Source organism: Hyperolius riggenbachi, chromosome 3 (assembly GCF_040937935.1).
Source record: "Hyperolius riggenbachi isolate aHypRig1 chromosome 3, aHypRig1.pri, whole genome shotgun sequence".
Classification (NCBI taxonomy): Eukaryota; Metazoa; Chordata; class Amphibia; order Anura; family Hyperoliidae; genus Hyperolius; species Hyperolius riggenbachi.
The window spans coordinates 168207845-168496202 of NC_090648.1; the positions used below are offsets into that span (position 1 = coordinate 168207845).

Sequence of the window (288358 nt, forward strand, 5' to 3'; positions counted from 1 at the left end):
GTATGAAGGAGAGAAGCTGAAGGAATCAACAGAGGAGGTTGGAGAGAGAGTACCATAGCCTTCAGAATCAGGATAACCCCATTGCTGAAGTTTGGTATATTCAGAAGACAGCATTTTCTCCTGGAACTCTTGTTGTGCTGGACAGAAAGCCATGTCTGTCTGCTACTCTGGGGAGTATGTGCTGAAATGCTGCATGAGGCCTGTACTGGACAGGTTTTATGCTGAAGGCAGAGGTGTGAATTGTCACCTTGGCTGGCACCATCAACACATCAAAGCCTAATTGAGCTGAACAGGGGGTCCTGGGAAGAAGGTTCCCAGAGTACCAAGTGTGCAAATTCACCCCTAGAAGATGAACTAAAAATTGACTGGAGGTCAATTACCTATGTGACCTATACGGTAAAGACATTTAAGCTATTTGTTTACGCTTGATTACCACTCTAATGATCAGGCACTCCCTGTCCATTTACTTTTCAATCTTGAAGAACTCATAATATTTTTATGCTAGTTGTTCAAACCAAAGATCATTGTACAAAATGTACTTGTACCCCAACAATTCTTATGTACCATATGTGCCAGGTCATAACGGAACCAAAACGTCAGTCTGAGGGCAACCATTTGCATGGCCAGCACTCTAATGCCTATCACTAATGCACTAATCGGTTGTAACAATCAGTTCAAGCTAATCTTCCTGAGGCTATTTACTTCTCCAAAACAAAATTATGTAATTTTTATTGATTTCAATGGCCAAATGAATTATATTTTCAATTGTTTACAGCAGTAAATTGTATTGATTTTCTTTCTTGTACCGCATTTGGCATTACATAGTCATACAGGGCAAGATTCCAAATGATTTCACAGGAAGTCTGACCAGCATTGGGTGCTCTGTGTAGCATCGTTTAAGCACCCGGCAAGCATTCAATTATTATTTGTGTCAATCATTTTGATTGGCTCACTTAGGGCTCGAACGTTCGCCGCAAACAAACTACCAACGTTGCGTAAATGACTTTGCTGGTGACGAAGACAAATGACAAGTCTTTCCAGCGATATTGTCTGCACACACATATTGCGAACGATAAACTCATTTAAATACCGCAAGCACAATTGGAAGCGACACTACACATGACGTGCGCATTCTGTAGAACGTTGTTATTTAAATGACAATGGACACACATGGCTGACTGCCCAACGGTCACCTGAGTTGATCCCCCAGATGGAATCGGGCAAAATGCCCGATATTTGTCGCTCGTCAGTAGGCTTTACTTTTTTTTAACAAATTGCTATCCGATATTGGGAAATCTGTCATCTCTTGGACATCTCAAACTATTTTTCTTGAGTGTGTGTACATAATGATAAGCTATCTATAGACACATGTTGCTTGAAATAGTTTTTTTTTAATTATTTCAAGTTTAAATGTATGTGCAGTCAAGGTCCAGATGAACAGAGAGCCAAGCTAGCCACTTTGTCATATGTTGGGGAAGGGAATAGTTGGTCAAGGATTTAACAAATCAGCACATTGGCATGCAAACCAGTCATGATCAATTGTTTCAGGGTGGGGGGAATACTTATATAAGTTTACATTGAAATTGCCAACAAACTGAATATACTTTGAGCATATCTTGTACTAAGGTCTTCATAATGCATAGGAGTGGCAATGCTGAACAGACTAAGCAGCTTATATACATTAGATGACAGTTGCATGGTCTAACTGACTAGCCATTAAGGATTTCTGTTGTCATCTTGTAGACAGTGGCATAGAAAGTTAGGGGCAAATTTTGCACACCACCGTGCTGCCGTATTATGTGACCTTTTTTAGGCATCCCCTGCTCACCTGACCACTTTCAGTTGGCACCATGATGCAAGTATGTAGGCACAGATCACTCTCTTGAACAATTTTTCAGCTGACAGATGTCCCTGTCTGAATTTTATACCTGTGGGCACCAAATTATTATTATATCATTTTTGATATTTACAACTAGGAGTATACCGAGGAACACTGAACATTCCGCTTTCTATTGATGTACTACAATCATCAGGATATTCAGCCATCCCGTCCTGTCAATCACTTGCCAGTCACTGGAGATGTCATCAGCTGCTCCTTCTCTGCTATATGTTTGTTTGTTCAGGGCACAAGTGAGGCTAGTAACATTTGCATGCAGAAGTGTGCCAAAAGGTGACAAACTTTACCGCCTATGGGGCAGACTCCTGTGGAGACTGAACACTTGCTCAATAAAACCATCATCACATTTACTTTTAGAGGTCAGATTTTGAAGTCATGGAGTTCTCATGCTGCACAATGCCCTGTAAATGTACCCGTGTTCTTATGATGGCATAACCCAACTCCTTGAGGTCACGCCCTGAAGCTAATGGCATGTTTATGGCAAAAGGTATTAGGCAATGAATGCACTCACTTTTCCCTCTCCATAACATAACATGGTGTCCAGAAGCATAAACACAGCTAGAAATAATGCATTCATTGCTGATCATCTGCAATTTCTTGCTTTATCTTTAGTATATGGCTAAATCTCAGGCCGGTATGGTCCATCGGGTGCGCAGTGGTAATGGCGTGTGATAATTGCGAATAACAAATGTGATGGAAATATCTTTGCCGCTGTCCCCCCAATGTACATGTACCTGTCCACCCCCCACCCAGTGACCCTGCATCAATAGTTCACCTGTCTGGTGTCCGCTGCTGTGTCTGCATCCCTCTTCCACATTTGCGCCCACATGTTTACCAGCGCAGTGCTTGCAGTTTGTGGGATGTCAATAAAAAAGCAATAGAAAAGCATTAAAAAAAATTGTCATTTATTTTTGTGGTCATGCCATGAATTATTGATCTTGACTATCAACTCTCTTTATTAGAAGTTTGGTCCATGTATGCATCTGATGACAAGTGTAGCCATTTGCAGTACTTGGATGGGAATATTTGCAATGGTTCTGGGGTGTCTGCAAATATTTTTCTTTATGCAACCGCATATCATTCTTTTATTAATTGATTATTATTACATAACAATACAGACCATGGTATACACCAATATACAAAATACAGAATCAATACAAAATACAGAATTGGTAATTACAGTGACAAAGGTAACATGACGAAGAAAATGTATAATGAATTCCGAAGACATAAAAGGGTGAGAGAGCCTTGCCCTTGCGAGCTTACAAAATTGATCCATTGATCCATCATATTCTGCATTGCTTTAGGGCCTTTTCAAACTTGTTGCACTGCAATTGTTATTTGATTGCACTGCAGCGGTAGTGAAAGGTCGCACCACTCGTTACTGCTCAAAGTATGCTTCACTGGGCAGTACGGTGGTGTAGTGGTTAGCGCTCTTGCCTTGCAGTGCTGGGTCCTTGGTTCGAATCTCGGCCAGGTCAACATCTGCAAAGAGTTTGTATGTTATCCCCGTGTCTGTGTAGGTTTCCTCTGGGCACTCGGGTTTCCTCCAACATCCCAAAAACATACAGAAAAGTTATTTGGCTTCCTCCTAAATTGACCCTAGACTATGATACATACACTACACGATACATACATAGACATATGACTATGGTAGGGACTAGGTTGTGAGCTCCTCTGAGGGACAGTTAATGACAAGATTATATACTCCTGTACAGCACTGCGTAATATGTTGGGTTCACCATGCACAAAGCACTGCAGCTCCTGCAGTGTCATGACGGGACCCACCGCACAGCATTCAATGTGATAGCCCCATAGGGCTACTAATTCTGCAAAGAGTTTTTGGGCAACACAACGTTACGGAATGCTCCAAGTGTGAAAGGACCCTATTTAGAGTAGAAGTATAAAAGTAAACATACATACTAGCAATTAAAAATTTACCAAGAACAATCTAAAGGTAGTTGGGCCCTGCATACAGCCAAATAGAATATAATTCGTTGAATGAAAGCAAATTGAGTATGTTGTGTAAATTAATCTATCTTGTATGCTGTGAGGCTAATGGGAAGATGGAGAAAGCACATGTTCCACTGAATCTGTTTTCATGTATTTTCCAGTAACTACCAGTTCACTGACTCATATAAGAAGTGTGGCCAGTTCACACCTTCCATGGTCTCTCTATTTATGCAAGTGGCAGAATCCACGCCTGACATCTGCACCTCCTTGGCACAAGACCGAGGTGTCATCTTGGGAAAGAGAAGTTGCTCTCTCTGTGACTTAACCCCAGAACCCCAAGCAGTGAAGGCATGCTATAATAATGAGCCTACCTCCTCCTGAACTCACCACCTGAGAAACTAGGGTCAGTCAATCCAATACTGAACATTCTGACAAATATTGTCTATCACAATAATATACAGCAGCGTATGAGATTTTAAAGACAATTTAGCAGTGACTTCTTCGTCAAACAACTATTGATCCAAAATCCTCAAAAGATCCAAACTAACATACAAACACATAAAAAAAATAAATAAATAATAACACGCACATATATGTGGTCTATGTCTAAAAAGGAAGCCTGGAAATCTGGTTGCCATAAAAGCCGATAGTAGAATATCTGTAAATGTACTGATATTCTGCTGTTAAAGTGGAAAATAATAAATACTAATATTATACTACAGCTAAACCTTAAAGGGGAACTGAAGAGAGAGGTATATGGAGGCTGCCATGTTTATTTCCTTTTAAGAAATACCAGTTGCCTGGCAGCCTTGCTGATCCTCTGCCTCTAATACTATTAGCGATAGCCCCTGAACAAGCATGCAGCAGATCAGGTGTTTCGGACTTTAAAGTCAGATCTGACAAGACTAGCTGCATGCTTGTTTCTGGTGTTATTCAGATAATACTGCAGAGAAATAGACCAGCAGGGCTGCCAGGCAACTGGTATTGATTTAAAAAAAAAAAATGGCAGCCTCCGTATACCTCTTACTTCAGTTCCCCTTTAAGCTAAATGGATACAGCGACACCCTGACAGCGAGCGTTCCACAATCCATGTTCCACCGGCAGGTACACGCGATGTCACACGACGGCACAGGATGGGAGTGAATGGGAATTCAAGCAACCACGGTACTTTGTGCGGAGTCATCTTGATTCAAACCGCCATGACAGTTGTTATCGCCGCACGCCGTTAACCGTTATTTACGTGATCGTAGCCTGTACCTACATCAGAAAAATCATTGGGAAAATCACGTGGGGGGACCAGCCTTAAGCCTATTTTCTTACTGAACCCTCCCATTACCGATGCCTAACCTTAACCACCCCACCACTGCTAACCTTAACCATTCTCCCCATGGCTAACCTTAACCCTCGCTCCCCATGGCTAACCTTAACCCTCGCTCCCATGGCTAACCTTAACCCTCGCTCCCCATGGCTAACCTTAACCCTCGCTCCCATGGCTAACCTTAACCCTCGCTCCCATGGCTAACCTTAACCCTCGCTCCCCATGGCTAACCTTAACCCTCGCTCCCATGGCTAACCTTAACCCTCGCTCCCATAGCTAACCTTAACCCTCTCTCCCTATGACTAACCTTAACCTTTGCTCCCCATTGCTCCCCACGCTTCCCCCCCCCCTCGATTTGGAACAATCGCACAGCACCCGACAATTTACTCTGCTTCATTTAATGTTCTCACGAGACATGCTGCCGCTCAACACAATAACACACTGGCTGGCTGTGAGTCTGTGACAAACAAACTATTCACCATCAGCCACTCCATTTCTCCTCAGTCAGGACAGCAGTGCCACCTCCTCCCTTCTGCTGTGCAAGTCAAATGAAACACTGTTGCTCTCCTGCCGCCTCCACTTCCTCACTCACTGTCAGACTCCTAACACAGCACAACAAGCTGCTTTTCCTCACTGATGATCTCTTTAGCTCACTCTCCCCTCTTCTTTCACTTCTCCTCTTACTCTGACTGCATGCTGTTAGCGTAAACACAGTACAAACATGCTGCCCCTGTAATTTGTGCGCCTGATGCAAATGTTTCAACTTGCTTCATGAGAGAACCGGCCCTGTCTACCATGCGGACAAACCGCCATTACTACGTGACCTCTGTGACGACGTACGGCAGAACGGAAGTCATGTAAGTGTGGCGACGCAGGGTTTGCCACAATGTTGGCATTGTAATGTACATGCGCGGAAGCGTATTTGTACAATACGCTTCCGCGCACTTCTGTATCTCTGCAACAGGAAATAACCGTGAGTGTCACTTCCTGTTTGGATCCTGACCGAAGGCCTGTTGTTGGTGGTACAGTGTGGTGACTGCGACGTTGCCAATATACAATCTGAGGTGTAATCGCTTCCAAAATGCAGCAGGACCCGTGTTTGGGGTAAAAAATCCCATCGATCTGGAGTGAGCAAGCCCATGCAAACATATTGTCAAGTGCTTTTCTAAACGCTAGCGATTTTAAAAAGCGCTCAGAGCAGGATCATCCAAAAGGCAACCTAGGCAAGTGCTTGGGGCCCAGTGGGTGTCAAGAGACCCACCAGCCACCTTCTCTTAGGTTCCCATGAAGCTTTGTTGTTCTTAGCAAATTCTGTTCTCCTTGTACAATATAGAAAAGTAGCTGCATTTTTTGCTACATCCAAATAAAGAATAATACGACACATCACGGATGCAAATTAATTGCTGTGTATTGCGGTTTTACACCTGAGGAAGGACTATGGTCCGTAACATGTAGTGTACTTGTTTCGCAATACACAGCAATTAATTTGCAGCCAGTGGTGTGCCATCTTGTTCTTTATTTGGATGTATCCAGGACCATTTGAGCAATCCGGTTGAGACTTGGCACCGGCCTACTATCAGGTTTCATATACCTGAAGCACGACTCCAGTCCCCAGGCATCACATATTTGGCTGCATTTTTGCTAGTCTGTGCTCAATGGTGCATAGCTAGTTCAGGACAGAAAACTATTATCTAATTCCTATCATTTGTTAACAAAGTGAACTTTATGATAGTTAATGAGATTAAATCTTCTGGAGGAAGGAAGGTGAGACTGATGGTTTCCATGGTATCTGAGATCCTTGTATTGAAAGAAAAATGTCAGTGTTTCAACTTTCCACCTAATCTGTGAGGAAGTGTATTTATTTCTTTATATTGATTACAGATCAGAATTAACTGATAATTGGGTGTTATTGTCAATAACAAGTGATTTTATGTTTCCTCCTTCTGTAGCAAGCTTGTAACTTAATGTTGTGTTGTTCAGTTGGCGCAAGAGAAAGTAAGGAAAGAAGGAAGGGAGTAAGGAAGGAACGGAGGGAGTAAAGTTTCATGCACACATACAATTTTGATTGGCCAATCATTGGCCAATTTTACCACTTCCTTGTAGTATGAAAGCCAACCGATTTTAAATACTATGAACAGATTGTGTAGATAATCATACTACATAGAGGTGTTAAAATTGGTCAGTGATTGGCCAATCAAAGTTGAAGGGGTGTAGTAGGCTTTAGTAAGGGGGGAAGGAAGTAAGGGAGGGAAGGAGGTAGAACGATAGAGAGAAAACAGTGTAGGGTTCTTCTTCTAATTATAATCATCTCAGTATGCCAAACATGAAAGCTGATCTACCAACTCATAAGGCTTTCATCACTTGGGGGTGCTTTGCTGGGGGTTCCCAGAATGTGTGTGCCTCTCGCAAAGCACTGATACCAATGCTGGCAGACAATGAGCTCTTCCACACCACCAGAGCCCAAGGATTGGATAATGAGATGGGGAGGAGGGAAGGGTATGTACCGTAATACTTACCTGTCCTCTGGGGGATGGTGCAGGTGTCCAACCCCTGCTCAGGTGAATGATTGTGGTTGAACTTGAACCTTTTTCAGAAACATATACCATTTCATCAATGGTTCAAAGGTTAAAAATGTAAGTAGCCAAACTGGATAACAAAAACAAAATAAAGAACAATCTCCAGCTTTAAAAAAAAAAATAAAAGTAATTCTCTCAGCAGCCAGGAAATGGAATCTAGATACCCATTCTCCTGACTGTAACTGATATATAACTGACAGCAACTGATACATTTCAGTTCTGACAAAATCTTGTCAGGACTGGAGGGAATCGTTGTTAGAATAAAATGGTGAGCTTCTGACTTCTGAGAGGAACTTCTGAGAGGGGGGGGGGGGAAGTAAGTATGTAATATTAATTTGCAGGTACAGCATGTGTTTATTTTAGATAATTTTACTCGTTTCAGGTAACTTTTAAACCATGAGATATTTGGGGATTCAGTTGGATTCACAAGTTTAGTTTAAATGGGTGGCAGTTGTAGGCAGGTATATGTAGCCAACATACAGTAGTTAGACTATGCAATTTATGTCAGTTACAACACTGGCTGAGAAGGTGTATTGCTAGTGAGCAGCACTACACAGTCCTCCTCTTGAAAAGGAACTGCACTCGAATAACATAAATCCATGCCACCATTTTCCTGTGAGTGTTTATTATAGTGTTATTATAGGTGTCCTTATTTAACCACTTAAGGACTGCAGTCATAAAACCCCTTAAGGACCAGAGCCTTTTTTTCCATTCGGACCACTGCAGCTTTCACGGTTTATTGCTCAGTCATACAACCTACCACCTAAATGAATTTTACCTCCTTTTCTTGTCACTAATACAGCTTTCTTTCGGTGCTATTTGATTGCTGCTGCGAGTTTTACTTTTTATTATATTCATCAAAAAAGACATGAATTTTGTCAAAAAAATGACTTTTTTAACTTTCTGTGCTGACATTTTTCAAATAAAGTAAAATTTCCTATACATTTGAGCGCGAAAGTTATTCTGCTACATGTCTTTGATAAAAAAAAAAACATTCAGTGTATATTTATTGGATTGGGTAAAAGTTATAGCGTTTACAAACTATGGTGCCAAAAGTGAATTTTCCTATTTTCAAGCATCTCTGACTTTTCTGCGCACCTGTCAGGTTTCATGAGGGGCTAAAATTCCAGGATAGTACAAATCCCCCCCAAATGACCCCATTTTGGAAAGAAGACATCCCAAAGTATTCAGTGAGAGGCATGGTGAGTTCATAGAAGATTTTATTTTTTGTCACAAGTTAGCGGAAAATGACACTTTGTAACAAAAAAAAAAAAAAAAAAAGTTTCCATTTCTTCTAACTTGCGACAAAAAAAAAATGAAATCTGCCACGGACTCACTATGCTACTCTCTGAATACCTTGAAGTGACTACTTTCCAAAATGGGGTCATTTGTGGGGTGTGTTCACTGTCCTGGCATTTTGGGGGGTGCCTAATTGTAAGCACCCCTGTAAAGCCTAAAGATGCTCATTGGACTTTGGGCCCCTTAGCGCAGTTAGGCTGCAAAAAAGTGCCACACATGTGGTATTGCCGTACTCAGGAGAAGTAGTATAATGTGTTTTGGGGTGTATTTTTACACATACCCATGCTGGGTGGGAGAGATATCTCCGTAAATGACAATTGTTTTATTTTTTTTACACACAATTGTCAATTTATAGAGATATTTCTCCCACTCAGCATGGGTATGTGGAAAAATACACCCCAAAACACATTATACTACTTCTCCTGAGTACGGCGATACCACATGTGTGGCACTTTTTTGCACCCTAACTGCGCTAAGGGGCCCAAAGTCCAATGAGTACCTTTAGGATTTCACAGGTCATTTTGAGAAATTTCGTTTCAAGACTGCTCCTCACGGTTTAGGGCCCCTAAAATGCCAGGACAGTATAGGAATCCCACAAATTACCCCATTTTAGAAAGAAGACACCCCAAGGTATTCCATTAGGAGGATGGTGAGTTCATAGAAGATTTTTTTTTTTTGTCACAAGTTAGCGGAAATTGATTTGAATTGTTTTTTTTCACAAAGTGTCATTTTCTGCTAACTTGTGACAAAAATAAAATCTTCTATGAACTCACCATACTCCTAACGGAATACCTTGGGGTGTCTTCTTTCTAAAATGGGGTCATTTGTGGGGTTCCTATACTGCCCTGGCATTTTAGGGGCCCTAAACCGTGAGGAGTAGTCTTGAAACCAAATGTCGCAAAATGACCTGTGAAATCCTAAAGGTACTCATTGGACTTTGGGCCCCTTAGCGCACTTAGGGTGCAAAAAAGTGCCACACATGTGGTACCGCCGTACTCAGGAGAAGTAGTATAATGTGTTTTGGGGTGTATTTTTACACATACAGATGCTAGGTGGGAGAAATATCTCTGTAAATGACAATTATTTGATTTTTTTTACACACAATTGTCCATTTACAGAGAGATTTCTCCCACCCAGCATGGGTATGTATAAAAATACACCTCAAAACACATTATACTACTTCTTCTGAGTACGGCGATACCACATGTGTGACACTTTTTTGCAACCTAGGTGCGCTAAGGGGCCTAACGTCCTATTCACAGGTCATTTTGAGGCATTTGGATTCTAGACTACTCCTCACGGTTTAGGGCCCCTAAAATGCCAGGGCAGTATAGGAACCTCACAAGTGACCCCATTTTAGAAAGAAGACACCCCAAGGTATTCCGTTAGGGGTATGGTGAGTTCATAGAAGATTTTTTTTTTGTCACAAGTTAGCGGAAAATGACACTTTGTGAAAAAAAAAACAATACATATCAATTTCCGCTAACTTGTGACAAAAAATAAAATCTTCTATGAACTCACCATACTCCTAACGGAATACCTTGGGGTGTCTTATTTCTAGAATGGGGTCATTTGTGGGGTTCCAATACTGCCCTGGCATTTTAGGGGCCCTAAACCGTGAGGAGTAGTCTTGAACCCAAATGTCTCAAAATGACCTGTGAAATCCTAAAGGTACTCATTGGACTTTGGGCCCCTTAGCACAGTTAGGCTGCAAAAAAGTGTCACACGTGGTATCGCCGTACTCAGAAGAAGTAGTATAATGTGTTTTGTGGTGTATTTTTACATATAACCATGCTGGGTGGGAGAAATATCTCTGTAAATGACACATTTTTGATTTTTTTTACACACAATTGTCCATTTACAGAGAGATTTCTCCCACCCAGCATGGGTATGTATAAAAAAACACCTCAAAACACATTATACTACTTCTTCTGAGTACGGCGATACCACATGTGTGACACTTTTTTGCAGCCTAGGTGCGCTAAGGGGCCCAACGTCCTATTCACAGGTCATTTTGAGGCATTTGTTTTCTAGACTACTCCCTACGGTTTAGGGCCCCTAAAATGCCAGGGCAGTATAGGAACCCCACAAGTGACCCCATTTTAGAAAGACGACACCCCAAGGTATTCCGTTAGGGGTATGGTGAGTTCATAGAAGATTTTATTTTTTGTCACAAGTTAGTGAAAAATGACACTTTGTGAAAAAAACAATAAAAATCCAATTTCCGCTAACTTTTGACAAAAAATAAAATCTTCTATGAACTCATCATACACCTAACAGAATACCTTGGGGTGTCTTCTTTCTAAAATGGGGTCACTTGTGGGGTTCCTATACTGCCCTGGCATTTTACGGGCCCAAAACTATGAGTAGTCTGGAAACCAAATTTCTCAAAATGACTGTTCAGGGGTATAAGCATCTGCAAATTTTGATGACAGGTGGTCTATGAGGGGGCAAATTTTGTGGAAACGGTCATAAGCAGGGTGGCCTCTTAGATGACAGGATGAATTGGGCCTGATCTGATGGATAGGAGTGCTAGGGGGGTGACAGGAGGTGATTGATGGGTGTCTCAGGGGGCGGTTAGAGGGGAAAATAGATGCAATCAATGCACTGGGGAGGTGATCGGAAGGGGGTCTGAGGGGGATCTGAGGGTTTGGCCGAGTGATCAGGGCCCACACGGGGCAAATTAGGGCCTGATCTGATGGGTAGGTGTGCTAGGGGGTGACAGGAGGTGATTTATGGGTGTCTCAAGGTGTGATTAGAGGGGGGAAATAGATGCAAGCAATGCACTAGCGAGGTGATCAGGGCTGGGGTCTGAGGGCGTTCTGAGGTGTGGGCGGGTGATTGGGTGCCCGCAAGGGGCAGATTAGGGTCTAATCTGATGGGTAACAGTGACAGGTGGTGATAGGGGGTGATTGATGGGTAATTAGTGGGTGTTTAGAGGAGAGAATAGATGTAAACACTGCACTTGGGAGGTGATCTGATGTCGGATCTGCGGGCGATCTATTGGTGTGGGTGGGTGATCAGATTGCCCGCAAGGGGCAGGTTAGGGGCTGATTGATGGGTGGCAGTGACAGGGGGTGATTGATGGGTGGCAGTGACAGGGGGTGATTGATGGGTGATTGACAGGTGATCAGTGGGTTATTACAGGGAATAACAGATGTAAATATTGCACTGGCGAATTGATAAGGGGGGGGTCTGAGGGCAATCTGAGCGTGTGGGCGGGTGATTGGGTGCCCGCAAGGGGCAGATTAGGGTCTAATCTGATGGGTAACAGTGACAGGTGGTGATAGGGGGTGATTGATGGGTAATTAGTGGGTGTTTAGAGGAGAGAATAGATGTAAACGATGGATTTGGGAGGTGATCTGATGTCGGATCTGCGGGCGATCTATTGGTGTGGGTGGGTGATCAGATTGCCCGCAAGGGGCAGGTTAGGGGCTGATTGATGGGTGGCAGTGACAGGGGGTGATTGATGGGTGGCAGTGACAGGGGGTGATTGACAGGTGATCAGTGGGTTAGTACAGGGAAGAACGGATGTAAATAATGCACTGGCGAATCGATAAGGGGGGGGGGGGTTGAGGGCAATCTGAGCGTGTGGGCGGGCGATTGGGTGCCCGCAAGGGTCTAATCTGATGGGTAACAGTGACAGGTGGTGATAGGGGGTGATTGATGGGTAATTAGTGGGTGTTTAGAGGAGAGAATAGATGTAAACGATGGATTTGGGAGGTGATCTGATGTCGGATCTGCGGGCGATTTATTGGTGTGGGTGGGTGATCAGATTGCCCGCAAGGGGCAGGTTAGGGGCTGATTGATGGGTGGCAGTGACAGGGGGTGATTGATGGGTGGCAGTGACAGGCGGTGATTGACAGGTGATCAGTGGGTTATTACAGGGAAGAACGGATGTAAATAATGCACTGGCGAATCGATAAGGGGGGGGGGGGTTGAGGGCAATCTGAGCGTGTGGGCGGGCGATTGGGTGCCCGCAAGGGTCTAATCTGATGGGTAACAGTGACAGGTGGTGATAGGGGGTGATTGATGGTTGATTGATGGGTAATTAGTGGGTGTTTAGAGGAGAGAATAGATGTAAACGATGGATTTGGGAGGTGATCTGATGTCGGATCTGCGGGCGATCTATTGGTGTGGGTGGGTGATCAGATTGCCCGCAAGGGGCAGGTTAGGGGCTGATTGATGGGTGGCAGTGACAGGGGGTGATTGACGGGTGATTGACGGGTGATTGATGGGTGATTGACGGGTGATTGACAGGTGATCAGGGGGGATAGATGCATACAGTACACAGGGGGGGAGGGTCTGGGGGGGTCTGGGGAGAATCTGAGGGGTGGGGGGGTGATCAGGAGGGAGCAGGGGGCAGTTTAGGGACTAAAAAAAAAAATAGCGTTGACAGATAGTGACGGATGGGTGATTAGGGGGGTGATTGTGTGCAAATGGTGGTCTGGGGGGTGGGCAGGGGGGGGTCTGAGGGGTACTGTGGGCGATCAGGGGGCAGGGGGGGGCAGATCAGTGTGTTTGGGTGCAGACTAGGGTGGCTGCAGCCTGCCCTGGTGGTCCCTCGGACACTGGGACCACCAGGGCAGGAGGCAGCCTGTATAATACACTTTGTAAACATTACAAAGCGTATTATACGCTTCCTATCCGGGGATCGTCGGGTTAACAACCCGCCGGCGCTTCCGATTGGCCGGCGGGTTGACGTCGCGGGTGGGCGGAGCCTATTGCCGGTGGATGCGCGCGCATCCCAGCGCGCGATCCCCGGCCAGAGAGTGCCCCAGGACCTGACGCCAATCTGCGTTACGTGGTCCTGGGGCTGCCACTTTGCCGCCGCCAATATGAAGTAGGCGGTCGGCAAGTGGTTAAGGTAATGACAGGTGTGCTCTTATATTTAGCAATACTGTATATCTCATGAAGAATGGTTTGTTTAAAACCAATATCACACTCATCAGACTTGTATAAGTCTTTGCAGAACATTAGTATGTCCTCTGCCTCCCTCTAATGGTTGGTATTTAGAATTGATAGTTTCTGGCTTGATATTAGTTGTATTGGAAGTAATAGCCTGCTCTTGTTGATAACAAAGCAATCCCACCAGGTAAAGGGAACCCGAGGAGAGAATGATATGGAGGCTGCCATATTTATTTCCTTGTCCTGTTGATCTTCTGGCTTATGTAGAGTCTGAGTCAAAACCCTGGAACAAGCTTATGGCTAATCCAGTAAAACCTGAGTCAGCTGAGTCAGAGTATCTGATCTGCTGCATGCTTGTTCGGGGTCTATGGCTAAAAGTAATAGAGGCACAGGATCAGGAAGACTGCCAGGCAACTGGTATTGTTAAAAAGGAAATAAATATTGCTTCCTCTCACCTCAGGTTTCTGAGGGCTCGAACCCACTGGGGCGATTTTTTGAGCATTTAGGGAGCGGTTCAAATCGCTAGCGATTTCCCTAAACGCTAAACTAATGTTAATGGATCGGCCAAATTCCACTGGAGCAATTGCAATTAGCAAAATCGCTATCGCAGGACATGCAGCATTTTGGTGGCGTTAGCGATTGCGTTAGCGTTTACATTTCTGCAATGTAAAGCATATAAACGCTGGCGTAATCGCTCATGAAACGCTACACATAGCGTTTTGAGTGTGATTTTTAATGAATGCAAACTGTAAATAAAATTATGATACATTGAAAGGACCAATCAGAATTAAAATCGCTAATCGCAAATCCCTTTCACAATCGCTATCAAAAAGCTTACATTTTTGTAAAATCACTACCAAAATCAACAGAAAACGCTCAAGAAATCGCTTATAAAACGCTCATTAACCTCTTGAGGACCGCAGTGCTAAACCCCCCTAGTGACCAGGTCATTTTTAGTAAAATAGTCCACTGCAGCTTTAAGGCTATGTTGCAGGGCCGCACAACACAGCACACAAGTGATTTCCCCCCCCCCCCCTTTTCTCCCCACCAACAGAGCTCTCTGTTGGTGGGGTCTGATCGCTCCCCCCATGTTTAATTTTTTTTTTTTAATAAATATTATTGTTACTTTTTAAAAAAAAAAACCCTGTTTCTTTAAAAATCTTCCCTCCCTCCCCCCCTCTCTCCCCACAGCCAGCCAATTATGGCGATCGGCTGTCATAGGCTTCTGCCTATGAGAGCCGATCGCTCTCTTGTCCCCCAGGGGGACAGCCGTGTGACACGGCCGTGTGACACGGCTGTCCCCAGTACAGTGCTGATGCCGGCAAGGGGTTAAAAGCGCTAGCGATTGCGATAGAGATTTGCGATTTGTAGTGGGTTTCAGGCCTAACACAGGGTTCCCTTTAAGATTTATATATCACAGCTTGTTTTATAAATGTTACTGGATTTGTTTTATTTTGGTATCTGCAGAGACAACTATAAGCGTAGCTCAGCCTTCCTGGTAGTAAATATTGTTGTTGGGGTTTTTTTTTGTTTGGTTGGTTTTTTTTAGTAAAAGTCAGAATTTTAAGTTTAAAACACATCTGAAGTGACAATGCTGGTATAATAACTAAACTATGGTAAGCAGATTTACGTGCGCAAAGTATTACCAAATGATGAGTAGAGTGTGATGCAATACATTACAGAGAATGCATTATGCTCTGCTTATTGCAGTATATTCACTCAACTAATTTCAGCAGAATAACATGCAAAAGTCTTACTGCATGATGAGTAGAGGTAAACACCCTGCATGAAATGTATTACATTAGCTTTACTCATTGTGCAGCAAGACTTTACACACTTTATTCTGCTTACCACTGTTTACTAAATACACCCCATTGTGCATAAGACCTTATCATTTGTCCTCATTTTTTTATTTTAAAGTGCACCTCCTACATACAAATAGATTTAGGAGACTTTCACATTGACGCATTGCATTGCATTGGACACCGTTTTGCGCTCTGTAACGTGGTGCCATTCAAAGTATATGAATAGTTCCCACCTAATCAGTTGCAATGTGATGCAAGGAGTTCTATTGTTACAACACTAGTCAATGTTAGTTAGTGAAGGTGCACATTGGTCATTTGCCTCATTCCCTGCATTACATCGCATACCATCACAAATGTCATTTTGCCATTTTTGGTATTCAACCCATTTTTAATGTAAGTAATTCAGGTTTAGGCAGGTGAACAAAATGTTTTTTGACCTGGAGAGGGAATTTAAATTGCTGGCCAGGAGTCCCCATTAGCTACTACCTGCAACACAGATTTCCAGAGCTGCAGGCTGTAGGGTGCGTTTCCACTAACGCGAATTCGCATGCGTTCCCCGCATGCAAATTCGCATAACTAATAAAAGTGAATGAGCCTGTGTCCACTTGTCAGGAAAACGGAGCGTTTTCTTGTGCAGGAAAAATCTGCTCAGCAGAGCCATCCGAATTCGGACACCGCACACACGCATGCGATTCGCATACAATGTATTTAATAGGGCATTCGCATGGTGTTTTTTCATGCGAATTTTCATGCGAATTCGCATACGATTTCGCATGGAATCAATGAAAAAGCACACAGGCACTGACATGGTTAAATTCGCACACAGCATCATCCATGCGAAATCGTATGCGAATTTGCTGTAAAATTCGCATACAACCGCATGCGATTTCGCTCCTGCATGCGAATTAGTCCGCGGAGAATCCGTAGTCAGAGAGCACTCTCTGTGCCCCGCCCCCTTGTCAGAACTATAAGCTGACCCACGCAGCAAAAGGAACTCCAACCACAGAGCTTTCCGTTAACTTCTTCAGCTAGGCTGTTTTGGGTCACGAGACTAAATTTTGAGACAGAATATAAAAGCTTTGTTTGACACAGGAAGGGTAACATTTTGAACAAGAAAGGTAGACAGATGGCACTGCCAATTTGGGCCACTGTCCTTGTAGTATAGGCACGTAGACCTTAAGGCACTGGCATTGTGCTTCTCTAATAGCTAGTCCAAAGATGTGGTCAAATGAACAGTTATGCTGGGCATACACGGCGCAATAGTTGTTATCAATCGAGCCGCTGATGGCACGATTGATAATATTCAACCTGTCCGATCACCGCGGCGGATCGATTCCGTGCTCGAACCCCGCGGGCGGACAATGGAAGAAACGAGCGGCTGATAAGGAACTGCCCACGGGGACGAGCAGGAATCGATCCACGCGTCCGCACGGACGAGCGGGGACGCGCCGCCATTGAACCAGTGGCTCGATTCCGACGCATAAACGCGCCGTGTATTCCCAGCATTAGTTTAGTTTACTGCATAAAGACCAAACAAGCATACATCTGTAGTAACATCTGTAGTATCACAGACGATCGTTTCGAGGTCAGTGTACCCATTCTTCAGAATACAGTGTACCCCTTCTTCAGCGCAGAATACAATGTATGTGTATGATGATAAAATGAATAACAATACTAATGATTTTCAGTAGACTGTGGACTTATTTCACCCCTTGTTACACAGATAGCTGCCTCCCAAGACGTGTGACCATTTCACGCCTTGCCCTGAATTATGTTTGCACATGTGCCTGAGCCAGTCCCCCTTGGTGCGCCTTGTGACAAAGTCACACTTTCAGAATGACTGCCCTGAACTCAGTCTGTGTGTGGATAACCCTGCAGTGCCCTCCATGTCCCATGACCTGCTGCCCATGACATGGACTTGTGCCAGCTCTCCTAGTTGCAGTATTTTTGTTGCACTCACAAACTACTACCCAGATCATCAAGTTGGATTTTTTTTTTTAATCAGACTGTCCATGGAGGAAATACTTTGTATTGGGGAAATGTCAATTTAAAGGATTTATTCATAAAGTCCAAATGTGGATTTTATGAATAAATCCACATTTGGACTTTATGGGCATATTTAATGCATGTGCTTGATACAAATGTCCCGCTGCATATCACTACATAAGGCGGGAACCCACTAGGAATCGCTGCACGCTTTTAAATCGTGCAATCGCTGTGTTCAGAAATTCCTAGGTCGATTGGGATTGCGTTTCCCTCTGACTGCCGATTAGCGGGGTTTTTTTTCTTACTTTTTAAGTAAACTTTATTATTATACTTACCAGGTTTTCCGATGTTTAGCTTCTGTCCACAGTTCTAAAGGAAGAGGTGCTTCTCTAGGACCAATCAGAGAAGCACCGGTGACCTCTTCTGCTAGGGGGCGGGACTATGGGCAGAAGCCGAGAATCATGTCACTTTGGAAGTATAATAAACTTTCTTTAAAAATCAAGAGACTTGCAAAACAGAATACAGAGTAAGGACACCAAGAGCCAAATATAGTGTAGTATGTACTGGTAGTTGAAATGAAGTATGATAGAGTAATAAGCTATACTCACAAAGCAGGGTTACCTCAAAGGCAACCACTGTATAGGCAGGTGAGGAGATTAGACCTGACCCCACTCAGGATTAAGAAGTCGCTCTCCGTAGATGAGGAAAAAAGGAAGTAACACCCCTCCACCAGGGGTGGACTTAATATAGCGTAGTATGGATACAGAGGCGCCAAAAGGATAAAAGAATCTAAAGTGTTTAAAACATGAGGAGGCAGTGGTGGACTTACCTCCTCCAAGCAGACACAAAAATTGCCAATGTATTTGTCAATTACAAAAAGTTTATTTGCATACTCCGGGGAACAATTTAACATGTTTCGCAGGTTTGATCCTGCTTCATCAGGCAATAACAACAGAGCAAGAGCTAATATGGTCAGTAGAAGAGACAGAGGTGCCTGGCTCTTCTACTGACCACATATGCTATTGCTCCGTTGTTATTGTTAAAATTGTTAAAATGTCTGCCCCCAAATCGCTGCAAAATCCCTTTTTATAGCAATTTTGCATCGCTTCGATACATAGCATTCAGTGCAAACGCGCCCAAAATGCTGCATGTGCTGCAATTGCAATTAACCCTTATTGCAATCGCACTACTGCGTTCCTCGCCATTTAATACATTGGAAAATCGTTGTTTGGAATCGCCAGTGGTTGTCGATGATCCAAAACCTCTGCCCAAAATCACTCTAGTGGGTCCCAGCAGAACTCTGGAAAGAAAATATCCATGGACTTATCTATACAGATGAGCTTAAAGGATACCCAAGATGAGAAGTATACTGCCATATTTATTTCCTTTTAAACAATACCAGTTGCCTGGCAGCCTTGTTGATCTTCTGGCATAAGTAGTGTCTGGGTCAAAACCCTGGAACAGGCATATGGATAATCCAGGAAAACCAGCTGAGTCAGAGTACCTGATCTGCTGCATGCCTGTTCAGGGTTTATGGGTAAAAGAATTAAAGACACAGGGTCAGGAGGACTGCCGGGCAACTGGTATTGTTTAAAAGTAAATAAATATGGCAGCCTCCATATGCCTCTCTCCTAGGGTACCATTTAATGTCTGGCTTTCCATGCAAAAGTCCACATACTCTAAAATGAATTTGTTGATTTAGGGCTGGAACCCACTAGAGCGATTTTTTTTTGAGCATTTAGGGAGCGCTAGGGATTTCCCTAAATGCTCAGCTAATGTTAATGAATGAGCCAAATTCCACTGGAGCGATTGAGATTAGCAAAATCGCAAAGGCAAGACATGCAGTATTTTTGAGCGTTATCGTTTTGCATTAGCGTTCCTGCAATCTAATCGCTGATCTAATCGCTCATGAATCTCTATACAAAGTGACTTTGCTAGCGTTTTTAAATTACTGCACACTGTAAAAAAATGTATTGAAAGGACCAATCAGAAGTAAAAACGCTAACACTTTTTAAAATCGCTACCAAAATCGTCAGAAAACGCTCATGAAATCGCTTACAAAACGCTCATTAAAAACGCTAGCGTTTTTGATTAGCGATAGTGCTTTGTAGTGGGTTCCAGGCCTAAAGTGAATTCCTCAGCTCAAATGAGAGAACAGTATCCATGTACTGTGTACGAATTGGTGATAAGCTTGAATTTTGCATAGGAGTCATTTTGCTACAGAATTCACAATTATAAAACATAATTGTAATGCAAAATTTCAAATTGCGTTTTTATATGTCCATAGACTTCAATGCTAAGGTAACATGCGCTACAAACGGTAATGCTCATTAGTATTGCGCATTACCAAAGCAACAATCACGCTAGTCGAGTGTCTGTGCACTGCAATATTACTGTGCTTTCCTGCATCAGGCCCATGGACTTCAATGCATTTGGTAAAATGTGTTTTCTCATGTCCATATATTTTCACAAATATCTGTTTGAAAGGTGAACTTTTTTCCCAAAGATTATGGTAATACACAAATGGCTATATTCAGTCATCACTACTCCACTGACACACAGCACACGTAACACAAAAGTACTTTAATAGGTTAGGCAAAACTACGTCAGTGGCTTCTGTGAAACTAATTTTGTGTCACTGCAATAGAAAAAAGGCAACGCAATGAATCGGGAAAGCTGCGTCGCATGTTATCTGCATGGTGCGTCGCATACAGTGAAACATACAGTCAATGAAAAGTATGCTTCACTGTTAACACAAGTGTTTGCTGTAATCCAGCCACTGCACGTCGTTAAACCGCTCCACACACTATAAATGTCCCATAGGTGGTTCATTTCAGTGCAGAAAGCTGCATTACAAAGTAGCCGCTACGCTACACCACAACACACCACTGTGAACCTAACCTCAGGCTGACATACTCCATACAATCTTGGTTGTTTAACCTTACCAATATCATGTTATGTTAGAGCGTATCAAAACAATCTTTGCAAAGTATTTTCAATCTAATAACCCTTATACTACATAGATTTCATAAATACGTACAATAAAGATTGCACGATTTATGGCCACCCTTAAAGGACAAGTGAAGTGAGAGGAGAATGGAGGTTTCCAAACTTATTTCCTTTTAAGCGATACCAGTTGCCTGGCAGCTCTCCTGATCCTCTGCCTCTAATACTTTTATCCATAGACCCTGAACAAGCATGCAACAGAACCGGTGTTTCTGGCAATATTGTCAGATCTGACAAGATTAGTTGCATGCTTGTTTCTGGTGTGATTCAGACACTACTGCAGCCAAATAGACCAGCAGGGCTGCCAGGGAACTGGTATTGTTTAAAAGGAAACAAATATGGCAGCCTCCATATTATTCTCACTTCAGTTGTCCCTTAAGCTACGGTGACCATAAGTCCCGCTTCACCCGGGACAGGTCCCGGATTCGGGGTCCCCTGTTCCAGGCTGCGCTGTGTCCCGGGAAACGTCCCGCTTTTAGCAACGGGATGTCCCGGCCTCGGGACTCTGGCCACCGTATGATTGCATGAACTGGCCGCGGCGTCTAATAGACACCGCGCCAGTTCATAGCCCGCAGCCCCACTCCAGCATGCATAGTCTTCCGGCAGGCAGAGCAGGGCTATGGGAAGATGGCGTCCGAAGCCCTGTACTGGATACTATTTGTGTCTCCAGTGCAGGGCTTTGGGCACCATCTTCCTGTAGCCCTGCTATTCCATTCAGCGCGGGAGATTACAGGAGCAATATCTCTGGGGAGCTGCGCGCCAGAGGCCGGCCGGGAGTGGAGCCTTCTGTCAGGTGAGTAAATTCCTTTTTTTTTCAGGTGAAATGTTGCCCACTGTGTTATTTTCTGCTGAAATGTTGCCCACTGCGTTATTTTCTGCTGAAATGTTGCCCACATTGCATTATTTTCTGCTGAAATGTTGCCCACTGCGTTATTTTCTGCTGAAATGTTGCCCACTGCGTTATTTTCTGCTGAAATGTTGCCCACATTGCATTATTTTCAGGTGAAATGTTGCCCACTGCGTTATTTTCTGCTGAAATGTTGCCCACTGCGTTATTTTCTGCTGAAATGTTGCCCAAATTGCGTTTATTTGCCCAAATTGCGTTTGTTTTCTGCTGAAATGTTGCCCAAATTGCATTTGTTGTCTGCTGAAATGTTGCCCAAATTGCGTTTGTTTTCTGCTGAAATGTTGCCCAAATTGCGTTTGTTTTCTGCTGAAATGTTGCCCAAATTGCATTTGTTTTCAGCTGAAATGTTGCCGAAATTGCATTTGTTTTCTGCTGAAATGTTGCCCAAATTACGTTTGTTCTCTGCTGAAATGTTGCCCAAATTGCGTTTGTTTTCTGCTGAAATGTTGCACAAATTCCATTTATTTTCTGCTCAAATGTTGCCCACATTGCGTTTTTTTTCTGCTCAAATGTTGCCCACATTGCGTTTATTTTCTGGTGTCTGGGGTAACTGTTGCTGCATTTATTATTTAATGGTCATAGTTGGCTATATTTGCTGCTTTGCGGTTATGGTTACGCTCCGCCCATACAATATCATGGCCACACCCATTTTTCAAAAAAAATAAGTGTGTGTCCCAGCCATTTTCTGCCATTACCATTCAATCCACCCAAGCGATTTTGTCTGGAAAACGATCGAAGTATAAATTGTGAGGCCATGTTGCAGCACCCATTCTCTTCCGATTTGATTGGTCATTAATATCGAGTAATGTATGGGCACATACATTGTTGTTTAAGCTCTGTCTATTCAAGCAAATGGACAGCTACTGGTGTGATTGTTTACAGTCAGTCATGCAAACCGCATGCTCGATCCTGGTGTTTCCCATTGTCTACATGTGTCTACAGTGTCCATGTTTGGCTAACCATGACTCTTTTGTGTCCCCCTGCTGGAGCTAAGACGCAGCACATTTCCCAGACACCAATGAAGGGTGCCAAATGCTTTTGTGCTCACTAGCGAGACTCTGGGCGGCCCTAATGAGTTATTGATATGTATATGTGTTTCCTAATCTCATATGAACTGGGGAAGCAACCACTAAAAGTGAACCTGAACCAAGTTAAGTTATTTAAAATAAACGCATAATTATTATTATTATTTATTGTATTTATATAAGGAGACAATAGGTGCATCTGTTGAGAGGGTGTCTAAAAGAACGTATTATGGTGCTGGTGTAGGGGGGTATGCAAGCATGAAAAGGTGAGTCTTGAGAGCTTGTTTAAAGGTATTAAAGGTGAGGGCGAGTCTGATGGCTGGTGGGAGAGAGTTCCAGAGAGTGGGGGAAGCCCTAGTGAAGTCCTGCAATCGTGCATGGGACTGAGATATGCGTGGTCATTGGAGGATCGGAGGGGGTGGGCTGGTAGGTTGGGCAGGTCTTGTGCACCGATTTGTAGGCCAAGCACAGGATTTTGAAATTGATCCTAAAGCTGATGGGGAGCCAGTGTAGGGCTTTACAGAGCGGAGTCGTAGAGGCGCTGCAATGAGAAGAATGTATCAGTGTGGCTGCCGCATTCAATACCAATTGAAGCGGGGCAGTACGGTTAGAGGGGAGGCCAGACAAAAGAGAATTGCAGTAGTCTAGGCGTGAGATGACAAGGGCGTGGATGAGGAGTTTAGTGGTGTCAGGGGACAGGTAGGAACGGATCTTGGAGATGTTGAGGAGGTGGAAGTTGAAGGATCGGGCAATGCCTTGCATGTGGGGTGTAAAGGAAAATGCAGAGTCCAGGGTAACATCCAGACAGCGGGTTTAGGAGGTAGGGCAGATGGTAGTATTTTCGACAGTGATGTGCAGATCTGGGAGGGGTGCAGCTGTGCGGGGTGGGAATATTAGAAGCTCAGTCTTGTCCAAATAAAGCTTCAGGAACCTGGCGGCCATCCAGGAGGAAATAGATGTGAGTCAGGCGGAGACTTTGTCCATGGTAGAGGAGGAGAGATCTGGGGTGTGGAGGTATATCTGGGTGTCATTGTCATTGGCATACAGGTGGTAATTGAAGCCCATGGAGGAGATAAGTTTACTAATTGAGGCAGTATAGAGTAAGAACAGTAGTGGTCCTACGACGGAACCTTGAGGAACACCAACTGAGAAGGGTGTAAGAGTGGATGAGGAGACACTGAAGAATGCTGTGAAGGAGCGATTGGAGAAGTAGGAGGAGATCCAGGCTAAGGCTAGGTCCTGAATACCCATTGACTGCAGGGAGTGGAGGAGAAGGGAGTGGTCGACAGTGTCAAATGCAGAAGAGAGGTCCAGTAGAAGCAGACCTTCGGCTTTGGCAAGGGCAAGGTCATTGACCACTTTGATGAGGGCTGTTTCTGTAGAACGGGTTGAACCTGCAAATGAATATTACATATTTACCTCACTGTCAGTTCCTCTCAGAAGATAACCATTTTCTTCTAACAATGGTTCCTTCCATTTCTGACAAGATTTTGAAATGTATCAGTTGCTGTCAGTGATAGCTGAAAGGACAACTGATGTGCAAGGTAATGTCCATGTTTCCCTATGGCTTGAGTGGGTGATATTACAGTAAGTATGGCCTGTGTATATTTATTTTTACTTTTAATTGTCGGTTCAGGTTTGCTTTAAATGGATGTTAAAACAGCTACTAAAAGAAAATAATTTAAATAAAGTTACAGAAACACCCGTGTAAAATGTCCTTGTGGGATATTACACCGATTTGCAAAAAATAGCAAGGTTTTATTTTTACTCCTGTAATACAGGATAAATGAAACTTATATTGTGCCAGGAAAAATATCAGAACTATTACAAAATCATGGATTTCCACACCTTGAAGATACCAAAAGGTAATTACTCCTTGACTGGTACCTGAAGCTTTTGCATAGCTGTAGTGAATACATGTGACCACAAGGTGGCATGAATCCTTCAGAAATACACAGTAAACACATGGGACAGATAGTAAGTAACAGAAGCAGATCCCTGCTATTGATGCCACTGCTGACGGCGCTTTAGGATATATTCACAGGAAGGGGGGGAGACGGGGGGGCAATAATATTTTACAGTCAAGATATAAGATAAATGGGTACTTGCATATTATCCCGTCTGGAAAGTTTGGCAGATTTTTGTTAAAGTTGTGTTTGCTCTCCTAGGAAGATTTCTGATCATTTTTGGAAAGCTGAAAGTCCCGGCTTTCTGTTGCACCGGGTTCCGAATATGATGCTCAGTTCCCAAGTTATGGGTTTTGAAGGAGGGGTGTCCCCTGTACTTGGCTGCAGAAAGTGCAATTACAGAAGCAGTGGCGTAGCTAAGGAGCTTTGGGCCTGATGCGAGTTTTCCATGGGACCCCCGAAGCAGTCTATACATAACAATTTATACGGCGCACCAAAACCTGCCAACGGCAACTACAGTGTCAGAGGTGCAAGAAGGGGATGGGGAACAGATTCTTAATGATTATTACTATTCAAAGCATCTATAGAAGTGATTAAAAGCACAGAACCAATAGAGAGCTAATACTACAATTGAGGGAGGTCCCCTCTGGCCCAAGGCCCCGATGAGACCTCTGCTGCACCCCCTATTGTTACGCCCCTGTACAGAAGTACAGGACAAACCCGACATGATGATAAGCAGCACACCCACACTTCTTCTTCCTTCGCAGCATAAATCTGTATCTTCAAAACGTATGTCACGTGCCCTGGGTCTCTCATTACAGATGAAGGAGCAGCGCAGCTATGCACAGGGCCGGCCCGCTCATGAGGCGGGGTGAAACTTTTGCCTCAGGCGGCAAATTTCCAGGGGCGGCACCCGCCCGTCCGTGGGTGCGGGGAGCCGGCCCGCCGAGCTGGAGGGGTAGCTGGCAGGACGGGGGTATTGGGCCAGCGGCGGGGAGGGGGGTCGGACCCCCCCCCTCCCTCGCCTGGGTCCCCCGTCCTCCGCTCCCCTCCAGCCTAAATAGAAGCAGCCGTATGTGTAAGAGGCACGGGCGGGGAGACACTCACCTCCTCCTCGCTCCAGCGTGCGCTCCACTGACATCACTTCCTGCAGGACGCTGCAGGAAGTGACGTCAGTGGAGCGCACGCTGGGAAGAGGTGAGTGTCCTCCCCGCCCGTTCAGCGTCCTGCAGGAAGTGAAGTCAGTGGAGCGCACGCTGGAGCGAGGAGGAGGTGAGTGTCTCCCCGCCCGTGCCTCTTACACATACGGCTGCTTCTATTTAGGCTGGAGGGGAGCGGGCCCAATACCCCCGTCCTGCCAGCTACCCTCCAGCTCGCCCCCCCCCCCCCCCCCCCGGGGGGGGGGAGGGGCGGCGGTGACAGTTTTTTAAAAATTTGCCTCAGGCGGCAAAAAGTCTAGGGCCGGCCCTGGCTATGCACCCTCGTCTCCTCTCTGTCTCACTGGCATGGGCTGGAGACTCCATTCCACTGTGCTCTTTGCAGCAAAGTGAAGGGGACAGCCGTCCCCCAAACCCTCCCTAACTTGGGAATGGGGCATCGCATTGATTTGGAACCCAGTGCAAAGGAAAGCCAGGACTTTCAGCTTTCCAAAAATGGTTAGATCTGGCTAGGGGATCAAAAAGAACTTTACCAAAAAGCTGCCAAACTTTCCAGATGGGATAATACCTAAGTACCGATAAATGTAAACAAATGATTATAGGAAGATATCATTTGTGATGCTCTAACATTAGTGGTGCACCAGTATGTTATCTAAAGCTTGACGGGGCAGTTGAACGTGCAAAATGAAATCCATCCTGAGCAGGCTTATACATATTGGACCCATGGGCGTCCGCAGAAAATTTTCCAGGGGGGGGGCAAAAAGTGGGGAGCAAAAAGCGGGGCGGCGCACGTAGCGCGCCGCGCCGCAAATCTAGGGTGGTGTTGTGTGAGCGCGCCAAAAAATGGAGCTACGTCATACGCGCGCCGCGCCGAAAAATGGGTGTGGTCATGAACCAGAATGTAGGTGTGGTCGTGGGTGGAGACAAGTTTACATGAACTCAGCAATGGTGGGACATTAGATTAGGACAGTGGTGGCGAACCTTTTGGAGGTCGAGTGTCCAAACTGCAAAGTCACTTTACTATCAAAGTGCCAACAGCAATTTAAACTAAATACAAACGTTTTAACTCATACATGAACATTATGGAAAATTAAGTTGAAAATAAACTGTGAAGATAAACAATTTCATCCATCGTACTCCTGAAAAAATTATTCATTTTTTTTAGAACCTCCCAGTTTCATTTTCTGTTTTAAAAAGCGTAAAAAGTAGGTTTAATGCTATTGTCTCATATGATGATGATTCAGCTTTTTCCATAGTCTCGCAGTTAGCAATCATGTGACCCCCAACAAGGCAAATTCAGCAATCATGAGGCCCCCCCCCCCATCAAGACAAATTCAGCAATCATGAGGCCCCCAACATGACCAACTCAGCAATCATGAGGCCCCAACAAGACAAATTCAGCAATCATGAGGCCCCCAACAAGACAAATTCAGCAATCATGAGGCCCCCAACAAGACAAATTCAGCAATCTTGAGGCCCCCAACAAATCATGAGGCCCCCAACAAGACAAAGTCAGTAACCATGAGGCCCGCAACAAGACAAATTCAGCAGTCATGAGGCACATAAATAGACAGCTTTTCACATAAATAGGCAGAATGCCCTCTTAATATGTAGACACCTCTCACCTGGCAGCAGTTCCCCAAAATACACTCAATCTGACAGCAGTGGTTCCCCCAAAATAGGTAGCCCTAGGTCTATAGGTGTCCCCAGAATAGGTGGCCAGTGGTATAGATGTCCCCAGAACTGGTAGCCAGGGGTAGAGATGTCCCCAGAACAGGTAGCCAGGGGTATATGTGCCCAGTATATGTAGTCAGGGGTATATGTGCCCAGTATATGTAGGCAGGGGTATATGTCCCAGTATATGTAGGCAGGGGTATATGTCCCAGTATATGTAGGCAGGGGTATATGTCCCAGTATATGTAGGCAGGGGTATATGTCCCAGTATATGTAGGCAGGGGTATATGTCCCAGTATATGTAGCCAGGGGTATATGTCCCAGTATATGTAGCCAGGGGGATATGCCCCAGTATATGTAGCCAGGGGGATATGTCCCAGTATATGTAGGCAGGGGTATATGTCCCAGTATATGTAGGCAGGGGTATATGTCCCAGTATATGTAGGCAGGGGTATATGTCCCAGTATATGTAGGCAGGGGTATATGTTCCAGTATATGTAGCCAGGGGGATATGTCCCAGTATATGTAGCCAGGGGGATATGTCCCAGTATATGTAGGCAGGGGTATATGTTCCAGTATATGTAGGCAGGGGTATATGTCCCAGTATATGTAGGCAGGGGTATATGTCCCAGTATATGTAGGCAGGGGTATATGTCCCAGTATATGTAGGCAGGGGTATATGTCCCAGTATATGTAGGCAGGGGTATATGCCCCAGAATATGTAGGCAGGGGTATATGTCCCAGTATATGTAGCCAGGGGGATATGTCCCAGTATATGTGGGCAGGGGTATATGTCCCAGTATATGTAGGCAGGGGTATATGTCCCCAGTATAGGTAGGCAGGTGTATATGTCCCCAGTATATGTAGGCAGGGGTATATGTCCCAGTATATGTAGGCAGGGGTATATGTTCCGGTATATGTAGCCAGGGGGATATGTCCCGGTATATGTAGCCAGGGGGATATGTCCCAGTATATGTAGGCAGGGGTATATGTCCCAGTATATGTAGGCAGGGGTATATGTCCCAGTATATGTAGGCAGGGGTATATGTCCCAGTATATGTAGGCAGGGGTATATGTCCCAGTATATGTAGGCAGGGGTATATGTCCCAGTATATGTAGGCAGGGGTATATGTCCCAGTATATGTAGGCAGGGGGTATATGTCCCAGTATATGTAGCCAGGGGGATATGTCCCAGTATATGTAGGCAGGGGGTATATGTCCCAGTATATGTAGCCAGGGGGATATGTCCCAGTATATGTAGGCAGGGGGTATATGTCCCAGTATATGTAGCCAGGGGGATATGTCCCAGTATATGTAGGCAGGGGTATATGTCCCAGTATATGTAGGCAGGGGTATATGTCCCAGTATATGTAGGCAGGGGTATATGTCCCAGGATATGTAGGCAGGAGTATATGTTCCAGTATATGTAGGCAGGGGTATATGTCCCAGTATATGTAGGCAGGGGTATATGTCCCAGTATATGTAGGCAGGGGGTATATGTCCCAGAATATGTAGGCAGGGGTATATGTCCCAGTATATGTAGCCAGGGGGATATGTCCCAGTATATGTAGGCAGGGGTATATGTCCCCAGAAAAAGCGTCCATGTGTGCCCCAGCAGGAGGGGAGCAGCGCAGAGAAGAGGGAGAGCTATGGGCACTCACCTTGGGGGGCTCTCCCTCCCTCTCTCGCTCTCCCCTCCGGAGTCCGGAATGAAGTGTGCAGCGGCTGGGCAGCGGGCGGAACTTACCTCCTCTCGTCGCACGCGCCGGATGGATTAGCCGCTACTCTGGTCTGATCCAGACCAGAGTGCGGCACCAGAACTTCCGGCGCAGGAGCGAGAGGAGGTAAGTTCCGCCCGCTGCCCAGCCGCTGCACACTTCATTCCGGAGGGGACAGCGAGGGAGAGAGAGCCCCCTAAGGTGAGGGAAGGGGGGGGGAGACGTCCGCCCTTCCCCACTGTGCCCATAGCTCTCTCTCTTCTCTGCGCTGTTCCCCTCCTGCTGGCTGCACGAGCACGCGGCCAGGGGGGGGGGGCAGCGGGTGGCCAGGCTCGGGCAGATGCCCGGTTTTGCCGTATGTGTGGACGCCCATGATTGGACCACACACCAGCAAGCAAGAAAATAGTCAATATCATTTTGATAGTACCTTTTCACTTACTTTTTAGTGCTTTTTCAATTCCAAAGTGCTAAAAATTATTTTAATGAGAAGATTAAAAAATGATCTCTGCATGTCACTCTGCATTTCACTCTGCATGCCACTCTGCATATGGGGGAATGCACAGTGGTGTAGTGGTTAGAGCTCTTGCCTTGCAGCACTGGGTCCCAGGGTCAAATTCCATTTAGAACACAATCTGCATAGAGTTTGTGTGTGTACGTTCTCCCCATATCTGCAGTTGATTGGCTTCCCTTAAAATTGTTCCTAGACTACAATACATACACTACACAATACATACATAGACATATGACTTATGGTAGGGATTAGATTGTGAGCCCCTCTGAGGGACAGCTAGTGACAAGCAAGGGCATAACTAGAAATCACTGGGCCCCCCCTACGAAAATTTAGATAGGACCCCTGACCCCTCCTGGGGCCCGCTCAGGGGCATTTTGGGGGGCAGGAGGGGTCGCAGTATGAGGGAAGAGCATTGGCCCCCACATCGGCGGGGGGGGGGGGAGGGGGGCTCCGGGATCGGTTGAAAAGGGCGCCCGAGCTGCCTGTATGAAAAGGGCGCCGCCATAGACATCAATGTTATTTCTGGAAATATGGGCTACAAGGTGTAGAAAAGGGCGCCCGAGTTTTGATATAGGCTACAAGCGGGCTCCCCTTTGTAGCCCATATTTTTTCAGCTACAAGGTTTTCGGCTACACGCGGGCTCCCCTTTGTAGCCCTTATTTTTTTCGGCTACAGTAAGGTGCCCCTTTGTAGCCCATATTATTGCCTTTTTTTCTAGCCTAAGTTTTTATATGGGCTACAAGTGCTGGAAGCCGAATTATTTCATTCCCCCACTATCCATGGCGGCCTGGAGGGGGAATAGTAATTAACACATCCCGGAGTTTTTTTTCAAGCCGAAGTTTTGATATGGGCTACAAGTGCTGGAAGCCGAATTATTTCATTCCCCCACTATCCATGGCGGCCTGGAGGGGGAATAGTAATTTACACATCCCGGAGTTTTTTGTAGCCGAAGTTTTTATATGGGCTACACCAGGCGCCTTTTTGTAGCCGAAGTTTATATGGGCTACACCAGGCGCCTTTTTTGTAGCCGAAGTTGGTATATATATGGGCTCCACCAGGCGCCCTTTTTTACCGGTGCCCTTTTCATGTAGACCCGGGCCTCCCTCACCTCGAGCTCTCCCCTCAGTAAGCTCCCCTCCTGCATTAAATAGGTGGCAGCAGCAGGCACACAGGCATACCTCTGTGCTACCATAGTACTTCTAGCTACCTAATACTGAGGGGCTCCTCTGGCTAAAAAATTCTGAGGTCACCTCTGGCTACCTAATACCTGGAGCACCTTAGCTTGGACTACTTTATGCTGGGGGCATTTCTGGCTACCCAATACTGGGGTGGGGGCACATCTGGAAACCTAATATTTGGGGAGACCTCTGGCTAGCGAATACTGGGGGCTTCTTAATACTGCTAACTTGGAGGCTGGGGACACATCAGGCTACTTAATTCTGATATCTAGAGGCACATGGCATATTTTGTGGAATTTGATTACGGTACTTGATATATATAGAGGGAGATGCTATGCTAGTGTCTTATAAAATAATAATAATATGGCTACTGCATTCATATATTGGAGAGGCCCCTTGCTACCTAATTCTTTTATTTTGAGGAACATGACTACTTAATTATTTTATCTAGAGGCACATACCAGTAGTTACTTAATAATTGTATTGTGTGGGCCATGCCCAAAGCTCCAAAGCTCACTGTTGTGATGCGGTAGTCCAGGGCTGGATTTACAACTCAGAGGCCTGTAGGCACAGGTGTTCTGGAGCCCTAAGCTCCACCCCATGAACACAGGCAACACCCCCAAGTAAGAAATATTCCAAACTCTAATTCCTGCTTTATGTCAGTAACTGTCCTTAGAATCTTACACTCTAATCACTGGCTATCCTTAGTGACATGAGACAAGGATTAGGGTGTAAGCTCCTGAGATCAGTGATCTAAGGAGGGGGCCACCTCTCCCACATAAGGCACCTGTAGGCAAGTGCCTACAGTGCCTTATGGAAAATCCAGCCCTGTGGTAGCCAGAGGTGCCCCCCAGTACAGGCAGACAGATGTACCCCCAGTAGTTGGTAGCCAGAGGGGCATCCAGTATTAGGTTACCAGATGTTACTGCCAGTATAAGTAGCCAGAGGTACCCCCCCCCCTCCAATATTAGGTTGCCCCCTGGATAGGTAGCCAGGTGTACCCCTAAGAATAGGCAACCAGAAGTGGGCACCCAGTATAGGTAGACAGAGAGGGTCCCCAGTATATGTAGCCAAAAAGATAATCCTCAGTATAGGTAGCTAGAGGCCACCCCAGTATAGGTAGCCACAGAGGCCCCGCCCCAAACCCTTATTATAGGTAGCCAGAGAGGATTCCCCCATTATAAGCAACCAGAGAGGGCACCCCCGGGATAGGTAGCCAGAGAAGGACCCTCCTGTATAGGTACCCATAGAAGTCCCTAAACTTTAGGGCCTAAAGTATAAGTATAGAGGGCACCCCAGTATAGGTAACCAGATATGGGCGCCCAGTATAGGTAGCCAGAACTGGGCCCCCAGATAAGGTAGCCAGAAAAGGTCCCCAGATAATGTAGCCAGAAAGGGTCCCCCTTTATAAGTAGCCAAAGAAGTAATTCTCAGGATAGGTAGCCAGTAGTGGGCCCCCAGTATAGGTAGCCAGAGAGGGCCCCCCAGTATGTGTAGCCAAAAAGGGCATCCTAAGTTGAGGTAGCCAGAGAGCCATAGAAGCCCCCCATTATAGGTAGCTAGAGAGGCCTCACCACCCAAGTAAATATCTGCACCTACACAGATCCCACCTAACTCTATCTTTAGTCTAGTGTATTCTCGTAGTTGATGTCCCAAAAATCCCAGATTTTAGCATAGCATTCCATAGTTCTCACAAATCTGACCTTCTGGACCACTTTCTGGATAGTTGGTGGTTCCACCATTTTCCACCTAGTAGCGACAATTATTCTAGCCGCCGTCAAGATATGTGTCAACATTTTTTGTGTATGCCTTTTAATCCCCTTATGTGGATGGCCTAGAACATATACCCAGAGGTCTAAGGGCACCTCTTTTCAAATGATCTGTTTAATTAGACCTTTCACTTGGGTTCAAAAACCTTTTAATTTTCGAGTAATGCCAATAAATGTTGTCCAAGGAGCCCACCTCATCACATCCCCTCCAGCACCTATCAGACAAAGGGAAAAAGCAATGTAATTTTTCCAGGGTATTGTACCAACAGAATAAGATCTTGTATATATGTTTTAAGTTTGGGCAGATATTGAAGTCTTCGCATACACACGCCATACTTTCGACAACAACGGGACTGCCAGACCCTCCCACTGGGTGGACTTTAAGCCGACAGTAGCACGTGTGTACACGCTGTCGGCAGACTGATAAGGCTGTTTCTGAACGATCCACTGAGCGGATCATTCAGAAACAGCCTTATTAGTCTGCTGACCGCGTTACTGTCGACTGAACGTCCGCCCAGTGGGAGGGTCTGGCGGAACCGCTGCGAAAGTATGGCGTGGGTACGTGCCTTAAGCGGATCGTTCAGGAACAGCCTTATCAGTCCGCCGACAGTGCGTACACACGCACTACAGTCTGCTGAAAACCCGCCCAGCTGGAGGTGCTGACGGACCCGTCATTGGCTGCTGTCGTGCGTGTGTACGCACTCTGAGCCAACTATCACCCTATTCTGTAAATTCCAATGTAGGAAGATCTTTATTTGATATGGGGATGACTGAAAAAATAGTCTCAAGTTGATACATAACAATAGCCCCCCACCAACACCACCACCACCACCACATCCCTTCATGTCCCATGAATAAGCTCTTGAATCAATTATCATGTGTTGGATCTTACTGGCAGGAGAACAGTTAAATTCTAAAGCATAGGAGCTCTCAATTAGAATAAGTATATTTTTTCTCTTTTAACCTGGAATTAGTTCCATGATAACTAACAGTGTTATCTTGATTTACACTGGTCACACAGAGCTAGTTGTGAAAGATCTCTTCTCATGGAAATGAGTGAGTAAACTAACTAACTGCTTGATATTGCTGGGATGTTTAACGGGGCAGAGACAAGATGTCTAGCCTGAGAGATACAGAGCCACTTAATACACACATGCTGGACTTGAGATAATCCAGAAGAGAGGGTTGGCTTCGCCTGCTAATGTCACATGATTACATGTTAATTAAACCTTTAAAATGCTAATCTGTGAGTTCAAAGCTTGTGATCTCCTAATACTACAGCACCATACATTCAACTTTACTAAATGTAATTAAGCAAAGGGAACCTTTTATACAACAGCTATGATAGAAATTGATGTGCTAGTTTTCCATATAGAAATGCTGTCATACCATGTTTTACTTTAAAATTCTAGTATGCTGTATCCAGGGTAAGGCTTTATTAGACTAGGTTCACCAGTACCCCATTTCCTTCAAGTCTTTAAAGGAAACCCGAGGTGAGAGGAAGCAATATTTATTTTCTTTTTAACAATACCATTTGCCTGGCAGTCCACCTGATCCTGTGACTCTTACTTTTAGCCATGGGCCCTGAACAAGCATGCAGCAGATCAGGTTCTCTGACTCAGCTGACTCAGGTTTTACTGGATTAGCCATATGCTTGTTCCAGGGTATGACTCAGACACTACTTACTTGCCAGAAGATCAACAGGGCTTCATGGCAACTGGCGTTATTAAAGAGTACCTAAATTAGAAATTACAGTTTGCTTTAAACCTAATAAGTTGCCAAGATATATAAACTCACACATGATAAAGTGTGATTTTCTTACCCCCAGGGCCTGTATTCCACATATGGTCTTGAAATCCCCGCCCCCAGAGTGAAATTGGGCCCTGGGCCTTTTTTTTTCTTTCCAAACCATAGGTGCAAAGGATGCTGGGGATGTAAATGTGAGTCTGTTCTATCCAACATGATGTATTAGATGTGCATACATTTGAAATCGGCGTCGGTAGACTTGGGCGCAGGATACAGCCATTGTATGGCTGATCCTGCTGCTGCACAAGTCCGGGCCATATTAAATACTATTTCCCCTCCAGGCCGCCATGGATAGTGGGGGAATGATATAATTCGGCTTCCAGCGATTGCTGGAGGCCAAATTATTGTGTTTTTTAAGCAACCTCGGCTCCGTCTTCTGACAGCGCCGACGTTACTCACTGAGCGCCGCTCAGTTGTGATTCCTATTGTAGCCTATGGTGGAGCCGGCTGCACCCAAATCTAGCAGCGCCGAAAAGCACTGCTCCGACTAGATGTAAACTTTATATGGTCATCTAACTGTACACAGTGACTAGACTACATATATGTATTGCCATTCAGACCTTTTTTTTGGCTGGAGGTGGTCTTTAAGACGTAAATAAATATGGCAGCCAACATACTGTACACCGGCGTACCTACCGGGGATGCGACCCCCTCAGCCGCAGGGGGGCCCGGGGTTGCTCTGGGGCCCGCTCACTGTGCGTGGGGGGAGCGCTGCTCTGGACCCCCCAGCAAGGTGCTCAACTGGCCGCAGCGTCTAATAGACGCTGCGCCAGTTCATTCCCCGCAGCCCCGCTCCAGCAGCCTGCATAGTCTCCGGCAGGCAGAGCAGGGCTACGGCAAGATGGCCGCCGAAGAAACCCTACACTGGAGACTATTTGTGTCTCTAGTACAGGGCTTCGGCAGCCATCTTGCCGTAGCCCTGCACTCTGCCTGTCAGCGCGGGAGATGTGCTGCAGGAGGACTCGGGGAGCTGCGAGCCAGATGCCGGGAGAGGAGAAGACTTCTGTCAGGTAAGTGAATTGTTTTTTTTTCACAGGTGCATTTTTTTTTCTAGTGTCTGCTGCCTACATTGTGATTTTCAGGTGTCTGCTGCCTACATTGTGATTTTCAGGTGTCTGCTGCCCACATTACGATTTTCCGGTGTCTGCTGCCCACATTAGGATTTTCTGGTCACTGCTGCCCACATTGCGATTTTCTGGTGACTGCTGCCCACATTAGGATTTTCTGGTGTCTGCTGCCCACATTACGATTTTCTGGTCACTGCTGCCCACATTGCGATTTTCTGGTGTCTGCTGCCCACATTGCGATTTTCTGGTGTCTGCTGCCCACATTACGATTTTCAGGTGTCTGCTGCCCACATTACGATTTTCTGGTCACTGCTGCCCTCATTGCGATTTTCTGGTCACTGCTGCCCACATTGCGATTTTCTGGTGTCTGCTGCCCACATTACGATTTTCAGGTGCCTGCTGCCCACATTACGATTTTCAGGTGTCTGCTGCCCACATTATGATTTTCTGGTGTCTGCTGCCCACATTGCGATTTTCTGGTGTCTGCTGCCCACATTACGATTTTCTGGTGTCTGCTGCCCACATTGCGATTTTCAGGTGTCTGCTGCCCACATTACGATTTTCTGGTCACTGCTGCCCACATTGCGATTTTCTGGTCACTGCTGCCCACATTGCGGTTTTCAGGTGTCTGCTGCCCACATTACGATTTTCAGGTGTCTGCTGCCCACATTACGATTTTCAGGCGTCTGCTGCCCACATTACGATTTTCAGGTGTCTGCTGCCCACATTGCGATTTTTAGGTGTCTGCTGCCCACATTACGATTTTCTGGCCCACATTACAATTTTCTGGTGAACACTGCCCACGTTACGATTGTCTGGTGAATGCTGTCCATGTTACAATTTTCTGGTGAACGCTGCCCACATTACGATTTTCTGGTGAACTCTGCCCACATTACGATTTTCTGTCCCACATTACGATATTCTGGTGAACGCTGCCCACATTACGATTGTCTGGTGAATGCTGTCCACGTTACAATTTTCTGGTGACTGCTGCTCACGTTACGATTTTCTGGTAACTGGTGCCCACATTACGATTTTCTGGCGAACTCTGCCCACATTTCGATTTTCTGGTGAACTCTGCCCACATTATGATTTTCTAAAGGCCCACATTACGATTTTCTGGTGAACTCTGCCCACATTACGATTTTCTGGCCCACATTACGATTGTCTGGTAAAATGCTGCCCACTTGACAATTAATTTACAGTGAAACGCTGCCCCATTACGATTATTTGGCACCTATGGGGGGGCCCCATCCAAATATTCGCAGGGGGGCCCAGTGATTTCTAGTTACGCCCCTGATACTGTACCCCTCTTAACTTGGGTGTCCTTTAAATCAATTACTAATAGACCTTCTCCCTCAAAATAATTACTTGAAGCCAGGGGCCTAACTACATTGGACCAGTTAAGGGGCCTGTACGTTATGTAGAGTAGCAGCGGAGCGTTATATATTACCTGCTCTCGGAAGAGGTACAGGTCCCTTTTCACTTCCTCTTCAGTTCACAAGTATCTTACAGCCATCAAATCACCATGTGGCTTCAGTCCCATGTCATGTGACAGGGACGAAAGTCTCATGGCGATTGGCTGGCTGTATGGCACATATAAATGTAAGAGGAAGTGAAGACGATCTGTATTGCCGCCAGGAGCAGGTAATGTATAATGCTACACTCCACTGCTGCTCTGTACAGGACTGTCCCACCCCCCAGCTTCCCTCAGAAGGTGAGTCAGTTCACTGGGTGAATCAATTGCATGTCGCAGGTCAGAGATTCGGCGCTTCTGTACACACACCTGATTATCGGCTGAGGCGTTCGTTGTCAGCCCCCTTGGCCGACTTAAGTCAGTTGTGTGTATGGGCCTCTGCTCTTAACATCTCCCTACTTCCAAACACCTTGGAGAAAAATAATTTATTATTCCTTAGGCTGATATAAATCTATCAAAAAATTAGGCTTATCTTTAAGTCCCACCTGACTTTGCCTCCCTACTACCTCAGATTATGTAAAACATCAAATCCTGGGGCATTATGAGCCACCAGGGATTGTTCAGCTGAATGGCAACCATACAAATAAACACACACCCTCATTTTTTGTATGTTTGTCAAACCATCCCATTAAATCTTGGTAATAAGTTGTTTGTCTCCCTTCAGGCGCACATTAACCAATTCACTTGGGGACACAAGACTGCTAGGCTTAGCTTAAAGACCCTTGTTTCCTTAAAATTAGACGTCGGGTAGAGTTGCCTAACTTTAAAATGTACAATGAGGCAGCTAGTTTGAATAGAGATATTGACTGGAGCTGTTCTGCTAAACATAATGATTGGGTGGTTGTTGAGCAGAATATCATAGATACCTACATAGCTGGGCTTCCCTGGGATGAATATGTGGTACCCCTAACCAGTGGCAGTTAAAAAAACACTTGAAAGCAATCATAATATGTTCACATGTCCTGATTTTCTGACCAACTTGTTGTCCCACTTGTTATTTAAACGACAAGTTGGATGTGTGTACGCGCAGTCGAGCGACTGACAACAGTCGGTTTGCCTGATCTGCTTGGCGGATCAGTTGGACCAACTGTTGTTCAAATGACTGTCAGGTCCGTACGTCTGTACAAGCGACCAGCGGTGGTTTGCCTAACTAATAAGTCAAAGACAGTTGGATGAGAGTTGGACAAAGAGAGTTGGATGACATCCAGTCTGTCAGACGACATGTAAATTAGTTTGTCAGCCGCTTTGTTTGGACGTGTATGTATGTGTGGTTTAAACGATTTGTTGTTTGCCTGACAAATCGTTCAAACAACTGATCCAAGCAGCAATCAAGTGTAGTTGGACGTGTGTACACACCTTAAGCCATGCTTTGGTGTAGCAAGCAAGCAATCATAGGTGTGCTCAAGCTTTTTTCTTCTGATGATTTTGATGCAGAGCAAGAGCCTCAGGTAGGAGATGTAAGGTGGGATCAGGTAAATATAGACACATAGCACCACTGCTCTCTGCCGGGAGAGTGGCTGTGTGTTGGTGGGAGGATGGAGCCTGCAGGGGGGCCCAGGATCATTGTGTTTGCAAGGGGCCCATGCTTCCATTAATGTCCCTGCTGAAATTATAGGAAAATGGGGGCTGCCATCTTCATTCTCTAATAAACAATGCCAATTGCATGACTTCTGTTCTGATGCTCTGCCTCTAATAATTTAAAGTGGATCTGAGTTGAAAAAAGTGGGGTCTTCAGAGGGCAGTCCCAGAGGCAGGGATAGTGGGATCGCTTCAAGTGGATCCAAGATGGAAAACTAACTATAACAAGTAAATTGTCTATATATCTTATCTAAAGTTTAGATAGTTTACACAGCAAATCTAGCTGCAAACAGCTTCAACAGTATATGATTATTTCTTCCTGTGATACAATGAGAGCAGCCATATTCTGTTTGTGTTCATTACACACAGACATGCTGCTCTGCATCTCCTCCCCTCAGCCTGTGAAAACTTTACTCCCCTCTCCTCCTCCCTCCTTCCCTCTGCCTCTGAAATCTCTGGCTAGTAATACCTCCCCCTCCTCCTGCCCAGAGTGAGCTCCCATAAGCCCTTGCTACATGGCTTATAGAGTGCCTAGGCGCTGGAGGAGCTGTGGGCGAGGCTTGTTTAATTTATAGGGAATTAGGGTATTAAAAAAAAAATATTTGGCTTGAGGAATGCCCTATAAACTATATGTGAGGAACACAATTATGCAATGAGTAAAAGTTCATCTCGGATATACTTTAAGTCACTGGCCCAGAATGAGCATGCAGATCAGATGTTTTGTCTCTGCTCTGTCTCTACTGGCGATTTCTTATTGCAGGTGTGACTCAACAACTAAAGCCTAAAGAAAAGAAGAAAAGCCAGGCAGCTGACATTGTTTATAAGAGAATGAAGATGGCAGCCTCCATATTCCTCTCACCGTAGGTTCCCTTTAAAGAGTAACTGTCGGGCATAAAATCAAAAATCAATTCTTTTTATTTTTATTTATTTATTTTTATCTGGTAAGCAAGTAATAAGGATGCTAATCAGGCAATCCAAAAGTTAAAATCACTATAACTTTTCTTGTTGATAAGTTATCATTCCCCAGTTTACCTGACTCTTATTTGGTACACAGACAATTTGGTACACAAAAGAGAAGCTGCAGGGCATGCTGGGTTGTCATCTTTTGCTTCTCTACTTCCCCTCAGACTTATTAATGCAGCCTGATTGGCTGAAGCCTCTCCCCCCCCCCCCCCCCCCACACACACACACACGCACACACCTCTGTTCCCTTCTGATTTGCCAAAATTTCTCAGGCTGAAACAATGCACTTTCTATAGTGAAGGGCAGGCAAATCAGGCAGAGGAGACTAAGGGCCAATATTACATCAAGACTGGCTTCAAAATAGCCACAGTAAATATGGAAACTGTCTAGAATAGGATTCTCTACTTTTCCTTTATAAAATTCACAGGAATCATAACATGGAAAGTGCAATACATATGTTATGTAAGTAGAGCAAGTATTTATCTACTTATGTATTTGGTTTTTTTTTCCTGAGATAGTATGGATGACAGCTCCTCTTTACGAACAGCAGAGGAGACGGAAGCCTTCTGGGTGTTGTTATAACAGTTCTGAAGAAAAATGGAATCCAAAGGAAGTTTCTGTCAAACAACAAGTCTATATATAATAATAATAATGTGACAATTATAATTTGTGCTGTTAGTCATATTTGTTGCAAAAAAACACTTTGAATCTGCCGATTAGATAAAAACAAAGGGGAAATTTTGTGCAGTAAAACACACATGTGAAAATAAATTATTCATAGCCACATTTTATTTTACTACAAATAAATTATTGTATATAACACACATACATATAAACATATTAAACAAGAAAATATACTTAACAACATGTACATATTTGTTGAACAAAGTTAATAATTCATTTTTCCACTCCACTCATTTAAATAAAGATAAAAGCAATCTAATATATACAATGATGGTCTTAGAAAGATATATACAAATGTAAAACTGCTGAAATGCTGCTGCCAGCCTGCAGAACTTCTTGCATCCCAGATGAGCGCATCCATACTGCACACAAGTGAGTCCAGGCTAACACGTGTGCAATCCGCATGCGCTCGTCTTCAGAATTACTCTGGGATGCAAGAAGTTCTGCAGGCTGGTCGAGGAGTACCAAAGACCTAGCAGGTCAAATACCTTCCACTGGGGATGCTGCAGGAATGAGGGGATAGACTGAGGACTGGGAAAGCTCTATGGTGTACAGAGCCTTCCCTCTACTTAGGTACGGTGTGTATCAAACTTTAAAGTGAGTTACCTCCCTTCAGGTTTGCTTTCATAGGTAGTGTATTTGTATGTAAGTGTACTATATTTTGTTTTTAATGATACCATGAGCAGATATTTAATATACCTGCAATATTCATTTATTTTTAAGTTACTAGAATAATATCCCCTTCCCCAGTATATACAAATAAAATACAAACAGCTACACTGAGATTATGCAGTTCTGCATGGGAATAACCTTATGCCATCTGGGCAGTGCAGTGCTGAATTTAGTTTTTCTAATACAGTCTCTCAAGCATAGTTCTTTGGATTAAGAAGCCGGCATGCTATTGATGAAGGTCATGTGAGGGTCTGTGTTCCTCAGAAGGCAATCGCTTTCTCTGATATATGGAAGTTGGCTTGGGTATCCACCTGGAGACTCTGCTTCCGGAACCTGTGTACAAATAATGGAAATAATTAAGCATGGAGAATAATGCAGGAGGAAGTAACGTTTAAACCAATCAGTGTGTTTTGTATTACAAAAACCTACAACATTCATTTTTTTTAGACTCTAAAATTTAGAGGGGTGGACTGGAGGAAGGAGAGTTTTTAGTACCTATACCAGGGTTATTATTATAATTATTTACTACCTCTTGCTCTCATGAATGACAGAAAGAACAAGAAGAGGCAATTACCTCAAAAGAGGCAAAGACAGGAATAGGGAAACATTACTTTTCTAGAATGAGGAAGGGTGAGAACTATTGTCAAGTCTGTATTGCTGTCCATGTCCCTGCTAAGTAAATATTACTCATCTACAGACTTTATTAAAGGGGAGCCAAGGTGAGCGTGGTATGGAACTTGCCAGCCTGCCATATTTATTTCCTTATAAATAATGCAAGTTGCCTAGCTGTCCCTCTGATCCTGTGTAGGGATGTCGTTGAACGGTTCGCGAACCGTTCGCCGGCGAACCCCTCACCCTGTACTACTCCCAGGTCGCTATGACCCATAGTAGTACGGCTGCGCTGGGCCGGCGGTGCGCGTCCTTGATCGCGTGCCTGTTGTTGGGCACTTTCTGTGCATGTGCGTGACGTCATGAGTGACGTCACGCTCATGCACAGAGAGTGCCCGGCAACGGGCGCGATCAAAGACACGCACCGCCAGCCCTGTGCAACCGTACTACTATGGGTCATAGCGACCCGGAAGTAGTTCAGGCACCGGCGAAATGTTCGCAAGCATCTCTAATCCTGTGTCTCTAATGTTGGGAATAAATACACCATGAGTTTTTTCGGCAGATAGATGGCTCGATAGATAATTTCTGACAGGTCCGATCTCTATTGTTTTTCTGATTGATTTTCTCATAGAGGTGAATGGAAATTGATCGGAAAAACAATCGGAAAATCAATCGGACAGTAAATCTGCCGAAAAAACCGAATTGTGTATTCCCAGCATAATACTTTTAGCTATAGACCCTTAACAAGCATGTAGCATGTCAGGAGTGCTGACTCAAGTATGACTGGATTAGCCACATGCTTGTTTCAGGGTTGTGACTCAGTCACTACTGATGTCAACAGAACCGCTAGGCAACTTAATGCTGGGAATACACCATGAGATTTTTTGGGCAGATTGATGGTTTGGTAGATAATTTTCAACATGTCCGATCTGATTTTTGATTGTTTTTCTGATCGATTTCTCATATAAGTGAATGGAAATCGATCAGAAAAACGATCAGAAAATCGATCGGACAGTAAATCTGCTAAAAAATCTCATCATGTATTCCCAGCATAAAAGGAAATAAGACAGGATAGTGTGAAAAGACAGCATAATGATGAAAATGTTTACAAACAGAGACTAAAGCCCAATCTACACTATACAATTTTTTGTGCAATTCGATTCATCAATTTGATTCGATTCAATCCAACATGTCCGATCGTTATTCGATTTGATTAATTATGCCATTGCAGAACAATGGCAAAATTATTTGAATCGAATCCCGATCGGACATGTCGGATTGTATCGAATCGAATCAATGAATCAAATCAAATTGAATCGAATCGCACAAAAAATTGTATGGTGTTGATGGGGCTTTAGACTGAAAGAAAACACATTTTCAATGGAGTAGTGCTTTGACCTAATGGAACTGCTTACGCAAGTGAAAAAGTAATACTATACAGTAAGTCAATTAAATAAGCATATGCTTAATTTGCCTGACAACCCCCTCCCCCGACTAACTACCGGTATATATAAAGCTGCATTACCTGGTATAAATGTGTACACCTCGCACTGTAGGAAGATGGTAAGCTGAAGTTGGTGACTGCCCTTTGACTTCTGTCATGTAAAGAGAATGACATCTGTGGTTCCTCTTGCATCTGTATTTGCGTAGGCTGTCCTGAAGAACCTCTGAAGCCTTCACGTGGTTGCGGTACTTCATAGCAGAAAGAACTTTGAGACTGTGGTTGGCTGAGTTGATATTGTCTGCATGTCATCTCTTGACATCCCTCAGGTACCTTTAGATAGGCATCATCCATACTTTGATGAGATTGTCCCCTCTGCTTCAGAGTTTCTTCATTTAAGCCAAGAAGTTTTGACAGGTATGAAATGTAGTTTATAGTGAGTCTCAAGGTCTCAATTTTGGTAAGATTGCGTCCAGCTGGCACTATGGATGGTGGGAGATATTTTCTCAGGTTGTGAAGGGCCTTGGACAGGTTTCTCATCCTCATCTTCTCCCGCTCACTGGCACTTTGTCTTTGAGGCCCAATTATTTTGCATCTTGGTCTCCTGGTAATTGGAGGAGATTTCTCTGTATGTCCACAAGCCATATTCATCACTGGATCATGAAAGTAGTTTGCAAAGGCCTCATTATGCATGGCTGTATGTGGATAGCTTGGGGACAGCAGGTAAGACTCCGTTGAAGATGCTGGTGAATGTGAGCCTGAAGAGGTGCCCACCCATTCAGAGAGGAAGGAGCAGTCATGTGGCATCATATGGACTTGGGTAGTCTAGCTTGTTCTTTCCCTAAAGCTGTGTGCTGCTTGCTTCGTGGTCAGTCCAACTAGTGAAAGCCCTGAGCTGTCCTAGGCTTTTATACAGAGTCCAGAGGTGTGAAGATTCTTCTTCCCAGGACCAAAGATGTGTCAAAAATGTCAGCCTTTTGAAAGGGTCAGATGCAGGGGGTCTCTGGGAAAGTGAGCCCCATTTGCAAAAGTGTGAATTTTGTCTCCTTATGTCTCTAATTGATGCTGCAGTACACTCCTTATGTGTGGTGGGAACAATTACTATGTACATGACAACTGCTAACTTTCTTACTTAATGTGTTTTTTCATAGCTGAAGACTGGAATATAGAAATTACACAGTAGCATCCACAACCTGCTACACATGACAAATAACAGAGTTTGCTTTATATATGTACAGAGAAATAATAAAAAACAAATAACATGAATTTATTTAGCCTGTGCATATGTTTGTTGGTTAGTTAGAACTGCCAGCAAACCTATACATCTAGGGCCCATATGCAATTAACTTTTTCACCTGTGTTTTCTCCTAGAAGATAATTTTTCATCTTTTTAAAATAAGTTTTCAACATTTTGCAATTGAAAAAAGTACCAAAAGGTAGTTGAAAAAAGTAATATCAAAATTATTTTGACTGTTTGCTGGTGGCTTAAAAGGCAATATATTGACAAGGGTCCATATGAAATTAACTTTTCCTTCTAAGTGTTCTCCTAGGTTATATTTTCATACTTTGTCAATTAAATGCTATTTAAACCTCCAGCAAGCAAGTAGTACTCACAATAATTTCAATAGTACTTTTCCATCAATTTTTTTGATACGTTTTCAATTGCAAAGAGCTCAAAAGACATTATAAAGAGAAGATGAAACATTTTCTCCTAGGAGAAAACTCAGGAGAAAAAGCTAATTGCATGCGGACTAGGTCTTTGCACATAATTCATATGCTGTCCATACACAAGATTATATAGCTGATTGATCATATTTCTGATGTGGTATCGGGAGGAAACTGACTGTTATTTTTCTACCCTCTGAGGATAAGAAACAACAAAAATTTCTATAAAATCAATCATTAAAAAAAAATGAATCACTTTAGAGTGTTCGATTATATAGAATAGAATTGTTTACATTACTTTGACTGAGTTTGGAATGACTGCAGGGCTTGTCAACTGTTTATTAGAGCCTTGTAAAATTAATACATGGATGCCCAACATTATTGCCTAACCGACACATTCATTTTGCTAGAATAATATGCAGAATAATTTATAGGGCTAATTATATGACAAAATTAACCATTAGTTTATAAACAATACCATTAGCTACTATTTAAATTAGATGAAACCTCAAGCCATTTCAAACCTCAAAGTATCAACCAATTTGTAACAGTTCGGTGCTAACTAATCACTAGAGAAAGTATGAAAAAAAAGTGTAATTAAGACATTGGTTAGCTTCATGGGCATAAAGTCTTAAAATCCAAACACTTAAATATTTAAAGTCACTAACAACTATAATTTAGGTTTAAATGACTAAGAGTAAATAATAATAAGAATGCTGCTAAATACTATTACAATTTTGGCTATACATGATGTGCTCCTTTTAAGTGGAGAATAGGATATAATATCCCTGCGGTGGAAAAGCCATTTGCCATATCACTTCTGCCAATGGGCCATTATTCATTTTACTTGTTCCTGAGTTTTCTCAGAGGAGATACTTTTTCGTCTTATCTGAAAAATACCTTTCCAGCAACTAGTCCCTTGGAACGCCAATGAGGAAGTAGAGTGGATTATCAGGGATAGGGTGACAGGTAAGGTATTGTAATGCACGGGCACCAGGAGGCACATAAAAAATTTGGGGGGACACGGCTGGGGGCAATATCATAAGTCTTATTCCTGAAAGATTTCATGCTTAAAGCAATCGGAAATTGGCCTGCAGTGTATAGGCAGTCAATTGATCTCTCTCTGATCAGATTCCCTTAGAGCAAGGGCGTCAAACTCAAATACAAAGTGGGCCAAAATTGAACACTGGGACCAAGTCGTGGGCCAACCTCAATGTCTACCAGCTACCTTCCTCCCTTATAAAGTTCTCTGGTGTCCAATGGCTCCACTCCAACCCCTATACAGTTCCCCGATGTCTTGTGGTCCTCCTCCTTCCCTATACAGTTCCCTGGTGTGTAGTGGTCCTCCCTCCCCTATATAGTTCCCTGGTGTCTAATGGCCCCCACCCTTCCCTATACAATTCTTTAGTGTTTAGTACTTTCCCCCTACCTCCCCCATATGGCTTCCTTGGTGTTCTTGGGCTTCACCTCCAATATAGCTTCCCTGGTGGTCTACAGTGGGCCAAACATAATGCAAAGTGGGGAAACCACTCGAGGGCCAAATTTAATGGCTCTGAGGGACAGATTTGGCCTGCGGGCCGAAGTTTGATATGTATGCCTGAGAGAGATCTGTCTCTTCATCAAATCTGCCCATCAGATTCAATGAAGCATGGGCACCTTAAAGCTAATTAGTGGCAACTTATTTAACTACTTTTTTGTTTGATGGGGCTAAAAAGGGTATTGAATTTATAAAGCCCTGTGATAAAACCCAGGAAAAATGATAAGGCTAGGTTCATAATGGTGCATTGCATAACACACATGTAATGGGTGTGAACTGCAATGGAAACTGCCTGCGTGCAGAGAGTTAGAAGAACACAATCTGTTACAATGCAGTACTGTAAACAGGCCTTTAGAATGGTATGAGCAGTGAGTTGACATGCAGAATTATTTTGCAATGCATCTGATGCAGTGTGAACGGCCTAACTGAATCATGGCCCATCCATCCCAAGCCAGCATTAACCTATGAAACAAGAAATTGCTGAGCTTATAGTTCATGGTGTGTTATACTATGTGCACATTATTAGATCAACTCCTAGACTACACAGAATCAGTTGAAGAGCAATCATTGTGCTGCTCCATGTTTCTAACACAAATGTAATATACTGAGCAACAGGCACCAATTTTCGAGTACGTATTGCCCACCCATTCTATTGAGGGCCTGGTTGAGCCAATAGTTAAAGTATCAGTAACAGTAATGCAACATTACTGATATCTTACTATAGCCTTACTGGCTCCCTATTCTCACACTAACGCTCCCTCCTAATGCCCAAAACTAAAACCCCATGCACCCCCTCCCCCGTGTCGAATGCTAACATTAAACGACCCAAACTCAGTTAGCTGGTAGGCTATACAAAGTACTAGTATTTACTGAATCTATGCATTCCGTATGCATCACAATGATTTGACTTAAAGCGGACCTGAATTCAGAACTTCCTCTCTGCTTTAAATGATACAAAACAGCATAAAAACCTTTTAAGAAAAACTTTCTTTGTTACAGTTGATACAAATCCTGCAATAAAAGTGCAGTGTGACTACTTCCTGCTTTCCTGGAAGCAGACATAGGGTTAACATCCTGTGTTTACAAATTAACTGCTCTGCCGAGGCAGCCAGCTGACACAGCTGTGAGAACAAATTACAGTTGTGATTAGTCACAAATGGGGGGAATTAGAAAGGCTGGTGATCTCTCTAAATACATACAGGGTGCATTTCTCTATGTTTTCCTTATGTCCTGTGCAAGAGTTCAGGTCCACTTTAATGTATGATGATTACACCTATGCCTGAATTTAAGGGGTCAAAATATTTTAGGAAGGAACCACCAAATGCAGTAATTGGACTAGTCTACTGATGGCTTTCAGTCTACTGATGGTTTGGTCAGTTGCATCTAGAGATGGCCCGAACCTCCGATTTTAGGTTCGCGAACCGCAATAGACTTCAATGGGGAGGCGAACTTTGAAAACTAGAAACACTTATGCTTAACACAAAAGTGATGGAAAAGATGTTTCAAGGGGTCTAACATCTGACTTTTTGCATGGATGAGTGGGATAGACGCCAAAAGTCCCGGGGAAAAATCCGGATTTGACGCAAAGCAGCGTTTTAAGGGCAGAAATCACATTGAATGCTAAATTGCAGGCCTAAAGTGCTTTAAAACATCTTGCATGTGTATACATCAATCAGGGAGTGTAATTATAGTACTGCTTCACACTGACACACCAAACTCACTGTGGAACGCACCGCAAACAGCTGTTTGTGTTGTGACGGCCGTGCTGGACTGGTGCGCACCATGGTGAGATTGCTCTTCCTTACTCAGTGATATCAGGTAATGTCTGACTGCCTTATCAACTTTCGATGGTTCTTTCTCTACCATTGTTAAAGCTTATATCTATTTTTTTTAATTACATTTCCTGCTGGCTGTTCAGTACCTGTAACGAGAATCTGTTATGGAGGGCAAGTCTGCTATTGTGAGTGACCACGGGTAATGGCCGGGGAATCAGGATTCGATTCCGGTCCGGAGTGGGAGCCTGAGAACCAGCTACCACCACCACACATCCAAGTAAGGACCCATTTGCTGTATAAGTAATGTACCTGCCCTGACCGTGCTTTGCAGACCAGGCATCGGTGGTCAGATGGACCCTTGACACAGCGCAAGACGGACCAAATTGAAAGCTTTTGCCAATAATGTGTTATGGAGGGCAAGTCTGCCATTCATCGTTCATTCAACTGTGTGAAACTTTCGATGGTACTTTCTCAGTAGAATGGTGACCACGGGTAATGGCTGGGGAATCCTGGTTCGATTCCGGTCCGGAGTGGGAGCCTAAGAAACGACTACCACCACCACACATCCAAGGAAGGCAGCAGGCATGGCATGCACGTCCTGAGGTAGTGACCAAAAATAACAATACAGGAGGACTTTCGAGGCCCTGCTGTATATGAGATGACTCAACTTTAAATCCTTTAACGAGAATCTGTTATGGAGGGAAAGTCTGCCATCCATTCAAGTGAAAGGTATGCACTGACTGCCAGGTATAATACAATGTGCAGTCAAAGATGCAGTGAAAGGTATGCAGTGACTGCAAACAGCTGTTTGTGTAGTGATGGCCGTGCTGGACTGGTGCGCACCATGACGAGAGTGCAGGTGATGGCGGCTTTCCAGCCCATATGGTCGCCGGGCTGAGGTAGTTGAATGACAGAACAGTGACTGTCCAGCTGATCAAATTTGGTCTGTCCACAATGAAGCTATGACCTTATTATCGTGGGTGTGCCCCCCCCCCCCCGGACACACCCATATAGCGTTGGTCATTGCTTCATTGTGATACCCAAGCCCCTTCACCGCGGCAAGGTAATGATTACGAAGGGGAATTGGCACATGTACATGCCTTTTGTTTTATTGTTGCAGCTGCAGTGCAGCCAGAAAAATTAGACAGGCATGTACACTCACCAGAAAAAGTATTATAACGGCCGCTGCTAGCAGCAGCCTTAAAAATTCAGGAATCCACCTAGAGTCCTGGACCCTGTTGGTGGTGGCGGAGAAGGCAGTCAAGCGGCCTGTGGGCAGAGATGCTGTGTGGGGAGCGACTTAGTCATGGGGCAGGCAGTTACACGGCATGCAGGCAGAGATGCTGTGTGTGGGGACTGACTTAGTCTTCGAGCAGGCCTGAGTGGGCTTTGCAGATCAGGCATTCGTGGTCAGATGGACCCTTGACCCAACGCTGTGTGCCAGAGATGTCACCACTTGCCTTTCAACATCACGGTACAGTTTAGGTATCGCCTTTTCTGAGAAAAAATTGCGGCCTGGTATCTTCCACTGCGGTGTGTGGCTTTGCTTTTGTGTGCTGCTTTTCCTCAGGTGGTCATCCCATTGCAGTTTGTGCTTTGTAATCATGTGCCTTCGTAAGGAAGTTGTCCCTATGCAGGTCTTGGTCTTTTCGGTGGCAGAGAGTCTTGGTCTTTTCGGTGGCAGAGAGTACATATGGCATTGCTCTCATCTGAGGCAGACACCCACAAAAAATTCCACAACGCTGAGCCCTAGGTTGATGGCACTTTGGTGGTGGCAGCCGACACAGTGTTAAGCGGGGTGCCAGAATCAGAGCAGGAGGAGGAAGATATGTCATGCTTCCGTGCGGAAGCTGAGAAAGATGAGGTGTTCTGTGTTAAATAGTCAACTACGTCCTGACAATATTGGGGGTTGATGGTATGTGCCTTCTTCTGAACACCGTACTTTGGTTGAGGGCTGCACGAAATCACGACAGCGCGACCTTGAACAGACCTGCCAGGTGCCCTGCCTCTGCCTTTTGTTTTGTCTATATTGGGGGGGATGAAGTGAAAGGTATGCACTGACTTGACTAATACAATGTGCAGTCACACAGGTGCAGTTAACAGGTATGCACGGAGTGGTATATCCCACTGCGTGCACTCACGTAAATAGGTGAGTGCACTGAACACAACCGGTAGGTATATGCAGTGATGGGTATTACAAATGTGCACCTGTCACACACACAAGTAGTCACTGAATGTGCTGGGCCTGGCAGTGGCACACACAGTAGGAATTACCAAGGCTGTCTATGCAACACAAGTGTCTGTGGGACACACACACACACAAAAAAAAAGATCACAAGAACAAGATTATCTCTCAAAAGAGCTGTTGAGGGATGCTTTTTTAGCAATAAGAATCAGCAAGGAGCAAGCTAAGAAGCCTACAAGAGCCTAACTAAGCTTTCCCTATAGGTCTCTGCACAGCAGCTCTCACGTCTCTAATTACTGCAGGCACACGAGTGAGTCCAATGCCTGACGCTGCCTGCGTTTTATAAGGGGGGGGGCTCCAGGAGGGAGTGTAGTTGCCGGCGAACCGTTCGAGCCATCTCTAGTTGCATCAAAGGGGAATTCATTATTACCAAATGTTTTAGACCTGTTTTTAGACCTGGTCTAAACCATTTGGTAATTAGGTTGGTAAAGCAGGGGAGATGATCAAAAGATGCAATTCACAAACGAGTAGCTATGACTGACAGCCTTCTCCTTCGATAAGCTCTCCACTGCATACAACTAAACTCCCGCATAATTAATTCAAAAGGTTCCCTCCTCACATCTAAAATACCCCACAGAATTACTTTACCGACAAGAAATCAACTGGTCTAATCTCTGTCAGAAATAGTGGGTGTTTTTACTCCTTGTTTGCCTTTGTGAATTGTGTAATTACTGAATGTTAGACCAGGTCTAAAAACAGGTCTAAAACATTACACTAAACCATCAGTACACCAAAAACCATCTGTAGACTAGTCTAAATTGCTTAGTGAATTGAGGCCAATAAAATGTCCCTTATTCAAGTTACTTATTACCCAAAGATTTCTCCAAAGAGCACTCTAAAATTTAAAAAGTACAAAAAGTAGGGTAGGTGAAAAAGTACTGTCAAAATTACTCTGAGTATTTTCTGAGGATTAGTGTTAGGCATGGAGAATAGGAGGGTTAGTGTTAGGCATGGAGAATAGGAGGGTTAGTGTTAGGCATGGAGAATAGGAGGGTTAGTGTTAGGCATGAATAATAGGAGGATTAGTGTTAGGCATGTAGAATAGGACGGTCAGTGTTAGGCATGGAGAATAGGAGGGTTAGTGTTAGGCATGGAGAATAGGAGAGTTAGTGTTAGGCATGAATAATAGGAGGATTAGTTTTAGGCATGCAGAATAGGAGGGTTAGTGTTAGGCATGGAGAATAGGAGTGTTAGTGTTAGGCATGGAGAATAGGAGGGTTAGTGTTAGGTATGGAGAATAGGAGGGTTAGTGTTAGGCATGGAGAATAGGAGGGTTAGTGTTAGGCATGGAGAATAGGAGGGTTAGTGTTAGGCATGGAGAATAGGACGGTCAGTGTTAGGTATGGAGAATAGGAGGGTTAGTGTTAGGCATGGAGAATAGGAGGGTTAGTGTTAGGCATGGAGAATAGGAGGGTTAGTGTTAGGCATGGAGAATAGGAGAGTTAGTTTTGGGCATGGAGAATAGGAAGGTTAGTGTTAGGCATGGAGAATAGGAGGGTTAGTGTTAGGTATGGAGAATAGGAGGGTTAGTGTTAGGCATGGAGAATAGGAGGGTTAGTGTTAGGCATGGAGAATAGGAGGGTTAGTGTTAGGCATGGGGAATAGGAGGGTTAGTGTTAGGCATGGAGAATAGGAGAGTTAGTGTTGGGCATGGAGAATAGGAGGGTTAGTGTTAGGCATGGAGAATAGGAGAGTTAGTGTTGGGCATGGATAATAGGAGGGTTAGTGTTAGGCCACTGGGAGACTGAAGGCAGAGCGGAGCTCCGTCATGCAAGCGGGGATCACTCTGCCTTCAGTCTCCCAGCGGCGATCGCCACTCGGAGACTGTTAGACTGTTACTTTTATTGCTGTACAGCACTGCGTTCTGCAGCAGCGCTGTACTGGGGACAGCTGTGTGACATGGCTGTCCCCTCCAGAGTCAAAACAGTGATCGGTTGTCATAGACTGAAGCCTATGACAGCCGATCTCGCCGATTGGCTGGTGGGGGGAGGGAGATAAAATGAATAGGTATATTGTGCATATTTACAATACCTGGCCTGTCCAGCTCTCAACAGGCATTGGAAATGCAACAAGGTCACATCTAGACTTTCAAAAAGAATGATGTTAATCTTTTATGTGTGTGCAGACTAAAGTTTGCTGCACAAATAAGTCTAAAGCTTTGTACACTCGCTAGATGGCTTGCAGTGGAAAGCGGCAACTTGCCACTGTTGAGCATCTAGCATGTGTACAGAGGTGCCCCCTTGATGTGTCAAAAATAGTTACACTTGGCCGAGCTCAGGTGGAGGATATAATTGTTCCAGTGGCGGACACAGCCAGCAGTGGGCCCCTGTGCAAAATTGTAATTGTGGGCCCCCCACGACTCAAAATATGGGCGTGGTTACAACCTGCGGCAAAAAATAGGCGAGGAAAGAACGTGGCAATGACCGGATGAGGGCGGAGCTAACTGTAACTTAAAGCGAACCCGGGGTGAGGGTTTATTTCCTTTTAAACAATACTAGTTGCCTGGCGGCCCTGCTGATCTATTTGGCTGCAGTAATAAACTGAATTACACCAGCAACAAGCATGCAGCTAATCTTCTCAGTTCTGACAATATTGTCAGAAACCCCTGACCTGCTGCATGCTTGTTCAGGGTCTATGGTTGAAAGAATAAGAGGCAGAGGACCAGCACGGCAGCCAGGCAACTGGTATTGCTTAAAAGGAGAGAAATATGGCAGCCTCAAGATTATTCTCACCTCAGGTTCCCTTGAAAAGTGCAACGCAAAGACAGTGGGCCCAAGTTTTGGTGACCCTTTCCCCAGAAAATTCATATAATTGTGCAGGTTTTCTCAAGAAAATACACATCATGTCGGCAGATATGCCCAGAAAATACGTGCAATCATGTCGGCAGATATGCCCAGAAAATACGTGCAATCATGTCGGCAGATATGCCCAGAAAATACGTGCAATCAAGTCGGCAGATATGCCCAGAAAATACGTGCAATCATGTCGGCAGATGGGGTAGGGCTACAATGGCTAACCAGTCTGTGAACATTTTTAGGTTTACAGTTCCGTTATGCTCTTTTCAGTCTGTGGCATGCTGTGACATAGTGTGCAGTGATTGTCACTGTGGATTCCTCTTCTCCCACTAAGATGTATGTTTTTCTCTCATCCTCTAATGTGAGAAAGTATGGAAATAGTTCCATCAAATTCTTAAAGAAAACCTGAACTGAAAATTAAAAGTCAAAATCAACATGCACAAGTCATACTTACCTCCCGTGTACTCTACTTATCAATCTCTTTTTCCTCTCCTGCGTCCTGTTCGTCCACTATGATCAATGAAATTCTCTGTCCTACATTTTGAAAATGGCCATTAATCCATAATAGCTTTCTGGTCAGCACACTGTTAAACTGTAACTTGACCCACTTGAGCTATGGGGAAACATGGACACATCAGTTCTCCTCTCAGCTATAACTGACAGCAACTGATATATTTCAGTTCTGACAAAATGTTGTCAGAACTGCAAGGGATCATTGTCAGAAGAAAATGGTAGCTTCTGAGAGGAACTGATGGCAAGGTAACTATGTAATGTTCATTTGAAGTTACCTCATGTGTTTATTTTAAATAATTTTACTCAGTACAGGTTCCCTTTAAAGACGGTTTCCCTGGTTGCGGTATATTTGGGGCAGTGCAGCAGGAAGTGATTCTCGTCCTCAAGGGTCTTCTTCTGCTCACAGTGTTGGTATAGTCTCTCCTCCCTGGGTTTGTACGTCTGTCTGTGTCTCCCAGACTCTATTTCGAGGTTATGAGCACAGTCTGTAGACGCTCAGGATTTTCCTCTATTGAGAGTTTTGGAGAGTTTCGAAGTATGGGGCCATTTTATATTCTCTCTGTAGGAACTGGTATATGGTTAGCTTTTGTGCCTGTTTTATTTCATTCCTCCTCCTCCTCTTGTTCACACTGATAGCAGTACACCCTGGTGTGGAAAAACAATTTCCAGCTAGACACATTTGAAGAGGCGGAGTCGGGTAGATTCTTTCGCTTGAATTGTATTGAAAATGCTGCACACCATCATGCACAGAAGTGGCCAGCAGCAATGTACACATAGCTCCCAACTGTCCCTCTTTTGGAGGGACAGTCCCTTTTTAGCCCTGCACTCACCACCCGATGGGTCCTGCGATGTCCCTTTGACACTTCTTCCTGCCGGCGGGTTTGCAGGATGTTATGCGACGCTACACGTCGGGAGCGAACGAGACTTCAAGCGATCGCTATACTTTGCGCAGAAGTTGTCCAGGATCTTAGCAAACTGATCCGCAGCGACAGTTGTTATTATGGCGCAATGCTAAGCTACATTCGCGTGGTCGTGTGACTGTACCCATGTCGCGATATCGTGGAAACGATCGCTTGGCACTCAAAAAATCATCCGGAAAATCGAGACTTAGGTACATAGCTTTTGGGAACCAAATCCCCCTGTCCCTCTTTCTTCCTCATTTGTTCCTCTTTTAGGATTTTTTTGTTTTCTGGAAAATGTGTTTAATTGATTCTAAGCATTAATCTCATTACATAAATTGATATATTTCTTATTCTCAAATGTAATATAAAGAAAAATGAAACAATTTTTATTTATTTAAGCATTTATATAGCGCTCACATATTACACAGCGCTGCACAGAGTATATATTGTCTTGTCACTAACTGTCCCTCAGAGGAGCTCACAATCTAGTCCCTACCATAGTCATATGTCTATGTATGTATCGTGTAGTGCATGCATCATAGTCTAGGGACAGTTTAGGGGAAGCCAATTAACTTATCTGTATGTTTTGGGGATGTGGGAGGAAACCGGAGTGTCTGGAGGAAACCCACACAGACACGAGGTGAACATACAAACTCCTTGCAGATGTTGCTCTGGCTGCGATTCAAATTGGGGCCCAGCGCTGCAAGGCAAGCTGCCGTGCTGCACCGTGCTGATAGAAAGGACCGGTGTGGTTTGAATGATAAAACAACATATTTTTCTTACAAAATCTTTATGGTATATGTGACTAGTGGCATGTTTGGGGCATGATTAGAGGTGTGGCGGGGCAGGGCTTAAAGAGGAACTCCAGTGAAAATAATGTAATAAAAAAAGTGCGTCATTTTTACAATAATTATCTGTAAATGATTTAGTTAGTGTTTTCCCATTGTAAAATCTTTTCTCTCCCTGATTTACATTCTGACATTTACCATATAGTGACAATTTTAGGGCCTGTACACACTGCTACGCTTTTAAAATCACATGCGATTTTTAAAATCGCAAGCCTTCAGGAGAATAGGAAAAGCGCATCGCAGCAGTGTGTACAGGTCTCCACGATTTTCATTATTTTTCAAAAGACCTTGCGATTAAAAAGCGTATGCGATTTAAAAAGCGCAGCGCAAGCGCAGCAGTGTGTACAGGCCCTTACTGCTGGCAGGTGATGTCAGTGGAAGGAGATGCTGCTGGCTTTTTTTTTGCAGTTGGACCCAATTTCCCACAATGCAATGAGGTTCACAGACAGGATGGTCCTGACATCCCACTGTGGAAGGGGTTTCACCACAATATCAGCCATACAGAGCCCCCTGAAGATTTCTCATGGGAAAGGGGGTATCAGCTACTGATTGGGATGAAGTTCAATTGTTGGTCATGGTTTCTCTTTAAAGCAGTAGGATCAGCCTTACTATGCCAGGGAAAAAAACACCTATATAAGTAGATAAATACTTGATCTACTTACATAATACATGTATTATACTGTCCACGTTTTGATTTCAGTGAATGTTATATAGTAAATGACGAGAATTCTGTTCCTGGTGGTGGCCATGTCTTTTGCCCACAGTTAAGACTAGCTCGTGATGTCATTTCTGCCCTTTACTTTTTTTCTTGTCTCCTCCAATCGCTGAGTCACCTCAACCTTGCTTGTAAACACAAGTGAGTAGGGGATTAGGTTTCAGATAAGCAGCTGGCAGGGAAATAAAGGGAAGAGGAGGAATAGATTATATATAAAAAGAACCCCCAGCATGCAATTCTTTGGCACGACTACTAAAGGGCCAGTGCTCCTTAAGTATGTGATAACTCCAAATCATAACAGCAGAAAAAGTTTTGAAAGTTTTGAATGCAGGCTTAGCATCTTTATCACTTAATACACTCAGACCAGTTGCTGTTGAAATTTGATTTTTATGGTGACGATACCGCTTTAAGCATCCCTCCTTATTACCCCTAAAAGTTGGGAGGAATAATGTGAAATACACATTTCACAGTTCACCTGTCCATCCCAAGAATCCTCTTCTATCACTTCTTTCAATTTATGGAAAGAAAGATAATGCATTTATTTACTCAGAATAACAGGGCAATGTGGTCATTCTGACATGCATCTCTGAATTCATGTGAAGTGTGATTTTAGTCATACTAGGTCCATTTTTCAGTGCAGACTTCCTTCTTGCTGTGGACAATACAATGCAAATCTACATTGCTGTGAATCAGCATTACTAGCCTTCCTGCTAAGATACACTAACATGGAACCCTCAGACATAAATGGGTGCCTTCAGGCCATCTTTTCTTCTCCAAGCCTAATGGTAATTAGATGAGTGGGAAGTGAAAGCTGTGAACCTTATTACCATGTGAGCACAGGGAAGTACCAGAGCAGCAACACTAGTTTGTTATCACTAATGAGCACTTCAACCAGTACAATGTGTATTCCACTGCAGCATGCTTCCTTTAATGTCAATGTGTGAGCTGGAACAGGTTAGTTAGCTAAAGGGGGCCCTACACTAGGCGACCAACCAACCAATCGACCATCCAATTCGATTATTATAATCAAATTGGATGAAAATTGGCGCTGCCAAGTGCATGACCGACCGACAAAGCGACCAATTTCGGGACAGAAATTGGCCGCACAGTTGATTGCGCATTTTGGAAAATGTCGGGCCGAGGTTGGTTGGTCGGGCGCAGGGTGGTACGGCGGCGGAATTGGGAACGAGCGACGAGACGATGAACCCCTCGCCGACGCAATGTATAAATGTATGCAGTGTGTGTGTATTTATACATTACCTGTCCGGTGTCAGCCTCCGCGCGGTTTCCGTCCATCTCGCCGGGCTCCACATACACGCCGGCGGCACTCTGACGTCACGAAGGCGCATAGCAGCTAACGTCAGGCGCTATGCGCCGCTAGCGTGTATGCGGCTTACCCGGCGAGATGGACGGATGGACCAGGCGAGCTGCTACAGGACAGGTAATGTATAAATACACTACACTACATACATTTATACATTTTGGGGGCAGCGGCGGGGCGGACGCGGCGGCTCAGCCGATTCCCTGATTTCATGCTGAAACCGGACGGGAATCGGCCTGTAGTGTATGGGCAGCTTCGATTCGAGACAAATTTGTCTCTTGGTCGAATCTGCCCATATTCGTTCTAAAGTATGGGCACCTTAAGGCAGCCATTGAACAAGCTATAATGTAAAGGTGACCATACATCTAGCAATGTATGGGCCGATCCACCATGAGACAGATCTCTCTTTCTCTGACCGAGTCTGATCAGAAGGATATATGTTGCTCGCCGATACACTAAAGACCGATTCCCAATATACTTCAGATCTATCCGGAATCAGCCTATAGACACCACTACCGCTGTCCACCTGTACAGCAACCCCCCCCCCCCCCCCAAGTGGAAAATGTCCTCTGGTGCTGTGTGAATTCACCTATCCTGCTGGCGAGACTCCCGGCATCACCTGCTGTTTGTATGATGCCAGCAGTCTTATATATGAAAGATAAAAGTCTATATAGCACAAACATTTATTGAAAAAGTATGTCAAACTTTATTAATAATCAAAAGACAACCAATTAAAATCACAAAACAGTAGCAGTATGCAGCGGACATAAGTACACACAATACAATCAAAATTGGTGTCATCAAATTAGCACCAAATTGATACAAATCAATGATGCTGGTGGGTCCCAAGCAGCATTGAATATAACAATGAGTAGATCACTGCAAAAATAATATTGCTCAATACACAACCAAAAGTGCAAGTACATATAGACCTGTCAGCCACCAGGACTGACTATGCACTTTGGGGTGACGTGATGATGCCTTGACGTCACAGTCAGGCAGCCGCAGGACGCCCAAGAGGAGTCAAGAAGGTGATCACGCTGGTGTTCTCCTTTCTTCTTCCATTCGGCTGCACCAAGCGTCACCGGCTCCTTACCGCCTAGCGGTTATGTCCTTCTGCCTGCGCCCCCCTTCTTCTACGCCCCGCTCACACTGCCCAGGAAACGGCCCTGAGTCTACATTAAGCAATGCAGTGTCCATCATTATATAATAAGCAATGCAGTGTCCATCAGTATATAGTAAGCAATGCTGTTTCAAAACATATTTATTTTAAATAGAAAATCGTTCTTTACACTTTACACGGAGTACTGCTAATTTCTTACATTGCATATGGGTGTCCCTAGACCAGGATAAATAGAACAAAAACCTTACATTAAAGTTGTGGTTTTGGTTTTGTACTCGTACATAACTTCAGAGCCATCAGAATGCCAGACAAAAATCTGACCAATGTACCACACACACATGTTCATTTCTTCCCCAATTATGAAAAAAAAAATGATTGAAAATTCAGAAAAAATTGCTTGGGTCCGTACATTAAGTAATTGGCAATCTATTCTACTCCATTCAATTGTCATAAAAATTGATCAGAAAATTCCAACACTCCTGATCTTTTCTCAAATAAAAACAGGAAATTCGATCAGATTTCCCAAACGAATGAAAAAAAAAAAAGCTTTTTATCTTTTGGGACAACCGATCGTGTTTATCAAATTGCTGTACAATTAGATTATTTTATTGTATGGTGTGTGGCCACCTTTAGTCCCTTGTGCTTTCCTAATGGTCCTGGTTCATCATGAGCTATCTGTGTATTCTGTATAGGGTTGCTTGTAAACTACGCCAATGCGAATCTACGCGTCGTAGTCCACAACTACGCATCGTAGTTCATAGACGAAGTTTAAAAACATCGCGTACGTATTTCCGCGTAGTCGTAGTACCGCCATTCGAAGCTTCGGCCACTACGCGTAGTTGATGTATGTATTGCGAAGTCAACTACGTGTGTGGTAACTGCGTCTATAGGGATCATTGCGCATGCGCAGAAATATCATTGCCCTTCTATACGTATACAATTCCGCATTGGAAGGTGGACTGTACGGATATATTTGTTCACCCATGCGCATATTTAGCGGATTATTGCGGAAATATTTCCGCATCTGCGACAACCAGTTTTTGATAATTGGGTGTTTATTTTTGATTATTGAATTACTTTTTCTGTGTATCAGGGTCTCGAATAGGGTTCAACAATATGATCAACTTTATTCCTTATGAAATATGAATGTTCTAGCACAGGCAGCACGGTGGCATAGTGGTTAGTACACTTGCCTTGCAGCTCTGGGTCCCTAATTCGAATCCCAGCCAGAGCAACATCTGCAAGGAGTATGTATGTTCTCCCCAAGTCTGTGTGGGTTTCCTCTGGACACTCCAGTTTCCTCCTACATGCGTACATCAAAAAAGGGCATCGGGAAAAAAGGGCGCGTGGTGTAAACGTTAAGCAGTATTATCGTTTATAAAAATATTGTGTAGAATTTCGTTTACAAATAGTGTTTTAAGAATTTATAAATCATTAAATAATGTGTATGAAATCGGCAATTCTTAAAACGTTAATCTTCCCTGTTTCTAAACTGAAACTTATAATAACGTTTGTTAAAAAAACAGTAATATTTGTGTAAACATTATAATTATATATTGTTATGGATAATCTTGATTTATCATTTATTATTATAATGAAATGTGAAAATATTGTTTATAACAATGATATTAATATAAGTACATTCATAATAACTGTTGATTAGTATAATTAAAATTGTACTAAAACTATACCTAACCCTACTCTGACACAGAACCCTCCCTGTACCTACCCCTAACCCCTAGACCCCCTGGTGGTGCCTAAACCTAAGACCCCCTGGTGGTGCCTAAACCTAAGACCCCCTGGTGGTGCCTAAACCTAAGACCCCCCTGGTGGTGCCTAAACCTAAAACCCCCCTGGTGGTGCCTAAAACTAAACACCCCAAAGCCCTCCCTGTACCTATCCCTAACCCCTAGACCCCCTGGGGGTGCCTAAACCTAAGACCCCCTGGTGGTGCCTAAACCTAAGACCCCCCTGGTGGTGCCTAAACCTAAGACCCCCCTGGTGGTGCCTAAAACTAAACACCCCAAAGCCCTCCCTGTACCTATCCCTAACCCCTAGACCCCCTGGGGTTGCCTAAACCTAAGACCCCCCTGGTGGTGCCTAAACCTAAGACCCCCCTCTGGTGGTGCCTAAACCTAAGACCCCCCTGGTGGTGCCTAAACCTAAGACCCCCTATGGATAATAATGTTTTACAAACATTAATAAATAAAATATTTAAATAAAAAAATGTAAATAATTTTTGGGGTGGATAATAATGTTTTAGAAATGTTTTACAAATAGTGATTTAGTATCTTTATAAACGTTATTCGTCACAGGCTCATTTTGTAAAGTTAAATCATCACAAGCACAGTTATAAAACCTTAAAAATCTCTGGGCGCCGTTTGTAAAACGTTAATAATCTCCGGCGCCTTTTTTTCCCTGTTCAGCGCCCATTAAACGATATTTATAATGGGAGTGAATGGGGCGCCCTTTTTGTCCACTTGTCTCATGCGCCCAAATCTCCTGCTTCCCTCCCACATCCCCAAAACATACAGATAACTTAATTGGCTTCCCCCTAAATTGGCCCTAGACTACAATATATACACTACAAAATATATACGTAGACATATGACTATGGTAGGGATTAGCTTGTGAGCTCCTCTGAGGGACAGTTAAGTGACAAGGCAATATATACTTTGTAAAGCGCTGCAGAAGATGTTGGCGCTATGTAAATACTAAATAATAATGTTCTATAATAAAGCTATGATTGTAGGATAGCTGGATCTGGGAATGTGCTTTGGATGGGGATCTATGTGATGTAGATTCCCAAGTTGACACTTCAGGCTAGCTGGTGGAAAGGTTTGTGATGTGAGGCACTTGTGTAAACATGAGTGTGAGGTGTGAAATGGTCACACTTCTGAAGGGTCAGAGGCTACCCAGTAAACAGTCAGTCTGAGGCAGTTCTGGAAAAAGCAAGTGTGCCTGGAGAGAGTTCAGGAACCTGAGTGACCTGACCTTGCTCTGACATATTACATGTAATAGTGTTCAGCAAAGTCTTTGACTATCTATGGTATTATTAAGGTGCAAGGTTCCCTACTGAACAGCTGTACACCACATCTCATCTGCACAGGAAGTGAGAAAATGTTTCCTCAATGGGGACATAGACAGCTATAGGAATGTGACAGAGGTTCTGAGGCTATGTTTCCACTTGTGCCGACATCCATCCTTCAGCTGATGCGAGTTTGCATTGGAATCCCTCAGCTGTGTCAATGCTTGGCTATTGAATACATCCTCCAAAAACTTTTTTTGTCCTCGAACAGCGAATAGGAAGCATATTGAATGATTTCAATAGGTTGTAATCCCGGCTCTAGCCCATACGTAAAACAGTAAGGAGTCTATGGGCAAGGCTCCCTAGAGACCCCGATCACCCATGGAGCGTGCTCTAAGTGACTGTAGCCCTGAAGTACATTGAGAGCATTATAAATGTTGTGTGTATTGTCTTGATGCTTCTATCAAACTTGTGTGTGGGGAGACTCTGTGAATCACCCTAGTGGAAATGAGCCTTAACCCTAGGGCAAGCATTTCGTGTTTTTGTGCGCTCCCCCCCGCCTGGTGCTCCACTGCGAGCTCAATTTCTGGTAAAATCGCTTTTCTAAGCACTTTTCCAGAGCGGTTTTGTAATCCACTCCCTGATGCAAGTCAGGAAGTTGTCTCTTTGACCCGGAAAAGAATAAATACAATGTATTTATTCTTAAAAACGCTCATGCAATCGCTGCACAAAGCGTTTTTTTTTATCATTTTGCGTTTTTCCTATACCTTCCATTGAGGCAAAATCGCCTCAAAAATGGTACAGGCACCGATTTTCTGAGCGGATCGCAAACGAACCGCTTAGCTGTGAACTCTCTCATAGGGAATCACTGCAGAAGCGTTTTTAGGGCTATTTTGAAAATCGCCTGCGCTTGAAAAAAGGGCAAAAATGCCCTTAGTGTGAACGAGCCCTTACCCTGTCTAAAACAAAAACAGTCTGGCTACGTTCACAGTGGGTCTACGTTCACAGTGGGGCGCTGTTCCACGAATATAGAAAGGTGTATGTATGTGTATGTGCATTTATACATTACCTGTCTGTGTTGGGGTGCCCGTCGTTTTCCGAATATGCCACTGTCCGTTACACTTCCCATACGCACTGCGTTGAATAACACGCCAGCGTGCATGTGAGGACACAGTGTGTAGTGAAGAGCAGTGGATTCAGAAGAAGATGGGCGCGGTGACACAGGACAGGTATAGTATACATGCACATACATGTACATTTATACATTAGGGAACAGCGGCGAGGAGGCAGACGCGGCGGGCTCAGCTGATTCCAGAGAGATTTCATGCTGAAATTAATTAGATCAGAGAGAGTTTTTCTCTTGGTCAAATCTGCCCATCAGTTGTTTGGCTACCTATACAGTTCATTTGTTGGATTTATTGATTGATTGAGTGCACTATTCCTGCTTGCATGTCCACCTACTACCATCTTATGTGTACTTAGCTTAATGTTTGATCCAGTAGGTGGTAATACCTCAGACTGTGTACTAACTAACTAGCCTAGTGGCTGCAGTTCTCTTATAGACTTGCATGGTATAACAGCCAAGGTGTCACTGGGAATTTGCACTAGGATGCCAATACACAGTTATACAGACACAGTGTGATTAGGTAATTGGGGAGGATCTGGAAATGAACTAGAGCCACACTAATGAACAGCGGTTATCTGTGAAATGAGTGGTTATTAACTTTCACTCTTGTGACTGGCTGTGTTTGAAGTGCAAGCATCTCACTGTAATTCCTTGTAATCTTGTATTAGATGCCTCAGCTCTTCTGAAAGCTGACTACACTCCTCTTATAGTAGAAAGCTAGGTGATTCCTGCCTGGAGGAAATCCTGTATTTTAAAAGTGCTAAGTGCTAAAATGTTTACTGTTCCAAGCTACACATACATTTGGGCAATGTTCACGGTGGTGCATTGGAGTGTAATGGCTGCATGCTAGTTCACCATCTATGCAACATTCACAGTGCAGCAGGTGCGTTGCAGTATAACGGTGTGCAGCATCATAGCGCTCTGCATGCAGTGCATTACTGCATAACGCGCTCATTAACAGTGACAGTGAAGCATAAATTTCCTTGACTGTATGTAATGTGCGGATAATGTGTGGCGTTGCTTTGCTGATCCGTTGTGTTCCAGCTGCTACGGCGAACGCAAAGCCCATTGTGAACCTAGCCTTATAAACCAGTTTGGTATTGAACAAGTTGATCTAGAGACTCTTCTATATTGGGGTAGATAGAAAAATCCTTACAGCATACTATCACCGCTGGATCCCTTTGAAATATCTTGAACCCCTTGTGCCTACTTCTGGGTCATAGACATAAAAGGCAGCACCAAACCATCCAGATGCGACGTGCTTTTGGTCGTTGTCCCTCTGCCTCCAGGAACAGCAAGTACAAACTCCAAGAGAAGAGACCCAGCACCGTCTTCAAATGTATTTCAAGCTCTTTATTTTTAAAGTATCACTTGCTTTACAAATAAAGATTTTGAAATACATTTGAAGATGGTGCTGGGTCTCTTCTCTTGGAGTTTCTACTTCTGGGTCATATATCAATTTTTTAAAGAGAACCCAAAGTGAGAGAGATATGCAGGCTGCCATAACTATTTCCTTGTAAACAATGCCAGTTGCCTGGCAGCCCTTGATCTTCTGGCATAAGCAGTATCCGAGTCAAAACCCTGGAACAAGCATATGGCTAATCCAGTAAAGCCAGCTGAGTCAGAGTACCTGTTCTGCTGCATGCTTGTTCAGGGTCTATGGCTAAAAGTATTAGAGGCACCACATCAGGAGGACTGCCAGGTAACTGGTATTGTTTAAAAGGAAATAAATATGGCAGCCTCCATATCCCTCTCACCTCAGGGCCAATATGCAATTAACTTTTTCACCTGAGATTTCTCCTAGGAGATCATTTTTCATCTTCTATTTAAAATAACTTTTCAGCACTTTACAATTAAAAAAGTACCAAAAAGTAGGTAAAGTATAATCAAAATGATTTTAAGTATTTTCTTGGTTGCTGGTAGTTTTAAAAAAATATTGATAAGGTGTGAACATATCATCTAGGAGAAAACTCAGGAGAAAAATTGAAATGCATATGGGCCAGGTAACCTTTAAGGTTCTGTACGTAGTCCTGAATAAGGGCTGGTGCACAGCGGAGCGGTTCTGGAGCATTTTTTAAAACGCTTGCAGGGGGAAAACCGCTTGGCTAATGAAAGTGAATGGACACCAGAGCGGCTCGTTTTTTCCACAAACGCAAACTCGGGGGCTTCAGAATTTTGTAGATTTCTGAGGCGTTTCTGCCTCAATGTTAAGGTATAGGAAAGTGGAAAACTGCTCTGAAAAACGCTAGATCAGAGCAGTTTCCAGACGTTTTTGTTACAGAAGCTGTTCAGCTTTACTGTAACAATATTTGTAATCTGCTACCCAAAAACACTCCAAAAAACGCTAGGAATGTTTAGAAAAAGTCTCTGAGGCCCCATTCACACTTTCGTTTTCAAAACGTTTTGCAGGAGTGATTTTTCCGCAATTTCACGCGGAAAAATCACTGAACACTGCAGCGATTTTGGCGCGATCGCGTTTAGCACTTCTATAGCACTGAAACGTGATCGCCGGGAAATCGCCTAAACATAGTGCAGGCGACGCGTTTGCATTTCGTCTTTTTGCCCGTTTTGGGGCGATTAGCACAAATTGCCGAAGTAAGAATGGGCCCATAGGGTTTCATTACACTTTTAAAATGCGCTATTGTTTGAGCGTTTTGCCGAAATCGCGGCAAAACGCTCTAGTGTGAATGGGGCCTAAACATGCCTAGAATCGCTCTGAAATCTGCTTCGAAAAGCTCTAGCGTTTTGCAGATATGCTAGAGGTTTTTGGTGTTCACTGCGCCTAAATCAATGTGCAATTTTACTGCTGAAAATGTCTAAGCTGTACTCTCAAGTCCTAAATCATTACCTGGTGTTTTGTGTATTTTCTAAAATCCTTTTTTTAAGTGACGCATGAGATCAATACAGCAATCTACAAATGCTTAAATATGTGCCTTTCATTTATTAGAAGGACACACTTTTGCAATAACTATGCCATGCTTGAACATGTCCTTTCCCATCTCTGAAAGCTGCTGGGAGGTAGAAAAACACGGCCTCCCAACAAATAAGTCACTATTATATTGCTCTAGCCCTCCTGCTCTATTCCTTGTGGAAGAATTTGGCACCAAAGGAGGCAAATTGGTCACCTTTTGGTGTCTTTAGTGTGGGAATGCCCAGTCCAGTGTGATATTCCATGCAGCAGCTGTAAATGCTGAGATGTAGTAGTGCTCTCTTTCCCAGGACCTGTGATGGACAACAACATAACCTGTCATTTATGAAAAACAAAAAAAACATTTACTATGAGTTTGTATCTGATGCTGCAGATATGATCAGACAAGGGACAGTTATGCTAAGTACACACAAGGCAATATCATGTCAGATCGATGGGTTGAATGAATAATTTCCGACATGCCCAGTTGATAACAGGATCGATTTTCAGATCAGTACTGCACAAAATCCATCCTGTTATCGATCAGGAGTAGGGCTGCTCAGATCCGAAACCAGGAGACATCCGGATAGTTGCTATCCGGATATCTCCCAGTAAACCTGTGAGGGGTGTCAATCTTACCTGTCTGATGTCTTCTTTGTCCGTCCCTCGGCTCCTCCCACGTTGCGCTCCACGCGCATCATGTGATTACGTGGGACAGACGAAGAAGACATCAGACAGGTAAGATTGACCCCCTCCCCCAGCCCCGCCCGCACAGGTTTACTGGGAGATAATCGGATAGAACTATCCAGATGTCTCCCGGTTTCGGATTTGAGCAGCCCTGATCAGGAGCAGATCGGACATGCCAAAAATGATCACTTCGCCCATCTATCTGATGGGAAAATGCATAGTGTGTACCTAGCATAAGGCTGGGCTGCTACATTCACACATGCTGCTTCAGACAATATAATTACATAGCTAACGCAATCCTAGTAGTTTGGGTCACCCTGAGCTGCTTGGTTACTCTGTTGTACTCGTCCAAGCCCTATTTCATACAGCCTTATCAATCCCTGCCATGTACTGATGAGGACCAAAAGTCCGAAACAGGCTGTCTACATGTGGGTTTGATATGGCTGTGTAAAACTTAAAGCTATAGGCTTGCTATATACCCAGGGCCGGCCCTAGACTTTTTGCCGCCTGAGGCATAATAAGAAAAAAAATCGCCCCCCCCCCCAGCCGTGGGGGGGGGGGGGGGGGCGCCGAGCTGGAGGGGTAGCTGGCAGAAAGGGGGTATTGGGCCTAGTGGTTGGGAGGGGGGTCGGACCCTCCCCTCCCTCGCCTGGGTCCCCTGATCTGCGCTCCTCCTCCAGCGTTAAGTAACCAGCTGCGTGCATAAAGATGAAGAGGCAACGGGCGGGGGAATCACTCACCTCTTCCGCGTTCCATCGTGCGCTCCACCAACGTCACTTCCTGCAAGGCCGTCCACTTACAATACAGTGGGCGGCGTTGCCGCAAGTGATGTCAGTGGAGCACACGATGGAACGCGGAAGAGGTGAGTGATTCCCCCGCCCGTTGCCTCTTCATCTTTATGCACGCAGCTGGTTACTTAACGCTGGAGGAGGAGCGCAGATCGGGGGACCCAGGCGAGGGAGGGGGGGGGGTCCGACCCCCCTCCCCACCGCTAGGCCCAATACCCCCTTTCTGCCAGCTACCCCTGCAGCTCGGCGGGCGGCACCCAGCATCCACAGACAGGCGGGTGCCGCCCACCCAGATCTGCCACCTGAGGCAAATGTTTCACCCCGCCTCATGAGCGGGCCGGGCCTGTATATACCAGCGGTTCTGGATGCTTGCTTGGCTTCACAAGGGCGAAAAGGGATAATTTACATATTCAGTAGGGCATTGTGGGTAACCACAAATGTTCACTTATAACTAAATTATTGCAAATTTCCTTCTGTTTTAAGAAGGCAATTACACCAAGCTTTGCTTTTTTTTAGTAGGAGGGCTTTTTGGTTCCTTTTATCCCCCTATACATTCCTAGTAGTTTGGGTCACCCTGAGCTGCTTGGTTACTCTGCAATGCAGTGCGGTAGCGGACAACGCGTATGTTTACAGTTAAGCATACTTTTTATGCACTGTATACTTCACTGTATGCGATCCATCGTTTAATGCGCAATGCAACTTTTGCCTTCATTGCAATACTGTCTGGACAGGATGTGAAACAAGCCTTAATGGTATACATTTTATCAGTGTACTCTGCAAAGTGCTGCTGAAAATATCAGCACAATATAATCCCTGATTATAATTTCAGTCACCCATAAAAAGTAAGCGTGCTCATTGTGATTATTCTTTGTTAGTTAACCCTTAGGGTCCATACACACATTCAATTTTGATTGGTCAATCACTGCCCAATTTTAGCACCTCCATGTAGTATGAGAGCTTACCTACAGAATCTGTTCATAGTATTCAAAATCTGTTGGCCCTCATACTACATGGAAATAGTCAAATCGGCCAGTAAAAATTGGATGTGTGTACGCACCCTAGCTCGCCATATACTGTACTGACTGATACTTCACTTTAATCAAATGTGCCTGAAATCTCTTAATTGCTACATTATAGACCAATAAACCTTGCATCTGTTCTTGTTCTGTATTGAAGGGTTCCTATGCCCTATTGATGTACAGTTTGGCAGCATCTAAAGCACTCTGCTTGGCTGGGAGTTGAACAATATGTCTGTACAGCGATCTTCCCAAACCTGCTAACTGGAACAATCTCTAGCTCACTAATCATTATACTAGGCCAGGTGTGTCAAACTCAAATACAAACTGGGCCAAAATTGATCACTGGGACCAAGTCGTGAGCCAACCTCAACGTCTACTGGTCAATTTCCTCCCTTATAAAGTTCCCTGGCTTCTAATGCCCTCCCCCCCCCCCCCCCCCCCAACCCCTATACAGTTCCCTGGTGTCTAGTGGTCCTTGCTTCCTCCCTCCCTCCCTCCCCTATACAGTTCCCTGGTGTCTAGTGCTTTTCCCCTTCCTGCTTCATATGGCTTCCCTGATAATCTAGTGATTCACCTCCAATATAGCTTCCCTGGTGGTATGGAGTGGGCCAAACATAATACAAAGTAGGGAAATCACTTGGGGGCCAAATTTAATTGCTCTGAGGACCAGATTTGGGCCGGGAGCCGGAGTTTGACATGTATGTACTAGGCTATCTCAGGGCACTGACACACCAAATAGCGTTTTGCAGGTCATTTTCACTTCTTAGAAAATGTCTGCATTGACTTACATTAAAATCGCAGCAAACTCACAACGATCATGATTTTTCGCAAAATCGTGATTGAGGCAATTTTGCTGCATTTTAATGTAAGTCAATGGTGGCTTCTAAAGAAAATGAAAGCGTCCCGCAAAACAAACAAACAAACACAGAACATTTATATTGCGCTTTTCTCCTGGCGGACTCAAAGCGCCAGAGCTGCAGCCACTAGGACACGCTCTATAGGCAGTAGCAGTGTTAGGGAGACTTGCCCAAGGTCTGTTTTAAGAAGGCAATTACACCAAGCTTTGCTTTTTTTTAGTAGGAGGGCTTTTTGGTTCCTTTTATCCCCCTATACATTCCTAGTAGTTTGGGTCACCCTGAGCTGCTTGGTTACTCTGCAATGCAGTGCGGTAGCGGACAACGCGTATGTTTACAGTTAAGCATACTTTTTATGCACTGTATACTTCACTGTATGCGATCCATCGTTTAATGCGCAATGCAACTTTTGCCTTCATTGCAATACTGTCTGGACAGGATGTGAAACAAGCCTTAATGGTATACATTTTATCAGTGTACTCTGCAAAGTGCTGCTGAAAATATCAGCACAATATAATCCCTGATTATAATTTCAGTCACCCATAAAAAGTAAGCGTGCTCATTGTGATTATTCTTTGTTAGTTAACCCTTAGGGTCCATACACACATTCAATTTTGATTGGTCAATCACTGCCCAATTTTAGCACCTCCATGTAGTATGAGAGCTTACCTACAGAATCTGTTCATAGTATTCAAAATCTGTTGGCCCTCATACTACATGGAAATAGTCAAATCGGCCAGTAAAAATTGGATGTGTGTACGCACCCTAGCTCGCCATATACTGTACTGACTGATACTTCACTTTAATCAAATGTGCCTGAAATCTCTTAATTGCTACATTATAGACCAATAAACCTTGCATCTGTTCTTGTTCTGAATAGAAGGGTTCCTATGCCCTATTGATGTACAGTTTGGCAGCATCTAAAGCACTCTGCTTGGCTGGGAGTTGAACAATATGTCTGTACAATATGTCTGTAGGTGCTATTTGGTGTGTCAGGGCCCTTAGGGCTGGAACCCACTAGAGCGTTTTTTTCTGAGCGTTTAGAGATCGATTTCAAGGTGCCCACAATGTGTACAGCAGATCCTTCGAATCTCGTAAGCAGCAAGTGGGACCTCAATGCAATCAAACTTTTGGGAAAGGCAGGAAATTTGGGCGCCGGAAAAGTTTGCTAAATGTACCCCTTCAGAGGTCCATGTGAACCGGCCTTTAGGGTGCGCACACACACCTCTTGATTTTATGTCGCCCGTTGGGGATCGGGACCCGGCCCCATAGGGTGATATCACTAGCCGGCCTGTACAGATATGTGTCAGCTATGTAGCTGACGATGCATTCTGTTGCTATGAATGGGGGGCGGCTGAGGGTCAACAGAGCTAGGCGTGCGTGATGTCACGCTGAGCAGACAATGCAATTGACCGTTGCGGGAGTGAGTTGATCCGCACTGGAGGGTTGGGGGTCGGCAGCCGCTGTACTATTGTCTCAGGCGGTCATTATTGGCTGCCTTAGTCAGGTATGCAGAAGTGATTTTGCAGCGCTTATATAGTTCAGCATTGAGCACAAACTCGCTCAAAAGGCTACATGTCCTGCGATTGTGATTACCATTAATAGCAATCGTACTAGTGGGTTCCCCTCCAAACACTTTCATTGGCAAAGGGTTTCTGGAAGTTGTCAGCAATTGTTGGCGATCCCAAAAGGCTGCCAGAAACATTCTAGTGAGTCCCAGCCCTGACTGTCAGAACTGGTGGGTTCTATTGAATAGTATATAGAAGCGGGGCTGACCCTTACATAAGGCGAGGTGAGGCAGCAGTCCAAGGAGGTAATAATTGTTAATGACTTTAATATGTTAATTGTATACTGTAAAGCAGCCCATACACTCAGCCGATTTTCTGGCCGACCGATCGATCCCGATCGATCGATCGATCAATCGATTGCAAATCGAGTACACCGTGAGGAGAACAGAAAGGCTCTGTAGGACCCAGAGCCTTCCCTCTCCTTAGGTGAGTATATGATATATATATATATATTTTTTTATGGACACATAAAGGAGTACTCATCGACAACAAGTTAAATAATCGTATTCAATGCCACGCCGCTGCAGCTAAAGCTAATACAATTTTGCATGAAAAGGGAAATAAAAACTCGAGATGCTAGCATAATATTGCCCGTTTAACTCTAGTAAGGCCACATCTGGAATATGAAATTTTGTTCTGGGCACCACATTACAGGAAAGATATTGCAGTTTTAGAGCAGGTGCAGAGACGAGCAACAAAATTGATACGAGGGATGGAAGGTCTCAATTACCAAGAAAGGTTAGATAAACTGGGTTTATTTAGTCTAGAGAAAAGACGCCTAAAGGCGCGTACACACGCCATGTTGTTACAAACAACGGGTCCGTCAGACCCTTCTGCGGGGCGGTCGTTCTGTCGACAGTAGAACGTGAGTACAGGCTGTCGGCAGACTAATAAAGGGGCCCATACACCTAACAATTTTCCCGCCGATATACAGCAGATTCGATCACTGTGATCGCATCTGCTGTTAAATCATTGCGCAAACGCTGACTGAACGATCGATTTCCATCCGAAATCAATAGTTTCCATGGATCCGTCCGTGCGGAAGATTTCACTCGATCGCTGGCGGGTCGGGAGTGCGTTGATAGCGGCGTTCGAATGTCCGACGACCGACGCTAGCGGCAATACATTATCTGCTCCTCCGACGCGTGTCCCCGCTGTTACCGCTGTTCCTTCTCCGCTGGGTTCCGGCAGGCTTGACTTCTTCCTGTCCCGACAGGAAGTTTAAACAGTAGATCGCCCTCTACTGTTTAAACTTCCCCGGACAGGAAGTGTAATGAAGCTGGAACCCTGGAGCCGAGCGCGGAGAAGAAGACAGCGGAGACCGGGGGACTCACGCCGGCCGGATCAGGTAATGTATGCAGGGGGGGGGGGGGGGCGGCGTCAGCTGCACCACCACAGATTGTGATCGGTTTCAAGCTGAAATTGATTCACAATCTGTTTGCAGTAAAGGCAGCCATACGATCCCTCTCTGATCAGATTCGATCAGAGAGGGATCTATCTGTTGGTCGATCTGATGGCAAATCGACCAGTGTATGGCCACCTTAAAAACAGTCTTATCAGTCTGCTGAAAGGCTGTACTCATGTATTGCTAAACATTGGTGACAGACTGACTGTGGACACCTCACTAGGAAGTCTACCTACAGAAGTCCAGAGCTGAAGCAACATTAGCATATCACAAGTAACAGCTGCCATAGACATGCTGTATTTGTTTGCTAACTGCAACAAGCAGCTCCATTGACTAATGAATGCCACAAGCTTTACAGATTTTACAGTTAACTAGTAGCCCTGTCAGCACACTCAGGCTGGGTTTCTTCTTGAGCTGGACCACAAACAACAGCCAGTGGGAGCAGACAGTGTATTGTCCACTCCAATGGACCTTGTGGTCCAGCTGGAGTTTCAACCATAGGCTATATGGGAAACAAATATGTCTGTTTTCCGCTGTATTGGGTCACAGGCCTTATGCTGGGCATACACGGCTCGTTTCTTCTTATCAATCGAGCCGCTGATGGCTCGATTGATAATTTCCGACAGGTCCAATTGCCCGCCGGATCAATTCCGCGCTCGATACCGGCGGGCAGAACAATAGAAAAAACGAAGTGCTGATTAGCGCTAATTAGAAAGCACCCACGGGGACGAGCGGGAATTGATCCGCGCGCACGCGCGGACGAGCGTGACGCACCGACATCAAGCCGCTAGCTCGATACCGGCTCACTATCTAGCCGTGTATGCCCAGCATTACAACAATGAGGTTGCTTTCACACTGTAAACTGGCGGTAGCGATGTGGTGCGTCTCGCCGGTCGCACCACCAAAAACAGGCCTGCAGGGAACACGGCGTTAGTACACAGTGTTCCCTGTTGGCAATCGGCTAAGTAGGAAGTGATGCGTGGTCAGTGACGGGCCTAAATTTTGCATACGTAAGATTTAGAATCGAAATTCGCATTTTCGCATCATAATCGTAATGTGAAATTTTAGGGAAAATCGTGATTGATTTCGTATGTAATAGAAGTATTTCATAATTTTGCGGAATTTCGTGCGGAATTTGGCAGTTAATAGCAAAGCCCCCATACACGCTATTGCTACCAAAATTGGTACATATGTTAAGGAGAATGGTGGGTACAAGTAAAAAAAAAAAAAGAATTTTTTAAAAAGACATTGTAGTTTGTGAGAAAATCGATTTTAAAAATGCAAAGAAAATGGTTTTTAAACTGTCATTTTTCCAAGTTTAAAAACCATTTTTCTGTGCATTTTTTAAATCGATTTTCTCAAGAACTATACGGCCTATTTGGAAAATTCTTTTTTTCCCCTTGTACCCACTATTCCCTTTAACATAGGTAGCAATTTTGGTGACAATAGCATGTATGGGGGCTTTGCGATCTACTGCCAAAGTCAGCACAAAATTATACGAAAGTTTGTGAAAATTATGCAAATTTTTATGCGAAATTACGAATGACTACTAAGTGAATTTAGTTTGCAAATCATAATTACGTATAGGCGCAATTGCGAAAATATACGCAAAATTTTACGATTACGATCATCTGCGGTCACTTCCTGCTTCAGGGCTGGAACCCACTAGAGCGATTTTATGAGCGTTTAGGGAGCCATTCAAACCGCTAGCAATTTCCCTAAATGCTCAGCTAATGTTAATGGATGGGCCAAATTCCACTGGAGCGATTGCGATTACCAAATCGCAAAACGCAGGACATGCTGCATTTTTGGCGTTTAGCGTTAGCAATTAGCATTAGCGTTTCTGCAATCTAAAGTAGATAAACGCTGGCGTAATCGCTCATCAAAACCTGCACAGAGCAATTTTGCTAGCGTTTTGAAGTTACTGCACACTGTAACAAAATTAAAAATTAATTGAAAGGACCAATCAGAATTAAACCGCTAAAATCGCTAATCTCTACACAACCGCTGGCAAATTGAATACACTTTTTAAAATTGCTCCTAAGAACGCTCATGAAATCGCTTGCAAACCGCTCATACAAAACACTAGCGATTGCAATTAGCGATAGCGTTTTGTAGTGGGTTCCAGGCCTCAGGTATGCAGAAGTCGTACTTCTCCAAATTCTCCTACTCATCCCTGTAGTACTGTCATTTGGCTCCGTTACATCTTGATGAACCATACTTTCAAACACCCCCCCCCCCCCCCCCCTAATTTCCATTTAGTGGGTTACCAGAGTCTCCAGTGCTCCTGGTGCCTATTCCAGAGAAGGATTACAATAAAAATGGGAGCCAAGATAGCTGTTTTTGCCCACAGCTGAAGATCACCTGTTTTTTGGGGGGGACGGGGGCAAAATGTGGTGGGGGCTAGCATCCACCAGGCCCCTAGACTCTCTCCATGCCCTAGGCAACTGCCTAGGTTTGCCTTGGGGATGATCCGGTTTTCGCCCATTCTTATATCATGCCATTTCCATTAACCAATTCCTACTCAAATAGATTTTTGCTGAAATCTAATAGAGGTCAAAAGATGAAGAATTGTGGTAGAATTGATCACTACTACCTGAGCATAATGCTGGATACACACTATTCAATTTCCTGTCTGATCTACAAGAAATCTGGTGGGAAGTTGTAGCCTGTGTACATGTGCAAACACTCTCCTGATCAATGACGGGATTGATTTTCCCATGATAACTTTGCAATGTTGATCCTGTTATCGACCAGGAGCGATCGGGCATGTCGGAATTAATTGTCTGATTCCTGTCAATCATGTGCATTTGGCATTATTAGACAATAACTGATCACTTCCCATATCGGACTTTGATTGGCCAATTAACACCCAGCATAAGTATTATGTCTATGGACTTTTTAAAAGTTTTAGAGTCATGATGTAAATTATAGTGCATCATCTGGAAATGGAGATGGTCGTTCTAAACAGAGCAGGTTAAAAGGTTCATGTTTATCATAATATAAAAAGAAGAAAAAAGCCCCAATAAAAATTTTGAAACACAAAAAGAAGAAAAAAGTTCCACCAAGAACATTATTCCAAGCTGCATGCAAGTATGCGTCATAAACTATGAACAGATAACTAAGGAGAAATGGCTACAAAGAAAGTGGAAAAATATAAAAGCAAAGTGAAAAAAAATGATATAATGAATTGTATGTGTAGTACAGATAATGCATAGAACATCAGTGGCAAAGAAAAGAGTCTCATATTTTTGTTATTTTCAGTTATATAGCTTTTTTATTTAAGATTGCATCATTCTGCCACATTCGCAGTTTTAAAAACACACTGACCCATATGCAATTAACTTTAACTCCTGAGTTATCTCCTAGGAGACAATTTTTTATATTCTCTTTAAATTAACTTTTACAACTGAAAAAGTACCCAAAAGTTGGTTTAAAAAAAGTACTATCAAAATTATTTTGAGTATTTTCTTGCTTTTTGGTGGTTTAAAGAGGAACTGTAACGACAAAACGTCCCCTGGGGGGTACTCACCTCGGGTGGGAGAAGCCTCAGGATCCTAATGAGGCTTCCCACGCCGTCCTGCGTCTCTCGGGGGTCTCGCTGTAGCCCTCCGTACAGCCGTGACGCAATATTTACCTTCCTGGCTCCTGCGCAGGCGCTCTGATGGCTGTCGGAGCCGAAGTAGGCGGAAATACCCGATCGTCGTCGCGTCTGCTCTACTGCGCAGGCGCAAGTTTCCGGCGCCTGCGCAGTAGAGCGGACCCGACGGAGATCGGGTATTTCCGTCTATTTCCGTGCCGAAAGTCGCCACAGCGCCCCCGCTGGAGCCAGCAAAGGTAAATATTGAAGCTACAGTCGGCTCTGTCGCCGGCTGTTCGGAGGGCTGCAGCGAGACCCCCGTGGGACAGAGGACGGCGTGGGAAGCCTCATTAGGATCCGGAGGCTTCCCCCACCCGAGGTGAGTACCCCCCAGGGGAGGTTTTTGTTGTTACAGAGTCTCTTTAAAAGACATTTTATGACAAGGTGTGAAAATATCACCTATGTAATATTTTCAAACTTGCCAAATAAAATGCCTTTTACCCCACCAGCAAACAAAAAAATACTCAAAAAAATTTTGATAGTACTTTTCATCCATCGTTTTGGCATTTTTTCCATTGCAAAGTGCTGAAAAGTTATTCTAAATCGAAGATGAAAAATGATGGCGCTCTGTCTTTTAAGTTATAAAACAAAGCAGAAATAATGACCATTTGAACTCTCCTGCAGTAAAACCTTATCTCAGGTTCTTTCACTGTTTCTTGGCAATTTAAGTGCTTCAGAAAACAGGACTGTCTTTGACCCAAGTTTGGTGGAATAGCTCAGAGAAGCTCTTTTGTATAGATAATTGAAGTTTTCTTTAACTCTTTCTGTACTGGAAAACAATACAAGACTCTTTTCCTTGCTACTAATGTTCTATGTCTTAGCTGTACTACACATACAATTCATTATCTCATAAGTTTATTTTCACTTTAGGTTTGCCTTAAAGTGGCTATGAATGATACAATTCTTCAGATGATGGATCGTCCAGTTCGATCATAATATGGATTGGAAGCGATCATTCAGTCCCAATAACAGAAAGAAGCTGGTAACCAATATGATCAGATTAATGGAATTGATCCAAAAAACGGGTCGATCCCATAAATATGATCAGATTGGATAACAGCTTTCCTTCCTAGTGGGCCCAAAAAAGAATTTCCAATCGATACTAAGATCAAATCAGACGATCAATCGATCGTCCGAAGAATTGTATCGTTAACGGCCACCTTTACATACACCTGGTTACTGTGCTGAGATAATTTATTGTCATGCATATGCTATCATTTATATCAATCTATTACAGTCAGAGTATTATAGTACCAGACTGAACTGTGTAACATGTTTTGTAACTATAGCTTTCTTACAAACTCTGCTGAAGTTTTAAACCCATGCATTTCATTCACCTTCTCTATGGCTGCTGCATGCATGCAATATATATTGCCCAATTATTGTGAATCCATCAATGAAATCGACACTATAAAGGCCCATACACACGTCGGATTTTAGCGAACGACCCGTCGTTTGAACGTTCCGTCGTTCGGACGTTTCCGCGTCAAATCCGACGTGTGTACAGACTATCGTTCGGGTGATAAGACTGGTTACCAACGATCCGCCGGGCGGATCGCTGGTAACCAGTCTTATCACCCGAACGATAGTCTGTACACACGTCGGATTTGACGCGGAAACGTCCGAACGACGGAACGTTCAAACGACGGGTCGTTCGCTAAAATCCGACGTGTGTATGGGCCTTAAGGGTTGTTTTTAACAAGTTCAAAATGGGTAATAGTTAAATGCAAACAGGGAAGCGTGTTTCCCACCATGTAACTAAGTAATACATGGGAGGGAAAATTCTAACCTTTCTCAGAGAAATTCTGCAGGCAATATGAGCATATTTCAAAATACTCAAACAGGCCGAATTACATTTCATTCCTGCAGGGGTGAAATCCCTCACTTTGGCTAACTTCTCTGTCTCCTTCCCAGGGACCCCCTGCCTTGTTGTGCTCTGTCCAGTGGAGCTTTGATGTGTTGATGGTGGTGAAGGTGATAATTCACACCTCAGCACACTGGATAAAGACTCAGGCAGCTGATCCTTTGGTCAGTCATTGCTCAACAGGCACAGAAAGACTAAACAGGCATGGACCACTCTTCTGGGCATTTCCAGTTCCAGGACTGCAACATGTACCACAACTGTTCTACTCTCTACCAATGCTGCTATCCCAGCTCTGAGGGCTACAGCAGCCTTTCTCCAGCTTCCTCCACTGATTCCTGTGGCCTGTCCCCTCCATGTTTGTGCTCTACCTGTAGAACATCTCAGGAGACCTATGATAATATCCCTTCAAACACCTCCCAGAAAATGAACTTGAAAGCTCAGGATGAAATCTCTGCAGAAAAGAAAAATAAGAGAAAGGGGAAGCTGCCATATAATCAAAGACAGAGTGCAAGTGAGAGAGAAAAGATGAGGATGAGGAACCTCTCCAAAGCTCTGCAGAACCTCAGACGATACCTTCCTCCTTCAGTGGTTCCAGCAGATAAGACTCTAACCAAAATTGAAACTCTTCAGTTGACAACTCATTACATCTCCCATTTGTCACAGATGCTGGGACTCAGTGAAGAAGTCTTGGAGCAAAGAAGACTGGAAGCAATCCAGGAGGAGACCAGCAGATGCCCACAAGGCTTTAGCGGCCACATGGATATAATGCAGTCTTTTCACTCAGAAGGTACAGAAGATAACATATATTGTCCAGCAACAACAGTGCCCACAGCTCCAGCTAGATGTATGAATGCTGAACCCATGCTACAGACTACACAGAGCTTCAGTGGATCTTATGAGATCCCCTACTTCTCACAGCCACAAACCCACCACCGGCAACCTCAGTATTCAATCACAAGGACAGCTTTGCCCCATCTTTCCAATGAGCACTGCTCCACAAGTCTCCAGCAAATGGTAAGTGCCTATAAATACTTATTTTGTCCATAAGCTAGCTCTGTGCGCTAGAAAGGAACAATAGGGGAAGTGCTGAACGTTTGTGTCATTTTTGCATTTAATATTCTTCATAACTTTTTTTTTTTGTTATAGCATTACATACGCAGTTTTGGACTTATTTATAAAGCAACAATAAATGCTGTTTTATAAATTCGTTTCTCCTTGCTACACATTGCCTTGCCACATGCTTTTTTTCCAGTATTTGGGAAAAAAATACATTAAGGCCCATATTCAATTAACATTTTCTCCAACGTTTTGTACCACGAGATAATTGTTCATCTTCTTTTCAAAATAACTTTTCTGCACTCTGCAATTGAAAAAGTACCACAAAGTACCGGTAGGTGAAATGTATTATCAGAATTATATTTTAGTGTTTTCTTGCTTGATGGTGGATTAAAATAATTTTATTATAACTGTACTGTTATCAAATCATTTGCATGATCTTGTATTTGTTGTGAGTTTCCTGTATGTCCTCCCTTGTATGTGAACCCATTCATCTATTGTGCAGCGCTGCGTAACATGTTGGCGCTTTATAAATACAATAAATAATAATAATATTAACAAGTTGAGAAAATATGACCTAGGAGAAAATTCAGAAGTGAAAAAGTTAATTGCATACGGGCCTTAGAATATGGAGTAAATGGAATAAAAATGTTACAAACTGAGATAAAGGCATGGAAATAAGGATATATAGAGAAACAAATCATTGAGTGGTTGTAGGGTGAGGGTTGGGGCACACTGTGGGGGCCGATAATAACCAGTCTAGCTATAGCCAAATATCAGATATGACATGCGATATTCTGGCAGGCCCATGGTTGTCTTCTGTCACAGAACAACACCCCTTAAGGCTCTTTCACACTACAGGCAGCGGTAAAAGGCTAAAACGCTGCGTTTTGGCTGCAGGAGTTTTGAAGGCGTTTTAACGCCAACACATTACTAATGAGAAACGCTGCGTTCAGCCCTAAAAAAGCTCTTGGGAGCTTCAAAACGCAATGCTCCAAAACACAGCATTAAGTGTGAAATGTAAAATGGAAGTCTATGGACTTTCATTTTACCTTGGAAAACACCAACTATGGCCGTGGCGTTAAAACACCGAAAAAGGCCTCTAATGTGAAAGGGCCCTTAAAACTACTTTACCACCACCAGATAGCGTATCTACCCCTGTGTTTACACAAATATAAACAAATAATAATCACTTGGTTCTGTTTCTATTTTTAGAACACACTAACTCTGTATCTCCATCTTGTGGCCAAAAAGTAAAACCACATCCAAATACCCTATTATACACCTTCCCATAGAAAAATGAAATACATTTTAATTATTTTTTAAAACCCTTGGAGGTCAAGTGGTTAAAAAAAAACAAACAACTGTAGCTAACAATGTTTGTATGTTACTGAACTAATATCAATTGTTATTGTTGTGTGTTTTCATGTCCCTTCTCCACCTCTACTTTTTAGTTACATGGTATGCCCCACTCGCCAATCCCTGTACTCCCTGTACTCAGACTCCTCCATTTTAGATGTGGGATTGTTCCAGCCTCAGTTAGGACTGCCTACACTGCTGGTTCACACTTGGCGATTCTATAGCTTTTTTCTGATCGCCAGCGATCAGCAAAGCGCTGCTACTAATGTATCCCTATGGATACATTCACACTGCAGCAGTTAAGATTTCGATCAATTGCAAAGGTGCTGCATGCAGCGCTTCAGGAAAGATTGTGCTGTGATTCTCGTTCTATTGAACAGGAATCACAAGAGCATATTGCGCTTGAATCGCGAGATTTTGTTTAAGATCGCGAAGCCAAACGCAATCTCGGGCTAGCAGCGCTCCAAGCGCCAAGTGTGCTTGTAATTTTAAAAGCTCTTGCTAATGTAATGCTATGAGTTTGTTGTCACTTGAGCAATGAGATTTTATAAAAATCACCCAGAACATTGCATTAGCAAGAGCTTTTCAAATCACTAGCGCTAAAAAACCTCTTGCAGTGTGAAGCAGGCCTTCGCAGTAGTGCTGTAGAATTATTGTTTTGGGGTTTTTTTACCTCAAAGATAACTGAAAGATTCTGTAACTCAAAGATAACACAACGTTTCAGCCAGCGGCCTTTATCAAGTGTTGAACACTTGATAAAGGCCGCTGGCCGAACTGTCGCGTTATTTGCACTCAAATCCAGGTTTGAGGCCCTGTCATCTTTCTTCTCTCCTGTGGTCACTGTAAGCCAATCACATTGGCTCACAGTGATCACAGGGTCAAGAGCCAATGCAATCAGCTCCTGACTAGCTCACAGAGCTCTGCTGTCATAGCTACGGCAGAGCGAGTGGGCTTCAGCGATGGGAGACCCGCATGAATGGTGAGAGTGATGAATCTGTGCGGCATGTGCAGTTTTTGTACCAGCAGTCTCTGGTGCTTAAAGTCAACCAGAGATGAAAATAAACTAATGAGATAAACAATTGGATCTGTCCTTCTACTCTAAATGGTCTACCCTTGCGGCACAACGCGCACAAATGTACGCGTTGCGCCACGTTAACGCACGCAAACCATTGTTATAGCGCGGCCGTGCTATGAATTAGCATGGCTTTGTGAATCAACCCCGTCATCTCTGGTACACTTTAAGGGGCCAGAGACTGCTGGAACACAAGTGGTTGTTCTGTATTTTTTACTTTACTTTTCTTATGTATAATAGCATTTAAATATGCAATTTTTAACTATATCATCTTTCTAACCTGTAATTTCTAAATTGTATTTTAGGTCCCGTATGAGGAGTACATGCGTCCCATAGATGTATGAAGAAGTAATTTCTGCTGTGGTTGGAGGATTGCACTGGATGCTCAGAAATGCTGAACTATTTAAATTATTATGTTTATTTTGTACATAGATGCCTTCCTTCCTACAGCTCTGAATGCAATGTGGCAACATATAAAGTAAAATTTATTTATTAAATATCTTTATTTTTTGTAAATCATCTATCTTTGGTACTTACTTTTTTTTTTACAGGTGCAATACATACCAACTTAGCACACATGCTTACTTCACTTGAGCCATTTTAGTTATAGGCACACCAGGCAGATGCCACCAAAAGCAGGGGGCTCCACAGAGCTATTTTTATTGCAGTTTTATGGGACACTGACACACAACTGCTGGTTCCATTGAGGAAGTGATAAAGACAAACACTTATATTGCACTTTTCTCCTGGTGGACTCAAAGCGCCAGAGTTGCAGCCACTCGGACACGCTCTATAGGCAGTAGCAGTGTTAGGGAGACTTACCTAAGGTTTCCTACTGAATAGGTGCTGGCTTACTGAACAGGCAGAGCCGAGATTCGAACCCTGGTCTCCTGTGTCAGAGGCAGAGCCCTTAACCATTACACTATCTAGCCACTGTTTACACTATCGAACCACTGTCACAGGGCCCCTAGTGGCCAGACCGCACAATGCCCCCAATCGGTTTCAGCACACAGACCATGCAATCTGTGGTTGCAATCGGAGCGCAGAAACCGCTGGAGGAGGTTGGCAGAGTCGGAGAGCAGACATATGCATTAGAATGACTCACATTACCGGGATCCACACTCTGCATATTTACGCAAAAGGAAGTTATTCTGATCCAATTTTAAGCTGCATATAATTTTCATGTACTGGAAGCGTTAGGAGAAATTATTTGCATTTCATTCTTCATCCCTGTTAAGCAGTAATTGTTTTATATCATCCAGTGGCATAGCTAGAAAACATGGGGCCCCATAGCAAAACTTTCATGGGGCCAGCAGATGTAGCTATCTGCCCCTACCCTATAGATATGAGTTAACTGGGAAATTTACATTCTCATGCAATCAACACTGCACATAGTTCACATGGGCACTGAGGCAAAGTCACAGTGTGGAGAAACACAAGAAAGGTAATGGTAAAAACATCAATTACCATTGGGCACCCTCTGGCCTCTGCTCCAGGGCCAGATAGCAGCTGCTATGGCTGCTATGGTTACCGCTAATATAATCTATATTGATTGATTGATTTTTTTAAATAAAGTAGATACAAACCCCTCCCAACAGTTATACACAGGGTTTGTTATGTGGTTATTTATTAATATACATTCTTCCTTTACATGAAATTGTGGTGGTGGTGGTGGTGGTGGTGGGGGGGGGGGGGGGAGTCTGGGGCTGCACGCTTTGCCTAGGACACCAGAAAGCCCAGAAATGGTCCTGTCCCTAGTACACAGCTAGCCAGACATACACTTCAGCTGGGTTCACGGGTTCATGCCATGGACAGCAACCTCAGATTTGCTATCCATAGCATGATTCAGCATGATTCCCTTTGCTCACAGTTGTGTACCTAATATTGTGGGTTCTTGTGGCTACCTATGCTGGTGGGGGGTGGGCTTCATCTGGCTAATTAATACTGGGGGCCACCTCTGACTTGCTATATTGAGGGCTACCTAATACTGGGCAGCACCTCTGGATACCCCACTGTAATAGTGTGCCTGAATCAATGGGGGGGAAGGGGGGGGGGGGTTTACAGACCCTCGCACTAAGAGCTCTAGCCTAGAAACTGTCCAGCATACACATAAGTACAGTTCCGGTCCTGTTCTGTTAGTTTTGTGTCAGTTTGCATCAGTTTTGTATTCTTTAGTTCTTCCCGGTTGAAATAATATCACATATGCCATGTTTTATTACAAAATGAGCACGTGGCGGAGCCTGGTGTTTGTAGCAATCGGATGCGTACATTAGGACAACAGTTTGGGGGGGCCCAGTGCTCTAGAGATGCATCGCTAGGCAACGTCAGAGCAATGCACCTGTACAGCATTGGGGCCCCAAACTGTCGCTCTAGCGATCACAACCAATTGCTACAGGCAGCAGTCATTAAAAGTGTATAAACTGGTATAGGAATTGCAGAAATTAACAAAGAGCTAATAAGCTAGGATAGATAGGTTTTAAAACTTGACTGGGCGGGGACAATTTTTATTTTGAGACCTGTCCTTTTTTTCCCCCCAAACTTGTTAACTTTTCTTTTTTGCATAACATTATTGAATGATTGTTGCTATAGCAAACAGCAACCATCATTCACTATTAGAAAGGAACGTGCACAATCACATGCAATTTTCAATTGCATGCATTGCTATGGTAATGTTGAGAGTAACGCTGGCATTAGGACCGGTAAAATTGCCGTACACTATCTGCACAGAGCCTTTTGTGAATTAGGCCCTTGGTCTTAAAGCGAAACTCCGACCAAGAATTGAACTTTATCCCAATCAGTAGCTGATACCCCCTTTTACATGAGAAATCTATTCCTTTTCACAAACACACCATCAGGGGGCGCTGCATGACTGATATTGTGGTATAACCCCTCCCACAAGAAACCCTGAGGACTGTGGTACTCCTGGCAGTTTCCAGTCGCGAACCTTGTTGCATTGTGGGAAATAGCTGTTTACAGCTGTTTCCAACTGCCAAAAAAGCATGCAGCAGCTACATCATCTGCCAACAGTAAAAATGTCACCATGCAATGTCAGAATGTAAATCAGGGATTTAAAAGATTTTACAATGGGCATAAACAGACTAAATCATTTATACATAATTACTGTAAAAATGAAGCACTTTTTGTACTACATTAATTTCACTGGAGTTCCTCTTTAAGTTCTATGCGGTAAACAAATGAAAAAAGTGGGTGGAGCCACCAACAGCCAATCAAGGTTCACAGTTAACTTGCTGTCCAAGGGACAAAGTAAACTGCTGCAATTCTTAGGGCCCATTCACACTAGGGCAATTAGCGGGTGATTCCTGCTAATCGCCAAAGCGCTAGCGCAATTGTAACCCTATGGCAGTGATCTCACTGCCGCGATTGCAGCTGATGGCAGCCGTTTCGCGATTAACTGCAATCGTAAAATGTGTTACCTGCAGCATTTTCTTGTGATTCTTGAGCAATCGCAGTACAGTGCTTATAAAAGCGTTGATCACGATCACTCTGAATCGTGAAAGTGTTTAGTGATTTTACCGCGCTAATCGGGGCAAAATCACCCACGCAAAACAGTAGCGCTAAGCGATACCGTTTTACACTTTTAAGAGTGAATGGGCCCTTAGAGTTTTAATCCAGATCCCCCAGACTTTGCTTACACCACAATTAACTGTAATTTTTACAGAAGCTCTAGCATTTTCAAGCCAAAACCTTGTGGTTTGATCACAAACGATCCCAAGTAGTTCTTCAATATGGTATCAATGTGAAGCACTCATTTTCAGAAAGAAATGAATGCAGCATAGTTCTGTACAAATGCCGATGCCGTGCAAATGATATCCGCCCTGCAGGGAATATGTATACGGTTTATCAAAACACATTCCCACAAAAGGAATTCCAAAAAATGTTCAGTATGAAAGGTTTAGGCAGAAGCTGAAAAGAAATCGGCTAAAATGCATCACACTGCAATAAGCGGACTCCCATGCTTGTCCATAATGTGAAGCTTTTATTGTGACACAAACATTTACAAAAAAATTGGCCAGGTACAACCTTGTCCCACAAGGAGGTTTGAGTTGACATCACAGCTGCCAGCCATGGACATTGACATGGAAGAAGCAGTACCTCGGCTCTGCACCATCTCACCTGGCTATAATCCTTATGACATGGATTGGCCAGCTGGCCAATCAGGTTCCCTTATGCTGGCATTACACCATACAATTTTCTGTTAGATTTTTCTGTTAAGGCTCGTACACACGTCGGATTTTTGCAAACGACCCGTCGTTTGGACGTCCAAACGACGGGTCATTTGGACATCAAATCGGGCGTATGTACAGTCTGTCGTTCAGCTGATAAGAACGGATCGCTCAAGTCCAGTCTTATCAGCTGAACGACAGACTGTACACACGCCCGATTTGACGTCCAAATGACCCGTCGTTTGGACGTCCAAACGATGGGTCGTTTGCAAAAATCGAATTTAAATTTGAGGTTTTTCTTGCTTTTCGAAAACTTCCATCCATATCTTTTTGATAAAAAGTGCAAATGTGGAGGGTGGTCATAATACACTCTGAGAGGAAAAAACACAGAGACAATGGGGCGATGGTACAGGAAGTCACAACAATATGTAATAATAAAATGGGGTACTCACAAAGGAAGGCTGCAGTTGGGCAACCAATTACTGTAAGCAGGTGGAGATGCACAAACCTGACTCCCAGGGCCGGGTCGAGGCAGAGGCTGGAGAGGCTCCAGCCTCAGGGCGCAGTGTAGTAGGGGGTGCACAATTCATTCAGCTGTCATTCCCAATAGTGTTTGAAGCAGAAAGAAATAAGAAAAGGGGATACATGACAGTGACTGCAAGCCATATAACTAGAGATTAAGGTGCTGGGGAGGTTGGGGGCCCTGGGGCACCTATTAGTCTAATAGCAATCAGTGTGTGACGGCTGGGGCGGAGGGATGGAGGGGCGCACTTTGATGTCTCAGCCTTGGGTGCTGGAGGACCTTGTCCCGGCTCTGCTGACTCCAGTCAGGTGTTCAGCCCAGCTGGACGCGGTCATGCTCTTGGTAAAGGATAACCAAAAGGTCAAATAATGGTTCAACCACCAAAGACCATTAGAACACCCTTCTGCTTTGTTCACATTATAAATCGCCAGCGTTATTGCAAGCGCTGAGCGATTTATACTGTGATTTTTGAAGAGCTTTTTCCTGTGATTTGCGCTTAGAAAAGCATTTTTATAAGTGCTTTTGCTCAGCTGTAATTTTTTTTCACTTCCTAACGTCAGTCAGGAAGTGAATTTTTTAACCCAGAAATGAATACATACAATGTATTTATTCATAAAAGCGCTAGGGAAATCGCTATGCAATGCGTTTTTTTCAAGCGCCTTGCGATATCCCTATACCTTCCATTGAGTCAAAGTGTTCAGAAAATGGTAACTGTAGCGCGTTTGCGATTTCAATGAAATCAAAGCGCTTACATGTGAACACTGTCTGTCATAGGAAATCATTACACAATTTACAAAAAATCAGCAAACGCTGATAGTGTGAACAAGCCCTTCCTGTGTGTTTTGAGAAAAAGGCATTTAGCACTGGTTTTAAAAACGCCAAGGCAGTACAAACACCCTGTGCCTCATAGCATGCAAAAGTCCAAAAAAGGTGCAGTGGAGAGCACATGTGTGTTTATGCGCACACCCAACTTTCTTCATAACATAAAGCTGAGTCACCAAAAGTACACATCATTACAAACGGGCATTCAATATACTAAGGATCTTCACATTTTAATTTCTACCAAAGTTTTGCCAAGTAACATGCCTTGCATATTATTTATGTGTTTGTGTTTACATAACCGCAGTTATGCTTGAATTAATGACTTTTCATCTAACATGGCACTTCGCTTGCGTTTGCACTTCTTGTTGAATTTAATATCAGTGTGAAGCACTCATTTTCAGTGCAAAAAAATGAATGCAGCATAGGTTTGTAAAAATGAATGCAGCATAGGTTTGCAAAAATTAATGCAGCATAGGTTTGTAAAAATGCCAACGCAGTGCAAATGCTATTCGCTAGCGTTAAAAGTTTGAAGAAGCGGGCAGAGCCGGCCAACAGCAAATCAAATTTCAATGGAGAATTATAAACTGCTTCCATTTATACTGTACAATAATGATGCCAAGGATCACAAGGTTAATAGAGTTGGTCATTGGGTGACTGCACTTCAAAGTTAGCAAAAGTGTACGAGCCACCAACAACCAATACAATTTCACTCATTCATTTTCAATTTCGAAATTCAAAATTCTGCCACTTTTACAGTTTTAAATGTCAGAATTCCCAAACATTAAGTTTATGCAGAAAACTATTAGTTTTCTGCCATGGGTGTTTTTTGCATTTTTCCTGTGATTACGTTTTTCATGGGCGTTTTTAGGCGATTTTTCTGTGTTTGCATTTTTTAATCAATATTCATATTTAAGAAGTAAAATAAATCATTTTAGTTTTGACCTTATATGGTAAAAAATGCATTAAAAAAATGCATACAAAACACATTGTAACGATATGTGTCAGCAACTAACAGAATTCTGATTATTAGGTGATCTGCAGTATCACCTATAATACAGATATATACCTGATTATATGGTGATCTGCAGAATCACCAATAATACAAGTATACCAGAAAGCTAATGTGATAGCTACTAGCAAAGTACAGTGCTTGGTGCAACAGTAGTACTGATAGGTTTAGCTATACCTCACCAGAGGAGCTGGTGGGTACTAACAGTACAGAGCCCCTCACCAGAGACAAGGGCCCTCTGGTGAGAGTAGAGTGGTCAGACTAATCGAGTTGGCAGCAAGATCAGATGGGCAGAAGTACAGAATCACTGAGAGGAAGAGTAGTCAGAACGAGCCAGAGTCATACACAGATAATATACAGTATATCAATTATAATTATAGCTATCAAACAATTCCTATCTCTGTGTGAAATCCCCGATTTCCTCCTGGATCAAAGCACACCGGATCTATCTAAGGTCTGAGCGCTAACACGAAGTATTCGCAACAGCAGACAAGTTGCGAGTGATTCGGCAAGGCTTAACGAAGCAGCCGGTCAGCTGACGCGCCTCCTCCCCGCATAAAGGTCCTGTCTGTGTGCGCGCGCACGCGACAATGCGACCCTATGTGCTGCTGACAACCCCGTCCTCGGCGTGCTAGACGCCGAGGCACGGATAGATCGCTAGGCAGGGAGATGGAGGCAGCTGCGGTGGTATCGCTGTTCACTGCAGCTGTCTCTTCCATGTTTGTTACGCACATACTTTTTTTCCCCATAGGAAAGCATGCATGTGTTCTGCATACAGTATGCAGAAAGAACTTGTTGAGCGTTTTTAAAATGCATCTAAATCATAGGAGAAAACGCATGTGAAATCACACATAATGTAAGTCTACGGGCCGCACAAAAATCATATTGGTGTGCAATTCCCAATGCGATTTTGGGCCAGGGCACACCAAAAAGCACTGGCGTAATCGCAACCGCTTAGCGCTTTTTGAAGTGATTTTCCTAGGCTATTCTAGGCATATGCCTAGTGATTTTCTAATCATGCCTAGCATTTTTGGAGCGTTTTGGTGGAGTGTTTGTTGTTTTTTTGTTACAGTACAGCTGTCAGAAGTAAGGGCTCAGCCACACTATAAGCACTTTTCTGAGCGCTTGTGATTGATTAGCGGTAAAAATCACAGCAATTTTTACCGTGATTTTAATGAAAGTGAATGGGAGTGATTTTTAAAAATAGGGCTGGTTCACATTGGGGCGAATTCTTCAGCGCTTTGCTGAACGCCGGCGATCAGCAAAGAGCTGCTACAATGTATCCCTATGGATACATTCACACTGCAGAGGTTACGATTTACATCAATCACAAACGTGCTGCATGCAGCGTTTCAGGGGTGATTGCGCTGTGATTCTTATTCTATTGAACGGGAATCACAGCGCAAATCACGCTGCATCGCAAGGTTTTGCCCACAAGTCGCGATCACGGAGCCGAACGTGATAGCGGGCAAAGTGCAGTTATCACGCTATAGTAAATCAAGCTCTTGGTGTGCATCAGCCCTCAATGTGTGTTTTAAAATAGCACAGTAAGTTTCTTCTTCCCGCAAATCATATGCAAATCGCATGTGATTCGCATACAATGCTTACCTGTGGAGTCACAAAAATGCATGTGTTTTTCTAAAAAAAAAAGTAAATGAAATAGATTTCTGAAAAACGCAAAGTGAAAACGCAGAAAAAAACACAAATTAAAAACTGCCAGTGCAGAAACACTTATGCCAGATCACACAGGGTTTTCTACACAGACAGGTTTACTCCCAGCCGTGAGTGACCGGGGTTCCTGGATTTAAAAAAAAAGGAGGGGGGGGGGCGGAGGTTTGACCAACAACAGCCAATCAGATATCTGCCTTATGCTGGGCATACATGGGTCGATCCGGCAGCCGTTTAGCCGCCGGATCGACCCCCGCTCGTGCACGCGGATCGATTTCCGCTCGTCCCCGCCAACGGTCCTTATCAGCTGCTCGATTCCCTGCCATTGTCCGCCGGCAGGTATCGAGCGGGCGCGGGTCAAGCGGCTTGATCCGGCCAGCTGAATATTATCAGCTGGCCGGATCAGCTGGTCGATACACGGTACAGAAACGTACCGTGTATCCCCAGCATTAGACTTTAATGAGAAATATATACAGCTGATATTATCATGTTTCGAATGCCAAGCTTTCCAGACTTTGCATAATCATTTAGTGACAGCAGAAGCAATTTTGGAAAAGTGGGTGAGCTAAAAAAAAATTCACCCGATGACAATTTGGTCGGGCCTAATGCTAGGGGAGCACTGCCAATTACTCTATTACCTCTATTTGGGCAGTGCTACGGTAATGCGCGCCGTAACACTGGCGTTAGGACCGGTGTCATTGCCATATGCCCCTTGCGCACAGCAAACTTACCTTTTGTCTTTTATGTATCAGGCCCTTGGTCTCAAGCTCACTCCAAGAAGAAAATTGAAAAAAGTGGGACATATTGTTAACATGCTGTGCTTTCAAATGAGCTTATCTGCCGTGACAATCACCTGACACAGGAGAGAGATGAAATTACAACTTGTGATGAGGGGCAATTAAACAGGTTAAACTCTCTAAATACATACAGGGTGCATTTCTCTATGTTTTCCTTCTGTCCTGTGCAAGAGTTCAGGTCCACTTTAAGCAATAGTTTTTTTATATTTTTTTTTAAGGTCAAAATCAAGAAGACAGCAACTGATAAGGAAACTGTGGCAACATGATGCAATCAGGAACAATCCTATTATGTTGCTGTCTCCTCACACTACATCTACAGGGGGCTTATTTATCTATGCAGATTGGACTCTTTTATCTACAAAGTTTTTCTGATGCTTATCATGGGCCAGAAAAGGGTCGGCTCCAGGATTATCCTGTAATCTAAACATTTTGCTGTATATTATGCTGGGATTACACCATACAATTTTCTGTTATGCTGGGAATACATGAGTCGACCTGATGGCTCGATTAGCCGCCAGATCGACTCCCGCCGCGTCCCCGCGGGTGCCCAGATCGATTCCCGCTCGTCCCCGTGGGCGCTCCTTATCTTCCGCTTGTTTTCTTCCCATTGTCCGCCCACGGGGATCGGGCGCAGAATCGATCCGGCGGGGTATCGGACCTGTCGAAAATTATCAATCGAGCCATCAGCGGGTCTATTGATAAGAACAATCCATCCGTGTATGCCCAGCATTAAAATTTTTCTGTAATGCTTGGCGTACACAGTGAGATAATGCGCCAGAATCGAGCCAGTGGCTCGATGCCAGCGTGTCCCCGCTCGTCCACACGGGCGCGTGGATTGATTCCCGCTCGTCCCCACGGGCGCTTCTTATCAGCCGCTCGCTTTTTTCTATTGTCCACCCGCGGGGATCAAGCGCAGTATCGATCCGCCGCGGTGATCGGACACGTCGGATATTATCAATCGAGCCATCAGCGGCTCGATTGATAACAAGGAACGTACCGTCTATGCCCAGCATTAGATTCTCTAAATTCAACATGTAGGAAACTATCTATCTAACCATCTATCTGCCTAGCAATTAGGCATTGTTCTACTCAGCAGGAGATGACCAGAAGACAATGCACCAGAGATAATGACCATTCTCTACAGAAAATAATCAAATTATGCATTCTAATGCCGGGCATACACGGCACGTTTCTGGATGCAATTATGCGCCGGATCGAGCCGCTGGCGTGCAGATCGTTTTCCGCTCAATCGATTCCCGCTTCCCAGATTGAGCGGGGAATCTATCCGGCAGGTCATCGGACCTGTCGGATATTATCAATCGAGCCCATCAGCGGCTCAATTGATAAGGAAAGAAAGTGCCGTGTATGCCCAGCATAACAGAAAATCTAACAGAAAAATCTAACAGTAGAATCTAACAGAAAATTGTACGGTGTAATGACAGCATTACAATGCTAGGTACACACGATACATGATTTACTGTCAGATTGATTATTTCCAACAGGTACAATCTGATTTCCGATCGGTTTTCTGATCAATTTTCCGTAGAAGTGAACGGAAAAACAATCGGAAATCAGATCGGACCTGTCGGAAATAATGGATCTGACAATAAATCTGTTAGAAAATTGTATTGTGTGTACCTAGCATGAAATGCATCTATAGCCACTTATACACGCTAAACTAAAGTCGTTTGAAACGTCTGACAAATGACAGATTTTGTCATATCAGATGACAATTGTGAGCAAAATTGTAGCCAAACGACATGACGAGCCAAACTACTGTTGGGCAGATATTATGCAGTCGGCCACGTAAGCATATTGTTGTTTAAACGGCATTGTTCTACGGAATGCAAGCATGGCGTTGTGCATAATGTCGTTTCCACTTGCAAACGCAGTATTTAAATGAGTTAGTTGAGTTGGTTTGCTGAGTTAATGTGCAGAAATGACAAGTTTTTCTCACGACTTCGACGATTAAGTTGTTTCTGCGATGTTGGTCATCTGCTTTTGACGACTTTTGTGAAGCGTGTGTACGGACTTTATGATAGGGGTTGAAACACCCAACTTATACAAATTTAAGTCTTCTCTTCTTTTTTTTTTTATCAATTCTTATTGAGATTTGCAAATCAGTATACAGCTTATACAGTTGCAAAAAGCCAGATATATAGAAATTACAAACTATTCAAATAAGAACAATGAAGAGCTGGGTCCTTCTAACTTTACTTTTCTTAATAGACTGATCTTACATGCCAGTAATGTATTCAAGAGCACCACCACATAATGCAGCAATTAGCAAGAAAACAGATATTACCAAAGGCCTAGTGCACACCAGAGCGGTTCTGCTGCGGTTTGCGATCCGCTTGCGGGAGTGGATCCGCTAGGGTAATGTATTTCAATGGGCTGGTGCACACCAGAGCGGGAGGAGTTTTGCAGAAACGCATACTCCCGGGCTGCTGCAGATTTTGGATTGTGGATGCGTTTCTGCCTCAATGTTAAGTATAGGAAAAACGCAAACCGCTCTGAAAAACGCTAGATCAGAGCGGTTTTCCAGGCGTTTTTGTTACAGTAGCTGCTCAGTAACAGCTTTACTGTAACAATACATGAAATCTACTACACCAAAAACGCTTCACAAAACCGCAAAATGCTAGCTGAAACGCTACAGAAAAAGAAGAAAAAGCGTTTCAAAATCTGCTAGCATTTTGCGGATCTGCTAGCGGTTTTTGGTGTGCACCAGGCCATACAGAGGTTCCTCTTGGAGTTTTAGGGCGGGTTCACATTCAGCGCTCCCCACCACTTGCCCGCGCAATAGAACAAGAATCACAGCACAATTGCCTCAAATACGCTGCATGCAGCGCATTTGTGTTTTATCACAAACGCTGCAGTGTGAATGTGTCCATAGGGATACATTAGTAGCAGCTCTTTGCTGATCGCCGGCGAAGCACTGAACAAGAGCAAAGTGTGAACCATGGTGGCGTAGTGGTTAGCGCTTTCGCCTTGCAGCACTGGGTCCCCGGTTTGAACCCCAGCCAAGTCAACATCTGCAAGGAGTTTGTTTGTTCTACCTGTGTCTGCGTGGGTTTCCTCCGGGAACTCTGGTTTCCTCCCACATCCCAAAAACATACAGATAAGTTCATTTGCTTCTCCCTAAAATTGGCCCTAGACTACAACACATACACTACATGATACATACACATAGGACATATGACTATGGTAGGGACTAGATTGTGAGCTCCTCTGAGGGACAGTTAGTGACAAGATAATATACTATGTACAGTGCTGCGGAAGATGTCGGCGCTATATAAATAATAATAATCAGCCTTTACAAACCAAAACCACCAAGATTTTGCGAGAGACTAAAAGAAAGCATTCTTACGGAAAAAGCTATATTAAATATAATTTTGCCTTCTCAAATCAGAAGGTATTTGCAATTACTATGTGAGCAAGAAGATACACATGTAATGCACCACATAACACTTCCATACCTCCCAACTTTTCGAGATAAGAAAGAGGGACACTTAAGCTACACCCCTAACCACTCCCCCAGCCACTAATCCCTAGCTCAATGAGATGCAAATATTTATAAGTTCTTGCAGAATTATGTTACATTTTATGCAGTTTGTTTAAAGGATACCTTAGTTCAAAATTAAATTATCAGGCATGTTTAGTGGGCTCTCCTCATGCCCACCGCTCCCCATTCTCCTTCCTCTTCTGGTACAGCCTACCGACCCCTCAACTTACTTCCTAGTCAGGGTGGTTGTGGCTGACTGCGCAGGCGCTGCCCAGCGACGCACTTCTTTGTTTGCGCACCTGCAAGCGCTCTGCGCAGGCGCACTATGTAGCTGTGACCAGCATAGCACCAATGCAAAGCTAACAATACAATACAATACAATACAATAACATTTCTATAGCGCTTTTCTCCCATAGGACTCAAAGCGCTTAGGCTCTCTCAGATTCAGTAATTAGTAGGATGAAGTATTCACACAACAAAAGTTATATTTCTGCAAATGCCAGACTGAACAGGTGGGTTTTCAGTCTGGATTTAAACACGTCCAGGGATGGGGCTGTCCTGATCTGTTGAGGTAAGGAGTTCCAAAACGTAGGGGCAGCATGACAGAAGGCTCTGGGACCAAAAGTTTCCAAGTGGACTCTGGGTATGACTAGATTATTAGAACCTGTGGATCTGAGAATGCGGGGATTGCTACGCAGCTGTAACATATCTTTCATGTATCCAGGGCCTAGATTATTCAGGAATTTGAATGTCAGTAGGCCGATCTTGAATAGGACCCGCCATTCTATAGGTAGCCAGTGAAGGGAATGCAGGACTGGCGTTATGTGGCAGTGACGGGGTTGGTTGGTTAGCAGTCTGGCAGCAGTATTCTGTATCAGCTGTAGGCGATACAAGACCTTTTTTTGGAGGCCAGTGTAGAGAGCATTGCAGTAGTCCAGTCGGGATGTGATGAAGGCGTGGACTACGGTTGGCAGATTTTCTGGGGGTATGAGGTGCTTGATTTTTGCAATGTTCTTCAGGTAAAAATAGGATGATTTCACCACAGCAGAGATTCGAGTTCTGAAGTTTAAATCCCCATCAATTAGAACTTCCAGGCTACGCACATGATCAGAGCTGCGTAGATCCGTGCCTCCTATTCCCAGTGGTGAAGACTGCAAGTTAAGTTGTTTTGTTATCATGCTCTGCCCTCCAATCAGAAGGACTTCAGTATTATCTGCGTTTAGTTTCAGCCAGTTGTCATTCATCCATTGCTGTAGTTCACGTAAGCAGGCGTTTATAGTTAGAGTTGGGTCTGTCACACCAGGCTTGAAGGAAAGATATAGTTGGGTGTCGTCTGCATAGCAGTGGTATGTCAGGCCATGTTTTTGGATTAGTTTTCCCAACGGTAGCATGTAAATCGTGAAAAGATGGATGAAGGAAGGCTCCTAGTCCTAGTGGGCCCCTCTGATCTAGGGGCAACGGTGCCTTAGCTTGTTTAATGGACTGTTTTCCTTCCCGAAAGCTTGTTGTTTCCAGGTCAACATCTGCAAGGAGTTTGTATGTTCTCCCTGTGCCTGCATGGGGTTCCCCCAGACACTCTGGTTTCCTCCCACATCCCAAAAACAAACAGAAGTTAATTGTCTTCCCCCTAAATTGGCCTTAGGGCCCGTTCAGATCAGAAATGCGGATGGCCATGCGTGCGGAACGCGTGCGGACCGCAACGCGTACGAACGCATGGCCATCCGCGTTTGTGTGCGTTGCGTGGCTGATCCCATCACTGAAAAGTGAATGGGACAGCCACGCGTTTTTGCAAAATCTGCGTGCAGCATGCGTTCCCGGACCGCACAGGTCCGGAACGCATGCAGTGTGAACATCAGACATTGCACTCTATGCAATGTCTGATGTCGTGCGTTTTGGCCACCTGCACGCGTTTCCAAAACGCGGCTGGAAACGCGTGCAGTGTGAACGGGCCCTAAGACTACGACACATACACTACACAATACATACATAGACATACAACTATGGTAGGATTTGATTGTGAGCTCCTCTGAGGGGCAGTTAAGTGACAAATATACTCTGCACAGCGCTGCGGGAGATGTCAGCGCTGTATAAATCCTAAATAATAATCATATACTGGCAAGTGGTTCTCTCGCTGCCGCAGATACGTGTTTTACCACTAGAGGTCCTCAGACAACTGTTCTTCTATTCCCAAGCAATTATAGCCATTAGTTGGCATGATGATGCTGCTCACATTGTTAGCGGGCTTTCACTGGTGTGCATAACATACAAATTTTACACTGCATGAACACGACGGGCCCATCTCGCCCCGTGTCCTTCACCATCCAAGGAGTTACTATGGAGATGTAATGTCCTTAGCCGGCTACTTGTTGCTATAGTAACACCGCATTTTCTCCCCCTACAGCTCTCCCCCCGAGGAGAGTCGCAGCTCTCGCGGTATCTCCCCTGCCAGCTCTGGACCTGAGCCGCACAAAGAGACCGGACAGTGCTCCGGGGGCAGCGATACTGTGAGTATGCGGCGCCTTCTCTGGTACTACCGAGCTGTCATCCTGTTCGTAGCGGGGAGAACTGGGCTCTCTAGCCGCCTGCTGTCCCAGTGCAGCGCACCTTGCTATGTATTCATCATTACAAGACCCAGCATTGCTGACTTGTATTTAGTGTATTGTATACCCTCATATCCAGTTTGCATGGGCTCTGTTTGTGGCTAACACAACCTGTGGAAGTATTATTCGGATTCCCAAACTAGTTTGGGGCTTTAAGACAATAATAACTAAACGTGGCCATACATCAGGCGACTTGGCGGCCGATCGACCATCCGATTTGATTGTAATCAAATTGGATGAAAATCGGTGCCGCCAAGTGCATGACCGATCGATTGCACATGCTGCAAGGTGTTGGACCGACTTGTTCGATCGGGTGCACGACGATCGATGAACGCAACAAAACGCCCGGCGATGCCCCCCCCCCCCCCTAACAATAAATGTTCCCCGTGCAAGGTATACATTACCTGTTCGCGGCCTGCACTTGTCCCTCCGCTGCTCTGGGCGCATTCCGCTGTCCATACATGCATGCCCCACGTGGTTTTCTAGTAAGGGCGCACGTGTGACGTCACACACTGACGCCCTTACTAGGAAGCCATGTGGGGCGCGCGTGTATGGGCAGGGGAATGCTCCCGGAAGCCAGCAGGGGACAAGCGGAGGCCGCAGACAGGTGATGTATATCTTGCATTGGGCATCGGGGGGACATTTATCATTAAGGTACAGCATTGAGGCGGCCGGATTCGGCGTCACAAGGCTGATTCCGAATCAATTTCAACATGAAATTGATCAGGAATCAGCCTGTGGTTGAGCCTGACAGATCTCTCTCTTATCAGATTCGATTAGAGAGAGATTTGTCTCTTGGTTGAATCTGCCCATACATCTCTAGATATAAGGCTATCTTAACAGTAAAGGTGGCCGCACATCTAGCAATTTGGCGGACGATCGACCATCCGATTCCATCATTATTTTTGAATCAGATGAAAATCAGTTCTGCCACAAGCATGTCAATCGATAATTTGACCAGTTTAGTCCCTATATTGGTTGAATGTATCGATTGGACATGCTAGGATCTCGGACAGACCTGGTCTATCGGGTGCGCAGCAGGAATGATGTGCGATATCGGGACAAGCAATGAACGCAATGGAACCCCCTGGGGCAGCATGGTGGCATAGTGGTTAGCTCTCTCGCCTTGCAGCGCTGGGTCCCTGGTTCGAATCCCAGCCAGGGCACTATCTGCAAAGAGTTTGTATGTTCTCTCCGTGTATGCGTGGGTTTCCTCCGGGCACTCCGGTTTCCTCCCACATTCCAAAAACATACAGATAAGTTAATTGGCTCCCCCTAAAAAAATTGGCCCTAGACTACAGTACTTACACTACATAATATAGACATATGGCAATGGTAGGGATTAGATTGTGAGCTCCTTTGAGGGACAGTTAGTGACAAGATATATATATACATTGTACAGCGCTGCGTAATATGTCGGCGCTATATAAATACTAAAATAATAATAATAACCCCCGTCGCTGTCCTCCCACATGTAAATGTGCCCATCCATTTGTACTTTACCAGTCTGCAGTCACCCACCGCAGTGCCCATCCATCTTCTGCACTTGCAGTGACGTCACACACACAAATTCAGAAGATGTATGGGCACGGCGGCAGTGGGCAGGTAAAGTATTTACATGCATGGGCATACAATTGTAAGGCACTACTGCCCAAAAGTCGCACCGCATGTTAGAAGTGTGGTGCAACTTTATGGTGAAGCATACAGTACTATGAAAGTATGGTTCACTGCCACTGTGATTGTAGGCATTTCCAGGTTGTGCGATACTGCGTCCAAACCCACTGCACTGCACTTGATGTGAAAGCCCCAAACCCTGTATACGTTACCCAGTTAATGCACAGCATACTGTGCGTTACTGCGGCAGGACCCGCCGCACCATTGTGAAAGCCTTGTAGGAATATCATCGCATTGCTTTGTGATGAGATAATATTGTTAGTTGTGATGCAATGCAAGGTACTTAGTGTGAAAGGGCCCATACTGTGTTTGTCTTAAAGGACCACTATAACAAAGAATTCTCAAAATTTAAAATACATGTGTACAGATACAAATAAGAAGTACATTTCTCCCAGAGTTAAATGTTCTGTAAATTACCTTTTTCTATCTTGCCGCTGTCACAATAGGTGTTATTTGACATTTTGGATTAGTACATCTCTTAAAGTGGCCATACATCAGGCGACTTGGCGGCCGATCGACCATCCAATTCGATCAATATCGAATTGGATGAAAATAGGGGGCGCCAAGTGCATGACCGATCGATTGCGCATGCTGCAAGATGTTGGACCGACTTGCTCGATCGGGTAGTATATGGGCACCTTCAGCCAACAGACAAATTTTATCTCTAATCTGATTTGATTAGAGATAAACATGTCTTTGTTGAATCTGCCCAAAATCATCAGGTCTATGGCCACATTTAGGGTTCTTTAAGGCAAACGGCGGGTGCTTAAAGAGGAAGCTGATACCCCCTTTGCCTCAAGAAATCTTTACCTTGGCCTGGTGCACACCAAAAACCGCTAGCAGATCCGCAAAATGCTAGCAGATTTTGAAACGCTTTTTCTTCTTTTTCTGTAGCGTTTCAGCTAGCGTTTTGCGGTTTTGTGAAGCGTTTTTGGTGTAGTAGATTTCATGTATTGTTACAGTAAAGCTTTTACTGAATAGCTACTGTAACAAAAAACGCCTGGCAAACCGCTCTGAAGTGCCGTTTTTCAGAGCGGTTTGCGTTTTTCCTATACTTAACATTGAGGCAGAAACGCCTCCGCAATCCAAAATCAGCAGCCCGGGAGTTTGCGTTTCTGCAAAACGCCTCCCGCTCTGGTGTGCACCAGCCCATTGAGATACATTACCCAAGCGGATCCGCACCCGCAAGCGGATCGCAAACCGCAGCCAACCCGCTCTGGTGTGCACTAGGCCCTTTTCTCGAATAGATCATCAGGGGGGTATATAGGACTGATATTGTGGTGAAACCTCTTCCACAGTGTGATGTCATGACCATGGTCCTGACAGTTTGCGGTCTGTGAACCTATTTGCATTGTGGGAAATTACAGCTTTTTCTGTCAAGCAAGCAATAACCCCCTCTGTCCATAGAACTCTCAGTAACAAACTTTCCATACAGATCACCTGGCAGAACTAAAGATGTCACCACCAGTGATACATTTCAGAATGTAAATCAGGGAGAGGAAAGATTTTACAATGGCAAACACTGATTATATAACCTATAAATTAATATTGTAAAAAAATAAGCAATTTTATTCATTATGTTATTTTCACTGCAGTTCCTTTTTAGCTTAACAAACTTGTTGGTGATGCGGGCTCCATGGCCACAACAATCCTGTGAGAGCCTCACGCAGGCTTGCGGTTTTCGTTCATGCTCAGGCGGAAATAGCCGAGCTCGACCTGATCTGCGTTACCGTGGTGTCTGCGTCTGCGCAGTAGAGCGGATCCGATTAAGCTCAGCTATTTGCTCATGAGCCTGAACGAAAGTCGCAAGTGCACCTGCCTGAGGCTCTCACAGGATTGTTATGGTCCTGCACAGTTCAGGGGTCCCGGCGCTGGATCGAGAGGAAGGGGGAAGCCTCTTTAGGATCCAGAGGCTACTATTCCCGAGGTAAATACCCCCCAGGGACTCTTACAGGATCTTCTAAAAACAATTAGCATATTGTGATAAAGTTCATTATTTTCTGTAATGTACTGATAAAAATTAGACTTTCATATACGGTATTTTAGATTCAAATACACACAACTGAAGTAGTTCAAGCAAGCCCTTTATTGTTTTAATATTGATGATTTTGGCATACAGCTCATGAAAACCCAAAACTTCTATCTCAAAAAATTAGCATATTTCATCCGACCAATAAAAGAAAAGTGTTTTTAAAACAAAAAAAGTCAACCTTCAAATAATTATGTTCAGTTATGCACTCAATACTTGGTCGGGAATCCTTTTTCACAAATGACTGCTTCAATGCGGCATGGCATGGAGGCAATCAGCCTGTAGCACTGCTCAGGTGTTATAGAGGCCTAGGATGCTTCGATAGCGGCCTTAAGCTCATCCACAGTGTTGGGTCTTGCGTCTCTCAACTTTCTCTTCACAATATCCCATAGATTACGGGGTTCAGGTCAGGAGAGTTGGCAGGTCAATTGAGCACAGTAATACCATGGTCAGTAAACCATTTACCAGTGGTTTTGGCACTGTGAGCAGGTGCCAGGTCGTGCTGAAAAATGAAATCTTCATCTCCATAAAGCTTTTCAGCAGATGGAAGCATGAACCCACTTTTGTACCAGAAACAGCGGCAGAAGCGCCTGACCTGAGCTACAGAGAAGCAGCTTTGGACTGTTGCTCAGTGGTCCAAAGTACTTTTTCCGGATGAAAGCAACTTTTACATGTCATTCGGAAATCAAGGTGCCAGAGTCTGGAGGATGACTGGGGAGATGGAAATGCCAAAATGCCTGAAGTCCAGTGTCAAGTACCCACAGTCAGTGATGGTCTGGGGTGCTATGTCAGCTGCTGGTGTTGGTCCACTGTGTTTTATCAAGGGCAGGGTCAATGCAGCTAGCTATCAGGAGATTTTGGAGCACTTCATGCTTCCATCTGCTGAAAAGCTTTATGGAGATGAAGATTTCATTTTTCAGCATGACCTGGCACCTGCTCACAGTGCCAAAACCACTGGTAAATTGTTTACTGACCATGGTATTACTGTGCTCAATTGGCCTGCCAACTCTCCTGACCTGAACCCCATAGAGAATGTGTGGGATATTGTGAAGAGAAAGTTGAGAGACGCAAGACCCAACACTCCGGATGAGCTTAAAGGGACTCCGAGCAGTGCAGAAACTATGGAAAGATGCATATCATTTTAAAGCTCTCTTTCTCCTCTTTCCAATGATATATAAACCACCACCCTACGCCTTTTAGTTTTCGCGATTGAAATTGCCGCGGCCGCGATTTCGATCGCGAAAATAGAGAAAACTAAAAGGCGTAGGGCAACGATTTAGGTGTCGTCAGAAAGAGGAGAAAGAGAGCTTTAAAATGATATCCATCAAGCCATAGTTATATTGTATTACACAGGACGACACTTTCCCCAGTGTCAGCAGCTCCATTCAGCTGAATGCAGCTGCTGACTTTGACAAAAAGTCGCCCTGTGTAATACAATATAACTATGGCTTGATGGATATCATTTTAAAGCTCTCTTTCTCCTCTTTCTGACGACACCTAAATCGTTGCCCTACGCCTTTTAGTTTTCTCTATTTTCGCGATCGAAATCGCGGCCGCGGCAATTTCAATTGCGAAAATAGCAAAAACTAAAAGGCGTAGGGTGGTGGTTTATATATCATTGGAAAGAGGAGAAAGAGAGCTTTAAAATGATGTGCGTCTTTCCATAGTTTCTGCACTGCTCGGAGTCCCTTTAAGGCCGCTATCGAAGCATCCTGGGCTTCCATATCACCTGAGCAGTGCCACAGGCTGATTGCCTCCATGCCACGCCGCATTGAAGCCGTCATTTCTGCAAAAGGATTCCCGACCAAGTATTGAGTGCATAACTGAACATAATTATTTGAAGGTTGACTTTTTTTTTGTTTTAAAAACACTTCTTTTATTGGTCGGATGAAATATGCTAATTTTTTGAGATAGGAAATTTGGGTTTTCATGAGCTGTATGCCAAAATTATCAATATTGTGGCTGGATAGTGTAATGGTTAAGGGCTCTGCCTCTGACACAGGAGACCTGGGTTCAAATCTCGGCTCTGCCTGTTCAGTAAGCCAGCACCTATTTCAGTAAGGAGTTTCTTGGGCAAGTCTCCTTAACACTGCTACTGCCTACTGAGTGCGCTCTAGTGGCTGCCTCACAAGCGCTTTGAGTCCGACAGGAGAAAGGCGCTAAACAAATACTGCCATTATATTATTAAAACAATAAAAGGCTTGAACTACTTCAGTTGTGTGTATTTGAATCTAAAATATATGAAAGTCTAATGTTTATCAGTACATTACAGAAAATAATGAACTTTATCACAATATGCTAATTTTTTGAGAAGATCCTGTATTTTCATTACAGGTTTTCTTTAACCCTTGCTAAATGCCACTTGTCTGAAGCCATTTGTCTAAAAGCCCTAAGGGCTCGTTTCCACTATTGCGGTGCAGAATCGCCTGGATTCCACCGCTGTTGAAATTCCATGAAATAGCATGCGGATGCGAATTTTTGCGCGTTTTTTGCCGCGAATTCGCATGCGAATTCGCATAGGTGAGGGTATATGCGAATTTAACCATGTCACTGCCTGTTTGAATTACATTGGTACCTATGCGAATTCGCATGAAAATTCGCATAGCATAGCCGCATGCGAATTTCCTATTAAATACATTAGCGGCGATTCGCATGCATTCCACTCTCAGGCGAATTCGTTGGCTCTTTTGTGCGTTTTTTTACCGCTGAAAAAAACGCACCTCAACAACGCTACAGTGGAAACAGGCCCATCCACTTGTATTACATGTGCGAATCCGCATGCGTTGGACGCATGCGGATTCGCGATAGTGGAAACGAGCCCTAAATGAGGAGTTCTCAGTATTTCCTGTCTGTTTTTGACCTACCACCAGACAGGAAATACTGAGAACTCCTCATTTAGGGCTTTTAGACAAAGGAATTTGGCATCTTTTGCATGTAGATGGCACAGCAATAGTACACTTTAGGGCAGGGGTCCTAGTGGACAGTGTCGTGCGCAGCGGGTTATGGGGGGGGGAGTGGGGCTGGGGAGCGGCGGCATAGCTAGCATAGTTGCCCCAGTATAGGGAGTTTAGTTGCCCCAGTATGGCTAGTATAGTTACCCCAGTATAGGTGGTATAGCGCCCCAGTATAGCTAGCATAGTGCCCCAGTATAGCTAGTATAGTGTCCCAGTATAGCTAGTATAGTGGCCAGTATAGCTATTATAGTCCCAGTATGGGTAGATAGTGCCCAGTATAGCTAGTATAGTGCCCAGTATAGCTAGTATAGTGCCCAGTATGGGTAGGTAGTGCCCCAGTATAGCTAGTATAGTGCCCAGTATAGCTAGTATAGTGCCCAGTATAGCTAGTATAGTGCCCCGTATAGCTAGTATAGTGTCCCAGTATAGCTAGTATAGTCCCAGTATGGGTATGTAGTGCCCCAGTATAGCTAGTATAGTTCCCAGTATAGCTAGTATAGTGCCCAGTATAGCTAGTATAGTGCCCAGTATGGGTAGGTAGTGCCCCAGTATAGCTAGTATAGTGCCCAGTATAGCTAGTATAGTGCCCAGTATAGCTAGTATAGTGTCCCAGTATAGCTAGTATAGTGTCTCAGTATAGCTAGTATAGTGGCCAGTATAGGTAGTATAGTCCCAGTATGGGTAGGTAGTGCCCCAGTATAGCTAGTATAGTGCCCCAGTATAGCTAGTATAGTGCCCAGTATAGCTAGTATAGTGCCCAGTATAGCTAGTATAGTGCCCGGTATGGGTAGGTAGTGCCCCAGTATAGCTAGTATAGTGCCCAGTATAGCTAGTATAGTGCCCAGTATAGCTAGTATAGTGCCCAGTATAGCTAAGTATAGCTAGTATAGTGCCCAGTATAGCTAGTATAGTGCCCCGTATAGCTAGTATAGTGCCCAGTATGGCTAGTATAGTAAGTTTAGGGGACCCAGTAGGAAGTGAACTAATGCGACGGCACTACCAAAGATTGTCTGTGCCTACAAAGTATGGCAAGGAAGCATGCTGCACAGGCATACTTATTTTATTCAGAGTCTTCCTACTGTTGAATTCTCACACAAGCTTCTGTATAGTTGCATCTGTTATCAAATTATTAAGGATACCCACTTTAATAATCCTGGTTTCAGCTTCAGAAATACATCCTACTGTGTATTTATATAGATGAAGCGATCAAAGTGGCACGCCGTTAAGGTCCTGGGTGCATAACCTGGGTGGTAAGCTGTCCCAAGGAATTGTCTGCATTGTGCTTTGAGAAAGTGGACTCCTCGGGGCCCCAGAAACAATTGTCAGCTAGCACTGTGGACTAACTGGTGGAATAAATTGGAAATGTGAACATTCAAACTGGTATGCTAACCTAACTTTCTCCTATATCTACTGGTATATATTCCTGTATATTGAATGATCCCTTATGGTGAAACTCCAGGCATAACTGGAGTTTTGCCTGGAGAAACTCCAGGTAAAACGTGGACCGGAGCTTACTGAGCAGGTGCAGAACTACTGCACCTGCGCAGTATGCTCCGGTCCACGTGGTGTTGATTGACATCGCCGGGGACCGGGAAGCAGCGATGGTGAACGGCTGCGGGGAGAGCTGCGGCGAAGGGACATGCTGGGAGCTTGGGGCTGGAGGAAGCCCCGTGTAAGTAGCACTTATTTTCATTAAATATGCCTGATAACTCCTTTAAGGCCTCTTTCACAGTGCGACGTTAAATTCGCACGTTAGAAAATGTTTCAACCCAGACTAACGCACAGCAATAATAAGTCTGTGTGACATTCACAGTGCTCACGTTGTGTTTGTGTGTAACGTGTTGGATTATTAGAAAGTGCTGCATGCTGTGCGTTATACATGTTATTAGTTGTGTTGGACTGTTTGCACATGCTCAGTAATGACTTGAAAGCATACTTTTGTATGCTGTACTGTATGCGACCATAACAGGGCATTAAAGGAGTTATCAGGCAAAAAAATAATAAAACAAGCGCTACTTACCTGGGGCTTCCTCCAGTCCCAAGCTCCCAGCATGTCCCTCGCCGCAGCTCTCCCCGCAGCCGTTCGCCGCAGCTCCGTCCCTGTCTCCGGCAATGACGTCAGGCCGACCTCTAGGTCGGCCTGTACTGCGCCTGCGTGAGCGGCGCTGTCAATCACCGCCACGTGGACCAGAGCAGACTGCGCAGGCGCAGTAGATCTGTGTTCTATGCTGTACCTGCCTGTGTAGCATTATGCTGCAGTTACTGTACAGGATGATATGCTGCACCTGCCTGTGTAGCATTATGCTGCAGTTACTGTATAGGATGATATGCTGTACCTGCCTGTGAAGTATTATGCTGCAGTTACTAGAATGGCATTATATGCTGTACCTGCCTGTGTAGTATTATGCTGCAGTTACTGTATAGGATAATATGCTGTATCTGCCTGTGTAGTATTATGCTGCAGTTACTGAAATGAGATGATATGCTGTATGTGCCTGTGTAGTATTATGCTGCAGTTACTGGTATGGAATGACATGCTTGTCCTGCCTGTATAGTATTATGCTACAGTTACTAGTATGAGATGATATGCTGTACCTGCCTGTGTAGTATTATGCTACAGTTACTGGTATGTGATTATCATATATTCTGGCGTATAAGATGACCCCCCAACTTTTCCAGTTAAAATATAGAGTTTGGGATATACTATCCCTCTTCCAACGCACACCAAATAAAAATTAAAAAGTCATATACTGGTGCTATGTATGAACAGATACTGGTACTGTACTGTATGTGGTATCCAGTATATAACAGTATATAGGTAATTGACTGGTTGGATTGGTCAACTTTCCCTCTCCCTAAGTGGATTGATCAGCTCTCACTGTCTCCATGTTTATCAGAGCGGTATGGAAGAACAGATCGCGCTGTGCCCATAAAACATGCCTCTTTCAACCTTCTTGCCCACCCTTGTATCCTATTTACCTCCTCCTCTGCCTCTCAGATCTCACACGTGCGCCTGCGCCGCTTCATTGCAGTCCTCAGCAGCGAGATCTGAGAGTCGGTAACAGGATAGGGCGTATCACCCGGCATCAATGACACCCGGCGTATAAGACGACCCCTGACTTTTCAGAAGATTTGCACTGGTTAAACAGTTAGTCTTATACGCCAGAATATACAGTATATGCTTTTCCTGCCTGTATAGTATTATGCTGCAGTTACTGGTTTGCGATTATATGCTGTACCTGCCTGTGTAGTATTATGCTGCAGTTACTGGTGTGCGATTATATGCTGTACCTGCCTGTGCAGTATTATGCTGCAGTTACTGGTGTGCGATTATATGCTGTACCTGCCTGTGCAGTATTATGCTGCAGTTACTGGTATGCGATTACATGCTGTACCTGCCTGTGTAGTATTATGCTGCAGTTACTGGTTTGCGATTAAATGCGGTACCTGTGTAGTATTGTGCTGCAGTTACTGGTGTGCGATTATATGCTGTACCTGCCTGTGTAGTATGCTGCAGTTACTGGTTTGCAATTATATGCGGTACCTCCCTGTGTAGTATTATGCTGGTATGAGATGATGGAGTGTATGCACTAAACGGTTTTAAACAGAATTATACGTGTGGAAAATCCCAAATTCATTGCATGTAATGCATTGCGTGTTCTACTCATTGTGCGTTAAGACTTTTTGCACGTTATTTTAGTGTATACACCCCAATATGCTGTACCTGCCTGTGTAGGACTTCCAGTATAGTTTCACAAGTGGGGAAGCAGATCATGCTGACCTCTGCTGTGTCCTCTGTGGCTTTCCTAATGAAAGCTAAAATCACTGCATTGTGTGACAGAAGTCCTGCAGTTGTGTAGTGACTAGTTTGCAGCCAGTCATCTGGAACTCTCTATTCCGCTGTGCCCTTGTGTTGATGTTTGTTAATTATTTCTAGGTGTAATTTGTGCTGCTCTCACATCGAACAATGGCAACGCCAGCAGCGGTGAACCCCAGCGGTGAGTACATATACATTTTTCCTTCAAAGCTATAATTTGCCTTAATGCTCCTTTATAACAGCCTAGAGATGTTGACAACGTAATGGCAAGCTTTCGTGATCACATTAGTGATAGTTTGCTAAATATTGTTGTTCCGTAAACTGTGGGTGGCGAATATTATTGAACTGAGGGATGTTTACCAGCGCTTTGTGCAACAGCAAATAACCCTTCTGAACTGTTTTCCTAAAAGTATGAGCAATAAGGAGAATAACATTATGTGCAGGTTTGTTAGAAGTTAACTGATGGTAATAAGAACCATATAGATGTAACTTGAGTTATCTCAGGAAAAATTAAAAAGTCCTTCTTGCTAGGATTGACAATGTCTGTCTTGGAAACGCTGCAAAAATAAGGCTACAATGTCATTTTGTTTACCTTTAATCGGAGGTACTCCTTTTATCTTTTTGTAGGCTAATTCATCAGGATTTGGGTGGTGGTGTAGGCTCTTGTTGCATGATTCTTTGTGGCAATGCTTTCTTTTACTTTTTCAGTATATTTGAAAGTAGTGCTTCTGCAGGCAATCAGGCATTGTCTTAAAGGACCAATCCAGTGAAAAAAACAAGCAGTTAAAATTTGACAGACCCGACAGGTTTTGGACTAGTCTACCTCCTCATGGGGGGATTCTCAGGGTTTTGCTTTTTAAAAGCATTTCCTGAACGGCAGTTTAACTGCAAAAATAGTAAGATACCAGCCAGCCTCCCTAATCACTTACACACTATTTTGGCTATTGGACTTAGTAATTGCCATTTAGGAAATGGTTTTGAAAACAAAGAAAACCCTGAGAATCCCCCATGAGGAGATAGACTAGTCCAAAACAAGCCAGCTCTCAGATTTTCACTGCTTACTTTTTTTCTCTGTAGTGGTCCTTTAATTTCTCTTTAACCACCCTGGCGTTCTATTTAAATTGCCAGGGTGGCGGCGGCAGGTTTTTTTAACGTAATTTTTTTTTTTCATGCTGCCAACTAAAAGTTGGCAGCATAAAAGCCCACTAGAGGGCGCACATGGTGCGCCCTTCTGATCGCTTTCAGCGATCACAAATAACAAGAAATCCCACGGAGAGCGCGATTTCTTGTTAGGCTTAACCCGTCGCCATGGCGACGATCGAGTTGACGTCATGGACGTCAGTCAACGTCCTGACGTCAGACGCCTCCGATCCAGCCCTTTGCGCTGCCCGAAAGTGTTTGGTCCAGGCAGCGCAGGGCTCGGGCGGGGGGTTGCCGCTTCCGCCGCTGCACGCAGCGGATCGCCGATAAGCGGCGGCGATCGAGGACCACACACAGCTAGCAAAGTGCTAGCTACGTGTGGCGCAGTTTATTTGGTGTAAATCGGCCCAGCAGGGCCAGAGATATCAGCCTCGGCGGCAATGGACGAGCTAAACTCGTCCATACCGCCAGGAAGGTTAAATAGCCTTGGGTCACAGCCACCTATCTTATATCCACCGACTTCATAGCAATCACATAAAGGCCTTCAAATGCTGGTGAATCAGACAGACTGTGTTTGGGAAAAACACAAACAAAATGCAAATCAAACTGAATTCAAATGCAGATTAATAGTGCTTCACAATAAGTTCGCTTTCAAATTTTAAACTTGTCTTTTCCCACCTTTCCATAGCGCAAAGCAGATCAAGCACACAATCAGAGCATAGCCCAGTACACCATACCCAAGGGAAAAACAAGTGATCTCTAGCAATGGTCAGGGAGATGCAAATAATACAGAGTTGATTCAAGCTTATGTACATTTTTTTTGTGTGGAAATGTATGTAGATGAAAAATAGACTGATCGAATTCCCCCTTGGCAGGATTTGCTTGGTCCATTTTTCCAGCTGCATTAATTTGCATACTATAAAAAAAATCACTTTTTTTTGCATCTCATTATACGTTTAAAGTGAGCCCAAGGTGGCGAAAGAAAAAAGTTAGATACTTACCAAGGTAGAGGAAAGCCTCTGGTTAGTCCAGAGGCTTCCTGCATCCTTCTCGTCCCCACTTTTTCTTTGCACAGACCCACTGAACGTATCCAGCAAGATCTTGTTGTATAAATTGTCATGGGCACGCTCACGCTGTGTATGAGCAAAGTACTGCCACGTTTGTGCCCGAATGGGAGTGGGGTTAAAAGGATGTCTCTGGGCTATTCAGAGATTTCCTCTTTTTAGGTAAGTATCTAACATTTGTATTTCTAGCCACCTCAGGTTTGGTTTAGAGGAAGTTAGAGGAATATTGATGCTGCCATCTTATGCCATTTTTGTTCTCCGTCGTTCGTGCTGATCATTTGGCTTCAGTGGTATCTGGAGTAAGCAGGCAACGGTCTAGAGTCAGAACTGATCTGCATGCTTGTCCTGGGTTAGTCATCCAAGGCATTAAAGGACAACTGTAGTGAGAGGCATATGGAGGCTGCCATATTTATTTCCTTTTAAGCAATACCAGTTGCCTGGCTATCCTGCTGATCCTCTACCTCTGGTTTTAGCCATAGACCCTGAACATGTATGCAGCAGATCTGGTGTTTCTATTATTATTGTCAGATCTGTCAAGATTAGCTGCATGCTTGTTTCTGGTCTGATTCAGACAGTACTGCAGCCAAACAGACCAGCAGGGCTGCCAGGCAACTGGTACTGGTTAAAAGGAAAAATATGTCCGCCTCCATATACCTCTTACTACAGTTGTACTTTAAAGGATCAGCTCAGCATCCAGCCCAATAACTCAGAGAAATAGCCTTCTGTAGCCCTCTTTACACTTCAAGTTCCCTTTAATTTACTAATTAATGTCTTCACGTTTTAAATTAGCTATGTAAACATGTTTAATGTGATCTCTATTAGATCTTATAATATATTGCAATGAATGCTGCTTAATTAGGGCCACATCAGCAACACGCTAGGAAAGACTTCTTCAATGGAAACAACTTGCGTGCAAGAATTACTTTGGCAGCATTCTACCATGAAACCGGCAAATAAAGCGGAACTAATTGAATAATTGAAGATGAAGTGTATGCATTCTTTGTCAGTGTTGTCCATAGTTGCATGCAATCCAATGACAGCAAAATATTCCAATTTTTTACGAGGAAATCCTGTTACATAACTTATCACATAACCAAAAGTGCTAAACTTTACTGGTGCTTTGTAGTTCTCAGGCACTTTGTACTATGAACCAGCGTTCAGCCTATTCCATAGCGGCATCCATGATTCCACATGCCAACATGTCTTAGTGGTTCTGCTCTTTACAGATGAATAATAGACTGCATTAAGCCAATTGATATTTTCGGGCAGGATAGAAACTGATTAGCCCAAGCGTTACAGCAACAGGTCCCTCCAAGCTTTTTCGACTCACGCCTAATAAGTTTCCTCCGACCGAGCGTCCGGCTGTGGACAAGTGCATCAAGATTGGGCTGGCCTGACTAATGTCCGCACATGCCTAGTAGAACAAAGCTACTTGTGCACTGCTTTTTTTCCTCATGGATCTACTGAGCATGTGTGTATCTTACTCATGCATGCCCAGCAGGGATGCCCTTGTCCTCGGTCAGGAGAGCAGCTGGAAGAAACTTATTTCACTGGTGCAAGTCAAGTACATTCAGAGGAACCCTTTGCTGGAATGGGCTGTACGAAGATCCAGGTGTCTTTTAGTGCCCTTTTGAGCCAGTCATAGATCCTCAACTGCTGGCTTATAGTATTGTAGCATTTCATTTTACAGAGTCATTAAATACAACATGCAAACAGCTATTTCATTGTGTTATGGCCTTCATTAGTTCGAGATGAAGATTTTTTTTTTTTACTTTGACTTATGTTCTATGAATAGGGTTTGTGAGGGCAATGATTAAGAGTCAGTTGAATTGCAGAGAACCAGAAATGTTATTTTTTGCAGAAGTCTTGATAAGGAAATTAAAACTTCACTACTGAAAATTATTGTCTATGTAGAAAGACAACAGTACAGTTTGCATTGGCTTTTTATTAATGGGCTCATAGATTTCTCCAGACCAAATGGGAAGAATTCTGCTGGGTTTGGTCCTTAATAGGTTACTCGATTAAGCTTAAAGGGATCCATATAAAATTAAGAAATTCACCAGTGTATTGCAATGTAGCTGGCAAACGACGCCCATGTGCAGCCACTGGTGAAAGTGGGAGGTCAGCGGTGTGACTGCTATGTCCCCTCCCAGAGAGACCACAGGAAGCCAGGTCAATGTGATGACACAACATCCCCCCTCCAGAGGCACAGGGAACCTGAACGGAAGCTCAGTTGTGATGTCCTTGCTAAACTTTTAGTGGTCCTGATCATTTTGTATGGGGGTTGGAAGGGTAGCGAACCAACTTTGGGTTTAGGAAGGCAGGAGAGAGGTGGAGCAAGTCTTTTACAATTGTAGATAGGCTTTAAAATGAAGCAGCTCATCCTCACCTCTGGTGACCATGAGGAGAGGGGTAATAGTATTATGGAGAGAAGGGTGATATGAAGAATCTGATTAATTTACTTTAGGTCAGTAGGAGAGCTTGGCAAAAAAAAAGTCATATTCTCTCCATCTAGGCTGATTTAAATTTCCCTTGGGGGTCTTATTTGAATTATCTACTAACAATTTCACGAATAAATGCCAGGGATCCTGACAAGTGTTACCATGGGTTGAGATGAGTACATGCTGCTAGCACGTTAGAAATAGAATGAAGAACAAAGTTGGAGAACATTAGCAGGAGAAAAAGACATACACAAATGAACAGAAAAATACAAAAGAAGACTAAAGTGTACAGATGTGTTTGTTTATTGAAAATAAATATTTTGAAGTATTTAAAAGCTTGTTTTTGGTTCCATAATTTTTTTTTCTTCAGTGTGGGTTATGTACAAGGGAGGGGCAGGACCGGTTCTGTCATGAATAAAGGTGAAACACTTGCATCAGGAGCAGAGATTAAAGGGGCAGCATTTTTTTTTACTGTGAGTGAGGGAAATAGGCCATCATTGGGGAAAAGCAGCTTGTTGTGCTGTGTGAGGAGTCTGACAGTGAGTGAGGAGGGGGGGGGGGGGGGGCAGGAGAGCCAGCAGCGTTTTATTTGAATTAAATGAATCAGAGTAAATTGTTGAATGCTGTTCGACCATCCAAATCGGAAAGTGTGTGTGTGTGTGTGGGGGGGGGGGGGTTGGGGGGGTACATCCTCACAAGTTTGCCTCCGGCTGCAAAAAGTCTAGGACCAGCTCTGGGCAGGGGCAACTATTTGTTGGCTTCTTATTATATGGGGTTTCCATTCTCCATAGAAACCTCTCTCCATTCTATTACCCCCGCCCCCCCTTGGGCACCAGAGGTGGGGCTGAATTCCCTTGTTACTATCTCTGAGACCAGGATGCTTTGGAAAAAGGGGGTGGAGGCTATACTGCCCTCCTAATGTTAAGAAAGATGTGGACTGGTATTGTTTAGGGGCTTTGAATTACTGAGCAATCCCAAGCAGCATGGCGAACAAGAAGATAATAAACTTTAGTGATGGTGGGTAGGTAGGTCACAGGGCCACACTTTTTTTTCTTTTTTTTTTTAAGTTTCAAACTTTTTTCGGAGTCCCACTTTTTCGCAGCACAGTGCTGTTAAAACAGGGATAACCAGGTATTGAACTGCATGGCTGCTGCACATTTATTTCATAGATGAGTGAGTGTTCCCCCTGCTGACCAGTGCAATGACTGAAGTGATAGAGAAACATGTATATGCGTACACAGTTTTCCTCACTTTAGTCTAGCCACAGGCAAGGGGCCTAATAGACAGAACAGCTCAGCCACTAACGTTACAATTTGCTGAACGATCCTTTACGAATAATTCTCCATATGATTGGATCGATTTTATTCGTCTGATCAGATTGGTTAGGAGATTTTTGTCCATTAGTGGTCCCAAACGATCATTTCCGATTGTTCAGGCAAAAATCTTTCATAAACAATCGGCAAATTGTATCATTAATGACCACCTTAAATACTGCCATTGGACTGCCATGTTCACATTTTCTCTGGCAATGGGTAGTCTATCACAAGGGTTGATTTAGCCTAAACCGCAAAAACGACTTCTGCATCACCCATCCATATTTATGGCGTTTGTTTAACAAAAGTGGAATTTCCCTTTGAATTATCAGTTTGGTTGAAATGACACCTTTTAAAATCAAATTTTGTAGTCGCTTTGTTTTATATGGACCCATTTATCCTGCTGTAGGTTGCTTCCTTTGTGAGGGGGCTTCCTTTCTTTATAGTCACTTAGCTGTAATTCCATGCATGTCTTTGTCATACAATCTCCTCTGCTAACATGGTGCGGCTTTGTCAGGGTAGTATAAGTGGCTCTGGTGAATTGCTATGTTCTATGCCTGATGCAGTCTGTCTATGTACAACCTGTTTGATTGGAGAGCTGTTGGAGGTAGTTGGAGTGGAAGTGAGATTGTTCCTCATGTAGGAGGCTGAATCACAGATCACGTTGAACACAGGCACACAGGGATGCTGCCTTGTTCTGAGCTGAATACAAATGCTCACCCCTCCTCCATCTCAGCCATTGCTGCCAGATTTCTTGCATACTGATGATGCTTCGCTCTCCATCCAGGTTTCTCTGCTAGGAAGAAACACCATCAGCTCCAATTCATTTTCCTCTAGAGGTAAAAGTTTCCGAGTGTTTGCTTATGGAGACGGTAATCTCAATGTAACTGTGCCGTTTTATCTGTCGCTTCATTGTAGCTGAGCTCCTCGGTCTTTGTCTGTCTTTGGTGCTCCTCAGTTGAAGGCAATCAATCTGTGCTAGGCTACAGTAGAAGGATTGAGCCTTTCAGTGCTGTAGCCAATTACATCTGTTAATAATGGATCTTCTTCTTTCACAAAGAACTCGTGCTTACAGCCGAGCAAGCCTTATATTCTCCTCTGCTTGGGTTCATAGATTTTACCTTCTGGTGGTACAAGATTCTACAATAAGCCTGTCATGTGCATGTTCTTGGGCTGTGTAGAGAGTTAGTTCATGACAGCTGTGAGGGAAAGCTGAGCATCCTTAGGAGCTGAACCATCTTTTTATGAGAGCAGATTTAGAGATCTGTGTGATGTCTGAAGTATCAGATGGGACATACATGTTTACCAAGTCACAGTAGTGAGAAGAAAATGGAGGCTGCCATATGTATTTCCTTTTAAGCAATGCCAGTTGCCTGGCAGCTCTGCTTCTCTATTTGGCTGCAGTAGTGTACCGAATCACACCAGAAACAAGCATGCAGCTAATCTTGTCAGATCTGACAATAATGTCAGAAACGTCTGATCTGCTGCATGCTTGTTCGGGGTCTATGGCTAAAAGTATTAGAGGCAGAGGATCAGCAGCATAGCCAGGCAACTGGTATGGAAATAAATATGGCAGCCTCTATATCCCTCTCACTTCAGTTGTCCTTTAATGACTATCGTGTCTGCTGTAGTGGCATTTACCAAGATATGAGAGGAGGACACAGGTTGGTCAACTATTAATGCCCAGAAATGGTAAACTAAACGATGCAATATTTTCCTCAGATTTGCGGGATTACAAGTAATCAGAAGGTAATTATCAATTGTTCGCATAAAGGGGATGATTTTGGGACTATCTCTCTTCAGATACGATCGTAAAATCCAACATTACAATCGACCATAGAATAGTTTCACATCGATTGCCTTAACGTACTGTATGGTTTTCTGTACAATTCGATCATAAAAACCTGATGGAATGATCATATCTGAAGAGAATATTGTAACGTTAATGGGCACCTTAACCTTACACAGAAAACAAAGCCAGTTTTCATGTTTGCTAATTGCATTACATTTTAATTAGAGCAGTTCAGCAACTTAGCAAAGTTAAATATATTTCTAAGTATGTCTATGTGATATTGGGGTTGCAAGGACAAATTAAAAAAAAATACAGTCCTGATTGGTTGCTTTACTACGGTTGGAAAACATATATTATCCAGAAAATGGGACTGTATTTGTTTTTTAATTGTCCTTGCCTGCGTCATATCAAAATGTAGTGATGATTGCCAAAAAGTTATTGTGTCATTGCAGTCACTTGTAGCACCCTCAGCAAAATAACGCATGATTGCAGTCACTCCGCTGCTAATTTAGTAAGATTTCAGTGATCCTGGCTATAGTGTGATGTAATATATAAAGCCTTAATGCTGCGACCCAAGCTTAACACAGCACCAGGGAGTCAACCAGTCCACACCCGTATCCACCAAGGGTGTAGCAACAGTCCAAAGTGAAAGAAGACTGGGTCTCATACCCCATTCTGCAGGGACACTTTAACAGGTAAAGGACATTTGTCGTAGTACAGGAGAAATTGCCCTTAATGTTAACCACCTTAGCGGTATGGACGAGCTCAGCTCGTCCATGACCGCCGTGGTGGATTGCTCTGGTCCTGGGGGCCGATTTTCACAATTTTTTTTTCAAAAAACACGCAGCTAGCACTTTGCTAGCTGCATGTTGTAAACGATTGCCACCGCTCGCCGCCGATGCGCTGCTACCCGCCGCGTTACAGCCCCCCCTCGAGACCCCTTGCGCAGCCTGGCCAATCACCGCCAGGCTGCGCTATGGGGTGGAGCGGGACTCCCTTCGACGCCATGACGTGGATGACGTCATCCCGATCGTCGCCATGGTGACGGGGGAAGCCAAACAGGAAATCCCGTTCTGAACGGGATTTCCTGTTTGCTCTGATCGCCGGAGGCGATCGGAAGGGGTGCTAGGCTAGCTACCTGATTTCCAAAATAAAAAAAATTGCTGAGCCGCCACCCTGGCGATTTTAATAGAACGCTTGAGATCAAACCTTCTTCATAGGCTTGGGACAACAACCCCTCAATCTCATCCTTTATGCTCAAAGAGGGGTTGCTCTGCAGTCTTTTATAAACTGTGGCATCATTCACCTGTATTTCCAGCTCAGACAAATAATCAACCCTAGATTGAGCCACCAGACCTCCCCCCTTATCAGCCTTCTTAAATATGACCACCTGGTTATTCCATAAGTTCTGCAAAGCTTGTCTTTCTGCCACGGGGACATTTTGCATATTGTGGTATTTATGATAATCAGGAGATGTTTGCTTGGGGCCTGGTCGGTAGTGGAAACTGATCCACTGCTGGCAAAAGTATTTCTGCTCCCCTCCTAAAATGGTGTTCAGGAAAGGGAAAAGTGTTAGAGATCAGTTAGTGAGGGCTGACCTCAAGGAACACAGGAATATTAGTACCACCTTCATCCCCTGCCGCAGGGGCACTTTTCCATGTATGAGTTGTCAAAATTGTTCTTCAATTATTCGGGATGACTATGTCACACATACAACAAAAGGGACAAGGATTAACATTAAGGGCAATTTCTCCTGTGCTACGACAAATGTCGTTTACCTGTTAAAGTGTCCCTGTGGAATGGGGTATGTGGGACAGACCACTAGAGATGTAAGGAGGAGGATAAATGAGCATAGGAGCAACATCAGGAATTATAAAAAGGAAGACAATGAGAAATGTAAGGAGAAATTTGAATCTCCCGTAGGTCGCCACTTCCATGAGTGTGGACACGCAGTGGGAGACTTGAGGTGGTGTGTACAGGAAAAAGTGTTCTCGCAGGAGGGTGTGGATCCCCAAATCTCCTTGCTATGCAGAGAGAGCAGATGGATAAATGATCTCGGTACTCTCACGCCAAATGGCATGAACGAGGCATATAATCTAAAATGTTTCTTGTGATGATATTATAATGTGGCTTGTCTCTTTAAGCTATGTGCCCGCCCTTGCATGGGTGTGTTTTAATTGTCTATATATGTGGTTGTTGCACAAGGATCCTGTAAGCACTTGAAAATGACCATCAGGTCGAAACGTTGTGCTTTTGCACTGTGGTATTCGCAAAATAAAATTGGCCAATTGGGCTAAAAATCTAGGTTGAGACCCAGTCTTCTTTCACTTTATAGTGTGATGTAACCCACGTGAGATTTCCAACTTTTGCCACCTATTAGTAAAGAAATTTGTTAAAACAATCCTATTCATATTTGTTGTATCACTTATGTTCTCCAGAGCTCTGAAACTTTTCAATCCTAATGCAATATTACATTTACTCTTGCTGCAGCTGTAATGAATAAAGGTATGTACACATTTTAGATATTTCTTGGTCAAAATGATTGTTTTAGTTCACCTCAGACAAAAATCTATTGTGTATTTAGGTATCTCTTGAGATTGTTGAGGAGGTTGTTATTAATTCATTATGCTGGGTCTTAAGAGACTGACCTCTAGTTCTAAAATGGGAGCGTCCTACTCCTCCTGCCCGTCTGCAATCCATAGAACAGTCTGCATGACCGAGAGCCTAGAAGGGTGTCTGTACAATGATTGTTTCCTAAACTGTAGCCTAAAACTATCAGGAACGATTGTTACAGGCAACAGAAATGTAGTGTAGCTTAAAGAGCACCTATTTTGTAAATAGGTGTAGCATGTCATGTAATGCTCCATGTCAGAGCTGCAAGGATCAACGGATCTCAACGACAGTAACTCACCCGCTCACCCGTAAATCTTTAGAGGGCTGAAACTCCTCCTCCCCATCGGCAATACTGCTCTGGTGTTTTTTCATGGAAAGTGTTCAGAACCTCTGTGGCTATTAGGAACACTTTGGGTTAAAAATGTCCACTGACATCTTGCCTAGGGAGGGGGAGGAGTTTCAGACCTCTGATTCACGGGCAAGCCGTTTTAAGAAAATATCTGGTCCTGTTTAAAGGTAATAATCGGTTCATTTTTAAAGGAATACTGTAAGGGTAATAGAAAAAATGAGTTTAAATTACCTGGGGCTTCTAATGGCCCCCCGCAGACGTCCTGTGCCCGCACCGGGACAATGCGACTCTCTGGTCCCCCATTGCGGCTCACTTCCGTAATCTGCAACTTTAATTTAGCAAGTCACTGCGCCTGCGCGGCCCTCATCCTACGTGTCCTCTCCGGCATTGACTTGCGACATTAAAGTCGCAAATTACGGAAGAGCCGCGACGGGGGACCAGTGAATCGCTTTTTGTCCTGGCGCGGGCACCGGACATCTGCTGGGGGTTGTTAGAAGTCCCAGGTCAGTTAAACTTGTTTTTTTTTTATTACCCTTACTGTACTCCTTTAGGCTCCCTGCACACTGCAAATACGTTTTGCTATTCCGATTTGCAATTCCGATTTTCCCTGAATACAATCTACAGAAAAACACAGCATGCAGTAACAATTAAGAATCGGAATCGGATGTAAAAACCGATTAAAAATTGGAATCGCTTGCAGTCTGCAGGGAACCTTAAGGTGACCCAATGTGGGTGTGATATGGAGGCTGCCATATTTATTTTCTCTTAAACAATGCAAGTCGCTTTGCTGTCCCCCTGATCCTCTGCCTCTAATACTTTTAGACATAGGGCCTGAACAAGCATACAGATCAGTTGCTCCGACTCAAATCTGACTAGATTAGTAGCATGCTGGTTTCAGGGTTGTGACTCAGACATTACTGATGATGGAATATCAACAGGACTGCCAGGCAACTGGTATTGTTTAAATGGATATAACTATGGCAACCTCCTTATCACTCTCACCTCAGGTTTAAGTCTGCACAGAGTATTGTTAAGCAGGCAAGTTGTTAAAGCCTATGGGCAGCTAATGAGCTGCTCACGGTGTAAGTGTCAGGTATAAATAAAAGGCACTGAAGCTAGATTAACTGGCGGTGACAGAGTAGGAATGGTGATAGCCTGCTCTACAACCATATAATCCTGTCTAATATTTGTAAAAGATTGAGTGGAGGTGTACAGGTGTAATAATGCATGTTCTAGTCATTTGTATTGCTGTAGATGAATGATGGTGACTGACAGCTCTATTGCTTGTCTGTGTTGGGTAAACAGAGATGAGCACGGACATTCCAGGATCAGTCACATTACCTGGCGCTCCAATGGCGGCTACTCAGGTGAGGATGACCGGCCCGATGCCAGCGCGAGGAGGAAAACGACGATCGGGGTAAGCCACCAATCTGGATTTGGACATTGGACAGTAAAAAAAAATCTTTTATATATGATTTATATTTATTTCTGTGTTGGACCTGTTATCAGAAAATTTATTCTACAACATTTTAAGTGTCAGGCAATATGGAATCCTGAAACCAATTATGAAGTAGAGTACATCCGGCACTGCATCAGGTGTATATTTATTGTGCAACAGGGACATATCACATATGGCAGTCAGCAGACTTGAGTACAACTTGCATGAACATACCGGTAAATCATAACGTGAGTGGGGTGGATGTGTTTGCAGCCTTTTTTTAGGCTTTATTTTTGTCATTTTCCAGCACCCACTGCCAACACATCCACCCCACTCAGTATGATTTATGTTCATGCAAGTTGTACTCATGTCTGCTGACTGTCATATGTGATATAGCTGTTGCATAAAAATACACCTGGTGCACTGCCGGACGTACTCTTTCCTGATTCTTGTTTGAGATTGTCTGCATTGCTGCTGCCTAGAGTAGGCAGTGGTGCGCATAGTGGGCGTGGCTTCCAACAGGGGATTCCTCACACTGTCTCCCGAGACACATAGTGCCAACGCTTTTCTCTTTTCTTTTACTGCTAAAATCAATTATATTACTCATGCAACGATCAAATACAAGTTTTGTTTAGAAAAAGTCAAGTAGATCAAAGTAAACATAGCTTTTAATTCTAATCACACATAAAACCAGTAAGTGGGAGAATCCAGTGAAAACCGAGGGAAAGGATCACATTACATATATTCCATTCACATGTGTAGAAGATGTCTGATGTGTTCTTCACGACCAAACAAGCTGCTTCATCAGAGACCGCTTTACAACCTATCAAAAAAAAAAAACTGCTATGAAATCATGGAACACATGGTCATATCTTCATGTAATCTTGTGATCGATCAGTCCTCTCGATTGCTGTTTTAATTGGTAATTGATCACATGGGAATGCCATAGCAACATACACTTGCATATGATAGCTCTTCCATCCAGTCTTTTGCTTGCAAATAACTTCCTGTATCATTGTGTTGATTGATCGTCCAAGCATAGGACACAAGATGATTGATCAGTATTTGTCAGCAGGTGTGATGGCTCAACAAACAGTTATTGGTAGTTTCTGATCAACGTGGAACAGAATTCACATCTGATTTGTAAGGTGCTCATACATTACTCAATTATGATTGAATCTGACAGACATTAAGGTTACAATGTGGTTGCCCGATTGTAATTTTGATCAGTTTGTGTCCAGAGTCGATCAAATATGTATAGCTCCAGATGGAAAAATCATGTTTGAATGGGAGCAATTGGGTGTGTGGCAGTAATTATGTTTTGGGACACCCAATGTAGTTTTGTGACACCCAACGAACCAACATCCGTTCACCCCCCATGTAAAGTGTGCTGCCCTGAGCTGTGAAGAGTGTTGCAGCGGAGCTTACACTCACCTATCTGCTGGAGCGCCTCCTGTTGTGTCTACTGTCCATTGCCACCAGGGTCACCTGTATCCTGTGACTCAACGGCATGTACTTGGTCACCAGATACAGGCATTCCGGCTGGGATGGAGAGAAGACACAGAAGGGGTGTGTCGGCGCTGCAACACTTACCACTGCCCGGGGCGAGCATATAGATGGGGGAGACCTGGGGGCCCAGCAGGCAGTGTGCGGCTCTACAGATCAGAGAGGGATCTGGTGGCCATCAAGAAGTGTAAGGGCACAATTAAAGTCTGCTGAGGACGCCGATAACAACTGCCTCATCTGATAATTTGCAGTGTGTATGGCAGCCCCTAACCGCCACCCAGCCAACGATCCGCCAGGCGAAACAACTCGGCCGAGCGACAGACCTTACCTTTGTGCTTGCCTTGCTTGCAGCATGATGTCACATCTGTGCTGCTCTGTTGGCCCTCCGCCTCTGTACAGCTTACTCTGGGTCTGTACAGCCTAGGCCCTGCAATGTCACCCAAGGTATCAGGTCCTGCCATCCGTCTGGTGATATCCATTGTGTTTATAGGCCTTTACATAGTGTGGTCATTTGATCAGATTGTTGATTAGATTGGAAGGGGATATAGGCTTGGAGGTACAGTAGCCCCACAATGCAGACGTCACAAGGTGCTTGTTTACTCCTTCAGACTCTTGAGTACACTGCAGAAACCCATAAATCTGAGGGCACTCTTCCTTAACAGTGTTCCTTGGTATTCTGGCTTTGCATGAATTCTCTGAAACAAGTTTGCTTTCTTAAAACAAAAAGTATTTGCAGTAATTCAGGTTGTAGTGAGCTCCAAGATGTCTCCCAGTGCATCACTGCTGAAATATGCAAATCACCCATTGTTGTCCCTGTGAGCTAAGCACACAGACTGCTTCGGATTGGTTAATTTTCATCAGTGCATCAACTTGCTGGGTAGTCTGTAAGCATGAATCCTCTGAGAAATCTTACTTACCCAGGTGGGTGTGGTGGTGGAGGGAACTTTCTATTGGTCTGAATGTATATACAGACACTGTTTGGTGCCTATTATAAGTCTCGTTACATACATAAGTCTGTCGCTGAAAATTATTGTGTGTGATTTCAGGTGGCAGTGTATCCAGCAGCTTGTGACAGTCATTGCTGGGCTGAATAATTGGCACTATGCTATGACAAGGGGGAAGGGAAAAGAAGCAGGGGAAAAAGTACAAGCTGTCAGCCAAAAATAACGAATCCAGCTGATTGCTATTCACCTGGGGTGTGTTGCATGCAGAAATTTGGAGATACCTGTACAGTCATCAGACTACCTACCAAAACGATTGCCAACAATCATTTCTGTCAGAGAGAAATGTAGTAGCAGACACACTGCAGATTTATTGCAGGAGTTCTGTAAGCGGTAACAAAGGAATGTTTTTCTTTAAAGGTTATTATGGTGTTGGTTATCTTTTAGAGCAGAGAGGACGTTCTGAGTTCAGGTGCGCTTTGAAGTGGATTTGTTTGACACAAGCTAAAAAAAACCCTCAAAGTTTCAAACCAAAATAAGGCCTCTTTTCTACGAACAGTTGAACTGTGTCCGCTCAGCAAGCAGTTAATAGGCAGCAGTGAGCGGTTACCAGGCAGCAGCAAACAGTTGCCAGGCAGCAGCAAGCAGTTGTGAGAGTTTGACAGTGTTTTCACTGCCTATCAATTGCTTGTGGGATCAGATTCACCTGCCAAAATTTACATTTCTGCCCATATAAATTTCTTCCACAGGTGGCTGAACTGCTCGCTCAGTGAACAGTTACTAGGCAGCAGCAAAGAGGTGTGAGAGTGTGACAGTCTTTTCACTGCTTATCACCTGGAAAAAGTTGTTTGGTTCAGACACCATTTTCTATACAGATAATTAATCAAGTTACCTATTTTATACAGCAAGTGTCTGACACACTGATGTTAATACCAGGCAAGAGATTGATTGAGGTTTCTTGAATTAATTTCAGATGATATACACACATGTGCTATGTCTAGAAGGAATTGCTCATTCACAAAGATGAATAACTAACTATAACAAGTAACTTGTCTATATATCTTATGTAAAGTTTAGATAGTTTACACAGCAAATCTAGCTGCAAACAGCTTAAATAGAATAGGATTATTTCTTCCTGTGATACAATGACAGCAGCCATGTTGTTTGTAAAGATTACCATGTTGGGAAAAAAAACCTAATCCCCCCTCCTCCTCCCTCCTCCCTTCTGCTTCTGAAATCTCTGGCTAGTAATACCTCCCCCTCCTCCTGCCCAGACTGAGCTCCCATGAGACCTTGCTACTGCCAAGGCTCTCTGAAAAACTGTGGGCGGGGCTTGTTTAGTTTATAGGGAATTAGAGTATTAAAACAAAAACAAAAAAGTATTTGGCTTGAGGAATGCCCTATAAACAATAGGAAAGGAACACAATTATGCAATGAGTAAAAGTTCATCTCTGATCCACTTTAATGTGATTTGACTTCTTAAAACAGAAGACATTTGCGATAATTCAGCTTTCTGTGAACATCTGTGGTTACCCACAATGCACTGCTACTGAATATGCAAATTATCTCTTTATGCCCCTTAAGCCAGGCTTACATCCAGAACCGCTGGTGTATAGCATGCATATAGCTTTACATTTTACAGAACCACATCAAACCAACATGCAGACAGCCTATTTCGGACTTTTGGTCCGCCTTCGTGCATGGCAAGGATTGATATGGCTCTATGGGATCAGGCTTTGACAAGTACAACAGAGAAACCAAGCAGCTTGGGGTGACCCAAAAGCACTAGGAATGTATCGGGGGCTAAAAGAGATCAAAAAGCCCTCCTACTATAAAGCAATGATAAGTGTGATTTGCCTTTGTCAGGCCTGTCTAGTCAATGACTACAATTCAGAGCGTATGCCAAAATGACTGACCCAGTGCCCAGCTCGTAACACCTGCGCAAACTCCTACCTAACACAATAATACAGTAACCCTGCAGGTAGATGTAGCATACAGTCTGATAGGTAGTACCGGTAATCCACCAAACAGAACCTGGTAATACTAAGTAAGCAATGGCACAGTAGATATATAATAGTCACCTGAGGCCTGGAGGATGAGGCTATCCAGATGAGGAAGTCAGATGACAGCAGTGTCAGGAGTTCCAGGTGAGTAGCAAGGCAGTCCAGGTATTACTTTCCAGAGATGGCGTAGTCAAGCAATCCGAGGACGGTCCAGGCAGTGTTCATGCAAATCCGTGTCCAAGCAGAAGGTCAAACCAGGCAGCAAGCAAACGTAGTCCAGATACAAGAGCAAGGTTGGCAACAGGTAATCCAGCAGAGATAAACGTAGTCAGGATACAAGGCAATAGTCAGCAACAGGAAATCAAGCAGAGGTTAAACGTGGTCAAGGTACAAAGCAATAATCAGCAACAGGAATCCAAGGTAGTGAGCGCATACCCAGCAACAAGCCAAAGCTAATGCTATAATGGGCGATGACTGGGGGACAAAAAGACACTGGGTTTAAATACAAGAGCTAACCTAACCAATCAACACAAACAGAATTGAAAACCAACCAATAATCATTCAGCGTGTCAGCTGACAGGCAGGGCACTCGTGAGCTACTGTTTACATCTGCGGAGCGTGTACTGGGAACGCGTCCTCCGCTTATCCAATGGCCTCTGAGAACCACCCTGCGTTCCACTGATGTCCCGAGACCAGGAAATCCGAGCTGCAGCCCGGGTCTCGGCATTATGCCGCCATACAAACACCGCAGACCTTACAGCCTTCTTTTTAAAAGGAAGCTGAATTGAGAGGAATATGGAGACTGCCATCGTCATTCTCTAATACAAAGTTGCCTGACTTCTGTGCTGATACTATACCACTTATGCTGGGAATACACGATGCATTTTTGAGGCAGATAGATGGTTCGATAAATAATTTCCAACATGTCCGATCTCACTTTCAATCATTTTTTACCTCTCAATTTCTGATAGAAGTAAATGGAAATTTATAAGAAAAGATAAGAGAAGCGAGTGAAAAAATGAATCGAAACACAATCGAGCGGCAAATCGACTGTAAAAAACGCATTGTGTATTCCCAGCATAATACTTTAAAGCAGAGTTACCCAATCCTGTCCTCGAGGCCCACAAACAGTGCATGTTTTGCAGTGAGCCACATACATTCACAGGTAAGGGTAATTGGTGTATCTGCTGAGTTGATGAACACTGCTATAACGTGTACCCGCGGTGACAAGTGACATGAGATAGACGTGTATGTTCAGTGCCATGCATACAAATAACTCAGCTATGTTCCTATTCTTCTTTTTCTGCCTGAAAGAGTTAAATGACAACTGTAATGAGAGGGGTGTGGAGGCTGCCATATTTATTTCCTTTTAAACAATACCAGTTCCCTGGCAACCCTGCTGGTCTATTTGGCTGCAGTAGAGTCTGAATCACAACAGAAACAAGCATGCAGTTAATCTTGTCAGATCTGACAATAATGTCAGAAACACCTGATATGCTGCATGCTTGTTCAGGGTCTATGGCTGTATTAGAGACAGAGGATCAGCAGGGCTGCCAGGCAACTGGTATTGCTTAAAATGAAATAAATATGGCAGCCTCCATTTACCTCTCGTTACAATTGTCCTTTAAACATGAGGTATGTGAGTTTCTCTCAGTACTTAACCTCTTGAGGACCATGGTGGTAAACCCCCCTAGTGACCAGCCTAATTTTACCATAATTGGCCACTGCAGCTTTAAGGCCAAGCTGCAGGGCCGTATACCTCTGCACACAAGTGATCCCCCCCCCCTTTTCTCCCCACCAACAGAGCTCTCTGTCGATGAGGTCTGATCGCCCCCCCTGTGTTTATTTTTTTTTTTATAAATATTTGTTTGTTTGTTTTTTAAATATTTTTTGCCATTTTCTTTTTTTTTAAATTCTAAATCCCCTCCCTCCCCCCAGCCGGCCAATCACGGCGATCGGCTGTCATAGGCTTCTGCCTATGAGAGCCGATCGCTCTCTTGTCCCCCATGGGGACAGCCGTGTCACACAGCTGTCCCCAGTGCAGCGCTGCTGCTGATCGCAGCGCTGCACATGTAAATACACGGCGGTTTCGCCGTGTAACAGTCTCCCGAGCGGCGATCGCCGCTCGGAGACTGAAGGCGGAGCTCAGCTCCGCCCACCAAGCGGGAGGCGCGATCTCCCGTAAACTGCTGCCCCAGGACTTTCCGCCAATTGGCGTTAGCTGGTCCTGGGGCTGCCACCGCGGCCACGCCTACTGGCGTGACGCGGGCGGCAAGCGGTTAAGGTGGCCACACACCATACAATTTTTTAAATATCTGTTCAATTCAAGAATAGCAATCAATTTTTCTGACTGATTGTAACAATTCAAAAATCTGACCAATGTACCACACACCTATGTTGAAATTTTCCCCAATCATGAAGAAAATAATTGAAAGCTCAGAAAAAATTGATTGGAACTGTACTTCAAGTAATTGACAATCCATCACACCATACAATTCTTGATTAAGTTGATCTGAAATTTCCAACATATCCAATCTCGAAAAAACGGGAAACCCGATCGGATTTCTCGATCGAAAACAAAGAAAAGCTCTCAATCGACAACCGATCGTAATTATCGTAATTATCACATTGGATCTTTTAATTTTATGGTATGTGGCCACCTTTAGTCATATTCCCCACTGATAAGGAATTCTAGCCATAAAAAGAGCTTCTGAGTGCAGGGGTGCTAAGTTGTATGCCCGAGCAATAAACCGTTAAAGTTGGGAGGTGCGGAACTGTAAAAAATGGCCTGGTCACCGGGGGTAGAAACCTCTGGTCCTCAAGTGGTTAAACGCATGTGTTTTTCCAATGCAATGTGGAATATTTTGAAACAAAAAGCTCATTTTTTCACCCCCGCATGCGAAACCGCTTTCATCTGTGGACCAACCCACTGGCTATTGCTTTGACTTGAATTCTTGCGCTTTCACATGCAATTTGTAATTTTATGCTGGAAGGAATCAGTTTTTAAAATGTGCATAAATCGCATACTAAAACACATTCTTACGCAGGGCCCATAGAAATACATTACGTGTGTTTTCACATTACACAGAGGCGTATCTAGAGGGGTGCAGGCATGGCTCATGCCATAGGCGCTACAGAAACATGGGCTGCGTCGCCATGCCTGCCCCTGTGTCTCCCCATAACTCAGATCAGATTAATTCTGTAATATAGGGAACATGGCTACTTAATTTATGTATGTAGAGCTTTCTTGGCTTAGTGTTAGAAAAGAGGACAGAGAGGGAATAAGAGGAAAAAAGTAACTTCAGCAATATCCTGAGCCAAAACACAGCAACCATAACACACGTACGCAGGAATGGAGGCTGTTTTTAGAGGGGAAGAGGGCTCTGACTGGGGGGTGGGAGGGGGCGCAATTTCAGTGTTTACCATGGCATAGGCTCTATATTACCCAGATACGCCCCTGACATTACATGTAATTGTACACAATTTTTAGCAGGTGGGGTCCAGCTTATAACATGGGGCTGCTTGTGTGTAAGAGAACTGATTTGCTGTGATAAGTTACGCGCTACTCCATGAATTTTCATGCACACCAGCATAACTACTAAAATGCATAGCGGCGTCTGTAAGAATCCGATTGCAGCTCTAATTACTAAAGGAGCATCATCCTGAGAGCCAGCGGCTGGGAGCTGTCAAGACTGGAACTACTTCTGTGTACTTAGAGACTGTTTCCCTGGTAGAGAATTCTTTATAAGTCTTATGAACTTGAACTTTCATACCACCTGTAGCTCTAAAATGGCATTCAGACTGAGGCACATTTACGAGTATAAGGCATTGTATTACCAAGTGTGACCACTTGATGGCACATGTAGACCTCTTTGTCAGTAAATCAGTTCAGATATTTATTTTTGCAATAGTAAAGCTGGTATCCTCCCTTACAATGATTACAAAGGAAATTGAATCAAGAAATGAAAAGTTTAACAGAAAAAACAAATGCACTAGAATGTGAATAAAATCATAATGAACGATGAAAAAAGGAAGGGAGAAACCACTGAAATGGGAAAGCGCTGACTGCATCAAGTATCTATTTTTAATCACGAGATCCATACAAAACTTGCATTGTTGTTGATGAGGCCTCAGCATAGGTTTGCGTTCTTCTGGATTGGGCAGAAGGCAAGAAAAATCAGAAATTGATTAGCAAAGTAGAAAAATGTTTCACAAAACTGTGATGACCTTACAAAATGCTTAAAACAAACTTGAACTAACCTTTCCCCCACTTAATGTCATCTTCACCTCATCTTCATATTTAACATATTCTACTTGCTTAAATAATATTGTTTTGCTAGATAGGTCTGTACAAGGAAAAAAATCTGCATGAGATGAGCACACAAAAGGCATGTGTGTAATTTGAGACACACACACAGAGTAGTGAATGCAATTGAGCAGGGAGAGGTTGTGTGTGTGTGTGTGTGTGTGGGGGGGGGGGGGGGGGGGGGAAGTTCCAGTTGGAGAAGAGTCACATGGTTTCAAAGTTGGGGATCTCTATAGTTAAATCTGGATGGGGGTACAGTGTTAGGTGAGTTTATTGGAGAGAGGAGAAGGAAAAAAACTGTATTTTTTAACTTGGACATTAAGGTCCATTGTTATTTGTCCTGTCATCAGTTCAGATATTTATTTTTGCAATAGTAAAATATCTGAAAGATTGTAATATTAGCCTGTCCATCACAGGGCTATTATATAGGTAGTCCATTTTGAAAGCAGTGTCTCAGGATGGTGCGAAGTCAGCTTAATACAGTGGGATGCAAAAGTTTGGCCAACCTTGTTAATTGTCATGATTTTCCTGTATAAATCGTTAGTTGTTACGCTAACAAATGTCAGTTAAATATATCATATAGGAGATACACACAGTGATATTTGAGAAGTGAAATTAAGTTTATTGGGTTTGCAGAAAGTGTGCAATAATTGTTTAAATAAAATTAGGCAGGTGCATACATTTGGGCACTGTTGTCATTTTATTGAGTCCAAAACCTTTAGAACTAATTATTGGAACTCAAATTGGATTGGTAAGCTCAGTGACCCCTGACCTACATACACAGGTGAATCCAATTATGAGAAACAGTATTGTAAGTTTCCCTCCTTTTCATTTTCTCTGTAGAGTAGCAACATAGGGGTCTCAAAACAACTCTCAAATGACCTGAAGACAAAGGTTGTTCTCCATCATGGTTTAGGGGAAGGATACAGAAAGCTGTCTCAGAGATTTCAGCTGTCTGTTTCCACAGTTAGGAACATATTGAGGAAATTGAAGACCACAAGCTAAGTTCAAGTTAAGGCTTGAAGTGGCAGACCAAGAAAAATCTCGGATAAACAGAAGCGACGAATTGATAGAAAAGAGTCAACCCACAGACCAGCACCAAAAACCTACAACATCATCTTGCTGCAGATGGAATCACTGTACATCGTTCAACCATTGGGTGCACTTTACACAAGTAGATGCTGTATGCGAGAGTGATGCAGAGAGAAGCCTTTTCTCCACTCACAGCACCAACAAAGCCTCTTGAGTTATGCTAAAGCACATTTGGACAAGCCAGCTTCATTTTGGAATAAGGTGCTGTGCACTGATGAAGCTAAAATTGAGTTATTTGGGCATAACAAGAGGCATTATGCATGGAGGAGAAACAACGCAGCATTCCAAGAAAAACACCTGCTACATACAGTAAAATATGGTGGTGGTTCCATCGTGCTGTGGGGCTGTGTGGCCAGTGCAGAGACTGGGAATCTTGTCAAATTTGAGGGACGCATGGATTCCACCCAGTATCAGCAAATTCTGGAGACCCATGTCCAGGAATCAGTGACAAAGCTGATCCAGTGGGCCTGGATCTTTCAACAACTCAACGACCCTAAACACTGCTCAAAATCCACTACGGCATTCATGCAGAGGAACAAATACAACGTTCTGAAATGGACATCTCAGTCTCCACACCTGAACATAATTGAAAATCTGTGGCGTGAGTTAAAGAGAGCTGTTTTGTAAAGAGGAATGGTCCAAAATACCTTCAGCCAGAATCCTGACTCTCATTGGAACCTACAGGAAGGGTTTAGAGGCTGTAATTTCTGCAAAAGGAGGATATAGTAAAAATGTATTTCTTTTTTGTGGTGCCCAAATTTTTGCACCTGCCTAATTTTGTTTAAACAATTATTGCACGCTTTCTGTAAACCCAATAAACTTCATATCACTGTGTGTGTCTCCTATATGATATATTTAACTGACAATTTTTATCGTAACAACCAACGATTTATACAGGAAAATCATGATGATTAACAAGGTTGCCCAAACGTTCGCATCCCATTGTATTTGTGTTAATTTTCAGGGACTGCAATTCTGCAGGGCTTGCACTACCTCTTAGCTGCTGCTAACTGCTTGAGGTCATAGTGATTGTATGGTGTGTACACAACACTATCAGCTGTTCCCTGCACTGTGGGAGCTCAGACTATTTACCACCTGACTGATATTGCATGGAACGGTTTTCAGTCTTTGGTTGCCAAACAACTGATGGGTTTGACACTTGGATGTGTGCTTTCTGGACATGAAGCAGTACGAATACATCAACTACAATTGAAACAGAAACTTTTCTGCAAATTATTTGTTGGTTTTGGAACATAGTGGTTAGCATTCTCGCCTTACAGCACTGGACCCCCAGTTTGAATCTTAGCCAGGGCACTATCTGCATGAAGTTTGTATGTTTTCCCATCGTCTGTGTTTGTTACCACTGGTCACTCCGGGTTTCCTCCCACATCCCAAAAATATCTAAGTAAGTTAATTAGCTTCCATCTGAATTGATCTTAGTCTACGAACAACATATGACTATGTTTGGGATTAGACTGTGAGCTCCTCTGAGGGCCAGCTAGTGACAATAGCTTATGCAGTCTGTAAAGTGCTGCAGAATACAGATGATGCCTGCACTATAAAAATACTAAATAATAATAAGGGATTTTAATACAAAAAAAAAATGTTGACCTTGTATCTAATATCCCCTTATGCCGTTTGTGTAATTTGAAGCCTGTACCACTAGATGTCACCAATTCACCAAGTTTTTTTGCCTGCCAACATTCATTTTACTTCAAGCCTATACTAAATGATGCTAAAGGTGCATGTTCTGGTGCTGTCATCCTGCCCCTGGTACCTTGGTTGACTCAGTCCTTGAACACTTCAGCAACAAGTTCCATATTTCCATCATCAAGTTCACTTTAAACATCTACCAACTACAGTGTGGGTCCAATGCACCACAGTTAGTGCTGTATATAGTAATTATGTAGTTACGTGACTGTTTACCAAGTCTAATTAGCTCATAGCAGCAGGCATGCCACACATTTCCCCGTGAGTATATAGTGTATGGAAACAGCAGCATCTGCAGTTGTGTGACAAAGATAAATGGTCATTAGACACTAGACATAAGGATGCTTTTCAACCTTTTTTCCAAACCAGGACTGGCTGGTTTTCACAGGTTAAGACTGACTTGTATGTACAAGCGTTGACCCAAGTCATTGCATGTATAACAGGATGACAAAAATGTATATGCTGACCACGGCATTTTACCTCCTTACTTGTTTGTCAAAACCGTGTGGAAATGAAATAGATCCAAACATGATAATCTCAGTAGGATGACATAGCGATTTATAACTGTAGCTGGAAACCTAGAGCAAATAATCATAAATTCATTTGATTTTATTATTATTACTATTCTTATAACTATTACTATTCTTATAACTGGAATGTGATTGGTTGGTATTAGTTGTTGCATATTACTGATTACTACTTTTTGCTCTAACATTTTAAAACCGTTTTATCAGAACAGTCAGCTCTGCATTTTAATTTCAAAATATATCCTGTCATCAAGAGAATATAATATTCTATCTGTCCAAGCGCAAATCACAACCATATACGTCATTCAAGAACCATCTATATCTATATATATATATATATATATATATATATATATATATATATATATATATATATATATATATATATATATGCAATAATTCCACATTTTAATTTGACTACTTGAGTTTCTCTTATTATTTAGTTGCTATAGGAAATATCAGGACCACCACCAGGGCACCCTTCGGGGAACAAAGTCACCAGATAGGGATGGCCACTGTTAGACTGGTCAATTTCGCTTTATGCCGGGACACCTCTGCTCATCAGTCCCTCTGACCTCTTATGTGTGTCAAGATAACCTCAAATGCAAAAAGCTCCCATAGCGTCATACCGAAAAAGCATAAAACCTTTATTAAATAAAAATACATTCACATGCTTCACCAGGATAACAATGGCTTAGAGTAATTTTGTCCGGGCTCTCCCCCGTTGCCTCTGGTCAAGGCTGTGCCCCTGGCTTTATCAGCATCTCTCACACATCGCTCCTTGCCACGCGCTCTCTGCTGCTTCCTGGTGTGTCTAGTTTCCACCCTAGCACTATTATTTCTCTATATTAAGAGAATGTAAAGCTCTGCTGACAATCCTGAGAACAGCTGCTTGTGATCCGCCATGTCTCTGTAGTTTTAGCTGTGCAGTTCTGACTGCACCTTTTCGGCACGACAGATTTTGACATTGCACCACGTTTTGACTAAGCCCACATTTGAACTGTGTCTAACTCTAATTTTCTCTGGTTTTGTTTAACCCTGCTATGTGCCTTATCTTCTCTTAATTTTCTTAACTCCAACCTATATTACTACAGTATCTAGTCGTAAGAGGGTTCCCGAAGTAGACACGCTATGTACTTGGTGACAATACCCAGAAACCTCCTGATCCTGCTTCTTCATCTTATTAGTATGGAGGCATAATCTGTTTTTTTCAAAGTCTACTTAAACCCATCTACAATAAGTAAGGAAAACCAGAGAGCACATCAAAAAGTTCTATCTATAATAGTATATATACAAATGTGCGTATCTAGAGAAAAAAACGTAATGTGTACCTCAAGAAGAAGAAAGATCTCACAACACACCAATCTCAAACCCATGTGTCATATGGACTTCAGTCTAGATGATGTAGCTAAGTTCTCCCAGATGCACCAATTTTAGGGATGCTAGACCACGCCCACCACCCCCTTAGTGCTCTGTACTCTTAAGGGCCTATTTCCACTACATGCGAATTCTGGATGCAGAAAACTGACTCCAATGAATGCCTATGGCAAATCTGCATCAGAAAAATTGCGTTTAGTGGAAACAGGCCCATTGCATTCATTGGAGTACGTTTTTCTGCATCCAGAATCCGCGTGTAGTGGAAACAGTCCCTAACACTGACCCCTAATATGGAAGTGGAGTAGCAAGGGGACGATTGTCCTGGGACTGATGTCACTGTTGAGTGTATCTGAGGAGGGGTTAGCATCCAGGTTGAAGTCTGTATGACAGGCTGGACGGGCCCGAGCACACTAATGCAGTTGTGTCCGCTTTTCAGTAACACATCACTGTTACAGATGCTGAAAAGCAGACCGAACTGTGTCAGTGGACTCAGGCCTGAAACAACAGATTATGCCACTATACAAATACGAAAAGAGGCAGGGTCAGGAGGTTTTTGAGCGCTGTTACCAATGTACAGAATGAAATCTTCTAATAACTTTATGGCCACTTCAGGTCCACTTTACGCTCTACCTATCACACCAGTACTGTTACATGCAAAGGCTACCTAAAATCTTCTGTGCTTTCAAAACAGCCCACTTGTAAATGTATTATTCATGCTTGGTACCCTGTCCAAGCAGTGGGGTAGCAATAGGGGATGAAGAGGTTGCGACAGCACTTGGGCCAGAGGGGCCCCAAGGGGTCCTCCCTCAGCCACTTTATTAGCTCTCAATTAGTCCTGTGCTGGTATTAATCACTTCTATAAATGCCTTGATTAGTAGTAATCATTAACTGTTCCCCATCCTCTTCTTACATCTATGATACCGCAGTTGTCCTTGGCCGTATCAATTGGCCGCCCATTGTAAAACCTGCACCGTGCCCATAGCTCCTTAGCTACGCTACTGTGTGCAAGTGTACCAGCCATTGCATTGTTTGCATTCCACATATGGAAACATAGCTGGTCTGAGATTAAACTGTTCTGCCAAAAACCAGTCTGACTTCAGTATATTTCTAGCACTGGCAAAAATTTAAGAAAAAAATAAATTCTCATGGTGTTGCTGTAAACAGATATTTCCATAATCCAGCCAAACTAAATTATGTACATCTGTTTTCCATAACTAGCCACCTTATTGGTCCTTCCTGGTTATGGCATATTTTCATAGAGTTTACCTGTTCATTCTCAGAGCAGTGTTACATTGTGTCACGTCAGCCTTTAGTTTCCATTTTCAGTTGGGCTATGAAAACACCATAGTGCACCTTTTGCTCAGCACTGTATGTTATTGCACATCGTATCTGGAGGTAGTTTATTATTGTACTACGTTTCATAGTTTGATGTTTTGGTTCAGACTGGATCAGGTTAGAGAACAGTCCATTCCTCACTGAAGTGGCATGCTCTGAGGGTTGCCTACAGATTTTTTCTTTATTTTGTGGTTTTCCAGGTTTGGGGTGGTTCCTACTTGGCAACTTTCAACCTAGCTTTATTTTGAAGCTTGTTAAAAGTTATTCTCTGTCTATTTGTGCCGCCATTCACCACATTTTCCCATCTGTACAGGCCCATGCCCTTAGATGACAGCCTGAAGGGTGTGGAAAGCTCAACTGGCAGCCTGGCTTAACACACCTAACAAAACATAGGGCATATCTGGAAGGTGGTGTGCACGATTAGATTATTTTATATAAGAGCTGGCAGAGCCATGATTGTGTTCTACAGTCAGGGACGAATGCTGGGATCAAGCAAGTATTGTGCTTGCTGGTGGTTGCTGAGTAGGATGTGAGCTGTCAGACACTTTTTTAACCTTGAAAGATTCATTTGGGAATGAAGATCTCTCCTCCCTTCCGTATGAGTGAGGAATCGCCCCGTTATCAGTGGGAAGAGAGGCGTGTGTTTATTTAAGTGAGCCAGTGCCTCACATCTCCGCTTTGTTTCCTGTTTTCTGGAGCAAGATGATGGGAAAAGGCCTAGCACTGCTATTCAGCGGCTTCCTACAGGATTATTGAAGTGTTCTCAGGCACATGATATCAGAGTTCCTTATTCCTAGAGCTCTGTATCATGCATTGTCACCAGTGAAAGTTTTCATAAATAATTAGAGTATCTGACAGTGGGCAACTTTTTTGCAGGCTAGTAATGCCAGACACAGCCAGGCAATATGTATTGTTTAGAAGGAAATAAGTATGGTGGCTTTCATACAGGGCTGTGGAGTCGGTGTTAGATCAGTTTATGGGTACCAGGAGTTGGAATCAGGAAAAAAATGCACCAACTCCAACTCCTAATAAATTTAAACTGTAATTAAAAGAGAAAATATGATAAAATGTTCTGTTTCTCAGATAATAGTCATAAATAACATATATACTGTACAGTTATAGCAATGCTCAGTCCACAAAAATGAAAAAAAAAGAATAAAGCCTGATGTGTAGTAGTCACTAGTAGGAATGGTCAATGAGATGCAAACAGTTCTGCGCTGATGCAAGTTTATGCAAATTTTGTATGCAAATGTATGCAATTTTTTGCAAGGTGGAAGGGCTACACACTGAACCTGGCTGATATGGGGTTCAGGGGAAACTTATTATACAGACGACATGCCGGAGCATTCACTTTAGCAATGGCAGGCCAGCAGGGCCGGATTTACCATGAGGCACTGTAGGCGTGTGCCTACAGGCGCCTGATATTGGAAAGGCATCTCTCTCCCCTCCCCAAGCGCCTCCTTCCCTATGCAGAGCCCTGATGAGAGTCTAAATGAGAGGTTACTCACCCTGCTCTCTGCATTCCACTGATGAGAGCTTACTTTAGCCAGGGGTACCTGTAGCTACCTAATACTGAGGTTCCTATAGCTACCTAATACGTAGGGGCACCTCTAACTACTACTTATTGAGGGTACTTCTGGCTACCTAATGATAAGGGGCACCTGTAGCTACCTATGACGGGCAAGGGAAGTAAGAGAGAAGTGACTGCTGGGACAACCGGCACTATTGTGGTGCAGTATAGGTGGGGGTTTGTAGGTTCATGAAGGGGGGGGCAAAGTCTAAGGTGCCAGGACATATGTGCCTATAGGCTCTTGTGAGGTAAATACGGGCCTGCAGGCCGGGAGGGCTGACAGGGTAGAGTGTCAGCTTCCTGGCCAGGAGTTTTTTGTTCCCAAAAGTGGATGCCATCTTAAAATATAGCTTTAAAATGTCTATTCAAGGAGCAGTCAGAGTTTGAGTCAGATGAGCTTTGTACCTACTCCACAACCCTGCTTTCATATCACTCTCACTATTTTCTGTTCCGTCTTCACATCTCTGTTTCATCTGCTTTCTCATGAACTGTGACGCTATGTGAAGATTTAGTTGCCCATATGCAAGTAACTTTTTCTCCTAAGTTTTCTCCTAGGTGATATTTACAAACTTGTCAATAAAATACCTTTTAAACCACCAGCAAGCAAGAAAATACTCAGAATAATTTTGATAGTACTTCTTCACCGACTTTTTGGTACTTTTTCAATTGCAAAGTATTGAAAAGTTATTTTAAAAAATCCTAAAAATTATCTCTAAGAAGAAAACTCAGGAGAAAAAGTTAATTGCATATGGGCCAGTGGCGCTTAATCAATTCAGTTTTTCAACCAAGTTTCCCCCTAGATGATATTATCACACCTAATGAATACAATGCCTTTTTAAAGGGAACCTGAGGTGAGAGGGATATGAGTCATCCATATTTATTTCTTTGTAAACAATGACAGTTGCCTGACTGCCCTATTAATCTTCTGGCATAAGTGGTGTCTAAATTGAAACCCTGGAACAAGCATATGGCTAATCCAGTAAAAGCTGAGTCAGAGTAACTGTTTTGCATATGCTTGTTCAGGGTCTATGGCTCAGGAGGACTGCCAGGCAACTGGTATTAATTAAAAGGAAATACATATGGCAGCCTCCATATCACTTTCACCTTCAGTACCATTTAAGCCGCCATAAGCAAGAAAATATTAAGAATAATTTAGACCATGCTTTTTCACCTACTTTTTGATACTTTTTTAATTGCAGAGTGTTGAAGGGTTATTTTAAACAGAAGATGATGAAAAATGATATCCTAGGAGAAAACAGAATAAGTGAATTGAATATGGGCTTGTGACCCTTATACAATTCAATTTTTCTCCTAGGAGATCTTCCTCTGGATTTAAGAATTATTGTTCTTAACAGTGCATCCTAATTGCTGTCATATAGTTTCCAGGGGCTACTGCTACTGTAGGAAGTTGTAAAAGTACAATGTGAGTGACTTAGTTGTCCATCTTACACATGTCTTGATTTTACTAGAATGGAGTTTGATGATGAAGATGGAGAGGGACCCAGCAAATTTTCAAGGTCAGTACTTAATTAGCTTCTGCTCTGTGATTTTTTTGATTAACACAAACATTAGGTGTTCTCTAATACCGTATTCTCCTCTGCCATATACAGGTATGGTTGCAAGATGCAGGTTCTAAAGTATAAGGTAGGAGATTACTTCAAATTCCTGGTCCTCACCCACTCAGCAGGTTTTTGGTGCCTGTTGAGGGAGCTCGTGTTTTTATATCCAGGTTGGAGGATAAGAGTGACCCATTGGAAGGAACCCAGTTATGCAGGTATGACGGACTGCATATGCTCGTCCACCTAATGTGTATCCTCACAGCAATGACAGACAGTGGGCCATATGCAATTCACTTTTTCACCTGAGTTTTCTCCTGGGAGATATTTTTTCATTTTAAAATAACTTTCCAGCACTTTCCAACTAAAAACGTACCAAAAAGTAGCTGAAAAAGTAATATCTAAATTATTTTGAGTATCTTCTTGCGTTCTGGTGGCTTAAAGGGACTCCGAGCTCTAATTAAAATCAAAATCTGAACTTGGGGCTTTCTCCAGCCCACCGTAGGTCGGGAGGTCCCTCAATGTCCATCTGGCTCTTCTCCCAGGGCCTGGTCAGAAATGGCTCCCGGCGACACTGGGCCCGAGTGTCGGGTTCCTCTTCCTGAAAGCTGACGTCAGTCGTCACCACACGGCCGCCTCGCGTCATCACGGCGGCCGGCGTGACAGTACGGCGCATGCACGATTAAACCGTGCATGCGCAGTACTGTCACGCCGGCCGCCGTGATGACGCAAGGCGGCCGGCGTGGTGACGACTGACGTCAGCTTTCAGGAAGAGGAGGCCCAGTGTCGCCGGGAGCTGCCGGGGAGCCATTTCTGACCAGGCTTTGGGAGAAGAGCTAGATGGACGTCGAGGGACATCCCGACCTACGGTGGGCTGGAGAAAGCCCCGGTTAAGTTCAGATTTTGATTTTAATTAGAGCTCGGAGTCCCTTTAAAGGGCATTTTATTGACAAATTTAAAAATCTCACCTAGGTGAAAACTCAGGAGAAAAAGTTAATTGCATATTGGCCAGTGGCCCTTATTCAATTCAGCTTTTCTCACAAGTTTTCTCTTGGGAGATAATTTTTCATCTTTTATTTAAAATAACTTTTCAGCACTCTACAATTGAAAAAGTGCCAAGAAGAAGATAAAAAAAGTACCGTCAAAGTTATTCTGAGTATTTTATTGCCTGCTGGGGCCTTAAAGGGCATTTTATTGATAAGTTGTGAAACTATCACCTAGAAGAAAACTTAGGATACAAAGTGAATTGAATAAGGGCCAGTATATTATTTGCATTGTTAGCTTGTATTGTGTTTGTTGGAGACCCTGGCCTATATCCAATTCAATTTTCCTCCTAAGTTTTCTCTTAGGAGATAATTTTAAACTTCTCTTTAAAATAAAATTTTACAATTAAAAAAGTAGGCAAAAAAGTACTATTAAAATTTAAGTATTTTCTTGCTTGCTGGTGGTTTAAAAAGCAATTTATTTACAAGGTGTGAAAATATCACCTAGAAGAAAACGTGAATTGCATATGGGCCCATGACCTCATAATCAATAGGCTGAAGAAAAAGTTTTGTTTTCCTCCATACCAACACATCAGATGGTCCCCTTAGTTCACTGGTGGAAACATTAAAGGGACAAGTTTTTTACTATGGGTAAGAATCACAGTTTCTCCATCTGACGCACTGAATTTGGATGGCCCTTTCGTTCTATATAAAGTCAGGCAGACAATTTCAGCAAGAGACTGTTTTGAAGCATAGCGGTACTGATTGGAATCTCATCTGCAGATACAGTTATCTATCATACCTTTTCCATCTGTATTTTGACTTATCGTTATGCATACTTAACTTTAGCTTTTAATATTGCACCTACATCAGTTTTATCTGCGTAAACATTTTGTGGGCGGTGGTTCTAAATGGAGCGTGAAGCTGAGATTAAATGTTTTGGGGTGTACTGCCCTGGCTTGCAGTGTAGGAGTTGGATTCCACGGCTGTCAGTGTTAATTGCTGCAAAGATCTCCCAGCTTCCTTTACTGTCTTGCCCTGCATTCCACTGTCAGCCATAAATTTAACAAATTAATGTTCTGCAGGTCTTTCCACCTCTAGAAAGTGAAAGCAGGAATGCTCTGCAGAGCTCTGACATCCAGAAGATGGAGTATATCATGGCTGCCCGCCTGCACTGATGGATTGTTAGTGTTTGAACCATCCAGCTGTGTATACACTGTGCTCTCCTACACACTGCACTGATCCTCCTTCCACCTGTGAGCACCTCACTATCACTGCGAGCACTGCTTGGCTTCAGTCTGAAAGCAGCTCCTGACAGCATAGTGTGTAAAGGGAACTCTTCTTACTAATAGGCATCCACCTGCTGTCTTTTATTGCCTCCTGACAGCAAGTAGGATTGTGAGCCTTGTACACCTCTCATTATTTGCAATATTTACAAAACCAAATATATATATATAGAGAGAGAGAGCCCTTCTGCTGCAGTATTAGGACCCAATAGAAATCACAAAACACAGTCGCAATTGATTGATTGATTTTAGCCTCTTTTTCCAGAGCAATTCATGGTGATTTTAAAGTGCTTTTGAATTCAGTTCTAGCGATTTTTAGAGCAATTACGATTTCTTTTTTTTTTGTTTTTGTTCTGGGTAGTAAAATTGCTGCAAAATTGCTTTTGAACAGCAATTTATAATGGATCCTGTTCGGCAATTCCAAAGTGAGGCTGAAACAGCTCCTGTAGGTCCCCGCCCTAAGAAAATAAGAAAAAAATTTAACAATACAATAGACAAGCGTACAGTAAAACAAACTACACGCAAGTATGAGATCATGAAATGCAGAATGTAACTGCTTAGCATTGATGACGAGATCTGCATGACCTGTGTTCAGTCATGATGTCATTAATGGCCACTTTCCCACCACTTAGTGAGCAAATGTTTTCCTTGAATCCCCATTTCTGGTCTGTCTCGTGTAATCCCTGCATTAGCGTTGCTCCGTTCATTGGGCAGGCTGATGGTACTTTATGAGTGGCAGGAGCCTTATATATAACATTGGGTGCAATAAAGTGCAGATCCAAACAAAAGTCTTTTTCTAGTTGTGTGTCAAAGTGTAGAAGGTTTGGGTGACACTGGAACATAACTAAACACAATTGTATTTTTTATTTTGTCAATTTTAGAGAGATCTTTCACATTTGTTTGATAAGGCAGCATAAAAAAAAAGTTAAACATAACAAATTTAAACTTTCAGCATACAGGACAAAGAAAGAAATATTGCTTTGAAAGGAATGGCCTTTTAGGCTCGCCTTTGCCAATTAGGAGATACTGAAAGTGTCATGCGATGTGCATTATGATTTTGTAGATAGGCTTTCTGTCATCCGGCTTCTCCATCTTCCTGTTGCTGCTGTCCAGTGAAAAGATAAGCATAGAGGCTACAGTACAGGTACAGTCTTGTCACACACACTGCTGCTGCTGCTGTTCAGTAGTGATGGTCATGTCTGAGAGAACTCATGGAGAAGCATGTGATTTGTTTGATCAGCTGATAGATTTGCAACACTCTGATTTGCTGTGACCACATCCTGCTTAAGCACGTGATCATGACCAGCAAATCAGAGCTTTATAAATCTATCACCTGACCAAACTGATCACATGCTTCTCCATGAGTTCTCCTTCACATGACCATCACTACTGTTCAGTATTATTTTATACTCTGCTCTTTTAGCTTCTGGTATCATCTACATCAGGAACGTTGTATAGAGGTCTGCATCTGCAGAGAATGCATCTTAAGCCTCATACACACGCTCAACAACGGTCTTTTATGCAGCACAATTATCAAACAACTTTTGTTGTGAAACAAGTTGATCAACCAAAAAAAAGTTGCTTGCTATTTTTCACACAACTGATAAGACATCAATCATTGACGTCTTATCAGTCTTATCAGTTGTGTGAACAATAGCAAGCAACTTTTTTTGGGTTGTTCAACTTGGTTCACAACAAAAGTTGTTTGATAATTGTGCTGCATAAAAGACCGTGTGTATGGGGCTTAAGAGTAGTGCATAGCACAGCAGAACAGAAAAGAGACTGGTCCAGGCCTGGGGAGAGGTGAATATGAAAAAGTCTTCTTTTAAAGCGAACCAGAGACAAAGCACCCTCATGTATTTACCATATATACATGGGCGTCCGCAGAAAATTTTCCAGGGAGGCCAAAAAGGGGGGGAGGAAAAAGCCGAAAATTTGGGGTGGTAAAATGGGGCTACGTCGCCGAAAAATGGGTGTGGTCATGAACCAGAATGTGGGTGTGGTCGTGGGTGGAGACAAGTTTACATGAACTAAGCAATGGTGGGACATTAGATTAGGACAGTGCTGGCGAACCTTTTGGAGGTCGAGTGTCCACACTGCAAAGTCACTTTACTATCACAAAGTACGAACAGCAATTTAAACTAAATAAAAACGTTTTAACTCATACATGAACATTATGGAAAATCCAAGTTGAAAATAAACTGTGAAGATAAACAATTTCATTCATCCTACTCCTGAAAAATGTATTCATTTTTTTAGAACCTCCCAGTTTCATTTTCTGTTTTAAAAAGCGGAAAAAGTAGGTTTAATGCTATTGTCTCATATGATGATGATGCAGCTTTTTCCATAGTCTCTCAGTTAGCAAATATTTGACCCCCAACAAGACAAATTCAGCAATCATGAGGCCCCCCCATCAAGACAAATTCAGCAATCATGAGGCCCCCAACATGACCAACTCAGCAATCATGAGGCCCCCAACATGACAAATTCAGCAATCAAGAGGCCCCCAACAAGACAAATTCAGCAGTCATGAGGCACATAAATAGACAGCATTTCACATAAATAGGCAGAATGCCCCCTTAATATGGTAGACACCTCTCACCTGGCAGCAGTTACCCAAAATACACGCAATCTGACAGCAGTGGTTCCCCTAAAATAGGTAGCCCCAGGTCTATAGGTGTCCCCAGAATAGGTGGCCAGCGGCAAGATGTCCCCAGAACTGGTAGCCAGGGGTAGAGATGTCCCCAGAACAGGTAGCCAGGGGTATCTGTGCCCAGTATATGTAGGCAGGGGTATATGTGTCCAGTATATGTAGCCAGAGGTATATGTGCCCAGTATATGTAGGCAGGGGTATATGCACCGAGTATATCTAGTCAGGGGTATATGTGCCCAGTATATGTAGCCAGGGGTATATGTCCCCAGTATATGTAGCCAGGGGTATATGTCCCCAGTATATGTAGCCAGGGGTATATGTGCCCAGTATATGTAGTCAAGGGTATATGTGCCCAGTATATATAGTCAGGGGTATATGTGCCCAGTATATGTAGGCAGGTGTATATGTCCCAGTATATGTAGGCAGGTGTATATGTCCCAGTATATGTAGCCAGGTGTATATGTCCCAGTATATGTAGACAGGTGTATATGTCCCAGTATACGTAGGCAGGTGTATATGTCCCAGTATATATAGCCAGGGGTATACGTAGGCAGGTGTATATGTCCCAGTATATATAGCCAGGGGTATATGCCCCCAGTATATGTAGCCAGGGGGTATATGTCCCCAGTATATGTAGCCAGGGGGTATATGTCCCCAGTATATATAGCCAGGGGTATATGTTCCAGTATATATAGCCAGGGGTATGTGTTCCAGTATATATAGCCAGGGGTATATGTCCCAGTATATATAGCCAGGGGTATATGTCCCAGTATATGCAGCCAGGGGTATATGTAGCCAGTGGTATATGTCCCAGTATATGTAGGCAGGTGTATATGTCCCAGTATATGTAGGCAGGTGTATATGTCCCCAGTATATGTAGGCAGGTGTATATGTCCCAGTATATGTAGGCAGGTGCATATGTCTCAGTATATATAGCCAGGGGTATATGTGCCCAGTATATGCAGTCAGGGGTATATGTGCCCAGAATATGTAGACAGGGGTATATGTGCCCAGTATATGTAGGCAGGGGTATATGTGCCCAGTATATATAGCCAGGGGTATATGTGCCCAGTATATATAGCCAGGGGTATATGTGCCCAGTATATGTAGGCAGGGGTATATGTCCCCAGAATAAGTAGCCAGGTGTGCCCCAGCAGGAGGGGAGCAGCGCAGAGAAGAGAGAGAACTATGGGCACAGTGGGAAAGGGCGAACGTCTCCCCCCCTTTCCCTCACCTTAGGGAGCTCTCCCTCCCTCGCTCTCCCCTTCGGAACGAAGTGTGCAGCGGCTGGGCAGCGGGCGGAACTTACCTAGTCTCGTCGCAGGCGCCGGATGGATTAGCCGCTACTCTGGTCTGGTCCAGACCAGAGTGCGGCAACAGAACTTCCGGCGCAGGAGCGAGACGAGGTAAGTTCCGCCTGCTGCCCAGCCGCTGCACACTTCGTTCCGAAGGGGAGAGCGAGGGAGGGAGAGCCCCCTAAGGTGAGGGAAGGGGGGGAGACGTCCGCCCTTCCCCACTGTGCCCATAGCTCTCCCTCTTCTCTGCGCTGCTCCCCTCCTGCTGGCTGCACAGGCACGCGGCCAGGGGGGGGGGGGGGGAGCGGGCGGCCAGGGTCGGGCAGATGCCCGATTTTGCCATATCTGCGGACGCCCATGCATATTTATCAATGGGAACATTAGAGAAAACACCTACCCTGCTCTCTGCTTCATTCGTCACTGCTCAGCCTGCTTGTTTATAGCCCTGATAAAATACCTGACTGAGCATTCAGTCTGGCTTTACTTAGGAATCACTATAGCTGGTAAAGAGGAAAAATGTTTCATTATTGAACAATGGGGTACATTAGAAGTACTGTATTGTGTGAGACTTGAAAATACAGTAACTGACTCATTAGATAAAGTAATATGTGATTACCATGGGTCAGTATCCAGATTTCTAAAAATGTTTTCAGTAATTTCTTTCAGGACACAGTTGCGTTAGGATTATCTTCAAGCACACATCTGTGCCAAAGCTACTGATCTAAACATTCTCCTGTTATAGAATCAAAGAATTAACGAGGAATTAACCCCAGTTTTCCACTAAGGAATACAAAGCAGTGGCATTGTGTATTTTAATTCCATAAGTAATTTCTTCCTTGCTTCAGTCTATCAATACTGCTGTGATTTTGACTTAAGCCCAATCTACACGATACAATTCTATTTACGATTCGATTACGATTCTAATTACGATCCGATTAAATCCGACATGTCCGATCAGGATTCAATTCGATTTGCCATTGCGAAACAATGGCAAGTCGAAATGAATCGAATCTCGATCGGACATGTCGGATTTAATTGGATCGTAAATAGAATCGAATCATACAAAGAATCGTATCGTGTAGATAGGGCTTTACATGATTCAGTAAAAATGTCAAAGGTAAAGAAACTGGAAGTTTGACTGGTAAATGCAAACTAATAGATTCATTGGTTGTTACAGGCAGATTTCTAGTAAACCATTGTTCCAGTGTTTGTTCTGCCATTTAGAACTGTATAAAATAAATGTTCATCTGGCTGGTTATTTGTTGTAACTGTCAGGGCTGTGACAGTTAATTGTATCAGCAACACATCTCCCAAGTCTCTAGCACAGTTTCTACTAATGTTACCCAGTTGTGTTGCTGCTATCTATGTCACACCAGCGGAAACTTAAAGCTCCATAGATTTGTATTGCGGCAGCTACAATCTTGTCCTAGAAAGCAGAAGGTTGTAGCTGCTGCTATACAAGCCTATGGAGCCAAAACATTTGCTGCTGGTGTGACATAGATAACAGCAACCCTGGATAGCATTGCCAGTAACTGTGCAAATTTCCACTGACCTAGGAAGTGAAAGAAATTCAGCTTATCAAAGCCATTTTCTGCTGATCCGATAGCTAGCAGTGAGCTGCTAGCTACTTAATCAGCAGCAAGTGGTTTTGATTGGTTAAATTAAATCCCTTCCTAGATCAGTGAAAATTCACATATTAAGCCCAATCTACACGTTACAATTCCCTGTGTGATCGATCGAATCCAGGTCCGATCGGGACTCTATCGATAGTGTGATCAATTTTACATTGATAACTAACCAAAATCGATCACACTATCGATCGAGTCCCGATCGAACCTGTCGGATTTAATCGATTCGATCAATCGCAAGGGGAATTGTAACGTGAAGATTGGGCTTAATAAGGCAAATGTTGCTCATTACTAGTAATACTACTATGCTTACCTGTCTCAGCTATTGCCATGTATGGCTACAGTAATGTTATGATGAAATGAATTATGATGTGCAAGTACTACAGGCAATAGTTTGTCTATGCATTTGTAGATGACCTTTCTGCCTGCTGTACATCAGCACTGAGCAGTAAGTAGGTTTATGTGCTACTAGACTGGGGCACACAGACACACATACTGTCACCTGCTGATGTGTACAGAACATGACATGTCTGATCTACAGTACACCTTAATGTAGCTCTGTGCCAGGTCTATACTAGGAAAACTGACATGTATTATGTAGTACAGCACCTGGAGGTGTTTTGCACCCTTTTTTAGTTTGGTTCCCCGGGCCGCCTTCTTATTCACAAATTACAGCTATTAGAAGAAACAGCTGTTGGTCCTCTTATTATTATTATTTAGTATTTAGTGCATTTATAGAGAGTATATTGTCTTGTGACTTGCTGTCTCTTAGAGGGGCTCACAATCTAATCCCTACCATAGTCATATGTCCATCGAAGACTAGTGCCAATTTAGCGGGAAGCCAGTTAACTTTTCTGTATGTTTTGAGATGTGGGAGGAAACCAGAGTGGCAGGAGGAAACCCATGTACACATGGGGAGCACATACAAACTCCATGCAGGTAGTGCCCTGGCTGAGCTTCAAACCTGTGACCCGTCACTGCAAGGCGAGAGTGCTATCCAATACGCCATTATGCTGCCACTGTGCCACCCACAGCATTAATACACAAATTAGTCTGCGCTATGGATAAGTTATACGATAAATTAAAACAACGTGGTGCGCATTAGTTAATGTACTGTCACACATAAAACATCCAAGGAAAGAAAATTAATTGCGCTCGTAGACTAGGATAAAGTATACAGTTCAGTCCCAATATCACCAATCCAGTTGTCTTCAGTCCAACGGTATCTGGGTAATTCAATTCCAGGAGACTAGAACGACTCCACAGTATCCAGCCAACACGTCATGAAAGATAAAAATGAAAGGCACATAGCATAATCCAATTACATAATAAGTGCCCGTCACCTCTGAAAAGTAATCACAGTACAGCAGCACCCAGTGCAGAACCCCCCCCCCCCCTGTGCGTCCGCACTCACCCAGAAGGCCTCCACTCAATCCGGAGGTATAGATATGAAGTAACACGGGGGCAGGTACAACAGCACATCACGTGACTGGCTATCTTGAGGAGATGCGAGGAAGTGAGGTGACATGCGTATCAGCGGCTATCCGGGACCGCTAAAGACCTATACTACACGAGCTTGATCGTCTGCCTTATGTGAGTGCCTCTTTGAACTTTTCATTTTGTATAATAAATGGTTTTACACTATATGGAGCCTCTTTGAGCTTGCAGATTATATGGAGTGACCAGCAGCTGTACCTGCCCCCGTGTTGCTTTATATCTATACCTCTGGATTGAGTGGAGGCCTTCTGGGTGAGTGCGGACACACGGGGGGGGGGGGGGGGGGGTATTTCTGCACTGGGTGCTGCTGTACTGTGATCACTTTTGAGAGGTAACGGGCACTTATTATGTAACTGGATTACGCTATGTGCCTTTCATTTTTATCTTTCATGACGTGTTGGCTGGATACTGTGGAGTCGTTCTAGTCTCCTGGAATTGAATTACCCAGATACAGTTGGACTGAAGACAACTGGATTGGTGATATTGGGACTGAACTGTATACTTTATCCTAGTCTATGAGCGCAATTAATTTTCTTTCCACCCATAGCATTGCTGCTGTTCTCTGTGGTCATTAGAGATGTTAATTTTTCAGCCTTGTAAGCAAAATAAATGCAAATTGTATGCATCTTAGAATTAAACCACTTCCTGCCAGTTTGACTGTCTCAATTCTAAGCTGAATACAATTTTTATTAAATTTGCTTGCAAGATGGAACAAATAGCAGCTCACTGACCTTTCTAGTATGAAAGTGATTGACCAGTAGCAAAGCTTTGAATATGAGAGGAGGAGCCAATCCCAGCTCAGCTTGGCAGTTGTTATTTACTTATTAAATTGCTCCAGAGGAGTTTAAATGATTAAACCCAAGATGAGACCTTCTATGCAGGTATTACAAAGTACAAGTCAGTTTACCGCCTGTAGGGCTGGCACAGATTTACTGTAAGAGAACCAGTCACCAATGGTGGCTTGTAATAATCTGAATCTTCTTACTTCTTCTAAATACAAAGAAGCTGCCAGGGTAACAGGAAAGGAAACTAAAAGATTTATTTTACAGATTTTTGACTGCTACCTTCTGCTGCAGCTTAAAAGGGAGACAAGAGCGCTCTCACCTATGGACTCATCCGGCAGCAGAGAAGACGGCCTCTGTGAGGACATATATCCAACGTTTACAGAAGTAGTCACCCTCACAAAGAGAGAGAATGCAAAGAAGTGATGGAACAAATATCTATCCATGACTATTAACACTGTACTGTTATTTCAGTTGTAAAACATGAAGACTCAGATTATTACAAATGTCCTTTCATGACTGATTCTCTTTAGTAAGCTTCATCAGTGTTTTTTCAGCTCCAGTCCAAAAGTCATAGATTTCTGTATGAAGACATGGAAAATGAGAAGGGCAGATTTTCAATGCAGTCAGCCATGGTGGCATTCTATATATATATGTATGGGAACTGTTGCCTTCATTTCAAGAAGCAGCTCTTATATTCAGTCCTGCTTACACTGCTGATCTTTGAAGGCAGCAGTACCTAGAAGCTCAGTTCCAGGAAACACCTTATAGGAATCTTGGATAGAGTAAAACGGAGTTACAAAATCTTTTGAGTTTATATTGCTGTCCTGTGACCCCATCTGCAAGAATTCCCATCTTTTTCTGCCCAAGTAAAAGAGACAGTAGTAAAAGAAACTATTTGTATTGCTGTTCCTCATTTCCTGTCCCAGGACCACCTCCTATAGCTACAAAGCTGATGGAGGTTCCAGGAACTGGAAGGGGCAGGAAAATCCCTAATGGGGACACGGACAACAATACAAATTTTTTTAGTACTCTAAACTCTTCCCACACTGCTCAAAATTCAAATATTTTTCTTTCCTGGAAATGCGCTTTAAATGGAGACTCCAAGCAAATAGCTACGTACACAGTGTATTTAATTTAATTTACTTACATGGCACAATATGTTCCCATTTGTTCAGCCAGTTATGCGAATTGCTTAGCCCAGTCACACTGACCCTCTAGGCTTATGACACCATGATTTCCTTTCCTGTATCACTCAGCTCACTGTTCCATTAACCAGTCATACAGTGGTGTTGGTTCTATGGAAAGTGAAAAGGCAAGTGTTCTAGGAAAAGGCAAAGTTGAAATAAATAGTACTGTTGTCTGCTGGGCTAAGCAGTATGGCAGAGCTTCACTACCTACAAGACTGGCTCATCAGATCCTTTAGGCATACATTTGCACACACAAAGTCCCGAGATTGGATCATTAGAACCTTTAAATACACATACGAGCCACTAGCCCATATCATCATGTCTTACACACACCATCAGATCCTTCATACACCTATGCAACACATAATTCCATCATTAGAGGCACACACCATATTCACAAGATTTGATGGTAACATCAGTTAAACACACACCTACTCCATGAAACTAAATCATTAGATCTTAGTGCCTGAGCACAGTTGCACGCTAGGGATGTTCAATGAGATGCAAATAATTTTTGATTGATGCAGCATTATGCAAATTTGGTGTGCAAATGTATGCAGCTTGAAAAAGATCCAGTCAAATCCTACTGAGGTAAAATTCAATGGGTCCATTTTCAAGCTGCATAAATTTGCATACAAAATTGGCATAATCCTGCATCAACTCAAAATTCTTTGCATCTCATTGACCATCCCTACTGTGCAAATCTGTGCATTTTTCAACAAAACTTTAACGATACACAGTGCTGAAAATGCACAGAAGCAAACAAATGTACCCAGGCCCTTAGATACACACAGCTGTATCTTCAAATCCTTCACAAGCCCATATTCACACAAGATTCAAAGACTGGATCATCAGATCCTTTCTACCTACAAATATTCAGAAGATTGGATCATCAGTTTCTATAACTCTACAAGAATGGATTATCAGATCCTTAAAGAGAACCCGAGGTGTGTTTAAAGAATGTTATCTGCATACAGATGCTGGATCTGCCTATACAGCCCAGCCTCTGTTGCTATCCCAAACCCCACTAAGGTCCCCCTGCACTCTGCAATCCCTCATAAATCACAGCCTTGCTGTGAGGCTATGTTTACATCTGTAGTGTCAGTCTCAGCTGCTCCCCCGCCTCCTGCATAGCTCCGGTCCCTGCCCCCGTCCCTTCCCTCCAATCAGCAGGGAGGGAAGGGATGCAGGCGGGGACTGGAGTTCTGCAGGAGGCGGGGAGAGCAGCAGACTGACACTATAGAGATAAACAAAGCCAGCTTTGACAAGCTGTTTGTCAGCAGCACGGCTGTGATTTATGAGGGATTGCAGAGTGCAGGGGGACCTTAGGGAGGTTTGGGATAGCAACAGAGGCTGGGCTGTATAGGCAGATCCAGCCTCTGTATGCAGATAATATTCTTCAAACCCACCTCGGGTTCTCTTTAACAACTGGATCATTAGATCCTTCTTACGTACACACACTCACCACAAGATTGGATCATCACATATATCATCCACAAAATTGGATCAGCATAGCCTTTACACATTCCCCAAAATTGAATCATCAGAATCTTTACACACATACGCACACACAATCCACAAGATTGGATCACTAGGTCCTTTACACACACCTATATGCATTAATCATAGTGTAATTAGCTGTTTGTCTGGAGTTCTTATTTCCATGGCATTGCATGTTTTCTGGAAGTAAAAGGGTTAAACATCCCAGACCAGTGACTGTGCATTGACCTTTCACCTTCCAGCAAAGTTATGAGGGAATCTTGATTTACGCCCATCTGTCTATTCAATGCTGGAGCGTCCTGCTGTTTAATACACTCGGGGCCCAGCGGCAAATTCAGTCAAATAAACAATCTTTTGTACATTTTGAAACACTTCCTGAAAGTAAACAGCTAACCTGCCATCGGAATGTTTAATGAACAAGCAAACGGCAACCAGGTCATTAGCAAGATTCGAGTGAAATGGAAAATAGCATGGAAGCTGAACAGACACTGACAGCAAGCTTTGTGTACACACTTCCTGTCCAGCCTCACACACGTGTGTTTGTTGGGTTGCGGGGACCGTGTCCCTGGACGGCTCTGCTTGGTGCTGATTCTTATACTCTTCCGTTTTTTTCTCCTGCTCTGATTCTGCTTTCAGAGAGAATCACAGTGAAATTGAAAGACGTCGGAGGAATAAGATGACACAATACATCACAGAGCTGTCCGACATGGTTCCCACCTGCAGTGCCCTCGCACGCAAACCTGACAAGCTCACCATCCTGCGCATGGCTGTGTCCCATATGAAATCCATGAGAGGGACAGGAAATAAATCAACAGACGGGGCGTATAAACCCTCCTTCCTAACAGAACAGGTGCTTATGCTCTGCTAGCTGTCCTAACTATGCATGTTCACCACTCATCATTCAGGACTGTGTTAGCAATACTCTAGTAATAAAATGTACAGCATCAGTCAGGGCTTTTCCAGTATAACTGTTTAGAGTGAATGAATTACTAGCCTTGCCATTGCAGACGTCTTTTTCAGTAGTTGTCCAGGCTGTCCTTCTTATCAGATGGCTACAATTCTTACACCAAGCATGCCACCTCTGAAGATACGACCTGCGTGCTTGTTCCACGTCAGTGGCTCAGTAGGTAATGATACGGTAGGATGATCATAACTGTCTGATAGAACTGGCGGCTCCCATGTTCCTGACGGGAAAACTTCATTGTAAAGATCACAGAGGAACTGGTTTACAAAGAAAACTTTTTAAACTAAGGTAGCATGCAAAAAACACTATACATGGAATTATTCTGACGTAAATTTCATAGTGCACATGTGTGTGGGAGTTTTTTTTCTATATATTTTTGCCACAACACAAATCTTGAATTAAAAACAAGGCCCTTCCTTGAGAATCCCTGTATGATTGTCATGAATCTACATACATTATCTGTAACAGTAATTCGTGTTATCCCACAGTTTTATGTTATGTTTTAAAACTTAAAAAGTAGATTTATTGTTTTGTCTCTGCTGAATGACACAATTTTTCTCTCTCTCAGAGAGCTAAAATATATGAGCTATTGTCCTTTTTTGATCTGTCCCCTGCTCTCAGAAGCCGTTCTCTGCCAAGACTGGGTAGCTGAATGGCTAACTCAGGCAGAAAAAGAAGAAAAGGAACACAACATACTTATTTGGATGTTTGCCACTGTACATACACATGTCTATCTCCCTGATCAGGAATCAGTCAGGCAATAGTGATTTGCCGCCTTGCATTACTTGATTCCATTAGAAATTTGCTTAAAATGTATTCAAGTTGCTGGCACAGCTAGCTTTGTATCTGTAGATGGAGTATTAGGGTATGTGGCCATCTTTCCCTTGACGCTCCCTCCCACACCCAATCCATGAAGCGAATGACCTTCACCAATTGAATTTCACTCTAAATTGATCAATGGAGGACCTAGTTTTTAATCAATTTTTGCTTTATTTGATGTTTTTATTAAGTCAAAGACTGATTTAAAAACATAAATGTATGAAAAATATCTGTACATTAAAAACATCAGTGAATGGTTACTTTTACAGATAAAACAGGGAAGGGCACACAATGCATATAATAGGCGTTTGAGGAAAAATGGGCTTGTGGGTAGAGGTATAAGGAGAATAGAGAAAGCCTGTAGCATGTAAAATACTATTCTTTGGTTTCCATGTCAGCAGAAATTATGTAAATGTATTACTCACTGCAGTAGAGATAACATATTTATTCCCTTTTAAGCAATGCACATTGCCTGGCTGCTCTGCTGATCCTCTGTTTCTAATACTCTTAGCTATAGACCCTAAAAACATGCAGATCAGATGTTCTGACTGAAATTGGACTGGATTAGCCGCATACATGTTTCAAGTGTGTGATCCAGATACTACTACAGCCGAGGAGATCAGCAGGACTGCCGGGGAACTGATATTGTTTAAATGGGGAAATAATTATGGCAGCCACCATATCCCTCTGACTTCAGGTACCCTTAGACAAAAGAGAGGACAGAAGTAATAGAAGAAAATCTGCTGCAGAACAGGAGCAGAAGTATTGCAGTTACTGAGAGGGAACAAGCTGAATTCTTGATCTTGGTTCCTCTCCATGTTCGTACCTGTTCTGCTCCAGTTTTCTTTGCAGTGGTTTTTATAAACCTGCCTATGCAAATTTATTCCCAAACACATCATCAGTTTCCAGTATAATCAGGCATGTGCCATTGGCCCATACGCCCTCACATATCTAAATGCACATTCAATATCTCTTCCACTATTATTACACACATGTTAGAGTGCTACAGCTCTGTGTTATATTCCCATTCTATAGACTGTTAGTTTTCCCGTTGAAGACTGTTCTTGCTTTCTTTTTTCCCCTGACCAGGAGCTCAAGCACCTTATATTGGAAGCTGCGGACGGATTTCTATTTGTTGTGGCTTCAGAAACGGGAAGGGTAATCTACGTGTCGGACTCGGTCACTCCTGTACTCAATCAGCCGCAGTCAGAATGGTTTGGGAGCACTTTGTATGAGCAGACGCACCCTGATGACATTGAGAAGCTCCGAGAGCAGTTATGCACCTCTGAGAACTCCATGACAGGTTGGTTCTACTGTTGACATTTTGGTTAATTGATGAATTTTGAACCTGTGATGAAAATATATTTTTCCTATAGACTCAGCCATCCTTATTATCAGTTTGACATTTTACAGTATATTCTGGTTGTCTTTGTCAGATGCAAATTATTGTGAGTTGATGCAAATTATGTTAAATTTATACAGCTGGAAAATGGAACAATCAAATGTAGCAGCTACTGCCATGTTCAAACCACGTAACATTTGCACCAACCCAGAATCCTTTGCATCTCATTGACCATCCTTACTTTTGACTGGTACTGATGCAGTCTTGAGCCATGGAACCTAACATGCATGTTTTAGTTATTTGATTGTGATTGGTGCAAGATGGGGATTCCCATGGCTTTATGGGTAGTGAGGTTTGGGAAGTAGAATTACAGAATCATCAGAAGTGTAGGTTGAGGAAGCCAGGAGTCATGGAAATAGCTGTTTTATGCACCTTTAGGCTTCTTTCACACTTAACGCGCTGCGTTGCATCACTCAAAAACACTGCATCCCTTTGCAGAAGCAGCGATAGCCCTATGGAGCTATTACATTGATCGCAGTGCGTCACATCCCGACGCAATAACGCACTGCATCACCACGTAAGTGAGACATACTTCTTATTGTACTGTATGGTGTATGTTCGCACCACAGTGTCATGGTGTGGTACGGCCACTCGGGACTGTTAAAGTGCAATTGAACAACAATCACAGCGACACAGAAGAAGTGTGAAAGGAGCCTGCGCCAACTTGTGCATCCAAAACCTCAAGTTTGGACTTAAATATTTATATCATTAATTACAATATTTTACTCATGCATCTAGACAGCAATAACTGTCAACACCACTAGTGATATTCATCACTTAGCGCACTTCTTGTACTCTTAAGGAGTATAAAGGACTTCTTCATGTATGCCTTCCATGATACAGGGGTCTCTGTGCCAGCTGCCCTCTCATTGGGCGGTGACCAGGAGCAGCTTCCTCATAATTTACTCACAGCCGTAGAACAATGGGTGAGGGGAGACCGCCACTACTTCACAGCCGTTTGGCCCATTTCTGTTTTAAAAAACCCTTTAAGACGAAACACCCAGATAAGCCTAATAAAATTGTTACGGCAAAGGCAATAAAATTCCATTATGTCTGTACATTTCCTCTTGTGAGGTTTTTCTAAACTCCATGTCAAACACACCTCTGCTGAAACAAGACTCTGGCCACAGCAGCGGGAATGTACTGCCTCAGTGGTTTTCAGCATTTTAAAAACACATTAGACATGTTTGTGGCTGTGCAGAGCTTTGATATTCCACGTTTGGTGAATTCAAGCACAGACTGGCCTTGACTGAGAATTATTTTGCTGTGGTAGTGCTTGTATTATATCACTCACGTCTAGCACTTCTGCAAATTACCTAGCCAACGGACTTTGACTATTTAAAGTAAATAACATTTCCTGTAAGTTCAGTTCATTTTTATGTGCTCATAGTGGTATGTTATAGGAGAGTTTAGAAAATCATTGTTAAAGGAATTGTCAGGCAAAAAAAAATGAGTTTCACTGATCTGGGGCTTCTGCCAGCCCCATGCAGCCATCCTGTGCCCTCGTAGTCACTCACAGCTGCTCCAGTCCCCCGCCGCCAGCTTGTTTCATTTTTGCCGACCTCGGGGTCGACAGGCCGCATTGCTTACTTTTTTTAGCATTCCCACTGGTGCAGGAATATTGCATACATTTTTTGGCGTTAGCGATGCAACGCTAACAAATTCTCGCAGTGCAACACTAACTTTAAAATTTGTTAGCGTTACACCACTAACGCCAAAAAATGCATGCATTAATGTTCCTGCACCAGTGGGAATGCTACAAAATGTAAGCAATGCGGCCTGCCGACCCCAAGTTCGGGAAAAAAACAAAACTAGCTGGCGGCGGGGGACTAGAGCAGCAGTGAGTGACTACGAGGGCACAGGATGGCTGCATGGGGCTGGTAGAAGCCCCAGGTAAGTAAAACTTTTTTTTTTTTGCCTGATAATTCCTTTAAGTATATATATATATATATATATATATATATATATATATATATATATATATATATATATATATATATACACACACATATATATATATATACATACATATAATTTCACTTTAAATACAGGTTATAGTAAGGCAGCCAGTAAGACTGCAGCTAATCACTGTTGGAGTAGATTATGATCTAGCGCACCTGAATGAAAAATACTAAACTGGGAATAAGGATCCCTGTACTCACATTCCCTGATCCGATCCTTCCTCCTCGTTAGTATAAGGTTTCTTTCAAACTTAATTCGTTGCCTCCCATAATATAATCGCATTGAAAAGCAGTGCCATTATATTTTCAATGGAACCTTTCCCACTGTTCGGTTGGCAGTGCAGACCCAGGCCCAATGCACTGTATAGCACTGTTGGCCCATGCCTAATGCACTGTATCGCACTGTAGGCCCAGGCCCAATGCACTGTATCGCACTGTAGGCCCATGCCCAATGCGCTGTATTGCACTGTAGGCCCAGGCCCAATGCACTGTATCGCACTGTAGGCCCAGGCCCAATGCACTGTATCGCACTGTAGGCCCAGGCCCAATGCGCTGTATCGCACTGTAGGCCTAGACCCAATGCACTGTATCGCACTGTAGGCCCAGGCCCAATGCACTGTATCACACTGTAGGCCCAGGCCTAACGCACTGTATCGCACTGTATGCCCAGGCCTAATGCACTGTATTGCACTGGAGGCCCAGGCGCAATGCACTGTATCGCACTGTAGGCCCAGCCCTAATGCACTGTATCGCACTGTAGGCCCAGGCCCAATGCACTGTATCGCACTGTAGGCCCAGGCCCAATGCACTGTATCGCACTGGAGGCCTAGGCCCAATGCACTGTATCACACTGTAGGCCCAGGCCTAACGCACTGTATCGCACTGTATGCCCAGGCCTAATGCACTGTATTGCACTGGAGGCCCAGGCGCAATGCACTGTATCGCACTGTAGGCCCAGCCCTAATGCACTGTATCGCACTGTAGGCCCAGGCCCAATGCACTGTATCGCACTGTAGGCCCAGGCCCAATGCACTGTATCGCACTGGAGGCCTAGGCCCAATGCACTGTATCGCACTGGAGGCCTAGGCCCAATGCACTGTATCGCACTGTAGGCCCAGGCCCAATGCACTGTATCACACTGTAGGCCCAGGCCCAATGCACTTTATCGCACTGTAGGTCCAGGCCTAATGCACTGTATCGCACTGTAGGCCCAGGCCCAATGCACTGTATCACACTGTAGGCCCAGGCCCAATGCACTGTATCGCACTGGAGGCCCAGGCCCAATGCACTGTATCGCACTGTAGGCCCAGGCCTAATGCACTGTATCGCACTGGAGGCCCAGGCCCAATGCACTGTAGGCCTAGGCCTAATGCACTGTATCGCACTGGAGGCCCAGGCCTAAAGCACTATATCGCACTGTAGGCCCTGGCCCAATGCACTGTATCGCACTGTAGGCCCTGGCCCAATGCGCTGTATCGCACTGAAAATGTCAACACCGTTGTGGTGCAATCCCATTTCTGTAGATGCATACTGCAATGGATCAAGTGTGAAAGGAACCTAAGCGAGTAATTCCCTTTATCAATCTATGGACACATTATATGGGGCTATATTCAGTTTTTAAATCACTTCAGGTACTCTGTAAATTAAAAACATATTTTGTAGAGTTCTTTATGTCCAGTTTTCTTATTAAAATAAGATATAAAATACTTAACCTTCTTAATCCTAAATAAAGAGCTCAATGCAGGGAATTGTGCTGGGATTAGTTATATTTACAGTACCTGTGACATCTCAGGCCTCCACTCCCTTTCTTATTTCTTGCCTGGATTTCCCAGTGGCTTTCATATGATATCTGAGATTTAGCCAGCACACAGGGAATCCATGACAATCTGCCATAAAGATCTCCAATCTACGGCTGAACACAGACACTAAGTGATGAGGCGGAGGATCAGGTGTTCTGCACATAGCTTGGTTGGTCTGATCACTTCTTCAGGACCATGTGTCCAGTGCTGAACACAAGCTGCCTATCCTTCTTCCCCTCCACTAGTGTCTTTGTTCAGTGCTTCACTTTATTGTCCACAGGACTGTAACTTTGCAGTCTGGATACATAAAACAGACTTTGAATCAATTATCAATGGCTTGTCATTATCGCTCATGTTGATGTTGATTGCTATGTTGATTGCTATGTCACTTTTATTACTATATTTTTTTCACAGTTTCGTCCACAAATTCTCCTTGTGCACAATTTATGTAGCATAAACTGATCATCTCTACAACTCATCTATAAAGCCTGCAGCCCAGTTTCCACTGACTGCCGACATCCATCTTTAAAGGACAACTGAAGTGAGAAGAACATGGAGGCTGCCATATTTATTTCCTTTTAAAGAACATCAGTTGCCTGGCAGCCCTGCTGATCTATTTGGCTCCAGTAGTGTCTGAATAACTCCAGGAACAAGCATGCGGCTAATCTTGTTAGATTTGACAATAATGTCAGAAACACCTGATCTGCATATGCTTGCTCAAGGTCTATGGCTAAAAGTATTGGAGGCAGAGAGCTGCCGGGCAACTGGTATTGTTTAAAAGGAAAAAAATATGGCAGCCTCCATATCCCTCTTTCTTCAGTCGTCCTTTATGTCCATGTGTTGCAAATCTTCATAGGAATACACTTCTATACAGAAGTAGGAACCTCTGATGAATAATATACACAAATATGCATATATTTGTTTTTCTACCTTTGAAGTCAGTGTAGGTTGTTTAAGGTTCATTTTAGGAACTTTATTTTTAAATATAGACCCCGATTATGAGTACAAATTTACATTAAAGAGCTGTGTGACTATTACATAATCATAAGAGGTTATTCGGTTTCATCCTTTGTTGTATTAAGTGTTCTGGCCTAATGAACAAGAGCAAACAGCTGACATGACTCAGTGTATATGTCCACACAGTATATTTGTAGGTTGTAACATTAACCTGTGGATATAAGCATGCACGATGCATCACTATAGCTTCCTCACAGCAGGTCACCAAAGCCCTACAGTGCTCGGCAGGCTCCTGGCAAGAGACAGTTCCTGACAGTTCACGAGAGGCTCGGTTTAGTGTTTCACCAGCTCTTCCTGCAGTTTGTTATGGCAGATGTTTTGCTGGATCCAGTTCTGCTTCTCTTCGGAGTCAAATATTTATTCACCCTGCCTTGTTTTCCTTCTCTATTTGATGGTACTCAAAATGTTTAAAGTTCAGCAACTTTTCCCTGGTTTTGTTTTATTTTAGTTGTAATATTTCCGAGTGCTCGAAAAGAGAAAAAAAAAGATCCCTAGAAAGTTTATTTATCTTGCTTAACTTGCTGCAGAGGAATTGCTCAGTTTTCCTGAAGGGCTGGGCTGAATTCCTTATCAGTTGGATGCTCTGCCAGTGCAGTAGTAGGCTTCTTTGTGTCAATGATATCCCTTCCATTTTATCCATTTTTATCACATCTGATTCCCATCCGCAACCCACTTCACATCCCCCTCTTTGTCTTGGGGGGGTCTATTTATAGATTTGCCTGCATTCTCCAGCAGCATTAGTTTAGACAAGTTTCTAGCATCCTGATGAGGCAAGCAATTACGGTAATTACTCCTCAATCGTAAGGCCCATACACATGTATGAGGCATGTCACTGAGCAGGGATTGGGACCTGATCTTTTGGGTAAAATTGCAGGGCTGTATAGACCTTTTTTGCTATGCGGGGATGGAGGCCAATGGAGCGGTGCGGAAGTGACGTGGCGCGGTAGCTGGGTGAGTGAGGAGAACAATGCTCTTGGGCTTCGCGCAAACTCTTCCACTTGTCCCTGGCCCACTACTACCATTATGCAGCAGTGCCCTTTTTCACCTGGGACTAGGCAGGAACTTCTCCCAACATTTGGAGCCTAATAACCCACCTCCCCTTAAAGTTTTTTTCCAACAATGGGAATATGCGACCTTGCGGGAGGCACTTTCCTTCCCATATGTTGGCCATCCCCAAAGCTCATACTCTGCTGAACATAGGTACTTGATATCACTAACTGGCAGGCAACTGGCACCCACTTACTCAATATGCTGGAAACCTTTTTCTTACAGCAAGTTTCCATGAAAGCACACAAAAGATCCTTAACCGGCCATATGCTTAAAGGAACACTATCAATACCCAAGTGTTCTAAATGATATGTACAACTAATGTCTAAGTAGCTGTGTAAACAGTTTCCTACTTTTCATGTTAAATATCAGAGGCAAAAGCTTTAATTTATTGAGTGTAGGATTTAGCTTGATTTGGAACAAATCAATTGCAAAGGTGTGTCTGATATGCAACACATTGAAGCAGACTACAGAGTATTTTTCTCTGAAAGCAAAACCAGTATGAAAAGCTGTGGTTTCACAGACAATTACAAATGTTTATAACAAGTTACATTTCCTCTGCTGTCTTCGGACACTTCAGTCAGAGACACAGGACACAGCAGAGCTTTCTCTCTCACACACAGGGGGCCATATGCAATTAACTTTTTCTCCTGAGTTTTCTCCTAAGTGATATTTTCAAAATTGTCATTAAAATGCCTTTTAAACGACTAGCAAGCAAGAAAATACTCAAAATAAATTTGATAGTACTTTCTCACCTACTTTTTGATACTTTTTCAGTTGCAAACTGTTGAAAATGTATTTTAAACTGAAAATGAAAAATTATCTCCCAGGAGAAAACTCAGGAGAAAAAGTTAATTGCATATGGGCCACAGAGTTACACAAAGGGTTAACAAATGAAGTGTGATTGTTTCATTCTGCCATCAGTTTTGGCGTCAGTAAATTGTGAAAGTATTTTGATAACAGTAAACAAAGAGGTTGCCAGTGAAATGTATACAGCAGCAGCTCCATTCTGAGAAAAAGTCGCCCTGTGTAATACAATGTAACTATGGAAAGATGGATATCATTTTAAAGCTCTCCTTCTCCTCTTTCTGACGACCCCTAAATCGTCGGCAATTTCAATCGTGAAAATAGCGAACAATATAGGTATTACGTACGTTTGACCTGCCGCTACAACACTAGCATTATAAAACTATGTCTTGTTTTCACTGTGTGTGTATACAATCTTAAAAGTTCAAGTTCTGATCATGTGAATATGATTGTCCTTTACAATGCAATACAATATTGTATTGCAAATGGATTATTGAGATCAATTTGGGTATATTTATGTTCAAAAACGCATTACTGTCAGAGCAGGGACAAGATCCTCCAGCACCCAAGGCTGAGACACCAAAGTGCGCCCCTCCATCCCTCCCACCCCAGCCGTCACACACTGATTGCTATTAGACTAAGAGGGACACAGGGCCCACAACCTCCCCAACACCTTAATCTCTAGTTATTTGGCTTGCAGTCACTGCTATGTATCCCCTTTTCTTATTTCTTTCTGCTTCATACACAATTAGGAATGACAGCTGAATGAATTGTGCGCCCCCTCCTACACTGCGCCCTGAGGCTGGAGCCTCTCCAGCCTATGCCTCAGCCCGGCCCTGATTACTGTATGGTCCTAGTTTCATAGTGTATTTACGACCTTAAGAGTTCATTTTCTTTGATCACAAAATTCTAATTATGGTCTAATAAAATAACATATCTGAATGGGCTAAAGTTGATTAAAAGCTCAACTTAGACATAGGAGACCACAGTTCCAATCCTATGGTCAGTACGAAATCAGTATCAGTAAGAAATGCTTGGTATTGACTCCCTAACACTGCAAGGTTGTCTATTGAGCATGCCCTTAGTGCCTGTAGCTCTCAAGTGCTTTGAGTTTGACTGGAGAAAAGCGCTATACAAATGTTATTATTAGTACTTGGCTCTTTGACTGTATTCTTTTTTTTAACTTTGCTTGAAAATGGTTATTCTAACTCGGACACCATTAGTGTTCTGTTGTCTTTATTGTTTTATTAATTTACTATATGAATTCCTTGATGTTCATGCTCTGGTGGTTGTACTGTGTTAAAGGAATACTGTAGGGGGGTCGGGGGAAAAGGAGTTGAACTTACCAGGGGCTTCTAATGGTCCCCCACAGACATCCTGTGCCCGTGCAGCTACTCACCGATGCTCCGGCCCCGCCTCCGGTTCACTTCTGGAATTTCAGACTTTAAAGTCTGAAAACCATTGCGCCTGCATTTCCGTGTCCTCACTCCCGCTGATGTCACCAGGAGCGTACTGCGCAGGCACAGACCATTTTGGGCCCTTCACAGTACGCAGTGGCGTAGCTAAGGAGCTGTGGGCCCCGATGCAAGTTTTACATGGGGCCCCCCAAGCACTCTATACATAACAATTGATACGGCATGCCAAAACCTGCCAATGGCAACTACAGTGTCAGAGGTGCAAGAAGAGGCTGGGAAACAGTTTGTTAGTGATTACCACTGTTCACAGCATCTATAGAAGTGATTATTATGAGCACAGGACCAATAGAGAGGTAATACTGTAGTTGAGGGAGGGCCCTTCGGGGCCCTTCTGACCCAAGGGCCCCGATGCGGTTGCTACCTCTGCACCCCCTATTGCTACGCCCCTGACAGTACGATCCTGGTGAAATCAGCGGGAGCGAGGACACGCCAACAGAAGCACAGTGGTTTTCAGACTTTAAAGTCTGAAATTCCAGAAGTGAACCGGAGGCAGGGCCGGAGCATTGGTGAGTGGCTGCGAGGGCACAGGATGTCTGCGGGGGACCATTAGAAGTCCCAGGTAAGTTCAACTCATTTTCCCCCGACCCCCCTACAGTATTCCTTTTAAGTTATATGCCAAATAAAGTTGAAACAGAAAATGGCTTGGACCCAGTAGTAAATGTTTCATTGTTAATGGTTGTCACTACTGAACACACACAAAGTCATACAGGCTAGTCGTTACCACTGTAACACCAGTGAAGACCAACCCCAAAGGCTGATACAGGCCCTAGGTGGGTCCTCTAGAGCAGGGGGTCGATTGCAACTGTAACCTCTGCGCCCCATGTTCCTAGGCCAGTGATCTGCAAACTTGGCTCTCCAGCTGTTAAGGAACTACAAGTTCCACAATGCATTGCAGGAGTCTGACAGCCACAGTCATGATTCATAAAGGCAAATGCATTGTGGGACTTGTAGTTCCTTAAAGAGAACCTGTACTGAGTAAAATTATTTAAAATAAACACATGAGGTAACTTCAAATGAACATTATATAGTTACCTTGCCATCAGTTCCTCTCAGAAGCTCACCATTTTCATCTTACAGTGATCCCTTCCAGTTCTGACAACATTTTGTCAGAACTGAAATATAGCAGTTGCTGCCAGTTATATATCAGTTGCTGTCAGTTACAGCTGAGAGGAGAACTGATGTGTCCATGTTTCCCTATGGCTCAAGTGGGCGATGTTACAGTTTAACAGTGTGCTGACCAGAAAGCTGTTATGGTGTAATGGCCATTTTCAAAATGGAGGACGGAGAATTCCCTTGATCACAGTGGACAAACAGGACGCAGGAGAGGAAAAATAGATTGAGGAGTAGACTATGCAGGAGGTAAATATGACTTGTGTATGGTTATTTTGACTTTTAATTTTCAGTGCAGGTTTTCTTTAACAGCTGGAGAGCCAACTTTGCAGATCACAGTCCTAGGCCAATGCATTGTTTGAAAGAGTCTGTAAGAATTCTATGGAAGTAGTAAGATCTGCAGAGTCAATGTAATGGAAATATTTCCGGCAAGTCTTTCAATGTGTAACATTACCCTATTAATATGTTGAATGCTACTAAACCAAGAAAAATGAATCCAGATGCTCAGTGGATCTTTTTTCGGAAAGGCTAAATTAATTGGTGAATAGTGACAGCAAAAATTCTTGCTACATTTGTGGAATATTCGCACAGTGAATACCTGTTGAGTGGTTAGATATTGAATGTAGCGTTCAGCCTTTCATAAACAGACACCTCAGAGGTTCTTGAACATGTTGTACTGGTTTTGTGCAAGTTATTACAGATGATACTAGTACCATTCTTTCCCATGTGTTGTATTTCCTTAACAAATAACACTTTGCCCTGCTTGGATGAGATGCAATTACTGTTTCACGTTCTCTGTGTGTGGTGATGATAGTAGGTGAGTAGGTTACAGTACCGGTAATGCAGGTGGGGGTATTTAGCCTGAGGATAGTATATAGTGGAAATTTATGATTCAGGAAATGCAGCAGAGTTTCATTAGCCTTAAAGGGGAACTGTAACCAAGCATTGAACTTAATCCCAGTGAGTAGCTGATACCCCTTTCCCATGAGAAAATGTTACCTTTTCTCACATCAGGGATTTCATGTCTGCCAGTAGTCGACATGATTACATGCAGGCTGAATGTGGATCAAACAATATGAACAAATTATATTTTTTTACTTCTCACTTTGCAATGTATTGATATATTTGTTCCCCCTTTTCACTAAAGTTCCTCTTTAACTTGGTGGATTGTAGGTGTTGTATGTGGTGATTACTTTATATACTTGCGTGCATGAGAGGGGTATCATGGAATTGTGACTAATATCACATAAAAATTGTAAAATGTAAAATGTTTGTGTATACATGCATTCCTCCCTGAGTAAATTGCACTATACATTAGTTTTTCCTATGTTGCTGCCACTTACAGTAGGCAGTGAAAATTTGACAGATCTGACAGGTTGTGGACTAGTCATCTCCTCATTAGTAATTCTCAGCATTTTGTTTATTCTTTACAAAATTATTCCCTAGTAAAGATCTACAAAGATGACATCCAGCCTCCTTACTCATTTGCACACTATTTTGGCAGCTGCACTGGCCAACTGCTGTTCATCAAGTGCTTTCGCACACCCAGAAATGCGCAGAGCATCCTCCATGAGGAGATGGGTTAGTTCAAACCTTGTCAGGTTTTTACTACCTACTGTAACTGACAGCAACATAGGGGGGAAAAATTAAAGTGATTATTATTCAGGAACAAATCTACTATTTTATACGTATGTATACACGTGTATTTTGAACTTTGCTAGATTTGCAATAGTGGTCTTGAGAACGTTTGATTTTTTTATGAGGGAAGGGATGTGATTATATAAGCTGGGACCTACGCTGTGGATGTGTTGCATGTAGATCATTTTTAGTTGTAAGGGGTTCATATGATCTGGATAGAGTTCAGTGGTTGCAAATTCCTGGTGGGTGGTTTCAATGTGTCATAAAAGAAAAGATGCTCTATCAGCCGATGATGTCTGATAGAACAGCTTCCATGCACAGTAGAGTAGCTGCATTCTCTTTGTTTATATTGCCAGTGCAGCACTGGGGACCAGGGTCAGTGCATAGAAGGCACATCCCAGGGAATGCCATTAACAGTTTGTTGTGCCTTCCAAGAGCCAATGAAAAGTGCACTTTGCTTGGGGAGTATGCTTATCCTTTAAAACTTGACAAATATTCCTAACATTCTTCACTCAATCAAAATCTATGAGAAATTATACCTAAGCTGGCTCACTTTTAATTGTTTTTAGTTCTGAATAGAGATGGTCAAAGGGATGCAAATAATTCTTACTTGCATGCAAATTTATATGCTAATTGTATGTAGTTTGAAACTGGGCTATTCAGGTGAAGTGCATTTGATTGGCTAAATTCAATTCCAGGCTGCATACATTTTGCATTGAATTATTGGCTTACAGCACAGAGTCCCTGGCAGCACGTAACTACAAATCATGAGGTGCCCCAGCAAATCTTTCATAGGACCCTCCAATTCCTTTGCCTACCCTTAGTTACCCTCACAGTCTGTAGCCCCGTGTCTCATAAAACAAGTGTGGCCATCATTATCATCACACCCAGTGATCTGCAAACTTGGCTCTCCAGCTGTTAAGGGGCTACAAGTCCCACAATGCATTTGCCTTCATAAATCATGACTGTGGCTGTCAGACTCCTGCAATGCATTGTGGAACTTGTAGTTCCTTAAAGGGAAGGTTCAGGGACACTAAAAAAAAAAAAACTCGAAATCCACTTACCTGGGGGTTCCTCCAGCTCGTGGCAGGCAGGTGGTGCCCTCGGCGCCGCTCCGCAGGCTCCCGGTGGTCTCCGGTGGCCGACCCGACCTGGCCAGGCCGGCGGCCAGGTCAGGCTTCTTCTGCGCTCCATTATGCGTGTCACGCCGGCGCGCTGACGTCATCGGACGTCCTCCGGGCTGTACTGCACAGGCTCAGTAGTTACTTACCTGGGGCTTCTTCCAGCTCCTGGCAGTCGATCGGTGCCATCGGCGCAGCTCCTCTCCCTCCGGGCGTCCAGCGGTGAAGAAGCCGACCTCGCCAGTTCGGCTTCCGGTTTGGCGTCATGTGCGTTCCTACGGCGCGGGTCACGTGGTGTACGTGACATCATTTGGTCTCTACTGCGCAGGCGCAGTAGTTCTGCGCCTGCGCAGTAGAGACCCGATGACATCTCTACACCACGTGACCCCCCGCCGTGGAGCGCACAGAAGCCGACCTGGATGCCAAACTGGCGAGGTCGGCTTCTTCACCATTGGACGCCCGGAGGGAGAGGAGCTGCGCCGAGGGCACCGTTCGACTACCAGGAGCTGGAAGAAGCCCCAGGTCAGTGCAGTTTTTTTTGTTTTTTTTTTAGCAGCGTGAACCTTTCCTTTAACAGCTGGAGAGCCAAGTTTGCAGATCACTGATCATACCCATAACATGTGTAGCCACAAAAACACCTGATCTGGTATCTGGGGGATGAACCCTTTTATTGGAGGAAGAAAATGTTATTAGCTGGGTCCCTCTCACAGCTCTGTGCCCCCCCCCCCCCCCCACGCGAATATATGGGCTGCTCTCCTGGTGGTTACATCCCTGGTTCAAACCTGGGTCAGGATACTATATGCATCATGTTTGTATGTTCTCGCAGTGTTTGTTTTTCCTCCCACATCTGAAAAACATAAACACAGTCAACTGGCTTCCCTGCAGAAATTGGACTATGGCAAAAGGGAGTGCATTGTGTGCCCCTCTCAGGGACGGACAGTGACAAGATTATATACTCTGTAATGCACTGGAGAACATGTTAGTGTTGTATGAATAATAAATACATATTTGCCAAAGTCATAGGAAAATAACACATTGTCATTGGTAGACTACTAGTTTAAGTGACACTAAAGCAAAAAAAAAAGTATTATGATTTGTATGTGTAGTATGGATAGTTAATAGAATACTAGTAGCAAAGAAAAGAGTCTCATTTTTATTTTCAGTTATATGTCTTTTTTAATAACATTGGATCATTCTGTCATATTTCCAGTTTACATACCACACTATTTTAAACTATAAAACAAAGCAGAGCAGAGCTAATGAGCCTTTGAACTTCCCTGCAGTAAAACCTTATCTGAAGCTGTCTCTCACGGTTTCTTTGATGTATAAGTGATTCAGAAAACAAGACTGGCTCCTTTGTATAGAGAACTCTTTCTGCACTGGAAACAATATGAGACTACTACTTTCTTGGCTACTTACCGTATGTTCTATTTCTTAGCTGTACTACACATACAATTCATGATATCATGGGGGTTTTTTTAGTGTCACTTTAAGTCTAGCATTTGTGAGTGTTAAATTGTTCCTATACATAACTTTATCTTATATATGTACATTTCCATTTAAGCTGTAATGGGGAAATTATATAATGTATTTGTACTTTGCTAAGCTACCAGTCTGTCATTTTCTTTACTCTCATGACTGTTAATAAGCGCCCTGTTAATCCTTTCCTTGTGTTCTCCTCCTCTGGAATAATGACATGCGTCTTGGCCCAGGCAGAGAATGTGTTTTTAGCGGTAAGACTCTTCCTCTCCGTGTCTGGCCTGATATCAAACACCTGCAGCGCCCCACTGACCACTCATTTCCTTGTTGTTTCCCGTGCCCTCGCCTGGCTTAGGCTTTATTCATGTTTTGGATGAATTTTAAGTTCCTTTTTTCTTGTGTAACCTCACAGCTCCATCTATTTGGAATGTTTTTTTATCTTCGTCTTGAGACCTCGTAAAATAAAAAAGCTTTGCTAATCACAGCTGTTGACCCACATTTTTATTTCTGTCCCGATGCTGGTGGAGTCATCACGCCTGTTGACAAGATCTGTGTTGTGATTTACGGTAAATGAAATTGAAGAACGGTGGTTAGAGCAGTGCTGAACTCTGGACAGTGGCGGATCTCCTCTGCGTCTAGCATGTGATCTGTGGCTGCATTTCCAGCTTTGTACGTAATGCAAATCACTTGAAACAACTTCTCTATTGCAGATGCAGGGCAACAACTTGTTCAGTGCACCATGATCAAAACACTAATAAAACACTAAATCATTAATAATATTAATTGCACTGGCCACAAGACCTGGAATTTTTCTCTGTTTATGTTATGTTTAGAAGGGCTCTCATATACTAAAATAAAACTGACCCAAATTACTGCTCTGGGGTTAATGGTCCTCAGGAGCATAATTATTCATCAACGAGCTCATGGGGAGTTCATCATGGAGATCCACAACAGTCACACAAGGGTCAGCAACATACAGAGTCCTGTACCCCTCTAACACAATAGCTAGGCTGCAGCATGCTTAGGTCGGCATCTGATAAAGGCATTTTGAATACAAGACATAACATTTATATTGCGCTTTTCTCTTGACGGACTCAAAGCGCCAGAGCTGCAGCCACTAGGACATGCTCTATGGGCAGTGAAAGTGTTAGAGAGCCTTGCCCAAGGATTGAATAAGTGCTGGCTTACTGAACAGGAAGAGCCGAGATGTGAACCCAGGTCTCCTGTGTCAGAGGCAGAACCCTTACTATTACACTATCCAGCCACATTTACCCTGCTATTGTATTGGATACACCTACTAGATCAAAATGAGAACCACATTTCCCGATCGGTATTTGACCAGTATTTGGGAAAAACTGATTGAGGAAGGTCCTACGTTACTTCACTCAATGCTTCCAATAATTTGTTTCCAACAACTCATTGAATCCAGCATCCTATCTATTAATAATGCTGCATAGTACATGGGGATCGTTGGATAATCTATGTCGAAATACTAGAAATTAGCAGTCCTATTGCACTGAAACTGAACCAAGAACCGAGTTGTTGGCAGGTGCATGGGTTTACGATACCTGGCGCCATTCAGTATTTGTATTAGAGCCTGAAGATGTACACATTAACATACCAGGGAAAATTCTTCCCTGGGAGTAAGTCGGTTTGTAGTGACTGTCCTCTGAACTCGCATAATATGCCGCAGATGGTGGTGCTTTGCCAGACACGTGCTCTTCAAACCAGCACCACGCATAGCAGAAAAACCTGGCGACCGCTCACACAAGCCACATGTCACACAGCCTTGGTTTTATAACCACAAACTAATTAAATAACTAAACATGTAGCTGAAATCTCATATGTTCTTCTGCTACTGAATGTTCAAATAAAATCAGATGTGTGTGCGCCATCAGCCAGGAAAAGAAAGCGACTGAAAAATGAAGCCTTAGTTCATCATGATTGTTAACATTCTTTAACGATGCGCCACTGTGGTAATTAAAGGATCCAATAGGAATATGGCAGTACAGGGAAGCATAGCACAGGAAGTCTGGTCTAAACTATTATTTATTTAATTTTTACTTTTGGATAGAGCAAGGACTTAGAGGGAAAAGGATGGACTGCAGACTTTGGAAATTCTACAGACTCTTATTGCCGTTAGTGCTCCTGTCTCTAATAATTTGCACCAGGACAGCATGGGAGCTGATATCTGAAATGTTACAGGGGCCACCAGTACAGGAGATGGGGTAAATCGCCTTACTAGAACACAAGTTATACTGACCATCCTCCAAAACAGGGACGTCAAACTCGAGGACCGTATCCATGCCAGTGTTTAGCATGGACTGAGAAATGTGTTCCCCTTGATGAACCTCACCTTTCCTGATTCAGTCCCGTCAATTTGAGCTGTGCCAAAAATACGTGAGGACCACAAGGACTGGAGTTCGACATCCCTGATTCAAAGTGTCATTTCTTAGCTGTTTGGGAAGACACTGGCAGGGGGGGGGGGGGGGGGGGATACTGCAATCTTAATGCAGATTTAGAAGGCATAGTGTATCAAATATGAAACAAATAAGTAGTCTGGCCATTCCAATCAGCAGAAAAATATATATTTTTGAAGTGGAGCTATGGAAACAGTCTTATTCTGATAACAATAAATCCCCTATTAAATCTTCACATGACCAGTTATAGAAAACTCTTTAGTACTTTTACCTCTAAAGGGCGTTTCTATGCACAGTTGTGGTTAGAAAACCTAAACAAGCCATTTTCAGTGGCATTGCTCAATCTACTGTGTGTCTGACTTTTCAGCTGCAGTAGATGCATATGTATTGTCAGGAGACATTGTTTTTCTGCCAGCAGAGTGCAATCTCATTGGCATGTACTCCAGCATCAGCATCAGATAAAAAGGAAAGGGTGGACCAGGGCACTGATAGTTTCCTCACCACCCTTGGCCAACATGTTGGCAACTGGAGATGTTATATATGCAACATGACAGTTCCGATGACAGATCCATGAATGGAGCACATCTGTTTATGTTCTGACATAGATGGCCTGATGTGGACAATAAAGCAAAAGATCCCCCTGACTGCAAAAAGGCAGGCTGTTAAAGAAGCTTTCCGTTTTCATTTACAACATTTATCTAAGAAATGTTAACAGGCATGCTAAAAATGTAATGACAGAAATATGAGCAGCCTTTAAAAAAAACATTATAAAAATGTAAATTTAATAAGGAACTGAGAAGAGTATGAATAATTTGATTGTGTTGTTTTTATTTCTGTTTGCTTAGGACGAATTTTGGACTTGAAAACCGGTACAGTAAAAAAAGAGGGCCAACAGTCTTCTATGCGGATGTGCATGGGATCCCGCCGCTCATTCATTTGCCGGCTAAGGTAATAGAAACAGCCTGATGTGCGACTGCATAAACTGCATGCTTGTTTCAGGTGTAGGATTCAGGCACTACTGCAGCCAAAGAGATCAGTGGAACTGCCAGGAAACTGGCATTGTTTGAAATGAAATAAATATGGCAGCCTCTATATCCCTCTCACCTCAGGTTTCCTTTAAGCCTGGACAAAGTATATAACTAACTCTGTTTTATTCTGGCTCTGTGTTAGTACTGTACAGTAAGAGCATGCTGGGGTGTGCTTGCAAATGATCTTCCCCGGAGTATCATTGGCATTAATATATTGGTTCCCTCTAAATTGTAATCCAACCCCATTCAGTACTCCTTTGTGAATAGCACCAGAAAGGAAGGAAGAGGTATAAGTATGTTCTGAGTTTGAAGGCCTTATGTGACTTTCCTGTGATAGGAATGATAGGGGGCTTTGTGAGGTACCTTTACATGTTCTTGGTACAGAGCTGTGAAAAGCCAGGCCCTCTGGAAGTTCCAATGTTACTCATTTAAATTAATAACCTTGGCATGTGTGTAGAATGGTTCTCCTGACTGAAATATGAAATATTAGAACCAAGCATCAGATATGTTCAAAGGTAACAAGCCAGTCTGAATATTTTCCCCTATTATCCCCAGCATATATATGCGAGTCACATATAATTATATTCATATCGTAACTGTTGCTTGGGTATATATACAGTATATTAAATAATAACTGCTGTCTATTTATTAAACTGAATCGGTTTTATTGCCAGATATGTCCAAATAAGATTTATTGCATATAGATGAGCCGTCCTTTAATTGCACACGAGCATTAATCTGTCACTTGTATGTAATGTGTCTCTTGAAATCGATATATCTTACCATAACCAGAAACTGTTGGATTAATGTTGCTCAATACAACATGGGCACTGATTGAGGACTTTGCTTGTTATATTTCTAATATGTACTGTTTGGCATCATAAAGTTCAAATCATTTATGCTTGGCTCACAGTAGACATTGGATTGCGGTCCCTGTAACAGCAGGAACACAATGCAGCGGAACGGGAAAGTGCAGCACGTATTATCTGAGCATTGTGTCACATACAGCGAAGCATCCAGTCAATGTCTTGCTAGGTCATACAGGAAGTGCAGGCAGTGTGTGTCTTGGCTGAGGGGAGGAGGAAAGTGCCGGTGATCGGGACAGTAATAGGGCGGGGCGCCACGGTGGGTGAGATCACTTGGATCAGACTTGGAGGTGCCTTCCCTATGCTAAACATAACTGCAGCAGTAATAGTATGTGATTGAAGGACTGTTCATATGAGGATTTGCATTGCTGTCTATAAAAACATCTGTGCTGAGCAGTTTTTTTTCTTGTGACTTTTTATGGAGTTTTATGTTATTAAAATAATTTTTTACTGTGAAAACCTGGAGTCAGTGGAGGGTAAAAACCTTGAGAATTTGTGAAATACAAGCGCAATACCACTGCTTTAACGAGCAGTGGCAATCGTTGGGGTAAGCAGTGTATAATAATTGGGAGCAGGGGACTGCGTTGGCGGTCTGTTTCAAAACTGTGACGGTGATCTGTTGCTTTATCTGCAATATATGTTGGTTAATCCATAAGAGTCCAGATATACTACACAATATCCAGGTGAGATTGATGATTGACAATAATTATCACATGCTTACATCCCGCTACCTGTAATTAGGTGTGGATATACGGTATATTTGGTGTGTGTTGGGGTGGATTGTTGGCACACGGTGAGGGTGAAACTCACTACCACACGTGATCCGTTGCAGTCTGATTTTGGGGGTGCTGGACCAAGGGAGGTCTTTCAAGCTTTAGATTTCCTTTAAGAGTGTCTTAAAGGAAATCTAAAGCCTGAAAAGAAGCATTTTAACTTATCTGGGGCCTTTTGCAGCTCCCGGCAGTTACCCTGTGCCCGCGCCGTCCTTCCAAGACTCGCCAGTCAGCAGCGGCGACCCACTCAAAGCCAACTAGCCACACGCCTCTGCGGCGTAGCCCGTGCTCAGCAGTGTTCTGCGCATGTGCAGTACAGGTAAATTTCTACACACACAGAATGCTCCTAGCATGGGCGCATGATCAGAATGCCCACGGCAGCGTCCGACTGCCCACATTCTGCCAGCTTTGAGGGGGTTGCTGCTGCTGGCTGAACGGTCACTGGCGGACTGTGCGGGCACAGGATGACTACATGGGGCTGTAACTGCTTCTTCTCCAGGCTTTCCATTCCTGTACAGGACTCACGAGATGAAAAAGGTTAGCAATCATTCCTTACTTTGGGCTTCTTCCAGCCCCTAGATGTCTTCTACGTCCCTCACTCCAGCTCCAGTGCTCCCAGCTGTCCCGCTGGCCAGCCGTGAAGTTAGCCAACCCATCAGCGGGTCATCTCCTCTGTGCATGTTCAGGCGTGTGTGGTCATCGGCATGGCCAGCCACGCGCCTACGTCATCTGGCACGGCCAGCCACGCACCCACGTCATCTGGCGTGGCCAGCCACGCACCCACATCATCGAGTGCTTACCGCACCTGCGCAGACTAACTGCGCAAGCCGGAACATGTGCAGAAGAGCCGACCCGCCTACCGGTCACTGAACTTCACGGGTGGTCAGCGGGACAACGGGGAGCATCGGCAAGGGACTCTAGGAGCAGGAAGAAACCCCAGGTAAATAACAATTGCTACCCTTTTTCACCTTGTGAGTACTTTAAGGAACTTGCAGTACTATGCCTTGACAAAGGGGACCCTGTGTGGCCCCTAAACTTATGTTAGCAATATGGTTGGATGTGTATGGTGATAGAACAATAAATGCAAGCTAGAGTGTAGTGTGTGGACCTTCCTTTGTTACATTTGATTTTTAAAGCACACTTGAAGTGAGAGGATTCTGTACACTGCTAAATATTTTTTTCAATTTAAACAATGCACATTACCTGGCTGTCCTGCTGATCCTTTTTTTGAGCCTTTTACACTTTTAGCCATAGACCCTGAACAAGCATGCAGATCAGATGTTTCTCACTGAAGTCTGACTAGATTACCTGCATGCTTGTTTCCCGTGTGTGATCCAAAATACTACTGCAACCAAACATATCAGCGGGACTGCCAGCCAACTGGTATTGTTTAACCACTTTCCCGTGGCGAGAACAATATATCTACGCCCGCAGGACTTCAGTTCCTGCACAGGGGCGTAGATATTCGTCTATTGTGGTGGATGGCCGCCGCTCCCGCGCACAGTCCTGGGGGTACTCCTCGCCGCCTGTTCCCATTCATTAATCTGGCGTAACACAGCCACACATAACTTCCTACTCACGTACTTTAGTACGCAATAGGAAATAATGCACAAGGACACCTTGTGGACAAATAGTAAAATTATACCTACATTCATTTTTTTTATAAAAAGACCCACCATTACATTCAAAATTAACTCCTTCCCTCCCACACACTACCATAGTACCCAAATAAATGATATGCTTATAATAAAAAAAATACATAAATAGCTACCTTAGGGATTGAACTTTTTTAATATGTATGTCAAAAGGGTATATTAATGTTATTTATAAAATTATGGGCTTGTAATTAGTTATGGACGCAAAATTGAAAAAATGCACCTTTATTCTGAAATAAAATATTGGCGCCATACATTGTATGAGGGAAATATTTTAAATGCTTTAACCAGCCGGGCGGTATGGACGAGCTCAGCTCGTCCATCACCGCCGGAGGCTGCCGCTCAGGCCCTGCTGGGCCGATTTTCATCAAATAAAAAGCAGCACACGCAGCCGGCACTTTGCCAGCCGCGTGTGCTGCCTGATCGCCGCCGCTCTGCGGCGATCCGCCGCGAGCAGCGGCGAAAGAGGGTCCCACCAGCTGCCTGAGCCCAGCGTAGCCGGAACAAAAAGTTCCGGCCAGCGCTAAGGGCTGGATCGGAGGCGGCTGACGTCAGGACGTCGGCTGACGTCCATGACGTCACTCCGCTCGTCGCTATTGCGACGATGTAAGCAAAACAAGGAAGGCCGCTCATTGCGGCCTTCCTTGTTTATTCTGGGCGCATGAAATAGTTTTTTTTTTATTTAAAAAAAACCCTCCCGCAGCCGCCCTGGCGATCTTAATAGAACGCCAGGGTGGTTAATAACCGGGACAAATGGGCAAATAAAATGAGTGTGTTTTAATCACGGTAGCATGTATTATTTTAAAACTAATGGCCGAAAACTGAGAAATAATGCATTTTTCTAATTTTTTTCCCCTTATTTTACCCGTTAAAATGCATTTAGAATAAAATCATTCTTAGCAAAATGGACCACCCAAAGAAAGCCTAATTGGTGGTGAAAAAAACAAGATATAGGTAGTTTCATTATGATTAGCAATAAAGTTATAAGCGAATGAATGGAAGGAGCGCTGACAGGTGAAAATTACTCTGGTACAAAAGGGGAAACCCTTAGTAGGGCAGTAGTTAAAAGGTAATACACATGGTAGGTTTCATCATACGATCGTATCTTCGTCACCTGCCACCTTCGTCTTAATGCCAGTTGGGGGAAAAAAAGCCTGAAACATGTTGTGATTAATGTTTTTTATTTACTGAGTGTGTTTCTCTGTAGATGTGGTAATGCCCCCCTGGATCACCTACCTCTTAGCAGAATAACCACAATGAGGAAGAGATACAGGTAAGGCCTTTATGTTGCAGTGTTTGCACAGTAGCTATCTCCGATGACTTGCAGTGCCAGGTTGGTGATGACATATCACTAGAGTATTATCTGTATGCTAATCTCTTTTCTTTACTTTGTACTTTCACCATTTGTGCTTTCACTTTCCTGAAATCTGCTTGTATATAAACTGGAATAAGTATCAGTTTACATTGGTATGGCTGCAGTTCAGTGTCAGTTGATCAGTTTGTCTTCAAATTGTGCTCAGGTCGACCCCAGTTTCTTATTTACTAGTTCTTAAACTGGGGTGAAACTGAATACAAATGTGAACTGGTCCAAAATCAAATGAAGAAATATTTTTTGGGCCAAGTTTACACTTACAAGATATATTACTAACTTTTTCTAACACTAACAAGGTTCCCTCCTTTGTAGTTTGATGCAGGCCACTCACATACATGTTGCAACCACACAGGGAAATAATACATTTCATAAATGAACCCCCTATGCAAAACTGAGCTGTAAACTTATAAACAGCCAACTAAAGCTGGCCCTGTATACAGGTCGATTTTGGCCTGATATGCTAATCCAATTGACCCCAATCCAGGAGGGAGGAAGGCGTTATCGCTAATACCTTCTGTTTTAAAGGAATACTGTAGGGCAGGGGTTCTCAAACTGGGTGCCACGGCGTCCTGGTGTGCCTCGGGCGTCTTTCAGTGGTGCCTCGGCATGCATCCCAATCCTTTATGCAATACCATCAGGAAATGCAACCGCACATTGATATACAATGTGGCTGCATTACCTGCTAGTTAACCTTTAGTGCCGCAAACAACCACGGTTGAAGTTGAACATGAGAGGAATCACGGTGCCTAATAAGCATGACTAGCTACTTGGAGTGGGTCGTCGCCTGATAAGGGTCATAACGGCATTTTGGTAGTTGTTTTTGCCAAGGGGTGCCTTGAAAAAATTTCAAAGCCATCAAGGGTGCCCTCATCCCAAAAAGTTTGGTAACCACTGCTGTAGGGGGTTGGGGGAAAATGAGTTGAACTTACCTGGGGCTTCTAATGGTCCCCCATAGACATCCTGTGCCCACGCAGCCACTCACCAATGCTCCGGCCCCGCCTCCGGTTCACTTCTGGAATTTCAAACTTTGAAGTCTGAAAACCACTGCGCCTGCGTTGCCGTGTCCTCACTCCCGCTGATGTCACCAGGAGTGTACTGCGTAGGCACAGACCATACTGGGCCTGTGCAATACATTCCTGGTGATGTCAGTGGGAAGGAGGGCGCGGCTGTGCAGGCGCAGTAGTTTTCAGACTTCAAAGTCTGAAATTCCAGAAGTGAACCAGAGGCGGGGCCGGAGCATCGGTGAGTGGCTGCGCGGGCAAAGGATGTCTGCGGGGACCATTAGAAGCCCCGGGTAAGTTCAGCTCATTTTCCCCCGACCCCCCCCCCCCCCCCCTACAGTATTCCTTTAAGAAGGAAAACTACACTGAGTGTTGCTTTTTAGTAGGAAACCTTTTCTGTCTCTTTTAGTCCCGTATATTTTCCTAGTAGTTTTGGGTCACCACAAGCTGCAGGGTATTCTGTTGTACAGGTTCAAGCCCCTATCATATAGAGCCATATCAATCCCTATCATGCACCGATAAAGATGTAACATGTAGATACTAAAACAAAGTTTACTAACCTAACTGTAGAACTATCAGCATTTTAAAAACTGTAACAATAGTAAGAAACTTTTTTCACTCAGATTAGACTTGTTTGATTTCCCAAAAACGTGTTTTCTTTTTATCTTTTCTTTTTTTTTTCCTGGTCACAGCTGTTTTCATGTTGCACATTGCAGAAGTTTTCCTCTCTTCCTCTTTACTAATAGACTGTCTGACTTTCCTGAAAAAGAGGTTTGTTAGGGATGACTGTTGATAGGTAGCAGAGACAGCTTGTCACAAGTGGAAAGAACAGAGTAGCTGTGACAAATGGATGTGGAGATGAAGCAACGACTTCCTCATTTTTCCACAGCTAGCTAGATGAATGCCAGATAAGTCTGCAGCAAAGCCGCGATAGTCAATAAATTATGGTCCAAACTGGGAACGAAGGCTTAATATGCAAACAGGGGCTGTATATACAGTGCATGCTTAGGAGGCAGGAGCTACATGCCCAGGGCACACCACTGTGCTGATGGTAGCAGGCTGACTATGGGTAATAGCAATGAAGAACCACACTTTACCATACAACCTTAATTAGATTTCCGCAGATATTTTATCAAAAATCTATTTATTCACTGCTCTGTTAGCAATCTGGTACTTAAAGTGTACCTGTAGGGAAAAAAATGCCCCATTTAGATATGTCAGTAGAAGTAAGCCTTGTTGAAGAGTGTGTGTAGCTGTGCTCCCGTCCCTGAAATAGCGTGGCTGCACGGAGCAACTTAGGCTCTGCATTTTCCACCGAGCAACTCTGTGCTACTGCGCAGGTGTGAGTGTGGTTTCACTCCTTGATGGATGGGAGCACGGCCACAAACTTTCAGGCGGTCCAGCGCTGGTCGGGAGGAGAACGTGGGAGGCCTCTGGAGGATCCAGAGGCTTCTCGCAACTGAGGTAAGTGCCTGAATTTCTTTCCTCTTAAAGTTACAGGGGTACTTTAACCTCCCTACTGGTATGAATACTTCCGGGAATTAGGGTCTAAAAGCGGTGAAAATTTTTCACAAGCTTTTAGACCTTAAAAGCTGGAAAAAATCATGCCGCTAGATAGATCTGTAGCAGCCCTGCACTTACATACCTCCCCTGGATCCAGCGATGCAATTCTCCCTCCATCCACCTGCTGGTGCTCTGCTCCTATAGTGAGATTGCTGTATGTCGTCATGACGAAAGATGGCGATCTCACAAGAGGAATCGAGAGCCTCCGAGGACTGGAAGAAGGATGGCTGCCAGCATCTGGATCCCAGGGGAGGTGAGTTACAGATGCCCGCTGCACACAGTCTCTGCATATACCTCCCAGCTCGGGGTTACTGCTCTGAGCTGCAGATTTCCAGCCCGCTAAGGAGGTTAATGTTGTACAAATCAATGCAGGCATCCATCATCACTGCCCTTTGTTGAATTTTTACTTTTGTTTTTTATTCTTTTGATTAATGAACTGACAGAAATTACTATTTTGTCACCTAGCAATTTGAAGGTAAACCGATAGCTGGGAGATGCAAGGTAACTGATTTACCCCAAAATTGACGTGAAGATTCCTTTCCCTTACTAGTCCCTAAAGATATGTACACAATGTGGAACCAAAACGTAAAAATAATAATTCCTGATCATTTTGGCTGGAAATCTAGCTATTAGCGTGACCACAGTACTTGAGTAGCTTGAGCAATGCACTGGTAAATGCATTTCTAACGAATGGTAACGTAAGCTACCGCAGCAACGCTTGCATTACTTGAGTACAGAATGTCATGATAATTGCACAACTTACAGTACAATGTTGCCGGTAGTAATGGTAATATTGCCATGTGCCTTCTGCACAGAGCAATATTTACTGTACTTTTATGCATCAGAATGGATAAATATTCCTCACTGTATTATTTTTGTCTGTTGTTCTTTCATATATATTTTTGACTAGTGATTTATATAATTAATCATATTTCCATGAGAAAATTACTGTAGTCTTTTTGTGACCACATTTTCACTTTAGCTGTATGCTTGTGAAATTGTTTAGCATGTTAGTACTCATGGCTGCCTCATGCGTTTTAGGAATGGCCTCGGACCGGTGAAGGAGGGTGAAGCCCAGTACTCGGTGGTGCACTGTACTGGCTATATTAAGGCCTGGCCCCCAGCAGGTAAGGAATATATAGAATAGTAAGGAATGGTGTCTGATGTTATCACTGCTCTAATGCGGTAAATGCACAGGATGGAAGACTAAGGGCCTGTTGTCACTTGTGCAGTTAGCAGGCGATTCCTGCTAATCGCCGAAGCACTAGCGCTAGCGCAATATTAACCTTATGGCAGTGATCTCACTGCTGCGATTGCCGCTGATCGCGGGTTTTTCGTGATTAGCGGCAATCGCAAAACGTGTTCCCTGAAGCATTTTGCTGCGATTCTGGAGCAATCGCAATACAGTAATTAAAAAAGCGATGATCGCGATTGCTCTGAAATGTGAGAGTGTTCAGTGCTTTTACCGCGATAATCACGGTAAAATCAAACACAGCGCTAGCGTTTTGTTTTTGCAAGTGTGAATGGGCCCTAAGGGGGGGTGTCATATTTTTGTTAAAGGATAAAAATAGAGGTAATAGACCCTATTCAAAATGGTAGCTATTTGTCTGATCACTGGAAAAATACTAGTACAGAAATCACCACATTTCTAAAAGTGACTGAAAAATTCTCCTCTGTTATAGACTCACCACTTTATCATTAATTAGCAGTACTTTAGTGCTGATGGCTGTAGTTTTAAAGTGTTGATGTATCTAATCTCCATTTTGCATAGACTGGCACGTAACATTCACCATTTTCATTGTGTTAGCTACAGTTAACAGCAATGCCATTTGCTCGAACACCCTGTTGACCAGCTGGCTACAATTTGAGATCTTAAAAAGTGATGGCCTGACAATCGTTTTATTCATTTGCACTTCGTCTGAGGAGGCTCTGTGTGCAGAGGCAACCCATGTAATCCAGGATAACGCATCATGTGTCCTGCTGCACCCCTCTATACTACCCTTACATGGTCCATTATGCAACTACAGAAACCAAACTCATAGCACACATCCACTTATTAATGTGCTGGGTTCCATACGCTGATCAGTGTCTTAAAGTGTACCAGAGAAGACCATTAATAAAAAATGTATACAGTGTGCCCCGACTCGCCAAGCTATGGGGGATGCTAACGGGAGGAGGCGTTGAGGGAGTGATCGGTACGGAAGGGGCTGGAGGAAGCCCCAGGTATGTATACATTTTTTATTAATGTTCGTCTTAGGGTCACTTTAAGGGGTGGAGTGTGGCCATCAAGATCTTCACACCCATAACATGTGTAGCCACACCTGATCTGGAGTATCAGAGAAAGGGAAGGTTAGTAGTCCGGAGACTCACCCCCCCCCCACACACACACACACACACACACACACACCTACCTCTGCGCCCCCTGCTTTCTCAGAGGCTGCCCCCACCCCCTGTTACACCCCTGGCTCCAACGTAAGGCATTGCGATCCTCCATAATGGGGGTATTTATTACTAAATCTATTGAACAAAACTGGACAACAGTGAATACATCTATGAACTGTGATCTACTTAGGTGCACACGCGGGTCTGAACTGTGCAATGGCAGATGATAAATATCACCGTGGCCAAGAATCCAGAGTCAGACCATGGTGTAGAGCGACCGCATGACACCTGCTAAAGATTCGCCATCACCCAAGCACCACCTGAACGCATTGTTCTCCCCGCTATCCCACACATGGGCATTCATTCCGTTGCATGCCACTCACTATCCCTCTGCCCCCTCCCCCCCCCCCCCTTCATTGGCAACAGACACATCGCTAGCCAGGAGGCTGATGGCACGTCCGTACAGCATCGGCAATGCTCTATCACCCGGCAAGGATCAGTAGGCAATCCCTTGGGCAACAGAGATCTCCTGGAGATCCCTCGATATATACAGGCTTTAGCATTGCAAGGCCCTTCACTGTAACAAGCTGTTAAAGCGGATCCGAGATGAAAAATTAACTGTAACAAGTAACTTGTCTATATATCTTATCTAAAGTTTAGATAGTTTACACAGCAAATCTAGCTGCAAACAGCTTTAATAGAATATGATTATTTCTTCCTGTGATACAATTACAGCAGCCATGTTGTTTGTAAACATTACACAGAGGCAGGCTTATCTGTATCTTGAGCACTCAGCCTAATCCCCCCTCCTCCCCTCTGCCTCTGAAATCAATGGCTAGTAACACCTCTTCCTTCTCCTGTCCAGACTGAGCTCCCATGAGCCCTTGCTACTGCCAAGGCTCTCTGAAAACCTGTGGGCGTGGTCTATTTAGTTTATAGGGAATTAGAGTATTAAAACAAAAACAAAAAATTATTTGGCTTGAGGAATGCCCTATAAGCAATAGGAAAGGAACACAATTATGCAATGAGTAAAAGTTTACCTCGGATCCACTTTAAGGTTTAGTATTGGTGGTTTTGGTATATTTATCTGACTGAAATTGTATTTATTTATTGTATTTATAAAGCGCCAACATATTACGTAGCGCTGGACATTAGTTTAGGTTACAGACAATATTTAGGGGTGACATACAGCAAAATGACAATACAGGAATACAAGAAAGGCCAGATCCTGCAGCACAGTATGAGTACAAGGTAATGCTTAGTCAATGGATGGGTGCATGGAGATTAGGCAAGTTAGGTTCACTCAGCTGCATAGCATGGGTTCACAGTAATGGAGGTGCATGATCAGGTAGGACACAAAAGGAGGAGGACCCTGCCCAAAGGCTTACAATCTAGAGGGAGAGGTAGGGACACAAAAGGTGGGGGACCATAGTTCAACTGTGGGTTTAGAGCACTTGTGAGGGGTGGTAGGCCAGAGTGAAAAGGTGAGTTTTGAGGGCTTTCTTGGAGATGTTGAAGGAGGGGGCTGCCCTATTGGGTGGAGGTAGGGAGTTCCATAGTGTTGGAGCAGCTCTTGAGAAGTCCTGGAGGCGTGCATGGGACTAGTTAATGCGGGGGTGTACCTCTGAGTAAGTTCGGAAATGTAGGTTGGACAGGTTTTGTGGACAGATTTGTAGGTCAGACACAGTTTCTTGAATCTGATTCTGGACTGGATAGGAAGCCAGTGGAGGGATTCAAGAAGGGGATCCGCCGTGGTGGAGCGATGGGAGCAGTGGATAATTCTGGTCTCTTCCAAACACAAATGTGACTTTTTGTCTGAAAATTGATCCGGCTGTTGAGATCCACACATACAAATTATACAAGTTTGATGTACCACACATCTTGAATTCCTGCTGCTAATAGGGTCATGTATTGGGAACCCAGGAAGTGTGTAATAGTAGATGGGCCTGAGTTGCATAATGTCATCTATTTTGATCCATACATAGCCCAAGGGGTGTACAGTACATGCAGAGGAATGCACTTTTGTATCCAGCTGTTTTAGTATTCCCTGTCAATTTGTGAATCATTGCTATATACAGCCAAGTCAACATGTTGTTCATTTCCTCCAGGCTGGTCCAGTTCATTGTGTTTACTGGATTGTCACAGGGCCCAAGCCTCCATTATTCACTGACAAGAAATCTAAATATTTCACTGTCGCCCAGATATTGAATGATTTTGTGCTCAGTTACACCTACTGTATGTGGAGCAAGCATGACCTGTACACAGCACAACTCGATAAATGACTAATACTTTGGACAAAGGGCCCGTTTCCACCTGTGCCCGGTGTGCATCTCCTGGCACCTGTACTGATGTGAGAAAGCATCCGATTCCCTCTAGCCGTGCCACGTGCAGCGTGCGTCTCCTGGCACCTGTACTGATGTGAGAAAGCATCCGATTCCCTCTAGCCATGCCATGTGCAGCGTGCATCTCCTGGCACCTGTACTGATGTGAGAAAACATCCGATTCCCTCTAGCCGTGCCATGTGCAGCGTGCATCTCCTGGCACCTGTACTGATGTGAGAAAGCATCCGATTCCCTCTAGCCGTGCCATGTGCAGCTATAGGGAATCGCATGTGCAGTGCAGAAAAATGCTGCCAACATTACATTTTTTCCCTAGCATGCAAATTCGGAAGCTGCCTGTTGATTTCAATAGGCTGCGAATCCTCATCTGACCTCGCGTGCGGGGAATCACAGAAGACTTGCACACATGGAAACAGGGCCTTAACAGATTAACCAACCTAGGTGTTTTATGGTCACTTGGATGGTTATGTTTCTTTTATGATGCTAGACATTTAGCTAAAGGCCTTTTCCAGGAATTCTCATTCTCTTTGACCAGTAACCAGGTAGGTCAGTAACAGGTACCTTCTGACTAGGGGCCACTGTCACCAATTTCCTGACTTTTTGTCAATACTTCCCGTCAGGGCTCTAGATTAGGTTAGTTCGGTATAAGGATTGTCAGTGCCCTACACCCACAGCCACCACATCCATCTGGTATGGGCAGCACGATGGCGTAGCGGTTAGCGCTCTCACCTTGCAGCTCTGGGTCCCCCGTTGGAATCCCAGCCAGGACAACATCTGCAAGGAGTTTGTATGTTCTCCCTGTGTCTGTGTGAGTTTCCTCTGGGCACTCCGGTTTCCTCCCACATCCCCAAAACATACATATAAGTTAATTGGCTTCCCCCTAAAATTGGCCCTAGACTACGATACATACACTACACGATACATACACATAGGACATATGACTATGGTAGGGACTAGATTGTGAGCTCCTCTGAGGGACAGTTAGTGACAAGATAATATGCACTCTGTATAGCGCTGTGGAAGATGTTGGCGCTATATAAGTACTAAATAATAATAGTGTGTGATTCTACAACTGTATGTACAGCTGTTCCACATCACTTTTACCAATAAAACTTTAGCAAGTGCCAGACGTTTCCCTCCATATTGACAGTGAGGTATAACCAGCTGTCAAGAGAAGAACCGCCACTATCAATAACCATGCATGAAGCTGCCCATCTTGCCATTTTCATTTTCCTCACTGTTACTCTCTGGGTGAAGTAAATGGTGGTTCTGTACTGAAAGGGGAGCCTGGGCAGTGGCGGGAAAGAGTAGAGCAGGTGCCTGGGACCTAGTGAGTGTCAAGGGGCCCACCTGTGATTTTCACTGACCTTTCTGCAACTCAACTTACCAACAGGACCATAATGGGCGCCAAAGCTATTGCCTTACCAATGGCCCCACTTCACCTTAATCAATCTCTGGGAAAGAGGCAGTGCAGGGCATAGACTGAACACTGGCTCTGCACTGCATGTGGTGTGCATAGCTTCTCATGAAAGCATGCATCTTTCTCCACAGGTTGCTGCATAGTTTTTTGTGTTTGCGGTTTTAGTCCGCTGTCATTAATATGCTGCACCTTTAAAACCCACAAAGAAGCATGGGAAATGTAAATGCCCTAGTTGAAGAGCTAACATGACTTTCTTACAGAAATCTATGTGCCGCGCATATTTAAATTATGTTATTAAAATGAATGTGAAAAAGCCTTTTGCTGGGAACACACGATACAATTTCCCATCCGATCAACGGGAATCGGGCGATTATTTCTGACATGTCAGATCTGTTACCGCTCGAGAGGAATCAATTTTGCTAAGTTATCATTGGGAAAATTGATTCCTTTATGGATCGGGAGTAGTTTCGACATGTACACACGCTAAAACTTCCTGTCCAATCACCCATCGATTGCCCAGGAAAGTGCATCATGTGTTCCCAGCATTAGAGTGGGAAACCTTGTCTGTACTATACCCTGAGTGCAGCTGATGAAGCGTGGCCCATAGGAAACTACACAATGCTAACAAAGAGATGTTCATGATATGAAACCCGTCCAATAGCGTGTAATCACATGAGGGAATAGCTGAAGTGAGATGGAAGACAGGAATTTTTTTGTTTTGCTGACAAGGGTATGTCTCAGCAATTCAGCCCCACTTTGTTTTTGGCTCCTAAATTACTGTTGTACAGATGATTTAGCGATGCTGGTTATTTTTAGCACAGACAATCCCATAAACAGATTTCTTTGTTACTTTTCTTGTGTTAGTGGTTTTTAGTCAGTATTGCCCCTCTGTAACCTGTGTACATTCCTGAGCCGTGGCGTATGGTGTTTTGTCCTGTGGGAATGGAGATTTTGCTCATTAATCCTAAATATAGAACTGTTTAGCCTGCAGCCAGCAGCCCTTTCTCTAATGTATGGCAGGTGGGAATTCGGCGTTCCAGAACACGCTAAGGTTCGCTAATGCCACATTGTTTGTGTATTCAGATAGGAAAAAGGCCACTTAGGTGAGGTCATTAAGAATAAGCCCCCATGACCAGGCGGCTCAGCTTTATCAGGAAGAAATGTGAAAATCGCATCATGGAAACTATCTAGCTGACTGTAAGCCGGGTAAATTCCTTCACAGGGTTCACAAGTTGCTGGCTCATTTAACCATTAATCTGTTCCACCTGTACTTTAATGTATGCTAAACTCATTTAGAATATGTATAGGGTCATCTCTGCAGCAATGGTTACTGTGTGCCCTTGTAGGGCTAAACACAGTCAATGTGGCCATACAACAGGCGACTTGGCAGCCGATCGACCATTTCATTCAGTTTTTATAATTGGAAGAAAATCGGTGCCGCCAAGTGTATGCCCGATCGACAATGCAACCGATTTCAGGCCAAAATTGGTCACATTAGTCGATCGGACATGCTGCAAGATGTAGGGCCGACTTGCTCGATCATGTGCACGGCGGTAACGGCGAGTGTTATTGGGACAAGCGACAAACGCGACAAGACCCCTGAAGCTGTTCTCCCTAATATGTAGTGTGTGTCCCCTCTCCCCCCCCCCCCCCCCCCACCCCCATCAGATTAGATTAGAGAAAGATTTATCTCTTGGACAAATCTGCCCATCCTAGCTTGATGTATGACTGCTTTTAATTTTTTTTTTTAATATTCTTTTACTAGTTACTTTACTGAAGCTGTTCTCCCATGGTATTTATAGTGAGATGAAACTCCATATTAACTGGAAAAAAATATCATCCAATAAGAAATTAGTTATTTAGCTTGCCAAGCAGCTCGGGGTGACCCAAAACCATAGAGCCACTATCAATTATTATTATTTATTTATAAAGCGCCAACATATTCCGTGGCGCTGTACAATGTAAGAAAACAAACAAGGGATACATAATGATACAGACAATGATATACATCAAATCACAATATGCACAATATGCACAGACGTGATAGTCACGTTTGTGGCTGCTATAGCCACAGGGATGTGACCACCACGTCTGTGCATATGGCCCCCTCCCTACTACACAGTGATTGGTCAAAGGGATCATGTGATCCCTTAACCACTGTGGCTGCAGTGATTGGTCCGAGAGATCATGTGATCGCTCAATAATTACAGTTATAGTGATCATTGATTTAAAAAAATGCCCCCAAGTCATCAATAATTGGTGCAAGAGATCATTGGGTCTCTGACCATCCAGTGTGCCTGAAGGTCCGTACCCACGATACAATTTTTGCGATGACTTTTTTCACGACGGTTAACTTTTTCACTATGAATGATCATTTTCATGATATCATGTAAAATTGTTTAATGGAAATTATTTAAACAACTCGTTAATTAGCCCTCCCGTTTAAAAACGGGCGCTAGGGCTGTGACGCGACCCCTTACCCAAGGGTGCCCGCCAGCGCTCTCCACCGCGCAATTGCACGGACACACTCCCCGCCGCACATGGCCGCGCTCCCCGCCACGCATACTAATGCCCGCCCCCCTGCCCTTGTCCTCCTGTTTGTATCGTCCATGTGCTGCTCATACGCGCTGGCAACAAGCATGGACACAGGTACAGGGACAGTGGAGTTTTATTAAGTAGGATGTTTAGCGATCATGTGCAGCAATCGTGACCGTCATGATGAGTGACCAATTGCTTGGATCCCCAATTCTATCATGACCATTTAAACTATCGATCACGCCATGGTTGCTGCGGTAGTAAAGATGGACCGGTCCATGATGATTGGTCATTGCTGATCCCCGATCCATCTTCAGGTGGGTACTTATCTTATAGTTAAATGATGACTGTTACAGCCAGTAACAGTAGTCATTCATAAAAACAAGTAACAGTGTTGGGTAATTAGTAAAGCTTTGTTAAAATGCACATGCAATTTTGCACAATGTGAAAAAACACACAGTTAGGCCTGGTGCACACCAAAAACCGCTAGCACATCCGCAAAACGCTAGCGGTTTTTGAAGTGTTTTTTTCTTATTATTATGAAGCGTTTTGCGGTTTTGTGTAGCGTTTTTTACTTAAAGTAAAGCGTTTTTGGTAGCGTTTTTGTGTAGCAGATTACAGATATTGTTACAGTAAAGCTGTTACTGAACAGCTACTGTAACAAAAACGCCTGGAAAACCGCTCTGATCTGGCGTTTTATCAAGCGTTTTGCATTTTTCCTATACTTAACATTGGAGGCAGAAGCGCCTTCAAAATCCAAAAAATGCTGCAGCCCGGGAGTTTGCATTTCAACTAAAACCGACCCGCTCTGGTGCGCACCAGCCCATTGAAATACATTAGCCAAGCAGATTTACAGGCGGATGCGGCCGGCGGATCGCATCCACATCTGCTCGGTGTGCACTGGGCCTCATTCAGTTTTCCATCAGTTAAGATGCTGCGATCACTGATACATTTTATGATGTAAATCAGGGTGAAGTAATATTTTACGTTGAACAAACATTGACTAAACAATTTATAAAACGTTCTCCCCCCGGCTCTCCTTTATTCTATATAAATAAAAAAAATAGCTACATACGTCACGTATGTAGCTATTTTTTTTATTGGAAAGTAGTGCTAAACTGGTGGATGAGTGAGGCCTTAAAGTGGGATGAAACTCTGGCATAACATTCAATGAAAATGTGTTTTCCTACTTTTTCTTACCCATACAGATACCATATTTTCTTTTGTGCACAAGTAATATTGCCTGTTCCCAAATTACAAGTCCCCAAAGTACAGTTTGGGCTTGATTCACAAAGCGGTGCTAACCTACTTAGCACGTCTAAAGTCTTTAGGCGCGCTAACTACGGTGCTAAGTAGGTTAGCACCGGTTTTCTCAATCAGATCGCGCGCTAAGTACCGCGCGCAAAGTTTGATATGACTTTGCGCGCGCTAAGTCCCATAGGCTTTAATGGGCACTTTGCGCGGAGCGCCCTGCGCTCTGTGCAGTGCGCGCGTAAAGTTTTATGCGCATAAAGTTTTGCTCGTTTAGACGTGCTAAGGGAGTTTTCACAGGCGTGCTAACAGTTAGCACCGCTTTGTGAATCAAGCCCTTTATCTGCTCTGAAAGCTGCCATTGCATTTTATTGCATAGCTGCTGTATTTATATGTTAACATTTAGTAGTGATCATTTCTCACCTCTCTCAGCTTCTCAGCTCGGTGCAGTTCAGTTTCCGCATGCTGCTGGCTGTATACTAATTGTAGTTACAGAGGAATGTAAACAAAAGATAATGTTATCTCCTCTGGATGTAGTCAGAAGCAGCAAGGAGCTTTCCATTGAAGAACAAAGTGCTGTGTTTAACTGTTTGAATGCTGTTCAGTGACTTTTTAGTGGTAGTAGATTTTATGCTGTAAATAATATTTTAAAACAAATAGGAAATGCTGAGTTTCATATCACTTTAATGGCCAGTGCACTGAATCAACTTAATCAGATTGCTCTATTTCATATACTAAACCACATTTTGCACATACTCATATGGCCTCAATTCACTAAGCTTATCTCTTGGTGAGTTATCACCATGGTGATGAGGCATGTAGTGTTCAGGAAACATTTTACCTCAGGCAAACCTATAGTTAACTCTTCTGTCTTTAAGTTAACTCTTCAATCCTTAAAATAACTCCAGAATTCTAAAGTTAAAGACAGGCTGTTAATTAACTGTTATGTGAAAATAACTACAGAGGAGGTAATGTAAATACAGAGGTGGTAACTTAAGGAATGAAGAGATAAAAATAACTCTCTCACTGTGTGGAGGTTAGTTTTCTCTTGCCTTATTATCTCCAGCATGATCTTAGTGAATTGAGGCCATATCATCTTACCAAACAGAAGGGCTAATTCATGCTGCTAATTCTACCATTCTGGTTATCCAGCCTCCACTATCCATGCCAAGAACAAAGCCACACCTCCACCTCTAACCTAGAGATTCAATAGGAAAGGAAGGTGGACGCTGCCAGTTATATATAAAGACTTACTAAAGGCTTTGTGAAGAAACATTATCAAGGTTAAAGTACTGAGCTCACGCAGTGCCATAGACTGGATTTGCTGGTTATTTATAAACAGGCCCCATGTACGTTCCATGAGGCGACACTGATGTTGATTGTGAGTGAAAATGATAAATCTTTCCAGCCATGATTTTTTCTGGGGAACACTTCATTAGAAACCAAATCTTCATGTGTTCCAGCCAGTGATTTTCTGGAGGAGCTTCAGTTGGAAACCAGATCACTATGAGAAGCTGACTGCATGCTGACCTTCTAGCTGTCCAGCTGCCCTAGATGAGCTGGAAGACTTTGTTGAAAATAATAGTTTTTCTTCTGACCTCATCTGCTTTAACGTCATTCAGATATTTTAGTAACGTTGTGCAGTAGCAGGAATAAGCCAAATTAACAGGGTTTTTTTTTTTGTCAAAGTTTTCAGGAAGAGGATATTGTTTTTATAGGCCAGTGGTTTAGTGGTTCCCACTTTCGCCTTGCAGTGCTGGGTCTCCAATTCAAATCCAGTCAGGGCACTATCTGCATGGAGTTTGTAGGTTCTCCCTTTGTTTGTGTGGGTTTCCTACCGGCATTCCGGTTTCCGTCACATCTCATGAACATACAGATAAGTTAATTGGCTTACCCCTAAATTGGGCCTAGACTACAATATATACACTACATGATACATACATAGACACATGGCAAGGATTAGATTGTGAGCTCCTCCGAGGGACAGTTAACCTCCTGGGCGATAATCCTGAGCTGAGCTCGGGTATGTCGCGCAGGAGGAGTTCTCAGGCCCTGGTGGGCCGATTTGCATAATTTTTTTTTGTTACACGCAGCTAGCACTTTGCTAACTGCGTGTAACTTCCGATCGCCGCCGATCCGCCGCTACCCGCCGTGTCACGCAGTCCCCCGCCCTCCCCGACCCCTTGCGCAGCCTGGCCTATGAGTGCCAGGCAGCGCTGAGGGGTGGATCGGGACTCCCTCTGACGTCGGTGACGTCATCCCGCCCCGTCGCCATGGCGACCGGGGAAGCCCAGTAGGAAATCCCGTTCTGAACGGGATTTCCTGCTTACTCTGATCGCCGAAGGCGATCGGAGTGGGTGGGGGGATGCCGCTGCGCAGCGGCTATCATGTAGCGAGCCCAGGGCTCGCTACATGATTTAAAAAAAATTTTAAAAAGTGCTGCGCCCCCTCCTGGGCGATGCAATTGTATCGCCCAGAGGATTAAGTGACAAGACAATATATATTCTGTACAGCGCAGCGGAAGATGTCAGTGCTATATAAATATTACATAATAGTAATTATGAAAAGTTGACACAGACTGCAATGACGTTCATGAGAAAAATATAAGGTGATTTTAAAGACTCCGTAAAGGTAAAATGTTGTGTTGTGTGGGTTACCCTTTGAGTATACCCGGAGTTGCTGTTTTTTTTTTTTGATGTGTGGGCTTCTTTATTGCTATTGTATTTTTTACATCTAATACAATGATTTATTTATAAGGGTGGTTATCCATTATGGCAGAGGTTCCCAACCGGTGTGCCGCGACACATTCATGTGTCGCGGCAGCACCAGCTATGTGTCGCCGCTCTCTGCTCCCCCTGCTCGTCTCCCCCGCAGATCGCCCTTCTCAGGGCTACAAGAAAATGGGCGCCGCCGTTCACATTTGCAGACATGCGGCGGCCATTTTCTTGTAGATGTACACTAACTACAGGCAGAGGGCGGAGGCAGCGCATCGAGGACGGAGCCACGGTGCGAATGAGTGGCTCAGGGAGGAGAAGAAGGGGCGGAGTGGTGGCTATGGAGGGGTGAGTTAGGGCGGGAATCCCCAACCTGCCTGTGGTCCACAGGACGGCCGCAGGATTGTCCTCTTCCCTTCCTGGGGCGCTATACTGGGGCACTATACTAGCTATCCTGGGGCACTATACTGGCTATACTGGGGCACTATACTAGCTATCCTGGGGCACTATACTAGCTATCCTGGGGCAATATACTGGCTATACTGGGGCACTATACTAGCTGTCCTGGGGCACTATACTGGCTATCCTGGGGCACTATACTGGCTATACTGGAGCACTATACTGGCTATACTGGGGCACTATACTGGCTATACTAGGGCACTATTCTGGCTATACTAGGGCACTATTCTGGCTATACTGGGGCACTATCCTGTCTATACTGGGGCACTATACTAGCTATCCTGGGGCACTATACTAGCTATCCTGGGGCACTATACTAGCTATCCTGGGGCAATATACTGGGGCACTATACTAGCTGTCCTGGGGCACTATACTGGCTATCCTGGGGCACTATACTGGCTATCCTGGAGCACTATACTGGCTATACTGGGGCACTATACCGGGGCACTATACTGGCTATACTGGGGCACTATTCTGGCTATACTTGGGCACTATACTGGGGCACTATACTAGCTATACTGGGGCACTGCAGCATCAGCAGATTGTTTCTGAGCCCCTCGTTGTGCCTGCAGCATCAGCAGATTGTTTCTGAGCCCCTCATTGTGCCTGCAGCATCAGTAGATTGTCACTGAGCCCCTCATTGTACCTGCAGCACCAGCAGATTGTTACTGAGCCCCTCATTGTGCCTGCAGCACCAGCAGATTGTCACTGAGCCCCTCATTGTGCCTGCAGCACCAGCAGATTGTCACTGAGCCCCTCATTGTGCCTGCAGCACCAGCAGATTGTCACTAAGCCCCTCATTGTGCCTGCAGCACCAGCATATTGTCACTGAGCCCCTCATTGTGCCTGCAGCACCAGCAGATTGTCACTGAGCCCCTCATTGTGCCTGCAGCACCAGCAGATTGTCACTAAGCCCCTCATTGTGCCTGCAGCATCAGCATATTGTCACTGAGCCCCTTATTGTGCCTGCAGCACCAGCAGATTGTTACTGAGCCCCTCATTGTACCTGCAGCATCAGCAGATTGTTACTGAGCCCCTCATTGTGCCTGCAGCATCAGCACATTGTTACTGAACCCCTCATTGTGCCTGCAGTATCAGCAGATTGTTACTGAGCCCCTCATTGTGCCTACAGCATCAGCACATTGTTACTGAGCCCCTCATTGTGCCTGCAGCATCAGCACATTGTTACTGAGCCCCTCATTGTGCCTGCTGCATCAGCACATTGTTACTGAGCCCCTCATTGTGCCTGCAGTATCAGCAGATTGTTACTGAGCCCCTCATTGTGCCTGCAGCATCATCAGATTGTTACTGAGCCCCTCTTTTCTATCATACGGGACGTGTCATGTATATCTGAATGTTTGGCATGATGTGATGTGTCCCGGATATCTGAATGTTTGTCGTGATGTGTCACGACCTGGAAAAGGTTGGAAACCACTGCATTATGGCACACTCAGCCTTACTTATACCACAGCACTAGCATTTTTTGCCTTTGGTCATCATTTGATGATTTATGATGCTGACTTTGTCAGCATGTGCTGTATTACATGCGTTTTACGCGTCAGGCTTGCGGATTTCCGCATCTGACCTCATGCGTATGTTTTCACGCTTCGTTAGGACGCTTTTACGCATGGATGCAGTTGAGGATTTAATGCGTACGTTTTTACGCATTGTCAGGATGCTTTTACGCATGGAAACGGCTGCCGTCATGACGTAATTTGTTCCGTTTTTCGGCAGTACGCTCCTCGCATTGCCCTCTGGGAGATTGGGAGGAGCGTTATGACAGTGCTGTGGTTTCCCATCAGGTCCTCCTGACTTGGTAAGTGCTGATTGGCCACTAAGGATATGACACTTTTTAAATTCTGCTGTGGTAACGGCTGCTGATTTGCACATCTATCACATCAGGTCCTCTCATTATGCTTTGCCCTGTGATTGGACATTCATGCTTTTTTGTATTGTGATGTTATCTGATTGGTCCATGTGACCTTATTGAAACTGTATATAAATGCCATTGTGGTTGTTATCTCTTTGAGTGAGCCTATACAGCTTGAGGAAGGAGTTTGCCTCTGAAACAGCGTCTGTCGCTGTCCCTGGGCTTTATCTTTATGCAATAAAGAGCTTAAATACATCTACATGGTGCTGCTGATCTCTTCTACTTATGCTTTGGGAGCTGCTGGACTACAGCTCCATATCAGCTTAGCAAACGGATACCCGAGTGTGGTGTAAGGTAAAATGTTTTACATATAGAAGAAACCAGCAATTGGCACTCAAGGACAAATGGACAGGGATACACCAGGTATATACTTATCCAGATCTGTGCAGCAAACATAAGTAAGTGCAGCAAACAAAGAGAGACAAGAATGGGCACAGCCCAGGATCCAAAAGTACCGGCCCTTTAATGTACTTGCAGGGTATGACCGCATTCCATTTCTCAGGGGGCAGGTCCCCCCCTACCTTACAGCCGTTTCATGGCTTCCCACCACATCCTCAGAAGTATAGATGTTACCAGGGGACAGCAGCAAGGTCTCCCTGCTGTTCCTGGGTAAAATCTATTGTCTCTCTTTGTTGCCTTAAAGGACTTACGAGGCGAATTGCTTAAAAAAAGTTATGTACCTCATTGCTAAAGCAGACCTCAGGGCAGACGAACAGCACCTTCCTTTTCACTATCAGGTGCTTTATCCTTCTAATCCAGGTTACATTGCAGCTCCCGACCCTCCTCAGGGTCGCCCGAGCAGAATCGCCGCTTTAAAAATCTAACTCCTACGCAGCTTGCATAGCCGTGGCTGCTCAGGACTACAGCCCCGCTCGTGTCCGCCCTCACTCCGTGCGCTCTATTATACGTCATGTGGGCGGCTCCACATGACCACCCACATGACGAACTACACTGCCAGCCAGCCGCGCCCCCTCCGCAGAGAATACAAGCGCTGAGCGAGTGAGTACCTGCTCGCTCAGCGCTTGTATTCTCTGCGGAGGGGGCGCGGCTGGCTGGCAGTGTAGTTCGTCATGTGGGTGGTCATGTGGAGCCGCCCACATGACGTATAATAGAGCGCACGGAGTGAGGGCGGACACGAGCGGGGCTGTAGTCCTGAGCAGCCACGGCTATGCAAGCTGCGTAGGAGTTAGATTTTTAAAGCGGCGATTCTGCTCGGGCGACCCTGAGGAGGGTCGGGAGCTGCAATGTAACCTGGATTAGAAGGATAAAGCACCTGATAGTGAAAAGGAAGGTGCTGTTCGTCTGCCCTGAGGTCTGCTTTAGCAATGAGGTACATAACTTTTTTTAAGCAATTCGCCTCGTAAGTCCTTTAAGGTAAAATGTGGTTTAAATTGCTTTAGGGCAACGCCGTAGGACCTTTTGCCAAAAAAGACAACCAGATGAAATCATGGGAAGAGGGGCCCTCTTTACTTTATTAAATGTTATTGCACAGAATAGGGGACATGTGAGTACTTATTTTAAAGCTTAATTTAAAAAAAATGCAGTTTTTCTCAGCATGCTTAAAAAACCTTTAGGCTGAGTGCACACATAGCAGATTTATGCACCAATATTACTCAATGGGCCGAATAAAAAAACACATTTTTTTAATTCGCTAGTTTAGTTGCATATTATGCATGAACGGTATGGAAATGCACTGTATTGCGTTTTGTATGCGTTTTTGATGCCTTTTTTATGCGTTTCAAAAAAAAAAAAAAAAAAGCTTTCTGATGTATTTCCGCTTCCTGTTGTCTTCTTAGTGATTTGTATAAGTGTAAATATAAAAACGCATATGCATTTTATATATGCAAACGCATTAAAACACGCGCAAAACAATTGAAAAACGCATCTGCGTTAAAAAAACGAAAACACACAACATTGGCCTCGATTCATAAAGCATTCCCGCATTCGGAAATGCTGAAAACGGCTCACTTTACCGACCACACAGCAAAATCTGTATTCATAAAGGCCTTTTCCGCATGAAAAGCCGACATTCGCGAGCAGAGTGATAAATCACCGCCTTGCGCGGTGATTATCATAGCAAATTAACAAGTAGTCAATTCATAAAGATTAGAGGTAGCGGTATGCGGACGGGTATTACCGCTACCTCTGATGTGGCGAGAAGCGTGCGGAATACAGTGCAGTGAATGGGACAGACCTCCCAAGCAGCTGCAGAGAGAACACCGCACGGAGGGATTCCGCCTGCTTCTCCTGTTTCCACATGCGTAGGACAGCCTAACGCCTGCCTACAGCGGAATATCTCCGCACGCCTGTCACAACTGGCAACATTTTTATGAATTACCACCCTGAAGGCGGAAATACCGACAGCGGTGTTTCCCCGCTCGACTTTACCTTACCGACAGCACTTTTATGAATCGAGGCCAATGACATAAAACATGACATAAAACGCAGCCTTTCATGTTATGTTATGTGTGCACCCAGCCTCAAACATTTTTTGGCTCTCAGGCACCAAAATTGTATCTTCAAATCATATAGGTTGTAGATCTAAAAATCCATTAAATAATTGCACCCTTATAAGTGCAGCCATCATTATTTAAAGTGTTGGCAAAAAGCGTACATCATTTTAACAGGATTTGTGATCCCGTGGTTACAAATTACATCATTAATCCCAGCTAACAACTTCAGCCATTATTTTTCCCATATACAGTGGCTTGCAAAAGTATTTGGCCCCCTTGAAGTTTTCCACATTTTGTCACATTACTGCCACAAACATGAATCAATTTTATTGGAATTTCACATAAAAGACCAATACAAAGTGGTGTACACGTGAGAAGTGGAATGAAAATCATACATGCTTCCAAACATTTTTTTACAAATCAATAACTGCAAAGTGGGGTGTGCGTAATTATTCAGCCCCCTTTGGTCTGAGTGCAGTCAGTTGCCCATAGACATTGCCTGATGAGTGCTAATGACTAAATAGAGTGCACCTGTGTGTAATCTAATGTCAGTACAAATACAGCTGCTCTGTGACTGCTTCAGAGGTTGTCTAAGAGAATCTTGGGAGCAACAACACCATGAAGTCCAAAGAACACACCAGACAGGTCAGGGATAAAGTTATTGAGAAATTTAAAGCAGGCTTAGGCTACAAAAAGATTTCCAAAGCCTTGAACATCCCTCAGAGCACTGTTCAAGCGATCATTCAGAAATGGAAGGAGTATGGCACAACTGTAAACCTACCAAGACAAGGCCGTCCACCTAAACTCACAGGCCGAACAAGGAGAGCGCTAATCAGAAAAGCAATCAAGAGGCCCATGGTGACTCTGGACGAGCTGCAGAGATCTACAGCTCAGGTGGGGGAATCTGTCCATAGGACAACTGTCGTGCACCGCACAAAGTTGGCTCTTATGGAAGAGTGACAAGAAGAAAGTCATTGTTAACAGAAAAGCATAAGAAGTCCCATTTGCAGTTTGCCACAAACCATGTGGGGGACACAGCAAACATGTGGAAGAAGGTGCTCTGGTCGGATGAGACCAAAATAGAACCTTTTTGGCCAAAATGCAAAACGCTATGTGTGGCAAAAAACTAACACTGCACATCACTCTGAACACACCATCCCGACTGTCAAATATGGTGGTGGCAGCATCATGCTCTGGGGTTGCTTCTCTTCAGCAGGGACAGGGAAGCTGGTCAAAGTTGATGGGAAGATGGATAGAGCCAAATACAGGACATACAAGTCCAGATCTAAATCCAATCGAGAATCTGTGGCAAGATCTGAAAACTGCTGTTCCCAAACGCTGTCCATCTAATCTGACTGAGCTGGAGCTGTTTTACAAAGAAGAATGGGCAAGGATTTCAGTCTCTAGATGTGCAAAGCTGGTAGAGACATACCCTAAAAGACTGGCAGCTGTAATTGCAGCAAAAGGTGGTTCTACAAAGTATTGACTCAGGGGGCTGAATAATTACACACACCCCACTTTGCAGTTATTGATTTGTAAAAAATGTTTGGAATAATGTATGATTTTCATTCCACTCCTCACGTGTACAGCACTTTGTATTGGTCTTTCATGTGGAATTCCAATAAAATTGATTCATGTTTGTGGCAGTAATGTGACAAAATGTGGAAAACTTCAAGGGGGCCGAATACTTTTGCAAGCCACTGTAACAAATTCTGCTATTATTACCATTTAATAAGCACAGTTATTGGGTTTCCCATATAATGTCAAGTGTCACCGCCATGTCCTCCATAAAACAAATGTTGTAGTCATGCCTTCCATATGCTAACACATGTGGCACTCATGCCTCCCATTTAACAGGATGTACATCACCCATTCGCCCATAGAGCAACATGTGTGGTGGCTGTATGGGGTAACCACTATGGCTGTTTTATTTATATTCCTTCAAGTAGTGTTTGCCCATTATATCCCCCACATAGCATGTACAGCAACCTGTCTTATCTCCCAAATACTAGCCTTCAGTAGTGACTGAAAAGAAGGCTTTATACTCACCAAAACGTTCAGCCATGTCCTCCATCCTCTGGGCTTTTCATCTCCCACCACTGCTGTCATCCTTTAAATTTGCACACTGAGCTAGATATATAAATTCCTTGTTTGGTAATGTGGCATGCCACCTGTCACTCCACCAACCACACCAATGGGAAAGCAGGATTATTGTGGTTTGTGGAAATGTAAAATCTGAACTGTTTTATTATGTAGAGTGTCAAAAATGACACAGAACCCCAGGGTAAATAAATAATAACAAAAAACACTAAATCATGCAAAGTACATAAACTAAAGGAAAACACTCCCTTGAAAAATTACAGAATATAAGTAAGACTCAAGATTAGGAAATAAGGAACTGATAGCAATTCGATTACACAAAAATTTGCCTTAAAGCGGATCCGAGATGAAAAACTATAACAAGTAACTTGTCTATATATCTTATCTAAAGTTTATATAGTTTGCACAGCAACTCTAGCTACAAACAGCTTCATTAGAATATGATTATTTCTTCCTGTGATACGACAGCAGCCATGTTGTTTGTAAACATTACACACAGGCAAGCTTATCTGCATATTCAGTGAAAAAAAACTAATCCCCCTCCTTCTCCATCCTCATCTCTGCCTTTGAAATCTCTGGCTAGTAATACCTCCCCCTCCTCCTGCCCAAACTGAGCTCCCATGAGCCTTTGCTACTGTCTGAAAATGCCAAGGCTCTCTGAAAACCTGTGGGCGACGCTTGTTTATTTTATAGGGAATTAGAGTATTAAAACAAAAAAGTAGTTGGCTTTAGGAATGGCCTATAAACAATAGGAAAGGTACACAATTATGCAATGAGTAAAAGTTGATCTCGGATCCACTTTAAGACAACAGTTGGGTCCAAGGACTATTTAGACTCGGGAATGCATATGATGCCATAGCCCAGACCCATTACACCACTAACATGTGCAACAAAACTGCAGTGTGGACACACACACACACCCTTATTTAGGAAGTGAAAATTCTGATTGCTGCAGTTGGCTCTAGATTAGCATATTGTTTGCAAAGGGGCCTGACAAGTCTCGGTTAGATTAAATTAACAGGTAGAGCACAGCTTATTTTTAATACAAAAATTCAATTTTATGTTCATGGCTAAATTGACGTATGCGTTTTTAAAAAATATTGGTGATGGTGAAATAATTGTTTTTGATTTAGCTGCTAATAATAATAATCGGAAAAATCAGACCAGATTTTAGTTAAAGGATGCTGCAGTTAGGAATCTGGGGGTCTTTCTGTAAGAGTGTCAATGAGGCATGTCAGTCTGATTTGTTGTCAGAGCACACTGTGAGAGGTGTGAAAAACTGATGAAATTGTGATATTGAATGAGTCATCTTCCTAAATGGAGCTTGAGAACATATATTTCAAGCTCTGGCCTGCAGATCCATCAAATTTGTCCCATAAGTGTTTTCTCACTTTTCATTACATTTAGCCCACTAGGAGAGCTATATTGAGGGAGAAGCCATAGATCACCTAGAGGTCATATGGGGAAGGGGGAAGCACTAGACTTCATAAAACTGATTGGGGTGAGAGGAGGTCCACTAGACACCAGGGAACTGTATAGGGGAGGGAGGAGGGCCACTAGACACCAGGGAACTGTATAGAGCATCGAGGAGGCCACTAGACACCAGGGAACTGAATAGAGGAGGGAAGAACACTAGACACCAGGAAACTGTAGGAGGGCGGGAGGACATCTAGACACCAGGGAACTGTATAAGGGAGGGAGGAGGGCCACTTTATAGGGGAGGGACGGATGCCACTTGAAACCAGGAAACTGAATAGGGGAGGGAGGGGGGCATTAAACCCTAGAAAACTTTATAAGGGAGGGAGGTGGTCACTAGACATTGAGGTTAGCCGGCGACTTGGTTCCAGTGTTCAAGTTTGGCCCACTTTGTATTTGAGTTTGACACCACTGATCTAGAAGGAAAAAACAACATCTACGTTAAATATTTAAAGCTGGCCTGTGTCTCTGATTCTCTTATTAGTGCGCCTTTTAGCTCTTCTTTCTTGAAACATCTCCGGTCTCTGGTTGCGGTAGCAGCCTGGAACTCAGCTTGCTGGAGAGCCTTTGCATGTTCATGTCTAATTGATGGCCCACCACTGCTCTTGACAATGCATAGTCTAGTCTGGCTCCTTAGATCATTGCACATTTGGTAATGATCCAAACTCCACTAAGTAGGTAAAAAAATATCTTCCAGGACACTTGAATTGAACTACAAATAATCCTGGCATAGAAGCAGTTTATGTAATCTCCTATTTGTAATCAGGTATGTTGGTCTTGTACAGTCACGGAGGAGAAGCAGATGTTGACGGTGTATGAAATTATAAATCTCTCCAATCCAATGATCTCCTGGAGCACTCTGCAGCACAAACAAATTCATTCTCATAAGCGACCTCTCAACAACCTTTAAATATGTCCTTTTATATTGTGCTCATTTGTACTGCAAAAACCATACATATCTGGCACCCCTACTGAGCGGCAAGCGCCAGGCCCAATGCTGCAGATTTTCCATTGTGTTACGATAAATCCCAGATTCCGAGCAGTGTCTGTCCTGCCAAAGCTTTTACTTTGAGGCCACTCTTTAAATGTCCTGGATTTATTCAGCAGTAGCTTGTAGAGAGTCCCAAATAAGGAAAGTGTAAATCATATCTGGCATACACAGTGGTCTGACCGGTTCATTTCTGCTCCTGTTAACCATTTATGTGTAATAGAAGCTGCCACTATCTCTCCAGATTACACACAGGACATTCCCAAGGGGTTCTGCATATTATATTTACCAGTGTTCGAACCACAGGCCATGACTGAAAAAAAATTCTACATGGGGTTGTAAGAGGCATTCGAGGTAGGACTGAACTGTGAGCCAGAGGGAGATCTGTGGATCGGACAAATAGTACTGTAAATGGGCTGTAAATAGGGGATTTTTCATCTAATGATGTCCATATATGTAAACATAGAGTTTTTCAAAGCAACCCAAGAATGGCTGACCTTTCCAGACATACACTACTTCCCCATCTGGCAAGAAGCAATAGCATTGATCTCACATTAGCCAAACACAGAAACAGACTGGGATATTCATGTGAGCACATCAAGCATAGAATCATTCTCTGAAGTCAAATGAACTCCAGTGCACGTTTGTTTACCAAATTAACTTATTAATGGGGCATGCAGATAAAATGCAGGGTCTCTTGTCAAAACAAATTGCTCTGCTCTTTATTATGTCTGCATATGATAGGTTTACAGTGGTTTGCAAAAGTATTCAGCCCTCTAGAAGTTTTCCACATTTTGTCATATTACTGCCACAAACATGAATCATTTTTATTGGAATTCCACGTGAAAGACCAATACAAAGTGGTGTACACGTGAGAAGTGGAACGAAGATCATACATGATTCCAAACAATTTTTACAAATAAATAACTGCAAAGTTGGGTGTGCCTGGCCAGGTTCCTCCCACAAGTATTGCCCTGAACATGGCCATATCCCTCCCCACAAGTATTGCCCTGAGCATGGCCATATCCTCCCCACAAGTATTGCCCTGAGCATGGCCATATCCTCCCCACAAGTATATCCCTGAGCATGGCTATATCCTCCCGACAAGTATTGCCCAGAGCATGGCCATATCCTCCCCACAAGTATTGCCCTGAGCATGACTACACCCTCCCCACAAGTATTGCCCTGAGCATGGCCATATCCTTCCACAAGTATTACTCTGAGCATGGCCGTACCCTCCCCACAAGTATTGCCCTGAGCATGGCCGTACCCTCCCCACAAGTATTGCCCTGAGCATGGCCATATCCTCCCCACAAGTATTGCTCTGGGCATGGCCATATCCTCCCCACAAGTATTGCTCTGAGCATGGTCATACCCCTCCCCACAAGTATTGACCCAAGCCTGGTCTTGTTCCCCAACAGGTATTGCCTATAATGTCGGTATTTTCTCCAGTTCTGCCATGTTCCCCCACGACCCCACAAATATTTTCCAGTGGCCACTGGACTTCACTTTGGGTATATGTGATGGGTTACCGTAGTGGGTACAGCAACACGGGGGGATTTGTGTAGTGGTTTCCCCCTCCCTTGCTGTCAGCTGCACCCAACGAGATTACAGGTCCCTGGCCAAGGGGTTACTCTCAAGTAAGTTCCCTCTAAAGTCTTCCAACCACATATAATACTGTATTCAAGCGCTTTGAGTCCGACAGGAGAAAGGCGCTATACAAAAAAAGGAATTATTATTATTCTCTATGACGCCTGCTGCTCATGTTGGGCTTGCAGACTGTATATTTTTCATATTCTGTAAAATTGACACGGTGTATCCAATAAAAGATTTTGAAACTAAAGTCTTCTATCCAGCAATGGGGTCCACTGAGGATCCAGTTATTGTTTCTTTAGCATGTAACAGCAATTGGTATAGTGACCTTACACTGAGATTGCCCTTAATGCTGGCTCTGGGGCTTCCCTCTTATCCTTCAATATGGGGATACTGGCAAATCTCCATTTACTAGAACAGGGGTGTCAAACTCAAATACAAAGTTGGCCGAAATTGTACACTGGGACCAAGTCGAGGGCCAACCTTAATGTCTGCTGGCCACCATCCTCCATTATAAAGCTCCCAGGTGTCTAATAGCCCCCACCCTCCCCTATAGAGTTCCCTAGTGTTTAGTGCATTCCCCTCCCTCCCCCATATGGCTTCTATGCTATTCTAGGGCTTCACCTAAAATATAGCTTCCCTGATGGTCTAGAGTGGGCCAAACCTAATGCACAGTGGGGGAACCACTTGGGGCCAAATTTAATGTCTCTGAGGGCCAGATTTGGCCCGCGGGCCAGAGTTTGACATGTATGCTTTAGAGGGTATCTTTTACTTTTGCAAAGGGAAACAGGTGGAAACATTATATATACACTTTAAAGCCTTAGCAGTTTCCTAATGCAGCGTACAGAGAAAATATTAAATTAAGAAACTCACATCAGCCAATCAGATTCCATATCTAGGCAGGATAGGCAGTAAAAGATGGAGTGCGTTTGACAGCCTGGTTATGTAAGCCAGAGTATGTGGTGTTGTGGCCATGTGGAAATCCTAGAGCACACCAGTAATAGCTGCAGGAGAGAAAGAGGGACGTTTCTCTCCATGCATCTCTAGATGTGTTATATTAATGATTGCTGAGAGATCCAGTCTGCTTGCAGTAACGAGAGCGCTATGTGCCTCTAGCTGTTTAATTCATCAGAGTCTGAAGTACTAAAGGTAATGTATAGCTCTCTGGATGGAAAATTTTCCATCACTGAACCCCTATAGCTTCTACTACTAAAACATTTGGTTGCAATACGCTAAAATAAAAAACAACTAATTTGTCATTGATACGGCTGACATACCGCTGGCACACACAGCGGCTCCTGTGCTCATCCACTTCTGCATATCATTCAAGCTGCAGGATGCAGGAGTACCGGACTATAATTTTATGAAGCTGTGAAGTACTGTGGTGCATTTATGTTATTGATTTCTCCACATTAATTAGATGCTAGAGTAGCAGCAATGTTGTGTGTACATGCAGGTCTGTACATATATCATAGCTCCCAACTGTCCCTCTTTTGGAGGGACAGTCCCTCTTTGGGACCCCTGTCCCTCTTTCCTCCTCATTTGTCCCTCTTTCAGAACTTTGTCCCTCTTTCTTTACAAATATATGTTTTTCTCTACTAAAATGTGTTTATTTGACTCTAAACTTTATTCCAATGCTTTAAATGTATATATTTCTTATTTTTAAATGTTAGCATGTAAGAAACTGAACCAGGATAGGAAGGACCAGCGTGGTTTGAGTTATAAAACAACATATTTTTCTTATGAAATCTTTATGGTATGCGTGCCTAGGGGTTTGCTGGGGGTGTGATCAGGGGTGTGGCTTAATTGTCCCTCTTTCTCAACGCAAAAAGTTGGGAGGTATGACATATACTGCTGCTCTCCTGGTATTAACTGCTTGCTTTTACCTCATCCTTTTCTCCTATGTCATTGATATAACATCTATGCAGTGTGTGTATTACCGCCTTACCTGCTTCAAGGAACCTTCTGTTACTTACTGTAAAAGCAGCGAACCACCCATAACTTCAGTAGCACTAACTGCTTTCACTAATAGGGCTCCACTGAGCCCCAGCGGGTCCCTGAATTTGGCAAGACTTCCTCTACCCAGCATCCAGCCAACACCCTTTTTCATCCATACCTCCCCTAACCCATCCAACACCACCTCTCCCATTCTCCTTTTCATTATAGCCTAGAGATCGTACAGCTCTCACAATGGAAGAGACTTGGTGGTTGAATCAATACTCAGATTCTTATCTGAATTTAGGGAACTGCAGAGACTCAGTATTGCCCATTAGTGGCAATAGCCAGTGCTGCTGAGGAAGTAAGAATATGTAGAGATTCACCACATATATCATCCAAGATCCAAACAGGTATATATAATTCCAAGGTTGCTAGTATGCACGGACACACTAGCTAAGCCACCGGGGGGTGGGTCTGGAATGGAGGATTTGGCCAAGGCTTCCTGAGTGTCTCAGCTCCGCCTCCAGCAATGTTACCAGAGTTACAGCAGCACCTGCTGGCAGGCCTAAGCATTGCAACAGAAAAGCACATTGTGGAAGAGCTGACCATAGCCCCATCTAGGTCCCCATTTCTCATACGTCTTTACATATTACTACAATTCATCTGTTTGCCAAGTGAGTGTAAAAGACACGTTTCAGGGTCACAGTTGTGGCCAAGTGTCTGTACAGTTCTGTAACAATATTAGAAAGGTTGAGTGAACAGTACAGACAGTGCATTTACCCTGTGCTATCCTATATACTAATTGAAGGATGTGAGTATGCATGGACCTACTGACTGCATGCACACACCACAAGTGCTGCCTACTGCGCTCTCGCAGTGGTGTTCTCATTGTGGGTAGTGGCTTAGTCAGTGTGGTCTGTGGCGATTGTAGTGTGCACAGGCTGTGGGCGGCAGTGGTCCACCTGCAGGCTTTGGATGTTGGGGGCTCTGCGGCGGTTGGGCAGTTGTGGTGTTTGGCAGGGGGGATCTGTAGCAGTTGTGGTGTTGGGAGGCGAGGAATCTGCAGCAGTTGTGGTGTTGGGAGGCGGGGACTCTGCGGCGGTTGTGGTGTTGGGAGGCGGGGGCTTTGCGGCGGTTGTGGTATTGGGCAGTACGGATTCTGCAGCAGTTGTGGTGTTGGGCAGTCGGGGCTCTGCGGCAGTTTTGGTGTTGAAAGGTGGGGGCTCTGCAGTAGTTCTGGTGTTAGGCGGTGAAGGCTCTGCAGTAGTTGTGGTGCTGGGCAGCAGGGGCTCTGTGGCGGTTGTGGTGTTAGGCAGCAGAGGCTCTGTGGCGGTTGTGGTGTTGGGCAGCAGGGGCTCTGCGGCAGTTGTGAAGTTGGGCAGCGCGGGCTCTGCGGCGGTTGTGGTTTTGGGCAGCGGGGGCTCTGTGGTGGTTGTGGTGTTGGGCAGCGGGGGCTCTGTGGTGCTTGTGGTGTTGGGAGGCGGGGGCTCTGCGGCAGTTGTGGTGTTGGGAGGCGAAGGCTCTGCAGCGGTTGTGGTGTAGGCAGCGGGGGTTCTGCGGCAGTTGTGGTGTTGGGCGGTGGGGGCTGTGCAGCGGTTGTGGTGTTGGGAGGCGGGGGCTCTGTGGCGGTTGTGGTGTTGGGCGGCGAGGGTTCTGCGGCGGTTGTGGTGTTGGGCAGCTGGGGCTCTGTGGCGGTTGTGGTGTTAGGCAGCGGGGGCTCTGCGGTGGTTGTGGTGTGGGACAGTGGGGGGCTCTGCGGTGGTTGTGGTGCTGGGCAGCTGGGGCTCTGCGGCAGTTGTGCTCTTGGGAGGCGGGGGCTCTGTGGTGGTTGTGATGTTGGGCAGCGAGGGCTCTGCGGCGTTTGTGGTTTTGGGAGGCTGGGGCTCTGCGGCAGTTGTGGTGTTGGGACGTGAAGGCTCTGTAGCGGTTGTGGTGTTGAGAAGCGGGGGGTTCTGCGGCGTTTGTGGTGTTGGGTGGTGGGGGCTGTGTGGCGGTTTTGGTGTTGAGAAGCGGGGGTTCTGCGGCAGTTGTGATGTTGGACAGCTGGGGCTCTGCGGCGGTTGTGGTGTTGGGAGGTGAAGGCTCTGCAGCGGTTGTGATCTTAGGCAACGAGGGTTCTGCGGCGGTTGTGGTGTTGGGCGGTGGGGGCTCTGCGGCAGTTGTGGTGTTGGGCAGCGGGGTCTCTGCGGCAGTTGTGGTTTTGGGCGGTGGGGGCTGTGCGGCAGTTGGGGGTGTTAGACAGCGGGGTTTTGCGGTGGTTGTGGTGTGGGACAGAGAGGGGCTCTGCGGTGGTTGTGGTGCTGGGCAGCAGGGGCTCTGCGGCAGTTGTGCTCTTGGGAGGCGGGGGCTCTGTGGTGGTTGTGATGTTGGGCAGCGAGGGCTCTGCGGCGGTTGTGGTGTTGGAAGGCGGGGGCTTTGCGGCGGTTGTGGTATTGGGCAGTACGGATTCTGCAGCAGTTGTGGTGTTGGGCAGTCGGGGCTCTGCGGCAGTTTTGGTGTTGAAAGGTGGGGGCTCTGCAGTAGTTCTGGTGTTAGGCGGTGAAGGCTCTGCAGTAGTTGTGGTGCTGGGCAGCAGGGGCTCTGTGGCGGTTGTGGTGTTAGGCAGCAGAGGCTCTGTGGCGGTTGTGGTGTTGGGCAGCAGGGGCTCTGCGGCAGTTGTGAAGTTGGGCAGCGCGGGCTTTGCGGCGGTTGTGGTTTTGGGCAGCGGGGGCTCTGTGGTGGTTGTGGTGTTGGGCAGCGGGGGCTCTGTGGTGGTTGTGGTGTTGGGAGGCGGGGGCTCTGCGGCAGTTGTGGTGTTGGGAGGCGAAGGCTCTGCAGCGGTTGTGGTGTAGGCAGCGGGGGTTCTGCGGCAGTTGTGGTGTTGGGCGGTGGGGGCTGTGCAGCGGTTGTGGTGTTGGGAGGCGGGGGCTCTGTGGCGGTTGTGGTGTTGGGCGGCGAGGGTTCTGCGGCGGTTGTGGTGTTGGGCAGCTGGGGCTCTGTGGCGGTTGTGGTGTTAGGCAGCGGGGGCTCTGCGGTGGTTGTGGTGTGGGACAGTGGGGGGCTCTGCGGTGGTTGTGGTGCTGGGCAGCTGGGGCTCTGCGGCAGTTGTGCTCTTGGGAGGCGGGGGCTCTGTGGTGGTTGTGATGTTGGGCAGCGAGGGCTCTGCGGCGTTTGTGGTTTTGGGAGGCTGGGGCTCTGCGGCAGTTGTGGTGTTGGGACGTGAAGGCTCTGTATCGGTTGTGGTGTTGAGAAGCGGGGGGTTCTGCGGCGGTTGTGGTGTTGGGTGGTGGGGGCTGTGTGGCGGTTTTGGTGTTGAGAAGCGGGGGTTCTGCGGCAGTTGTGATGTTGGACAGCTGGGGCTCTGCGGCGGTTGTGGTGTTGGGAGGTGAAGGCTCTGCAGCGGTTGTGATCTTAGGCAACGAGGGTTCTGCGGCGGTTGTGGTGTTGGGCGGTGGGGGCTCTGCGGCAGTTGTGGTGTTGGGCAGCGGGGTCTCTGCGGCAGTTGTGGTTTTGGGCGGTGGGGGCTGTGCGGCAGTTGGGGGTGTTAGACAGCGGGGTTTTGCGGTGGTTGTGGTGTGGGACAGAGAGGGGCTCTGCGGTGGTTGTGGTGCTGGGCAGCAGGGGCTCTGCGGCAGTTGTGCTCTTGGGAGGCGGGGGCTCTGTGGTGGTTGTGATGTTGGGCAGCGAGGGCTCTGCGGCGTTTGTGGTTTTGGGAGGCTGGGGCTCTGCGGCAGTTGTGGTGTTGGGACGTGAAGGCTCTGTAGCGGTTGTGGTGTTGAGAAGCGGGGGGTTCTTCGGCGGTTGTGGTGTTGGGTGGTGGGGGCTGTGTGGCGGTTTTGGTGTTGAGAAGCGGGGGTTCTGCGGCAGTTGTGATATTGGACGTTGGACTCTTCGGCGGTTGTGGTGTTGGGAGGTGAAGGCTCTGCAGCGGTTGTGATGTTAGGCAACGAGGGTTCTGCGGCGGTTGTGGTGTTGGGCGGTGGGGGCTCTGCGGCAGTTGTGGTGTTGGGCAGAGGGGGCCCTGTGGCGGTTGTGGTGTTGGGCAGCGAGGGCTCAGCGGCGGTTGTGGTGTTGGGAGGCGAAGGCTCTGCGGCAGTTGTGGTGTTGGGCAGCGGGGGTTCTGCGGCGGTTTTGGTGTTGGGCGGTGGGGGCTGTGCAGCAGTTGTGGTGTTGGGAGGCGGGGGCTCTGTGGCGGTTGTGGTGTTGGGCAGAGGGCTCTGCAGCGGTTGTGGTGTTGGGCAACTGGGGCTCTGCGGCGGTTGTGGTGTTAGGCAGCGGGGGCTCTGCAGCAGTTGTGGTTTTTGGCGGTGGGGGCTGTGCGGCAGTTGGGGGTGTTAGGCAGCGGGGTTTTGCGGTGGTTGTGGTGTTGGGAGGCGGGGGCTCTGCAGTGGTTGTGGTGTTGGGAGGTGAAGGCTCTGCAGCGGTTGTGGTGTTAGGCAGCGGGGGTTCTGCGGCGGTTGTGGTGTTGGGCGGTGGGGGCTGTGCGGCGGTTGTGGTGTTGGGAGGCAGGGGCTCTGTGGTGTTGGGCGGCGAAGGCTCTGCAGCGGTTGTGGTGTTGGGCAGCGGGGGTTCTGCGGCAGTTGTGGTGTTGGGCAGCGGGGGTTCTGCGGCAGTTGTGGTGTTGGGCGGTGGGGGCTGTGCGGCGGTTGTGGTGGTGGGCAGCGGGGGTTCTGCGGCAGTTGTGGTATTGGGCGGTGGGGGCTGTGCGGCGGTTGTGGTGTTGGGAGACTGGGGCTCTGCGGCGGTTGTGGTGTTGGGCAGCTGGGGCTCTGCGGCGGTTGTGGTGTTAGGCAGCGGAGGTTCTGCGGTGGTTGTGCTTTTGGGAGGCGGGGGCTCTGTGGCGGTTGTGGTGTTGGGCGGCGAGGGCTCTGCGACGATTTTGGTGTTAGGCAGCTGGGGCTCTGCGGCGGTTGTGGTGTTGGGCAGCAGGGGCTCTGTGGCGGTTGTGGTGTTACGGGGCGAAGGCTCTGCGGCGGTTGTGGTGTTAGGGGGCGAAGGCTCTGCGGCGGTTGTGGTGTTAGGGGGCGAAGGCTCTGCTGTGGTTGTGGTGTTAGGGGGCGAAGGCTCTTCGGTGGTTGTGGTGTTAGGGGGCGAAGGCTCTGCGCCGGTTGTGGTGTTGGGCATAGGGGGCTCTGTGACGGTTGTGGTGTTGGGCAGAGGGGGCTCTGTAGCGGTTGTGGTGTTGGGCAGAGGGGGCTCTGTAGCGGTTGTGGTGTTGGGCAGCGGAGGCTCTGCAGCAGTTGTGGTGCTGGGCAGCAGGGGCTCTGCGGCAATTGTGCTGTTTGGAGGTGGGGGCTCTGTGGCGGTTGTGGTGTTGGGCAGAGGGCTCTGCAGCGGTTGTGGTGTTGGGCAACTGGGGCTCTGCGGCGGTTGTGGTGTTAGGCAGCGGGGGCTCTGCAGCAGTTGTGGTGTTGGGCAGCGGGGGTTCTGCGGCAGTTGTGGTGTTGGGCAGCGGGGTCTCTGCGGCAGTTGTGGTTTTGGGCGGTGGGGGCTGTGCGGCAGTTGGGGGTGTTAGACAGCGGGGTTTTGCGGTGGTTGTGGTGTTGGGAGGCGGGGGCTCTGCAGTGGTTGTGGTGTTGGGAGGTGAAGGCTCTGCAGCGGTTGTGGTGTTAGGCAGCGGGGGTTCTGCGGCGGTTGTGGTGTTGGGCGGTGGGGGCTGTGCGGCGGTTGTGGTGTTGGGAGGCAGGGGCTCTGTGGCGTTGTGGTGTTGGGTGGCGAAGGCTCTGCAGCGGTTGTGGTGTTGGGCAGCGTGGGTTCTGCGGCAGTTGTGGTGTTGGGCAGCGGGGGTTCTGCTGCAGTTGTGGTGTTGGGCGGTGGGGGCTGTGCGGCAGTTGTGGTGGTGGGCAGCGGGGGTTCTGCGGCAGTTGTGGTATTGGGCGGTGGGGGCTGTGCGGCGGTTGTGGTGTTGGGAGACTGGGGCTCTGCGGCGGTTGTGGTGTTGGGCAGCTGGGGCTCTGCGGCGGTTGTGGTGTTAGGCAGCGGAGGTTCTGCGGTGGTTGTGCTTTTGGGAGGCGGGGACTCTGTGGCGGTTGTGGTGTTGGGCGGCGAGGGCTCTGCGACGATTTTGGTGTTAGGCAGCTGGGGCTCTGCGGCGGTTGTGGTGTTGGGCAGCAGGGGCTCTGTGGCGGTTGTGGTGTTACGGGGCGAAGGCTCTGCGGCGGTTGTGGTGTTAGGGGGCGAAGGCTCTGCGGCGGTTGTGGTGTTAGGGGGCGAAGGCTCTGCTGTGGTTGTGGTGTTAGGGGGTGAAGGCTCTTCGGTGGTTGTGGTGTTAGGGGGCGAAGGCTCTGCGCCGGTTGTGGTGTTGGGCATAGGGGGCTCTGTGACGGTTGTGGTGTTGGGCAGAGGGGGCTCTGCAGCAGTTGTGGTGCTGGGCAGCAGGGGCTCTGCGGCAATTGTGCTGTTTGGAGGTAGGGGCTCTGTGGCGGTTGTGGTGTTGGGTGTCGGAGGCTCTTCGGTGTTTGTAGTGTTGGGCAGCAGGGTTCTGCGGCAGTTGTGGTGTTGAGCAGCAGGGGCTCTGTGACAGTTGTGGTGTTGCGCAGCAGGGTTCTGCGGCAGTTGTGGTGTTGGGAGACTGGGGCTCTGCGGCGTTTGTGGTGTTGGGCAGCAGGGTTCTGCGGCAGTTGTGGTGTTGAGCAGCGGGGGCTCTGCGGCGGTTCTGGTGTTAGGCAGCGGGGGCTCTGCGGCAGTTGTGGTGTTGGGCAGCGGGGGTTCTGCGGCAGTTGTGATGTTGGGCAGCGGGGTCTCTGCGGCAGTTGTGGTTTTGGTCGGTGGGGGCCGTGTGGCAGTTGTGGTGTTAGGCAGCGGGGTTTTGCGGTGGTTGTGGTGTTGGGAGGCGGGGGCTCTGCAGTGGTTGTGGTGTTGGGAGGTGAAGGCTCTGCAGCGGTTGTGGTGTTAGGCAGCGGGGGTTCTGCGGCGGTTGTGGTGTTGGGCGGTGGGGGCTGTGCGGCGGTTGTGGTGTTGGGAGGCGGGGGCTCTGTGGCGGTTGTGGTGTTGGGCGGTGAAGGCTCTGCGGTGGTTGTGGTGTTGGGCAGCGGGGGTTCTGCGGCAGTTGTGGTGTTGGGCAGCGGGGGTTCTGCGGCAGTTGTGGTGTTGGGCGGTGGGGGCTGTGCGGCGGTTGTGGTGGTGGGCAGCGGGGGTTCTGCGGCAGTTGTGGTGTTGGGCAGCGGGGTTCTGCGGCAGTTGTGGTATTGGGCGGTGGGGGCTCTGCGGCGGTTGTGGTGTTGGGAGACTGGGGCTCTGCGGCGGTTGTGGTGTTGGGCAGCTGGGGCTCTGCGGCGGTTGTGGTGTTAGGCAGCGGAGGTTCTGCGGTGGTTGTGGTTTTGGGAGGCTGGGGCTCTGCGGCGGTTGTGGTGTTGGGCAGCAGGGGCTCTGTGGCGGTTGTGGTGTTAGGGGGCGAAGGCTCTGCGGCGGTTGTGGTGTTAGGGGGCGAAAGCTCTGCTGTGGTTGTGGTGTTAGGGGGCGAAGGCTCTTCGGTGGTTGTGGTGTTAGGGGGCGAAGGCTTTGCGCCGGTTGTGGTGTTGGGCATAGGGGGCTCTGTGGCGGTTGTGGTGTTGGGCAGAGGGGGCTCTGTGGCGGTTGTGGTGTTGGGCAGCGGGGGCTCTGCAGCAGTTGTGGTGCTGGGCAGCAGGGGCTCTGCGGCAATTGTGCTGTTTAGAGGTGGGGGCTCTGTGGCGGTTGTGGTGTTGGGTGTCGGAGGCTCTTCGGCATTTGTGGTGTTGGGCAGCAGGGTTCTGCGGCAGTTGTGGTGTTGAGCAGCAGGGGCTCTGTGACAGTTGTGGTGTTGGGCAGCAGGGTTCTGCGGCAGTTGTGGTGTTGGGAGACTGGGGCTCTGCGGCGTTTGTGGTGTTGGGCAGCAGGGTTCTGCGGCAGTTGTGGTGTTGAGCAGCGGGGGCTCTGTGACAGTTGTGGTGTTGAGCAGCGGGGGCTCTGCAGCGGTTGTGGTGTTGAGAGACTGGGGCTCTGCGGCGGTTGTGGTGTTGGGCAGCTGGGGCTCTGCGGCGGTTGTGGTGTTAGGCAGCGGAGGTTCTGCGGTGGTTGTGGTTTTAGGAGGCGGGGGCTCTGTGGCGGTTGTGGTGTTGGACGGCGAGGGCTCTGCGGCGATTTTGGTGTTGGGCAGCTGGGGCTCTGCGGCGGTTGTGGTGTTGGGCAGCAGGGGCTCTGTGGCGGTTGTGGTGTTAGGGGGCGAAGGCACTGCGGCAGTTGGCGGTTGTGTTGTTAGGGGGCAAAGGCTCTGCTGTGGTTGTGGTGTTAGGGGGCGAAGGCTCTGCGGTAGTTGTGGTGTTAGGGGGCGAAGGCTCTGCGCCGGTTGTGGTGTTGGGAATAGGGGGCTCTGTGGCGGTTGTGGTGTTGGGCAGAGGGGGCTCTGTGGCGGTTGTGGTGTTGGGCAGAGGAGGCTCTGTGGCGGTTGTGGTGTTGGGCAGCGGGGGCTCTGCAGCAGTTGTGGTCCTGGGCAGCAGGGGCTCTGCGGCAATTGTGCAGTTTGGAGGTGGGGGCTCTGTGGCGGTTGTGGTGTTGGGTGTCGGAGGCTCTTCTGCGTTTGTGGTGTTGGGCAGCAGGGTTCTGCGGCAGTTGTGGTGTTGAGCAGCAGGGGCTCTTTGACAGTTGTGGTGTTGAGCAGCAGGGGCTCTGTGGCAGTTGTGGTGTTGGGCAGCAGGGTTCTGCGGCAGTTGTGGTGTTGAGCAGCGGGGGCTCTGTGACAGTTGTGGTGTTGAGCAGCGGGGTCTCTGCCGCGGTTGTGGTGTGTGATTCTTTTGAGAATCAGAGTTCACTGGTATTTTTAAAAAGCAGGGAGTGTGGTAAATTTGTTTTTCTATCTAAGGTGTCACAACTACTTTGAGAGCTAAAGGGAATTCACAACGCATTGTGATTGGATTTTTTGAGGTTTAAAGATGTGCAATTTAAAACACTGATGAATAAAATATGTAAATGCCACAAGAGCAATACCTGAAACCTTCAATTGATTAAAGGGAACCTAAACTGAGAAGGATATGAATTTTTCCTTAAATAATGCCAGTTGCCTGACTTTCCTCCTGATCCTGTGTCTCTAATCCTTTTAACCACAGCCCCTCAACAAGCATGCAGATCAGGTGCTCTGACTGAAGTCAGACTGGATTAGCTACATGCGTGGTTCAGGTGTGTGATTCAGCTACTATTGCACCCAAAGAGATCAGCAGAACTGACAAGCAACTGGTATTGTTTAAAAGGAAACATCCATATCCCTCTCAGTTAAGGTTCCCTTTAACTCTAATAAGGAACAGGAAGCAATGGGAATTTGCAAAATCAGTTTGGCATTTGGGCTTGACCACATTACAACTCTGTATCGGTTTTGTGAACAATTATGAGATCGCTCCTAATTCCCCCCGCATAGGCAGCCCCCAGATGTGTGCAAGCCGTACCAGCCGAAGTTGCCTGCTATTGTGTAGGATGGACAATTCTCCTGCCCTTCTCCCAAACAAGATGGGTCCTGGCTGACTCACGCTTGTGCCGTCACCACATAACTCTAAGCCTTGTGAAACGAACTTGGAAAATACTGAAACCAGCAACTCAGAAGAAAAGCCGCATTTTTTCCAAATTCATAACAGGAAGTTTGGATGGCTCCAAGCAGTGCAGAATTGCATGTGATAAAAATACCTCTAATGAGACACAAATGTGCTCCATCGCCTCTGATTCGCTACCAGTAAACAACATTCTTGAATTGTGTGTCTGCTGAAGAGGGGGAACCAGGGACAGCAGCAGCTCAAATATCCACAACAGAGGCCACATTAACCCCATTTTGCCATGACGTATTACAGTGCAAGCTTGTATACATATAAGGCTAACAGAAGCATTTCTCATTCAGGAAAAATGTTTCATGTTCCTTTCCTTTCTAAATTACTTGTTACATGGGCCAGGTTTGAGGCTATATATATATATCAGTTTACCGTGGGTGGTTTTGGATGTGTAATACACACACACATGCAAATGTATACATTCCACTCCATGCTTCCTTTAGCTGTGCATCTGTGTTTTGAGGGTTTTCTGTCTACAATATGTCATCTGCAGGACAGAAATATAACACATTATGTTTGTGAGGAGGTGTATTGCAAAACATGTTTTACATCCTGTCTTACTTCCTGTTTTCCATTACACTGGAGTACAAGCTTAATGAAAACCTAATCAACAAATATGTACTGGTCTTGTGCAAGGTGTCTATTTATATTACTGCTATTTATACTTGTGGTTTGTTTCAGGAATGACAATTCCAGAAGAAGATGCTGAAGTTGGCCAGGGAAGTAAATACTGCCTAGTTGCCATTGGGAGATTACAGGTAAGATAGTGTGGACCATTTTTGAACCATTATGTTTCCCGCCAGGAGAGAGCAATGGTGGTTTGTGAATTTTCTTCCCATGTTTCTACTGGCTTCTTGGGGGCACAGCTGTAGAGTATAAATTAAATGTCACCAAACATTACATCTGTGCTCTTTTGTCTCTTTCCATTCAAGTAGCCAAGGGTTGCAGTAATGGAATTGTGTACTGCTATTGACATGAATCAGCGCTGTGCACTGAAAGTGTGGGGTGGAAGACATGGCACTTTCATACATTAGGCCACATGTAATTATTATGTGCTGATTATATAACTGTGTCCTCCTTAAAAGGAGAGGGTTTCCTGCCTTACACGGAGTTCAATCTGAAGCTGGTTACTAAAGCTGGTAGGTATGTTGATGTGATAACTGGGCAGACTATTAAAGTAGACTCTCATAATTTGCCTATGCCCATCTAGATGTCTGGCCTTATCTAAGTGCAGGGTGGGCCATGAAAGACATGGCTCGCTGCCTTCTATGAGCGTACAGGCAGACAGATGCGTAATGCTTACGGAAGCAAATGCAGGTGACACAGGCTTCAACAAAGCCAAGGAGGACACACCCTTTAGGGATTGAGGAGTACGGGGTCTAGTGGACGTCTGCCTATAAACTCGTGCTCCTGGCAGACAGCTGGACCAGTCATTCATGCACCACCCTGTATAATCCTTTTTGTCCACAGACAGCCTCACTCCAGCATTTGCTCCTCCAGCAGCCATGCTTCTCCACTCCTCCATATGACAACCTGTGTGTAGTTTTAAATAGGAAACTGTCAGTGGCCACTTGGGCCACTTAAATGGCAATTAACTTACAGTGGTGTGAAAAACTATTTGCCCCCTTCCTGATTTCTTATTCTTTTGCATGTTTGTCACACTTAAATGTTTCTGCTCATCAAAAACCGTTAACTATTAGTCAAAGATAACATAACTGAACACAAAATGCAGTTTTAAATGATGTTTTTAATTATTTATTGAGAAAAAAAACTCCAAATCTACATGGCCCTGTGTGAAAAAGTGATTGCCCCCTTGTTAAAAAATAATTTAACTGTGGTTTATCACACCTGAGTTCAATTTCTGTAGTCACCCCCAGGCCTGATTACTGCCACATCTGTTTCAATCAAGAAATCACTTAAATAGGAGCTATCTGACACAGAGAAGTAGACCAAAAGCACCTCAAAAGCTAGACATCATGCCAAGATCCAAAGAAATTCAGGAACAAATGAGAACAAAAGTAATTGAGATCTAGCAGTCTGGTAAAGGTTATAAAGCCATTTCTAAAGCTTTGGGACTCCAGCGAACCACAGTGAGAACCATTATCCACAAATGGCAAAACCATGGACCAGTAATGAACCTTCTCAGGAGTGGCCGGCCGACCAAAATTACCCCAAGAGCGCAGAGAAAACTCATCCGAGAGGCCACAAAAGACCCCAGAACAACATCTAAAGAACTGCAGGCCTCACTTGTCTCAATTAAGGTCAGTGTTCACGACTCCACCATAAGAAAGAGACTGAACAAAAACGGCCTGCATGGCAGATATCCAAGGCGCAAACCACTTTTAAGCAAAAAGAACATTAAGGCTCGTCTCAATTTTGCTAAAAAACATCTTAATGATTGCCAAGACTTTTGGGAAAATACCTTGTGGACCGACGAGACAAATGTTGAACTTTTTGGAAGGTGCGTGTCCCGTTACATATGGCGTAGAAGTAACACAGCATTTCAGCAAAAGAACATCATACCAACAGTAAAATATGGTGGCCCAACCAGTTATTAGGTTCAGGAGGCAATTTCTTTTTCACACAGGGCCATGTAGGTTTTGAGTTTTTTTCTCACTAAATAATAAAAACCATCATTTAAAACTGCATTTTGTGTTCAATTATGTATCTTTGACTAATAGTTAATGGTTTTTGATGAGCAGAAACATTTAAAGGACATCCGAGGCGAAAAAAAAAACTGAGATAAACAATTGTATCTGTCCTCCTACTTCTAAAAATGACTTTTAGAGTTATCCCACAGTTTTATTTTATATTTAAATCAACTTTTTAAGCTTTTACTGTTTTATGGCCTTTCCTCAATGACACATTAATTGAAGTATGCCAGGGCTAAAATATTCGAACTATTGACACTTTTTATCTCTTTCCTGCTCTTAGAATCCATTTACTGCCACAAAAAGTGTTTTATGGCTGCAATTCTTTATCAGTGAGGGTTACGCTAGAGTCCGACCCGGTCCCGACCCAGACAGGAACTGCCACTTACATACCTGATTTTTAGCTCTTTCAGGCAGAGAAAGAAAAAAAGGAACACAGCATAGTTATTTGTGTGCTAGGCACTGTACATACCCATGTCTATCTCATCATGTCACATGTCACCTCGTGAGTCCTTTAAGTGTGACAAACATGCAAAAGAATAAGAAATCAGGAAGAGGGCAAATAGTTTTTCACACCACTGTATACTAGGGAGAGTTCTGCAGACATGAGAGGCTGGACAGTTGTATTCCCAGAGAGTATATATATATGCCCCTGGGAACTTCACTTGTGGATCAGGGGGCATATATATATATATACCCTCAGTGTAATCCACCGCCAGGTACGTTCCAGTTGCCATCCTGCAAGCAGTGATTGGTAAATGGGAATGTGTGCCTGTAACATTAGCAAGATGCTTGTGGTCATTCCTAAAGTAAAAGTAAAATACATTACAATAACAGGAATAAAGTGTAGGGACATCTAGTGGACAAAAAGTAAAAATACACAAAAAAAAGGTGGCGCTAAAATAAGCATTTACTTTATTAATACAAATGTCTTAAATAAAAAACACAGCAGATTATACAGCATTAAATGCAAATCTGTCATATGTCATGCAAATTGCAACTAGTCTTTACAATGCCACTCATTCTAACATGGAAGTCTTCCCTAAAATCACAAAAAAGAGGGTCAAATTGCACAATGAGAATTCACTGTGAAGAAAGTTTATTTAGCATGACAGATTTAGCGTTTAATTCCATATTAGCTACTGTCGTTCTTATTGTATGACCTTTTATTAATAAAAGAAACCATTTTTTTAGTGTCACCTTTTTTTAACTAATGGGTTCACAGAACATGTTACTTTGGTTTGGTGCTTAAAAGGACTTATCATATCTAGAGGCACCCTTCTGTTATGACTATACCATGTTTCAGAAACTGCTGAACCAGAAAGATTAGCAGGACAGCCAGGAAATAAGCATTAAGCTCAGTACCCACAACAAGATCAGAAGAAGATGGATCTGGGAAACTACGGCCACCACGACCCAACAATCCATTTTCTACTGCGAGAACACACAATGGCACACGATGGGTTCGGTATGATCACGGTACTTTGTGCGGGAGTCTACAGGGATCGGAGTGATTGCCCATAACGCAATGGGCGTGATTGCCACATGGTCTGAAAAAATATCATGTAATCGAGAGAACATAGCCACGGTCATGAAATCATTGAATCGACCATTCGACTTGAAAAAAAAGTCGCCCCTTGCAAAAAAGTTGCCACAAAAATCACATCTTGGGTATGGACCTTTAGTTAAAAGAAAACGAATATTGCACACAAGATATCCCTATTAAATTAACCCACCACACTCAACCACTTGATAACAGCTGCATAAAAATGGGGACTAAAAGACGTGGGCTTTCTAATCACTCCTACTCAAAAACAGGACAAGGATTATTGGTGTATTTGGTATTAGCCAAAGAGCTAGTCATTGCATAAAAACCGGGACTGTCTAGACACTGCGTCATAGCATGTGCTCACACCATTCAGCTGTTATATACCTGGCAGTAAGGGCTAGGAGGGTTGTTAAAGGGAACCTGAGGTGAAAGGGATATGGAGGCTGCCATATTTATTTCCTTTTAAACAATACCATTTGCCTGGCAGTACTCCTGATCCTGTGTCTCTAATACGTTTAGCCATAGACCCTAAACAAGCATGCAGCACATTAGGTACTCTGACTCAGCTGACAGTTTTACTGGATTAGCCATATGCTTGTTTCGGGGTTTTGATTCAGACACCACTTATGCCAGAAGATCAACAGGGTTGCTACCAGGTAACTGGCGTTGTTTACAAGGAAATAAATATGGCAGCCTCCATATCCCTCTCACCTCGGGTTCCCTTTAATCTGATATGCTCCTAGTAGGGATGGTCAAGTAGATGCTATTCGTTCCAAGCTAATGCAGAATGATGCAGATTTATGCAGCTTGATAATGGACCAATCAAATCACGACAAGGTGGAATTTGATTGGTCCATTTTCAAGCTGCATACATTTACATACAGAATTTACATAACTCAACAATTTGTTCTTCTTAGTGACCATTACAAGCTCATATCATTGCAGGTATAACTGCTGAATGGTGTGAGCACAGTCTGTTTTGTGTTTAGTTTGTGTCTTGAAAGTGGGTGACCAGACCTGAGCTTGTAGATCCAATCCAACCTTTTGACATGCCACGGCTGGAATTATTAGTCCCCTCTAAGCATAGTACATTGTACAGGTTTATAAGAATATTGCCAGGTAGAGTAACAGCTAAGGAATACTTTGCTGACAATATTGAGCTTATGCAGTTACTGCAGTAAGCTATTACTACTACAACTCCTGACATGATGGATAGCATACTTATTAAGTATGTAGATCTAGATCCCCTATGCCCCCTTTGTTTTTCTGTACAACCTTTTATTGCTCTGACCACCCTGAACAGTAAAAACATAAGTTTCCATTGGAGCCCATCAACTGTACTAAACTTTGCATAGTAATGCACTAATCCTTATACATGTTTTCCATATTATTAACACAGCCCAATAAAAATAAAGGGATGAAGTATCTAGATGTCTTCTACAGGTCACAAGTTCCCCGGGGAGCCTAGATATGAATGGAATGTCTCTTCCTACTGAGTTCTTATCTCGACACAGCACAGATGGAATCATCACATTTGTGGACCCTCGCTGCATCAGCGTCATTGGGTATCAACCACAGGTTAGTGGTCTGCAATATGTCTGAAAAGGCAGATTTGTTTTGTTATGGTTTGCCTCGGGATTGGCTTAGTTTACTGCTCTCAGTTTGTCTATTTAACATTGCATGCCTTTGATCATTCCTTGTATGTTTTTATTGCTTTGGCTTGGTTATTATATCATTGAATTGACTTACATGACTGCTTATATTTTTTTATGAACGTTCAGACTCAAACACAATAATGTTAAGAATTTTTTGTCTGTTTAGGATCTCCTGGGAAAGGACATCATTGAATTCTGCCACCCTGAAGACCAGAGTCATCTTCGAGAGAGCTTCCAACAGGTAACAAGAAGAGGAACCATAACATGCTCCCTATTTGGTTACTTTAAGGTCAACTGAAGCAAGAGGGATATGGAAGCTTCTATATTTATTTCCTTGTAGACAATACCAGTTGCCTGGCAGTCCTGCTTGTCAGTCTGGCATCAGTAGAGTCTGAAGCACACACATGAAACAAGCATGCGGCTTAACTTGTCAAAATTTTGTCCGAATCATCTGATCTACATGCTTGTTTTGGGTCTCTGGCTTAAGTGCAGAGGATCAGCAGGACAGCCAGGCAATGTACATTGTTTGAAATGAAATGAATATGTCAGCCTCTATATCCCTCTCACTACAGCTTCCCTTTAAGTAAAGCATACATATACCAGATGAAGTAAAGATCATTCTCTACCTGATACCTTAAAGCAGAACTGAAGTTTATTTTAAAGCAAACAGTTTCACTTACCTGGTGCTTCCCCAAGCCCCCAGCAGCCGTCCTGTCCCACGCCGGTCCTCCACGATCTTCCTTTCTCCTGCCACCAGCTACTTTCGGTTTCACCGCCGGGCCACTGCGCCTGTCTGCTCTGGCCACGTTCATCCTTCTTCGCGTTCCAGTCCGCAATAGCGGTATTGCAGACAGGAACGTGTAGAAAGGATATGCTTGGCAGGGCTGCGCAGGCCTCGACTTACAAGCCGAGGAACGAAACAGAGTGACGGCGGGAGAAAGGAGGACCGGCACGGGACAGGACGGCTGCTGGGGGCTTGCCCCAGGCAAGTGAAAATGTATGTTTTAAAATGATCTTCAGTTCCGCTTTAAATCAGTGTTTCTCAAACCTGTCCCCGTAACTCCCCAACGGTGCACTGTATAAAGGGATGTGGGGGCTATGAAAACATTGGTAGGTAGATTATGATCTGATTGATACTTACTATATTAGAATAACTATGTTCCCATGTAGGTCCATAACTTTTTTAGTTTCTTGAATAATGTTTGGTCACAAAATGTTCAGTCAATCTCTAATCATTCAAAATGCCATGCATTACAGGATTTGATATGTAACCTGATTTACAATGAACTATTTTCTAAAGCACAACGGTTATATTTTCATCTGCACCTGTCTCATAGATACATCAAAGACTGAAAATGTATTGGTGGAGGCTGATTTAACACCAGAAACTAGCATTATATGTTTGGTGCAATCGAATGATTGCATCGCACCACAACGTTAAAAATAGACTTTGGAGATTACTGTGGCAATGCGGTAATCTTACTTCTGGCTGCAAGCCAAGCTATAATTGAGACTCTAGCATTCACTTCCTGTGGCCAAAGACAAATTGCACAGAAGTATATTGTAAAAATACGCTTCTATGCATGCGCACCGCAATGCGAACATGAACATTTTAAAAATACGTGCGTCGCCATTGACTTACAAGACTTTCGTTCGCCACAAATGTTGCCCGGTAGCAGGCTGTTGCGTTTGCATCAAATTTGACGCTTCTAGCCCATCGCACCGTGGCAGGTATGAAATGTCCAATAGGTTTGCATTGCTTTTGCATTACCGTGTGGTAAAAAAGGGTAACGCAATGCAATGAAAACACCCTAGTGTGAAATGGGCCTGAATCTTTATTTGAATATTCGTTAAATTGGTACCTGTGACATCAACGGAGCATGTGGCATGTATTATGTGAAAGAACTAATGATCACACGGCTTGGTATAACTTTATCAGTGAAGGAGTATCTGGTAAACACATCTGTAGGAACTGAAATGAAGTGATGTATCGCCTGATCCCTATGTTGTTTCATTCCTCCTTAGGTGGTAAAGCTGAAAGGGCAAGTTCTGTCGGTAATGTATCGTTTCCACACAAAGACTAGAGACTGGATGTTGCTTCGTACGAGCAGTTTCACTTTCCAGAATCCATATTCCGATGAGATTGAGTACATTATTTGTACAAACACCAACGTGAAGTAAGTATGCCATTTGCCATTCAGTTTCTTGTTTCTAGGTTCAACATTATTCTACAAAATGTAGAATGTATAGAGCCGTTTACAAACCATGGTAAAAGTATGCTAGGGAAGTGATCTGCAAACTTGGCTCTCCAGCTGTTAAGGAACTACAAGTCCCACAATGCATTGCAGGAGTCTGACAGCCACAGTCATGATTCATAAAGGCAAATGCATTATGGGATTTGTAGTTCCTTAACCTCCTTGCCGGTTATCCCGAGCTCAGCTCGGGGTAACCTGCGCAGGAGGATTTCGAGCCGCCAACCCCCCCACGAGCCCTGGGCTCGCTACATGATTTAAAAAATAAATTTTAAAAAAGTGCGGCGCTGCCTCCTTGCCGGATTTTTTAGACCGGCAAGGAGGTTAACAGCTGGAGAGCCGAGTTTGTAGATCACTGTGCTAGGGCATTACATATTACAGTACAATCTCATTATAGTAAACTCTGATATAGTAAACCTCTAACGATAGTAAACTCAGGTCCCAACCATGTTCCTGTATACAATGTATGACCAATCATGTTATAGTAATCTTCTGACATAGTAAGCTACTTTGCCAGGTCCCTTGGCGTTTACTATACTAGGTCAGGTCCCTTGGCGTTTACTATACTAGGATTCTACTGTAGTAAATCAGCCCATCTTCTGTTGATCAAGGAAGTAATAAACAAGGAAGCTTATCGAGCCAACTTCCCCAAACTCCGGACTAAAGGTGTCCACTAACAATACAATTTGCCGAATGGTCGCTTACAAACGATTCTTCGCATGTATGATCGGAAATTATCGTTTGGGAATACTGATGGACAAAAATCTCTTAACCAATCCAATCACATTAATCTGATTGAAAATAAATGTTTTGAGGAGCGAAAAAGAGGGCGTATATCCCAGATATACCACAGAAAACATCATATATCTATTAAAATATCATAACTTTATTGATTATATCATATAAATATATAAAAAAGCCTAGTACAGTGAATCGCAATACCCCTCTGCTCACACACAAATCCAGTCACTCTCCAAACATTCACTCCTTCCCCTATATATATAGTAGTACTGGTACCAGTGAATTGAGTCTTCCAGCACCAAATTGACTATTGGTAAGTATATTTATGCACAACAGAACAAGTGCTGGTCAGACCCTAATGTACTTCACGGCAGAAAACATCATCAGTGTTGGTATTAGGGCAGATGTTAGAAGGGAAGAAAGCACAGTCCTTGGAAACAACATCCAGCATGGGTGCATCACAGCAATCGGTTTAGGTGATGTTAATAGCAAAATAGCCAAGCAGGTTAGCAAAGGGACTATCTCTGCAGGGTAGTTTAGTAAAAGCACTGTCTCTAAAAGGTGCTTTCCAGCATCATCCAGCAGGACAAGTCAACACTGTATGTGGTAAGAAGTCACAGCTGCATCGTAAACATGACATCAGCATCCATAGCAAAGAGATGCGCATCCAGCCAAAAGCCAATGTTCCAGGCAATTGAGGATCAAAGCTGCATGTACCGCTTAACTTAGATTATAAGATGACATACAGTACCATTGTGTTGGTGTTGGGCTTCCAGAAGTCCTGCACATGTGTCCGGAGATATCCTGGCAAAATCTACCTTCCGCAGAGTCCCAAGCTGTGTAACAAACGGAGTCCCAACTGGAGTGGACGGAGATGGCTGTTGTGATCCGACTGAGAAAGGGCGGTGAGGAGCAGCGGGGATGCATCAAACACGCACCAGGCAAACCACGCTAGCCCACGACATGTTTCACCGGACACTTCCGGTTTCCTCAGGTGGGCGTGGTAAAAGGCATTAATCTGATTGGTTAAGAGATTTTTGTCCATTAGTGGTCCCAAACACTCATTTCAGATTGTTCATAAAAAGAATTGTTCATAAACGATCATACGGCAAATTGTATCATCAGTGGACACCTTAATTGAACGTTGTGACTGGAATGGCTGTCATACTCTTGCCTGCTCATGCTACAGCTCAAGATGGGGGGGGGGGGAATGGAACAAAAAATCACCATTTTTATTCTTTTCATTTTGTAGATTTTATAGCACCAACTTTATAAAAGACCAATCAGATTTATAATGTTGGGGTTCAGCGTTTTGACATGCCGTGCCAGAGTGAACATTAATTGGCAATCGGAAGCTCCATTCTCTTGAATGGAGTAGTTAGTTGCCAGCCATGGCCATTACTTCTAGCCAGTATGTGGCAAGAGTGGATTTTGATTGCAGATTTCTGCTGAACTGGCCATCATGTAAACATGGTGATCAGGTGATCTCTGATTTGGTCTTTAGTGCGTGCCCTCCAGAGTGTTATTATTGCATAGGAATGAATATGTAAAAATTGTATGCTTATTCATTATGTATTTTATAGTATCATTTTACAATGTGATTTGAGTGGAGTACATATATGACATTAAAAGAATGCCTGGAGTAATGGAATACGGGGCACAAATGACTGCTGACTTTTACTGGTCAATGGCTTCAAACTCCGCAGTGGGAATCATATTCACCCTGGTCTGAGTCTCAGGATATAGGGGGGTATTCTTCTGTGATTCTTTTAGGGACCAAGAATACCAAGACGAAAATTAGGGAAAGACCGGAAGCCCAGTGGTGTAGTATTGTCAGGTATAGGGAGGATAAAATTATATAGATATATATATGCTCACAAAGGTGGATTGCAGTTCCTATAACCACCATATAAGCCTGCAGGGAATTAACCATCCCTCAGGCAATACAAAATGCTTTGATAGCATAGGGGATTGGCGCTTCCAATCCATTTGTCTACATCTTCTGGAGAAGTAAGCAATTACCTCTCTTTTTTTTTATATTTTTTTATTTTAAAAAACTAAAATAGAGCACACATTGGGTGCCTCCATCCTACCCATTACTGAGTCTCAGGAGGTGTGGCTATGTAGTGATTACAAAACTATATTGTGGGTGTTTTTTTTTTTGTTTTTTTTTTAAAGAAAACCTGTAACGAAAAAAACCTCCGGGGGGGGGTAATCACCTCAGGTGGGGGAAGCCTCCGGATCCTATTGAGGCTTCCCCTGTCCTCCTCGGTCCCACGGCGGCGGCGATAAAGCTACCCGAACAACGGGGATGTCAATATTTACCTTCCCGGCTCCAGCGCAGGCGCAGTATAGGCTCTCCACTCGGAGATAGGCAGAAATAGCCGATCGCAAGTCTCCTGCGCAGTAGAGCGAACCCGACAGAGATCGGCTATTTTCTCCTATCTCCGTGCGGAAAGCTGCAACAGCGCCCCTGCTGGAGCCAGGAAAGGTGAATAAATCAGTGCTTATCAGCGCTTGTCAGGGGAGGATTCTGGGATACTTCGGGGGTGCCAGCGCTGGACTGCCTGCAGCTACAGGGGAGTGGGAAGTCTCATTGAGACCCTGAGGCTTCCCCCTCCCAAGGTGAGTACCCCCAGGGGAACTTTTTTTTGTTACAGGTTTTTTTTAAAAAGACTCTGAAGCGAGAATAAATCTCGCTTCAGAGCTCATAGTTATCAGGGGCACGTGTGCCCCTGCTAAACCGCTGCAATAGCGCCGCTAAACAGGGGTCCCTTGACCCCCAGACCCCCCACTGCGACACTTGGTCACAGACTTGGTCGCTCCTGGAGGCAGGGCTAACGGCTGCAGCCCTGCCTCCAGTCGCGTCTATCAGCGGCGCATCGCCACCTCTCCCCCGCCCCTCTCAGTGAAGGAAGACTGAGAGGGGCGGGAGAGAGGCGGAGATACGCGCTGACAGACACGCGTGGGGCAGGGCTGCAGCGGTTAGCCCTGCCCCAACCAGGAAGCGCTCCCCCGCTGAAACGAGGGGATTTGGGCTATCAGGGACCCCCGTTAAGCCGCGGGATAGCGGCGGTTTAGCAGGGGCACACGTGCCCCTGCTATCTATGAGGTCTGAAGCGAGATTTATTCTCGCTTCAGACTCTCTTTAAGGTAGATCTTAATTCTATTTTGGCGCTCCAAAATCATAATTGCATGATCAATGATGAGGGGCACTACAGCGAAAAACTGTAAAATTTAAAATATGTGCAAACATATACACATAAGAAGTACATTTTTTCCAGAGTAAAATGAGCCACAAATTACTTTTCTCCGATGTTGCTGTCACTTACAGTAGTTAGTAGAAATCTGACAGAAGTGACAGGTTTTAGACTAGTCCATCTCTTCATAGAGGATTCTCAGCAGGGCTTTTATTCTTTATAAAGATATTCCCTAAAAAGGATTTAAACAATGATGCTAGCCAGCTTCCCTGATCCCTACACAGTTTTTTGGCAGTTGGACAGAGCAACTGCCATTCACTAAGTGCTTTTGAAAATAAATATATCCCTGAGAATCCCCTAAAAAGAGATGGACTAGTCCAAAGCCTGTCACTTCTGTCAGATTTCTACTACCTACTGTAAGTGACAGCAACATAGAAAAGTAATTTATGGCTCATTTTACTCTGGAAAAAAATGTACTTCTTATTTGTATATGTTTGCACATATTTTACATTTTACAGTTTTTCGCTGTAGTGCTCCTTTAAGTTCAGAAACTATGTGTGAGGTTGTACTTTTTTCCTGTCTTCCCCTCCCAACTGACAGGGCTTTCTTGCTGGTTAAGTCAGCGGACTTCAGGTACATCAAAGGCTGAGGAGGTTGGTTAGACAACAATTAACACTCAGAAATGAAACTGGCAACTCATTGCCCCTTTCCAGTAGGAGCAAAGGCAGTAACTGATGTCACAAAAAGACAGAACATTTGGGGGGGGAAATGTCAGGATATATTAAAAACTATTTGTAATAGCAATAGATGTTTGGATTTCATTTTAACCACTTGGAAAGTAACACTGATTTATTTATGTGATTTTTTTTTTCAATAAAAAGATATATGATAACTTATAATAATATAAATGCCCCATAGATAGAAACTTGAAGGGAGTATCTATATTTAAGCTGCATCCTGTACAACTAGATCAACTCTTCTAAATATGCACTAATATAGATTAATGTGTAGATATAAAGACAGATATGGGGGTCTATCTGCAGCTACAGAATGGGGAAGGAGAGAAAAGGCACGAGGGAGATATATATTTGGAGGGTGAGCAGTAAGTCATTCCCTGACTCGTAGTGTCTTCGGTATTAAGCCAGGTGCATAGCAAACTGACACCTGTAAATGCAGTGCCAGGATTTGAGTGTCAATTGAGTTTGGCTTCTGATACTTTAGATATGGCAGTCTTGACATTTTTTTTTTGTATAGAATTTCAATACTTTTCATGTCATTGGATCTAATGTTTAATCTATTAAAATGTACAGTGTGTACCTAGCTCTAGGGATCGTTAAGTGTGTAGTATAGTGTGATCACTTACAGGCTGCCTATTGGCCCATTGGCCAATCAAAGTGCAGGGATCACGTCCTATAAAGCCACTAGACCCGATGGGACTCAGGTTGGGATGAGTAGAGCGTCCGTCATGTGAATGGAGCGTGCATAAGTTACCAGCGCACGCTATGCTGCACTACCGCACGTAGCAGCAGCGCAGCTTAATGCATCAACCCCAATATTTATAGGTGATAACGTGGCTGGAGAATTCAGGCTTGGAGTCAGATTTCTTCCATTAAATTGTCTATAAATGTTTATGGAACTTACACATCCGCCATGGACTACTCACTTGTAACACTCATTTCTTCTGATGATGTTATATTTCTATTCTGTAAAGTTTCAAATGTTTCTGTAGTTGGACTTCTTACTTTGGTTTTACAATTGTGATTTTATGTATGTTACATTTCATTAAAATGATTCATAAGAAAACTGAAGTTTAATAAAGTGTGAAATCAATAAACCAATAATTGCCACTCTCTGTAGCCTAGAACAAATGAATATTGGCAAAGGCAGGCTTGTGAAAGGCCAATAAACCATAACCCTGCTTTCTACATATGGTAAGGAAGTGTGTGGTGCTCAATACTGTACTTGTACAGCCAGTGAAGTAGCCGCTGGTCATTCCTTCATGCTAGTAAGCTATGTGCACACTTATAGCCTACAGTATTTCTGCAGCTGTGTCTTGTGTTCTTAGGCAGGTCCAGCAGCAGCAGGCAGAGCTGGAGGTTCATCCAAGGGACAGCTTGTCCTCCTATGACTTGTCACAGGTGGGTATTCGGGACATACATTCATTCCTTCCATCCCAGCTTCTTGCTGCGCACTCAGCTTGTGCTCATTGTGTGTCATTACAGGTGTCTGTACCAAACCTTGCAGGCAATGTTCATGAAGGGGGGAAGTCTGTGGTTGATAAGCCTGATCCTCTCTTTTCTCAGGAGCGGGACCCTCGGTTTGCTGAGATGTTTGCTGGAATCACAGCCTGTAAGTTAATACTGCTACCTTCTCACAATCCAATATGAGGTTATAGCTATGTGAGCTGCTGTTAGGACAGCTACTCTTTAAAAAAAAAAATTACCACTGTTTATCTATTGTACAGTATATTCAGCCTAACACAGCCAGTCTGCTTTCTGTCAACAATTCATATTTTTTAAAAGGGATAACATGATGTCAGTTACCTAGCAGGTTCAGATCAGGACAGGTTAGAGCACAGAATTGTGTTCATAAACCCCAAGGATCCCAGAGATGTGTGTTTTCAATAAGCATTTAGGTATGTTTGTAAATGGTAGGCCAGGGTCAAGAGCAGAGTCTTCATTGAGATGGAATGCAATGTTAACATATCCAAGGTGCCTTCGCCTAGCCTGCCTGTCGCCATAAGCGCATAGTTACGGGGGTAACCTCGGCTCGCGTCTCTGGTTGAATTAATCGCAGCGTCTGCAGGAGATCCAAGGTCATGTAAAATATTTATATGCTGTTTGCGAGGTTAAATGGATTTTGAATGTAGATTTTTACAGTCTGGGGGAAGGGGTGCTGATTTATCATTTTGGAATTTGTGTTTTTGCGATGGTCTCTGGGTATTACGTTTACATGTCTAGATTGATTATGGTCTGTATACGAGTCCTGTGTAGCAGACCTGCTGTAACTTGATAAATGAGTAGTGTAAAGTCTTATGATGTATGCCAATCTTCATCCCTGTTTCCACCCGCATCCTTTTAGCGGAGAAGAAAATGCTGTCAGCATCAGGCAGCGGGCCGCAGCAGTTATACTCAACAGGCAGCCCATTCCAGCCCGGACACAGTGGCAAGTCTTTCAGGTACTTTGTTCACTCTTTTGCTCTTTTCACGATGCCCAAATTACTGACTGAGCGCCACTTAAGCCTCAATTCACATGACCACCTATGACTGTGCCCAAATTTCCAGAGTCGTTTTTGCCTGACTCGAGTCCCAGGCCTAAATCAAAATCATACTTGGCCCTGTTCTAATTTCTCTCTATATTTTCTCCTTTGGCGAACTTCCTTCAGTCTCCAGTATCACTTTCCTGCTGATAACACACAGATCTACTGTCATTTCAAGGTGTCCATCAGCCCTCTCTTTGTGAATGTTTAAGAAGCATTATTATTCATCTGAGTACAGCTTAGATTGTCTTTGTCCTTGCTCCTTTTATTCTTGTTCCTGACATCTCTCTGCGTGTACATTTATTGTAATTATACATGTCTCAGAAGTGTGATACCATTATCAAGTCCTACCAGTTCCATTTGTGTAAATACGCTTTTTGAGTGTACATGGATTCACTATCTGTCAGAATTCTCCACCCATCTTCTCTACCTTGACCATTCACTAGTTAGATTGTAGTCTGATGAGTTACGGCCCTATTACTCTTTTGTCATGTCCATCAAAACCTACCAGAACTCCCTACCTATCTTCAGTACCCTGGTCTGATGAGGTATGGCCCTATTAATTACACTTGTTTCATGTCTACCAAAACCTACCAGAATTTTCCACCCATCTTCTCTACCCTGATCACTCACTAGATAGATTGTAGTCTGATGAGGTATGGCACCATCACCCTTGTGCCACGTTTTTGTGATTGTTTGTACCTCACTTGTAATCTAAACCCCTTTCTAATCGATTGTACAACACAGCACTGCATAATAGGGTTGTCGCGATATACCGGTATCTCGATATATCTCGGTTTCAATGTGCATGGTTATCATACTATGCACATTGTCAAAATACTGTTTTTTCCGCTTCCGCATTTGCCGCCTGTCGCCGCCCGTCACCACTCAGCGAGTCAGCTCTCAGGCGCCGGATATGACGCGCGTCCAGTGAGGACGCGGCTTCTGGAACGCAGAGACTTCCTCCCAGGCTCCCACCAGCGGCGCCCTATGCAGAGCACTTCTCCTGAGTAGTCCTGTGCTGGCGTCATCAATGACGCTCGTTCCCGCCCAGCGTCTCTGCACTCTAAGTGAATGAAGCACTGACTGAGGACTGCTGCTGCTGACAAGTGAGTGTTTGTCCCCTGACTCCCCTCTCCCTCCCTCTGGCTCTCCACCTAATTCTAGCTACACGTATCCCTATGCTGCGCCACCTTACACTAGCTACACCTATCCCTGGCTACCTATGCTGCGCCACCTACCACTGGCTACACCTATCCCTGGCTACCTATGCTGCGCCACCTACCACTGGCTACACCTATCCCTGGCTACCTATGCTTCGCCACCTACCACTGGCTACACCTATCCTGGCTACCTATGCTGCGCCACCTACCACTGGCTACACCTATCCCTGGCTACCTATGCCGCGCCACCTACCACTGGCTACACCCATCCCTGGCTACCTATGCTGCAGCCACCTATTACTGGCAGGTGGGGGCACATTATTTAATGTAAGGGGGTGGGGCCCAGGTCCAAATAATTGTTTAATACCGTATACTGTAATACCGTCATACCGTGGTATTTTTTTTTACGGTTATCATACCGTGGAATTTCATACCGTTGCAACCCTACTGCATAATATGTTGGTACATTATAAGCAATTATATTGACCTAACCCCTGTTATAGCAATCACTATTTTTATAGTTTATGTACCTCCAGAGCATCATTTGTAAGATCCTTTAGGAGAATACTGTCCATTTCTTCTCTATAGCTAAAGTGTAAAATGTTTGTTCACAGTAGATCATGATACTTATAGGGAATTCAGGACAGAAATTGACTGCTTGTATTCAGTTTTAGAATAGGGAATTAACATAGCATACAGGACAAATGGCCACCTGCTACTAACCGTTTTATAGTGTGTGTTCAACTTTCTAAATGGAAGTGGAACAGCTGCTGAGTACGAATAAAAAAAAAACAAAAAAAATAATTTATTTCACATCACCATATATGCTGGGAGCTCATGTTACCATTTAGGGCTGGTTCACATGGGCGTCTTTGCAGCGTTTTCGGATGCAGCATTTTTTGGGATCTACCACCATCCCATGCAAGTGAATGAGAGCGTTTAGGGTTGGCTTTTGCAGGCTTTCATGAAAGCTGGCAGTAGATTCCGGTGTTGCATCTTGTTTTGAAAGCAACATGTTGCTTTCAGAGGCGGTAAATGGAAAACAATTGCAGAGACCAGAACTGCTAACCTTGACGTTCCACAAAAGCTTTCAGAAGCTAGCATTTAAATGCTTTTGTTTGAATGTGGCCCCAAGTGAAAGCTCGGCAGATGCCTGTGTGAACCAGCCCTTGGTCTCCATATTGCAACTGTGTAGATTGACAATGGCAGTTCTGTACTTATGTGTATTCAGTGCCTTTCTATATGGATCTATAACCTCACCAATGCAGCCCTGAACCATAACCTTTGCAAACCACCATGGTAGGTCCTGTAAAATACACAGGTTGGGATATCCTGTTTAATTAGATTCACCATCCCAACACAAGAAAAATAAATGAAGTCCTCCTCTCTTAAAGCAGAACTACACCCAGTAACATATGATGTCTAAAGGTGGCCATACACTGGTCAATTTGCCATCAGATCGACCAACAGATAGATCCCTCGCTGATCGAATCTGATCAGAGAGGGATCGTATGGCTGCCTTTACTGCAAACAGATTGTGAATCGATTTCAGCATGAAACCGATCACAATCTGTGAAGCTGAGGATTCACACCCCCTCCCCCCCCCCCCCCCCTTCCCGCATACATTACCTGATCCGGCCGGCGCGAGTCCCCGCTCTCCTCTTCTCTGCGCTGGGCTCCAGGGCTGCTGCTTCACTGAACTTCCTGTTTGGGGAAATGTAAACAGTAGAGGGCACTCTACTGTTTAAACTTCCTGCCGGGACAGGAAGTTCAGTGAAGCTGAAGGAGCCGAGCACAGAGAAGTGACAGCGGAGAGAGCGGGGACTTGCGCCAGCCAGAGCAGGTAATGTATTGCCGCTAGCGTCGGTCTTCGGTCATTCGAACGCCACTATCGACGCACTCCCGACCAGCCGGCGATCGAGCGAAATCTTCCGCACGGACGGAACAACGGGGGGAGTCGTCGGGAATGATTGATTTTGGACGGAAATCGATCGTTCTGTCAGCGTTTGCGCAACGATTTCACAGCAGATTCGATCACAGTGATCGAATCTGCTGTATATCAGCGGGAAAATCGTTAGGTGTATGGGCCCCTTAAGGCAGAGAGAGATGGTCTCATGATGACAATAGTCACTTCCTTATCACTCAGAGATTAAAGATAAAAATAAGGCCAGTATGGCTAAATAGACTGCAACACTTTTAATGGCACATTCCTGAAACTGCTAGCTCTGTATCTGGTACAGACACACCTAAATGGACATTTTCAGTTTTCTCACTAACATTCCACACCACACCATTTCATCTTTTAATCACTCTGCGGCAGAGTGCGCTGATGGGGTGATTTACTTAGCTCCACCCCCACTCAGTGGTGTGCTCCGTGCTGGACAGGAAGTCCCAAAGTACGTCACTAAATTTTGAATGTAAATCTAAGTAGATTGTTGCTATGCCACTGGATTAAATACAGTTGCGCGCCGAGCACTACCGCTCAGCAAGGTACTACAAAGGTTGTGTCGCCAGACCGTCGTTCAGAGCCCTTCCGTTGTGTTGACTCACACCACGGGTACTGTGGCCAGTCTCATAGAGACTAATGACCACTGCATCGTGGGAGCGGCATAGAGTACCCCAATGTGACCTGCCACACTAGTATGAAAGAGGCCTCAATGTTACCGTATTGATTTATTACAATGCTTAGTGCTTTCCTTTCTCTCTGGTAACACATCTTTATCATTACAGTTCTTCAGTGGTGCATGTGGCAGGAGTTAACGAGCTCCAGTCTCCAACAGGCACAGGCCAGAACCTTACCCAGATATCCCGTCAACTCAATGCTGGTCAGGTCTGGACAGGAAGTCGCCCTCCTTTTCAAGGCCAGGTATTGACTACAGAATGTGAATATATTTCAGGTGTGGCGTGGGTTACAGTGCAGACAACACTGGATATCTGTCTTTTATTTTCACAGCAAATCACATCTCAGTCTGGCAAAGCTCAGACTTCTCCATTCGGCATTGGAACAAGCCACACCTACACTTCTGACCCATCCACGTACAGCCCACTGTCCAGCCCGGCCACATCATCTCCCAGTGGAAATGCCTACTCCAGCCTAGGAGGAAGAAATGCAGCATTTAGTAAGCCATGGGGTTTTTAATTGCTTGCTTCAGTTCAATCAACTCTTCTGTATTCTATAGGAAGTGATTTGCACATCGCAAACCGTGCTGAGATACAATTAACATGTGATTGGGTGAGCTTCACTGGGCAATTGCGATTTCCAACAGTAAAAAAAAAAGAAGAAAAATGTTAAACTGGGAGATCACAAGAAAATCCTGTAGCATCGCGTTTACTTCTCATTGTCTTGTTCTGTCGTTGAGTAATGCGTTTGGGTGAAAATAGAATTACACCAGTAGAAAAGGGCACTATGAAAAGGGCTCACTCCAACCTGAATAATTGCAAATACCTTCTGTTTTAAGAAGGCAAGCTTCTGATTGAGGCCCAGTGCACACCGAGCGGTTTTAGTTGTGATCTGCCAACCGCATCCGCCTGTGAAAATGCTTGGCTAATGTATTTCAATGGGATGGTGCACACCAGCTCCTGCTGCATGTTTGCGGTTTGCAGAAGCGTTTCTGCCTCAATGTAAAGTATAGGAAAACCGCAAACCGCTCTGGAAAACGCTACATCAGAGTGGTTTTCCAGGTGTTTTTGTTCAGTAACAGCTTTTAGTGTAACAATATTAGTAATCTGCTACACAAAAACGCTCCCAAAAACGCTAGGCATGTTTAGAAAACGTCTCTGAAACATGCCTAGAATCGCTCTGAAATCAGCTCCAAAAACCGCTAGCGTTTTGACGATCTGCTAGCGGTTTTGGTGTGCACGGGGCCTTACATATAATCTTAGTAAGGAGGCTTTTTGGTCACTTTCAGCCCCTCACACACTCCTAGGAGTTCTAGTTCACCATGAGCTTGCTGGGCAATCTGCTGCAACTATGAAAATATAACAAATTGACAAAACGCTTTCTCCTCTTTGTGCAGCTGAAACGGGCCAGAGCAGCAGCCAGTTCCAGGGCCGGGCATCGGAGGTGTGGTCTCAGTGGCAGAGCCAGCATCATAATCAGCAAAACAATGATCAGCATTCCCACCAACAGCCAGGCCAAGCAGAGGTGTTCCAGGTAACTGTCTGGTATTCTCAAACATATCAGTGAACAGGATGAGGAAGTGAGCTGAGCCTCAATAATATTAGGCTCTAGAGATGGTTTATGAGATGCTAATAATGCCAGCTTGCATGCAAATGTAATGCAAATGGAACATGGCTTGCAATTGAGCCAATCAAAATTGGCAGGATTTGCCCAGTTCCAAGTTGGATACAGTTTTCATGAAATTTGCATGTAAGCCAGAATTATGAACTTGAAAAGAAACAAAGAGAAATCAAGAGCCCACAATGGTTTAGTATGTTATGGTGTGGTCAATGAATCGTACTCAAAATGGGAGACTGTTAGCAGTGGGGTCCCACAGGGGTCTGTTCTGGGTCCAGTGCTCTTCAATTTATTTATTAATGACCTAGTAGATGCAGTAGTGAGCAATGTTGCTATTTTTGCAGATGATACAAAATTGTGCAGAATCATCAACTCTCAGGAAGATAGTGTCATATTGCAACAGGATCTGGATAGGATGGCTATATGGGCACATACATGGCAGATGAAATTCAATGTTGACAAATGTAAAGTCATGCATTTTGGACATACTAATGGTCTAGCACTATACAAAATAAATGGGATACAGTTGGGGACATCAAACTTGGAGAAGGACTTAGGAGTACTCATTGACAACAAGTTAAATAATCGTACTCAATGCCAAGCAGCTGCAGCTAAAGCTAACAAAATTTTGGGATGCATTAAAAGGGAAATAAAAACTTGAGATGCTAGCATAATATTGCCCCTGTTTAACTCTCTAGTAAGGCCACATCTGGAATATGGAATTCAGTTCTGGGCACCACATTACAAAAAAGATATTGCAGTTTTAGAGCAGGTGCAGAGACGAGCAACAAAATTGATACGTGGGATGGAAGGTCTCACTTATCAAGAAAGGTTAGATAAACTGGGTTTATTTAGTCTAGAGAAAAGACGCCTTAGAGGGGATCTAATTAACATGTATAAATACATCAGAGGGCAATATAATAGCTTGGCGGATGAGCTTTTTGTCCCTAGGCCTTCTCAAAGGACTAGAGGACATGATCTGCGCATGGAGGAAAAACGTTTTAGCCATTTATTTAGGAAAGGATTCTTTACAGTGAGAGTGATTAAGATGTGGAACGCATTGCCACAGGAAGTCGTTATGGCAAACTCTATACCTGCATTTAAAGGGGGCTTAGATGCTTTCCTTGCGTTGAAAGACATCCATGGCTACAATTACTAGGTAATTTTTCCCTTTAGGGGCTAATTGGACCATGCCTTGTAAGGGTTTTTTCGCCTTCCTCTGGATCAACAGGGATATGTGAGGGAGCAGGCTGGTGTTGTACTTTATACTGGTTGAACTCGATGGACGTATGTCTTTTTTCAACCAAAATAACTATGTAACTATGGTCATGTATTAAATAAGATAATCTTGATGTGAATGGATACTCACAAGGGTGGGTTACCACTAAGGCAACCACTGTATAGGCAAATGGGGAGATTACACCCGACCCCACTCAGATTAAGAAATCACTCTTTATAGATGGATGATAGGGAATACACCCCTCCACCAAGGGGGGGACAGGCTGGTAATTAGTAGAAAGTGACAGAAGCGCCAGAAATGTTAAACACACTTTAAAAAGGGAGGTAGTGATAGACTTACCTCCACATTGAAAACTGAGTTGTCTGGTTTAGATAAAAGCTTTATTGTATACTCCACAAACATTGTGACACGCTTTGCAGGCCTGTAACCTGCTTCCTCAGGCAACTAACAGGAGCAACAACATTGAGCTCTCGCTATGCCTATTGAGTGCGTAATGCTGTTGCTCCTGTTAGTTGCCTGAGGAAGCAGGTTACAGACCTGCGAAACATCACAATTGTGTAGTATACAATAAAGCTTTTATCTAAATCAGACAATTAAGCCTTCAATGGGGAGGTAAGTCCACCACTACCTGTCTTTTTAAAGAATTATAAACATCTAATTGACCACTTTTAATCGCAACATATTAATAAACCCTTCAGCAGTATTGTCGGGACACTTGCAGATTTTAAATATTGAGCACAGCTAATGTAGCATGTGGGTATTTATTAATCGTCATGATAGTTATTACTGTGAACACATTCTGCATATACATGAGGTTAGTGCCGTGACTAAGGAGCTTTCGGCCCCAGTGCGAGTTTTACATGGGGCCCCTTAAGAACTCTATTGATATGGAGCCTCAAAACTTGCCAAGGACAGCTGCAGTGTTAGAGTAAGGCCCGGTTCACACTTGCGGTTCTCTGCCAAACGGACCGGATGACCTGGATCGGAACCGTACGGTTCCGATCCGGATCCGGTCAGGTTGCATCAGGTGTTCATCAGGATGCGATCCGGATCCGTTTGGCAAAAGTTAGTACAAACCAAATAAAATGTTGGGGTCTGGGAGGTCAGCAGAAGGGGGACCTGTGGAATCAGGCCCTCCGCTGTTTAGCACTCACCTCCACCTCCGACATGCTGCCAACATCTCCAGCTCGTTTAAAGTCACTGCTGATCCACTCCAAAATGCTTGCCCATGTGTCCCCATCCAAAATCGCCGCAACAATCCGCATAGGAAGTGGGGTAGAACATCCGGATTTTTAGCCAGTGTGTTGTGCGCTCTCCGGTTCTCATTGCTTTGTATTGGCCGGATGGTGCAGTCCTGCTCCGCCCCGGATACGGCTGCCGGAGGAGCCGGACCAAAAAATAGCGCATGTTGGGTCTTATGCCGGAGTCCCGATCCGGTCCAGACGAAACGGACGCATGTGAACGCACGCATAGGCTTTCATTGCTATGCCGTGCGTCCGTTCCGGACGGCGCCCGCTAATGTGAACCGGGCCTAAGAAAACAGTTTGTTAAGGATTACTACTATTCAATGAGCATATAGAGGTGTTCATTACTCTTCAATACAAGTTTTCTTTAAACAAGATTTCAGTAGAAGTCTTGTCTAATATCGATCTCATCGCACCAGTCCCCAGCTTTGTATTAGCTGGTGCAGTACAAAGCTATGCAAATATTGCTTGCATACAACTTCCACAGAAAGAAAAGATGCTGGGTCTCCACCTGGATTTAGCTTTGCACTGTGACACTTGCAATAAACAGGCCGACGGGCCCTAAATCCAGGTGGAGACTCAGCATCTTTTCTTTCTGTTGAAGTTACCCTGTGGTGGAAGCTGGTCGACTCCCTGGTGCATCAAGTTTTGGGTAGTAGTGTTGGGACTTCTCTATTACGTTTGCATACAACTTCCACCCATTTCCCCCACAAACACACACCTAATACACAAATCTGATTTTCACTCTAAACACAGTTTTGATCCTGTTTGAGACTTATTAAAATATAACTTTTAATTCACAATTTTATAAAATCATCTGTGAGCTAATAGATGCCTTGTTTTATTTATTTTGCTTTAACTTTTTTTTTTTTTTTTTTTTACTTTTACAAATACTTAGCTGGGCAGTGTAAATTGTATTTCCCCCAGGGAAACCATATATAAAGATTGGTCAAATGGGGTTACTGCCCTCTGCCAAGTAATAATTCTGATTAGATTCTACTTAGATATACAGAAACCCTCCACCAAAACCAACATGTTTCGGCTCATAGAAAATAGAGCCGTCGCCAGGGCATAGATATATAAAGTGCTAAGGTGCAAAGTGCATTATTATTATTTTTTATTATTATTATTTAGTATTTATATAGCGCCAACATATTACGCAGCGCTGTACAGTATATATATATATATATATATATATCTTGTCTCTAACTGTCCCTCAAAGGAGCTCACAATCTAATCCCTACCATTGCCATATGTCTATATTATGTAAGTACTGTAGTCTAGGGCCAATTTTAGGGGGAGCCAATTAACTTATCCGTATGTTTTTGGAATGTGGGAGGAAACTGGAGTGCCCGGAGGAAACCCACACAGACACGGAGAGAACATACAAACTCTTTGCAGATAGTGCCCTGGCTGGGATTCGAACCAGGGACCCAGCGCTGCAAGGCGAGAGAGCTAACCACTACGCCACCGTGCTGCCCGACCGTGCACGTGTGCCCCTGCTAAAACGCCGCTATCCCACGGCTAAACGGGGGTCCCTTCACCCCCAACACCCCCCCCCCCCCCCCCCCGCAAAATCAACTACCAAATTGGTCGTAGAGTTTGCTGCTCCTAGAGGCAGGGCTAACGGCTGCAGCCCTGCCTCTAGTCGCGTCTACCAGCGGCGCATCGCCGCCTCTCCCCCGCCCCTCTCAGTGATGGAAGACTGAGAGGAGCGGGGGAGAGGCGGTGAGATACTCGCTGACAGACGCGTGTGGGGCAGGGCTGCGGCGGTTAGCCCTGCCTCAACCAGGAAGAGATCCCCGGCTGCTCGGAGGGGATTTGTGAGGTGAGGGACCCCCGTTTAGCGGCGCGATAGCGGCGGTTTAGCAGGCGCACACGTGCCCCTGCTAACTATGAGCTCTGAAGCGAGATTTATTCTCGCTTCAGAGTCTCTTTAAAGAGAAACCGTGACCAAGGATTGAAATTCATTCCAATCAGTAGCTGATACCCCCTTTCCCATGAGAAATCTTTTCCTTTTCACAAACGGATCATCAGGGGGCTCTGTATGGTTGATATTGTGGTGAAACCCCTCCCACAGTGTGATGTCAGGACCATGGTCTTGACAGTTTCCTGTCTGTGAACCTCATTGCATTGTGGGAAGTAACAGCTGTTTACAGCTGGGTTCAACTGCCAAAAAAGCAAGCAGCATCTCCTTCCACTGACATCACCTGCCAGCAGTAAAAAGGTCACAATGTGGTAAATGTCAGAATGTAAATCAGGGAGAGGAAAGATTTTAAAATGGGAAAACACTGACTAAATCATTTATACCGTACATAATTAATGCACTTTTTTATTACATTATTATTTATTACATTATTTTAATGGTAGTTCCTCTTTAAATGGCCTAGGTCTGATTTTATGCTTTCAGGAGGAGGTGTCGTTACAACAAACCAAACTGAAATTTCTCTCTTTACAGGATAAGAATGTTTTGTGGCAATAGTAGATTTCAGCTTAATTCAGTTACTGTGTATGCTTCACATTCATTAAAGGACAACTGTAACAAGAGGAATATGCATATTTATTTTCTTTTAATTTCCTTTTAAACAATCCCAGTTGCCCAGCTGCCCTGCTGGTCTATTTGGCTGCAGTAGTGTCTGAATAACACCAGAAATAAGCATGCAGCTAATCCAGTCAGATCTGAAAATAATGTCAAAAACACCTGATCTACTGCATGCTTGTTCAGGGTCTATGGCTAAAAGCAGGATAGCCAGACAACTGGTATTGTTTAAAAGGAATTAAATATGGAAGCCTCCATATCCCTCTTGTTACAGTTCTTTAAGGAACCTCAGTGACAGGATAACTGAAAATTAAAATATCATTATAATGACTGTGAAAAGTATGAATTAACATGTAAACCATGTATGTCCACAGGACATGCTCCCCATATCTGGAGATCCCACTCAAGGCACTGGCAATTATAACATCGAAGACTTTGCAGACCTGGGGATGTTTCCTCCATTTTCCGAGTGAGATTTTTGCCCTACCCCACATTACTCATCTCAGCATCGTCCTTGTAGCAAGAGGCAGAGATCTCTGGACTTGTATCTGCTGCTTGTGCACCACTGGCATCTGCAACGTCCGTCTGTCTGTCCGTTCGTCCGTCTGTCTGACCATTGTACTGTATATGATTCCCACCTCTCACAAGCTGGAAACGGTTTGTGAAGCCAGCATACCTTCACTGCCTCAGCCTCCAAGTCTCTTCATGTTTTCATTGGACAGGCTGCTCCTCTGACAGCAGAAAGTAAGCCATAGTTGGAAAACAAACACCGATGAACTGATGGATGGTTATACAAAAATGCCAATGCAACTGCTTCAGTGATTTAATGCCTTGTAGCTGCAAAACAATCTCCATAAAGTGTTAGCTTTTCTTCCACAATTTATATTTTAAAGCACATGGACCGTTTGTGAGTCTCCTCTGTACTATGATACAGCATAGAACTGTACTGATTGTTTTTCTTTGTCATTTGTCCATCGGCCACGGCATCATCAGAATCATTATGGTGTCTGACCTGTTGGGAAACGCGCGGTCTCCTGTGGACTGGCCGGTTTTCCAGTGGTTTTGTGTGACCAGTCACACTTATTGTCAAGCTGTCAAGTCAATGTGATCCGTACACGTTGTGTATTTTGTACTACTGAATGTCTTATACTAATATTAATAGCATAGTCTTACTATGCTAAACTTTTGCTAACGTCATTCCATTAAAAGTGACAATGGTTATTTGTGACTTGTTTCCATTATTCTCATGCCACGAAGAAGTAGCCAGCCTGTGTTGGGTTGCTGTATATTCAGGATGAGCTGGAGCAGATGCTGCTCTCTGCAGAGTGTTCCAAGAGTACGCAGCCTCCACTAAGCCAAGAGACTCCTGCAGAGATCTGGAAATACTCTAAACTGTGATGATTCATTTACTAAGATGATGACTGCACCATGAAGCAGGTCATTTTGGTGCCAGCGGCCCTTTGGTAAAATGGATGCCGCCTAGTCCCCAATGTCAATTGCGGCTATGGCGGTGCATCGGGGGTAATTGGGGCACCAGCAGCAGGCAATAAATATCGGTGGTAGGTGGTGAAAATATCTGCAGAGGGGGCTTTTAGCAGTGGAGAAGGAGGTTGTGTGTGGACGGGGGGTGTATCAGGGTTGGTAGGTTAGTGATAGGCATTGGTAGAGGGAGTGTTAAAGAGAACCTGTACTGAGTAAAAATATTTAAAATAAACACATGAGGTAACTTCAAATGAACATTACATAGTTACCTTGCCATCAGTTCCTCTCAGAAGCTCACCATTTTCTTCTGACAATAATCCCTTCCAGTTCTGACAATATTTTGTCAGATCTGAAATATATCAGTTGCTGTCAGTAAAATATCAGTTGCTGTCAGTTATAGCTGAGAGGAAAACTGATGTAACAGGTAATGCCCATGTTTCCCTATGGCTCAAGTGGGCGATGTTATAGTTTAACTGTGTGCTGACCAGAAAGCTGTTATGGGTACTGGCCATTTTCAAAATGGAGGATGGAAAATTCTCTTGATCACAGTGGACAAACAGGACACGGGACAGGAGAAAGACACTGAGGAGTAGACTACATGGAAGGTAAGTATGACTTGTGTATGCTTATTTTGACTTTTAATTTTCAGTTCAGGTTTTCTTTAAAGTGAGAAATGGGTTTAGCAGTAAACATTGGTGGATATTGTTGGGGGGGGGGGGGGGGGGTGTTAGTGTTAGGCATCAGTAAAGGGGGCTCGTGTGAGAAGAAGGTTGGATTAGGCAATAGTAAAATGTTGGTAAAAATTGACAATATTATACTATTGGAATTAGCCACTGATCAATTGTAGAATATCAGTAATTTACTGATATTCTATGTAGGTGTATTGCTGGAGCTCAAGATAATGCTGCACCTTTTTTTTACAGGTACATGGCTGCACAATGGTTTCATACTTTAGCCACATGCAAATATGTAACTGCAGGTCATTTGCTTGCACAATAACATAATTGAGCATAACATTTTATACACATTTGTATAACTGCAGTCTTAGTTTCAAGGGGTTTTATTTTGTTTTTGGGGGGGGGGGGGAGATCACATTTCAAATAATAGTAATGTAGAAATATTGACAACTCCAACAGGTTTAGGGCTAAAGATGCAGTGACATAGTGGATAACACCTTCTCCTTACAGTGCTAGGGTCCCCGGTTTACATCTGGGCCTGGACACTATCTGCATGGGGTTTATACGTTCTCCTTGTGTTTGCGTGGGTTTACTCCTGGTATTCTAGTTTCCTTCAACATCCCAAAAACATACAGCTAGGTTTATTGCTCCCCAAAAATGTACCTTAGACTTTAATAGCAACATAAGAAATGACTAAGAATGGCAGGGATGACGACGCACACACTTCTGTCCTGCCACTAGCTAGTCTACTCATAAAGATTGGGAAGTATATACAGCCCAGCTTGTGGTGGGCATACTGTAGTTAGAATGGAACGCCAATCCTTTTTGTTTTGGAATGCCTCAAACACAGCCAGGTACTTCTTGCATTGCTCTTCCCAACTAGAAAGTCCCACTTCTGTCATGTGAGAGGTTTAGGGAGGTTGGTCGGGAGGACAGGGCAAGGGGGGGCGGGGCCACCAAAGCTTAGACACTATCTGCATCAGCACCTGCATATAAAGGCTTCCATAGAAGCACTCATTTAAAAAAAAACATTTTAATTTCATATGCGGCTTTGTCCTGGGGTTTATACTAAAGGCAGGGATGGACATGAGTGCAAGTGCATTAAATTGGGCATTGATATGCGGGGAACTCTGCATATTACCGGTGCCAGGGCTCGGTTATTATATAGCCTCTGCTCCAGATATCATGTTTGTACTTAACAATAATATAGCCAACCTCCTGCTATTGGCAATAGGTAAATTAGCAGGTGCAAGGGCTTGGCTATTACACAGCCGACCTTCAGATACTTCAATAGTTTGACTGCAGGTGTGTGATTCAGACACTACTGATGCATGAAAGATCAGCAGGACTGCCAGGCAACTGGTATTGTTAAAAAGGAAATAAATATGGCAACCACCATATCCGTCTCATGTAATGGTGGCCACTAGTGATCCAACCTTTCTCATCCAATTTTACCATTTCTATGTGATATAAGGGACTCTCTAAATGATTCATTCAATATATTCACTCAATTTACCTTTACACTACATAGATTTGGTAAGATTGGATGAAAACGATTGGATCATTAGTGGCCACCTTTAGTTGTCCTTCGCAGAGCTCACCAACCCTATCCTCAGGGCCCACCAACAGTAAGTTTTGCAGGAAGCCACAAACATCCACAGGTGGGGTGATTCGTGGTTCTGCAGAGCTGATTAACTACCTCTGTGGATTTCCACAAAACATGCACTGTTGGTGGCCCTTGAGGACAGGGTGGGTTGGGGACACACTGCTTTAAAGCAAACCTGAATCGAAAATAAACTTAAAGGAATTGTCAGCCAAATTTAATGTAAATCTGATTAACTTACCTGGGGCTTTCTCCAGCCCCTCGCAGCTGTCTGTCCCTTGCTGACAGCTCCGTTCGCAGCCCCCGGCCCGGGGTCCCCCAGCACAGTACGCTGCGGACAATGTGGGCCTGATTGAAAGCGACGCTTCACGCAACTGCAGTAAGGACGACCTCGAGGTCGCCTCTGCACCGTGCGGGGACCCCGGGCCGGGGGCTGTGACTGGAGCTGTCAGCAAGGGACAGACAGCTGCAAGGGGCTGGAGAAAGCCCCAGGTAAGTAAATCAGATTTACATTAGATTTGGCTGATGATTCCTTTAAGAGATAATTCATTGTATGTGTATTCTAGCTAAGAAATAGAACATTAGTAGTAAAGAAAAAAAGTCTTATATTGTTTTCCAGTACAGGAAGAGTTAAAAAATTTCATTTATCTATGCAAAAGAGCTTCTCTGAGCTATTTCACGAATACACTCCTGTTTTCTGAAGCATTTAAACAGCCACAAAACAAGGAGACACACCTTGAGATTAGTTTGTACTGCAGGAAATTTCAAAGCGTCATTATTTCTGCTTTCTTTAAAAGACAGTGTGGTTTTAAAACTGCAACTGTGACAGAATGATGCAATGGTTTAGTTTTTGTTTTTTTTAAAGCTATATAACTGAAAATAAAAATATGAGACTATTTTCTTTGTTACTAATGTTCTATTCCTTGTCCATGCTACACATACATTTCATTATATCATAAGTTTTTTCCGCTTCAGGTGTGCAGCCCATTATACACTTGCTTATACTGGGCATTTTTTCTATGCTGTTGTGAATGTTGTAATGCACGGCCTTGCTGGGAAAATTGTGCAGGAAATCACCAAAGGCCATTCAATTTTGTTGGGATCTGGTCTTGTACTGGTATCCTAATGCTAAACCATATTAATGCTCAGGAACATAGATTGCTAAGAAAGGGTTAAGGGTAAAAATCCAAAGTTTCCTCACGTGAGGAATACAAGGAATGCACGTCTTGCTCAATTTTGCTGTTTGTTTTGAGCCTGACTAAGCAGTTATATGTATACATACACAGTGTGTCATCAGCTGATCATATGTGTGGGGACTGAATGAAACCTCTTATAAATAATTTAGACAAGTAAAGAAAACAACCAAAACGAAATACAAGAAATGCTACAAGAGAAGGTAGTTCTGCTGCTCTAGTGAAAAGTCCAGCAACCAGCAGCAGTATTTCATGTCAGTCGTGTAAACGCAAGACAAAGCTGTAGTCCTTACATGAAGAGCATGAGAGATGGAATATCCCATAAGGCTCCTTGCACACTATAAGCGATCTGTCACAATGCACAATATCAGCACATCGCGATGCAATGCCAGCTCATTGTTTGCGTTGCATGGGGGTCCGTCAGGGTACAACACTACATGCAGTGCATTTACAAGATAACGTGCATGTTTGCAGTGGCGGTGAAGCATACTTTCAATGGCGCTTGTTTCAAGCAAGTGATTGCCCGCAAACCTTCCTTTATCACATGGAGTAATGCCGCGCGAGGCAGATCACGTGATAACTGCTGTGATAGCAGTTATCACGCTTTAGAGAATCGAGCCCATAGTGGGCAAAGAGCCTTTACATGTTATTGTTATTTGGGACGACCTTTTAGATTACTGTCAGGATGGGGATGAGCAGAGGGACCCCTATTACAGCCACTGCTCGGAACTTCAATAGCAGTTGGCTGAACAAGATCCATTTGGTAGATTGCAGCTGCAGACATTGGGGATGGTGACACAAATGTTCACAAACTATTTTCCAGCACTATCTCCTGTTTTAGGGTATGCAAAAGGTTAACTACTTTTACCATAAATACTGTAACTACTGTATTTCACAATTTTATGGTAAAATAATTCTTTCTCCATCTGCAAATGCGGTTTCCTTGTCTTGTTTACTGTGTTTGGGAATTAAAAGATTCGTATTATAAGTGTATGAGATTAGACCATCACACACACACTCATTCTCAGATATCACATATCTGTTGTCAGCTCTGAACTTGCTCTCTGCATATTGCTGTCTGGTCCTGTTTGGGCCCAATGTACAGGAGGAGCGTGTACATGCACAGGAAGGATAATAAAGACTAATTATCAGATCCAAAACAATTCCTATAAGTAAAGCAGGGGTCACACCCGCATGCGTTTTTTGCAGTGCTGAAATGCATATAATACTTCCCAATGGACAATCTCAGTGCAGTGGAAGTAATGAGCAGTTTTCCACTGCAGGAAAAACATACTGGCAGTGTTGCTTTTTTTCCCACACACTGCATGTTATTCCCTATTGCCGATTGTCAGCTTTTGTCAACTGGCTGTCGGCCCAGTGCGCCAAGGCTACAAAGAATCATCCACAGAAAACGCAGCCGGATTCAAGTGTGACCCCCTGTCTAATGGTTTTACACAGGAATGCAGATGTGTTTGTGTTTTTATGTACACCTGAGTGCACCTTTATTGCACAAAGGTAAGCTTGTGTTTAAAAGTTATAATCACCTGGCCACTATCCAGGTAATAATCTTTGTGGAAGTCTTGAATCAGCTGGGTTTTAATGTGTAGCGCCGCCCCCTTTCCCAGAAATGCTTCGGCCTTTCTATACAATACACTAACTAGAATAAAGACTGCAGCCATATTGCGCAAGGAGGCGGAGCTATGTGCCAGGACTATAAATCACAAGTATACCTCTGTATTTTTATGAGGTGGGCTTTAAGTGATATTCTATGATATGAAGTTTTATAAAAATCAATAGTTTTCCTTTATAGCTTTTTTTTTCCTTGAAGAGAATGTACTTACTGCAATGCGTTAATTATTTTTTGTGTCCTTAACGATGTTTGTCAAAGGCTTTGTAATATTTACGGACCAAAGGAGGTGCTTGTGATCAGCAGCAAACAGTTTGTGATGGTATTTTATTTTTCTTGTAGGTTGCTAGAAGTCTTTGGGGAAGGGGGGGGGGGGTTGAGGTGGGCCCTATCTTGATCTGCCATTTGACTGGGGCTTCTTCTTATGCCACCTCTCTGTTTTGATTGCATTCCTTTCAACTTCCTATAAGATGCACCATGACAAATGTCCATTGTCTTTGAATTCTTCCAGTCAACCCTCCACTGCTGACAGCCACAGCAACCTTCTATATAGAGTTTAGGGAGACCACATTCTCTGAGGGTTGCTTTCTCCTCATGGCCAGCTTTTATGGGGGGAAGAAGAGGAAGGCTAATACACCTGTGATGGCGACATTCATTCAGGTGTTTTGTTTTTTTGATCAGTCAGTGTAAACCACAAAAATATTTATTTTACTTAACAAAACAGCTGAAAACCTGTTGAGAAACATTCAGTAAAAATGGTTAATTTGTGTGCATAATGAGCTTATGAGTGAATTTTTGTACATAATTAAGCACTTGATTAACACAGCTTTTCGCATCTGAGTTTAATCCTAGTGAATCACAGATAAAGTGAAGTAAAAAAAAATCCTAATACATGGAATAAAAGAGATGTTAAAAATACCAGATGTTAAAGCGAACCTTAAGTCCAGTAAAAAAAATGAGATTTACTCACCTGGGGCTTCCCTCAGCCCCCAGCAGCCGATCGGTGCCCTCGTAGCTCCGCTCCGATGTCCCAGGACCCGCCGGCGACGACTTCCGGTTTCGCCGTCACCGGCCGACAGGCATGGGAACGCGAGTGATTGTTCGCGTTCCCAGCCTGTATATCAACCCCTATGCTGCTATTGCGGCCAGGAGGTCGCAATAGCAGCATAGGGGGCGAAATATACAGGCTGGGAACGCGAACAATCACTCGCGTTCCCATGCCTGTCGGCCGGTGACGGCGAAACCGGAAGTCGTCGCCGGCGGGTCCTGGGACATCGGAGCGGAGCTGCGAGGGCACCGATCGGCTGCTGGGGGCTGAGGGAAGCCCCAGGTGAGTAAATCTCATTTTTTTTACTTGACTTAAGGTTCGCTTTAAAGTGTACCTAAGTGTACCCCTCTCTCTGAGGGGGGCAGCGCAATCAGCTGCCTGGAGGAATGATGCCAGAACAGGTAAGTATTTAACCATCACTAAGGGCCTTTTTCCACTGCACAGCTGCATCGCATGTGCACACTACTGCTGTTGCCTTATTAAGTTACAGGCACATAACCACTCCTGTGCATTATTATTTCACTGTATTCTGATAGTACTATTGCATCTCTCTCTTTGTGGCACTCCACAGCCCACGGACACCCAGAGCTGTGGATAATTTGATTCCTGCCCTTTAGGGATTAACCACTTCGCCGCCCGGGTACAGTATATCTCCTTTGGACTTGAGTTCCCCGCCAGGAGCGTAGATATACGCACCCCCTTCTATGAGAAGCAGTGCGATCATTGTGAAAAAAAAACAGCCTCCCTGAACATCCTGTAAGCGTACTTCCGACGCTTACAGGACGATTTCACAAAAATGTACTGTGGCCATCTTGTGACCAAAAAGTAAAACTACACCCAAAACCATTTTTCATATACAAATACATTCTTTTACATTATAAATTGACTCATTAACTCCCACACTCCCCAATTGTTACCAATTATTTTTTTTTATTTTTATTTTTTTGTAATAAAAAAAATAAAAAAAAAAAAAAAAAACATAAATAGTTACCTTAGGGACTGAACTCTTTAAATATTTATATTAAGAGGGTATAACACTGTTACTTTATAAACTATGGGCTTGTAATTAGGGATGGACACAAAACTGAAAAAAATGCACCTTTATTTGCAAATAAAATATTGGCACCAAACATTGTGATAGGGACATCAATAAGTTACATGGATTTCAATTACAGTAGCATGCATTATTTAAAAACTATAATGGAGGAAAACTGAAAAATAATGATCTTTTTTCCAAATGTTTCCCTATTTTCCCATTAAAACACATTTAGAATAAAATAATTCTTGGCATAATGTCCCACCTAAAGTAAGCCTAATTGGTGGCGAAAACAACAAGATATAGTTCATTTCATTGTGATAAGTAATGATAAAATTATAGGCGAATGAATGGAAGGAGCACTGAAAGGAGAAAATTGCTCGGATGCTGAAGGGGTAAAACCCCTCAGTTGTGAAGTGGTTAAAACCCGACTTTGCGTCAATGCCGTATTTTTTAGTGAGACTTTTGGCACGGATCCCCCTCTGGCATGCCCCTGTCCAGGTGTTAGACCCCTTGAAACAACTCTTCCATCATTTTGTGGCCAGAAACAGTCTTTGTAGGTTTAAAAATTCGCCTGCCAATTTAAGTCTATGGCGGTTCCCTAGATTCGCCTGTTCGCGAACATTTGCGGAAGTTCGCGTTCACCATTCGCGAACAGAAAATTCTATGTTCGCAACATCTCTAGTCACCGTCAGACAGGAATTTTGCCAATTACTGGATTAGTTCAGGTGTAGAACGTGTAATAATGGATGCTGCTTTGTGCAGTTAATTACGCATGCAGTAAGTAGGAACTTTTAAGAAGTACTCACACGGAGCATGGATTCATTGCTTGCAAATAACAGTAATTTGAACTTGCTACCTGTTCTTAAAATTAGTAGCTTGCTGCAAATTGAAATGAAAAAATATAAAATTGTAACATTTTAAAATTATTAAAATACTTTCAGGGTCCGTTCTCATCTAAAACCGCAAAACGCCGGCGGGAATTGCGGGAGTGATTTTTCTGCGATTAACGCGGAAAAATCACTGTACACTGCGGTGGTTTTGGAGCGATCGCGATTAGCGGTGCTATGCTAATTGCGATCGCGAATCGCCAGCAAACCGCTGCATGAGAACACTGCCATAGTGTTACATGCTGTAGCGGTTTTTAAAAAACCACTAGCGGTTTGCCTTGAGCGGGAATCGCGCGATTCCCGCTCAAGTGAGAACGGGCCCTTACAGTGCTAATTTATGTTTACATCAATTTTTAGTTAAAAAAGAGCACCTTTTATTCATGAGGCTGAAAGTACACTGAAAAGTTTCTCATTTTTTAATCAAATATGTTTAGGTCAATGAATACAAAGATAAAATATTGTTCAGCAGGTCCATCTGCCATTTATTGTACTTGACTAGATGTGGGAACGCATAAATATGGTCATATTAAAGCATGAGCATTTGTGAAATGCATTGTTCCATCTTAATCAGCTTTTTTTCCATTTCCTGGTGCTGACTCAGGCCAGTTCACATCATATAAAGACTTCAGTGCCGGGTAAATAGGCGGATACACCCCTAGTCCCAGAGGGACAGTGGGACCATAACGCAGAAGTGACACAAATACAAGTCCCATGTCACTTCCTCTGAGAATGTTCTGAATGACTAGAATGGTTGATATTGAATCTACTATATAAATGTACCGCAGGTGTACTGCAGTATAAACTGGCACATAGTTTGCTTTCACCATGTGGATGGGGATATAGTCTCATTTTGCCTCTGTCCACAGCGGATATAATGCCTAGGGGTGTCATAAGTGTCTTTTTTTTTTTCATTGGATTGTCATCGACATCCTGTTTTGATACAGAAATGCTTATCAATAAAAGCATATAACCAACCTAATGTTTTTGGACAAAATGCTTCATCACTGTGTCTGAAATACTACTTAATCACTCATGAAAAACAATGATTTTTCTTGCTCAACTGGCTGATAAGTGTCTGCTAATTTTATACCTAATGTTTAACAATGAATCTATGAGATGTTCTAAAATGTTGTTCTAAGTAACAAAACACAATGTTCTGTCTCCAGATTGCATCACAATGTACCGAATAACTCCGGCAGAGGTGTCCAAGTATCTGCACAACTAGGATTGCATCTCAAATAGTTACTTGTTTACTGACTATATATATATCCTGTTACTGGTTTGTCACATTCACAGACATTCTGGACACTATTTATTGATATTTTGACTCAGGGTAGGTTCACAGTGCGACGTTAAAGTCGCATGTTATAGCCCTTTCTAACGTGTACAAACGCACTGCAATGCAAAGTCAATGCTACATTCACAGTGCATGTAGTGTAACGCAGCACGTTCTGTGAAAGTAGTGCTTGCAGTGCGTTTGGCACGTTATGGGCTGCGTTACTGTGTTTGCACATGCTCAGTGGATTTTGTTTTTAATAAAAAAAAACTAACGCATGCGCCGTTTTGAGCGCATCAGGATGCCACGATAACGGCGCATTTGATGCGACGTTAAGGTCACATTGAAATGACAGCTAAATACAACTCAATATAGCGTTGTATTCTGAAAGCAGAAAAGAGTTAAAAAGGGTCAATAATTCATAGATTTGAGCTTTGGCATACTTCAATGAAGGCGTTATTGAACACAGACAATGAAACAGTAAAAACTAGATTTAAATATAAAATAAAACTGGGGTATCTAAAAAAAAGTCACTTTTCGGAGGAGGATAGAAACAATTATTTTTCTCATCAGTTTATTTTCACTTCGGATGTCCTTTAATGTGAGAACACACCCGTGATGGATGTCACCTAACGGGGATAGTGACCCGATCCCCTTGGGTGAAATCGCTGGGCCGGGCTGCACAGACACAAGTCAGCTGTGTAGCTGAAGATGCATAATGTTGCTATGCAGAGGGAGACGGAGGGACAACAGAGCTGTGCATAATGTCACGTGGCATGCACAAAGGAATTGGCCATCGGTGAATTGATCCATCGGTTGGATCGACTGTGAGTCGGGATCAGCCACCTTTGTACACACGCCTGATTATCAGCTGAGGCGGTTGTTATCGGCCACCTCAGCCAACTTTATTCAAGTGTGTGTACAAGGCTTTCAGCTGCATACTTTCACTTACTTTTGCCACAAAATGGTTCTAAAGCTAAATACTCACCACCCGACAGAGGAAGATGGATCCAGTGACATTCCCCTGACGACGAGCATTCCACAATCCATATTCCAGCTGGCGGATACACGTGACCGCACATGACGGGTGCGAATGAGAAGTCAAGCGATTGCAGTACTTTGCGCGCAGTCGTCAAGGTGATTGTTTAGCATTGGTTAGGTAGAACAAAGCTGTAAGGTGTGGCACATCCCTTCTAGTGAGTAAACAACACAGGCACCACTCTCACTGTCCAGTAAGCTGCACCTCCAAAGGGGACCAACTGTCACTGGACGTGTGCTCCGCTGAAAGCAGGAAGGAACAGTTCATAAATTGGTTTAAAAGGAAACAGGAGCGTGCACCTTCCGTCCAGAGTTTTATTACTGTGTAATGACAACAGACAGTGACAACATTGCAGTCCATGCACGCCACTGCACGTAGCGTGACCAAGCATCAGGAGACGCGAAACGGCCGTCGCTCGCCACCTCTGTGCCACTCACCCACCTCCTTTCCACTGTACCAGTAACACATGATGGACACGTAAGCCGGACATGTTTGTTCACATATGGTATTGATTTTTCACAATCTGATGCGCTGCTTTGTGCTCATGGACTGCAATGTTGTCACTGTCTGTTGTCATCACACAGTAATAAAACTCTGGACGGAAGGTGCACGCTCCTGTTTCCTTTTAAACCGATTGTTTAGCATTGTTATTGCCACGTATCGCTAAATATCATTTGCCTGTACCCACGTTGCAAGATCGCAGAAACAATCTCTCAAAAAATCTCCGCTCGTCAGAAAAATCGTCAGGTAAATTGCGCGGTGGGTACGAGTCTGAATAACTTTCCGTGACACGCACTACCCAGAAGCTTGCTGTGTTTTATGGAGTGGACAGCGGGAGACACAGACAATAGGGACAGCAACAAAGGTTTGTCATTAAGATCCACTAACATTATCAGTGGGGTCAATGATGTACACACCAGATTTCCAAACGAATTGTCCAACAAAAGTCTGATGCGAGTCGGTAGCTTTAGTAGTAACCATCACACAACTGCCAGTTTTGTTCTCATATGTTCGTCTGCTTTACTCATACTTCTCAGCACCTAACTGGATTTCATTGCTTTAGATAACCATTTTAATTAACTCTGTCTACAAACTGGAATAGATATAATTAATCCCAGATCTTCGTGTCCCTTCATCAACACATTGAATTATGCATAGTTTTTGCATTTATTCACATATAAAGTTATGGAAAATGTCTTCCAACACCATGAAACATGTCACCACAACTGTTTTGGAGATGCTGCTCTTTAGTGGTGCCCACAGGCTGAGGAAGGCCTTATTATGCCAGTTACGTGCAACCAGCCAAATGAGTTCCTTTTCTGTGCATGTAAGTATAATAGGTTGTTAAATGAAAGAAATCTTTTCATTGCCAACCTAAAACTTTTAAATAAGGTGTGTGTCTTAAATTTTCCACCATAAGTTTCAACATACTCCCAATTATACTTACTTAGGCAATGGCTTAACAAACTCTAATCACGTTTCCATTTTGCTATGATTTGCCTAAATCAACTTAACTAAGTAAAACAGTTATAGGTTTACTAAGCATGGAGTCCAAAACAAAATTGTTTCTGAGAATGTTCACATTAAGAGATGTCTTCGGCAAAGAAAATCAAAAAACATGCATGGGAAGAGTCAGCTTGGGCGTATTTACCTTCTAGAATTTCAAGTATTTGGGGTGAGTTTAGCATCTGTGGCTGGAGGGATGGGGCAGCACACAAAGGGTTGCCTTCAGGCAAAACACTCCAGGATTCCACTACATGGGAAAGGGCAACGTTAGCCATTTCTAAAGGAGGATGCTGCTTTTTTTAAAGGACAGTTGTAACCTAAAAAATCTAAAAAGATAGATACTCACCTAAGAGAAAGGAATGCTCGGGATCCCTTAGAGCCTTCTCATTCCTCTCTGTGTCCCCTCCTTCCACTACCAGGCCCTATTCAAATCTGCCGGCTGGTTCTTTGCTTCTCCAAGTACTTTTGAAGACAAGCGGCTCTGTACTGCACACATGCAAATCCATACTCGCACAGTGGGGAGCCGCTCGTCTTCAGAGGTGCTCGGACACCCGAGTACTTTCGTGGACCTCATAGGAAACCCAAAGGCCTCTTCGACATTACAGTTAAAGACTGAAACGGGGTCCAGAAGTGGAACAAGGGGATGCAGAGAGGAACAGGAAGGCTCTAAGGCATCGTTCCCCAACCCTGTCCTCAATGCTGCATGTTTTGTGGAAATTCACAGAGGTAGTAATCAGTTCTGCTGAAACACTAATTACCTCACCTGTGCATGTTTGTGGTCTCCTGCAAAACCTACTGCTGGTGGGCTTTGAGGACAGGGTTGGGGAACTCTGCTCTAATGGATCCAGAGCCTTCCCTTCTCTTATGGGAGTATCTAACTTTTTTTTAAAAAAGGTTACAGTTGTCCTTAAAGTACACCTTTCCCAAAGCTCGGCAATCAAAACTGAGCATATGATGAAAAAATATATAAGCACAGGTTATGAAAAATTATCAGTTGAATTAAAGTGTACCTGTAGTCAAAAAAGTTAGACACTTACTTCAGAAGTAGCCCAGAGACTTCTTGGATCATCCTGCAGCCCACCGTTCCAGCACTGAGTCCCTCTAGACATATTTGACATAAGGTTGTAGAATAGGCTTCTTGTAACTCCCGCTGAAAAAGAGTGCATCCGTATTCGGCATGCATGAGTAGGGTTTGTACATGCCCAAGTATTACGTAGGGCTTCTACAGCTGTGATTACAAGCGCTGCAGCCGGCAGTGAATGTCCGTGTGAACCAGCCCTAAATTGGCTAACGAATTGGGTATAAAGCTGTTCAAGTATTGTGCCACCCCCAGCCGCCGGCCGCCTCAGAACAGGAGCAGCTTGGTAGGTGGAGAACTTAGGCCCCGTTCACACCTAAGCGGGAATCACATGATTCCCGCAAACCACTAGCGTTTTTTTTTTAAACGCTAGTCCTATTGTAGCCATGATAGTGGGCGTTTTGCGATTATCGCTAATCGCAAACGTGATACCTGCAGCGGTTTGCCAACGATTCTGGAGCGATCGCGATTAGCATGTATAGAACCGCTAAACACGATCGCTTCCGAAACGCTAATTTGTCCAGTGATTTTTCTGTTTATCGGGGAAAAAACACACCCGCAAAACGCTAGCAGTAATCGCTAGTGTTTTGCGATTTCTAGTGTGAACGAGCCCTTACAGCTTGTCTGCCATTTGCGTGAAATAGGCTTAAATCTCTGAAACTACTCAGGGCCCGTTTCCACTAGAGCGAATCTGCATGCGTTTCCTGCATGCAGATTCGCATGGAAAATACAAGTGGATGGGACTGTTTCCACTTGTCAGGATTTGTGAGAGTTTTTCTGTACAGAAAAAATCTGCACGGCAGAGCCATCAGAATTTGCATACCGCATACCGCTATGCGATTCGCACACAATGTATTTAATAGGAAATTCGCATGCGGTTTTGGTATGCAAATTTTCATGCGAATTCATATACGATTTCGCATAGAAACAATTGAATAGCACACAGGCACTGCCATGGTTAAATTCGCATACATAGTTATCCATGCGAAATCGTATGCGAATTCGCATGAAAATTCGCATACAACCGCATGCGAAATTCGCATCCACATGCAAATTTTTTCCACGGCGATTCCCACCGCACAAGTGGAAATGGGCCCTCAGTCTTTTGACATGAAGTTTTCATAGACCTCTAGCATTGTGTTTTCGTATGATGAGTCCTATGATCAGTATCTATAGTCCAGGATTGTGCTGTATAAGCTTTTTGCTTTCATGTATTACAACGATAATAATACTTTTCACTGCTAGCCTTAGAGACTGGGCTATATAAGGAGAACATTTTCTCTGGTTTCATAATAGTCTCCCCCTTACAGCTTCTCTTATTGAAAAAAAGTGAGGGGAGACAAATGACAGACCAACATACAGCTCAACAGAAACAGTGCTGACAAAAAGCAGCCGTTTTTGCTTACAAGAATCTAAGAACATTACTCTGCATGGCCACAGCTAACACCGTGCCAGAGAAATAATACATGTATTTTTAGACAATGAAAAAATGTCTGAAACAGCATTTTGTTTCTTCAGATATTTCATGAGGAAACTTCCATGCAAAACACCCCAAACCCGACCAGTCCTATTCAGAGACACCTCTATGATTCAAGATATTGTGGCCCTTGTGCAATCAACTTTTTCTCCTGAGACTTCTCCTAGGTGATACTTTCATATCTTGTTAAAGAGTAACTGTCAGGCTGCAAAAGCTAATTTAAACCTCTATTCTCCTGTGTTAAACAGTTTAGAAGGAAGCCAAAAAGGCAATACTGAAGTTAAAAATCTCTCTTACTTTTAATGTGTGCTTATCAGCAAAGCTGTTAGACCCAAGCTCTCAAAAGGACGAAATACTGCAAAGCATTCTGGGGCTGCTTGGGTCCTCCCCTTGGCTGCTAGTGAGAAAGTACAGGCTCATGTTACAACAGCATAGCAGTGAAAAATCTCCGGGCAGAGTACACTGCAGGAGTCCGCTATTGTTCCTAGCCACATGGCTAATCAATATTCACTGCACAGTAGTGTTATTCATTACGGATCTTTTGTGTGAGTGAATCATCAGGAAGCAGGCAGGACATGACGACACATTTGGCTTCATAGTAGACAGACAAACATGAAACCTGCCATGAGCTGTCAGGAGCATCATTCTCTGCAAATACTATATAAAAATTCTGTGAAATCCAAACGTGGACAGTGAAATGCATATGTAATGTAAGTACAGCCAATCTTTAGCTACTGATATATGTGTTTTTTTTCTCTGAGACCCTATACCTAACAGCTCCTCTTTAATAAAATTCATTTTAAACCACCAGCCTGCAAACAGAAAAATACTCCAAATAATTTTGACAGTACCTTTGTCACTTACTTTTTGATACTTTTTCAGTTGCAAAGTCCTAAAAAAAAGGTATTTCAAAGAGAAGATGAAATCTTATCTCCTAGGAGAAAATTCAGAAGAAAAGTTAATTGCATATGGGACCGATGTCTTACTATACTACAGTATAAGCACTCATGAGGAGATCTGAATGTTTATGAAGCAGTGACTAAAACCTATGGAGATTTATCTGCATAACATTAACATTCACACTACAGTGTGTGTCCTATCAGCCTCCAATAGGCAGCAATATACAGTCTGTTGTGCCACAATTTGAACTATCACATATTTTCCACCAAATCTATAGTTTATGTTATCTATTGCTTGGCATTGCAGTGTTGTGTAAAGGCACGTACCCACCATGTAATTCTTTGTAAGATTCTTCCGACAACCGGCTATTTTGTTGAGTGATTGTTTCCGCAATCTCGTGAGGTGGTTAAGATCCCCCGCGACTCCCGCGCAAAGTGCCTCTTCTTCACGCCAGTCCTGTGCCATCATGTGTCTATGCGGGCAGGAAGATGGATCAGGGAACCTCGTTCGTCGGGAGGCGTCGCTGTGAGGTTCCCAGATCCATCGACAGGTGAGTATTTAGCTTCATTGTGTTGTCATGCAATGGTCTGTACCTGCCTTCACACTAGCAAACTAGAAAAGGTTATCTTTTTTTGCCATGTAAGTATGCTTTTTCAACTCCCCTCCTATTTAAAACTTTTTGAACTTATGTATTTAAAAAATAGACTTCTATAGCTATAATGGACTTCAAGTGGAAAATTAATGTATAAGCAAAATGCCTATGTTTACAAAAACACATGGTGTTAAAGACTGTATGGAAAGCTTTTAAGAAAGAGATTACAGTTTCAGTATGTTTGAAACTTTAAAGGAAACCAGAGATGAACGCTTTGCCACAAAATAAAAATTTCCCCGATAGATTTTACAAAATAAATACTAGGTATTTTTGCTGCTCTGGTGTGTCGTTTTTTGTGTTTTTTTACTAAAACTCCATGCAAAACACTGTACATCAGAAGAGCATATTATTTATTGGGATGTGTGCAAAATGAAATCACCATTTCTAAAAAAAAACAAAAAAAAACCTTGTATGACTAACAAATATAGATTAAAAGAAAAAATGTTTTTCAATATACCCTTACATTAGCAGCTCCTCCCATCTCATCACAGCTCTCTGTGATGCTTCAGTATACAGAACAGGAAAGCAGAGCCAGAAGGGGGCAGGCTTGGGCTTGAAAAGACATCAGAGAAGACAGACTCAGCTATAATTGATCCCTGAGCAAAGCCAGACTGAATGCTCAGTCAGGGATGTTATCAGAGCTGATAATAACACGCAGGCTGAGCAGTAAAGGATGAAACAGAGAGCAGGGTAGGTGTTTTCTCTAATGTTCCCACTGATACATATGGTAAAATACATGAGGGTCCTTCATCTCTGCTACACTTTAGATTTTGTTGTTATGCCTATGCAAGTCATCGTTGAAGACTCAAACCTTGGCTTTTGATTTATAATGAACCCGGTAAATGAATTTAATTTTTCTCAAAGACCCCTATTTTCCTATTTTAGAACAGTTTGGCAGCTAATAAGTAATTATATTATGTATATCATTGCAAGGGGAAGATAAGATATTTTACTCTCTGCATTCCTACATTCTCCAATTTCTCCATGATAGTGGAAATTCACCCAGGCACCAGGGACCTCAGTCTGAAATCAGCAACACATGTTTGTTCCATTCTACAAATGACAGCTATAAACCAGTGCTAAGAAAACTAGAATCATCCCCCAACAACTAATTCCAGCTTTAATTGTTAGTTGTAGATCATTATATAGAGGGAAGCATCTCACTCATGTAAGATCAGTCCTAAGGTGGCCACACACCATACAATTTTTTTAATATCTGTTCAATTTAAGAATTGCAATCAATTTTTCTGACTGATTGTAACAAATTAAAAAATATGACCAATGTACCACACACCTATGTTCAATTTTTCCCCAATTATGATAAAAATGATTGGAAACTCTGAGAAAATTGCTAGGGTGTGTATATTAATAAATTTACAATCCAACACACACCATACAATCTTTAGAGAAATTGAACATAAATATCTGGCATTCCGGATCGATTTAAATCGAAAAAAACGGGAATTCCGATCTGATTTTTCAGTCGAATGAAAAAAAACCTTTCAATTTTTTCGAGAGATACGATCGTTTTCATCGAATTGCTGTAAAATTGGATCATTTTATTGTATCGTGTGTGGCCACCTTTAGCTAGATAACGGGGTGTACCGGCTCTATGTGAACAGATGAGATATTCACTAGGCTTTTATAGTAAAGTACAATTTGATCTTCATAAAACACAAGGGGACTTGTTTATAAAGGTGGCATGCAATTATAAGAGCTCAGCCAAGTTCTGTCAATATTATAAATCACCAAATAGCACTTACTAATCTTTAAGTATAGAATGCAATGAGTAGTAAATAGTGGTGTTTTTTTTCCAGAGATCTATTCCCCATTTTTACTGCAGATTGCCCATTTAAAAAGTGGTGATCCAGAGCTGCAGTTGAACTCTATGCAGTTCACTTTTTCTGGCCATTCACCATTTCCATTCGGAGACCCCATTCAAGTAAATGGAGCATCTAATCATTATTTTAGTGCAGGAGTGTCAAACTCAAATACAAGGTGGGCCGAAATTGTACACTGGGACCAAGTCGCAGGTCAACCTCAATGTCTACTGGCCACCTTCCTCCCATATAAAGTTCCCTGGTGTCTAATGGCCCCCCCTCCAACCCCTATACATTTCCCTGGTGTCTAGTGGCCCCGACCCTCCTTTATATAGTTCCTTGGTGTCTAGAGGCCCCCACCCTCCCCTATACAGTTCCTTAGTGTTTAGTGCTTTCCTCCTACCTCCTCCATATGGCTCCCCTGGTGTTCTAGAGCTTCACCTCCAATATAGCTTCCCTGGTGGTGTTGAGTGGGCAAAACATAATGCAAAGTGGGGGAACCACTTGGGGGCTAAATTTAATGGCTCTGAGGGCCAGATTTGGCCCGCGGGCCGGAGTTTGACATGTGGGTTTTAGTGTAATTATGGCACTGGCAATCGAAACACTGACCAAATTGCCCCTTAATAAATAAGAATATCGTAAAGGGATAATAGGATTTTTTAAATTGTAGAACAAAGAAGTTGCATCTATAAATAATATATAAATAGTCCGCTAGACAGTTGAATCACCCCCAGTCGCCAATAATATATCGGAGGAGGGTGGAGCCATGCAAACTCTTCATTTCTCAGTAAAGCACTGTAACTATTCAATCCAATTCTAACCATCTCCTAAAGGATATGACTACATTTAATTTCAGTCTTTCCGTTTTTGTGTATTAACACTGCCCTTTGCCCTGGTGCAATGTATAAACTCGCTGGTTTACAGCCGAAGGAATTTGAAAGTAAGCACATATCTATATTATTACAGATTTTTGGGATTGTCAAGGAGACATAAATAAAAGCAGTGTTGGGCATAACAAAATCGGTCTTGCCAGTAAATGTGAATCACCACTCAGCATGATGAGCTGGGAAACTCAGTAAACTGAATGTCTAATTTAGGTCAGATGAATTCAGCTGCTTGAGTAGTTACTTGAGTCTGAAAGGAGAAAAAAAAGGTCAGGTGATATTTTTAAGGCATTTTTGACTAGTTGCATCCCATATTGGCAATGAGAGACAGCGGGATGCACGAGTGACTCTATACCTTCACGGACACTATGGCCCAGCAGCAGATTATAGCTGCCTGCTGGACTCTCAAATTCTCTCCCCCCCTCCCCTCGGCTTCCCCCTCCATTTATACATGAAAAGCTCTGAAAACTCACCTTAAGGGGCCCATGCACTGGTCGATTTCAGCCATCTATCAATCGATTTTATGAAATCGATTCTATCAAATCTATCGATCGATTTGTGGACGATTTTGATTTGATCTATCTATGGGCAATCTGCTGGCAGCAGATCCATGGCCCATAGAGTTGCATTGGATCTAATGGTCCAATAATGCATTTAGATCGATTTCCAATAGATTTAATTCTGAAATCTATTAGAAATCTGTTGCTAGTGTGTGGCACACATCAGATAGATTCCTGTCAGATTCGACTTGACAGGCATCTGACAGAAATCTATCTGATGGTCATATCTGCTGCACTTCCCCTCTCCAAATTTAGCAGCAGCAAACAGAAGCGGGCATCAGTGGGCGGAAAGGAATTACTCACCTTCTTCCTGTGTTCCAGGCGATGGCGCGCAGCGTCATCATCACGTGACATTGGTATCCGCCTTCTCCACCGATCTGTGCTTCCCAATTAGCGGAAGCACAGTGAGCGGCGGAGAAGTTTGTTTGCTGCTCGATTCTGTTTGCTGCTGCTAATTTGGAGGGGGGAAGCGCCAGAAGGAGAGGACCCAGGTGAGGGAGGTGGGGGGGGGGGGGTCTGACGGCCCCCCTCCCTGCTGCTGTCCCTCCTTCCAAGCTTCCACCAAACCGGGCGTAACTATGCTATATATTCTGGGGGCGACTATACTAATACTGGGGGCAACTATACTAATACGGGGACAACTATACTAGCTATACTGGGGGCAACTATACTAGCTATACTGGGGGTGACTATACTAACTATACTAGTTATACTGGGGGCAACTATACTCTCTCTGCCTTTCTGCTGTCTCTTTGTTTCTGCTATCTCCTTCTCTTTGCCTTTCTGCTCGCTCTCGCTCTCTCTCTCTCTCTCTCTCTCAGCCTTTCTGCTCTCTCTTTCTGCCTTTCTGCACTCTCTCTCTCTCTCTCTGCTTTTCAGCTGTCTCTCTCTCTCTGCGACTATGCTGTCTCTCTCTCTCTCTCTCTCTGCTTTCTGCTCTCTCTCTCTCTCTCGCTCTGCCTTTCTGTTGTCTTTCTCTCACCCTTTCTGTGCTCTATCTCTTTTTCTCTGCTTCTATGCTCTCTCTCTCTCTCTACCTTTCTGTTGTCTTTCTCTCTCTTTCTGTGCTCTCTCTCCTCTCTCTCCCTCTCTCTGCTGTCCCTATCTGCCTTTCTGCGCTCTCTCTCTCTCTCTCTCTGCCTTTCTGCTGTCTCTCTCTCTGCCTTTCTGCTCTCTCTCTCTCTTTGCTGTCTCTCTCTCTGCCTCTTAGCTGTCACTCTCCTTCTCAGCCGTGTCTCTCTGCAGTCTCTCTCTCTCTCTGCCTTTCTGCCATCCTCCCCACACACTGGCACCCTACTCCTACCCACTGGCACCTTCCTCCTACCCACTGGCACCCCGTCCCGCCCATTGTCAGTGTCACCCTCTCCCACCCACTGGCACCCTCCTGCAGGGGGCATGGCTTAAGTTTCCCTGTCACTACGTAAACTGGTGGGCACCTGTGTCGGAGGCACTCGCAATCTAATCCCTACCATAGCCCTAGTCTAATGTCCCACCCCCCATTTTTGCTCAATAGGGGCTGCTCTGGAGAAGTCATGAAGCCTTGCATGTAAGCAGGTAATGTGTGAGATGGACATCCATAGAGTGTTAGAGGAGTGAATAGAGCGATTAGATGAATATTTCAGTATGGGATCCAAGATGTACAAGGAGAAGGTTTGATAGATACATGTATATGGTAGGCATAGTTTGTATTTAATTCTGAAGAAGACCGGAAGCCAATGAAAACTTGCAGAGTTGAGCAGCTGACGATGAATATTGGGAGTAGTGGATGAGCCTGGCAGCAACATTCATGATGGATTGCAGGGTTTGGAGTCTGGTCTGTGGAAGGAGGGTGTTGCAGTAATCAAGATGGGAGATGAGCGTGAACCAGGAGTTTGGTGGTGTTGAGGTCAGGTACAGATGAATTTCGAAAATATTTGGGAGCTGGTGGCATGACCTGGAAATGTTCTCTGTGGAGTCCAGGGTGACACCCTGGCAGTGGGCTTGAGAGATAGGACAACTGGAAATGCTACCAGAACTGTGGGTTTCACCACATTTATAAAATGGTGAGCATACTTGCATGAAAAATAACTGGATATTTTTTCACCTATAGTGGGAAGCTGTGCAGTAAAAAGCAGAGAGGGAAATGTATTTAACACTTGCAAAACATTTGGCATTTATCTCCACATTATTTGTCACATGACACAGAACATCTGCTTGCCTCTTTCCATTTCCTCTTCTACCATTTGTTGCCCACATTTTCATCTTGTTTCAATATTGCATTTCTTTTCTCCACTATATAGTTTATATTGCAAGCCTGGTTCACCAACAAGAAAAATACCTGTTCTCTCATGTAAATGTTCATTTAGGAACAACTTTACCTTCATCTGCAAGAAGTTCATGTTCTGATAATAATAACATGTCACTTCCCTCACTGGCTGCCTGTTGGTCTGCACCGAAGCCCATCTGCTTTTTTGAGTTTATTTTAGGATAATATAATTTCACTTTCTTCACTGGCTACATGTCAGTCTCCCCCGAAGCCCCCTCTGTTCTGACAAACAGAATTTGTTTTGCTGTGTCTGGTATGTTGTTTTGCATATCTTAATATTGGATCAGGTACAGAAAGATGCTTCATTCTGAGAATTCCGTCCTGGCATTTGTCTGCAGACATCTATAGCCCAAGAACTGCACTCAGATGGCTTCCATTCCACCCAGGAAGTCAATGATATGACTAGGAGGATATATGGCTTTGTAGTGTTGGTACAAATTGTGCTCACTTCGTTGTTTATCAGCATAAGGAAGCATTCTTGGCTGCATAATGTTGGTTATTTAAAGAATATTTAGCAATTCTTGTTTTCTTTTTATAACACAAAAATGTCACTTGTAAAAACACAACATGATTAATGAGGTAAGTGATAATTATTCCACTTTTAAAAGCCATTTGTAGTATTGAATAGAAACTTTCAGCAAGGCAGAAAGAACGTTTGCTCTGATACAGGAACCTCAGAGGATTATGCATTGGAATCATTACAGTTATCATGCTGACACTATTTTCTATCACTAAAATACAATCGTTTTTAATATTTTAACCTAAAAAATGGATATAGTAGGAAGGATAAATCTCCCTAGGGCTGCTGGGTAGAATCTCTTTACTTCCTGTCTGTGTGATTGTAAGGCCTGGTTCGCAATTTAAACTTCAGATCCTATTTCTGATTGAGGAATTAATTGGATCGGGCAAAAAAAAATGCAGCCTATTGGTTGACACTGGGTACATGGGTCAACAGGTTTTACCTGGCAGGGACTAGGACTCGATCCCAAAGCCGACAGTTTGGTACAGCTATGGGGGGAGCCAACAGAGCAGGTGGGTAGAGGGAAAAACAATGCCCTCAACCTAGTTGATCCACCATGGCAGATCGACCAGTGGTGCATGGGGGGGGGGAGTCAGGGGACATGCTAAATTCTCAGCCCCCGTGGTCCCCGCTGTCCGCCTCTGGTGAGAACCGTCATGCGTGAACTTTGAATTTATACTGTATTGCTGGCTGTGTTCTTTCACTTTTTTTCCTGAGAATAGGTGCCACTAGGTCAGAAAATAAGGAAAAATCTCTCGGGGATCGAGGAGAGGGTGAGTTGAGCAAACACCTTGGAAAAAAAAGAGAGACAACGAAAGCCCAGTAGTGCAATAGCGGTGCAATATGTCCCTAGGCTTGGAGAAATAAACGAAAAGGAAATATACTCACAAAGGTGGGTTGCAGCAAGGGGCAACCAACCATATGAAGCAGATGGAGAACTATGACCCGCCTCCACTCTGGTTTTCCTGGTGTAACTGAATGGAATTTTGTCGCACTCCTGGAAAAGATAATTGGCACTGCAAACGGCTATGTGAGTCCAATAGCCCCCCCCCCTATTTATATAGGGTCGACATCTTCTGCAGCGCCGTAAAGAGTATATTGTCATCTCACATAACTGTCCCTCAGAGGGGCTCACAATCTAATCCCTACCATGGTCGCATGTCTGTTGGTGCAAGCCCACTTCCTCAGGCCAATAAACGTGCCGCTGCTGTATTGGCAAAAAAGCTTGATACAGCAGTGGCACTTTTAATGGCCTGAGATAGTGTGCTTGCACCCACGAAACGCGTTGCCTGTGCTAATAAAATCAACTTTACTTTCTCGTATTTGTGTCATTGGAGAGGTGAGCTACCTCCCGTTTTTCTATTTTTATCTTGTTCTTAATGAAATTGTATTCATCCTGAGCACCTTTTCACCCTTGGTATCTCTCCAGAATGTTTGAGAGCCTTGGCCAGGTTGTAAAATAAAGTTAATTGCTGAAAAAAGTTTACACAGACATTTATTAATGCCCAAAAAGCATTAGCATTAGCACAGTATTTGGATTGCAAACATTTTCTACTGCATTTCCAAGCATTTAATTGTCTGTATATATACAAATTTAGTCAATTTGCACTGGACATCACTGTGAGGGAACATAGCAGGAGGGAGGTGATACTTAGGTGAGGACATGATGGAGGCAAAACTTGTGAGAGGACATGGCAGGAGGGAGGCAATACTTGTGAGAGGACATGATGGTGGCATAGAGGCAATACTTGTGATAGGACATGATGGTGGCATAGAGGCAATACTTGTGAGAGGACATTATGGCAGGAAGGAGGCAATACTTGTGAGAGGACATGATGGCGGGAGGGAGGCAATACTTGTGAGAGGACATGATGGCGGAATGGAGGCAATATTTGTCAAAGGACATGATGGCGGGATGGAGGCAAAACTTGTGAGAGGACATGATGGCAGGAGGGAGGCAATACTTGTAAGAGGACATGATGGCGGAATGGAGGCAATATTTGTGAAAGGACATGATGGCGGGATGGAGGCAAAACTTGTAAGAGGACATGATGGCGGGATGGAGGCAAAACTTGTGAGAGGATATGGCAGGAGAGAGGAAAAACTTGTGAAAAGACATGGCAGGAGGGAGGCCATACTTGTGAGAAGATATGTCAGCTGAGAGCTCTACTCATGGGGGAACATGGCATGCTTAAGGCAATATTTGGGAGGGGAGGTGGCTGGATGATAGCAATAGTTGTGAGGGGAAATGGTAGACTGAAGGAAATTTGTAGTGGGACATTCACAATATTGGGGATATGGAATACTTGTGGGGGAAATGGCAATAATTGGGCAGCAAGGTGGCATAGTGGTTAGCGCTCTCGCCTTGCAAGGCTGGGTCCCCGGTTCTAATCCCAGCCAGGTCAATATCTGCAAGGAGTTTGTATGTTCTCCCCATGTCTGTGTGGGTTTCCTCCGGGTACTCTGATGTCCTCACACATCCCAAAAACATACAGATAAGTTAATTGGCTTTCCCCTAAAAATTGGCCCTAGACTACGATACATACACTACTACACAATACATACATAGACCTATGACTATAGTAGGGACTAGATTGTGAGCTCCTCTGAGGGACAGTTAGTAAAAAGACTATATACTCTGTACAGTGCTGTGGAAGATGTCGGCGCTATATAAATACTAAATAATAATAATGATAATAATTGTTGTGAAAACGTGTAAACAGTTATGATACAATTTATAACTGAGAGTACCTGTTTTTCAAATGTATTGGGTCAAAAGTTAGGGGGTTGATTTGAGGTGAGCTTTAATCCGGGTATATATGACAAATATGAACTGGGCAATAATGGACATTGTGATGGCTGGGACCCATTGCTGCAAAGCCCCCACAATTTGCTAAATTATGGAAGTGCTTTGATTTCACAGAGATTACCGAGGCGATCGTGATTTGGCTACTGTAGCCACTGATGCAATTGCTCCGGGATTACTCACAAAATGCTGAAAGCAGATTTTTGCAATCGCAATACTAGTGAAATAACATGGCAGGATGGAGGCAATATTTGTGAGGGAGCATGCCAGGACGGAGGCAATACTTGTGAGAAGATATGGCAGGGTGGAGGCAATACTTGTGAGGAAGCATAGTAGGATGGAGGCAATACTTGTGAGAAGACATAGCAGGGTGGAGGCAATACTTGTGAGAAAATATGGCAGGATGGAGGCAATACTTGTGAGGAAGCGTAGTAGGATGGAGGCAATACGTGTGAGAAGACATGGCAGGGTGGAGGCAATAGTTGTGAGGGAGCATACCAGGATGGAGGCAATACTTGTGAGGTAGTGTAGTAGGATGGAGGCAATGCTTGTGAGAAGACATGGCAGGGTGGAGGCAATACTTGTGAGAAGCCTTGGCAGGGTGGAGGCAATACATGTGAAAATCAATGGCAGGGTGGAGGCAATACGTGTGAGGGACCATTGCAGGATGGAGGCAATATCCGAATTAAAGCTGACCTCAATCCAATCCCTTAACTTTTGACCAAATACATTTAAAAGACAGGTTCTTTTAGTTACAAATTGATTCATAGCTTTATCTACACACTGTAATACTGTTTTTGTCAGTACAGTATATAAAGCATATGCAAAAGTGTATTTAGGTTTCTCCTGAGGCTTCCATGCACTTCATAAACACCCCAGATATAATAATACTATTACTGTCACATAAATGTATAACTGAGCATATTCTTCCTAGTAATACCCCCGTCCTTCCCACAGGAATGATATTCAGTTTAATATGAGGATTAGATCTGTTGGAAGCGTTGGCTCTTAGGAGGTTAATGAACTGAAAACACAGATTCCAGTTCCAGTAATAACAGAAGGAGCAAACATGAGTTGATCTTCTGTGGGCTCAGGAAATGTACATGCTCCATAGTTATTTACCTTCTCGCTCACTATTGTAATTGGAAACTATTGCAAAGAGCAAGGGATGAAGCTGTGTAGGCTGATTATTTGTCATTTTACAATTTAAAGCCTGCTGAGCACAAGCAGTACAAATATTTATTTAGATAATGGGAGATCACAATGCAATAACAAAATGCAGCTATAACCACAATTGCTGCTTCCAAATCTTCTTCTTATTTTTGGCTTTTAAAGTGGAAATAAAGTCAGATAAAAAAACAAAAGCAGCTCAGCATATAGCAAAATCATGCTACTAGCAATGTTTAAAGTGACACTGTTAAAGAACTATTTATGTGAATCCACAGTTATATCCTGAAACAGAAGTGTGTAATAACAGCCAGCATGCTCTTACTTACCTTAAAGGACAACCGTAACAAGAGGGATATGAAGGCTGTCATATTTATTTCCTTATAAACGATACCTTTAAACAATTGCCTGGCTATCCTGCTGATCCTCTGCCTCTAATACTTTTAGCCATAGACCCTGAACAAGCATGCAGCATATTGGAGATTTTTGACATTATTGTCGGATGTGACAGGATAGGCTGCATGCTTTTTTTCTGGTGTGTTTCAGACACTACTGCAGCCAAATAGACCATTAGGGCTGCCAGACAATGTATTGTTTAAAAGGAAATAAATATGACAGCCTCCATATCCCTCTCGGTACAGTTGCCTTTTATATGTGTTTTTTTTTATCTCTTTTTAAATAAATATTGCAGTGAAATTGTGCAATTCAACTCAACTGCTAACTCCCTCTGTTTGTAGGCCCCATTGTCATTTGGGTGCTTTAAGCCTGCATTTTGATTGCCGGTAATCAGCAAAGCGCAGCAGCACAAGAAATCCCGTGGGAAAACTCACACAGCGGCAATTGCTGCATGATTGCAATTTCAGACCGTCTCAATCGTGCTGCATGCAGCATTTTCTTGTCGATTGTGTTGCGATTCTTATTCATTAGAATGAGAAAAATCAAAATCGCAAAACCACCAAACCTCATTATGCAAATCGTAATTGCAAGGAGATTGCGATCACGTTTTGCGTTGCCGATGGTGATTGGGAACTAAGGACTCATACTGCCTGCTCTCAGCTAGGTATGGCCAATAAGATACAATGCAAATAATTCTGTCTTGATTCAGGAGTATGCAAACTGTGTAGGAAAATGTATGCAGCTTGAAAATGGACCAATGCAGTCTTGCCAAGGTGGAGTTTGATTGGTCCATTTTCAAGCTGCATAAATTTGCTTACAAAATTTGCATAGTCTATTATCAACTCGGAATTATTTGCATGCCATTGGCCATCCCTATTGTCAATCCCCTGATGTCAATCCCTTGATGACGCCAGTTTGCGAAACCGGTCGGGTAGGATACAGGCGACACCTATATACTTTATACTGTCCTACACTGCTGACCCATACACGCGTGCAACTTCTCGGGGCTCCCATCGCATGGGCCCCGTATGTAAGTTTTGCTTTTATGCCATCTTTTATGCTGCTTTTACTATGAAAACTCTATATTAAACGGTTTACACTTAGAGTTGCCGTTTGTTTGTTTTGATGATGTTTACTGATATCCTTTTTGTGAGATGAATCATTACTGAATTGGTGGATCCTGGACAGACTGTTGCTTCCTGATGTCCTACCAAAGCGTTATTACAACCTTATAATGTGGGTTGTCACCAGCTGGTAAGCCTATTTCCTTGTTCTGGGTATCCATGATTGCAGAGCTGTGCCATGACCCCAATATTTATTGTGGGGGGGGGGGGGGGGTTGTCTGCTCTTATTCTTTGTTGAAGACTCGTCTTCTGTTTTTGGATTCTGTGCTGATTATATATAATCATCCCTATTCTCAACCTAGACAGCATGAGTTATCTAGGTTGAGAGAGCAGTAGGGATGGTCAATGAGATGCAAACAATTCAGAGATTATGCACATTTGTATACTTCATTTATGTAGCTTGGAAATGCCTTAGCAGCAGTACTTTATTGCTCCATTCTCAAGCTGCATAGATTTGCAGGTACATTTGCATCAACTGCAGTGCTGGATATGTACTCTTTACCGCCCAAGGTCACTGTCACCAGCCGCCCCCCTTCCGTATAGGCAGCCAGATGACCCCTCCCCCCTTCCCCCAGTATAGGTAGCCAGATGAGCCTCCCCCTTTCCCTCCAGTATAGGTAGCCAGATGACCCCTTCCCTCTAGTATAGGTAGCCTGATGACCCCCCAGTATAGGTAGCCAGATGACTCCCTTAATCCCTCCTTTTCCCACCCCCCTACAGTATAGGTATCCAGATGACTGCTCCCCCTTTTCCTTCCAGTATAGGTAGCTAGATGACTCCCTTAATCCCTCCTTTTCCCACCCCACTTCAGTATAGGTAACCAGCTCGCCTTCACACCGCAGCAGCCATCAATGTCACTAATTTCTCCACTCGTCTTCAGTGCAGAAGCTTCCTCTTTCTTTCCATCTCCAATGCTGCCCAAGTCCATAGCCGCCGGCCACAATGCAGACATGCACAGAGAGCAAGATGGCTTCTGCACAGGCGACTAGCAGCAGAGTACCACAATCAGGTACTCACCTGATCTCCCTGCATTGCAGCATTTGCGGCTTGCAAATGCTGCACCAGTTTAGCCTGCTGCTTTTGGTGCCCTTGTTCCTGTGGTGCCCTAGGCCATGGCCTAGGCGGCCTTGACCTAAATCTGGCCCTGATCAACTGCCTTGTGAGGTATGTTGAGGTGGAGGATAGCCGCCAGACTAGACTGAGTTACTTTAGACTATTGCTACAGTCAATTTTCACTACACGTTTGAAGTTGCTATATAGAGGCAAGACAAGGTTATTGGTACAAGACCACACGTTGGCTTTCATTTAGCAGCTCAGGATGTAACCTTGAATTTATAAGCCTGGATCTTATATGTCTGGATCCACTACAGAGTCACTGTAAAGGGATCCATTTTAAAATGTAGTTATTTTTTACTACATTCATTTATAGATTATTTAGTCAGTGTTTGCCCATTGTAATATCTTTCCTCTCTCTGATTTACATTCTGTAATGTATCACTGATGGCAGCATCTTTAGTTCTGCCAGGTGATCTCTGTGGTATGTTTGTTATTGAAAGCTTCTATACACAGAGGGAGATGCTGCTTGCTTGGCAGTTGGAAAAATCTGTTATTTCCCACAATGCAACTAGGTTCAGAGACAGCAAACTTTCAGGACCATGGTCATGACATCACACTGTGGGAGGGGTTTCACCACAATATCAGCTAAACAGAGGTCCCTGGTGATCTATTTGAGAAAAGGTAAAGATTTCTTGTGGGAAATGGGGTATCAGCTACTGATTGCAATGAATTCAATCCTTGGTTAAAGTTCCTCTTTAACGTGTGCCTGAGGTCAGTGTATCATTTTCTAAAGAGTAAGATATTTGTACATTCTGCTATCAATCAGGGTTCTACACATTCTTTTACTTTCTAACTGAAATGTGTCATTTATGAAATGTCCTAACCTACTGTATCAGCCTGGAGCAGCTGCCAGCTCCCTGCACTGCCCCGTCCTCTTATGTAACCAGACATTAACATACAGAGTGACCTTCTGAGTGGGGAGTAGAAAAGATTGCCCTCAGTCATTGGACAAGTTGATACAGCATATATGTAAACTGCGACGCTGTGTGGACTTATTAGGTAGACACATTCTAATCTTCAATGGCATCAACACAATCCACTTGAGAATCCCCTCTACAATGGTACCATCCACCTGTATATGCACTCCAAGTGATAAAATCAGACAGAGAGGGATCTTCTTAGTGGCTTTCAATTCACATTAAAACTTTATTCATGTCTAAAAGCAACCAAACAAATATGCATGGACACTCACATAATGAGGGTCCTAATCCATTTAGGACCCTCTTTGGTATATTCCGCTTCCCATATTTGTGGTACTATGAACTCCATGCACACAGTCCACTCTGCCCGAGGTGTGTCCACCTTATATGTCCACACTGCGACGCGGTATAAATTTATGGTGAACGTTGGATAGAGGGATATACCCGGTTGTGGCAGCAGTGGTCTTGTGGACTAGAATCAAGAACCCTCAGCTGGTATTGTTGGGGCGCCTCTGGTCATCTTACTTCTGACAAGTTGATCCAGTTTGCTCTTGCTGACACATTAGGGAAGATTAGGGACTATTGTATATACCATCTAATATATGTGTATGAGGCGTAAGGCCTAGGATACTGTGCAGGTTCCCATGCCTTCAACACCTACCCGTAGCTAAGAAACACATATACCACTAACTGGGGGTGAGAAGAAAAAAAATTATACACACACACACACACACACACACACACACACACACACACACACACACACACACACACACACACACACACACACACACACACACACACACACACACACACACACACACACACACACACACACACACACACACACACACACACACACACACACACATATATAGTATATCATTATCTAAACTTCCACTTTAAAGCAGCTAGATTGGGACTCTAACCAACATATAGCTACTGGAAATCCTTAGTATTATTTAATTTTGAAAGCACATTGACAGAAAGTCCTCTGTTAAAAACAGTAAGCTGGATTTAATGGCAAAAAAATTCACATTGATTTTTGGATGGATATGGAGTAAATAACGTTTTATTGCCAGGGCTGCCAGTTTTAGAATTGGCTCTTGGGAGACATAAGTCATTTCCTGGTTTAATTAAACAGCGAGCAATTACGTCATGGCGTGATGAGACCTGTGGCATTGTTCCTGTTTGGTGCCTTTCCTTTGTCTACACAATACAGGACTTGGCCACAGAGTTAAATGGGTTGCTGTGGAAACTGGAAAGCAAAAATGTCACGCTGGACCAAGTGTAAAGCGAAGTGCTGGGAATGTTTCCCCCTGGAAGTGAGCAGACATTTAATGAGAGAGAATCGCTTGGCAAGGCTATGAAAGTTTAGCTTATTAAACAAATAGGATGCTTCATTAGCGCTCATTAATGCTGACGCAGGCCTCTCACTCTTCAGCTGGTCTGTGGGTGGAGATTAAGGTCACAATCTTTTATTGAAATGCCAGTTACCTCATAGACAAATGTCCGTAAAACCCGCAAACTCAGTAGGACAGCAGCCTGAAGCCAAGGAGACCAGTATTTAAACTCCCCTCATTTATATACCTTCTCGTTGTTGGGTGCAAAACACTGGAGAATGCACCCAACCCCCCCACCAGTGCGAACCAGCAAAAATGTACCTACTACAACTCCTAATACATTTAATGAGAAAATAGCACATGCTTTATTTCACAGATAACTAATAATAAAGTACTTCTCTGCAGGACCGGCACTTCCTTAAGGCAAAGGGGGCATTTGCCCCCGAGTCCATAGGTGCCCCCCAAGTGTCTGTCACCCCTAAACTTGTGGTGTCGCGGGCCGATGGGTACCGTTGCTTGTAGTGGCAGAGAGGCATATACTTTACCTGATTCCACGCCAGCCTGATTGCCATAGTTTCCTCCACCTCACCTTCCTCCTTTCTTCCTGGTGGTGAAACGCTTGCACTGCGGATGGCTGCAGCAGCGCTCTCCCGGTCTCATCATTGTATCATGTGATGTCACCAGGAACAAAGGGGGAAGACAAGATGGAGGAAACCATGGCAATCAGGCCAGTGTGGAATCAGGAAAAGGATATGCCTCCCTGTCTGCTGCTTACCTCAGGAAGCAGTCAGTTGGGGGGAATTAGCTGGGGACTAACCTTGGGGAAGGGGGCCCCCATCTTAAGTTTGCCCTGGGGCCTTTTAAGCCAGCCCTGCCCCCCTGATGTAAGAATGAAGAACAATGCATAGCTTATACACAGTGTGAAGTCCGGCTGAGCTAATGTATTATGGTACCTGACATTCATACACAATTTCAGTCTAGATTACAGGACATTACACTAAAAGTGTTTTCATTTTTATTTGCATTCTCATATGTTTCAAAAAGATCCTTTGAGTGTAACTATTCTCATAATCCACATAAACCATGCTACCTCAGTTCAAAAGAGCAAAAACACAAAAAGGATAAATAGAAATGTCCTCTCCAGTAATGATGAATAAACAGTTTCCAGTAGTGTGCAGAAAGTTCCCATCTATGTGCCAGATAAACAGCTCACATATTGTATCCAGTACTTCAGAAGCATTGTCTCACGGCTTCAAAAACTCACTTGGCTCACAAAATAAATCAATTTAATTTATTTTCATTAAAGTTGGGCCTAGTGTTCAAATAATTTAGCTAGCATTATACAGAACTTCTAGATTCTACATATACATTACCGGAAGATCTGAATCCACTAAGAATGTTGTGCACCTGCCACTTTGCATTCATTTTACCCGGATGTTTCCCCGGTATGCTGGAAGTGCGGTGCTGCTAACGGTTATATGACCCATGTATGGCTGTCTTGCCCTGGTATTCAATCCTTATGGGAAACGGTATGTAAAGTTGAACTTGAATGTATTGCTGTGGAGCTCCCTAACTCTTCTGAGGCTGTACTACTCCTTATGATCCCAATCCCTATCAAAAAGTTAAAAAAATTCCATGTCAAGACACTTCTTATAGGCAGCATAGCTACTGATCCCAAGATATTGGAAAGGAGAGAGGGCTTCCTCAATTAAAGAGTCGGTGGGGGTGGTGAAGGAGATCTAGAGACTGGAAGCTGTGGTCCAATAATCTCCTAGCAGACTGCTCACACATGCTAATTCATGGCAGTTATGGAATATTTATTTGGAATCTGAGGAGGGCAAAAGGACCCTGGCCATCAGTTAGGAAACTGTATTAGGTGTATAAGCAGCAGGTATCTCTAATTGTGATACCTGATCAAGCAATCTCCCTGAAAGCATTCCGTTTCTGCGTTATATGTGACTGATGTGTTTTTGCCACTTTTGGTTGTACGAATTTGCTATGTACTTCTGACGACAAATAAAAAAAAATATTGAATTAAAGAATGTTGTGCACATTGAACAGATGGATTGGCCAAGGCAACCCAGGTGCTAACTTATGGCCCTATGGGTGATCAGGGGGCTTGTCCCCACTCTCCACATGTGCTCTTACCAGGGCTGTACTTTACGATAATGTTTTGCACACCACCTGAATAATGCACAATCAGATACGAGCGGGCTCCGGCACTTCCCACTGATCTCTATCGCTTGTACTGAGCGATCTTAAAGAGAAACCGTAACTAAGGATTTAAATTCCTCCCAATCAGTAGCTGATACCCCCTTTCCCATGAGAAATCTTTTCCTTTTCTCAAACGGATCATCAGGGGGCTCTGTATGGTTGATATTTTGTTAAAACCCGTCCCACAGTGTGATGTCACGACCATGGTGCTGACACACTGTGGGAGCCTTGTTGCATTGTGGGAAATAACAGCTGTCTCCAACTGCCAAAAAAGCAAGCAGCAGCTACTTCCATACTTCCACTAACATCACCTGCCAGCAGTAAAAATGTCACCATGTGATAAATGTCAGAAAGTAAATCAGGGAGAGGAAAGATTTTACAATGGGCAAGCACTGACTAAATCATTTATACACAATTATTGTAAAAATTAAGCACTTTTGTTTAATACGTTATTTTCACTGACTGGAGTTCCTCTTTAAGCTTCATACTCATCGCCGGACGGCTCCCGTGACGCCCCCTTAACGGCGGTCGTCAGCGACGCCTCTTCCTGTCCGTGGGGTCATGCAATGTACACGGCGGCGCAAGCAAGACTTCTGCGAACGCAGTACTTTGCGCGAGGTCATGCGATGTACACGTCGGCGCAAGCGAGACTTCTGCGAACGCAGTACTTTGCGCAGTGTCATCAGGAATCTCAAAGATCTGATCCGCCGCATCGGTCCATTCGTCATCGGCGTGACGTCTGGAAAATTGTCAGGAAAATCGCCAGGTTGGTACACAGCTTTAGACACGCAATTATAACAGCTTCTTTATTTGTGTTGGCAGTAACAGGCTTGGATGGCCAATAGAGTGGTGTTTTAGCTTTCTAGACAATAGGTATTTAGTTTGTTCTCAGCCTCCATATTCACATACATTTAAAATTGCTCAGCTTTGGCAGTGATGAAATGCCTGGTGCTTTCTTCCAATCAAAATGGAAAATTACATTTGATACATTAGTATATTAACAATTGAGAAGAGTCAGAGTTTGAGTCAGAGGTATTGTAAACTCTGGAATCGGAGTTGGAGTCATAGGATTCATGTACCGCCTTCACAGCCATGGTTGGACAGTGAATTAAAAGTATTTCTTCTTTTTTTAATAATGAATAATCTATATGGTCAGCCTGTATCTTGGTAATGGACTAGGCAGGGCTTAGCTTTCTTGACACAGGCCAGGATGCAGAAAAAGCAGCAGATTCTGTTCGTTTCCAACTGCCTATTTCTCATCTCATCTCTACAACAAGAGCTCTAATGTAATTTTTCTCCAGAATTCAAGGAGGCTGTAATTTAGGGGTAAGTTTCACAATGTTGTTTCACAATGTTGTAAAGCACACTCTGCAAACAAGATACACTCCAAGCACGTCATAGCACCTATTAAAATACAAATGAAGAATGGCGCCTGCAAATGAAAATGGACTGTAATTTTGGAAATACACTTACTTTTGGACAGAAATGGCATGTTTATAGCACAGTTAACAATTTCTGTGAGGTCAATGCAGGTTTTCAATCATGGTCATTCATTACTGTACTGCTTATCCAATAGAAACCAGTTAGAGCTCTCAGCCTATCAATGTTCATTTAAACTTGTCATGACATTTTCCAATTCATTGCCTTGCTAAACAGTAAGGCCAAGAGATAAAAACCCAAATCAAGGAACCAGAAAGTTCTCTATAAAAGTGAATAAAGGAAACATGTAAATAACTGAAAAAGAGAATAGAAGAAAAGTTACTCTAAAAGTAAACCTGGGCTAAGCTGTCCTATGCACTTGATCTGTTTTGCCATATACTGCATGACTAAATAGCATAATCTCCACTTTGGATCAGATCCTAAGCTGAAGGGGCTTTCATGGCAGAATAAACTGTTGTGTTTAATTGTTTGCATGCTGTTCTGCTACAATCTTTGTTTGTGCTAGCAGATTTAAGGCTGTAAGGAATCTTCTACAGCAAAGACAAATGCTGAGTTTCAGACCACTTTAAGCAATTATACGATTTGATTACAAGTTACCCGCTATATATAGTTGCAACCTTACACCTTCTTAATTGTTCCTGCCCTGGTAACCCTAACCTGAACTTTTTGCCTGAATGTAACCCTCATCTCATGAAACCCAAAGGGTTAGTCTACAGTGCTCAGTTGTATTAGTGCTGGTAGTGGTGGACTTACCATCCCCAAACAGACACAAAGCTGTCGATTATCAGCAAGAAAAATGTATTTACATATGCCAAATATTACAGGCAACGCGTTTCGCAGGTATAGTCCTGCTTCCTCAGGCAATACACGAGAAGGAGTGTCACGCAGCAAGAAGTCTAGTATACGCCTAGCACCTCTGTCTGTGGGGCTGTTCACAGTACTGCATTGTAATTGATCATGTTATTCTAACTCGCTATATGCAGCCTTTGTATTAAAGTCTATGTTCAGTCTCCATTGCAGTTAACACATATAACGTGTGCGTATGCAACTGACCACTGTGGACCTAGCCTAAATTCTCCTAAAGAGAACCCGAGACCTCAAAAAAAAAATACTCACCTAAGGAGATGGAGACCTTTGTATCCTCCAGAGGCTTCCGACACTGTCCTCCAGTGCACAGGTGCTTGTGGTTGAAGATGAGCATTGCCCCGTTGGTAAGCCCTTGTTGGTAATCTTTGGAGGGTCTGCAAACGGAATTGGGGAAAATCCAGTTTTGGTGGTTTGTATCATGTGATTATTATAGTTACAGTCCTTCGGGGTAATAGTGATGAATTGAGCCCATAGCTCTGTAGCAACACCACTGATTAGTGCTAACAGTATTCCCATCTTTTACATTTGTGGTTTGAACTTTAATAAAGATTGGCCTAGGAAAACTATGGCCCATGGGCCGAACCCTGCCCGCTTGGCCATTTGATCCAGCCCACCTATGTCCCCCCCTCCCCAGGAGGTGTCCAATGGACATGACACTAGTTCACCGGCCACAGCTTGTTTCAAGCTGCAGGAAAACAATGGGCTACGGGAAAATGGCATCCAAAGCCCAGCACTGGAGTGTATTTGTGTCTCCAGTGCTGGGCTTCAGGTGCCATTTTCCCGTAGCACTCTCTGCCTGTCAATGTGGGAGTTTTGCAGCCGGACTTGCTGTAATGAAAGTAGATTGGGGAGTGATGCTAGGGGCGTGCCAGGTGAGTAAATCATTTTTCTTTTCAGGTGCACCAGGGATATTAGGCGGTACTATGGGGGGGTTGCCTCATCATTGAAGGAAACACTGCTCAATGTATTTTTTACTGAGGAAATGCATTATGTGTATTTTCCGGAGAAACCCTATGCATTATATGCATTTTCTGTGGAAACTCTATGCATTATGTGTATTTTCTGGGGAAATGCTGTGTATTATATGTATTTTATAAGAAATGCTGTCACATTATGTGTATTTTATGAGAAATGCTGCCCCTTTATGTGTATTTTTATGAGAAACGCTGCACATTATGTGTATTTGGAGAAAATACTGCCACATTATGTGTATTTTGGGGGCCAATCTGCCACACTATGTGTTTTTTAAGGGAAAATCTAAATCTTGCTGTCTAAGAGGGTCTGTCTGCTGTCCCTGGGCCTGTGTTGTTTGGTGCCATAGAAGTCTGGCTGCTGCCATTTGCTGTTTGTGGGTGGGGGGAAACAATGTCTAATTACCTTTGGGGTCACTTTGCCTGTGTTTTAGGAGAAAACTTCGGCCCACTATCTTTGCGTTACACTGTTACATTATAGTGAGCTCCGCCCACATTCTTTCATTGCCACACACATTTTTCACAGCACTTCGTATGTCACACTCACTCCTTTTCTGGTCTGGCCCCTCATTCAATCTTGAGAACCCATTGTTGTCCTCAAGTCAAAACAGTTTGCCCACCCCTGATATAGATGATCTTTTCAACTTGAAAAGATCATCTATATCAGGGGTGGACAAACTTTTTGACTATGTACAGTATTTGGAGTCCTGATTACATATGCACGGCACTTTGACACTGCATTTTGTGCCTGTTTAAATTAGAACAGTTATTGCTCATACTATGCTCTTGTGCAACTGACAGACCGGACATTTCATACCGCATTGTTTAGTCAGAGGTTTATGCTGGATCTGATTGCTTCTTTTTGCACTTTATATTCAGAAGTCAATTGGGACCATCTCACAAATCCTTAGTTGCTTTATTTTATCCCGTTTGCACTGAGTATTTATTTTGTTATAAGGTCAGTCTTTATTAGTATAAACAATATACTGCTCAGTAAATACTCCTCCCCTGTTTAACATGGAAAAACGGTTGTAAAAACACTAATTGCTAGCAGATGGGATTACATGGGGTTATAAAAGAAAATTAGACCTATACCTATAATTGATCATGATACATATATTCATAACATATCCTGTCTTTATTAAGAATTTTCTTAGAAATTCTTGTGAAACATATAAGCTGTATCGGCTTGAATTAAATCACATAGGCTTCAACCATACACTGACTGTAGATATAATTTTAGCCATATGCATTGGAGAGATTTGTCCCTCAGACATTCCCTGCAGAAATATCAGCGCTCTGTTTAATTAGAGAGGGGAATGCAAAGAAATATGAGTCTAGAATGCAATGAACAAAATAGAAATGTATATCTAGATACATTATCCATAACAGATGTTATAAATAACATCAAGATATGCAAACAAAGGGTCCAACCAATCCCAAATATTACTGCTCATTCTCCTCCATTATTAGACAGGAGTTCTATAACTACTGCAGGAGTGAGGTTGTGCAGTATTACTGTAGGGCAGCCTGCCACACTGGTCTCCCCAGTGCACATAGTTACATTCGTGTCTAACCTTTGTACACACACTAGTGGGTTCTCAACCACGGCGGTTGGTCGGGCCACCTCTGCCGAGAATGCAGCATGTTTACGGTGGTCCCTGAGACCCCATCTGATGCATCAGTGGTCAATTACATGAAGCAGGTGGTTTCGGCACCTGCACTCAGCGCCGGGCGCTGAAACCGGACGCCCCATAGCAGCAATGTTATGCTACGCGGGACACTTAAGTGTAATTTCGGGGCTCCAGTGTTATGCATCGCACCATCAGACCACCTCCCCCTGTATAACAACAGAACAGGATGCTAGAATGCAAGCTAGCAATGCATCTATTCAGTTTCAGCCAATACTGTCACCCAGTACAAGGCTTTGCACAACTTTTTCCAACATGTCCGATCTGAATTTCGATTGATTTTCCGATCAATTTCCATAGGAGTAAACAGAAATCGGAAAATCGATCAAAATTCAGATCGGACATGTTGTAAAAAATTAATCTGGCAGGTAAATCTATAGGCAAATAAGGAGAAAATCACTACACCATAACACAAGGTGCTATCTGCACTCAATAAGTTGGAGCTGCCCCTTCTATATGAATAAAAACATAAGGTAGCGCATACACAACCCTAACTAGTGGGCAACATTCAATTGTTCATATAATCTTCACAAAATCCAAATCTGCCGGTAAGAGGAATGCAATCTTCAAAGTTTCTTTTCTATCTTCCTACTACCTCCACCAACTCCCTGTGAGCAGATACACACCGGAATCAAAGACCTTCACTCAGGTCTGTTAGTGCCTTAGGACACTTCGGGCCGACCCTCACCGCACCAAAACGACTTGTCACCACTGCTCCTCCTTCTTTACTCAAAGCAGATTGATCTCCGTGTACACATGACCTCAAAACAAATGCCTCACATAGTGTAAAACCATAAACATTTATTATGATATAAAATCAATTGCACTCACAGGTTGCTTTCTTGTTAGTTTCAGCATAGAGTTTGGTTACGGGCTCCCCCCCATTTAGTTGGGCCCCGGCTGGCCCTTGTAGTTCCTCAGCTGCAAACGGTGGAGTGGGGTTGCCCCATGAGTTTTTGCTGCACCCCTGCTCAAACATTGTCACCAGTGTGCTCCTCTGGATGGCAAGGCGGTGTGCTGTCATTCTTTTACTGATTACAATGATGTACATTTGAAGCTCTTCAGGGCCACATAAAATGATAAGGAGGGCAGCATTTGGCTCGCAGGCCTTGTGTTTGACACCTATGAGCCAGAGGTTGAGAAGCCCCCAAAATAAAATGAGCATTAATAGGTTAGAGAGCATGGCTAATATTTCTTTGGATACCATTCATTAAGGAATTTGATATCATCTTATTTTAATTATTTTGGAGTAATCCATAAAGGTAAGCATAGTAGGAGACATCTTCAGTTAGCGAATGTACATGTGCTAATATGTAAATACGTATGTTTTCTATCTATATGGACACGTGCAGCTTTGTATATAGCAGTATATTTCCTCCAGGCAGTCACATAAACCATGCACGCATTACAAGAACATGCTATTGCTATCCTTGTCAACTTGAGATTAGCAAAAGTCTGTGATTTCTGCCCTGTTACAGTAAATAGTCTTGTATTATTGATACAATACTAATCTCTGTTGGCAGCTGCTCAGTTTCTGCATCCTGTCATATCTTACATTATATAATGCTCTAGTTTTCCTACGCTATCCATTGGGAGCAATAGAGGCTCAAACATTTTGGAATGGCTGCAATAATTAGTTATGGCAAAGCAATGAATAGAGATAACATCACTGTTGGACGGAGCAGTATTCACGCAGTGCTGTGTGACAAAGGACGTAAAAAGATTACCAGTAAATGTCAGTTTCAAGCATGTGTGGTAAAGGGCCTTTGTGGCCTCCAGTCGTTTGCATTAAATTATGTCTACATCCCATGCAAATGATTACTGGCAGTAACGTCTCTGTATTGAATTTCAGCCTTCAGGTATCTTAGGGGAATGTATGTAGACACAGTGTATTGTGAAATGTCAAAAATTATTATTATTTATATAGCACCGACATTGACAATCTAATCCAGACCATAGTCATGTGTCCATAGGGACAATTTAAGGGGAAGACAACTTATCTGTATCCTTTTGGTATGTAAATACTGTATGTTGGTAGCAGAAGAAAAGGGCGCAGGACGAAAAGGGCGCCGCCATAGACTTTAATGCAATTATCATTAATACAGCAAAAAAGCAGAAAAAAGGGTGCCGCGAAAAATATTGCTAACAACATTAGAACATTATAGTTTTTGAAGTAGTTATCGTTTTAGAAGCTTGCAACGTTCTAGTTTTTGTCATATTATTTTGTTTATCTGTACAGATTTTACGTTTTCAAAGGTATTATTGTTTTATGTGTAAAAGGGTGTTTCTCCAGAGGGAGTGGTTAGGGTTAGGCAACACCAGAGGGAGTGGTTAGGGCAGGGGTCTCAAACTCAATTTACCTGCTGCCGCAGGAGGCAAAGTCAGGATGAGGCTGGGCCGCATAAGGAATTTCACAATCGCGGCGCATCGCCGCCTCTGCCCGCCCCTCTCACTCTTCCTTCACAGAGAGGGGCGGGGAGAGGCGGCGATTGACGTCAGGAGGGGCAGAGCTGAAGCTGAAAGCTCTGCCCCTTCCAGGAAATGCTGGCGGATTGCCCCCCGGGCGATTTGGGGGCTCTGCAGCCCTCGTTTAGCGGCGGATTACTTGGGAGCACTGAAGCGAACTATAAAGAAGCTTTTGCCGGCGAGGGCCACAAAATATTGTATCGAGGGCCGCAAATGGCCCACGGGCCGCGAGTTTGAGACCCCTGGGTTAGGGTTAGGCACCACACGGGCGGCGGTTAGTTTTAGGCAACGCTGGACTCGGCGGTCAAAGGGGATGTCCTGCAATCCAAATCTCTTGCTGACTCATTGCTTAGGGTCGGGCACCACCGTACACATGCTAGATTCTTGGCACAGGCGGCCCTGACCGGCCACTTTGGCTGGAAACCATCTAGCATTTTTAAAAGGCTTTATGGCAAAAAATGGTTGATTGGTTGGTTGACTGCAGGCACCAAACCAACAGTATTTACTGCATTTAATCAGCATGGAACAACACAAAGAGCAAGGATGAACTGTCTATTGCTAAATTGCTGTCCTAGTATCTACAATAACATACAGTAGGCTGAGTGACTTTGTTATGATTCTTGCAGTGTATTTCTGCTGTGTTCTAAATTTAGGCCAGTAGATGGCCGTAGATGACATTGGTGTGCGTCTAAAGATCAGCACACAAACACACCAGGCCATAAGAAAGTAAATGTCAGGAGAATAGTGGCCAGAGCATCTCATCCATGGATGAGGTAATCAGGACACAGAGATTTCCTCTCAGAGTATGTAGAGGATAATCTGTCTACAAGCAAAAAGTGACTTTTGATGAATAATTCATTTAGTCGTTTTTGGATGTCCAAATAATTTAGAATAAAGGTCTAGTTCACATTTGCATGAAGGAGCATTGTGGTTCCCCACACAATTCAGCCTACAGCATCACACTTGCTTATCAGTCCTTCCAAATGCTTATAGCCTTTTTGCCTCAACAGCAAATGTGAGTTAAGCCTTTCAATCGTAGTAAAAAATTTTGCTAAATGACAAGCGACCAATATCGGGTATTCTGCCCTATCAAACTGGCAGATCAATTTAGAGGCCTATTGGGCAGATGTCATGCAGTGGGCCGGTGTGTACAAGTCATTCAAAGGACACTGTTCAAGAGTATGTGCGTATATCGAGTTAAGTGTCACTTCCACCTGTGTGCACAGCTTTCATCGTTTGGAATATCGTGTGTGAGAACAATGTCCTCTAAACTACTAGTTATTATCTCATGTGAGCGATATCGTTTGTTTATGTGCAACGACTTTTATCTAGCATGAGACCTTTACACCTAAGAGATATGAGTTTTCTTTGTTTCTGCAGAGACTTGGGTGTCTCAGTTTATAAAGTAACTTTACCTTTCTATGTATTTATGATTGTTTCAGACAGCGGAAGTAATTTTTAAGTGAATGTTTATACGAGATGAAACCAGTAGTGAGGGGAATATGGAGGATGACATCTGTCAGCAGAGCTGTAACAATAGACCCTGCAAGGGATGCATCCGCAGGGGTGCCCAAAAGCCACAGGAGGCCACGTGGGGGGGGGGGGGAAGTTTGAGAGACTGACAACTAAGGGAATGGAGAGAAAACACTTTAAGGTACATACACATGTCGGATTTTTCCAAACGACCGGTCGTTTGGACGTTTGAACGTCCGGTCGTTTGGACGTCAAATCGGGCGTGTGTGTACGATCGGTCATTCAGCTGATAAGACTGCATTTGACCAATCTGCCAAGCGGATCTGTCTTAACCAGTCTTATCAGCTGAACGACCCATCGTACACACGCCTGATTTGATGTCCAAACGACCGGACGTTCAAACATCCAAACGACCGGTCGTTTGGAAAAATCCAATGTGTGTACGATCCTTTATGCTCTCGAACCATCGTTATATTGACTGCATGTGTCCACCACACAGATAAGGAATCATACACACTTTGGAATTTGTACACTGTCCCTGCTCCCCAGGGTTTGTAAAAAAAAATCTGTCTCACACTGCAGCAAAGTTCTGATGACTTAATGTACAACGTTACAAACGAAGGAGACACAGGTTGAAAAAAAGTTGTAGACTGGCCCTTTTTCAGCAATCCCTCAAAAGAGATTCCTAGATTCTTATCACACACAGGCTAGTGACCTTATGGTGTCTGATTACGGACACAGTGGAGTGGGTAAGATTAATGTCTGACTGTTGCTGCTTCATTGAGAGCTTGTTGTCTCATACTGAGTCCAAGATCCTGTAATAACAGTATCAATCAGTGACATTCTGAATGTTTTGTCAAAGTTACAGTGAATACTATATCTTACGTTCAGCATGTCATTGTTGTTCCTCCATATAGCATGTAGTAAAATAATATGGCTGTGTGTGTATGTATGTACTGGAAACAGAGCTGCAACGAAGGACTTGTCAGCTGCAAGAGGCTGGAGGAAGCCCCTGGTAAGTAGATCTGGGGGTAGCATAGATTGCCTGATGTTTCCTTTAAGTGTTTTTATCTGCATAGGGAAAACACATTGGTCCTCAGTTTTCCTGTGCAGAAAGCGAGGGAGGTGGGGGTGGGCATCCAAAGTTTCGCAGGGGGTCCCAGTTATGTCTAGTTACGCCCCTGTCTGTTGGCCAGCTACTTGCGTGGCTGTAGTTCTGCTCTGCCAGCTCTAATAATACTACTACTCATATTTTCTGAATCACTGACTTGAAAGCTGATCAAGTGTTCTAATCATTCAAAACAATACCAGACAATGAGGTTAATTCACAAAACTCATCTCATGAAATGTATCTCGACTTATCTTTTTCTATCATGATTTCTCCCTCCCAATCTGTCTTAATTCATGATTTACCGTTTCTGATCTATCTAAAGGTGCGTACACACGCCTGACTAAAGTCGGTTGAGGTGGCCGATAACGGGCAGGTGTGTGTACAATGGCCCCCGACCACCGCTCTACAAGCAAGCCGTCCCGGCGGATCAACTTGGCCAAGCAACGGTCAACTTCTTTGTGCACGCTGCTCCCCCTCCCACCACATGACATCACGCATGCTCCGCTCTGTCGTCTCTCCACTCCCCTGTCCCCCACATACACATAACAACAGAATGCCTTGTCAGCTACACAGAGGACACGTGTCTGAACAGGCCGGCCCAGCGATGGCATCCAAGGGAATCGCGTCCAGTTCCTCGACGGGCGACAGGAGTCAAAGGTGTGTACGTATCTTTGGACGGAAAATTGAAATTTACGACCTGGCAGTAAAGTCTCCAAACAGTAGATTTGAGTCAGACCAGAAGAGGTTAATTCCTTTATTTAATATTTATATAAGTAGGGACACAGGATCAGTTGTAGGTTCAAATAAACTGCAGTATTTATAAGAAACTTGATTGTTGTATCATTTCACATCATATGGACAATTTTGTTTTTACCAATCTTTAATAAATCAGGTGCTAATAAGCTCAATATTGACAGAGGCAACAGTACTTTATTTACTGGCATTTTGTGCATCACGCCCTTGCAGTAATCTCTATAATAAATTACTTTTCTCGCAAAAATACTTTTAGAAAGATCCCTCGATGAATGAAAGTAGTCCAATGACTTGAGGAATGCTGTCTGCAGACCCCTGGCACACATCAACATGCTGAGATACTCCGCTGCACAGAAAAACATGTTTTAAAGAAGGAGGACGGGAGTTGATGCCACTCTTGTGAATTCACTGGGATTACTATGGAAAATATTGCATTATGTCATAATAGATGCATTTGATATAATCCAGCTGTAATCTTGGCAGCATACTGAAATATAGCACTCAGTATGTTTATTTAAGTGATGCACAGATTGAGGGGCCCTGGTGCGTGGGTGTGTAGATAATATAAGGATTGAAAGCTCCTGGCATAAAGGTAAATAGGGTAAAGGTAAGGGCAAACAAAGGGTAAGGGTAATGACAGTGCACATAGAAACACTGCCATGTTCCAAATAGAAGATGATAGCTTTGGGCAAGAAGAAATCAACAAGATAATAAGAAACTGTTCCCAAAAGCTGCACTGCCTTCTATTTGGCTGTGAGGAACAACACAGCTACATTGTAGTCAAAGTTCAAAGTTGGAAATACATACAGAAACCACTCCAGCCTTATTACTTCATTGCATCGTCTGGCTCCTCTCATTATTACTTAGAACATTAAAGTGGAACTAAACTCAAACTTCCTCTGTTCTAAAAAGATTAGCCACAGCATGATAACCTTTTCAGGGAAAAAAAATCTTCATAATGGAAATCTTGAAAAAAACCTGAAGTTTTAACTTGGTTTTGCGTTGCAGAAAGTGCATTGCCTCAGCATGAAAAATATTGGCCAATCAGAATGGAAAAGAGGTGTAGGAGGGGAAACAGGAGGGAAAGATGCTTCAGCCAATCCGGCTGCATTAGTTAAGTCTGAGGGGGTAGTAAAGAAGCAAAAAAAGACAACCCAACATGCCCTGTAACTTCGTTTGTGCAGCAATGTACCAAATAAGAGTTTGGTAAACTGGGAAATCATTTATCAACAAGAAAAGTAAGTACCGGTAAGTAGGTACCGTAAGTAGTGATTTTTAACTTTTGGATTGCCTGGTTAGCATCCTTATTACTTGTTTACCAGATAAAAATAAAGAACTGATTTCTTATTTTATTCTCGACAGTTACACTTTAAAGGTATAATGAGCCTGATGCTTTTCCAGTGCTTCATGCATCAGGCCCAAAGTTATTTTTCACACATTGGCACTGTTACTATTATTATAGATTTACATAGCGCCAACAAATTCCATGGTGCTTTATATATGCAGTGACACAAAGTATACATACAATTACACATTACAAACATGGGTAATACAGATAATGCACAGTAAAACAGCACTCTGAGGTATATAGCCAAAAATGCAAGGCAATATGCAGCTCTACAGATACATATTTGGAGGGACGGTCCAGCCAATAAGGCATGGAATACAAGGTGAAGGGAGTCGCCAAGCTTAGGTGTTGCATGTTAAAAACAGAGCAAGAAGAATGACTATGTCCAGCAACCTTTGGATTTTTCTGTTAATAGACCATTATTTACTTTAGGAAGACCACTTTCAGTGATGTGGTTAGAACAGAAACTAGTGGAGTTGGTCAAACAGAGCATTGGTAGAGAGATGGTGAACCAAGTCCATGTGAATATTGCATTAGTGTAGTTAGAGTTGATAGATCCATTGATGCAGACATCAAACCAACAAACGTTGATTTCAGTGATACCTTTAATGACTAACTGTACATGGTTTATTGTAAGCTTTGGAAATGTTAAAGTGATCCCAAGCCAAAGCTCAGGATCAAAATTCGCAAACATACATTGCATAGTGCAGCACGGTGGCTTAGTGGTTAGCGCTCTCGCCTTGCAGCGCTGGGTCCCCGGTTCGCATCCCAGCCAGGTCAACATCTGCAAGGAGTTTGTATGTTCTCCCCGTGTCTACGTGAATTTCCTCCAGGCACCCGGGTTTCCTCCCACCACCCAAAATCATACAGATAAGTTATTGGCTTCCCCCTAAATTGGCCCTAGATTATGATACATGCACTACACGATACATACATAAACATATGGCTATGGTAGGGACTAGATTGTGAGCCCCTCTTAGTGAGAAGACAAAATAACGGTACTCTGTACAGCGCTGCATAATATGTTGGCGCTATATAAATACTTAAATAAATAGGATAAATACATACTCCAAGAGAGGGAAGCCTCAGGATCCCACTGAGGCTTCCCTTGCTGATCTACAGCCCCCCATTGTTGAGCGTGTCCCCTCTCCACGTCGGTGCCTCACAGCTCTTCTTCCTGATGCAGGGTCATGCAATAGCCTACCCACGCATGCGCATTACTATGGAGCCTGCAACTCTCTCTTACTATGCATGCACATGTGCGCTGGGTCGGATATTGCGGGATCAGGAGGAGCATTGCGGCCCGGTTAAGATTAGCGATAATGCATTGTTGCTGCTCTTTTGGGAGGCGACGGGGGACAACACAACATGGAGGGAAGCCTCAATAAGAACCTGAGGCTTCCCTCTCTTTCGGTAAGTATCTGATGTTGCGTCTACCTGAGCTTTGGCTCGGGTACTCTCTAAAGTTCTTCTTCAGGCATGATACATAACTGTATCAGAACCATACAGTAATTGTTGTATAGTTCTGATACAGTTCTGTATAATGCCTGAAGAAGAAACTTAACATTTCGAAAGCTTGCAATACACCATGAACGGTTAGTCATTAAAGGTATTACCGGAATCGTTTGTTGGTTTGATGTCTGCATTTCTGCTCCTCGACTAACACCGGACCACACTTTACATGGATCCTTTGAGGAATTCTTGAGAACTGGTTTTATGACCACATATTAGAAAAAGAAAAGGAAGGTGACAGTTCATGGTAAAGAATAAAAAAGAAGCTATGGTAGGTATGGAGGAGGACAGTTGAAGAAAAAATTTAAAGGACATGGGGTTTAGGAAGCAAGTAATGAGGTGAGCTTTGGAAATCATGGAGGATGGTCCCAGTCCAGTTAAATGAGTGGAACATGTCAGAGCAGAGGTGGTGTTTTGGGTCAATACACAAAGACAAGACTGTGCAGTCAAGCTGTTTAAAAAGTTTATGCTGGGAATACACGGTTCATTTTTGAGGTGATTAGATGGTTCGATAGATAATTTCCGACATGTCCGATCTCCCTTTCGATCCTTTCGTCGCTCGATTTCTGAAAGAGGTGAATGGAAAAAGATAAGAAAAACGAGCAGAAGATAAGAGAATTGACTGCAGAATCGAGCAGCAAAAATGATCGAGAGGAGAATTGAGCTTTAAATAGTCAGGTTGGTACGTTTTGTTTTGCAAAGTTAGCATCCAATCTCCAGCAGGTGTTCGGTGCAGCATGTTTTTAAAGAGAAACCGTAACCAAGAATTGAACTTCATCCCAATCAGTAGCTGATACCCCCTTTCCCACTAGAAATCTTTTCCTTTTCACAAACGGAGCATCAGGGGGCTCTGTATGGCTGATATTGTGGTGAAGCACTTCCCACAGTGTGATGTCAGGACCTTGGTTCTGACATCACACTATGGGAGCCTTGTTGCATTGTGGAAAATAACAGCTGTTGCCAACTGCCAAAAAAAGCAAGCAGCATCTGCTTCCACTGACATCACCTGCCAGCAGTAATCAGGGAGAGGAAGGGTTTTACTATGGGCAAACACTGACTAAATCGTTTATACATAATTATTGCAAAAATGAAGCTTTTTTTATTACATTCTTTTCACTGGAGTCCCTCTTTAAGGGGGTTTCAGTCCCTTGGCATGCAAGTTGGGGATGACAGAGTATCATCCAGCGATATGTGTGACTCGATGCAGGGAGATTAGAGAATATGTCCAAGAGTGAGTGTGCTGAACAGGCGCATGACAGAGCACACAGACTGGCAGACTTGTAATGGCGGGTGACATTGGGAGCAGCCTTCTATCATCTATGGCTGCACTAAATCTTTTGCAACAGGCTGCATGAAGCCTGGCTGTGCGCACAGCAGCCAGCCAATGGGTTGCCATTATGCCTTCGATACAGGGGTGCATGTCTGGTGTGGTGTCGCTGTCATCACATCTTGCCCAATGAGGGGCAGTATGTATTTCTTATACATGAAAATCACTTCTGCCTTTTGTGTAATGACAGCTTTGGACTTGTGTGGAAGCGTTCTGGGGAATGCCACTTCCCAGCCCATATCACTAATCCATGCACAGCAAGACAATGCCCGCACGGTGCATGGCAAACTCTCAACAGCTTGAACTGAATTCAAAACCTATCCTGGCCAGAGCCAGACCCCTTTAGCCTTATTGATAGCATGCCTCACCATTAAGTGGCTTGTACAGCTATTCATAGGACCCACATTCATTAATGAATAAACACATTTCTTCTGTATATCTTTGTTTGTTCTTTTAATAATGTGCATGACTCTCTCTTCTATTGGTGCTGTGATTTACACATGGGCAGCAGGTGTTGTAGTGGATAGCACTCTCGTCTTGCAGCGCTGGGTCTCTGGTTCAAATCTGCATGGAGTTTCTACGTTCTCCCTGTGTTTGAGTAGGTTTCCTCTCACACCCCAAAAATATATACAAAAATGAACAGGGTTCCCCCTAAATTGGCCCTAGACTACGATGGACACATTACTATGGTAGGGATTAGATTGTGAGCCCCCCTGAGGGACAGTTAGTTACAAGACAATATACTCTGTAGAGCGCTGTGGAGGATATCGGCGCTATAAAAATACTAAATAATAATAATAACTCTAAAAACCTACATACAGACAGGTTCTTTATTGGTCATAAATATGGCCTTAGACTGCAATAGAAACATAACAAAAAGACTGAATGTGGTAGGGATTAGATTGAGAGCTTCTCTGGGGGGCAGTTAGGGACATGACTAAATACGCTATGTAAAAGCACTGTGGAAGATGTCAGCGCTATATAAATACGCAATAATAATATGGCTACGTGCATTTCTTCATAGTGTGTAATTTCGCTTGCGAGCATATCTTTCTTTATGCCCGGTACACACGATGCAATTTCCCATCAGATTGATGGTCGAAACGTTAATATACGACAGGTCCAATATGCTTTCCGATCATTTTTCTGGAAAACCGATTAGAAAAAGCGATTGGAAATCAGATTGGATCTGTCAGAAATAATCAATTCAACCTTCAATCTGACCAGAAATTGCATGGCGTGTACCAGACATTAGATTTTAGTACGACTCAGGATTTACTTGCAATGTAACCAAAAACAACTTGTTTTACACACCCATGACTTCTATTAGCTTACTAGCTTTAAGCACATTGTCTATACCCATAATCCGATTCATTCTTCTGTCACATCATCCATATCTGAATGCGCCTGACCTGCTT

At 44.0% G+C, this 288358-nt stretch overlaps 3 protein-coding genes across 8 annotated transcripts in view; 2 read left to right on the forward strand and 1 right to left on the reverse strand.

Annotated features, from left to right (window-relative positions):
• LOC137562240 (mesoderm posterior protein 1-like) overlaps window positions 1-153 on the reverse strand; it is a 2534-nt gene extending 2381 nt beyond the window's left edge. The window contains exon 1 of the mRNA XM_068273572.1: window positions 1-153. This exon is cut by the window's left edge and continues 669 nt beyond it. Coding sequence (XP_068129673.1) covers window positions 1-153 — 153 coding nt within the window.
• Window positions 154-77421: 77268 nt separating this feature from the next.
• On the forward strand, window positions 77422-81048 carry LOC137562241 (mesoderm posterior protein 1-like). Its single transcript, XM_068273573.1, has 2 exons — window positions 77422-78231; window positions 81010-81048. The coding sequence occupies exons 1-2, from the start codon at window positions 77422-77424 to the stop codon at window positions 81046-81048; spliced, it is 849 nt and encodes a 282-aa protein (XP_068129674.1).
• A 14523-nt stretch (window positions 81049-95571) lies between these two features.
• ARNT2 (aryl hydrocarbon receptor nuclear translocator 2) lies at window positions 95572-238543 on the forward strand. 6 transcript variants are annotated; one of them, XM_068275225.1, is made up of 21 exons: window positions 95572-95713; window positions 106404-106464; window positions 116472-116538; window positions 118301-118412; window positions 136270-136317; window positions 149807-150020; window positions 152043-152256; window positions 169075-169177; window positions 173759-173824; window positions 177529-177614; window positions 212274-212350; window positions 217236-217370; window positions 217614-217688; window positions 219473-219624; window positions 225706-225778; window positions 225863-225989; window positions 226722-226818; window positions 230793-230928; window positions 231016-231181; window positions 232079-232215; window positions 237697-238543. In XM_068275225.1, exons 3-21 carry the CDS (start codon window positions 116529-116531, stop codon window positions 237793-237795), a joined length of 2127 nt encoding a protein of 708 aa, XP_068131326.1. In that variant the 5' UTR covers window positions 95572-95713; window positions 106404-106464; window positions 116472-116528; the 3' UTR covers window positions 237796-238543. The 6 variants fall into 6 exon arrangements, with proteins under 6 accessions (XP_068131326.1, XP_068131323.1, XP_068131325.1 ...); XM_068275222.1 differs by having other exon boundaries at window positions 116524-116538; XM_068275224.1 differs by lacking the exon at window positions 116472-116538.
• Window positions 238544-288358: the final 49815 nt, after the last annotated feature.

Bases quoted from the DNA above. Each gene is read 5' to 3' on its own strand.
- LOC137562241 (XM_068273573.1), top strand. From the start codon at position 77,422: ATGGACCACTCTTCTGGGCATTTCCAGTTCCAGGACTGCAACATGTAC. The intron at 78,232-81,009 runs GTAAGTGCCTAT...ATTGTATTTTAG, and splicing joins CCACAAGTCTCCAGCAAATG to GTCCCGTATGAGGAGTACAT.
- ARNT2 (XM_068275221.1), top strand. From the start codon at position 112,954: ATGCTCACCCCTCCTCCATCTCAGCCATTGCTGCCAGATTTCTTGCAT. The intron at 212,351-217,235 runs GTAAGATAGTGT...TGTCTTCTACAG, and splicing joins TTGCCATTGGGAGATTACAG to GTCACAAGTTCCCCGGGGAG. The intron at 219,625-225,705 runs GTAAGTATGCCA...TTGTGTTCTTAG, and splicing joins TGTACAAACACCAACGTGAA to GCAGGTCCAGCAGCAGCAGG.